We start from the raw sequence: 271,497 nt of genomic DNA on the forward strand, positions 1-271,497 counted from the left end.
CGGTATCAGGATCCGGCTAGGATCAGGACTAGCTTCCTGGTGTCGAAAGGCGTAACAAATGTGTCGCTAATGCCTCAACTCTGTCTCAATTTTTGTCTTCGTCTCAGTTTTTGGGTATACATACAGGTAACAGTCCCTAAACTGAACCCAACAGCTCTTAGTTTATGGATTAACAGCAGACAGGTCTGCAAAATTGTCACTGCATTGCCAAAACCGAAACGAATCTCTAATGAAAGGGTATTACGTAAAGGAAAAAGCAAAAGAAATAAAACAAAATATATACCATGACCAAAGGCACGTGTCCTGTAAAGTAACTGAATACAGTGAATAAAAGGACTTTCTTTCTTATATTAATTACAATAATAATAATGAAAAATAATTTGATAAAGAAAAATGTGACTCCTTATTAGTGTTTAATATAATTTGTATTTTTTTTGTGAAATTTATGGAAAAAACTTTTATATTTCAATTTCTGTTTTCTTCTGTTAAGCAAAGTAACTGAATACAGTGAATATATAACTAAAAGCACTTTCTTTCTTATATTAATTACAAAATATTAAATGAAAAATAATTTGAAAAAGAATAATGTGACTCCTTATTATTATTTAATATAATTTGTTTTTTTTTTATTTTGTGAAATTTCTTTTCTTTGAAAGTCAAGGATTTAAAATCGGATATAATAGACTCTTAACTTTAACTCTGTTTTTCAGCTTATCAGCTTACAAATAAATTCTGTGTTCAAGTTTTCACAATTTTAAAATATTCCGAAAACAGAAACTTCAACTTTATCTATAAAGTTTTGAAATTAATGCTACAAATATAATATTAATAAATATTGAACTTCAAATCTGTCTTGAATATTGAAACTGATACAAAAAGTTTTGATTATCGAAGCATTTTTTAGACGAATATTTTTTTTTTTTTTTGCGTTAAGAATAAAAGACCAATTCTGTTTTTTATTTTTTGTATTTGTTCTTTTAAAGTTAGTTAGTTTAAAAATAAAATAATTAAGTATAATTTTATTGATTTTAGAAACCGGTATTTTGTCTGTTTCTAAACATATCTATATCAAAGTATATCTATATCTATTTTATCAATACATAGATAGAAAATATGGTTTAAATTGTCTTTGCACACAGTAAATCTTGATAGGTGAAACATTTCATTATTCTAACTCTTTCAGTCTCTTCTCTGTCTGCTCCCATTTTCCTCTGCTCTCTCTCGTTTCCTCTCTCTGTTTCTCTTGATGTCTCTTTTCTCTCTTCCCTCTGTCTCCTTTTTCTCTCTGAAAATACCTGCCAAGAGCAGGACTTTTAATCCTGCCTAAGAAACTGAGTTCAGTTCCCTCTATCAACCTCAACTCCTGCTCCTTAAATGCTGTCTCTCTCTCTCTCTCTATTTTATCTCCTTCTCTGCTCTTGCGCCTGTGTCGAATGCTTCAAATGTGGCACAGACAAACTTTCCGAATTGTCGAGTTTCTCGGTTTCCTTAGTTTTTCTAAATTTTAAACATTGCGAACCAGTTTTCCGCTTCGGTGCAACTGACGCATTAATTGCCTGTCTGTTTCCTATAAACGTTGGCCCGTTTCTTCAATTTTGTATTCCAGTTCCTGTATTCTATGTCCTGTATCCTTCGTCCTTCGTCCTGTATCCTGTGTCCATTTGCCATCCCGTTTTGTCATATCGTACGCAACTAAAACTGGATTCGGGACACTCGCAGAAGGCGCAACAATTTCAACATTTACTTTTACTTTTACACTATTCAAATTGTTTGCCATGGCAATCTAACACGGTGATTTCTCATTCCTCATTTTCTCATTTGCACATTTTCCATCGACTCCGTTTAGACTGACCCCCATTTTGGCCATTAATCTTTCCTATTTTTCCTGCTTAACATACGGTTTATAGTCAACAAACTTATTTATATATAAATGGACATATATATCATATCTTCTTATTTATACTATTATATTTTGTAGCATTTTACTTTGACAAAAACTTTGGTTGGAATCGATCTTTACCTTTCAAAAGATTTCAAGTAATTTTTCTACATTTACATGTGATTTTTGGAATTTTGCTTGGGAATTTATTTATTTTTGCAAAACTCTAAACATTATTTTCAAATTGTTTGAAATAAATTTAAACTTCTCACCGTGTCAAATCAGCAGTAATAATTTTTTATAAAAGGGAACATATATATTACCCTCTAAATACTAAAATAAATAATATACCAACTTAGTTGGAGAGTCATATAACTTACAATAAGATTAGACCCTTATGTGTATGCGAGTTTTTCCCCCTCTAAATATTAGAATTTTCCAAACAGTTTTTCGATTTAAATACTGGATTTTTTTTCAAAAAATTGCCCAACATTTTTCTACAATTGCAGTGTCTATTTACTTTTTATGTAGAGCTCTATAAATAAGTTTCAAACTGATTGATGGAAATTTTATTTACTTGTTGTTTAACCCATCATTGCCTGTAAATGGAAATTTCAAAACCAAATGCTAAGAATAACAAAATTGATATGTAAAAGATAGCTATTTTATGGGCTATAAGTATTGTAAATATTCGGAATAGAAGCTTGTAGCACCTGCAACTCGATGGTTAATCGTATTGACTGCCTTGCCCCAATACGAAGCAGGTGTTGTTGCCACAAGTATTCGACCTATTGATTGCCCCTTCGATATTTACATAAATGGCGCGTGGCTGTGAGGACTCCAAGCCAAGGTTTAAAGGCTCAGAGGATCAAGATGGTGCACACACACACACACACAGCGATAGAGTGAGGGTGAGAGGAGAATCAACCTGTCTATTTTGTATGTAAAAGAAGCAGATGCAATATGCTAAACAGTCAACAGTCAACAGTAAACAGTTGCCTGCCACTTGCCGCTTTTATGTTGACATCTCATCGACCCTCATCAAAACCCCGTCGATTTTCATGTTTTTCTCATTTTTCACGCTTACCCATGGCGCATTTTCCGCTGCATTTTCCTCCTGCTGCTGCTGCTGACCAACTGCCAACGATGATGATCCAAAAGGGTTGTAAATGACCGTCTGTCCAGTTTTTTTTTCTTTTTTTTTGCCGATGTTTTGTTTTTCTTTTGTATCGCGGCACGCGCTTTTTGGTCAGTTTTTCTTTTGTATACCCTGTAAAGTGCACCAAAAGGTTATACTACTATAGTTTTTATGTAACAGACTGGAAAAAACTATTGAGCATATCAGAATGTGTCACAGTGTAAATAACTCTGCTTATTCATCTGCATAACCTCATTGAACTCAGTTACTATATCATATAGGGGCAAATTATTGAAGTACTTTCATAGTATTTGCTCATATAACAATTTATAAAACAGTTTTCCTTAACTTTTCATTATTTTTTGACTTTTTAACAAAACTTAAAAACTGAATTACAACGGCAATACTGAATAGATACTTTTAATATTTGGTATATATCAAATTAAGCGTATAAACAAAATATTCTGAATATTTCATAACGATCGCTGCAAGCAGTAAGCCAAGAATAGAGTATCTATAGGTCGAGCTATAACTAACACTTGTTACTTTCTTTTGTGCAGCAACCCTTTTGGTGATATTGAGCAGATTGTTTTGACATTTTGATATGATGTTATATGAGAATTCAATGGAAATTATAAATCATAAGCCAAACCTCAAGGCGTGTCCGCAATCGCCAGTCGCTGGTCAAGCTAACTACATCAGAGAAAGAGAGAAAGGGAGGAAGGAGAAAGGTCTCAATGTTTGGACATTGTTAGTCAAATGACCAGAAACTTCCCATAGCATAGAGGGAAGTTAGAAACTTAGAAAATAGAGAGAGAGAAAAGCGAAATCAAGTTGGCGGCAAATTAATTTCTTGAGCAGCCGCATTCTCTCTAATGTCCCAAGAGTGATGTGTTCCAGAGAGACAAGAGACAAGTAGACAAGGAGACAGGCGACCGAAGGCAGTTCCACAACGGGACAACAGATCTATCAAAAGGGTTTAGGACCGAACATGTCCTGTTTCTCAACTGCCACTCGGCCCCTTTTTCCACCCAAAAAAAACTAAAACCAAAAAAAAAATTCTACTTCGATCGCTTTTTCGGCGCTTTCTACTTTAGCTTCATTTGCATTTAACCCTTGAACGCCCTTTTTGCTGAACACAGCGGGATTTCCACTTTCATATCACATTTTCCACTTCCACTTTGCCTTCGTCCTTGTCGCCGACTCAAAAGTTGCTCCTTGAGGCACTTTTGTGGTGCTTCTTTGGCTTGGAAAAATTTTTCAATTTCAATGTTTTTATTAAAAAAATGAAGAAAAAAAAAAATGAAATGAAATTGAACCGAAAATTGTAGAAAACAATTTTTGTTTGCTTCAATTAAATATGCAAATTGTGCTGATGATGCTGCACAAATGTCAAATGCAAACGATTCTCGAGTGATAAACGACTTCCGATACTTTCCAAAACGGGACACTCCAAGTTGCGCTTAATTAACTAATTGCTGTCTCACAGACACAGAAACAGGACGCGTCTTTCAATGGATAGGGAGAGAGAGAGAGGGAGACAAAGAGGAGCAAGGACATCTACTGAGACTTCAGAAATTAAGGAATTTCTATTTTGGTTCCCATAGCACAGCATATATGATAAATAATGTAATACTAAGTATTCGATATCTTTACAGAAATACAACTTAAATATTTTTTCGTCCAATTTCCCATGATTTTATACTAATTACGATATAAAAAGTTGATTAAAATTGAAAACTTGAGTTTTAAAATTTTCAATATTCAAAATTCCAAAGGGTCCCCCCTTAGCATCGAAATCAACATCTACTAGAATCTAGAGGAAAATATTTTTTTGATGATTTAAAAAAACTTTGAATGCAGAATAAATTAAGAGGCCGAACTATGATCAAAACAACATTCCTTTTAAAAATCGGATGAGTTTTCATAAAGTTATGACAGTTTGAAGTTGGTCAGTCAGTGGTTCTAGCATCTTAACAAGTCAAAATTTTCGTCCAATTTCCCATGATTTTTGACAAGAAAATGAAAGGTCTCAGAATCAAGTTTAAAGTGTTTTTTTATACTAATTACGATATAAGGAATCGATCAAAAGTGAAAACTTGAGATTTAAATTTTTCAATTTTCAAAAATCCAAAGGGGGGACCCTTAGCATCAAACGCATGATTATGAAGAAAATAATTTTTTTTACAAAATTAATGAAATTTAAATGCAGATTGAATTTAGAGGCCAAACCAAGATCAAAATGACATTCTACTTGAAAATCGGTTTAGTTTTGACAAAGTTATGACAGTTTGAAGTTGGTCAAACCTTTGTTCTAGCAACTTTACAAGTCAAAATTTTTGTCCGATTTGACATGATTTTTTACAGAAAAATGAAATGTCTCAGAATCAAGTTTAAAGTATTTTTTTATACTAATTACGATATAAGGAATCGATTAAAAGTGAAAACGTGAGATTAAAAATTTTGAATTTTCAAAATTCCAAAGGGGGGACCCTTAGCATCAAACGCATGATTTTGAAGAAAATAATTTTTTTTACAAAATTAATTAAATTAGATTGCAGATTGAATTTAGAGGCCAAACCAAGATCAAAATGACATTCCGCTTGAAAATCGGTCCAGTTTTGACAAAGTTATGAAAGTTTGAAGTCAGACCTTTGACCCAACACCTCACTAAAGTTTTTACCATGGTAAGACTTTTTATTTTTGAATTGTTAACATCTTTTTTATTTTTTTCAGCTGTTTAATAAATTAGCTATGAAATTATGAAATGCTTAAGTATAAACTATTCCAAATATGTAACTATTAGTTTAAAATATTCCTTAAGTTCAATTAAAGTGAATGAGAACCCAAAGAATAAGATATATATGCTTACTTATGCTTATCCTATAATAATTAACATTCTTAGCATGCTGAATTTAATTGAAAAGCATGGAAAATCTAAAGTTTCCAAGCCACTGAGCTGTATCCAGAGATAGATGCAGCCAAGGCTGAGGGGGTAGTGAGTAGAGGAGAGAGGGTAGGGGGTAGGCTTAAAAAAAGTTGAGAAAAAAAAGTAAACTAAATAATTACAAGGCTCGACAAGCTGCGCGAAATCACAAAAAAGGAGAAAAAAAAAACGTAGGCAGAGACAAAATGCTTGACACCCAGAACGGAAGCCAAGGAACAACCCAAAGGACATGGACATGCAACCATGTAATCATGCAACCAACAACAACAACAAACGTTGGTGGCGTGAGGCAGAAGAAGCAACAACAACAACAGCAACAACAACGGGAACAGCAACCAAATTGAAATCGAAATCAGAATCGAAATCAAAATCCAAATCAAGAGCACGAAGTGAAAATGAAATCTACGTGTAATTGCAGTGCTGCTTAGTGAAAGGACTAACAACAACAACAACAACAAGAACAACATCAAAGGATCAAGAAAATTGTAAATTAAAAAAAATAAAGAAAATAATTTGAAGCAAAGAAAAAAAAACTAGACCAAGGTCTTGGCCTTGTTTGTGTGTGGTGTTGTTTGGCGAGGGGTGAGCGGTGCCTTGCCGAGGGGAGATTTTCTTTTTTCCCATTTTCTGTTTGAGTTTTTTCTTTTTTTTTTGTGGACCAAGGACTACCCCTTGCCTTGGGAAAGTCGCTTCGCTTTTCTTTTGCTTGATTTGATTTGATTTGTGTTATTTGTGGCATTTCGCTACTCTCTCCCTCTCTCTCACTCTCTCTCTCTCACTCTCTCTCTCTCACTCTCTCACTCTCTCTCTCTCTCACTGCTTTCTTGTCTGCCTTTGATTTTCTTCGTTTCACATTGCGAGCTACATTTAATTTCTAAATTATCGAGACGGCGCTGCGAGGGGCGTTACAATGAATTCGCCTATGTACCCCCCTCGCCTTTCATCAATCTTTCAGCCCCTTCTCCTACCCCTTGCCCTTTCCCTCCCATCGTCTTGGTTAGCACCTACTGTGCATTGCTGTTTTTGTTTTGATTAACAAAATTATAGAGCAAACAGCTCCACTATTTTTCGTTCATTTTATTCTACTCACTCCAAATGCCTCTACCAGTGTTGTAAAACGTCTGCCAGACTGTTGCATGTGGCAACATCCAAATGTGCAACATTATCCACTAGCTACTTTCATTAATGAGGCAATTTAAATGCTAATTCTCAACTCTAAATATCAAATTATAATCCAAATCATGTAACTCTCTCTGACTGTATCTGTATCTGAGGGTGTCCTGCTACTGTATATATATTCCTATGTGTGTGTGTGTGTGTGTGTGTGCCTGCAGCATCAGGGTAGGGCTTACAGTTGTGTTTATGAATATGAATATGAATATAAATATGAATTTGAATGTTGCTCATGCTTTTCATATTCAAATGTTAATTTTAAGTTGCCTAATACGATTTAACTTTAATGGATACACAAATATCTAAACGAAATGTGCTTCAAATTCCATTGTGAGAATCACAGAGAGAGGCGAGCGAAGAAGCAGTTAGTTTCTACGAGTAAGATACAAATGTATCTTAGAGCTAATATGGTAACTCTTAAGCTTTGTGTGTGACTGAAATTTGTGTAAAGAATACATAAGGTAACTAATAGATGTAAAATACGAAAATATCTATGAGATACGAAAATATCTATGAGATACAAATACATCCACAAGATTGCATAAATCCTTAAGATGCAATTGTATCTGTAGCATGCACAAGTTTCTTTGACAAAACCAGAAAAATAATTTTATTAGTAAAATACAAAAGTATCTGTGAGATACAAATGCATCTGGGGCTTTTCAAGCGATAGAAATACTTATAAGACATAAACTAACAGTTAATCTCTAAACTTCGCATGTATCTATGAGATAAAAGCGTATCTACATATACGCGCAACACTTGAAAATAGACTAAATACTCTATAAGATAGAAAAGTAGCAACTGTGATATATTGGTATCTGTAAAGTACAAAAATATCTGTGACATTCCAAAACTTGTAGAATTAAGAGGTTTTTTTTTAACATAGAAAATTTGAAAAGCACATGTAGCATACATAAATCTAAAAAAGTATATTATTGATTGAGAAATATTTGCAAGATAGAAATGTATCTAAAGCAAATAAAAGTATATATCAAACATAAGAGTATCTTTAGCAAACAAAGTAAATGAAAGACGCACTATTACCTAAAGCATTAAAAAGTATCTGTAATATACAAAGTAACTTTAGCATACTTTTGCATCAACTTATTGTTTTTTTATATACATTCGATGAAGATACATAAAAGAACTTTCTGCTGGCACTTATTAAATATAAAATGTTTATTTGCAATTCTTTCAAGATTATTGAATACAGATAATTTTTTTAACGGATCAAAATAAATATTTATCCACGCGTCAGTTATGATGATACGAGTGTTTCACTTTGAATACGAGTATACTCATAAGCATACAGTGAATGCATTTGTATATTCAACATTTGGTCAGCACGCGAGCTACCAAAAAAAAAAAAAACCGAATAAAAAACAAAAGGACACAGGAGACAGGATGAGATGTTGCCTAAACAAACAAAAGCTGCTGCTGATGTTGCATGCAACGGCTGCTGTGGAAATGAAAACTGAAATGGAAATGGAAATGTAAATGCCAAAAAAAGGAAAAGGAAAGGGAAAATTGAACCTGATCTAGTTACGATTACTGACCGCACGCGAGTTCAAAAGGTCAGCAACAACAACAGCAGCTGAATTTTTTTTTTATTTTCTACTTTTTTGAAAGCACACAATGGAGTTAGGAAAAGCCTCCCTTACTCCCTCTCTCTCTCTCTGTCTCTCTCTCTGCATCCTTTTTTTTTTGTGTTTGGTTATTTTTTAATAAATAAAGCAAATAAAGCGAAAGTGCATTTCATATTTGTTTACTTTTTGATAATTTCGCCAGATGATAAATGAGAGTATGAGAAGTTGGCAGCACGTCGCTAAGCCGCGACAATATCAGGCTATTAGGGTAATAATTTGTGGGATTAGTTTTTTTTTTTTATTTATTTTCAGTTGGAATTTGCACCACCAAAGTCCAAAGTCGAAAGTCCGGCGGAAGATGCTAGTGCAATCTTAACGCAGCGGGAACGCAGTTTGCGGTTTATTTTCCAAAAAAATTATAACGAATTATGACATATTAAGATTTATGTACATATATTTATTTATGCTGTGTGGAAGCTGCAGCTTCAGGCAAAAGCAAACAAAGGACTTTTTGCCAAAATGCAAGAAGCAGAAGTAGCAAAAAAAAATAAATAAAATCGGCGCACAGGAGGCGACCGCAAGATGCGGCGCTGACTCTCCTTCATATCCTTGCCTGTCCTGCTGCCTGCTCCTTGCGCCTGCTCGAATTTCAGGCTCTTTACAATAGGCGCCGTGTCTTGGACTTTGCACAGCTGTTCAACAACGACAACGACAACGACAACGAGTTCAACATCGACTTCGGCTTCGACTTCGACTTCGACAAAGTCCTGGGCGAGTCCTGTTGCCTTCTGTGTCTTCCATTCGCCTCGGGCGCTGCCTCGTATTATTATTTCATATTTTGATTTATTGTTATGCTTATTGTTTTGCAATACATTCACAGCAGTCGCAGTTTTTTTTTTTTTTTTGGCAATACCTTTGCCTTTGTTATGGATTGTCCTTGCACTGATCCTGATCTGAATGGCATGCGGTTTTATTTTGGGGTATCGCAATTTTTATGTTAATTTCACTCAACGGTTTCTGCCAGCTTTTGTGCTCAGCCAAAGTCACAGTTAACCTTTAATAGCATATCCTTCGAGTTCCAGCAGCGAATTTAAGTTTAATCGCTTGAAAAATTACTCCCAACTTGTTCAATAATAAGTACATTTCCGAAAAATGGTATTCTGAATTTAAATATATATATTTTTTTTAGCAAGTATGATTTTAAATTTTTGCAGCATTTTTGTTAGAATTTTCATGATTTTTTGATAGAATTTTTTAGAATTAAATTTTCTAATTTCTCTTCCCAACGGCTGACAAACTTTAAATGTTCCTTAGAATGCTTACCTTAATTTTGTCTAATTTCGAATTTTTAAATTTCGTCAAATTATTAATTTATTTCAAAGTTACTTCATTTAGAAATTTTGAGTTTTTTTATTTTTAGCTCTTGCATCCTGTCGCTAGAGGCCGCCACTGTGCCGCCGCACCAACTATTGTGTGGCGCCAGCTATACTTCGTTGTGGCAACTCTGATTTTATTAACGCCGCCTCAAAGTATGCTACAAAAATTGTAAAGGCTGCACAGCGCAAAATTTTAAAATAATTCCAGCTCGGCTATATCCTTGCGCATTTCGACAGGACATGGTGCGTTAGTTTCGTGTAGACGAGATCTATCGATTGTCATCAAAAAATTATGGGGTCATCTAGGGATCAGACACTTGTAAAATTTCAGTTAAGGGCTTGGCGAAAATGGCTCGAAAATATAAAATCCTTTGTAACTTTGAAAGTAAGAGGCCGATTGAAATGTCCTTTGGCCAATTAGTAGTACTATTTAAAACATTTTTTTTTGCGGCTAGTTTTATCCGTATTCTGCCAAGGACTTCGGACTTAGAGCTATTTTTCTCTGAACATAAAAGTCTTTCTAACTCTACTGTTATAAGGACGATTCAGGATATAAGCACAATTTTTGAATCCTTATAGCTATATTTATGAGTGTGGCAAAGGATATCAAAATCGTCCTTGAAATAACGGAGTTACAACCGCTTATGTGTTTTCAAGACAATTTTTATGACCAACCCCCTTTGAAATAATTTGAAGTGAATTTTTTGAAAAATTCAGAAAATCCTTAAATGCCGATTGATAGTCCTGCAAATTGTGATTACAAAAAGGCATGCACTTCTAAACTTCTGCAAGATACAGACAAGCTAGGAGTTTAAAAATGATGTCCTTTAAAGAATATTAGCTAAACCTTGGCCGTATCCTTGCGCATTTCGACAGGACATGGTGCGTTAGATTCGTACAGACGAGATCTATCGATCTGCGTTAAAATATTTTGGGGTCATCTAAGGATCAGATATTTGGATAAATTCAGCCTGTCTATTGAATCCTTTTATAAACTTTTTTCACGTTGTTTTCTGGTGGGTTTGTGCTGTTTCTGTGGCGATAACTTGTGTTTGGCAACAGCTTCTGTGGATTCCTTGTCAAACAGTCAGAAACTGTATTGTTTTTGGGGCAAAAGGGGCAGAGAAAAGTGATGAACGTGATGAGTTGAAGTTGTCGTCGAAGCAGGAGGCAGCAATTCAACAAGGGATCACGGCAGTGGGTTTTGATTAGAAAGCGCAGCAGATCAGATCAGTTCAGATCAGATCAGATCAGTTCAGATATCAGAAAATGGGCCAAATGCAAAGCCATCAGCTGAGTGCTGTCGAGCTGCAGGCGCATCAGGAGGCCACCGGACTATCGATCGAGCAATTGGAGGAGCTGCATGTGCGCTTTCTGGCGCTGGATCGACGCCAGCGAGGATATCTGACGCCCACGGAGCTGCTGCGCATACCGCAGTTGTCACAAAATCCGCTGCATCGGCAAATCATCGATGGCTTCTTTGGGGACACGAATTCGAATTGTAGGGATCGCATTAATTTTGGCCAATTTGTGGGCACCTGTGCCACGTTCCTGGTGCCGCAATGCACCAGTCACCAGCAACAGCACCAGCACCAGCGTGTCGATGGACGTGCTCAAAAATTGCGACTGCTCTCGAAAATGTTTGACACGCAGCGTTGCGGACACATTGAGCGCACCGATTTCCGCAAGGTCATGATGAGTCTGCTCGATGGTGCGCCGCCCTCGGATGGCGTTGCCAATGTTTATCCGCACAGCAGCGAGCAGGAATTGCAATTGCTCGAGCAACTGGCATTTGGAGCACGGCAAAGCATCTCATATGAGCAGTTTGAGCAACGCATTTCCACCGCCAACATCGAATCTAAGCTGGCAATTCACAAGTGGCTGCAGCAGGATGAGGAACCGCAGCAGGAGACGGAAACGGAGACGGAGACGGAGGAGCAATCATCCAGTCCAGCCACAACGTGATAACAAATTTCAATATCTAAATCTAAATCAATATCAAAGTTTTTCACTTTATTTTTCATTTTATTTTATTTTTATTATAATTTTTCAATACTTTTTGCACTTGCAATAATTAAATTTATATTTTCATTTCATATATCAAAAACACAATTAGCATACCATATATATATATATCATTATTTAGTGTTTAATATTTATTATTATTTATAATAATATTTTTCCTTCTTTCATTTTCTTTTCTGTAAAAACTTTGTAAAGTGCGTTAAGATAATTTTAGCGAGATTCGTGCTAAAAAAAAAAAAAATTGAATAAAATAGTTAATAATATTATAATAATAATATTTATATAATTGTTAATAATGAACATGACTTTTTATGGCAGGCCGCAATTTGCCTTAAGCTTTCTTCTTCTTGTTCTTTGTTACAATATAGTGGCTATAATATGTGTAGTATGTATATATACTATATATATTTAAAGTATTATGATTATGTTGCATGCTTGATTTGATTTGATTTCATTTTGAGTGCTACACTGAATATTGCGAATGAGCATTGAATTTTTGTAACGTGTCCTATTTATATGATTATAATCAATAATAAATTGTCTGATTATAATGATGTTTATAGTTTATAGTTTATGTATAATTGCAAAAACAATTTGAAAGGTACGCTACAATTATTTTTCTTGTTTTTCATTTAACATTTTTGCATTAAATTACAAATTACAATTATAATTTTATCTTTTTCATTGTTTTTTTTTTTTCTTTGTAAAAAATTTGGTTTGCTGCTTGCATTAGCTGATCTTTATATTTATATATATATATATGTATATGCATAAATAATAACAGAAAGAAACAAATGAAAATGTGGGGGAAAATACTAGCGCGCTTTTTTTTGTTTTTGGAGGGGAAACTACAACAATAATTGTGGAGCTGGCATTCACTATTGACGCCTCACTGTACGCTCACGTTCCCGTCCGCTCTCCTCACGCTGCAGGCTGCCATGACGCGGCGGGGAAGTTTGGCCGGGTCCGGGTGTCGAGCCGTTGAGAACACGCGCCTTGCGGGACCGCTTAAACTTGGCCATATCCTCGCCAAAGACATCGCCAGTGCGCAGTGCCGAGATCAGATCATCAAATTCACCCTTGTTATCGCCCTTGGCGCCGCCATCGCCTCCGGCGGAGGAGGAGCTGCCGTTGTGCGTTGAGGATTTGAGTCCCAGATTGCGAGCAACGCTGCTCATTAAACCGGATTTATTTTTACGCTCAATGGTGCGCTTCTTGAGCTCCGCCTCCTGTTTGGCCCGCTTCTCCTCCTCCTCCTGGCGCCGGCGGAAGCTCTCGTTGTCATGTCGCGCCTCCGCAAATGCGGCCAGGAATGAGTCAAAGATGCCAAAGAATTCATCCGGTTGCAATACGGAACCATCTTCGCCAAACAAACGCACCGCACGATCAAAGCGTGTCTTCATATCCTGGAACTTATCCTCCAGCTCGGCAAAGCGCACCGATGCCTGTGCATGGAACTCCCTCATCACGGGCAAAAAGCGATCGCCCTGTTGAGCTGGTCCCGAACTCCGATGGAATTCAATTTCACGTGCCACATCCGCCAATCCAGTGCGCAACATTTGTATATCCTTGTCCATCTCACCCAGCGACACCTTGGATGCCTCACGCACATGCGGTATATCATCCTCCAGCTTCAGCAGATCCTTGAACTTCTTCTCAATCACCTGCACCAGGTAGTGCAACAATGTGGTTCCCTTTGCCGCACTTGACTTCGTATCCGCCAGACGATTCAACGACGCAAGTCTAAAGCCCGAGGCATTTCCCCGTGCCCCACGATTCATGTAGTTGCCTTAAAAGAGAGAAAAAATTGATTAATTATATATATTTATTTAAATTTGTATTTTTTTTTACAATTAGAGTAAGCTTAAAATTACAAAATAATAATTAAATTTGAGTTGTACATTAAAACTCATCCAATAATCAATATTTCTGAACAAAAAAAAAATTTTCAATTTGTAATTTCAACTTTTTTAAATAACTTAAAAAATAAAAAATGTATTCTAAGTATAATAAGAATATATATAATTTTATTCCTTATATCATAATAAGTATAAAACAACACTTTAAGCTTGATTCTGAGACCTTTCATTTTCTTGTCAAAATTCATGAGAAATTGAACGAGAATTTTTACTTGTAAAGTGCTAGATCCAAAGTCTGACCGGAGTCAAACCGTCATAACTTTGTCAAAACTGAACCGATTTTCAAGTGGAATGTCATTTTGTACATGATTTGTCCTCTTAATTCATTCTGCATTCAAATTTTATTGATTTCTTAAAAAAAATTATTTTATGCTAGAATTCGATATTGATGGTAATACTCCCCCCTTTGATATTTTGAAAATTCAAAATTTTAAATCTCAAGTTTTCACTTTTAATGAACTCCTAATATCATAATTGGTATAAAACAACACTTTAAACTTGAATCTGAGACCTTTCATTTTTCTGTAAAAAATCTTGGGAAATTGAACGAAAATTTTTACTTGTAAAGTGCTAAATCCAAAGTCTGACCGAAGTCAATCCGTCATAACTTTGTCAAAACTGAACCGATTTTTAAGCGGAATGTCATTTTGATCATGATTTGGCCTCTTAATTCATTCTGCATTCAAATTTGGTTAATTTCTTAAAAAAAAATATTTTCTGCTAGAATTCAATATTAATGGTAATCAAGGCTGCAAACCGGTTCTGAACCGGGTTTTCAAGCAGCCTGAATTGGTTTATGAACCCAACCCTTGAAATTATTTACTTTGCAAACCCGAACCTAAGCCGAACCACTTTCTAAAATTAAAGTTTCGGTTCGAAAGAAAATAATTACATAAATTTTATGGTTTTCTAATATTAGCAATGATTTAAGACTTCGGATTAAAATAAGTCATATTTAAATCTTTAAATAAATTTAAATTAACATCAAAAGTTGATTTCAATAAAAAAAAATATATAATTAGAGAAAAATATATAAAAATAAAAATATTTTTTTGTATGAAATTGAACCAAGGTTCGAACCCAAACCTTGGGTTCAGGGGGTATATAAACAAATTCGCTAACCGAACCGATGTCTGGCTCTATGGTTCGAACTGCCGAACCGAACCTTTAACATTTTTTTGGAGGTTTGCAGCCTTGATCTCAACATACATTTTTGTTGCTTGAATATGCGTTTTTTAATTTTCTTAATTAATTTTTTACTCAAGGGAATCAATTTGTTATTTATTTATTTATGCATTTTTTGGCTTTTTTGTTTGTTCTTTTTATAAATTTTAAATTGTATTTTTTTTTTCACTGACGTAATTTGGCATAAATTTAATTCAATGTGGTGTATCGAGCAGATTTTGAATTATATAATAATTCTTTAAAGTATGGTTGACTTACCCAATGCAAGGACAAGCTCGAGCAGCTTGCGGAGTCGTCGGGAACGTGCCACCTCCCTGGATGCCTCCATGACACTGGTAATGCGCGGTATTAGATCATTTACCGTCAGCATGAAACGCTTCTTGTAGTGCAAACTCTTTAATCTCTGCTCGTAATGCGGTATCCTAAGTGATAAGTTTAAAGATCAGTTGTCAAAATCTGTAGGTTATGTGTGTGCTGTGCTGTTTACTCACTTGGATATCTCGTAGAGGAAACGATCCGCACGTGCCAATGATTCAATATCCTCACTGTGCTCGTCCAGCAATGCACGCTCCTCAGCCGAGGGCGTAAACTTCAACAGCTGCTCCACCATGTCCAATGCCAGCTGCTCGTTGCTATCCATGGACAAAATAGCTCTAAAATAGGCATAAATTTAAATAGGAATTAGTTCGATATTAATCTAAAACAGTAGGGCTTGAAATTGTTTATACATAAAAATTATCAGTTGACATTTTTATCAAGTAAATTAATAAAATATTGTTCTTGCTAATTTTATTAAATAAAATATGAAATATAAATTAAAACTACACATTTATATAAAAAACTTAATTTCATTTTCTCAATTGTTTTCTAATTTTCATTAAATTTTGCAGGCTTATATTTTTTGAAAATAATTTTTTTTAAAGAATGCAACAATTTTAAATATAATGATTAAATTGATGATATTATTATTTTGTCACTGTATCAAATTAAAGCTAAAAATTTTTTAAATTTTATTAATTTTTTTAAATTTTGCTAATTTTAGAATTAAGTTAAGTTAAATAAGTTACTCAATACTTAGTTACTTACTTGGATATATCCATGTCGCTCATCTTCAGTTTGCTTAACAAAATTGTGCAATTCTGAGCGCGACGTCCATCGATAACCGATAGCACCTTCTGCTTGTTTTTGCCCGTTACCCGCAGATCCTCATAGGATCCATCGGTGGTCTGTTTGGTGAAGAAGTAAAATAGAATTAATATTTGTAATAATTTTTATATTACTTTTATTTTTTAGTTTTCATTTGCCCTTTTAACGGAATAAGTAAAGGATCTATATTTAATTTGTCACTTCTCAGCCTCATTTGTTTAGATTAATCAAGATAATAACAAAAATCAAATAAAATACTTTTGCTCAAAATTAAGTATAAATAAAAAAAAATATAACATTTAAAAATTAATTTTCAAAACTGCGTTTAAGGATTATGTATGTAGTTTCTCCTCATTCCTACTTCTCAGTTGAGCTACTTTACTTCACTTCGTAGACTCTCTTCTCCCTATTGATCTTACCGAAACACCATTCTTCTGATAGGCTGAGAACAGCTTATCAATGGACTCGAGCTCCATGTTGTTGTAGAGTTTACTCTCATCGAGCTCACTCCAGACGGTGCCCTGCAGCTTGGCATCGGGCAGCTTGGACCAGTTGAAGCTCTTCAGAGGATTCGCTGGCTGTGGCACGTTCTTCTTTGGCAACTCCACTTTGGGTGCAACGGGAGCTGAGAATAAACAATCAATAAGATTAACTAATCTCATTTATTTATTTTTTATTTTTTACACTTAAAAACATTAATGCATATTCTATCAGTTTGATTAAGATATCTCAACAAATAAAAAACTTTTTCATACTGAGACTTCATTTTCGATGCATCGTTCCTATGGCAGCTATATGATATTGTGGTCCGATCCAAAATTACAAACAAGCTTGATCTGCCTATGGTATCCAGGAACCTACATACCAAGTTTGAAGTCTCTAGCTTTTTTGGTTTCCGAGATCGACGCGTTTAAACAGACGGACAGACAGACAGACAGACAGACGGACAGACAGACGGACAGACAGACGGACAGACAGACGGACAGACAGACATGGCTCAATCGACTCGGCTGTTGATCCTGATCAAGAATATATATACTTTTGGGGGTTGCCACGCCCCCTTTTGCCTGTAACATACATTCTGCCAAACACATTACACCCTTTTTTACCCATTTTCAATTGGCTCAGGGTATAAAAATTATATGATAAAACCTACAGAAAAATCTGAATTTTGTTACTTACAAAGATATAAATGAATACAAGATAAACTAGCGTTTCTTTCCACTGTGCACTGTGGAATGAAAAGACTTACCCATTGTTGTCGTCATGCTGGGCGGCGGTGGAGGAGCGCCGGGACATGGTGGCGGTGGTGGTGGCAACATGGCTGGTGCCATCGGCGGTGGCGGTGGTGGCGCCGCCTTCAACATGGGCGGTGGTGGCGGCGGTGGCGAAACGGCGCCATTGCAGCCCGTTAAGCCGGCCACCTTTTGATCATCCGGAATGCTGCCCTCGGTAACCAGACGCTCCAGACGGGCGCGTTCCTGTTGCTCACTCTGCAGACGATGCTGCAGATCCTCGGCCTTCATTTCGGCGGTCTGGGCACGTTGCACCGCCTGGGAATGCTGTGCCGACTCCTTCTCGAGCCGTTCACGCATGCGGGCCAGACCCGTCTCCAGATCCTCCTTCTCCTGCATGCGCAGATCGAGTTCCTGCTCCTTTTTGGCCAAACGCGACTGCACATCAAAGTTCTCCTTCTCCAATTCGTCGGCTCGCTTTCGGGCCTGTGTCAATTGCTCCTCCTTCACCAGCAGACGCACTAGTTTTCCCACATCGATCTGCAGTGGCGCCACATCGGGATCGTGAACTGGCGACTCACTGGACAGCTTCAACTGCTTGCCGGGATCATCGGGATCCGAGATGAGATCGCTGTTGGGTCGTTGCTCCACCTGCAGCACAATCTGTTGCACCACGCGATCAATAAGCAGCCAGTGTTCCGTGCAATGACCCGTATCTGGAGAGGATTTCAAAGGGTTTAGATATAGTGGAAATAACAAGTCAGATAATTTTAACTAAGCTTGCGAGAAGTTCTATACTCAAATTAAATCTATACACAACTTAAAAGCAACAGTTAAAAAAAGTACTGCATACTTTGAGGCGCATTGCTGCAAAACTTAAAACAGCCATTACTATATTTATATTTATACAATCTTATTGAGATTAAGTAGCATAATTAATAAGAGCAAAAGACAACGTTAAACACAAGAAATAAAACCTCAGAACGAATGGGAGATACCCTTTACCTAATTTAAATATATTCAAATTTTATTAATGCACTTTAAGTTTGAATTTAAGAAAATACTGCATACTTTTAGGCATTCGCATTGCTTCAAAACTTAAAACAGCCATAACTATCGTTAAATTTGCACGATTTAAATGAGATTAAGTAGCATGATTAATAAGAACAAAAGAAAACATTAATCAGAACGACTGTAAGATACCCTTTACTTAATTTAAATATATTTAAATTTTATTTATGCATTTTAAGATCCAACTGAATAACTTTAAGATCCAACTGCATACTTTTAGGCACTCGCATTGCTTCAAAACTTAAAACAGCCATAACTATCGTTAAATTTTCACGATTTAAATGAGATTAAGTAGCATGATTAATAATAACAAAATAAAACGTTTAAAACAAGAAAGAAAAGCATATGAACGACTATATTCGGCTTTTTCTCACATAATAATCTCAATATTTCACTTAATGAGTATTTTAGGTGATTAGCTGGTTACTTACAGGGTAGCAGAAGCATATGCTGCAGCAGGGAGAGCATGTGGGGATAGGCAGGCGAGTGGCTCAACTTGCGACGCAGCAACTCGAACATGGAGCCGGCGCTTTTCGTGTCCACATGCTCCTCATTAAAGCGACGCGCGAACTCCTTTTCATCCTCCGCACGCACCATTTCAAAAAAGTCCTAAAAACCAATTCAAAGTAAGTCAGGGGTTTTTTTTTTAAATATTTATCGAGTGATTGACTTACCAAATGCCTGTCCAGTGTTTCATTCTCATGCGTGCGCAGCTTATCAATGACAGGTTGAATGCCGAGCATCAAGAATTCGTAGCGCAAATGCAAACGAAACTCGAGATTCTCCTGACCAGGACCATAATTGAGCACCGCATTCACAAAGGACATTAAAGCCGTCTTGAGATTCACATTATCCCGATACGCATATGTCGAACGATCCAAATCATTGACAATACTCTGGAAGCGTGTCCGTTCTGTGGCATACTCCTGAAAATGTAGCATCGCCTGCAGGACCTTACGATGTCCACCGGGCACCAAACAAACGGCACCAAGTATCTCCAATGCCGATATCTTGGTACGTATATTATCCGCCGCCAAGGAACGTGCAATCGTATCAATTGCCGTGGGATGTGCCAAGACATGAGCACGTCCCATCGAATTATTCATCAATGCCTTGATGCAACCAATTAAACTGGTATGCAGTGAACTATTCGCCACCCTAATGTCCAATTGGAGTAATAGATTTAATAGTGCCGGCAAACCATCCAATTCCACAAAACGCAACACAAAACTGTGTGTTGAGGTGCGAAGTGCCGTCTTGAGGGCATCCACAAAGGCGGCATGATTATCCAGACGTGTGCTCAACTCATGGCTGGGTGAATCCTCCGGTGATAGCGAGACATGCACCACCAAATCCTTGAGTCGTTCGATATAATGCTCGGCTGTTGGGGGTTGGGTTATAGCTGCCGCATCGGGACCATCGTTGGCATCCAGCGGCAATTTGCGAGAGCAATAAATTTGCCATTTCTTTTGCGCTGGCAAACTGAGCATCGCCTCCTTGTTGGGCGCCGTCAAATCCAGTTCCTCAACGAGCTCCGCAAACTTCGTGTCCAGCTCATCCACCGAGGGCATCGGTTGTGTCGGTGTCAGCGTTTGCAGTGTGAAGCCACCCTCAACCACACATATCTCGGGCGGTTCGTCATCCTGCAAAACAGACACACACAAAAGTTTAGAACGTTTATGAGAATCTTGTACACTGATAAAAAAAAATGTTTTCAAATCAAGATTTTGGTACATAAAATTCTTAGATTAAGAATACACAGCTTGGTTTTGAGAACATTTCATATAAGACCTAGTTCTTATTTGAAGAACAAATGTTCTAAAAGTTAAAATAAAAAAATAAAAATTTTAAAAATTATTTTTTAAATTTATACATATTTTTTTTTTTATAATTTTGACTATTATACAAATTCTTCTATCTTGGTAATTTTATAAATGTTATTTTAACTTGCTACGAGTGGGATTCGAACCGCCGCCTACTGCTTCACAAGTGAAACGGTTTCTCTACACTGATAAAAAAAATGTTCTAAAATCAAGATTTTGGTCTCAGAAGTAAGATTTTTGGAGAACATAAGATTCTTAAATTAAAAAAAAAAAAACACTTCTTGATTTTAAGAACATTTTAAACAAGACCAAGTTTTTATTTTAAGAATAAATGTTCTTAATATTAAAATAAAAAAAAAATTAAAAATAAAAATTATTTTTTATATAGATGTACATTTTTTTTTAAATTTTAATTTTTAGTTTTTAGTAATTTAATAAATGTTATTTTAATTTGCTACGAGTAGGATTCGAACCGCCACCTACTGCTTCACAACTGAAGCGGTTTCTCTACACTGATAAAAAAAAAATGTTCTAAAATCAAGATTTTGGTCTCAGAACTAAGATTTTTGGAGAACATAAGATTCTTAAATTTAAAAAAAAAACACTTCTTGATTTTAAGAACATTTTAAACAAGACCAAGTTTTTATTTTAAGAATAAATGTTCTTAATATTAAAATCAAAAAAAATAAATAAATAAGAATTATTTTTTATATATATGTACATTTTTTTTTATTTTTAATTTTTAATTTTTAGTTTTTAGTAATTTAATAAATGTTATTTTAATTTGCTACGAGTAGGATTCGAACCGCCACCTACTGCTTCACAACTGAAGCGGTTTCTCTACACTGATAAAAAAAAAATGTTCTAAAATCAAGATTTTGGTCTCAGAACTAAGATTTTTGGTCTAAAAAATGCGTCGAGAACATAAAAATCTTAGATTAAGAAAACACATCTTGATTTGAAGAACATTTTAAATAAGACCAAGTTCTTATTTTAAGAATAAATGTTCTTAAAATTAAAATCAAAAAATAAAGAATATACAATTATTTTTTATATTTATAATTTTATTTTTATTTTAATATATATTTCTTTATATTTAAATTTTTTTTTTTTAATTTTAATATATTTGTATACATATTATATTCTGTCTTAGTAATTTTATAAATGTTATTTTAGTTTGTTACGAGTGGGATGCGAACCACATTTACACATTTATACTTTTCTAACAATTTAAGATTTTTATTCTTATATTAAGATTTTAAGATTTTGTGGATTAATAATCTTAGTGTTAGTCATTTGGTCTTAAAATAATCTTATTTTTAGAACAAAATATTTAAGATGAATGTTCTTGATTTTAGAAGTTGTTCTTTTTCTTCTTTTTTATAATAATTGAAAAGCCGCTCAAGCAGCACAAGCAGCTGCTCTTCCTCCTCCGCAAAGGCGTTAACAGTGCATGTCCAATTACATAAATGGTAAACCACACTGCACCACACACAACGGTGGCTCAAGTCATTGCCCAACCTTGTGTGTTGTGCGACGCTATTGAAATCAAAAGTTGTAATCGATAGTGTAAAGTCCACTTGTAAAAAAATCTTTTAAAAATATCATTATCGATAAAATTCCGATTTGAAAAAGAAACTTCTTAGAACCAGGGACTATAATCATAATGGGTTTTATTTAAAAAATTACAATATAATGAAATTTTTCAAGTTTTTTGGACTTAACTACGATATACTGATTAATTTTGAGCTATACTTCACAATTACAAAAATTATAATTTTTTTGTGAGCCAAAAGAAAATAAATCTCATAAAAAGGTAATAATTTTTTTAAATTTTATTTTTTTAAATATAATAATAATAATGTTCGCTCAAAAATAAAAATTAATTAGTAATTTGGACTTTTTCATACATGTTGTTAACTCAATAATTGATTAAATAGGTTCGTCATGGCTCACTGAATATAAATATATATATTTTAGTTAAATTCCTAATTTATTAATCGTAATTCTTTAATCCCTGACGAAGAATATTAGTACATTTCACGCTTTTTTAATATTACTATAGGTCAATGATTTTTCTATTAAAAATATCATACTAATCATTGTTCAAAAGTCTCCAATATTCTTAAGTATTAATCACTAATTATTATTTATAGTTCCTCCTTAGAAAATTAAGGACCCCAATATTTTTTGTAAGTGATTAAAATAATAAAGTAACTTTATCCAAAAAAAATTTTAAAAAAATTGCAAATTCAAATGAATATAAATTTTGTGTTTTCACGAGATTAAACCACAATTTAGAGTTCAAACGTGCTCAGCATTATCAGTTCATTATAGTTCACTTGACATCTGGCCAGGTGCTGAAGTGCACTCTCTTTCCCCCTTTCTCTCTTTCCCTTTCCCACATGTCTGGATGCGAGTATCTGCCCCTTAGTTTTAAGTTATTTTTTTCAACTTGTCTTTTCATTCTTTCGCCTTATGCAATTTCGTGCACAATTGATATGTCAATTTGCTGACTCGTATTGCAGTTGCAATTTGGGTCAGGTAACCAGTTAACAATTGTTAACAATTGGCACGTGACTTGAGCATAGTTTTGGCTAATAGGCTAATCATAATTGATGTAAAATGTACTGCTTGCCACAATTTGTGGCATGTTCTTCTTCTTCTAGAATGTTACTCCAATACACCTAGAATAAACAAACCCAATACTTTCTCTTTCAGATACTATATTCGGGACTGTTTTTTATGTACATCTTGCCCAAATTTTATAAAATCGAATAACGATCTCATATAGCTTTCACAGGAACAATCGGTTGCTAATTTTCAGAAACTTGTCGGCACGTGAAGCATTTAATAAAGAGACTTGAAATTTGTTGTAGTTTTTTTATTGATTTCAAATGTATTAAATATGGTATATTCTAATATATGGTGTTCTAAAGTCAACTTAGGGCTTAATTAAAAAGTTAGGCTGTTGACAACTTATATATATATAATAATAAAATTTATTTGATTAAAACAATAGGTGCCAATAAGTTGTCAACAGCTGTAAGTAAATAAGAAATTTCTTCGTAATTCTGATATCATAACAAATGAATGAAATGAAAATTTAATGATTAATTTTCGAGTGGTAAGAAAACAATGCCCGAGGAAAAGCAAAGTTGCTTATCAAGAACCTAGTTACGGGTATAAATAGAGCCACCAAAGGTAGTACAGAAGTCAGTGCTTTGTGCAAAATGTTGAGAAATACAATACGTCTATTGATTCTATTCGGTGGAGTTGCTTTGAGCCTTGGAATTTCCATAACGCCCATTGTTAGGGAAGGTAAGTTGTACTATAAACTTTGATCAATAAAGTGTAAGATAAAATGTATACAATTAAGCTCCTATATTTTCTAGGTTCCAGGGATATTGTAACAATGCCATTCGTTAGGGTCGGCAATGGATATTATTACTTTGAGACCAGAAAAGAAGTGAATTGGTTTAAGGCATTCGAAACTTGTCGTCGAATGAATGCCACATTGATAAGCTTCGATACGATGCAAAAATGGATTGAAATTACCAAATTTTTAGAGCTATTTAATGATCAGTCTTATTACTGGACCTCAGGTACTGACTTGGGCGAACAATCTCGTCACGTCTGGTTTGGCAGTGGAAATCCAATTGGCATTAATGTTTGGTCTCCAGGTCAACCTGATAATTACCAAAACAATGAGCACTGCGATCATTTGGGCTTTAAACATTCCAATACCTCAGATAGGAAGGGTCTGAACGATGGCAACTGTCTTACCAATATGCGCTTTATCTGTGAGCTTCATTTGTGATATGGAAATAGGAGGTCAAAGGGTTTGAAATGTTGTCTAATCAATCAATCAATTATAAAGAAGTCAGAATCATCCTACTCATTTTAAAGAAATGAATAATTTCTAATTAATTGCATTTGTATTTGTATTCAAAATTAATTAAGCGGATCAAATTGTCATCGGTCTAGTTTTGATCAAGTTATGAAAGTTTGAAGTTGGTTCAATTTGGCCTGCGTTTTTACAAGAAGTTAAAAGCTTAAAGACTCAAGTTAAATTGTGATTTTACTTTGTAGACATAAGGAGTTGATTTAAAAATTTCATTAACGAAGTTAATAAAATTTTAATGCACAATGAATTTTGTGTGCAATCCATGATCAAAATAAAATTCCGTTTGAAAATCGGTTCAGTTCAGATGGTTCAAGTTATGATCTAGGAACCTTAAAAGCCAAAACTTTCGTTATTTTTTTTTTAATATGAAGAATAATTTTATACATACACAAAATAGTAACTTATTTTTGATCAAATGTGTTGGAGCCGTACCAGTTTAGGTTTTTGAAAAGAAATTTATTTCTGTAATGGGTGCGGTTTCGGTACTTAAAATTAAACGATATTATTATCTAATAATTCTGCAAAATATTAATATTGCAATTTTGTATTTGGATTTTCAATTAAAAATCGTTCTTCACTTATGATTTACATTATTAAAAGAAAACATGCTCATGTATTACTTAATTGGTAACCAGTTAAAATTTGTGGAAAAAACAGATTAAGCAGTAAATTTAAAGACGTTAAAAAATGAATTTCTTGAAAAATATGCTAATATTAACAATTTCAAACAAGGCTGCAAGCCTCCAAAATTCTGGTAAAGGTTCGGTTCGGCGGCTCGAACCATAGACAACATTTTGAACCAATTAAATTTTTTTTAAAGAAATCAAATTTGGTTAATATTTTAAATTTATTTGAAGATTTAAATATGACTTATTTTAATCCGAAGTCTTAAATAATTGCGTTATATTAGAAAACCATAGAATTGATGTAATTATTTTTTTGTTCGAACCGAACCTTTTATTTTTCAAAGCGGTTCGGTTTAGGTTCGGGTTCGCGAAGTAAATAATTTCAAGGGTTCGGTTTATGATCTTACCTTGAAGCAACCGCACCAGGCTCGTCTTCCCCTAAACACGGGCATCTTCTTCTTCTGCTGTTGTCTGTAGTGTTTCTGCAATGGCGTCTCTCCGCTGCCGCTGCCACTGCTGCCGCTGTAGCTGCTGCTGCCGTGCGACCTTTTAAGGGTGTGGCCAACGCCTGCCCCAACAGCGCCGCCGCCGCTGCTGCTGCTGCTGTCGGCGTCGACGTCTTCTTTAAGGCCAAATGGATAGCCAAATGTATAGCCTAATATATTATGGGTATAAAAGGAATTGGCGCCGTTGCCCAAACTGTTGCCCTCATCTGCATGTTCTCCATGCAACGAGCTGTTGTTGTTGTTGCTGCTGCTGTTGCAGTTGCTGTTGCAATTGTTGCTGCTGCTGTTGCCGCTGTATTGATTCCAGTAGCGATATAAACTATTAAAGCAACTAAAATCGCTTAGGATGCTTTTCCAGTTTTCAAAATCGAAACGTTCTTGAAAATTAGCTGAGGAAGTATCGCTGCCACCGTTGGGATTGTTGTTGTTGTTGTTGCTGCTGTTTCTGCTGGGGGAGCAACTGTTGCTGCTGCTGTTGCTGAGAGCAAGGGTTGCTGTGCTGCCGTTGCTCAAATCACTGCAGCTGTTCAAACTTGTAATAGATATCAAACTATTATTGTTATTGCTGCTGATGTTGCAGTTGTTGCTGCTTTTACTGTTGCTGCTGTAGCTGTTGAGCACAATGTTGCTCTTGTTATTGTTGCTGCTGCTGCTGTTGTTGCTGTTGTTACTCTGACTGTCGTCACTGGTAATTGTGATTTTTGTTACACCCGCTGTGCTGCTTGTTGTTGTTGCCGCTGTTGCAGTTGCTGCTGTTGCTGTTGTTGTTGCTGCTGTTGCAGTTGTTGTTGCATTGATTGTTATGCAGCTGCTGTTGTTGCTATTGTGCACAGTTGTTGTATTTTTGGGCTTCTCCAATGTGCTCTCCGGCGTTGTTTGCAATATTTCCGTATTCGCGCTGTGCGTATCCGGCTCAGTAATGCAAACAATCGGACACGACTGTAGTTTCTGCAAGTATTCAAAAAAAAAAAAATAGATATATTTTTTATTAAATTTAAATTTAAAAATATTTATTTTTCAATATACAAAGCTTTTAAGTTAATAGTTTTAAGCTAAACTTTGAATAAATAGCACGTAATATGTCGCTTTAAACTTTGTGCTCCTTTTTCTGCTGTCATTGCCCAAGCAAACCAATATTTATTTGATAGTTCACCAAAACTATTTTTAATGAGTTCTGGCCGATATTTTTTTAATTTTTGCTTACATTTTTCGGTTGATGAGGCCATTTCTTTTTTTTTTTTTTGAATTTCACTTTGAGTGAAAAATTCTGCAGCCAAAAATAAAAGTAAATTTTAAAATTAAATAAAAAAGCTACCTTAGAAATATTTAACAAATATTAATTAAGCTTATATTTTAATTTTATATAAGAAATTAATTTTTATATAAGAAACTTTTGAAATTCAAATTATTTTTACAACAAATTTTATTTGTTGTATTAAATGTTAACATGAAATCTTTATCCATATAATCACATTTTTACAAAAAAATTTTAATATTTAAGTTTTTTTGGTTAACTTTATTTAAAAGCTGCTTTAATACAAGCAAATCTTTTATTTTTGGAGAACTTGCACAAAAGTGTTATTCTAAGGTATTACTGCCCACACACGTGTGTGTTTTTGCTCAATACATTTTATCACACACACAACATTATAACATTTATTTCTTTCAAAAATTCGCTTCAATTATATTTATTTATTTTTTTTTTAGGACAGCTATATATGTTCAACATGAAATACAAATTTTATTATGATTTGATTAACACTTTAGCAATTTCCTACTTAGATACGCCCCCTTTGCTGATACCCTTCCTTAAACCAATCACTGTCCATTGTCAGTTGGTCTTAGGCCAAAAGCTGACAGTGCGAGGTGTTTGGCTAGACAAATGGCTGTCAAGTCGCATGCCAAGGCAAAGACAAATGCAATTCCATTGCACGCAACAGTTGACACTGTTGTTGTGTGTGTGTGTGTGTGTGTGTGTGTGTGTGTGTGTGTCATACACTTTATTACAACAGAGTACAATGACTTCAATCAAGCTGAAGATTGTCATTGTAATTTTAGAGCATTGAAAAATACTATCGATAGTATTAGTAGTGAAAAAAAAATGTAAATATATAATGTTATATTTTATAGCCCTAATAAATAATTATGCTAATATTATCAATTTCAACTATAACGCCTATAAGCTTAATCTATTCTGAAAACAATTGATTTTTACATTTAGAATTTTTTTTAAGGATTTCAAAAAAAAATTATAATTATAATTATAATTCAAAAATTTTTAGATTTTTTTAAAATTGTTTTTAAAATATTAAAATGTTTAGTGTTGTTGAATTACAAATTTATTTATTATTATATTATTTGATTTAAGGTTTTATCTCTGGCATATTTGGTATATTTAATTCCATTTAATATATCAATAATATATTATATATTTAATAAGTATTTTTGAAGTAGTTCCTCGTTAAAATACTCGTTAATATAAGATTTTGCTTTGTAACAGGTTATTTTATTGTTTGTTTTTTTTTTTTTGAAAGGAATTACTTGAAAGACATTTTTATGAATCTAAAAAAATATATTTTTTATTCTATTATTATTTTCCATTACTAGATTTCCATATGACAACTAACAATATTATATATACAAATTTCAAAAATCTATAGTCTCTTTAGTCCGTCTTATCTGAACTTTCTTTGACGTTTGTTAATTAAATTAATTATTGAACAATAAAATCTGTCAGTAAGCTATAAAGTGCAAGAATCAAGTCTAAATTTAAGGGTATTTTGCATATCGTTTTGTTCTAGTTGAGAACACACACATGTCCCCACATACTCACAGATGTGTGTGCACTATTTAGATTTATATCTATCATTATGCAGTCAGTTCAAGTTTCGATATGTGTCTTGTTGTCTCGTGGTGGGTTTTGCGTTATTGTTTGGCGCGTGGGCAAAGAAAAAGAAGAAAAATTATTTACAATTGTTTGTTTGGTTTTCCAACTGTCATAACTGTCTGGCAATTGCGTTTGACATGTGTTGAAATTTTCCACATAGGATTAAAGTTAAAGTTCCCCACTGTCAACTCTTATCATCCTTTCAATTCCAGCCAAGACGTGTGGGTTCAAAGACAGTATGGGAATGAGGGAACTGCATTAATATGCTTATGGGGCATGGGAATAAACGTCTTTTGATTGCATTACATTTTCTTTTATTTCGCCATGTCAATTGAACATATATGCAAATGTTTAACATACATTTTTCTTCGTTTTTCTATTGGCCATTTAAGACGTAATCGAAATTCGCCAAACAACGCTCAAATTATGCTGATTAATGATTTGAATACATCACAATAATCGTAATAATAACATGCTAGATTTTTTGTTATTCAATAACACTGCATAACAATATTCAATTCACATAAGATTTCCACTTTTTATTACAAAATATTTAAGATTAATTGTTTAATGCTTAATTTAGAATAATTTAATGTCGTTAAAAATTAATTTTTGTCATTCTGAATTAGTAGAAATATATTCTTGAATAACTTTTGGATATACCCGTTTTATGCAAAATTAGTTTTGCTTTATTATAAAAATATGAAATTTTTATCTTTCCATTTAATTATATTAGTTTTTACTATATTTTCTTCCACATATTTGATATGTTATACAAGCTATTAAAAGTGTAACGAACTAAACACATTTTGTGTTGTCTAGTGTAATTTGAATACATCATAATAATATACTTAATACTCGTATGTAGTAGCAATAGCTTTAATACGTTAATAAGCTCCATTTTATTGTTGAATAATCAGTCGACAGTTCCAGGCGATTGCCCATTTGCATTTGGCCAACTTTAGCAACTTGGCAATTGAGTTAAGTAACTTTAAGGCAATTGCAATTGTTAGTCTGAGTTGCAGGCATATCTAAGTGCTATCAAATGCTATCTGGCCTCATCCGAAGAAAAATAAAGTCAGGCCCAGTAACCCAGCTTTGCCAGCTTCCATCTTCCAGCTGTTCGAATCTGTTGAGTCGTCAAAGTCAGCGGCTTTTTAGCCAACTTCCAATTCCAAATCCAAATCCAATTCATGCACAACTCTCGCCCCAGTTGCCAACTCAACGCCAACTGTTGTCGTCGTTTTCTGAGATCGAGACAGACATGAAATCGGGTCAATGCTTTGGCTTAGACTGAGAACTGTTAGCAGCTTGTCATAGTCATAGGCTGACAGTCTCTCTGTCTAACTGACAGTCTGGCAATCTAGAAATCTGTCTGCTTGTAGGCGAATCCAGCATTGTTTTTTTTTTTTTTTTTTTTTTTTTTTTTTTGGCCTAAAGACTAATTAAAACTGCGTCTTCTTTTGTTTGTCAATTTGAGCGTGGGTAATAATATTTATGTTGCCCATCAGTTGCGCATATTTGGCCACAATATTTGAGAAAATATTTGATATGCTCATTAAGAAGGGTCAATAGTCGTCGTGTTTGGGCCAATACACTCACGTTAGCTTAATGAACCAAAAACCCTTAAGTGTGACTTATTTCGAGGGTCATTCAATAAGTGTCCCACTTAAAAATGACAAATATATTGACTTTGTTGCATTCTTTGAAAATAATATTTTTGACAAATATTTTTACTTGTTTATTGTTGCCAGTTTTCATACTAGAAGGTCTTACCAGATTTAAAGCCTCCATCACTTGGGCAAAACTAATACGATTTTCATGCCAAATTTTAGTTTGTTCATGGTTAAGTCTTCTAATTGATTTCATGTCAAGCAATTATTTTTCGTATGAATTTTTTGAAAAAAACTTTCCATAATTTTTAGTTTTAATAATTTAAGAGGTGATTATGTACCAAAATCAAAATTGATTAATTTTAATCTAATTTAAATTATATGGAATTTTTAAAGATCTGTTAAAAATTTGCACATAATTTTTTTTGTATTCTTCATATATTTATATTCCATAGTACATAATTATATTACACAGTCCCTGCTCTTACACCATAATTAGTGTTGAAAAGCACATAAATGTAGATTATTTTTAAGCATTAACTTTTCTTTTGATGTGTATTTTCAAATATGTTCTCATTTTTATGTAACTACCTTTAGCTGCAGTTTATTGTAATGCATCACCATAGTACAGTGTTGAAAAATTTCACACAGCTTGAAAAAATCTTTGCAATTCAAAAATATATGTGATTACACGCATTTCCCGTAATAAATACATAAATAATTTCTAGTTATTCAACTGAAAATTACTGTCGTAATGCCAGAGTCCCTGCTCAGTGTTGGTAAGCATGCAAAGACTATGATATTGTATTGTTTTTTTTATTATTAAGTAAGTATTGAGCACTGATTATACAATTATAATGCGCTTTGGCATTTTCCATTTTTCATGCAGCTGAGAGCTGAAAGCTGCAAAACTTTAAAAACTGGGAAACTGGGAAAATGACTGTGAGGCTGGCGCCAAATCGAATCGCATGATCGTTACATTTTTCACACTTGTCTGACACGCCCCCAAAAAAAAAAAACCCCCATTTCCGAGTACACCCACCGACCGAGCAGGCCAGCTTAGGTCTGGGCCAGGCTAACACTGAGAGTCTGCTCTCGTAATAACTTCATAAAGTGGGCGCCGAAAAGTGAAATGGAATATGAAAAATCTATGAAAATGAATGAAAATTGCAAGGCAGGCAGGAAGTGAGAAGCGAACTGAAATAAAGAAAAAAAAATAAAGACTGAAGACATTTGCAATATGATGGTGGCACAAATATGTGGAAGCAACAACAACAACTACAACAACAATGCGAGTGCCCTTAATACAAGAGACGAAAATCAAGTGGCTGCATGAAAATGAAAACTTGTTTTTCCGCATGCCAAAAGGAAAAACGACAAAAAAAATATATATTTATATATATATATGAACAAAACGAATGTTGAAAGCGCCGCAACGGTAGCTGCTGTTGTTGTGGTTGTTGTGGTTGTTGTAGTTGTGGCAACAACAATGAGCAACTTTTCCTTTTTGGCTGCAGACTCGTTCATCAGCTGACGACAGTGTCTGTGGCTCTAAGCGCATCTTTACCCACATTTTATGCAGCTCAACGTCAACTTTAAACGTCACATCAAAATGGCAACTGGTGCGTCCAGGCAGCTGATCAACACACGCACACACACACACACACACACGCACACACACACGCACACAGAGAGAGAGAAACTAGTGATGCAAGTCGAAATGAAACATGTCAAAATCTATGACAAAATGATAGAAATCCAAACTTAAAATCGAAACTGTAAAAATCTCCGATTAATGAAACGAATTGTCAATTTTTCTGAAACAAATTTTTTAAATTGCAAAAATTATTAATTTTTGGATTTTTTGTATGCATATTATTTATATGAAATTTTCAGGAAACATTGAAATTTTTGCTTCAGTGTTTGTTGCTCGTTGGAAGTAATTTATGCAACAGACAAATATGGGTAGCAATATATGTAAACCAATTAATTATATAGCAGCCGAAAATTTGTCATTGTCAAAAAAAAAAAAAATATATATATATATATATAAATATATTAAAAATATTCAAATAAAAGCAGCTGAAAATCGCTTTTGTGAAAATTGCCTATTCGATTGGTTGCACAATCTAATAAATACCGGTTTATAATACCAAGAAATATTTAATTTTTAATAAATAGCAACAAAATATAAAAAAAATACAAAAAAATAAAAACAAATAAGAAAATACAAAAAAAAAAAAAAAAATAAAAAAAATAAAAAAAAAAAAAATAATTAAAAAAAATAAAAAAAACACACAAAAAATGCATAAACATTAAAATACAGAATAATCAAGTTGTTTTTTTTTTTAATTTTTAAAATTTTTTGTTCTTGGCGCAAAAAGACAAAAGGTATACAAATTCAGATTTTTTGGTATTAAAACTAAGAATCTCGTCAAAAAGATGCGTCGAAAACAAACCTATTTTTCTCAATGTAGGTATATTTGACATTTTTGCTAATACAAATTAATTATTTAAAATGATAAAAAATATGCTCAAATATTATTAAAAAATTGTTTATTAATATAGACAGCAGTATTTAAAAGTACAACCGATATTTAAAGCTAACACTGATGTGCTTTTGCGATATCTGCATCGATATTCAAATCGATTATCGCATTCGATTAACATCAGCTATTGCACATCTCTAGCATGTGCATTCGTCAATCATACGACGCATTGTACGCAGAAAGTAAAAGAAAAGGGGACGTAAAATTGGTAGTGGGGGTAGAGGGGGGGATTTACCATTTGGTCACTTGCAATTTGCAATTGGCAAACGGCAATTGGCAATAGCATTTTGGTGTTGTCACACGGTCCAAAAATAGTCATTACGACCAACTAACGAAAGCATTTTACCGATTACTGACAGTTGACAGTTAATTGCCTGCATTTTCAGCACATTTTCAGTGCATTTGTCAGCGCTGTTATTATTGTTGTTGTTGTTGCGCTCTATAATTGCATTTTTCTGTGTCGCATTTTGCAGAAAAAAAAAGGCTGCATAAAAGGCTAAGCTGCTGCAATTAGATGCAACTGTTAAGAAAATTGCTCTTAAAACTCAAGCAGATAAGACACAAATGATCAATTGAGTGTGGGAGGAAGTTACTCAAGTATTTTTCCAGCAGAAAAATGCAATTGCGAATTTATTGAATTTTCTACGGATTAGCGAAAGTCTTACGTTTAAGATGATGTTGAAAAATATAATTCAAAAAAACAGGCGTAACATTTTTTTAACAAAAAAATAATATAAAATAAAAGAAAATATAATCTATAATAAAGGATCATAAATCAACTTTGCATAAAAATTTTTACTGTAGTCACAGTTACGGTTTGTACATCTATTATCAATTTTATAATTAACTATTATTTACTATCGGATACCATCTGAAAGTATAATTCAGATTCAATTGCAAGAAAATAAATAGACAAATACTGAATAATCTCAGGATGAGCAGAAATGGTGTCTATGATGCGAAATAGACCAGAACTCTTACTTTTTAAATGAGTTTCCATAAAAATTACTTGGTTTAAAGCTGTCAGTTATTTTTAACGATACTATCGATTACTATTTTCTAATATTTATTGTTCTAATTTCCTTTTTAAGAGGTTAAAGCGCAATAAACTAATTCAGAAGTTGCTAACCAAATAAAATGTTCTATACTTCGATACTATCGGTTGACTATCGATTACGAAATTCAGTTTTAATGAAAATACAAACACTAAATGATCATTTATCAAGCCGTCAGAGCTCCGTTAACTCTGTGTTGCCAGCTGCCACGCCCTAAAGATCATAAAATACGCCCTACTCAATGTCAGTTCGTGACGTTCAACGGTTTTCAAGTGCAACAACAATTGAAGAAGGTGAAGAGACTCTCGACTTAAACATAAGAAAAAAATAAAAAAAACCTCCTCCTACACACATCATATAAAATGCGGAATTGGATAACTATCGCATTAACTATCGTATCTAGTATATAAGACATTTTGTTGTTTCTTTTTTTCTATGAGCAACCAGAGACAAGCAGCAATAAAAAAAAACTTGAATAAAATAAAATAATAATAATAACAACAACAGCAGCGCTGGACCGTGATGAAGGTGTTGTAAGGTGTTGTTTACATGCAACAATAGCAACAACAGCAACAATAAAAATAACAACTGAAATTAAAGTCGAATCAAATTGGAATCCATGCAAAAAAAAAAAAAAAATGTAAAGGTAAATCGAAATCGCTTGGTAATCAGGCATGCGGGTGTTAAAATTATTACACAAGGCAATACCCCTAACACTATCATACCTATCATACCCTTCCCGCCCCTAAATGCCCCCTAGCACCACTAACCACTCCACATATTACAACAATGCGATTTTTTTTTTTTGTACTTTTTGTTTCTTGTTCAGTTTTTCAGTTTCAGTTTTCAGTTTTGTGTCTCAGTTTCAGTTTCATAAGCTGAAAAAAAAATGCCCCCATGAAATCAACAAATTACACGAATCCAAATTCTGTTTTTTGTTTTATACCCTGCATAAATTAAGTAAAGTCAATTGGGTCACTTGTTCATGTTGAAATAAATGTTAAAAATCTGTTTGATGTGCCCTTGACAGGGACCGTAAGTGTTATAACATCTAAAATACAAATTAGAGTGGAACTAATTTATTTAAATTTGTAAAAATTGTTTATAAATAAATACATTCTGGTTTATTAAAATCTTGTTCACAAATTGTATTATATTTCAATAAAAATCAAACAAAAATGTTAAGTTCAAATTTTTTTTGAGATAAAGGTAGTGAAATGTACTTTTAAAGTCTTTAAAAATGTAATTTAATTTATTTTATAATTGATATTTTTATTACTGTATGCGTATCACAGTGTATTACAGGGTATATCAAAGTCTTTACAAGTAAAATACTTAATATATAGAATGGACTTTTCTGTGAAAAATCCAAACCAAGCAAAGTTACAAATTGAATTTCTTGTTGGTGTTTAGTAAGTAAGGATTGGTGTAAATAAAGTTTTTTTTTAATGAAATCAAATTAAATTTACATTTTAAAATGATAATTGCAATGTAAGCCAAAAGAACTCAATAGATTCTTACCAAATTAAATACATTTTCTAGCTAAAAGAAACAGCTAGAGCAAATTTCAGCAAGATAACTTTACTCACAGCTTAGTTCACATGCTTAGAATGGAAATTAACGGGGATGGAATACGAGTTAGTATAGAATTAATGTCTCCTGCTATATGCAACTATTTGTAATAGGGAGCGTCTTATCAACGGACATGCAACACGTATCTTAACTGGCTAAACAACCTTCTAAATGGTAAAGCCCATAAATAACTCACACAGCAGCAACAGGCACAATCCGTGTATCTGTGCAAAAAAGGTGCAAGAAACGCATATCCATTTGCAATTTACGAGTACTCGTATTCGTATTCGTATTCATACTCGCACTCATATGTATTCATGTGTCACATTCTAGTCTTATGAAACTATCTATCTCACACACTGTTCTGGTTACAAGTTCTATGTATTTTATGGCTCAACTAATTTAAGCGGCAAGTTGAGCGACATTTGAAAAAAGAAAAAAAAAACGTCTTAGGTCTTATCTAAGTACCGTTTGATATTTAAGCCCAAATAGGCGTCGACAGGCCAAGAATTTATGGCTCTAAGTCGAGCAGATTGCATTAAGCAAACAAAACAAAACAGCGACTCGATCTCAGTGCGATCTGTGGGTGCAGCACAATTTGGGGCAGGTCAGCCAGCATTTGTGGCTAACAAAATGCCAGCATAGTAAGCTATACAAAATAAGTAAAGTACAAATTATAATATAGACAAATTTGCACAGATTTTGCATCTTCAGCAACTGCAATTGTGTACACAACTTTCACTAGACGATCAAGTTGTTGTCGTCATTTGTCTGCGGGACAAGTTGGCTAACTTGGGGGCGATTTTTTGTATACTTAGCTCAGCATGGTGGCCCATTGTCTGTGATGACGCCCCTCTTTCCAAAGCAAACGCATTCGTCATGCATGGCAATAAACACAGCAACAACAACCACAGCAACAACTACAATTTAACATGGCTTGAACTTCATTTGCATCTACCATCATCATCATCATAAGTATGTGGCTGATGATACTCATCACACTTGTAAACGAGGCACCAAACACAAAGTGTTTTTTAATTATTATTAACAAAAAAAAAAAAAAAAAAAAAAAAAAAAATGAGTTATCCAACTGAACATATGAAAAATAAACTTACAGGTACCAAAAATTGTTTGACTTTGTTATACCCATTATCAAAAAATGACTTTGGTTACATAAATCTTTCTCTTTTTAATTCACTTGTGATTTTTCTTATTTATATTTTAGTTTTAATGAATTAAGAACCAAATGGTACTTTAATAATATTTAGAAGTTTGCATGGAAAGTTTATGAATCTGTTTAATTTTATCAATGAAAGAATAATTCAAAGTTTTCATTGTCGATGTGTCAAATCAAACATCTCTTATGTCTCAGTTATTTTTGCAATTTCCTTGATTTCTTAAGCCATAAAAAAACAATTATTGAAAAGTTTTCCGATTTATTAAAAGCCTTACCCATAGTTATAATTATTTTATTAACATCAAACTAAATTAAAATTATATACATATAGTCAAATATAAAATAGCAAATACCTAAGCATAACTCAAGTAATTATTATTGGATTGCTCTGAAATTTTTGAAGTATTTTCAGAACAAACAAAGTTGCAGCTGTGCTTGAAAATTTAAAATAAAATCTTTGATATTCCTCATGCGATTGGGTTTTAGCTAATTTTCGTATTGAGGTGAGAAGAACATAAAGTCTTGATTGAGAAACGACTTGGTAATAAAACAGCTGGATAACGACTTATCGCCAGAGTTATTAATGATTTTTTGATTGGAAACTCAACTAAACTTGTCAAAATTGACATTTATGATCTTTATGAAATATCTTTAAGACCTATCATCTGACCTTATCTTCTTGTCTTTATGAACCATCCAATAAGACTTAACATCTATCTTTATTTTCACGCATACTCAAATGGTTTATTTCATTAAAATAAATTTAATCACTTTAAATCTTTTATACTTCTACCTAAAATATCCAAAATTTACTGAAGCTTGCATTTAAAGGGTATAAAAATTATGCCAAAAATGTAATAAACTCAGGAGATCTACATACATTTTTTACTAAGTAGATCTTGTAATACTCGAACTACAAATTAAGTATTTGCTTGACAAGTTGTGGGAATAAATAAAAAGACGCAGTTGTGAATCATAATGAAATAAGTTGAGTGAATTCTACGTACAAAATCAAATTGAAAACTTGACCCAAGTCAAATACTAAGTTTTATTGAGAAGAATGAAGAGGGGAGGGGCAATTTGCCATTTTCCTATTTGAATGTGCACGGATTTTTCGTTATTTTTGGAATTGCTTGTTGCAAGGTATTTTCTTGTGGCTGTTGCACATTTTGGCTGACATTTAAAGTTTAGGAGGCCAGCTTGAGAGTTATGGCCAAAGCTAAAGTCTTAACTTTGAATATGAGCCAAAAGAATTGCATATAAATTTTGATAAATGTGTATTTTACTTGACTTATATCTATTATAAATAATACAACTGGTAAAGATATATGTTTGAAATAAATTAATAAGTAGACTATAGAAAGTTCTGAAAGTGCTGACAAATTATTTAAGTAAATTATAGACCATAATTTATTACATTTAAACTGTCAAATTTTATAATCTTTTATAAGCAAACTTTTAAAAAATATTCTATATAAAAATAGATATTATTTACAGTGTCTAAACTATAACTACATCCGCCATAATTATAAATTGCTGGAAATTGGCTAGAAAATGAAGTTGGCCAACAATTAGCAGAGGGTCTTAACTGAAATCGAAGCAACCTTCGCTGCAGACAAACGGAAGAACTTGAAAAATGTGAAACACAATTGGAAAAACTAAACTGAACTAGACTCTTACACTAATGAGCTCTGCAGAGCTGCAACAAATAATAAATAACAACTAACAAATGGCAATTAATTATAATTTTAACACATTTCATTTTATTTGATTTTTTCATAAATGTTAATGAGCTTTGTCTACGAGTCCAGAACTTGTTTTAGCCATGTAGACGCAGCGCTTTGGGTGCATAATAAATAACGTTTGAGCATATAACATTCAACATTGAATATTGAATATTGTCGGATCTGCAACTCTACCCCAGCACCCCTCCCCTCACCGCTTGCCGTGGTCCGCCCCCAACTTGAGGTGCACCAGTTTGGAAAATGATTGGAATTAGAAACATGTTTTAAGCGCTAATGCAGTAACTAAGTACGTGTATCTAACCAACATTCATATCATAAATAATTGTATCTTTAAGATACGCGCACAAAGGCTTCAACTTCAACTCAACGTGCGGCGTTTAGTTTGTTTTTTTTCTAGTTTCTTTTTTTTTCCCCTTTTTTTGTTTCATTTTCATCATGACATTTATTCCGCATTCTTGCAACTTGATTTAGGCTTGGTATCGTTGTTGTTGTTGTGGTTGTTGTTGTTGTATTTCTTTGTTGTTGTTGTTGTTGTTGTTGCTGGTGTCGCGGGTTCAGGCCGAGACTTTAGCTCAGTTTCAATTTCAATCTTCGTGTGCACTTTACCTCTCAACAGTTAACGCGTTGTAATTGTTGTTGTACAGCTAACAAAATTCGTCGATAAAATCGTGCCGCGTTCTATGGCATGTTTTTATATATACCCTGTAGGCGCCGAAACACTCATGTTGGGTATCACCATTAAATTATCCAAATTTCAATATTCTTTTCAAGATTAATAATCAAACAAAAAATCAATTTATTTTGAAACCTATTTACAGGGTAACTACCAGTCGAACACTCAAGCACTATGCAAGCAGTAAAAGTCCACTCTGAACCTATGAATTATCCATACTTTAATCTATCTTTCAGTTTTAATCTTGTTGTTACAATAAGTCTATTTACAGGGTATTTGTCAGTCGAGTAAGCTCGTTAAATTTCAGCCTTACTTTCGTCTAAGAATTATCTGCTTGATTTCCTTTTAAAAATTGTGCATATTTTACAGTTGGCCTAACTTGAAAGTGACTATTAACTGATCTTTAGTCCTCCATGGTCACTTTAAGTAGAAGCTATCACAAAAATGTTCCAAAAAAGATTTTCAATTGCATTTAGATATCATAGATATAGACATATAATAATATATTTTTCACATAAAAATCCATTTCTCTGCTCTTTGGTCCTCCATGGTCACTTTGACTACAAGCAAATGACGAAGTTATTATTAAATTTGTGTTTTTAACGAACCAATTCACGTTTCATATCATATTTAGCTTTGTGTAACATTTTCTGTCCTCCATTGTCTCTTTATATTCAACAAAATTTGATGTTTTTAACCTCTATGGTCACTTAAAATGCAGCTGCTGGAGCACAGTTTTAGCAACCTGACATTATATTATTGCACTCATTGCAGTATCGACTTCAATGCTATTCTTGCACTTATATTGTCCTCCATTGTCACATTATTCGGTTGGAGCACTCGACAATAACTTTGATTAATATCTGTTTGAAGCCAAACACTTGACACGTGCTAAGAGTACTGACACTATCATTGTCATGCTCAGTTTTCTAGTCATCATGAACAACATTATCATCAGCATTATCATCAGAGTAATCATTATTGCAATGAATGAAAAAAAAAAGCCTATTTGAATGTCACGTATCTGTTTTTTGAATGCATTGGCCTTTCTGTGACTCCACAGCCGGCCGTGTTTTATGTTTTCTTCTCTCCCTCTCTCGCTTTCGCTCTCTTTCGCTCTCTTTCTTCTTGTTTCTTCTTCAATTCGCCAATCAACGATGAAAGCGATGAAATGAAATGCTTCAACATCAGCACCAAATACTCGAACCAGTCTCAAAACTCAAATCAACTTCCACCTCTTGTCAAACGTTTTTTTCTGCTGTTTTTTTTTTTTTTGCGCTATTTGCTTATTTTTTTCGTGTTCGTTTTGACTTTTGACACTCTATTATATTTTTCAGGTATCTATGGAGTTAAATGATCAACAGAAAGCAATAGCACATGCCATGTGAAGTGAAAATTAAATGATTTATTATATATATCAGGACTATATGTAGATAGGTAGTTCAGTCTACTGTCTGATAGAAAGTAAAAATTAAAATAACAATACAAACACAATTTGATAGCCTCAAATCTAAGCAAGCCTTTGACTTAACTGTAAATTCCTCAGTCATTTCTACACATTTTTCTAACCGACTTGTGTTTTGGAGAAATATATAAATTTATTTTCACAACTCACAGAAATAAATTTTCTATAATTTTTGTAAATCTTCATATCTCGTATATAGATAACAACATTTGGTAATTGTCTTTAATATATACGTAAGTTTACTTAAAAAAGTCTTTTTACTTAACAGCAAAATGGCTTTGGAAAAGATGTGTGGTTTTAATAACTTGCCATTCAGAAGGGGAGAACCAAATTTCGAATTTGCAGACATGGAAATGCAGATGGCCAAAGCGACCTCAAATAATCCATACAATTTCATGGCACCGCCCTTTGACAATCCTGTGATGAATCTCAACAAGATATTGGCACAGAAGAACATTAAACTGAATTTAGCACATGGTACCACAACATTGGGATTTAAATATCGTGGTGGCATCGTAATGTGTGCTGATTCACAAACCTCAACAAGTGATTTGAGGTCAAAGAAGATCATGGAATTGGACAATTGTATGCTGGGCACCATTGCTGGATGTGCTGGTGATTGTGTCCACTGGCATCGTGTGCTCACTAGCGAGTGTCGCCTGTACCGTTTGCAAAATGGCAACAACAGCATGACAATAACAGCCGCCTCAAAGTTCATTCACAATATTGTGAATCGATTCTTGGGAATGGGTTTATCCATGGGATTAATACTGGCTGGCTATGATCCACATCCAGATGGTTCCAAACTCATTTATATTAGCAATGAAGGCGATCGTGTCGAGGGAAATCTATTTTCCATCGGCAGCGGTTCAACCTATGCACTTGGAGTATTGGACAGTGGCTACAATTGGAATATGTCCGATGAGGAAGCCTTCTTTTTGGCGCGTCGTGCTGCTTACAATGCCATTAATTGTGATCCCTACTCTGGCGGTTCTATTTCCCTATATCATATGACTGAAAATGGCTGGAAGGTAATATCCATTGAGAACTGTCAGAAATTTAATCAGATTCAACCAGAATATGCAGTTCCTATGGATGTTGAAGACGATGACGAATTAATGCTACTGGAATAACCATTATTTTTTTTTATTTATATACATAATTTAAGATTAAGTTTTAAGTAAATCAGGGTAAAATGTTCACTCCAAACGCAAAACGAGTCATCTAATAAATACCACATTTTCTCTCAGTGTTTTCATGTATATGTTGTTATTACAAATTTATTTTGATTAGCATTTCATACTCAGACACTTAGAAATTTATAATATTTAAATGTATAGGAGATATTTTTATTTTCTTGCCACTAATACCATATTTTTTGCTCAGTGTATAACCGGCAGATGAAGTGATTTAATTTATATCACAATTTTCATTTTCTGTAGATTTTGTTTATTTAAAAAATTGAATTTTTCGACTTTCCTTCATTATTTAAATACATACATTCAGAAACTTTGACCTTTGTCATTGTTGTTATTAAAAATTTATTTTGATTAACATTTCATACTCAGACTCTTAAAAATTTATAATAATTAAAAGTAAAGGAGATATGTTTATTTTCTTGCCATTAATACCATACTTTTCTCTCAGTGTATAACCGGCAGATGAAGTGATTTAATTTATATCACAATTTTCACTATCTGCAGATTTTGTTTATTTAAAAAATTGAATTTTTCTACTTTTATTCGTTATTTAAATACATACATTCAGAAACTTTGACCTTTTTTGTCACTTTGATCATAATTTGGCCTACAACTTAATGCTGCCTTTGAATTGTATTCTCTAGGAAATTTAATTTACAATTTTCTCTCAATGTAGTTTTATATGTGATTACAATTTTTATTTGGATAAACAAAAAAAAAAAAAAAAAAAATCAGCGACTTTTACTTTTCTGAGCAAGCGGCGAGTTGGAAAATGTTACTTGAAATGTTTATCAATTTGTAATTGTCATTGGTTTAGGGCGTGGCACTTGGCACATGGTACTTGACACTTGGCATTGTCTCAATGAGCAATTTTTGCATTTTTGAAATTTTTATGAGGCTTACGTAAACTGGCCCAAAGAGTCAAGTCGAAGACTCGGCTAAATCGAGCTTCGGCTTCGACTTCGACTTGGGCTTGGACTTGACTTGAAGCGGGCAGCCAACAACAATTGTTGTGCAATTTATCTTTATTTAATTGAACTTTTACTTTCGTATCGCTGTGCTTGTTGTTATTGTGAACGCGTTTCATAAATTGCAAATAATATTTTTAGCCAAAATCAACTTGTAAAGTGGAAGAGAAAAAAAAAAAAGAGTAATCGACATGGGTCCGACATTGTCTGTGGACCATACTATACTATAAATATACATAAATATGTATGTGTGTCTGTGTTTGTGTATGCTAATCCGGTAAATCAATTGATGTGCGCCGCGGGCGCTTATAAAAATCGATATAAATTATTAATTCAAAACAATGCAAAAGCAAATCGAGCGAAGAAAAATAGCTAAAAGAAAAAGATGACAAAATGCAGTCCATGTCAATACGAAAGTTTAATACCCTTTAATACTCATAATCAAAATAATAAGTACACTTGACTTTAAACTAAAATATTTTGAATTTAACTAAAAATGATCATCATCTAGATATTATTTGTAGTTTTCATAATGACTTAAATAACAAAAAAAAATAAACTAATCAACGTATTAAAATAAAACCACTACATATATATGTTTTTTTAGATCATTACTGTATAGATCGTTAAATCAGGTATATTCAATGTATCACATTTTATTCATAATACCCTTTGTAAGAGTATCATAATAATAATGAGCCGGCATTAATAAACGGCAAAGAAAAGTTTAAGAAAAGCCGAAAACAAGTTAAATTTGATCGAACTTCTTTTTTGTTGTTGTTATGCTTTTTTTTGGCTGTCTTTATCTGTTATGATGTGTTTGATTTTTTTTTGTGATTTTTTTGTGGTTGAGTTTATCATATGCTGGCGTTTTAATTGACTAAACGAGACGCATTGTTAATCAGCTCCACAGGGTTCAATTGGCCTTTAATTGACCGGACACTTTGTACACCGTTATGAGATCATTTCGTGCCTCAAAACAAGATTATTGTTCAGATTAAAAGGTTTGTTGTTTTTATTTTGTCTATGATTTTTTTTTTTTTTTTTTTTTTTTTTTGTGTGGGAAGTGGCAGTTGGTCAAGTTTGTATTTCTTTTGTGTATTGTCTCCATTGTTTCGTTAATCAAAATCTAACAAGAATTTCTTAGATAATAGCCATAATAGTCAAAAGCCATCGGTTAGCAAATAACATAAACAATTTAGCATATGTTGGGTATTGAAGACAGATAGAAAGGTTTGACAAAATATGAAAAAGTTTACGATTGCCGCACAAAGCGGCATAGAAAATAAAGAAAGAAAGGGAAACAATAAAAAAAAGAAGATCAGCAAAAACATTTAATAATCTCAATAATAAGTATTTTTTCTTCGTTTTGACACATTTTTTTCGAACTTCAAAATGTGTACATTTGATATCTTACAGGCTCTTAACAAATTTAGATTGTAAATGAATAGAATAAATAAAAGATGATCGACACAGCAAATGCACTGCAAATTATCTTTGTCAATTTATGATAAGTAATATGAAGGACACACTGGTCTGTATTTTATAATAGTTTTAAAAAAATTTAAAGAACAGTATATATTTATAAACTATGTATATGTGTTATGGTAACCCATTGGCATAATTTATAGAGTATTTTGCCAAGGTTTTATTTGTTTAGAGATATTGCCCAAAAAGATCAAACGCAATCAATCATTCACAATTGTGGCTAATGATCTCATAGATCACACAGCAAGATATAGATATTAAATGACCTTTTTGGATAGATTCGTCATATATCAACAGGATACACAGTTATGGAACATTTTCTATGCGGGCGAAATGAGCTTACAAATGTGTAATCTTCAGCAACAACAGCTACAGCAATTACAACAATAATTACAAAAAAAAAAAAAAAAAAAATCAGGTATGCTGCACTGTAAAATACCCGGCAATAAACAATGCGCTTTCATTAACTTGAGCCACGTGCGTCAAGGCTTTTTCTTCAGTTGTTGTGTAGCCCTTTTTTGTCTTTTTCTGTCATCTTCTGTCCACACACACATAATACACACACACACACATTTCAAGTTCAATACAAAGCTCCGTGTAATGTCTTTGCCTTCATCAATCTCAGTTCCAGCTTCAACTTTAGCAACTTTAGCAACTTCAGCTCCATCTTCAACTTTTCAACTTCACCTGCAGCAATTTCAAGGTGTCGATGATGTTGATGCTGATGCTGCTGATGATAATAATGATGATCATGTTTTTGTTGCTGATTATGATGTAGAAAGCCAAAGCCGTCAAGTATCTTGACCCTCATTAATTCAAGTAAGCCGCAACTCGCATTCGCAAAAAAAAAAATTTTAAAAAAAAGTTGAAAAACAGTTTCAGTTTCATTTTGGGGTTTCAGTTGGGAGTTGATTTTTTCTTTTTATAATACTCTTATGGAAAGTATTTCAATTTGGTCATCAAATGTGAAATTCGGTACAACAGTTTCTTATTTTTAATCTTAATTTTGTCAAAACTCGAACGATTTTCAAGCGGAATATAATTTTGATCATGGATTGGTTTCTACAATTATTCTGCAATCAAGTTTTATTAATATAACAAAAAAAAAATGTTCGCCAGATTTCGTCAGAATTCGATTTTTTTGTTAAGGGTCCCCCCTTTGAAATTTTGAAAAATTGAAATTTTAAATCTCAAGTTTTTACTTTTAATCGTTTCCTTATATCGTAATTAGTATAAAAGAATACATTAAACTTGATTCTCAGACCTTTCATTTTTCTGTAAAAAATCATGTCTAATTGGACAAGAATTTTGACTTGTAAAGTTGCTAGGTCAAAGGTTTGACCAACTTCAAACTGTCATAACTTTGGCAAAACTGAACCAAATTTCAATGGGAATATTTTTATCAAGGTTTGGCACTAAAATTCATTCTGCATTAAAGTTGAAACAATTTTGTCAAAACAAATTTGTTTCTGCTGTATCTTGTTTTTGATTTTAATGCCAAGAAAACTTTTTAAATTTGATTTTTGCACTTAAATTTATGTAATAAATTCCAACTTGTGATTCTCGAAAATTCAAAACTATTAAATACTATTTTACCTTTTATAAGCAATATTATAAACATAAGTTTATTGGCTATTCGAAAAATTTGAAGGCAAGCTAATTCTTAATGTTGTTTGAATATTATTTTATTTTGGGGTGTTTGAGTTAGTAAGTCGAAAAGAGTTTTGTGGCTTGGCTGCAATTAACATACGTAATTTATTTAAATTCAATTTTGATTTCATTTGCTTCTTGTCGACCGTTTTCACTTTCGTTCGGCATCCGAAAATTCCAAGCATCCGGCCAGATTGGAGACCCCAACCAGTTTGCCGATCTCTCGGGCCCCACAGACCAGGCCAGGCCAAGCAGAGCCGAGCCGACCAGACCAGACCAGACCGGGCCTGACTGACTGCCCGCTTACCACGATTATTGTGATTATTGGCCCGGCTAAGAGGCAGTCGCAGTCGCAGTCGCAGTTGGCTCTTTTTGGCCAGCGCGAAACCTCAAAACACACAAATTGAAAACGAAAGTGAAAATGTTTAAAAGGCGACAAAAAAAAAAATATATATATATAAAAATAAAAAAAAGAAAAAACAGAAACAGAAAAAAAAAAAAAACAAAGCAGAAGATTGCATAGATCGTGCTGGCCACATTCAAAATGCTGTAAATTAAGTTGGCGATTTCTTGTGGTAAGCCGATGTGGTTGTTATTGTTGTGGTTGTTGTTGTTGTTGCTGTTGTTGTTAGGTGAAATCTCCCAAGCTGCCAGTTACAGCTCATCGTCTTCCTCTTCAACACCATCTAACCATTCGCTGTTGACACAGAAGAAAACCAACGAAGTCTCCTAGCGGAAAACTTTTACCAAAACTGTTTGTTGTCTCTCTCTCGCTCTCTCTATCTCTTGCACTTTTTCTCTCTTGAATTTTGGCCAATTTGGCAGCTGAAGGCCAACAGTTGAGCGATGATTTGACCCCCGTCAGTACCGTTAACAGCTATTGGGTCAGTTACTGACATTCCCCAATCAATTTCTATATTTCATTTGGAAAATTAAGTGAAACTAAGCAAAACTGACAGACACAAGTTTTGTAGTCCCAAATCAATGCCATCTGGCCAAAAAAAGAAGTCTAGTAAGCAGGCAACTCTTGGGTAGATTATATTCGTATATTTGAAATTGTGTTTTATTAATTTTCTAAGAGGAAAAAAATTAAACTAAAACCAGGATTAGAAAAGTAAATCAATAATAGCATAAAATTTAAAATAGACAAATGAGTGAGAAGAAAAAATATATATATACAGTCAAGCTTATATTTGAGTCGTTAATTTCGAAGAAATTCAGTTTATAACTTATACTATATAAATCACTTTTTACTTCATTTAAAAAGATTGTCGTATAACTTTTGCTTACCCCAGATCTAACTTTAATTTTTTTTCTTTACAGTTCATAATTTATTTATTTAATTTTATTTGTATTTTTAATCCTTAACTTTATTTTTATACTTGTTAATTTTTTCTTTGCCGACTGCTTTTAAATAAATAAATAAATAACTGTTACGGTCTCTGTTTTAAACATTAACAAAGCAAATTTTATGGATATTTTAAAAAATTTTTAAACAAAAAACTATGCCTTAAATATAAATAAAAGTCCCTAAAGCCTGGTTAAATCTTGTACTAAAGACAATGAGCAATTACAAGCTAAATTCGATAATATGAATAACGTATCTCATATTTGTTAGAATTACTTTTGGCGTCTACAAGAAAAACACGTTAAATATTAAATGATTTGTTTATGGAAGCTGCCATAAAACTTGTATACAATTGCATCTTCAGTGCTTGAGAACTTGTTAGTGGCTGAAACGGGTTACGCAACGGGAGTTGGCTTTCAAAAGAAGATACAAATGAGCTGGGCAACAAGTGGAGTCGGTTGATTGCCACAGCTTGAAAAAAGATTGACCCAGTCACCCCGAGAAAGAGAAAAATCAGCATTCATTCATATATGTATTCATTAAATAGTGTGTACTATTTTCTAAAGAATATTATAATTTAATAATCACGTATTCAAAAGATAAAAGTATCTCGTTTCTTCAATGGCAACCACAACGCAATTTTTTAATAAATTCAATGAATATATTTGATAAATACTCGAACTTACTTACTTATTCACATGTACTTATTTTAGCACTTACTCTTGTTATCAGTAATACGCGGCAGAAGAAACTAAACTAAACTGAAAGTGTGTACCTCAATTTATGATTGTTTACTTATTTGCTTGACACTGAGATGAAACAACAGAAAAACAGTCTGATAATTGACATTGAGATGATTACTTTGAATGAATAGTTGTCAGCAGTTGTGTAAATAAATACAAAAGTTCACAAAAGAGATACAAATGTATCTGTTATCAAATTTGTTAAGACTTTCACTTTAGCTGTTGTGACTTTATTTTGGAACAATTTTTATAAAAATGCGGGCTGCATGAGAACCAAAAAATATAAATATAAATATAATATATAAAGTATATAATATAAACATAATAATAAGACTAAAATATGCCCTGTGAATGAAACTAAAAATCATATGCAGAGAGTTTAGATATTTATTATTTTAATACTTATTAATTACTATTTTTAATTCGAGTAAATTAAAATTAAAATAAATTAAAAGTGTAGCTCATGAATTGAAAGAATAACACTTAAGAAACAAAAATGTTTCTATGCTCGACTAAGAGATATCCTGTAGCAAAATTAAAAAGCCCGAGCACTCAAAAAAGTGATATAATTTTAAGAAATATTATTGGTAAACAAACAATTTAAATTGTATATTCCTTAGATTGAACTGAAAGATGCACCATTTATAAGTAGAAATACTTCTATGATCGACTAAAAGATGTCCAGTAAGCGAATCTAAAAATCACAACGAACAATTCAATTCAATTTAATTTTATAAAATTTAACAAACAAAAAGATGCACTTTTTTGTACAGGGTATAAGTGTAGTGATTGTGTCATCTTACGTAGGTGTTGGTCTGCTCGCATTCCACGGCTGCTGTAATCTTTTTTTTTTTGTTTTTTGGAGCCAAGTTGTCATTCAAAATGTAATGGGAATGAGATTGGAATGTGGTGCAGAGAGGAAGAAGGAGGAGGGGTATGATTGAGTATGTTTAACAAAAACCTGCAACATGCAAATCAGAGTCAGGAAATTATTATTACAACTTTTTAACAGCTTCGTCAAATGTGTTTTTTCTTCTTCTTCTCCGACTCTTTTTTTCTTTTTTTCGTTTTTTTTCTTTTTAGACATGTTTGAGTTTTTGCTTTGCTTTTTTGAATTCATTAGCATTACATGGCTTCCGTATTTGGCACCGCTGTCCATAGGCCCCAAAGCAGTTGGCCAATGGACAATGGACAACAATATGGGTCAGAGCCACCATAAATGGGTCCCAGGCATTTACAGCTACAGCCTGAACTCAACAAATCAACAACGAACACATAAATAATAAAAATACGAGTACAAAACAAAAATTTTGCTAAATCAGCCACTTTAGAGTTTTTTTATTTTTTATTTATTTTTATTTTTTTTTGGTCGGTCAGGTAACAAAATCCATGAGCTGCAAGTTGATTTTCTTGCGGTTTCTCGAATTTCCCACCCATTATAATTTTGCCTGTCCCTCTGCTTATGCAAGCAGAATGAGAACTTGACTCAAAATGAAAACATCAAGTTGAAATGATAAGCAATAGTTGGTATCATTGCAGGGGAACAGGGCTATGAGGAAGTCGTCAATTAATGTCTATTTGCAACTGACATTGGCGGTTTGTCTTCGATTACAAGCACACAATGTACAACGGTGCGTATGCGTAATGCAGCTAAATGCGCAGCTTAATAAATAACAAGTGATCAATATTTAAGTTAAGTTGTTATTATTTCAACTGATAGATTAGTAGAATGTTACCATCGGCTAACTAATATAATAAATAGATTGACCGTTTTTCGTGAAATTTCCGGAGAAAAAAGCGAATTTTCTAAAAGCTTGCAAGTAAATGAAATAAAGAAATGTAAAATTTAACATTGTTAGAATCAAAATTATTTCAGCTAAAAATAAAAATAAAAATCTAAAATTGCAACAGAAAATTTCTAGTTTATACATATTAATTTATTTAATTCTTCTAATAGCTGTCAAACAATTGACATAAAGAATTTTTAAATTCAACATTGTTAAAATCAAAATTATTTAAGCTAAAAATAAAAATAAAAATCTAATATTGCAACGGAAAATTTCTAGTGTTTATTAATTTATTTAATTCTTCGCTTATAATTTTAGTTTCAATTTAATGCTGAATATTTAATGCTTCTTTGCTTTCAGTCATCGATTGTCTTGCATGTAGAATTTTGAAAATAAGTTTAAGGGCAACCCAGATAAAATTGAAACTAATTACACATACAACTCTGAGACCCTCATTATTGGCAGTAGAACATGAATTTTATAAAATCGGTGAGATACGTGTCGATTCATTTTGGATATAGTTGTTTGATAATAAGTTTGAAGCAAGTCGGAAAAATTTAAAAAAAAATAATAATAAAATTACAATGTATGACATTTTCATAAATGTTCCACTTAAAACATCTTGTTACTGTGATACAAATTCTTTCTGCACGTCAATATAAATTCTTTGTGTCCCTGTCAAAATATGATTTGATTTACTGCATCTTTGGATACTAAAAAAAGTTGTTATTTATTTTTTTTATTGCCATTTACGTATGAAACTGACAAAGTGCACAATATGGCAGCATGGGTGGCAACACAAATGGCTTTAAATGCAACAAAGCTAACAACTTCCTTGTGGTACAAAAAAAAAAGTATAGAATAAATAAATAAAATAAGAGTGTGACATTCTGGGGGCAACATTGTCAGCCCCACGCACTTGACACTTGTGCTCGTATGCTGACTTAATTGCATTCACATTTCAAATGTTGTGCTCGTAATTAGCCCGAAAACCGCCTCACCTTCGGCAGCAATCAACAACAGTCAGCAGCCAGCCAGCCAACCAGCCAGACAAGCCTATTAGCCAGGCTAACAGACTGGGAGACAGACATACAGACATACAGACTGATTTCAAGTCAGCGCCCACTTTATGCAATTGCCAAGGCGTGGACAGCTGAGAAGAGCTGAGTTGAGAAGTATTTGTACTTGTCAAGTGTGTGTGTGTGTGTGTATGTTATGGATGCATTGGTCTAATATCATATGATGGATTTACAGCTCGAGATTGGGTGTCAATTGCCATTGCATAACACGATTTTGGATAACAACTCTGAGCAATAACTCAATAAATTTGATGACTTATCAATTGAATATTGAATTTGAAGTTGAAGTTGAAGCTGCGTTAACGGCATCTTATCATCATTTTGAATGCCCCGTTGTGGACACACACACACACACACACACACACACACACAAGTTTGTTGCCTAAGTCATTCGTTTTGTGACATCAACTACCGCAAGCTGTGCTAGAATTTAACACCGTATCGTCTGCTTTCTCTCTGTCCCCAGACTGCACTTTACATGCGATTTTCGGTTGCATAAGCATACCAAGTGGAAACAAGTTGAAACTGGTTCGGATGCCCTCTCCTTTACCCTCCCCCATCCAACTTCATACTACATCATCAGAGCCACATTAAGTGGCATGCGCTTTGATGACGTCAAGTTATGCCACACAATTCTATAAAAACTCGACCATTGATTTGCCATTGACCCAGAGCAGAACGGCAACTTTACAGGTTTTAATATTTGAATTCAAACATTTTATGAGCTATTAGCGAGTTTTTCAACTATTTAGCTATTTCTTATCTATACGAACTCAACACCCTGTGAAGCAAACTTGATGAAATTTTGTATTAATGCTTCATTTGCATTAGTTTACTATATTATATATTTAGAGTGGGAAAAGATCCATAGAACTCTCTAAATCTATTTCCTATCTATACTAACTCAACACCCTGTGAAGCAAACTTGATGAAATTTGGTGTAGATGTTTCATTTGTATTAGCTTACTAAATTATATATTTATAGTGGGAATAGATCCATAGAACTCTCTAAATCTATTTCCTATCTATACTAACTCAACACCCTGTGAAGCAAACTTGATGAAATTTGGTGTAGATGTTTCATTTGTATTAGCTTACTAAATTATATATTTATAGTGGGAATAGATCCATAGAACTCTCTAAATCTATTTCCTATCTATACGAACTCAACACCCTGTGAAGCAAAGTTGATGAAACTTTGTATATATGCTTCATTTGTATAAGTTTGCAATATTATATACTTTTAGTAAAAATCGATCGATAGAACTGCCTAAAACGTTTTCTTATCTATACGAACTCAACACCATGTGAAGCAATGTTGATGAAACTTGGTATATATGCTTCAATTGTATTAGTTTACTGTATTATTTACATATAGTAGAAATAGATCAGTAGAACTTCCTAAATTTACTTCCTATCTATACGAACTTAACACCCTGTGAAGCAAACTTGATGAAATTTTGTATATATACTTAATTTGCATTAGTTTACTATATTATATATTTATAGTAGGAATAGATCTATAAAACTCCCTTAATATTTTTCTTATCTAATCGACCTTAGCTCCTAGTAAATAAATGCTAAAAAAAAAAAAAAACTTGGTATAGATTCTTGATTTCATTAAAGACAGTACATTATTTGTTGCTATCAATTGCTATTAAAAATTATGAAATTATTCAGTTTAAAGAATTGTTGACAAGTTCTTGGATAGTTATCCCTTATCAATCAAAATGTGTAATCAATTTTCAATTTAAAAAATTGATGGAAAGTTCTTGGAAAGTTTTCACTTCAAAATCGGAATGTGTTATCGATGTGCTCGATAATTTATCGAGCGTGCTCAATTGGGCAATTGGGCAACTTTTACCCCGCCTGTGTACACGCCATGAAATGTGCGCAATAAAAACAAACAAACAAAAATTACTTATTAATTATTGTTGCATACAATAAGCAATAAGCAATAACAACAACAACAATAGCAACAACAACAACAACAACAATAGCAACCACAACAACTACTGTTAGCATTGGCTGCATTAAATTGTTGTTAGCCACTTCTTTTTGGACGCGTCGTTTATTATGCGGTGCGCAACATTTCGTCAGTCATTCAATTGAGGCTCATTGAAGCCCAAGCCTTAAGCAGCCACTTGGCATAAACACAGACACACACACACACACACACACATCAGTATAGAGCAAACACTTAATTTTGAAGCGCATTTCACTTTCATTTTATGTGCGTTGCGGCTCCACAATCAAAAACAAATGCGACGATTGGAAAACTAAGCTCAAAAATTTCAATTTCAATTTCAATTCCAATTTATTGATGACCTGACAGTCAGCATTGAATGCAAATGACAAATGAGTCGACTCATTTATCCAATTGCCAATCATTTCGCTATATGCCACAGGTGTCTATAAGATATGACAAAGCCCTAGATCAACTTTGGTGAGTTGCAAGTTCAATGAATCTAGGCGCACCTGAGAAAGCTTTTAATAAGATATCTTTCAGAAGAAGAAAATCATTCAATATATGTTCAATTTTTAGTGAAGATGGAGCACTAATTTCAACTAAAACAAATAACGGCAAATCTTTAATGACATTGCAGAATTTTAATTCCAAGAAAGAAAACTTAAAAAGGTCTAAGAACATCAGAATGTCAACTGTCTACATTATTTTTTGCTACAAAAAAAATCCGACTTGAAAGTATTTTGTAATTATATAAAGCAGTTACATTTGAAGCTAATGAATCACCTATAAATAAGTAAGTACAAACCTTAGGAATTGGTTATTCCCAAAGTTTAGAAAGGTTTATACTATGACTACATAGCTGTGCAATTATTTGAATTGAAGAATTGTTGTATGAAAACAATAATTGTATAATTTTATGAAATTCTGAGAAATGTTATAGGACACTAAATAATCAAAACATTTTGTCTTTTAAAAGTTAGTCAGTTTTATTTTCATAGAGAACCCTAAATAACTTCTTAACAATACTTTGACGTATTGAAATCTTAAATTCCTCAAATTAAGTAATCAGCCAATTTTCAAACAAAAGCTGTTCTCTAAATTTATTTATTTATCTATAAAAATTAAAAAAAAAACTGCAAACTCCTAACTTCAAAAGTTCCTTTTGTTTCTTCCGATTGGAAAATCTGCTTTTTTAATTGCAATATTTTAACAAAGTTAAGATTTCAATTTTAACTTTCTGCAAAGTCCATGAATGCTGTTATTTTTTTAAAGTAATGGTATAATTTTTAAAATAAAACAGTTTTCATTTTAGAGAAAAACCTTTCTTTTTAAAGTTTTGAATTAAGGTTTTCAATGCCAACTTTTAGTAAACTCTATTACTCAGTCCCATTTGACTCACCGTATTGAACTTCTCCATGAAGACACTCATTTGATTTTTCGTTGACATTTTGCTGTAAATGCTGAACAAAACACTTGATAAATCTCAAAACTGCATTAATATTGCGGTGAGCAGATGCGACATCTGGCGGCGAGAACTGTCACATGACACAATAAAAAAAAAACCAAGTCACAAAGAATAGACAATGCACATCAAATGCTGCAGTTGTATAAAAGCATTTAAAACAATTGTATTTCAATATTGCTTATATTGTATTTCTTTGAAGAAGAAAAAATTCGTACACTGAGTGCAAAAAATGTTTCGCACGAGTTGACAAAAAAAAGAAGAAATAAAATTGTTTAAAAAACACACGCGCGCGTTTTCTTCAAAAAAATATATATATTTTGATTTTCCCGGGGCGACTTCGCGTGCGTTCTTATCGACGACTGGCAGCGCATTGAACGCTCAAGACGTGCCGACCGCAGTGCCAACTTGAGCTTACCCCAAAGCAGCGACGCGACGTCAGCAGCGACAGCGACAGAGGCAGAGGCAGCAACTGCGACGTCAGCCGTTGAAGAAGTTTCAACAAAAGACAAAGTTGCAGCGACAGGTGCCAAAAGCCAGCGCAAGACAACACGCTCAGTGTGGGCGAGAGAGCGCAACCAAAGAGACAGAGAGACAGAGAGAGATGGGAAGAGAGAGAGAGCGTGTCTGTGAGAGCGTAAAACTGTAAACCGGCTCATTAGCCGTTGCTGCACAGTGGGCATTTGATTAAGCGAAACGAAATAAATAGCATATAAATATAAATTATATTTTTAAACTGAATTTGAACCCGATTGTTCCTATTGCAGCTATATGATATAGTAACCCGAGTTTGACCAAATTGTAAAATATCGTGAAATTAAAAAAAAAAAAATTATAAAATGAAATAAACGCGAACTTTGACATCGATTTTGACGCACTTGCAGGGCGAATTTTACAAAACGCCGTCTTAAACGCAGATGAATTCCTCATATCTGTGCTGTGATAAAATTTCAAACTTGTATCTGGAGCCGTTTGGCCTGTACAATGCTCAGTCAATTGAACAAAGAGATTTATATAAATATAAATAGATAATAATATTATTTGCTATATTTTTTTGGGCACGAATTAAACATTTTCTTAAAAATAATAAATTTTTAGAAAGCCAATAAGAAATGTAGTTAAATAAAGTATTCGTTTTATTTAACACAAGTATTTAAACAATTTGTGTTTTTCGTTGATTGGGCGACTTTTCCTTTTGATAGAATTTAAACTTTTGATGAATTAAAAAAAAAATTATTTTTATTTAGTTTTTTTTCTACAAATTTTTCAGTCTGAATTACTGAGACCTTCTCTTTGATAGAATTTAAATTATTAAATGAATTTTAAAAAAGTTGTTTTTTTTTTTTACAAATTTTCAGTCCAAACTTAAACTTACAGCTGCCCAGAAATATATTAAAAAGCATTAAGAAGCTTATTAAAGTATGTTTTTGTAATCATTAGACAAGTTTTCTATGTATTTAAAAAAAAGCTTATAATTTTAAATTAAACGCCGGTAGCTAAGCCCTTTTTCCCACTGTGCGGTATTGTTGTTGCTATGCTGCAGCTGTGTACTAATGAAAGAGACACCACTGTAGCCTTGTCTATCACAAAAAGTCAACTTTTCGACTGCTTAGTGGGTGGCAAAAAATATTTAATGAATAACTGAGGGAATGTGCATACCGAAAACTATAATAATAATAAAATACAATCTATCCCAAAAATCTCAACACAATACAAACATCTCTGGAGGTCAGCTTTTAACATATTTGTTTTGGTTAATCTTTGACTATTTTTTTAGAATGCAAATTTTGCTTGATATGTTTATAGATGACATTTTTCGTGATGTAACCAAGGGATTGACAGCTTGACAGAAGACCGACAACAAAGCAGGCCAAAGGCATCCATCTAAGCTTAAGTAATTGTTGACAGAGCACGAGAGTGTCTTAAGGCCAAGTTGAAAATGTTTTTCTTATAATTTGAGGCGTTAAAAACAAGTTAAATACTAAGAATAATTGCTATTCTAAAAGTTCTTAGTTTGAGGAACTGCGAAAGATAATTACTATTTAATTATTTAATTTATTTATTTAAAAGTTGAAGGCTAACAAAACTCATTTTTAGAAAATATATAAAGTAAAACACTAGCTGCTTGCTTTTTAACTTTAGACAGCAGACTATAAGATTACTAGAATTATTTAGAGCCTATTATAAAAATATTTCGCTTTAAATATCATTTATATTTAATTAATTAATATTTCCAATGAAATTTCTTCGAAATTAATTAGCAGGTTGCCTGCTACGAAACTCAAGGCTATTAGCAATCATGCTGCATTCACCTGTCACAGCAGTTAGCTGTGAAACTCCATTGAAACTGTAGTCGTATATCACTTGAAATCGTACAATTTTTTTTTTGCACAACTCTTAATATTTTTCTAACACTTTAGCATTTGTTTGTGTTTATTATTTATTTATATACTCGTACATATATATGTATTACTGTTGCTGTTCATGTCTTTAATTTTTGCCTTCCTCCTCTATCTATTTTTTTTTTGGGACACTAACAATAACAACAACAAGGAGAATTAAAAGCTTTTGCACTGCATGACTAAACAAACAACAACTTCAAATAACTTAATTAGCTTTGCAAATCCTCAGACACAACAGACACAATCGGCCGAAAAAAAAGCGGCACGCCAATTGCCAGCCCAAAAAGCCAATGAAGTCAAAGTCAAAAACCATTTAAGGTCGACACTCAATACGACGACGACGACGATACGCAATGGCCCCAAAGGCCCAAACGCCCGCTTAATGACAAATAGTCGAAAATATTTACGAGTGTCATGCAGAAAATATCGAAAGAAAATTGACATCGAAGAGTTGAAAATATAAATACTCTACTCTTTTTTGAATTTCTTAGTTCGCTGATTGTACAAATTTACAGCATCTCTCATTTCAACTACCAAATTTTCTAATATGACTCTGATCAAAATTTTATTTTTGTTTAAAAAATAGTCACTTCGCCTTAACTTGTGTATATTCTCACTATTGAATGTGTTACAGGCTTTATGACAAAATTGTACTACGCACTGCAAGAGTATAACCGATCATAGAGAGGCAGAAAGAGGGTGGGGGAGGGTACTCATGAGTAAATATGTGGAAAAAATCCAATGAAAATCAACAAAACCATGGTAGCTATTTTATGTAACGGTCCTCGTCTAAATCGTTGTCAATGTCTCCTACTCTCTCTCCCTCTCTCTTTCTCTCTGTGCCTCTCTTTCTGCGCCCAATTCCAAGTCATGCACAATTAACGGTTCGCACTTGGCTACTTTTTTTTTTTTTTCACTCTTTTTGGCAATTCATCTGCGACAGGTTTACGGATTGTAAATATATTTTGGTCAATTGGGTTCAAAACGAAAGACTTAGGCAACAAACTTAAGTTGCGAGCATCGCGTCTAGAAACGAGTCAAAATAATGCACTTACCTCTTAGCATAATTCACTAAATGCACAAATTAGTTTAAACATTGCTTTATCTTTGGCTGTAAAATAAAGAAAAAGATATAGATCGAAATAAGTTTTTTTGGATTGTAATAGATTATTGTAAGTATATAGTTAGTACGTAATTTTCTTTCGCCTTTAAAAGCTTCAGCAACAACAGCTCATAATTACGAATTTTCTCCCAAGTTATGCCAACTCATCACAGCCTTTGGAAAGTCATTAACAACAACAGTTCGCTTAGATCTTAATCATTATTCGAGAGAGCCTATACCTTTGACTTATTACTTATGAACATATTTTCCATTAGCCTCTGCGCGAATTACTCAAGAAAACGTGAAAACTTTCAGACACACACAGAACTCGATAACCCATCCCAAAATCCAAAAAGCTAATAATAAAAATGCAGTAGTGGAAAGTGATCGACTAAAAGACATCCAGCACGTAAACCTATTAAAATAATATGCGATAGTAATAAGAAATAATTATGAATAATTATCAAAAAAAAAAAATTATTTGTGCTCGGAACATTTTCTTAAATGAATTTTAAGTTTTGAGAGTTGAATTTAAAGGCCTTTTTTATTGGTTTATTTTATGGTCCAAAAAATTTTAAAAATAGTGAAATCAATTTGATTGTAAGAACACTTATTTTTAAGTATTTGTGTTTTTGATATATTTTACACTTTAAAACAAATTTAAAAAAGAGATTGACATGGATATTCTTGACTTTTGAAACCGTACTCTCTTATTATTGTAGATAAAACAGAATGACCCTAACATGAGTAATAATTAAATGAAATAAATTTATGTAACCGCAATTGTCTATTTACAGGGTATAGGAAAAGGGCCCAAAAATATGTATGTATATAAGTATTTTCTGGTTCATTTGTTGCAGCAAACACTTTCGTTTGCTCACGCCCGCCCCTCACTCGCGGTTCCGGCTAATCAAATTTTCTTATTATTGTTGTTTGATCTTTTTGTTGGTGTTGTTGTTGTTGTTGTTGGCACTCCCCATCAATTGCGGCGCCATTCAAAATTGTTATCGCTAATCAGCGACCATAACGCACTCATCCCATTTGCTCAGTGCCTTGTGAAATTTGATTTATGCAGCTCAGACTCCCAACTTTAATTTCAAGTCCAAATTCGTTACTGATTTTTGAGATTTTAAGATTCGAATAGAGTTTGTTTTTAAGAGATTTACTTAAACATTTGCATGTGCTTTGGCTGAAAGTGAAATTTGTCAACAATTTCGGCTCAGTGTTTGTTGTTGTTTCCTTTGCATTTCAATTTGGTGTGTTATTAAATGCGTTTTCAATTTCACTAGAAAGCCCCCCGAAAAGCCTTTTGATATTCTTGCTGAAGAAATTGAAGCGAAATGAAGAAATAAATAAACACAAATGTTCGTTCACAACACGCGCCGCATAAACAACAACAAAATATAAATAATATGCCGCTTTAAACCAAACACTCTCACACACACACACACACACATACACAGAGTCACAGTGACAAATCACGCTATGCATTTCAAGTGGTTCGATGCCTGTGGCAGATCCGAGAGGCAGGTGACAAGTGCGGTGCATCGTGATGAGCACTTTTGTGGTGAGTATTTACATGTCCATCATACACTGTTAAAGCGTGTTTATGTGTGTGTGTGACCGACTGACTGATTGACTGATTGAGCTACATCATTGTTCCGTTGTCGCAAAAACAAAAGACTCAGGCAACGAACTTGCCACAAACAACTTTCTGTACTAACAGACAATTTGTATAGAATTTAGAAATCAGAGGAATAAACACTGCGATCGATAGCACGATGAACGATAACAGCATCTTAGTTGATCGAAATTTTAATATCGGTCGTTGGCAAATGTATCGACTAGTGGTATATGTTATCAAAATTGATATCACGTTTATCGATTCAATAATATCTAACTATTATCGATATATATTGATTGAACTGTTATCGATGTATGCAATCATACCACCATTCTTAAATTCTTATCCATGTGTGCATTTATTAAGTTTTTTATCGAGTTATCGAGCAGTTATCGATATGTTATCGCTACATTTATCGATATGTTATCGATAACAAATTAAAATTTACCAAACATTTCACCTAAGCGTTAGTCATTCACCAGCACCCGCACCACCAACCATCACCACATTGAGCGGTACCATCATCGAGCTTACATCCGTCATTGCCTTTCCGGCTTGAACCGTTTCGCCAAGACAAAATTTATATTATATGCTCGCTCGAACGATATTAACATATGTCGTATGCGTTAATTAACAATTCCGCTCAGCTAATATCGGTTTCACCCACCAAAACAGCAACAACGAAAGCTCCTTTTACCTTAACGAGGGAGACACAAGAGAGAGAGAGAGAGAGAGAGAGAGAGAGAGAGAGAGAGAGAGAGAGAGAGAGGAGAGAACGACAAAGAGGAGATGGTAGAGCTCGTATAGGCGGGTGGCAAGTGACAAAGTGGCTAGTTTGGTGGCGTATTTCAAATTTTTTGAAGAAAGTAACGCTTCTCTCTCTATCTCGCACACTATCTCTCTCCCTCTCTGTCTCTCAACGAACATATATGAAAGTTGGCGGCCGCTCTGACGGGTTGAATGACTCAGGTGGGGATTGGTAATGGGGCTGGGCACTTGGTGACCAGAAATCAAATAAAAATAAAAATGTGCTTTTAAGCAAAAGCAAAATCAAACCTCAAGGCAATAAATTGTGGGAGGGGCAGTATGGGGCGATGCATACGCATATGGCTATAATTGACCCCAGATCCGTCCCGTCCCCTCTCTCTCTCTCTCGCTCTCTCTCTCTCTGTCTCTGTTTGCCATTTGTCAAAGTTCAAAGTAAAAGTTAGCTAGCCTGATGCATAGCCCGATGTGGGCGTGGCAAAATGACCATGCATTTGGCATTGACGCTGCCCCCAACGATTTTAGATATCGCACACACAATATGATAATGATGACTATGATCATGATGATGTGCATGATTGTGTGTGGACATTGCCACAAAAATTTATGCGCCGCATCGCGACTGACTTTTTTAATTTGCAATTAAATTTGTGCAAAAGCTTTTTTGTTGTATTTGCATACCCTGCAGTCATAAAATACAGAGAGAAAGGCTTAAATAGACGCATGTGACCTCATCGATCTCAGTAATTACCAGACTTGGAGATTAAATAAAGAAGTTAATTTATCCTAAATATTTATACTAATTAAATTTCTACATATTGTTAAAATTTCTTAATTTTTTACGAACTTAAGAGAGAAGTTAAACTTGAAGTCTGGCTGAAAAAAGGATTTAAAAGATTGTATTCTAAAAATTTATTACGACAAGGCAATAAAATTACAGGGTATCTGCTAGTTAAGCCCTGCTTTGTGTATTGCACTTTTAATTGCTTCTGTTTTGTCGTTGCGAGCATTAAAAATAAATTTTAAATCTTGCGGTTTGCTCTGTCTTTTTTCTCTCTGTCTCTCTGTCTCTCTCGCTCTTTCTCTCGATGTTGCATTCGTTCAAAGTTCTTCAAAGCGCGGCAGAAGAGAGATAGGACGGTAGGGGAGTAAGGTTGCCATTAAATGAAATCAACGCAACTTATCGTAAATGCATCGTAAATTTGTTGGACATCGCATTAGATGCCATATTATTGTCAACTGATTATAGAGCTTTACTCATAATATGCAAGCGAGGCATTAAACTTCAGCTTTAAAGCCACACCTATGTTCATGTCCAAGCCCAAAACCGAAGCCGAATCAAAGCTGTAATCCAAAAAAAAAAACCGCACATTGCTAAATAAAAACACTGATAACGATAAATGTGTAAGTAAATGACCCGTAAGGTCAATCCACATTCCGCATTCAGTGCAAAATTAACATTTGCGCAATTTTCTTACTGATCTCATTTTTTTTTTTTTTTTTTTGGCAATCCTCAAGAGATTCGCTTGAATTTGTGTGGAGATTTAAGAAAAATGTGTCAAAGTCAAGTGGTCACTGAATGGTTACCCTGTACATTTTAAACTTTTAAAAGAGAATATATTAAACTTAATAGTCGCATTATTAAGACAAAACAAAAGTTATTTTTAAGCGCATTTTTACAGAGATGTGATTTCATTTAAAAACATAAATTATATGTTTGGCTTTTTACTGATTCTATAAAAAAATCCAATAAGTTAATAAAAAAATATGTTTTAATAATTTAAATCTATATCCTATAAAATATCATCACTCAAAGACCTCTCTCAATTATTTAATTAATTAAATAACCATAATAAGTTCCTTAGTTCTCTTTGCAGGGTATTTGCTAGTCAAGTACTCTCAATTGTATCATTTAGTTTATTTAGTCATTGGTCTTGTTGATGCTGTTGTTCAAAATACGCGCGAAAATTATTTCATTTAATTTAATTTATAATTGCTTATGCTGAAAAGCTCTGACAAAAGAAACAAGCCAAATTTAAGGAAAAAACAAAGTAGACTTCTAAGCAACGAAGACTTAAATGCTCTAATAAAAAATTTTAACAGCATTTAATTTTGTAAACAAGGTAGAAACTGATTAAAAGTTAAGTTACAATGTGGTATAACAAATTTTATAAAGTTGCATTGCTTTGGTTATATTCATCGCCCTAAAATTAATAATTAAAGATAACAATTTTATTTCTTATACAAAAATAAATTACCTGAAATGTTTTTGCAAATGGAACTACTTAGCTTCTTACTCTTCTCTCTCTATAACTTAATATGTCACTTTATTTACTTTATTTATTAAATTTAAATAAAAATTCCGTCCTCAAGTTCAGAAACTCAGTTTTTGTAGAGCATTTTACAAAGTTATGATCATAAAAATTTATGTATGTGGCCTGTAGTTGAAACGATGTAGAGCGTGGGGCAAGGGGCGTGGGGCAAGGGGCGTGGTTGTGTTGCGGCCTCTGTGGCTTTAGCGGCATTTTATGGTGTAAATGTTGCATTGAAAAACGTGAGTGCGTGAAATGTTGTATACAACAGTAACAAATTGAGGCAGTTGAGTTTGTTATTATTGTTGTTGTTATTATTACTGTTATTGTTGTTAATCATCAGCGTCGATTGTTCGGTCAGTTAAAATGTGTCATATAAATATGTTGAGGGAAGAAAAAGAAGTAGAAGAGAAGAAAGAGATATTACATATATTGCAACACTTTCGAATGCCGCTCTCTGCGCTTCTCACGCTGCCGCAGCATAAATCATTCAGCCGCATCGTTAGCCAATTGCCACGCCCCCTACCCTGCGATTGATAGACAGCAACCCAAGAGAAAGACAGAGAGAGAGAGAGCGAGGGAGAGAAAGAAAGGGGAGGGAGAGCTCTACTAGCTAACAAGTAAAAAATCTATTACTTAATTTTGAAATTTTCAAATTTCTTTCTTTCTTTCTTTCTTTGATGTGATTTTATGTAATCCTCAGCATTGATCATCATTGTTTAGTATCATAATCATCATAATGATGATGATCAACTTCATCAAAGACAACACGCGTCTATTGTTTCTACAGCCAACAAAATTAGAAGCTAATGCGTGAAAGAGACAGAAACAGAGCAGCCAATAACGGAGTAAGTGAGAGAGGGAGAGTTGGAGAAAAATCAAACGCTTTCGATTTCTATTTGAATATATGTAAACGAATCCAAAAGACCGGCAGCCGATACACACACACACTCACACACTCACACACGCACACACACACACATGTATATATGCTGAAAAGAAATTCCCATCAATTAATTGTCTTTCTCATCGTCTTCCTCTTTTGCCAGCAGCTCCTAAACAACAACATCCCACCAAAAAAAAAAAAAAAAATTTAATAAATTTTGGTATCAAAATTTGGTTGGGATTTTTTGTTTTGCCTGTAAATTTCTATACAACAATTTTTGCAACAAAAAAAAAAAAACAAACGCAGAAAAATATAATGAAAGAAAGAGGAAGCACAGCAGCAGAAGAAAGACTGAAGAGCGACTTAAAGTGAAATAAAATTTGAATGAAAATAAAATCAAATTGCCCATAAATTATGTTCAAAGGCGTTGGGCCGTTTGCCGTTTGCCATTTGTGTGTTGTTTTTATTGAATTCCCTCCAAAAAAAAAACAAAATTAACAACTTTTGTTAAATGTTTTCCAAATTCAACCACCAATTTTATGCTCGCTGCTGTTGTTGTTATTAATATTGTTGTTTCTCCTGTTGTTGTTGTTGTGTGAGCGTTGGCGTATGTTTTGATTAACATTTAAACAGCGTAACAATTAATTTGTTAACGGCCAACAAAATAAAATTAAATGAATATAAAAATAACACAAAAGTCAGAGCAAAACATAGACTAAATAAGCTTACAACAGCTGCTTGCTATGGCACTGTTTTAAGTAGTGATAGCATAGAAAAATACATAGAAAAATTGACAGCTCGATTTTCGTGAAAGCAATTCATTATTACGATCATTTATTACGATCAATCGAGTTAATTAAGTTGACTCAATTCAACTCTTATTTTATTCTGTATCATAATTGGAAAATTTTTATTTTTTCTGTCCATTTTTTCCATACTTATCATGAATTTTAGCACATTTTTTTAGAAAGTAATTTAATATATTTTAAGTTTATCATAATGATCTTCACTAAAGATATTAACTCCTCTCGCATGTCTTCTTTTTCACAAACTTTTCTACTTCCTTATTATATTAAGTCTACTCACAAATATATCAAATTCTTAAAGATAATCTGCAACTGAGTGTAGACATTGCCTGAAGTATTATTTGAGTGATAAGCTTATTGGATAACTGTCATCACCATCAATTGAACTTTCTAGTCAAAAGACATTTCATTACTTCTACCCCAATTCATCTTTCAATTTATATCAAATTTATTATCTACGCATTTTCACTTGCCCCCAATAATACAAAAAAAAAAAAAAAAAAAAAAAAAAAGAATTAAAAATAATTGCAGCTTCGTCTGCACTGCGAACAAGCCCAGTTTCAGATTTTTTTTCAGTTCCAATTCAATTTCCAGTGATTTACCTTTTATTTCTTTTTTTTTTCTTGTACGTGCTGAGACAACACTTTCGGTTTTCCCATAGTTCCCAGAGTGTTCCCATCATTCCCAGAGTCAAAGTGCGCTGCTTTCTAAGCGCATCACAGAACTGCAGAAGAATTGGCTTTATGGAAGGGGAACTGCGGACATGTGACCACAAATCAAATTGCTGCAGATGCAGATCTTTTATTTTCTTCTTTATTTTACATCTGCGGCATTCCCTGAGCATGTGTCAAGAGCACTTTTTATAGTTTTTATACACTTTCATAAATCGGTAGCTTGAGTTTTACTATAAAGTCTGTAAACTCTGAACGAATACAGGTGAATTTAATTTAAAAACTATCTACATATGGAAAATTTCAAGGCAGAGACTACAAGTCGAATTATCTGAATTTAAATTTTTCATTTTACGCTTTAATAATAATCATAAAAAGATAAATTTCGACGCGATAGGAAAAAAAAATCCTCCATTTAAATTAAAATTTTGAAGTTTTCTACATGAATTTTGATACAGAAATTTCCGATCTGACGGATTAGTCATCTTATAGCAGTAGCCTATGTACCCAACTAAAAACTATCTCAAGAAACTGTTACATTTTTGAAATTCTCTAGGTGAAATTTAGTACACAAGCTTTTTTCAACTAAATGCTGTAGCAAAAATAGGAAACTGACATCTTTGATATACCCAACTAACAACTATCTGAATGATCTCTTTTAATATAAAAGTTATTTATATAAAAATTTGTACAGAAGCAGTTTTTAATAGCTATAGTTATTATAGGAAAGTTTCAAGTGTTAGATAAGATTAAATTACTAGAAAATATTATTAAACATTTTTAGAGTGTATACAATCTTCCGCATTCTGCATTCTTCTCCCACCTGGACGGTAGTCATCGTCTTCAGCGCTACCAAGACGACGACGCATCGCGTCGCTGCTTTCACCGTTCGCTTATCGATGTAACTGCAAGTGTCAACAATCAACCAACAACCAACTAACGACCAACAACAACTACACTGACAACAACAATAAACAACTACAAAAATATTGGCTGGTGCCTCGTCACGTAGACGCAACGCCCGCCGCGCCCAGCCTTGACCTACAGCACTGGTTTGGGTTTGGGTTTGGGTTTAGGTTTTGGGCTTCGAGTTTAAGTTTATGTTTTGGGTTTGGTACTGTCACTGTGTCGGGGTCTGGGTCTGGGTCTACGTCTAGGTCTGTCTCTTTCTCTGTATGTCTTTCTAGAGATCGCCACAAAACGCATTTTTTCAAACACGACACAAATTCCAAACAACACAAAAGGGTTCTGTCAATAACTTTGTTATTGCCCAATCGATTATAATGAAATTTTTAGAATATTAAGTTCAAATAATTTACTACGCGTATGCAAAAAATTAAATATTTCTGGTTAGTATTGCCTTTGTAAAGGAGATTTATAAAAAGAGTAATATATTAAAAAAATTAAAAAAAAAAAACTGAGCTACATTTGTTATACGCAAAAAAAAGCTGTTATACAGTTTTATACTTAATAAAGAAGTTTGAATTTTTTTGTTTGATTTTAGGCGTGTTTTATGGAGTATTTCTTGTGTTTCTCAATAAATCATTATGAAATTTTGAGCACATAAAATTGAAATACTTAACTAAAGCTGAGCAAGAAAGTAAAGTTTTATATTGTGTAATAAGCAAGTTGTTGACTTACAAAAAAAAAAGACTGTTCTTATATAACCTACAAAAAAAAAAAAAAAAAAAAAAAACGTAAGGAAAGGAAAGGCATTTATTTTCAGTTTATTATAAGAATGTTTTTTTTTTTTTATTAATCGCAGCACGTTCTCATCTCTAGATCTTGGGTATTTCAATGCAATGTCTGGACACGTCTTGGAAAAACGTGCATTAGAGGCATTCCATGGAAAGCCGCTACTTGCGACGCATATTTGCACCATTGAGGTGGACACTTAAGAGTGAGTGAAAGAGAGAGAGCTTTCTTTACCCCCTTCAGATTGACCAGGCCAATAAACATTTGCCACTTGGCCAGTGGGCCACATAAATACACACATTTATAGTGAATATAAATATGCGACAAGATATTGAGCAACATTTTTGCCAGAGGGGGAAAACTCATCAGTTAAAAGCTGCAAGAAAATGCAATTTTCATTACGCAAAAGCAGAAGAAAAAAAAAAAAAAATAAAAAATTGCTGTCGATTGCCCAATCAAATGAGACGCTATTAAACAGAACCAGCTTTGCATTGCGTACAACAACAAAAACAACAACAGCAACAATCTCAAGTTGCCTGCCTAATGATGACAACCAAATTTGTACAAAATGCTGTTAATTAAGTCTAAACAAAAGCCCCTCACTTCCCCCTCTTTTTAACTCTATTTGTGTCTGTATTTCTGTAAAATCAGTTCCCTTTCCTCTCTACAAAAATCATTGAAATAAAAACCACCCACGATCCTTAAATTGACTCCAACAAAAGAGACGCCTCCGCTTAACAGCACATAAAGCTGCCACTTAATTAAATGAACAACAATAATCAAAGCGAAACAACAGAAACCAACCTAACAAAAAATCAAATGACAATAAATATTTCTAAAATATTTGTGAATTATTTGTGTGGGCGTCTTTTGAATGCCCAAAATTCCCTATAATTGAATGCAAAAAAGTCCACAATAAAGACAAGAATTTAATGCAGCTCAGAGCAGTTACAGCAACAACTCGACTAAAAGTTACCCCTTTATTCAAATTCTTAAAAAAAAAAAATAAGAGTTTTTAAAAATGTGTAAAAGAGTTATGAATTACATTTCAAATATATTCAAACGTATGTCAAAAAATCACATGAAATAAGAGAATCTAATGCAGCAGAATTAAGAAAAAAATATATATATTGTAATTTTTTATTGAAAATGCACGAGCTGAGAGAGAGATAAGTAAATGATTGACAAAGAGTTAACCTTTAATTAGACTTCATTAACAGAAGAACAATTTATAATACAAACAAAATACTATTATTTCGAAGTGGAGAAAAATTTCAGTTGTGTCACAGATTTAAAATAAGTTGCAGTTGCAACTGCAAGAAGCTGGCATGTTGTGTTGTTAGGGGGGCAAGGGAAAGGAAAAGATTTTAGAGGTAGCCAGAACTTGTTACTGGCTAAAACGGGTTACGCAGTAAAAGGCTAAAACGGCAACGGGAATAGCCATAAAATTATACAAATGAACTTTGCAACATGCGGCATCCCAGTGATTGCAACAGTTTGCAGTAACATTAACTCAAATGCAACGATCTTTCAATATTTTTTTATATTTTGATTTATTTAATTTAACATTTAAAAAGTTAAAAAGAAAAAAATAACATGTTTATCATTAAGTTGCGCATTTTAATTTACCAGTTAAAAAAAAAAAATTGTTCTTAATAAATATTAAGTTTTTTATCTTTCTATTGATATTATTAAATAGATTTTCTAACCAACTTTTAAAAGCCCTTGTAGACTGATTTAATATGAAATTATGATGTAGAAAATTTCTATAAAAAAGTATTCGAACACAAGTAAAAAAGCGCTCAAATTGCAAATTACCTGCTGAATTCTCACCGCGAAACAGTTGCTTAAAATCGTGCACAAAAGCATACTTTAGTTTTTTCAATGAAAATGTTCCAAGTTGGCAGCTGACCAAAAAGTTTTAAAAATGTTGCATACTTTGCGGCAGCTTTGTAAAATGTATAAACGAAAATTGTGTAGCATACTTTTAAGGGCGGGTGAAATTTGAGCTACGATGCACAACGAAGTAAACACGCTTCATCAGCTTCACACACACACACACTATATTATAATATATACATACACACTCTTGCGCATACACATAAATTACTTAAGCTTTGTCAGTATGTTTGTCGCTTTAATATTATTGCGCCTGTGGAGCGTCAATAAATAACAAAAAAAAGAAAAACGAAATCTTTAACAAGACGAATTTGTGATACCCTCGTCAAGCATTAAACATCAGCGGTGGCTCTTCCTGCTCTCAATGCTCTTTCCATTAATGTTTCGGCAAAGCGGCGCCAGAGAGACGCACAAGCACTCGAGCATTGCATAAAATGCCCTTATGAAATATTTTATTGATTTAAAATTCCTTAGCAAGTTGTATTAAGATAACTTTTAAGCTGAGAGACTTAATTGCATAAATACTAAAGAACGTATATGATTTATATTTATTAATGCGTTTCAAATTTAATGACAAATTTCAAGCATCTTTTGTAAGGGTATAACAACAAAGAGAAGAACCATAGACGTTGCAAAAAAAGGGTTGCAAGCGGAGACAGCAAAAATGGGGGAAACCCAAGTGAATATGGGAATATGGGGATGGGGATGGGGATGGGGATGGGGATGGGAATGGGGTATAGATATGGGTGTTGTATGGAAATTATTTGGCTCGAAGTCATAAAAATTACAACAGCAACACAACACTTGAGAGGAGAGTGTGGTGTATGTGTGGTGTGGTGTGTGTGACAAGTGTGTGTGTGGCATAAGCTCAAATCAAAATAACCGCAAGCAGACGCAGTCCCCAAGAAGAACAAGAAGAAGAGGAAAAAAGCAGCAGCAATAGGAAGAGAATTGGTTACAACAATAGATTCTCCAATAACAGAACATTTCTTCACCCTTTAAGGTACATTGGCATTGTCAATGTCGAGTCCCCAAACTACCCCCACTTCATCCCCATTTTCTCTCACACTTTCCATGCACTTCCAGCGACACTTTTCTTCATTATTCCGCTTTGTCTGCTTCCATGTGTCCTCAAGACATGCTCAAGGCGTTATCCTTAAAACGTATTCGTTGGCTAGACTATTAACTTACCTCAAAGTTGCTCCACGAATTTTGCTGACGGTGTCTGTTTACCGTTAACTCTGCAGAAAAGTTGGCAAAACTGCAAAAGAAAAGAAGCGTTGAGAAATGAGAAAGAGAAAGACACATAAATAAGCAAGGCTTGAATAAAACATGTTTCCACAATTGTTCAAACAAAACCCAACAAAATAAAAGAAAATTACGACAATTTTCCCATTTTAAAAGTTTGTTCTCTACGAGAATTGACAATATGCTATTGTTGCAATTGATATTATCAAGCAAATGTTTCTCTTCATATTGACAATTTTCAAAAAGTTAGAAAAAACCCAAAACATTTTAATCCAAATAAAAAATTCTCAAACAATAACACACAATTTCAATTTTTATTTAAAACGACTCTCATTTTAAATTTCTATTATATATATTGAGTTTTTAATATTATTAACGTGTGTTAAAAAGAAACAAACTTTTTTCTTAAGAAAACTTTAGGATCTGTTAATTTAACAAACAGATTCCACCTTTTTTTGGAGTTAAATTAATTTTTTTCAATTAATTAAATTTAATTGTAGAGAGAAAGAACTTTTTTTTCAAATTCTTTCAAGCATCGGTATTTTTCATCTACCTGTTAAGCTCAAAGGTAAACTATAAAAAGCTTTTAGAAAACCAAAATAATCCTAATTTAACTAAAGTAAATTGTAAGATTGGAATATACAGCTGTAAATTAAATTTCAAGTTCAATTAGGAGGCTAATTCAATCTGATAAAAAAGGAGTATACAAAACCGATCTCATCTTCATCTATAAAAAAATATACAACAGCTTAACTCTGGGTTATTTGAAATAATTGTATGATTTATATTTGACTTAAAAAAAAATACAAAGTTTGACAGCTTTTTAAGGATGGTTAGGAATTTAAGTGAGTAGAGCGAACAAAAAGGAGATAAATGGAGAGTCAGACTCTCTCTCTCTCTCTCTCCCTCCCTATTCTCCAGGTAAAATCACAGTTTGCAACACGAAATTCGTCAGTTAATTGAGTTGGCCAAGCCCTCAAAAAAAAAAAATAAAACAAAAACAAAAACAAGGTGTGCGCCAAAAAACACTTTGCGACAAGGTCAACAAACAGGAAATTTAACGATAACGATAACGATGACGCTCGCTAATGACGATGACACATTAGTCGCTGCACTTTAACATAATTAGGAACATGCATTGACACAAATTTGTGGTTCAGACGTGAAAATTTTACTCAAATTAGTGTTGAATCGTGTTGACCAGCCCAAAAAGCATGCAACACTTTTCTGGCCAACCAAATGAGCAACTGTCACGCAACATTCGCATGTGACAAGAGGAAGTAGACGGGGGAAAAAAGGAGTGAAAAGGAGGCGTAAAAAGTAGTGAGTCCAAACTTTGCATCGAGCTTAAAATCGAATTGTAAAAATCGCCATTGAAAGCATCGAATTGTCAATTTAACAGGAAAATAAAATAGATGTTGATTTTTCATAAAAATCTACATATTTATCTTGATTAATTGTAAAAAACACAAGTTATTGAATAAAAGCAGTTGATTCTTGGGTAGAATATCGATTATTCGGTGTTTCATCATTTCAGAAAATTGCCTCTAAAGTGAAAATGTCATCAAGTATGACAACAAATCCAATAACCAAAGCGAATCTTGAAAGCCAACAAATCAATTAATTTTTCTAAGACAACCCCTATCCCTTTAACCCGCTGCTGCCCCCTTTTCACTTCAACTCAACATCTTGCCACTTAATGCTGCCACTGAAAACTTGTAAACTGTAAACGATGTGGCAACACATTTATTAAAAATTGAAGAGGTTCAAGAAAAGAAAAAGAAGTTTTAATTTCTATTTTTGTAGTTATTATTATTATGGTTTTTGTTGTTGTTTCTCAGTGAAAGTGCTTGACACTTGTCAAAGTATTTTCCTTTTATTTTATTTGTTCGCATTGTCATCGATTGTCGGTTCAATTGATTTTCAATTTGATGTTCAATTAAACGCCTCTCTTTCTCTCTGTTTCTTCTTTGCCTTCCTTTTTCCGTTTATTTATTTATCGCTGTTTCTGTTATTGTCAAAATATTTGCATGACACGCAGCCATTGACCCGTCGCCATAGCCCGCATCTTGAAAAATTGAAATTGAAACAAAAACTGGCCGCAAAGCCCTTGCCCCTTAATTGCTTAAATCAACGCCCTGCAACGGCTGCAGCTGCAACATGCAACATGCAGCAAGCAACTAGAGATGACAGCATGATGGGGAAATAAATATATAAAAATATATGCATAAACATACAAATAAATAGGACAAAAAATAAAATAAATAAATAAAAAAAATGAATAAATAAAAATAAAATAAATAAATAAAAAAATAAATAAAAATAAAATAAATAAATAAAAAGTTAAAAATAAATAAATAAAAACTAATAAATAAATAAACAAGGGGGCTCCGCCTCCTACTCGCTTCCCTCGCCTACCTCCGGCTCGCTTTGCTCGCGGCGAGGTGCGGCTGCAGTCGAGCACGCTCGACAGTAGGTTACCCTGAGTCCAGGTACTCTTTTATAAAAGTTGATTTTCGACCAGTTGTTCCTATGGCAATTATATGATGTATGGATTTTATATACCGATTTTAACCAAATTTGGTCAGGATATATAATACCAGACCAGATGCATATTCTATTAGTTTGGTTCTGATATCTCAACAAACAACAAAATTTTTCATACTAAGACTTTATTTTCGATGTATCGTTCCTATGGCAGCTATATGATATAGTGGACCGATCCAAAAATAAAAACAAACTTGATCTGCCTATGGTATCCAGAAACCTACATACCAAGTTTGAAGTCTCTAGCTCTTATGGTTTCTGAGATCGACGCGTTCACACAGACGGACAGACGGACGGACAGACAGACAGACGGACATGGCTCAATCGACTCGGCTATTGTTCCTGATCAAGAATATATATACTTTGGGGGGTCTGCCACGCCCCCTTCTGCCTGTTACATACATTCTGTTGGAGGGGAAATAGTTGATTTTAAAATAGATATAGTAGTGCAGTAGATGCTGTTGCTCAAGTTCGTGTCACGCACGCATCTCTAGCTGCAGCTCTGACAACGGGGGTGGCTCTGTGGAAAGGTCATTGCTTGCTGCAGGCAGGCAGGCTTGAAAACAGACAGACAACGAGACATCGAGACAACGCGACATTGCAACACTGAGGCATAGAGACAGGGCTGATAAGCTGGGGCAGCTGTGACATCAGCAACAGCAACAACAACGTTGCATCCTTTGGCACGAGCGTAAGCTGGAGCCCAGTGTCAATGACAGCCGGTAGCTGCCCCTTCTTTCCTCCTCTTCCCTCCTCTATCTCGGTCTCATCCTCAGCCTGTCAGCTTCATCAACTGTCAACTGCCCCGCCCCTTCATTAGCGCAGCTTTAACGCCAAACCCTAAGGCAAATACACACACTCGCACACACACACATACACTTACACATACTGTCACACCAAATCTGCTCCCCTTTTCATGCAACAGCTCTTTGCCATTTCATTTGCTAAAAAAGTTTAAACATTTGCTTGCGATAAGATTGCCAAACGCCTGTTGTTGTTCTTGTTGTTATTGCCTGTCTCTTTCCCCATTCTCCCTTCTCCCTTCCACCTTGTCAGCTGCCAGCCCGTCGCGTAATCTGCTGTTGGCCAAGTCTGGACAGAGTTGGTAAATATTTGTGTCTCGTATGTTTGCAAATAGATATATCCCAACAATAACAAAAAATAAAGAGTTGAACAACATATGCAAATCGTGCAGAGCTGAACTGCATAGTGCGCAATTAAGCGTTATCGATAAGCTGGGTGATCAAATATATTTATTGCAATTTCATCAAATATAAGCCATATTAGTCATAAACTCGATTAAATAACTTTGTAAAAACTAAACCGATTTTCAAACGAAATGTCATTGGATTGTCCTTTTAATTTCATTAAAAAAATTGTCTCCTTTAGTTCTTGGTTTCGATTTGAAATGCTAGGGGTCCCCCCTTTGAAATTTTGAAAATTGAAAATTTTAAATCTCAAGTTTTCACTTTTAATCAACTCCTTTTATTGTAATTAGTCTAAAACAAGACTTTAAACTTGATTCTGAGACCTTTCATTTTTCTGTAAAAAATCATATCAAATCGGACAAAAATTTTGACTTGTAAAGTTGCTAGGACAAAGGTTCGACCAATTTCAAACTCTCATAACTTTGTCAAGCCTAGACCGATTTTCAAGAGGAATATCATTTTGATCATGGTTTGACCTTTAAATTCACTCTGCATTCAAATTTAATTAATTTTGTAAAAAAAAATATTTTCCTCTAGATCTGGGTTTCGATTTTTAGACCAAAGGGTCCCCCCTTTGAAATTTTGAAAATTGAAAATTTTAAATCTCAAGTTTTCACTTTTAATCAACTCCTTATATCGTAATTAGTATAAAACAACACTTTTAACTTGATTCTGCGACCTTTCATTTTTCTGTAAAAAATCATGTCAAATCGGACAAAAATTTTGACTTGTAAAGTTGCTAGGACAAAGGTTCGACCAATTTCAAACTCTCATAACTTTGTCAAGCCTAGACCGATTTTCAAGAGGAATATCATTTTGATCATGGTTTGACCTCTTAATTCATTCTGCATTCAAATTTAATTAATTTTGAAAAAAAAAATATTTTCCTCTAGATCTGGGTTTCGATTTTTAGACCAAAGGGTCCCCCCTTTGAAATTTTGAAAATTGAAAATTTTAAATCTCAAGTTTTCACTTTTAATCAACTCCTTATATCGTAATTAGTATAAAACAACACTTTTAACTTGATTCTGCGACCTTTCATTTTTCTGTAAAAAATCATGTCAAATCGGACAAAAATTTTGACTTGTAAAGTTGCTAGGACAAAGTTCGACCAATTTCAAACTCTCATAACTTTGTCAAGCCTAGACCGATTTTCAAGAGGAATATCATTTTGATCATGGTTTGACCTCTTAATTCATTCTGCATTCAAATTTAATTAATTTTGAAAAAAAAAATATTTTCCTCTTGATCTGGGTTTCGATTTTTTGACCAAAGGGTCCCCCCTTTGGAATTTTGAAAATTTTAAATTTTAAATCTCAAGTTTTTGCTTTTAATCAACTTCTTATATCGTAATTAGTATAAAACAACACTTTAAATTTGTTTCTGGGACCTTTCATTTTTTTTTTTAAATCATGATGAATTGGACAAAAATTTTGACTTGTAAAGTTGCTAGGTCAAAAGTCGAACCAGTTTCAAACTTTGTTAAAACTGCACCGATTTTCAAGCGAAATGTCATTTTGATCATGGTCGCTTAGTTAACTTTGCATTTAGTTTTAATTAATTTTGTTAAACATTTTATTTTTTTAGATCTTGATCAATCTAAAAGCAAAGAACTTGGGCATGGAAGAACAGCTGAAAAAACAATGGAGAATACAAAATAATTTTTGGCATTATACTGATTCGCGGTTTAATTATTAATATGTGAATTTATGAAAAAAGATCAAAAAATTTCACCAAAAAGAAAAAACATTTAAACTAATTGGTCTCGAGGGAGAGAAAGATAGAGAGAGAAAGAGAGACACACACAATAAGCACTCGACACACAATCGACCATCGAAAATCGACACAACTTCAACTCGCAACTAATTGCAGATCAAAAATCACGTCTAGACGGTAACCATTGGTCCCATGTGTATGTTTGTAGGTATGAGTGTATGTAGGTACACATTGCCCACGGCTCGTGGCCATGTCAAACAACAATCAATTCAAGTGCAGCAGTAACAACAACTACAACAGAGAAGTCATCGACTTTAAGATACCCGTTAATCAATTTAAATATACATCTATTAATATTTTCTCTAAATTTCTAGAGTATCTAATTTCGATATACTTTAGTTTTATCTTAGAATTTTAAAACTTTTTTTTTGTTTTTTTTTTTCAATTAGTTTACTTTGATTTCCGTTTTGTTTTGTAAGTATAGTTTTTAATACATATTATTAAATTTATATTCATCGATAAAAAGTAAAAAAATAAATGAAAAATAAAAAGTGATTTTACATTTTTATACATAATAAAAATTGTAAATTTAATTATCTAAATTAAATTTATTTAAATAAATATTTAAATTTAATAAGTACTTCAATAGTTTTTTATTCAAATCAAAAGTTAAAAATTAAACTATAATACTTTTCTGTTTCTTTTATATCTCTTTCGCATTGTTACATACATTCCAGCTTATACAATATACCCATTGTGCTCTACAAGTAGCGGGTTTTCCATCAACAAATGCTCAGGAAGTTTATTGCAAATGAATCGATCGCAGTGCTATTTGAATATTTGTTGCATGCAATTCGCGTGCAACCTTTCAACGCCAGACACGAGATCAAGATCGTATTGTAGATCCAAGTTCGGGAGATCGAAAGATCGAAAGATCGCAGATCACAGATCGAGTGATCGAAGATCGAAGATATCTAGATCGTAGTTCGAGTGTTGTGTTCGTGTCTATTTTTAGAATGGCAGCAGCTGCCCCTGCCGGACAAGTCCACTAACATCCTTGCCCCCTTCCTACTCTTCTCTCGGTTTCTTCCCTATCGTTCGATCGTTCAGTTCTCCCCCCTTTGTGTGTTCGTTTCACAATTGTCGCTTGCTAATAGATCGTAGCAATAATGTAATGAACGCACACACAACTCGCTTTTAGGCTCAGTGACGATTTGGTTGATGCCACACGATTCCACATTCCCTGCAGCCCACATATGGTGCAGCACAGAAACAGAGAGAAAGACAGTGGGAGAGGGAGAGGAAGAGGAAGAGAGACTGGAAGAGAGGAAGACCAGGGCCATGACTTGGTTTTATATTTAGTTCGCTTCCTGCTTCTGGCACTTGAGAAAGATCAGCAAAAAGACACGACAAAAACCGAATCTTCGGCATACGGAAGTTTTGATACCCTTAAAAATTAACATTCGTTTATTTCTAGTCAGAATGTGTAAAATATTCTTAAATACATAACTTAAGACTTTGATTGAGATATCATAACACAGTTTATCATTTTTAATGTTGAATTTCAACCGATTGTTCCTATAACAGCTTTATGATATGGAGGTCCGATTTGGATTAAAGTTGCTCAAGACAAAAACAATACATCAAATAAAAAAAACATTCGTGGTTTTGTTTGGGATATCTCTAAAAACAACAAATTTTAAATAATAAATCGATTCTGTATTGTATAAACTTTAGCACAGGTTGGACCCACTTGTAGGTCGAATTTGTAAAAAGACTTCCAATAAAAGCTATGTTGTGTCATAATTTCAGCCTCATAGCCCTTACCGTTTAGGCTCCAAAATGAGCAGGAAGACAGGACAAAAGGTTTTTGTATATATACTTTAATGCGTTACACATTTTGTGACAAAATGAGAATACCTTATGCAAGAGTATAAAAAGAGATGAATATGTAAGCGACGAACGAGGACTTGAGAATTGTTGTATATCGATTGCACTTGAATTGTATTGTGGACCGGCTACAAGTTCCCTCTCTACTCTTTGATACTTTTCTTGTCCGTCACTTGATTTATGTTGATTTAAATGATCTTGGACTTGTAACTGTGCCAGGCAACAACATTTCCTTATTCCCTCATGTTGGGATAATATCGATACGATTTTTTTGAAATCCAATATTTTCATGTTTATGCAACAAATTTTTCATCACAGAAGTTTGTCTGTCAAATCATAATTCTGTCTACCATATTTCATACTCCCAACAAGGGGAAATAAATAGTACTACATATGTTCCCTCCTTAACAAAAAAAAAAAAAAAAACTAAAATTAGTTCAACGAATTCTTTTGAGGGGGACTCCAAAAAAAAAAAAAAACAAAGAGAATCGTTCCAACGTCGCCCCAGACACGTGCGGACTTAAATTAAGTTACATTTAATTGTTTTGCGGCAGAGGGGAGAAAATACAGACATCCAAATACATATATACCTATAACTAGATATACATATATATACAAACAAATATCTGCTTTCAATGTTTTGAGCACATAATATACACATACTGAAAAAGCATTTTCATCAGTTTCAGCTTTCATTCCCAGGAATTCAACACAAATTCTTCCAAAGTAAAACATTTTTTTACTGTCAATTATGTAAGAGGTATTCGATCTTTTGTTATAGTCTTAAATGTGTTGTTTTTCAAAATGTTAAAACTATGAATTTTACAAATTTCATGGAAATCGCTTTGACAATTCTATAAAAAATTTTACAATATATAAAATTGTTTCATTGACACTTTTGTTAAAAAATATACTATATTTTATTGTAATTTTAATTAATAAACTGTCAATCACGTAAAACAAATTTTATATATACTATATTTGTAATTTTAAATTTAATTTCAAGAAAATATCTATTAAATTAATCAAAAAAATATTCAATATTTAATTGTAATTTCAAAATTTTAACAAAGGTAATAAAGATCGCTTTTGGACATATTACTGCAGCCCTCGTCTAGTGTTTTGTGGGTCTACAAATAATACGACAAATAACTGCTGCTTCTTATCACATGATCGAGTGCTATTCATCCTCCCTTATATGTCTCACTCCAAGCCTTAAGTGCCCTTGAGTTTTTCCTTGAGCGTGGCATCCACTTTTCCAGATGACTGTCGCTCTTATTCCGTCTTCGATTGAGAGAGAAGCAACAACAATAACAGAGCATAACAACTTAAAGGTAAAGGTAAACGCAGATGGGGAAAGAAAGAAAAACAGCTGTGAAAAAGCGCTGCATGGAAAAACAGCTTGGAAAGTTTTAGATGCCATGACAAAAAGGCAATAATCCAGCGAAAAAAAAAAAGAAAAAAAAAAAAAGAGACCACACAAACCGCAAGATCTTCGAACAGATCTGCCAAAGTCAGTGGGCGGGAGCTGAGAAGTAAAGCGGGAACCCAGGAGGGGGGATCTACCACCCTCTCCTTACCTCTAATGGCAGCGATGACTGCGCAATTAATCAAATCACTTGGGATACGAGTATTTTTCAATTGAAAGCAGCGCAATTTGTATGCTAAATTAATGGAGAGCAAGAGAGAGAGAGAGAGAGTGGTAAAGAGTAGGGAATAGAGAGAGAGAGAGAGAGAGGGAATGTTAGAGCTCTCTTATAGGGCTTCTCATAACTGCATCTAAAGTCGGTCGAGAGCAGTTTAAAAGGCTTTCAATTGCACTTAAAATATCATCTAAGATCAGTTCCAATTGTCTTATATAGACAACAACTATGAGTACTCGTTTGAGGCAAAAATCATTCATGAACATCTAAACATTAATAGATTTTAACTTCAATCTTACACCTATCTCTACTAGTACAATTAGCATTAACTTTATCAACACATATATATACTTCTTTATCTTTATTGCTATCTATATCTATATCCATTTATCTGCATCTAATATCTAGCTTTATCTAGATATTTATCTTCATCTAGATATCGTATCTATCGCTATATTAAAACCCGACAAAACTAATAACTTGCATATATCTAATCTAAATCTGTTTAATGCATAATATCTTTAGCTATATCTACTAATATCGCAATGTAAATAAGTATATATAGTAATTTACATACTTCCATTTTTATCTCTACTTTGCAGGAAAAAAAGCGCAACAAACTTCATGAGATCCGTCATGTATCTTTTTGAGATAATGCTAAAATCTGTTATACATTTTCCGCAAAGTTAACGATGCTTTCTATTGAACGAAAGTTCCTTTAACTGTATTTTCTTGCTGTCTTCGCAAGTTTTCCCCGTTTTCCCAGCCTAATTAACAATTAGCGACTTGTTGATAATCCATAAGATGATCTAATTTTTATCGCACGTAACGCTTGACCCGCATCGATCTATAGCAAATACTCATAAATATTCATAGGTTTTTTTTTTACTTACATAGTATTTTGCATATGCAGTTAATTTAATTTGAGCTTCAAGTGGACAACGAGACAATGTGACAGTGGGACAATGCACAGTGGGCACAACACGGGGCAAGTATGCGACAATGCGTCGCGATATGTATCTGCATCTGTAGACTTAGCTATGTCATTCAATTGCTTATTTTTAGTCCAGCACTTAAAAGTATACAGAGGCTTATAAGTTTGTGGGAATTCTTTTTTAGATTTTAGAGACTATAAGAATAAGGGCTACCAAATTTGGTAACAATACACTCAGAAAAAAAATCAAGATTTCCGTACTTAAATAGGCCATTTTCAATTACAAACGATCTCAAAAGCTGTCTAGGTTCCGAATTTCTAAAGTTGAGAACAAAAATCTTATATCAAGTTCGGTTTTCGCAAGTACGGAAATCTTAAAATGAGATTTTTCGGGGATATTTTTTTGGATAAAAATTGTAAAATTAAGATCGATTCATACTAATTCAAGATTTTTAGTACACAGCAATCTTAAAATTTTAAGAACGAAACGGTATAAATTCAAGTACAGTCCTACCTAATTTAAGGATGGCATATTTTTCTGAGTGTACTTCTATAATCTGTAGCTAAATACTGTTTAAGAAATTTCTCATGCCAGCAAATGCTAAAACATTTAGCATATATATAAAGACTTGAAATTTGGCACACAAAATATAAAAGATAACTGAAAACAGAGAAATAAATTCAAGATAAAGTGTTTATTTTTTTTTAAAGCAGGTCCAATGTTAAAAAATACATTTTAACATTAATCCGAGTTCGAATTCCCTTTGTCTTTAATATTCCTTTATAGTTGTGATTTTTTCTACATTTTTTTATTTTTTAATTTATAATTTAAATTTTAAAATATAGTTTTAATACTGGGCATCTTAAAGCCGATTACCTCAGCTGGAACGTTGTTACTATAGATTTTGTTGTTGTCAAAGTATTTATGGGACATACGCAGTGGAAACAATTGAAAATGTTGAGAGATTCCATCTCGCGTGGAGGGTCGCAAACTAAACAATTTCGTAATTTATGTTTGGTTTTTTTGCCCTTTTTTTTTTTGTATATATAAACGTTGATTTGATCGCTGATTACGGATGGTTCTTTGATTTTATTTTGCTCAAAACTCAAAAAAGAATGTGGAGCATGTAGAGCAATAAACTTTATGAATGAATAGGTCGTTTGGTCAGTTGGTCGACTTATTATTATAATAGTTTGTTGGCTCTTTTTGTTAAACAGTTAGTTCTTTGGGGCTCTTTGGGTATGCGTTTAATTTGCCGACCATCCGCTTATGCTAATTATGTTTGGCAAACCAGAACAGCAAAGCATACAATCAAAGAGAAGGCAAGAGCGGAGACGAAAGAACACGAGACGTGAAGAAAACAAAAAGAGAAAGAAGCGGTAGACAGAGAAGAAGTGAAAAGAGTTTGACAAACGGTTATTCGACTCATCAGTGTCGAAAGTATCGCATTTTTGGCACAATTTATTAATTTATCTTTGAAGTATCTTGCGATGTAGCTAAAAATATAACCAGTACAGCATTTAAGACTTGAGATAAATCAACAAATTCAAGTACAGATACCGCTCAAAGATTAAGCTGCAATTCAAGATACAAATTAAAGAGAATTTTTTAGAGCATCTATACTTAAAAAACTAAATTTATCTGCGTCTTTATCACTTATTTTAAGTCTAACTTCAACTGTATCTGTATCTATGGCAGTTAGTAAATATTTAGCTACAATATAATTCAAACTCTAGTTGTATCTTCAACTTCAACTTCTTCAGCTCCTGTATCTGTATCTTCAACTACAACATATTTCCAAACTCTATTTGTATCTTCAACTTCTTTAACTTCAGCTGTATCTGTAGCTTCTTGTGTTAGGCATCCTAAGAACTGTATCTCCATTTGTATCTGTATCTAAATACGTACAATATTATTCAGCTTTGTCGACTCGCGTAATTTGCCAAGTCAGCGCCAAAAATAACAAAAAGCGACAACAATAACAACAAGTACAGAAAGAATCCCTCATATTGTGGAGCGCCAGAGCCCAGACATGGTTTCAGTTTCAATTTTCTCACACACACTGCGCGATTTCTTGAGCGTTTATCGCAAATGTGTGACATTGACAACAAACCCATAAACAAGATCGTAAAAATGCCCTCAAGAACCGCAACTGAAGCTGAAGCCAAAGCGCCCAACGGCGAATTCAAGAAAGCGGAGAAAGAAAACTAAAATTTAGGGTGATTTTAATTTTAATACTCTAGCAACAGATTTTTTTTCCTTACAAAAAAATCATAATTTGATAGTTCTTGAGGAATTTTTTAGATTGAACTGATATATTTTTATTTATTCTAGAAACTTTTGTAGCTAAGTAATTTAGAGATAACATAAATTCGTAACTTTAGATATATCCTTTATTTATATCTACGCTTTAGTTTTGCAACATTAACTGAACAAGTGTAGTTTTATATGATAGAAACACTGCTTATAAAGAGCTGTACCAAATTTCAAGAAAATAGCTTAACTGGCAGATCAGTTCACATAGTTATAAACATGCATTATTTCTTCTTTACAAAATTGTAGTACCTTTAGTAAGGGCATTGCGGAAAGAAAACACTTAACGAAAATCAAGCAGAAACCTCACGCCGTTGAGCGATAAATTCAGCAGCAGCTTCAGTTTAGAAAGCTAACCAGATATTCGAGAGCAGTTCCAAGTTCCCAGTTTCCTTGGAGCGTAACGTGGCGCACGCGTCGTCCCCAAACGATGTTCAGGAATTTGCGCAGGCGAACAGCAGCAGCAACAACAACAACAACAACAACAACAGCAAAAAGAAGAGGCAGCCCAAAAAAGGGCAGCAATTTTAGACTGTAGGCGGGCAGACGGGTTGACGGACAGAGAAGGACGGACGCACAGTGGATAAAAACAGCTATATAAAGCTAACAATAATATAAATATTTTTTTCTCAAATTCGGTTATATTTTCTAATTTATTAGATTTTTTAAAATTTCCTTATTCTCAGCTAAAGGTTAGTAATTTTATATATTATTAAATTAATTCTTTAGGACCTAAAGCTTAGGTTCAATGTTTATTCCAAGTTCCCAATTTCGAATCTCAGTACAGAATGCGAACTACACTACGTTTGAACACCTGTTACTCATATGAGTTTCACTTAATTTTTTTATTGAGAAAATTAAATTTATGATACAAAATATTTCTGATTTTTAAGCACGATATTTTCGCTAATTTTAAAAAAAATTTTGAATATTTTCCCACTGTATGGAACAGCGCGGGGGCAACGGATTCTCGTTCTCAATCCAAGTTTTCAAATCTGATTCGGGGCTTTGACTGTGACTGCAACTTTGCTTCGGTTCCCATGCGCCTGCCTGATCTGGAAACTGAGAGATGTTAAGTGCAGGACAATACGAACTATGAAATACTCTGTAAAATGTAAAGAGTTGCCGTATGCTGTGATAAACACATATTTAAAAGCTCTGGGTTGCTAAAAGAGCTCTTGAGCAATTGAGATGAAGAGAGATTTCTATTTGAAGTGTTAATATATCTTTTTAAAAAATGAATCTCTGAAAAAGAGGAAATACTTTTGATGATTGTTCTAAATATTTACTGAAATAATTATGTTTATTTAATTTTTTCAACTATTCTAAAATATAAATAAATAAACAAATCTCAAGCCTGTTTTCATATGTAAACAAATATTTCTAATAAAATAAAGTATAATATTTCCACAATTATTAATTTGAACTACTTTTAGAAGACTTTGGAGTCAATTCTTTCGCGCTTAACATACTTGAAATATTAATTTTTGGAAACTTTTTGGAATGCTGCTGAAGATTGCATTAATTGAGCTCAACAGAAGCTGCGGAGCATCCTAAACTGAGCCCCTACTCAAAGCTCCTCTCTCTTCTCCTTAAAGTGCACTCTTCGACAATGAGTTCAATGTCAAGTTCGTGCTGAGTGCTTCATATTGTTGTTGTTGTTGTTTGGGTAAATTCATTGTTAAAAGATGAATTTTATATTCCCTTGCAAAGTGTATAATTGTTTTGTCACGAAGTAGGCGTGGCAGATCTGATCTGATAAGAGTTAAGAGTTGAGTTTAAAAATAGCAACTGAAAAAAATTTGGATAAATGCAAAAATCAAAGGTAAACTATTATTGGAACGGGTAATCTTGAAAACAGAAAATATTCTCAAAAAATTATGAAATAATGATCCACTATATCATTTATGCATGTAGCTGCTATCGAAACAATCTATCCAAAATCCAACTTTAGTATGATTAACTTTTACGTTGCTTGAATCTCAAATAAATTTTTGCAAATGTATAACTACTATATCCTTATAGCATGTGCCCTAATCTTACATAAATGTATACTAATACTATCTAAACAGGTATAAGATGGATGGAAAAATTTTTAAATACTTTAATTAATTTAAATCAACTTATGTTTATTAAAATTTGTTTTTGTTTATAATTTTTAATGCTTTGCAAGCGTATAATATTCTCGACATGCACAAGAGAATTTTTCTTTCCTGCTCTGGTTTTTTATTTTATTGTTTTTTTCAGTTTTTACTTTAATTTTGAGCCACGCCCCAAAAGTGACGCCATAGGCGCCGAAACTTTGAAGAAGTTTTGCTCGAGTTTTGAGCGAAATATTTCTGTGTGTGTTTGTGAATGTGTGTGTTATATGGCAATTCAAGATGTTAATCTCGCAGTCAAGGACACACACACACGCGTGCCTGACCTATGTATGTGTGAGTCACGCTTATGAATTATGACTCATCGACAGAGCCAAAAAAAATTTAAGTTTTATTTGAAAATAGGGCGCAGAAGGAAGTTAATCAAACGGAACCTATAAAAAAAAACTTCCCAAAACATGACGAATTGCAGCGCAAAGCACAAAGCGTGATAACACTCGCACACACACACTCACACACACACACATTGTAATGCCTGTTATGACTGTCGTTAGTTGTGTGTTAACATCTTCTAATCTGCTATTTTACAGCTTTAGAATTTGATAAAAAGAAAAGAACAAAAACAGATTTTTATAATAATGCGAGATATATTTATGCAAAAAAGCATGTTTGCAATTTGGCTCTTATCACGCTCCCGTTTCTCTCTTTTGCGCTCTCTGCGCTCTGCGTTCGCTCTCTGCTGCTTTCGTTAAGCTGTGACGGGGCACCGTTAGAAGCAGCGCTGCTGGCGTCGCCGTTGACGTTTTGCAGCGAACGCTTTGTTATCGTTTGTCGTTATTGTTCTTGTTGTTGCTGTGGTTGTTGTTGTTGATGCCGTCTTTTCCCGTTTTTATTATATTTTCTTTTATTGGTGGTTGCAAAAACAACAACATCTAACCAACAGCAGCATTAAGTTAAATTAACATGATTTAAACTAATTAAACACACAACTCAAATAAAACAGCGCCTTATCTTACTTTAAAATTATTAACAATATAATGTGTAAGCTACATTTTATTATTGTTCTAATCATGAGATATTAGCAACAACAATTTACAGGAGCTGCCGGCGGCTGCACAAACACAAACAAACACACATACACACACGCACGTTTTATTGATTTTTCACACACACACACACACACACGACACAACAATAATAAAAGGAGCTGGCAGCAGATTAAGCGAAACAAAATGCGAATTTAGTAAAAGCATTGACCAAATATGCATTATAGGGCAACAACAACTTTTAGCATTTCCTATTGTTGTTGCTGCCACCCCCTCCTCCCACGACAAAACACTTACCGTACTCCTTGTTACACTCTTTCTCTCTCACTCTGTCATTCGCTCTTTGACGTTTCTCTCTTCGCTTTGGTCGTGACTCCTTTTTTTGCCTGTCTCCTGTTTACAGCTGCACACAAAGTTTTAGTACACACCCTTTCTGGGCAACACCAACAAAAAAACACAACAACAAAATTTGATACAAAAACAATAAAAACACACTCACAAGCTTGCAATTTATTTTATTGCAGCACAATTCAGAATAATTTATACATCATGCATTTCTTTAGTTAACTGCATTAAAATGCTTGCATCTCGAACCCGCGCAAATTTATTCGAAATAAAATAAATTGTTAGCTCGCGACGCACGACCGCATTCAACGAGTTGTGAATTCAAAATAACAACAAAATACGGGTTTGTTTGGAGCAACTAACAACCGAGCGTTGCCCATCCAGGAAAACTTTCCGATCTGGCTCGATTTTTACTACTTAAAAAAATACGACCATTTCCAAAAAAAGGTTTTCTGCATTTTTGTCCCTTTTTTTTAAATTTTTTTTCAATAGAATTTTTTTAATTTATGCTGCATTTTTGTTAGAATTTTCTCAATTTTTTTTATGTTATTTTGCGATTTCAATTTTCTAATTTCTCTCCCTGAGGGCTGACCAACTTTAAACATTCTTAAAATGTTTACTTTAATTTTATCTAATTTTGAATTTTAAATTTTCATCAAATTTACTTATATTTTGTTGCAATTTTTATCAGTGATATCTGTCAGTGTTGCCAGACGTTAAACCTATCGGTAACTGCAATTGATCTAAAAATATGGAACTGAACTTTTTCGGAACCAGGACTCCGTTTTGTGGAATTCACATTCACTCGTTTAAAAAAAAAGATCATAAGCTGCAAACGGCGCGCAATTTAAATTTTTGTAGTTTTCGGAAATAAATTTTCATAAAATAAGCACTTTCATGTACATTTTTAACTCGAAATTAAATATATAAAGATGAATTTGTCATATCCGAAAATTCGACAAAATTCCAACAAAAATTTCAAACTTTTAATTAAACACAATTCAAAAATGGCCTTAAGTCCGCGTACCAAGCCTGCCAACCAGTTTTTAAAGCGACATGATTGTATTGAAAAAAGTTGGCAGTCACTGTTGCCAAATTAGTAAATTTATAGCTAAATTGTCATAATGCGATTCATTAAAAATTTGAAAATGGCAAGTGATTCTGCGAATTTTGCCATATAATTTATTTATATTAAAATAGATGAAAATAAATTGATGTTTAAAAAGTTGGCTAGTTTTTTTTATAGCTATTTTTCGAATGCTTTTCAGTCAGTTGGCAGCCCTGATAGAGAGATCTAAAGCAACCCTGAAATACACATATAAGATACATTTTTTGTAAGCAGCAGATTTTTTTGGTGGTAAATAATTTTCGTTGATTTATTGTGCATATTAATGTCAACAACTTAGTATACGTAACCACGAGTTATATACGTTATACAAGCATAAATCTAAGTGACTTTCAAATACGCTCGACAGACAACAAGTTAACTAGAGTTAATAGAAAATTGTGTATCATGAAAAAAGTGGCGACGTTGTGCTGCGTATAGAAAAAGAAGAAGCAGCAGAAAGCAGCGCATTGAAAAATTTACAAGAAACGAAAACTACTCAGTGCTCCCCCCATAAACTCCCCATATTTATAGCAAGTGCATATTTGTTTTGTTTAACTCTAATTGCAGCTGGACAAAAGTAAATAGCCAAAAATCCTATAAAGTATCTTAATACGTTCGTGACGTGAACATCATGTAAGTTGGATTCTTTATTGTCAAAACACAAAAATATACACAAAAAAGAAGAGATATAGCAGACCATATAACAATGTTTGCGCTGTTATACGGCTGTTCTACACAACAAAACTGTAGCAAAGAATTATAAAAAGCGGCTGTGATTTCCAAGAACTATGTACAATACATATGTACATACATGTGTGTATTTGTATGTGAGAGTATTAAACAGGTTTTCATTCGCTTTTATTTGGTGCATTGTTGTTGCTGTTTTTATTTTTGCGCAGCCTTTGATGCGCTTTATGTGTGTGTGTGTGTGTCGCATGCACATCGATGCATGTGTGTGTGTGTAGAGCCGCATTGAAGGTCATCGATGCTTTCTCCAGTTGTTTTGGGCTGCTGTGCAAACATAATTAGGGTTTTCTATTTTTTATGGCCACTTGAAAAAGTAATTAACATTAGCATTTGGGTTTTTCTTTTTTTCATTCTCATTTTGCGCAAATGTGAATGCACTTTACCTAACACAAATACAGACCGACAGACATATTGGTCAGCGGGAAGCGGCAGGCACTCAATGAGTGTGTTGTTGTTGTAGTTGTGGCGTGTGTCAGCTGCCCGCTATTTCAACCACCCACACACACGCACGCACCACGCATCGTTGTAGTTTTGCATATGACCAGGGCTGCAGCGATACGTTCTTTCTAGTTGATTGGAGCCCTCAAGTTAAGCTTTTCATCGAAAAGCTCAGCGCAGGTATTAGAAATATCGATAGTTCTTAATTCACCGCAAGACATTTTGCAGAGGATGTGTCGCTTCCGATAGTTAATTTTTTTTGTTGATTTCCTCTCAAAAGAATCAAAATTAGATAACTGGTAACTACATTATCTCGACTTAGAGCCCAAGAATATTTTAGTAACAGTTTACTCTCAACAATAACAATAGCGAATCAATAGAAATGCAAATAGATCGTCGCATCGGCATTATCAAATAAATAATACTTTCAAGATATTATTAAAGAGTATGTTATCATTACTCGTAAGGATATGTATCGATATTTACTTTATTTTTAGTTATTGAACGTTCACAAAAATTATTTTTCAACTTAAATTAATAAAAATAGAAAACTAAATTTTATTTTGTATCGTTTTTTACATGAAAACTATATTCATGTGTTAATACCATATCAATAACTTTTCCATTTTTAATCTTAACTTAATAACTTTTGTTTCATTGAAAATATATGATTGTTTCTAATTTACGTTAAATAGTCAAATAAATACTGATACCATATATTAAACATTTTAAATAATTATTTGTCGACTGATCAATTCAATCAATCATTAAATTTTGAGTACTCTTTGATATATCGATCACTTTTAACATGTATGTAAGATATCGATACCAATATCAGTAATCGTTGTGATGATCCCTTTGCAAATTCAATTAACTATGGCCACGCCTATGCGAATGCGAACAGAGAGGCTGCTGCTGCAGTCGACGCCCATGCAAATAACCGAATACACCGCAGTTTGTTTTGCCTCCCCCTCCTCGCCCTCACTCCGTGGGATGTCTTTCTACTATCAGCATTCTTTGCATAGTGTGTGCAACGAAGGCAAATGGCGCAGACGAAGAAGTTACACACACTCACACACATGCACAGTTGGGGATTATCTTTTGTCCGTTTTGGCAGCAGCGTCGAGAGATAAACAGCAGCAGCAGCAAAAGTAGAAAAGAAACAAAAAAAAACGAAAACAAAGCAAAAGCAGAAAACGAAGTCGCATTCGAAGTACGAACGCAGTAAACGCAGCCCGAGTGTCCAACTGTTTGACTGTTCGATTGTTCGTTGAATCAGTTGGTAACGCGTTGCCGTTGCGTGCGGAAGTCAGCGCGCGTTTTAAATACCAAAAAGACGAAACAAAAACATACTAGACATCAAATAACCATAGATAAAAATACTACACGAAATCACAGCTGAATATTGAAATCAAAAATAATTTAAATAATTGCTGCAGTTATTGTTATCATAATTATTATTGTTGTTGCTGTACATTTGATTGTTAAAACGTGTTTTTTTTTCCTGTTGCTTGTGGTGCGTCTGTTGTTTTTTTTTGCAGTGTATTGTTGCAGTGATTGTTGTTGTTGAAATTGCCGGCAGTGTGAAATAGACTTGATCATGGAGGATCGCATGATGGCCCACACTGGTGGGATGATGGCACCGCAGGGTTATGGCCTGCCCGGTCAGGATGATGGCCAAAACGCTGGCAATGAGAATGAGGTGCGCAAGCAAAAGGATATTGGCGAAATCCTGCAACAAATCATGAGCATCTCGGAGCAATCCTTGGACGAGGCACAGGCCAGAAAGCACACACTCAACTGTCATCGCATGAAGCCGGCCTTGTTCTCAGTGCTCTGCGAGATTAAAGAGAAGACCGGTGAGTAACAAATGCAAAATGCAAACTTGTTTAACATTTCATATCGTTGCCCTTTACCCCACTCCTTTGTAGCCCAGTATCCAAAAGGGTACGGAGGCTTTTAAGTTTCTGACAATCTCAGAGACTATAAAATTGGAGCAAAAAAAATTAGGTGAAAATACTCCTACACAGATTTAGTTTATTTATGCAATTTTATTTAAAATGTCAAATGTTAAGAAATCAAATAACAAGAGCCTTTTAAAAGCTACAGTTTTGAAATTTGACACAAGGGATGTGTGACATTTTAAGGCAGGTTACTGAAAATTTCAGCTCGATCGGTTAAACCTGTGGTGTCCAAAGTAAGCTAAAAAATACAATTCCCTATCACAGGTGCTTATTAAATGTATTTTTTACCCTACTTTATCCGACATATGGGCAACACTGGTCTAAACTCCATATAAAAATTTCGGTGCCGTAAAGAGAAGAAGAAGAATTTGACAACTATTGCATAGAAAAATTTCTGGTCTACTCGAAATTAGCCTTAAATAAACACAAAAGTTAATTGAGATTTAGTTATCAATAGTTCTATACAAATTTCATCACGATTGCTTTGTAAACAGATAATTTAAATGAGATAAGGATAACCGAGTAAATAATAATTTTCACAGCATGTAATTTTTGCTGGAATCTAAATTAGCTTTTTTTGTGTTGTCTGCAAATATTTGAAAAATTTAATTAAAAAAAAAAAACAAATACAGAATTTGTATTTCAATCAAAATTGTATATAAGTTGGAACTATATATAGTACTATATATAGCTATCCGGGCGACCTGAGCTCGAAACCATGAAAGTCAAAGATATAGGTACTGGGCATCTAACAGTCGAGCATTTTAGCTGTATCTTTCCCGCTTAAATTCCTTTCCTTGCACAAAGGCACACAACTGCTATAGTGAATTTTAAATCGAGTTTTGCCTTTTGCGTTTATTTTCCTTTATATTATATTTTCATTTTATATTTTTTTTCTCCCGTTCGTTGTGCTCTGTATTTTTTTTTTATTTTTGCTTTACTTTCGTTTATATTACAACCACGCAGAGACGCAAAATGGGCAATAACAGCGCGTTTTGATTGTGGGCCAGATGTTTTGAATGGCTCCAACGCTTCTTGCTATTGCCATTTGCCATTGGCATTGGTCCTAACCCTAAAGTACACGCGCCAACAACAACAATGCCAACCCCAACCCCAACACCAACACCATTTCTACCCCCCTACTCCGAAGCTCTATACCGTAATGCGAATCAACGTACATACACCCCATCTAAAAACACACAACCCCACCCACCTCTGCACCCCCAACCCCCACCCTGCTTTATGCCCGTTGCCCACCTAAAGAATACCCCCAATGCGCACCGTTGCGAAATTGCTTTGGGCCAGCTTCTTGGTCTTGTTCTTCTACTTCTTCTTCTTCACAATCTTGGTTACAATTTCAGTTTCAAGTTTTGTGTTTCAGTTTTCGGGTTCTTGTGGATTTCGCGGGGTGTTAAATTCCCGAGTCCTAAACGTGCCTTCAGTTTGAAATGAAGTTGCAACAGAAATAAATGGGTTGATAGACTGTAAACGCGATACAACTCTCAGATATGAATGGATTTTAAATATTTATTATGTTACTTTAGAAAACAGCTTTACACAGATTTGCATAACTAGAGATGTTTGATTTTAGTCATAACTCAAAATTATTTTTCAAATTAAATTTTCCATTTTTAGAATTGGAATATTATAGAATTTTGGAAAATTTAAAAAATTAAAACATTCTTAGTATATATGATAGTATAATTTGACAGATCAAATAGAATTTTGAAAAATTTAATAATATTTTGGCATAGTTTCCAAAATTTTATACATTCTTAGTATATATGATAGTATAATTTGACAGATCAAAGATTAAAGCTTGACCAATATTTCAAATATCTTCAAATCTAATTTTGGACTATACTAGTTATGGGAGTTGCAAATGTTGTAAGATATGGATCAAATTGAGATATGAATTTAAAACAATAAATAATATAGGAATATTTGGATAATTAGACAGTCGAAATACCGATACTTGAGAACCTTAAAGTCTTTATTGAGTGTATCAGTTTTTGTTAATTATGTTTCATAAGCTATAAATACTTGAGAAATGATAGACCTTCCCCTTTTATAAGCTCTCTCTACTGACACATTTCAATCAGGTGACCCACGTGTGTGTTCGAGAGCTTTACAACTATTCGTAATGCGGCCTAGATCCCAGGTATAATTGCTGTACAAAATATGATGTACATACATAAAAATATATATATATATATGTGTATTTATCTACATGGTGTGCTTTTATCTATGCGTGAGTGTGTGTGTACAAAGCGATAACACTTTGGGGCACGATATCGATGGTCGGGCGCCGACAAAGTAAACAAGAATAAACTTGTCGAGAAGAACACTTGACCCAAGCCCAAAGTGCTTGAAAAGACAACAGCGGAAGGGGGGGAAGGAGGGAAAGGGGTTAGGTGTGGGGAAGGGGTAGGGGTAGGAAACTGCTGATGACTGAAACGAGTATTTTAAAAATACACAACAAAAATATAAAAAAAAAGGTAAAAAAAAGAAAAAGGAACTCAAATTGTTTTCTACAGTTTGCCTTTTTTAATACCCTTCAGTCTTGACTGATCTTAAAAATTGTATATGCCCAAGTCGGTACTATATTATATAGCTGTCATAGGAAGTCAAACTAGAGACTTGAAATTTGGCACACTTGTTAAGTAACTTGGGATCAATGTGATCAGGAAATAATATCTTAATCGAATAATAAATTCCAGAGTTATACAAAAAAAAATACAGTGCTTCTTAAGGGAATACAGAAAATACCTAAGGAACTGAAACAGAGTAATTGGTAGTCAAGCAGTCTTTGCAAAAATTTTCTTTCTAGTTTTTTTTTTAAAAATACTATAGTTACGAAATGTTATCTATACTTAAAAAAATAAAAAAAACTGCAGGGCATTAAATCTTCGAGGTGTCGAACATAACTTCATTATGTATCTTTTTTGTGTCTCGCATTGAATTTAACATATTTTATCAGCGAATGTGTGTGTGTGTGTGTCGATGTCTTGAAATTAGTTTCTGAAATGCGCAAACCTGTTCGCCAGGCATGCAAATGCCACACGCACAAGTATTGTACACTGAGTGTATATATATGTATATATATATATATAAATCTATATGTGTATATTGTATCTGACGCATACAAGAAACCGGCAACAGTTCGCGACATGTTTATTACACAAAAGAAGGCAGCCGCCTTCCTCACAAGGCTCCTTTTCCTCTTTCAGCGCCTTCTCCTGCTGTCTTCCCTTCACTCCTTCAGTTTTACACTTGTCCTTTCCATTGCATCACAATTTTCCGTATGCCCCATTCAAATTTACGAGCTGGAAATGCCATTTGAGCCAAGCCCAGTCTAAAGGAGGCTAAGTATTATCCTATGTATCTACTATCATTTCAGTTGCTGCTGCTTTTGCTTTTAAATGCTTCATTAGATACGCAAATGATGCTCCATCCCTCGCTCCCTAGACTCTATGCCTCCCTACGTAGCTTCCTCTTAGCCAAGACAACGCTTTCATTGCCTTTAAACAAAGGGTTGTATTTGGATTTTGTATCTTGTTTGTAAATTGAAACGGTTTTTAAATCATATGGCTCAACTAGCAGATACCCTGTGATCTTTACATAATCATTTTCTCAATAAAAATAGCCTTAAAGCTTAAATAAAACTTGGTTGTACTTCTATAATTTTTCTAAAAAGCTAAGAGAGCTATGAAATCATCAGCTAAATATTCTATAGGGTATAAACTACGAGCGTTATTAAACTCTTGTACTAGAATACAGCTTTATAGAGTATCAAAGAAGCTACATACCAAATTTACTCACAGTAGGACTGTCAGAAGCTGAGTTCGCTGAGATAGATTTGCAATTAGTTTGAATATAAAATAGTTTCATTGTAGTTTCATCCGATTCTTGAGTGTAATAAAGTTGAGATTGGTTTTAAATGTTTAGTTATCGATTGATTTGCTGAAACTGAGATACAATTTCAAGAAAACTCTATGCACAAAATTCGTATAATAGTCTAGAAGTAATCATGTCTTCGTCTCACGCCCTGCTCCAACTCCCTTTTCCCAGTTATCGTATTTCCCACTCCTCTTCAATGTCTTGCCAAACTTTAGCAATATTCTGGCTAACCTTAACCAAATAAAGCAACCACCGATGTCACGCAGCAGTCGACAGTTTTCCCCACCCAACTTATATTCGTGTTTTTCCCTGTGTTTTCTCATAGCATCATCAGACCTCTCCCACTCCTCATCTCCCATTCTCCCTCTGTCCCTGTCTCTGACCCCTGGCAACATACCTTTTGCCTGGCTTTCATTAGGATATTGGGGCAGCTGTCGCCATTGGCGCAATATGTTTCAGTTAAGCTTAAGAGAGAAGATAGACAAACAAACGTTTGTAGAAGGAAACAAAGTTTCATTCGGAAATTTAGTTGTATGAGGCAGCAATGTTAATGTGACACTGTTAATGTTAATTTACGTTCTAACACCTTTATATCTCTGTTAATGTGCTGTTAAATGCATTAATCGTAATATTATCAATGATAAGCCCAGATTAAGTGAAATTAAGTAACTCATATGTGTTGGGAAACTGGAGAACTGAAATAAAATGCAGACAGTGTGAACTGTTGATAGAGCAGGTTTGGTTAGGAAATTAAACTTCATATAAATGCTGTTTAGTTACAGAAAGAAATAAAAAAGAAAACAAATTAAGCAGATGTTAATCTGGTAGAAAAGGCTCTTAAAAATCAAGAAATAATATTAATATGTTGAACTAAACTTAAAATTGAATTTAATTTTAAAACAAAGAAAATTGTTTCTTAGATGGTGCTTGCAGCTAAAAAGTTAGTGAAAAAAAGTCTAGTAAAAATGTCCTTGAGCATAATAACTCCACAAATAAAAGTAAATTGAAATTATTCAAGGAAATACGAGTAAATTTAAAATAAAGCAACTTATATTAAAAAAAGCTTTAAAAGCACATTAAAGCTGACGTTAAAGCTGCAAGCTCGACTATGCCTCTTTCGCTCTAACCAACGGCATTTGCTTAATCTAATATTCCATTGACGCTTTCAGTAGTTAACTGTCATTTGGAACTTTGGCTATAACTTGTTATCAGTTTTTCCAGTCAAGACAACATTAAAGCCAACTTCTGTGCGAAGGGAAAGAGCGGACATGTATTATTCAGAAGCGAGAACGTAACGGGAATCCAGGAACAGCTTGCAGTTAAGCTTAGTTGCAGAACGTGGCGGAAGGGGGAGGAGTGGGGAAGGGTAGATTTCATTATTTGACTTGTTCTTAGTATTTTTGCTGCTGCATCTTCATATATACACATACATACATACTCGTACATACATAGAGAAAAAAATGACTGTTTTCTGGTGGGAAAGAATCCGTAAAATAGCTGAGATTGCGATGTAAAAAAGCTTAAAAAAAAAACAACTTTTTAAACGCAAATTTTTTTCATTTATTTATAAAAACTAAGTCAATAAACATTAAAAAAAAAATGCCAAAAAAAAGCCTGATACATTTCTAAACTAGTTTACTACAGGAATACCCGTTGCATACTTTTAGGAGCTTGTTTTTCCTTAAAAATTAAAACAGCTATTACCGCCGTTCTGTTTAACGAATTTTGTTGCTTTAAATAGGATGATAGGTAAAAAATTTGTTGAAACTGATGATAATTAAGAATTTAATAAGCTGATATATTAGGGTGCATCGATTTGTATGCGCCCAAGAATTGAAAAAGGCCAGATTTGTCGGGAAAAAGCGAAACTGTCAGCCCTACATAGAACATAGCCCCAATATTCCCCTCTCTCACTCTCTCGCTCTCCTTTTCTAGACTTTTGTTTGGAATGCTGATGAGCTTCTGCGTGCGTAGCCATAGGAGAAGTGTGGACGGTGGGAGGGCTGGGGAGGGGGAGGAGGAGTCAATTGTTGGCATTCGCGAAATGTTTTGGCTTAGACTAACTCCTTGGCAGCAAACGTGATTAAGATTCAGGAAGAGCAGCAGCAGCAGCAACAGAGCAACTGTGGCAACTGGCGCAAAATCTAATTCATGCATAGCCATGACTTGCGAATAATACAAGAATAGAAAGACAATACACAAGCAAACAGCGCCAAAACAACAACACGCATTTCCCTAGCCAATATGCCAAAGCACTGTGGGACATTGTTGCTAAAAGTCATGCCAAAAATCAGCGATTGTAAAACGATAGCAATTCTATTCATGTCATCCCGAAATACACATGTTACCCTAAGAACCACACATAGTTTTGTCAGTTCAAATCGAGAGCTCAAACCAACCACATTAAATTATAAATACTTTAAAAAATATTCAAAATATATATTATCGTGGAATAATTAGGTTATATTATATTAATTTATATTTTTAAATCAGGTTAAAAGTCAGGTCAAATGTGCAAATTTTAAAATCGAAAAGTAGGTTTAAAAAACATTGTTTTTTTTTTTTTTTTAATATTTATAAAGTAAACTACAGTGGTCGGCATATTTATTTTGACAAAATGTAAAGTTAAATCTACTCATAATTTGAACTAACTTTATGAAGATTTTAACATCAATAAAAAGGTCATTTAAATCCGGTTTGAATGATACAAAATTTTCCTTAACCCATTAAGTACCCATTGAAAATTTTGAATTTATGTCGACGTAGATTTGAGTCAAATTTTACAATTTATTTTCTCCGGCTTGAAAAAAAAATGTTAAAAGTTACTTCAAACAATTCTAATAGTGACTGCAAAAAGAATTTTTCCAAAATCTCTTTGCTTATATTTTTTATGATTTTTTGAAAATTGCTAAAAATGACTATTTTTGCCAATTTTTTCTCCATTTCATACAAAATTTTTCTGAGATCATCCCATTACGTTTTGTCAAAATAAATATGCCGACCACTATGAACTATTTTAAATATTAAACCATGTTTAAATTTAAAATATGATAAAGTGCCAGTTTTCAATGTCGCTTTTAATATTAGCAAAAAAAAAATATTTTTAAATTTAACATTAATTTCTAAATATTTTACGTCAAACCTCTTAACTAAACACTGAAAATACGGCCCTAAATTGTATATTTCGGAAAAAAAAAATAAACGATTTTTTAATTCTGATCGAGAAACCTGAACAATCATTTTAAAGCCCAAGAAGTTTTTCATAGAATGGTATTTTAAAATTTTGAAATATTTTGATTGGCTCAAAAGATATGATTTTTGCTAAGCAAAATGAGACATTGTCCCACTGTGCACAGTAGCAAATACATGTAGCTATCTAGTTAAGTATGTATGTGTGTGTGAGTGTGTGTGTTGTTGTTGTTCTCGACAGTGGAGCATAATAAAATTTTATGCGTTCTCTTTTTCCGTATTGTTTGCTATGCGTGTGCCAGGATAACGGACACCCACACACACACACACACACACACACACACAGAGAGAGATAGATAGACACTGCAATAAGATGATGGGGCAACACCGTGTGCTACGTGCAAGTAGTTTTTTTTGTGGGGGTGGCAACACTTTGGCGCCTCTTTGACTGCCATTTTGTGAATTTCTTTTGAAAACTTTAAAATGTTGTTTCTCTTTTGCTGATTGCGTTTCCTATTTTATTTGTATTTTTTTTATTGTATTCATCTTGCAGTGCTTTCAATTCGCAACACGCAAGAGGAGGAGCCACCAGATCCACAATTGATGCGCCTGGATAACATGCTGATTGCCGAGGGCGTGGCCGGTCCCGAGAAGGGCGGCGGTGGCGCTGCAGCCGCCTCAGCAGCAGCGGCCAGTCAAGGCGGCTCGCTGTCCATCGATGGAGCCGATAATGCCATCGAGCATTCGGATTACCGTGCCAAGTTGGCCCAGATTCGTCAGATCTATCACCAGGAGCTGGAGAAATATGAGCAGGCCTGCAATGAGTTCACCACACACGTTATGAATTTGCTGCGCGAACAGAGTCGCACCAGGTGAGAGAAGAGAGACAGACAGAAAGACAGAGAGAGAGAGAGAGAGAGTTGAGCGATATAATATTCGTTAACCCTCTGAACCCCAATCATTAAATAATGAACAAAAATAAGTCAAATCATTTTTGCTTAGATGAATTTGGTCGTCTGAATTCAAAAATGAACTCAGAAACGTTGTAGTAGATTTCGTTACAATATTTAGAAAAATTTTAAAAAGTTTTTATTGTGCTAAAATGCAATTTAAATATTTTCAGAAATATGCTATTTAATTTGATTATTAATTAAACGTACCTTTCACGGAAAAAAAAAGAATTATTTAAATTGATTAGTTATTTATCGAGTAATGTATATTCAAACTCACTTTTTAAAAATGGAATTTAACGCACAAAAAATTACATCACATGTGCAAAAAAAAAAAATAAAAAGAGCTGTTAAATGCTTCTGAGAGATTTTAAGCATTTGATTAGCTGTATTTATTAGCAACAGTCTAAAAATATTTTTTACTAAAAAGTGAATTACTTTATTAGTTATGGTAACTAAACGGATAAGTGCCTTGAGGCACTCTTGGCTATTAGAGGGTTAAGTTGGTTGAGTGAAGACGTTAATTAATTGGTTTATGTACAAGAAATATGCATATGCATAAAAAACTAATAAATAAATTTTACAAATGTCGATATATCAAGGTCTTACATCACTAATACATATTCAGGCTCCGATTTTCACTTCCGCTTTTTTAGGATTTTACAAAGTGTATTTTATAACATTGCATTTAGGCGAAGTATTCAAAAATTCTAGTGGTTTGCTTTATCAGACTAAAATTCACCAACTTAATGTGAATTCAGTACGCAAAATGTATCCAAAGTGAAATTAGAACAGGGTAAAATCTTGCCGAAAGTGAAAACCGAAACAAGCCTGAATAATATATCGATCGTTAAGTTGGAAACAAAGTGATAAATGTCGATTAAAAGTATAAAAGCGTTATTCGGCAACTTATATTTGTTATCGATAGTTCATTCGTTAAGTTGCTGCAGTCTTTCGATAAATAACTGCGATAAACAATGTGAATTTGAATTTAACTTGTTTTTTGTTTTGTTTTGTTTTTGCAGACCCATTACACCCAAAGAAATTGAGCGCATGGTGCAGATCATACACAAGAAATTCAGCTCGATTCAAATGCAACTGAAGCAATCGACCTGCGAGGCGGTGATGATACTTCGATCCCGTTTTCTGGACGCCCGTCGCAAGCGTCGCAATTTTAGCAAGCAGGCATCCGAAATACTTAACGAATATTTCTATAGTCATTTGAGCAATCCGTATCCATCCGAAGAGGCCAAGGAGGAGTTGGCGCGCAAATGTGGCATAACAGTGAGTGCAAAAAGGTGTGTACTTGCATCAATTCTTAATCAAAATTAAAATGCTTGCAGGTGTCGCAAGTATCGAATTGGTTTGGCAACAAGCGCATTCGCTATAAGAAGAACATTGGCAAGGCACAGGAGGAGGCCAATTTGTATGCGGCCAAGAAGGCAGCTGGGGCATCGCCATATTCCATGGCCGGTCCGCCCAGTGGCACCACAACGCCAATGATGTCGCCCGCACCGCCACAGGATTCAATGGGTTATCCCATGGGATCGGGTGGATATGATCAACAGCAGCCGTATGATAATAGCATGGGCGGCTATGATCCCAATTTGCATCAGGATCTTAGCCCTTGAGGATAGGCTTGCCAAAGCTAAAGCAACAAATTCATAATTTTTAATAAATAATAGAAATCTTTTTTTTTTATATAAATATATATACATATATATATACATAATGAATATACCACAAAAATGTATAACAGTTGAACAAAGAGCAACGTTCAACACTGCGCAGTGTGTGTGTGTGTGTGTGTATGTGTGTGTATGTGTGCGTGTGTGTGTGTGCAGAAAGAGCGTGTGTGTATGTATGTAACATGCAATCAATTATGTATACGATTATGTCTTAATTAAAATTATGTACTGAAAACAAAGAAAACTTAACGAAACGATAAAGAAAGAAACACAACAACAACAACGAAACACACACACACACACAGTGCCAGCTTTGTATATTCGTTCAGCAACAACATTATGCATATACATAATAAACATACATACATACCACTTAATGAAACCACTTTGCGTTGCAATATCATTTAATTAATAAATAATAATAATACAACAAAATTATATAATATTTTTCTATAGAAATTGTGTAATTTGCGTGTTTATTATATAATTTTTTTTTAATAAATAATTATTATTCAGTTGGCTTTTTGTGTGCTTAGCTTAAGTAAAGAGTTTTGTATTATTTCTAAGCCTTTTTACTAACCCCGCAGCCTCCGCCTCCACCACGCCCACTGGTCATGAGTATAACAAAAAAAAAAAAAATTAAATAAAAAAAAACGAATAAAATTTTTTTTAGCTTTTTGCGCTCTAACGTTAATTGTGAACCTCAAATACGTAAAAATCACAAAAACTATTACATTAATTAAACAAAAACTAAATGAACTTTTGAAAATGAAGAAAACTTTCTACTAGGCATTAGTTAAAATAGTTTATATATTTTTTTCCTAGTTTCTAAGCCGCTAACTAACTGATAAAGAAAAACGTAAACAATTGTATACTAAAATTAAATTTACAAAAATAAAAACAATGTATACTTAAACCATGAAATATATATATATATATATTTGTATACGTCAAGTAAAACATCTTAATATATATATATATATACATACAAATACGTATACTCGACACGATTGCGACTCAAATTTGTATACCTTCGCGATGAAGAACAAGAACAAATGTATACTAGAACGAAACTCCCATTTATCATATATATATGTATACTATATACTATATATACTATACAAAATTCAAAAAACCAGAAAAAAATGAATAAAATAATACTAACAAATATACCATACAAATTGTATACCAGAATGCGCAGCAGCAGCGATTACAAACTGTTATACAACACATAACAGTCGATACGCATCTCTAAAAATAAAACAAAAAATAAAATTGTCAACAAGTATTACGAATAACATAAAAACAAAAAGCAAAAAGAAAGGGATATGAAAACCTTTTTATTAAATATATATGGCAAATTAAACTTAAAACAAAGCAAAAATACAAACAGCTAAAAAAAAAGCATGTATACGATGTAAATCAAATTTAAAACAATTGTTTGTTTGTTTTTTCTATTTGTTCACTTTTTTTTTTGTTTTTGTTGCCTTTTCTAACCGGGAAAAAAGTAAACCTTTTAAAGAAACACCCCAAAATTGATGGTTTTAAGAGTTTCACAATATAATTTAAAAATTAAATATAAATAAAAATGATTGCAAAATACAGTTAAAGTAATTAGAATTGCAAGAAATAATTAAAAGTAATTAACTTCCTTCCTCTTAGTATTCGATGGAAAAAGTATTGTAACAACGCAGCCAACTGTTAAGCAACAGATCTGAAAAAAAAATCTATATAGATATACATATGTATACACAAATCTATATATATATATATATGGGTATAAACTATAATTATTTTAAAATAATACAAAAACAAAACAATGCTATATTATAATTAAATAAACAACAACAACAAAATTGTGGCAAATATTGATTTTTATTCTATAATTGGAATTAGATGGATGGGATTATTTTTCAGATCCTTTGCAATATCTTTGGAGATTTTCAAGAATCAATGTAAAGGATTGGCAGTCAAAAATAATACATTTATCCGAAGATTAAGGAATTGAACATTTTGCAGCGAATGGCTTAAAAAATGCGCCCAAAATCACAAATTTCCCAGCATATACCATTATTGATTTTTTGGTTTCATTTTATTGAATTTGTTCATTTAAACATTTACTCTAATGGTGTTTAATTAAAGATAAACAAAAAAAAGAAAAAAATCGCGACGAAGAAAAGATTAAACAAATAAGTCAAGATTATTTATAAAGAGATGCAGGTAAGATTTGAATACAGCTGAATATATAACTATATAATGTATGTACAGGCATAGTCGATAAACAGTATAATAATATATAAATACACTCAGCCCAATATTTATTCGCACAGTTGACACTTTAAATATTTGTCATTCATATATTTTGTAGAGTACAGGTAGACTTATATACAAAATTAAATCTTTCAGAATGATTAAGAATTAATGTTTTTTTTATACATATTTTAAGAACAAAACAAATTAAAAAATGGTAAACTAGATGTTTAAAAATTGTTCAAGTAAGGTGTACAAAAAAACTTTTGTGCGAATTTTTGCGTTTTCGTTTCTTATTATATTCAAAAAAAAAGTTGCTCTTATTAACTACAATAATTTATGTAACTTTACTATGAAAAGCTGAGCGTTTAAATGTAAAATGTGGGTGTACGCATAAATATTGGACTGACTGTATAAGCACACATACAGATATATATAACACTGCTTCATGTGTATAATATAGTACATGATTTATCAGAACAAATCGCGCATTTACTTTAAGACTGTCATAAATAAGAAAAAAATGGCAATATTGCAGAAAATGAGTTAAAAGTTTTTCAATTGCAGTAAAATGAAGAAATCTTGCGATATTCAAATGTGAAGAGTTTACACGATTTTGAGTATGATACTTTTAAACAATATAGAAAAGTATATAATGAATATTTCTGCATTATTAAATTCACAAAGTGTGTTTTTTTTTCTTAGTTATGACAGTCTTTAAAGTAAATAAGCGAATAAAGTATCACATTGTAGGATTTTGTGTGGGCAGCCAGGATATGAGAGGATATCATGTGCAGTTTTCTCGCTCTGCTCCCTAATGCCTGCCTGGGCATTTGGTCCAGATTGTGACTGTATTAATGTTGTTCGACTTTTTGGTGTTGTTGTTGTGATTATTGCTAGTGTCGTTGTTGCTGTCGTTGTTGTTGTTGTTTTGGCTGCCCATTTGAGCCGCGTTTCATTCGGTCTTGGCCTTGGCATCATCGCTGGCATTACAATTTCCATTACGATAATCGCAGTTGCTGCTCTGACTGTTGCTGCTTCTTCTGCGTTCATTTGTGGCACGCTGCGCATCCATTGTGGCACAATTGTCATCATCATCATCGCCATTGATGGCATCCGAAATGGCACTGGAAATGCTGCGACTGCAATTATTGGAGGCATGTGGCACACAGGCACAGGAATCACAGACACGCACATCCGTTTGCCAGCCACGTTCGGGAACTGGCATCCGTCGCTTGGAGCAATCACTGCACACCGCCTGACCGCAACGTCGGCAGTGATGACGCCGACAATCGCCTGCTACAAAGCTACCATTAGTGCCTCCTCCAGTGCCAGTTGCTCCACTTCCTGCTCCTCCTCCTCCTCCTCCTCCTCCATTTCGACTATCACTTCTCTTGACCTTTCCTGCACTTTGTTTACTCGCATGTTGTCCCAGTTCCAATTCCTCGGCACTGCCAAACACTGATTTGCAAATGAAACAACTAGGAGACTCTGCATCTGGCACCCAATACGATGGTCTGGCGCTGTCCTTGATTATCTCTGCAAAAAACATACCGATTTAAATTTGAACTGTTTTTGAGCTCAGCATGGGAGTTCTTACCTTTCGGATAATCGATGGCAACGGCAGCAACGCTGCTGATCGTGTTGTAGATCGTCTCTCCGTATTTTCGCACCAGAATGTCGCCCTCATCGTTAGTTGGCTTTGATCCTGTGCATGCGATAGTCAGATTTGAATTGCAATAAGTTAAGTCAGCTTGTTCTTGGGCTGTGTGACAAACAAGAAACTGTGACAATCACATCGAAAGAGGGGGGAAACAAGAGAGCGGGGATAAACGGTATGAAGGAGGAAGCAGGGAGAGGGAGAGGGAGAGAAAGAGAGGGTATCTTAAGCACTAATGTTAGTAACATATCTAAAGCGCGCTGTTACCAACATCTTATGTATAGTTATGTTAATAACATTTTTATAGCGCGCTGTTACTAACATTTATGTTAAACGCAGAGAGAGAGAGAGAGAGAGAGAGAGAGAGAGCTATTCAACCGAAAGACAGCTAGAAGAGAGCGAGAGAGAGAATGGATAGTAAGAAACAGCGCTGTTAATAATTTTACTTTGGGTCACTATTAAAAAATAAGTAAAAGGGTATATTGTGTTCGTTGGAATGCATGTAACAGGAAGTAGGAGGCATCTCCGACCCTATAAAGTAAATATCAGCATCAATAGCCGAGTCGATATAGTCATGTGTGTCTGTCCGTCGGTCTGTCTATCCGTCTGTGTTAACAAAAAGATCTCAGAGACTTTAAGAGGTAGAGCAACCAAATTTGGCACACAGATTTTTATATAGCCCCCCACGCAGATCAAGTTTGTTTCAAATTTAAGCCACACCCCCCTCCGCCACCGGAAATCGCAAAAAACCACCACACCCACAGTTTTTAAGATAATACAGTTTTTATGGTAAATAACGTTATCTATTAATATTATCTCTAATCTCATTTAAAAGCAGCAAGATTGCACAAGTAGAACGGGAGTAATGGCTAACCAAAGTTAATAATAAAGTTATTATTTCTGTACAATCACCTAAAAGTATGCAGTAGTTTTTGTTGGGTAGTAATTTCTTTAAAGTACTTTTATATATATATTAAAAAAAGTAACGGGTATCCTATGGTTGGGATCTCGACTATAGCCTTCCCGACTAGTTTTATGCTATATTTGAAACTGGCATAAAAGATGTAATATCAAAAAAAAATGTTAGACAGCGTTATTAATAACATGTTAATAACATTTCTATGTAATTTTCAAATAAAATAAGGTCCTACCGTTTAAGTGAGACAGGGGGAAGAGTGGGAGAGAGAGAAAGGAGAGTGAAAGGAGGAGTCAGATGGATTTGAACTACGTTCTTTCTTTCTTTCTTACCCGGCGTTGCATCCGATTTGCGCTGCAACTGCTGATGGCAATCGTTGCAGACACGCACCGGTTGAAGCCAACCACGTGCTGGAACCGGCAACTTGTGCTGACTACAAGTGTGACAGAATCCCTCGCCACAACCACGACAATGATGCTTTGGCATGCCAGTCTTCTCAAAGTTGCGCTTACAGGCGTGGCACAACTACAAAATAAAACAACAAAAGTAGAGGTATAAGTATGAGTATAAGTGTGAGTATAAGTATGGATACAAATTTTTGTTAGGGTATATGTGTAAATATAAGCATAATTATAAGTGCGACTATAAGTATAAGTCTGAGTATAAGTACAGGTATGAGTATATAAGCAAAAGTAAATGTGTGAAGTTATACTTAATAATGTACAAATGTCAAGAACCGAACACTGAAACTTTTGTACCGGTACGGTTGTGGTAGTTGCTAGGTCAAAGAGTTGTTCAACTTCCAACTGTCATAATTTGATCAAAACTGAATAGATTTTCAAACGGAATGTCATTTCGATCATGATTTGGCCTCTAAATTCATTCTGTGTTCAATTTTCTGTTCATTTAAAAAATTTAATTATTTTCGACCAAGATTCAATTTCGATGGTAAGGGTCCCCCCTTTGAAATTTTGAAAATTCAAAATTTTAAATCTCAAGTTTTCACTTTTAATCAACTCCTTATATCGTAATTAGTATAAAACAACACTTTAAACCTGATTCTGAGACCTTTCATTTTTTTGTAAAAAATCATGAAGAATTGTATAAAAATTTTGACTTGTAAAGTGACTAGCTCCGAATTTTGACAAACTTCAAACTGTCATAACTTGATCAAAACTCAACCGATTTTCAAGCGGAATGTCATTTTGATCATTATTTAGCCTCTAAATACATTCTGCATTCAAATTTTATTAAATAAAAAAAAAAAAAAATTTATTATAGATTCTACTAGATATTTATTTCGATGCCAAGGGTCCCCCCTTTGAAATTTTGAAAATTCAAAATTTTAAATCTCAAGTTTTCACTTTTAATCAACTCTTTATATCGTAACTAGTATAAAACAACACTTTAAACTTGATTCTTCAACATCTTAAAATTGTAAAATAATCAAAATTTATTTGCTGTACCGTTAAGTACCGGTACCGATACCGGAACCGAAAGAAAAAAACTGAAATAGAACCTTTAACCGAAATAGTTATTTTGGGACGTACCGGAACCAAAACCGTAACCTACATTTGTTTCGGTTTGATTCCCTGGGTGCAATAAATCGTCTAACTTTTTTTGTTTTTGCAATTGAAATTCTATTTATAAAACTAAATGCAATTTACTTTTTGTTAATAAATCGAAGCACGTTGTTTTGTGATTTCAAGATTAAATCGCAACTTTTTGTGTTTTGATTACTTGATTGTAAATATGTTTGTACTAAACAAATATGCGTCAAAGTAATAAATTAAAATAATAAAAGATATAAAAAACATAGGTATACACACAATTATCTCCTGATTGGGACGCCAATAGCTGGGCGCCACTTTGTCGGCCAATAAGTCGCTAATGGCCTTGGCCCAGGGCCCTGAGATGTTGGTAAAAGCCTCGCTCAGACTGTTGACGCTGTCCAGAACCATTTGGGCCGAATGCGCATTGGCACGTAGTCCAGAATTGCCGCCCTTCCAAACATGCACCACTTGCACGCTGCATTGATTAAAGAAATCAAAGGGAACTCAATTGATAAGGCAATATGAATTGATTAAAATCACGAATGGGCAGCCAAATTCTGCAAGTGAGCTCTACAAAACTGTACAAAACATCTACGAAAATAAAGAAATTGTTGCGAGCAGTGTCATAAATTGACTGTGTGTTCAGCGTCTCGACTCGAAGCAGCGAATTTGCTGTGCAATGTTTTTATTTGTTCATTTCAAGAGTCAACAATTTTTTGTGTGCTCAGCGTCTCGACTCGAAGCAGCGCATTTGCTGTGCAATGTTTTTTCGTTAATTTCAATAGTCAAAAATTATTTGTGTGTTCAGCGTCTCGACTCGAAGCAGCGCAATTGCTGTGCAATGTTTTTTTTAGTTAATTTCAATCGTCAAAAATTATTTGCGTGTTCAGCGTCTCGACTCGAAGCAGCGCATTTGCTGTGCAATTTCGTTTTTTGAGAGCAAATTGAACCTTTGGCTACCCTTCATTAAATGTATTGATAAGACCACTTACTGGACCACAGATGACTCGGGTGACTTGTTGCCATACCAATATTGACGTGCTCGATAGATCTCACCACAATAGGGACACTCAATGACATCGCCCTTCCACACATATTTGGCCAATCCCGACCAGGCTGTATCCGTTTGTGATTGCGCCCGAATGCTGACAACAATCTCTTTGCCATTGTTGTAACATGCCTTGCATAGATACAATTTATTCTCGTACTGATGCTGATAGTTGCAGGGTTGTGTATTGAAATGCGGTTCACCATCGCTGACGTGGCCCATGGAGCGTTGACAGCGACGACTGCATGATTCACAGTGGGCACCACAGGTGAAATACTGCTCGGGAAATGGATTGATTGCCTTCTCAATGATCTCGCCGGCAAATTTCTGATTCAACAATTTCATTGCCTTAAATACAACAGCCGGTTGACGTGGCGACCTCACAGCCGTATTCTCAATCTCCAGACGCAGTGCATCGCTGATCTTTTGAAAATTCGTCGCCTTTTTCGCATCCGTCTGAATGCCCACATAACGCAACGAACTGAACGCGTTTGTTTCATAATTCAATCGGGCAAAGCTATTTCGCAATTTATCCTCGGCGCTTTCCTCAACAGCTGCAAAAGGTTGATTGAAAAAAAATACATAAATTAAAATGTTTTCTTAATTTTTGGCTTAAGCTTAAATGTGGAGACTTCAATACAAAAAAAAAGGACTGCAATCGTTATACTAAGGCTTAAAATAACAAGCTGTTATAATTATATTTAAATTTTGGTTCTAATGCTAGAGAAAACACGCATTAGGAATGGTTTAAAAATTTAAAAAAATGGGATTTATATTTTTATGTAAATGTCATAATGTATCACTTTGATTTATACCTTTTTCGAATAAACATCGTAAATAATTTGTTCAATAATAATGACTTTTAAATACAAATTAAGATGATGATGTAGTGCTAAAAATTTTTGTGAAAATAGGGTTTGTTCCCATACTTCCCAAAGAAAACAAGTGGGCGGTTACAGTCGAGCACGCTCGACAGTAGGATACCCTGTGCCCAGGTACTCTGTACTGATAGTTGATTTTCGACCGATTGTTAGTATGGTAGCTAAATGATATATGGAACCGAATTAAACCAAATTTGGTCAGAATGTACATAACCAACTTAAATGCATATTCTAACAGTTTGGTTAAAATATCTCAAAAAACAAACAACTTTTTCATGCTAAAAATTGATTCTTGACCGATCGGTCCTATGACAGCTATATGATATAGTCGACCGATTTGAAAGAGCTTCGGCCAGGATGCACAAATCTAAGTAAAATGCATATTTTATCAGTTTGGTTACGATACCTCAAAAAACAACAAACTTTTTCATACTAAGACTTAATTTTTGATTGAGCGTCTCTATTGCAGCTATATAATATAGTGCACCGATTTTAACCAAACTTGGTCAGGATATATAATGCCAGCCCAGATGCAGATGCAGATGGTTTTGATATTTCAACAAATAAAAAACTTTTTCATACTAAATCTTCATTTTCGATGCATCGTTCCTATGGCAGCTATATGATATAGTGGTCCGATCCAAAATTAAAAACAAACTTGATCTGCCTAGGGTATCCAGAAACCTGCATACCAAGTTTGAAGTTTCTAGCTCCTATTGTTTCTGAGATCGACGCGTTCAAACAGACGGACAGACAGACGGACAGATAGACGGACATGGCTCAATCGACTCGGCTGTTGATCCTGATCAAGAATATATATACTTTGAGGGGCTGCCCAGCCTCCTTTTGCCTTTTACATACATTCTGTCAAACACATTATAAAAAATGTCCTTTACGATAATTTTGCAAAAAAGGTATCGATATGATCACAAAACATATTTATCGATATATGGGTATTTTGAGTCGACAACACTACTTACAGCTCTCGAGGGGTTTGGTGTAGTGCGTCTCATGGAATATGATCACAGCGGGACCCAAGGTGCTGCCATTGCCCATGGCCTGCAGTGCTTGGGTGAAATGCAAGCAGAATGCCTTCGAAGCGGTGCCCAAAAACTCATACATATCGCTGTGCAAGCGCTCCGACCGTGTGCGATAAACAACAATGTCCGAAATGGCGAGTATCTGTCGATAAATGATCGATCGATATCGATTAATTTTAAGAAAAGCTAGTAGAGCTGTTCATTGTAGTTCAATTAAAGGATTAGGTTCAGTAGTTAAATTTTTGATGAACTAACTAATATTTCAAATAGTTCGTTAGTTAAATGACCTATAATCAGGGATTTAGTTCGTTCGTTCACTTGAGGGATTAGTTCGATAGATCTTTGTCCGATCGCATCGATACAACTCTAAAAGGTAGCAGCAAATGGTAATCGCACTTACTTTAAGCAGCATACGCATGCGTTTGTTACTTTTGGCCGTTGTGCCCAGCAATCCCTCGGTGTCCAGACAGAGGACACCCTGTTCCCGTTGCATGGCCGCATAGACGCCGATTGTGCAGGAGCTTTGCTCCGTGGATGTGCGAAATACGGGATCGCCATCGAAAAATACCTGATTCATTGTATGCGATTTGCCATCGCCAGTGTTGCCAAATATTGAGATCACTTTGATTTTATCCAGTTCCTGGCATTTGAGTTTCTTGCAAAATAATTCCGGTGTTGCAATCTGTAAATTCTCATCGGCATCGAGAAACAGAAATGATCGATTGCTTGTGCCATTTGCATTGTCTATCGAATCGAAATCGTTGGTTGTGATAAAAGGTATCGATTTGAATTCAGCATCGTTAATAACATCGGGTCGTCGTGCCTCGTCCTGCAGAGAGAGAGAGAGAGAGAGAGAGAGAGAGAGAGCGCAGTGTGCAAAGAAAGAAAGGTGAAAGAGAAGAGAGTAGTGAGAGTATTAATGCTTATGTTATGTTAATTACAGTGTAAGCGCGCACCTCTGTTATGGACACTAGAAAGGCCATCATGAAACAAGAACAATTGCATGCGGCAGCAATAGCAATAGCAATAACAATAAAATCTTTAATTTACAGGTGCCGTTGGCCCAGCAGCTACGAACAGCGCTGATATGTTTTTTTTGTTTTGTTTTGTTTTTGTGACTCAGCGGCGGCTTCTGTTACTTCTACTGCTGCTGCTGCTGCTCAAATAAGTGACGACGCAATTTAAAAAAAACGTCTGGCATTTCTTTTGTTATTTCTTGCTTAATGTATGTGTGCGTTTAACAGCAACAGAAAAGAGCAACAAAATGTTTACAATGCTGCTAAAAACGTCATTCACTTAACAGACTGCTAACAGTTGGTGTTTGCATGCTGTTAATGCAATTTAAAGGGTCGACTCCGTGTTGCTATTTTTTATATTTTTAACAAATACATATAATATTTATAGTAAAAATTGTATACGATTCGCGTCTGTATGTGTGCGTGTGAGAGCATCAGAAAAGAGCAGCTATGTATATATTCAGGCTGCTCTTAAAAATTAATTTATTTAACAGACTGTTAACAGCCTGTGTTTGCTGCAGTTAAAATGTTTACGCAGTGACGTTTTGTTATTGTCCTTTTTATTACTATTGAATAATATATTCATTAAGTACAATATTTATACTTTCTGTAAACAATTGCAATACAATATATGTATGTCATATATTTTCGTAAAGCTTATCAAATGCTTATCACTATCAACGACAAGCAATGCAGTTTTTGTTTTGTTTTTGTAATGAATTTCGCCACAGGGCAAGCATGCGTGGAAGTGAGATGGCAAATGTAACTACGGTGAAGGCTGTCAAATCAAAGCGTAGCTCAGTTGTTTTTGTTGTTCAACTATTTACGTATTTACGTTGTTGCCGTGCCCCTTTTCGTATGTAAAGTGCGTCGCAGCTGTTTTGGGGCTGGGCTTTAACTATTTAATCTTACATATGTATATTCTAAAAGCCTCTTGCTGTAATTTGTATATGTTTATATTGTGTACATATGTATGTGCTTGGTTTATCAACAGCAGTAATAAAATAACAATGCGCAATACTCTTTTTTTGGCTCAAACAACAATAATATCACATTGAATGTCAACTAGTGTTGCCAGCACAGCTTTTTCCCGTCAAACTTGGCTTATCGTTAAGTTTAACTGCGGAAAAAATCTAAAAAGTAGACAGTGGAAATTGTATTCGTTTATATTACACTAACAAAAACATACAGTATCAAACCAACCGAAAATTTGTCAAAAATTTATGGAATTTTGAGAGATTTTTGGTTTGTTTCGATTTGTTGTTAATAAATTTAGCTTTATTTCGACTTCTTGGCAACACTGACTGGAACATCTGATTTTGTTTTTGTTGTTGCCGCATTGACCTCTGTCTATATCTCAGTCTCTTACCTGAAAATATTGTAGCGGTTGCATTATTGGCGATTGATTTTTGTTTGTTGTATCCAAATTGATCATATTGTCAAAGTTATGTCGTTGTTGTGAATGATTTTTGTTGCAGCTGCAAACTGCAGCCAATTGATATTAACTATATATGTATGTAATTGTATCCGCTTTGAGTGTATTGGTGTTGCTGTTTATATAGCCGTTGAGTGCGACTAGCTGCCAATGTCGATGCGCATAGAATTTCCAGTATTCTTTCGAATATTACATGTATTCACTTTATCGAAAACTTAACTATTTACGCGCACGACGCAGCACACACATTAGTAATACACTAAAACGCGCACGCATTGTCAAAAATAATAGCACTGTGTATAGAGATGTCACATAATATCGATCGATATATCGATGCAGATGCTTTGCCCTATCGCCTAGAGATGACCACATGCAGCGATATGTTGTAAAGTACTCACAATGTAATACATGAAACAAATGATAATATTTGGCGTTGGCTTGATATATAAAATAAATGAAATTCTACTCTTAACTCGTTTCAGTTGCGTTTTAGTAGTGTACAAAATTCCTCTACAGTATAATATCGATATTTTAGCTTTGGTTTCGATATTATTGGTGTACACTGAATGTATCGATGCATCGATATGCCATGATATCAACATCCCCAATGTATGTGTGCGCCGCAAAACAAAACGCGTATTGTACGGGCACGGTGCGGGCACACACAGCAAGCAGCAGAGAGTATTTCTGAATTGGCTGTGCTTTCAAACGACAAATCGGTGAATAAGTTTATCAATTAAAAAATCAAATCAAAAGCAAAACAAAACAAAATTGGAAATGTCCTGAAAGTGTTGCCAGTTTCTTTGTTGTTGTTCAAGTGTGTGCACAGTGCGTCTCGTGTGTGATTGGCTGTGTGTCGTCGTCGTCTCGTGTATGGTGCTAAAATTTACACATACCCACCTACACACACACAGACACGCACACATACACATACATTGTAAGTGTAGAAAATTTCTGCTGCTTTCTTTTGTTGCCTTATTCGTTTGCATTGCCCCCGAGTGTGGCTGTGTGAGTAGTGTTGGTGTGTATGTGTGTGTGTGTCGCATATATTGTCCGTGTATTTGAAAGGGTGGCCATACCCCAAGAGGGTGGAGTCCGAGTTCGAGTACGTATATAAATTTATATATGTATATTATTTTCTGAATCGCTCACACACGCATAAATATCTGCGGTAACGGTATTTGAATGAGTCGTTAAATAGCCGCAATTGTTTAGCAATTAGGACGCACGAGATGAATGAATGAGAAAACAGAAAGAAAAGAGACACACAAACTAAACATGACAAATAAACATGCTCATAAGTTTTCAAGTGGCTGCTCTCATTAAACAAAACTTCATTCGTTGTTGGTTTTCAAAACTGTTACTTCCATGTGTGGGTGGTTCGGTGTAATGAGCAGGAGGTGGGGGTGGGGGTTGCTAGATGGACTTGGGGTGCGCCAAAAACGGAAACGAGAAATTTTCATTCAACGTTTTTCTTGGTTCCATTTGATTTTTATTGTGCCATTGCTCCTTGTATGTACATGCACACACACAAACGCAGGCATGTACATGTATACAGTGAGTCAGAAAAGTATTCGTACACCTCTTATAATTTAGCAGTTAGCTTAAAAATGTAATCTTAAATTTTGTTTCATTTGTTTTTCTCAATTGAAAAAAAACATCATTCACTTAAAGTCACTTTAAAAAAGCGTAAATTATACCAATATTCTTCTTCAATATTTATTTTCAATGCTGTATCACTATGATTTACAAAATTACGATTTTGAGTAATTTACTCACAAAAAAATGACACATTTTATAATAATTAAACATAAATAAAAATAAATAAACAAATATAAAAAAATTTTAGAATTTAAATTATAAAATAATAATTAGTTCTTGAGTTTAATCTTCTTTGCTTTAAAATAGTGATTTTTCAAGTTTTCAAATATTCTCTATTTATATTATTTATTGTCAACTAAGAACAGTTGCCCTAGTGATATTTAAAATTTAAAGTAAAGTAAGATTAAGAAAAAACAATTGAAAAAAATTATAAAAGTTTTAAGACTAAAAATATTGAACTATGTAAAAGTCTGTGGATTAAAAAAAAAATGTATTAGTTATGCAACATTTGTTGGATTAAAATATTCATTATTTATTATTATTATTAAAGAGAAATTAAAAGTAAACTTTATATTGTATTTTTTACAATAATTACAATAATTAAAACTAATTAATTCCCCTCACGTTTTGATTTAATAATTATTGGTGTGCATATAATTTTTTGATTCACTGTATGTACATGCAAGTGCGCGACAATGACGAGACGGCGGCGCGACGTCTCGACGTCTGTTTGTCTGCGCTGCGCTGCTGCTGCTGCGTCGCTGTGTGAGCTTGCAATTTAAGTTGCATGCTTTTGCCGGCATACACACACACACATACATATATATAATTACAGAGGCAGACACACACACGCACGTATATTTACGGGCATCAGTCAAGCATATTGCACTTTGTTTATAACAAATTGCTTGTAAATTCTCTCGCTCATTAACGCCACCCACACACACACACACGCACACACACACACATAGTCTCTCTCTTACACGCATGCACAGTCAACACATACATACATATCACAGCTCTCTCACTCATGCTTTCTCTCTTCCTCTTTCTCACTCTCGCTCTCTCGCTTCGCCTGTGTTTCTATTTTGCATTACTTTTACAGCGCGTCGCATCACCGGCACAATAACAACAACAACAACAAAAACATCAGTAGTCCAAAAACTCATACGACATTTATTATTGTGAGTTAGGCGCAGCGTGCGTCGCTGCTGCTGCCGCCAAAGTATAAACAGCAACAACAACAACAACATTTTCCATACGCGCACACATTTGCATACATACATACATATAAACATCTGCACAGCTGCTTACGCACATACAATTTATACATACAAATACGAATATATACAAATAAACATACGCATTGCATTTGCATTTCAAAACTAACCAAAAAATACCAAAACAAACACAAAAAAAAAAAAACAAAAAAAAAATACCAATCAATGGCAGATTTAATGCGTTTGGGTAATGTGGACGTTGTCATTCAGAAAGATAAACTTGGCTCGCCAACGGGCGGCTCCGATGACGGCAACCTAGCGGCATTGGGCGGTATAACGGGTCTCGGCGCCATGATGGCAGCAGGCGGCATTGATCTGGCCGATCTGGCACAGGAATTGGATCAGGATGAATTCGATGGACCCCACATGCTAAATGGTGAGTGTATGCACAATTCCAAATTCATAAAAACAATTATTTTGCTATCTAAAAATATAAAAATCTTTGTCCTGAAAATAGAAGCCAAATAATGATAAGATTGACAGTCCGCAAGAAAATCGGTTAAGATTTGTTGTTGCTGTTGACATTCTGCAGAAAATCGGCTTAAAATTGACAAAGTTAAGACAGTTTAAAGTTTTTGAAATTAAATAAAATGGGAAAAGTATGGAAAAAATGAACAGTGGGCGACAAAAAAATTTGATTTTCCAATTTTAATGCAGAATCAAATTAGAGGAGAAATAATAATAATGATAAAGTTGGCTTTTCGCAAGGAAATCGCTTAAGATTTGGCAAAGTTATGACAGCTTGAAGTTTTTGAACAATTTTCATGTCGAATCAAATTAATGCTGAGGTATTATATTATTAAAGCTAAGATATTATATGAAGTTAATTTAAATTACTCGATTGGTCGTAAAAAAATATAATCGTGTTAAAGTAGTTGAAAGTAGCTTCCGCGAAAATCGAAAATTTTACATCACTAACAAATATACACACACTCACACTCGCACACACACACACACAGCCTCACATACAGTTGTATGAGTAAAGCGCACATCAGGTGAATCATCAGCTGTGACCGCAGCCTTGCAACGTTTCGACTTCTAGGCTTCTTCTTTGACTTTGACTTTGGCTTATTCCCAAGGTGCAATGTACTGCTACTGTGTCATGCGTCATAAACAAAAGCAACAACAGCAACAACAACAAAACAGCTAAGCAATTATTGCGTCTGCGTAGCTGCGCTGCTCAACGTGAGTCATGCGCCTGCGCCAGCGTCACACTCTTTTACTCTCCCACTCTCTCTCCCTCTCTGTCGGTCTGTGTGTGTGTGTGTACGTGTGCGTGACCTTTATGAGTTTTTGCTTATCGCATTACACACATTATCGATAACAGCACGTTTGTTGACAATTGATCGTCATTAAATATTTGAATGCAGTGCTGCCAGACAAAATGGGCGATATTCTTGAGATTGCATTTTACTTGAAGTCTCTAAATTACAATCGTTTATCAATTGACTGTCGTTGTTTGATGACGCACACACACACACATGCATTAGGTTTTATCACCAGTGCTGTCAACTCTACGGCTTATAAAAAAGCTAAACTTGCCTTTGAAAAAAGCTAGAAATAACCAGAAAATTTGGTTGGTAGCTAATAACTAAAGGCTAGAGTAGTGAAGCGATATTTTTAATTGATCTAATACAGTATTTTTAAAAACTTCTCAAGTTCGTCAATCATATCGTTTTCTGCAACTGAACTTATGTGGGTCTGATTGGTCCCCATCTTTTTTAAGCATACTGCCGGCTCTTCATAATTATGACGGCATTCATCTTCCCCGCGTAGTCCGCATCTTATATGTAAAGTTGAGTTTATTTTTTGAACAGCCATTCTCTTCCGAAGTTTAGTTTAAACATTGTTCATTTGACTAAAGACACTTTCCACCAATGGCAGCGATAAAAGGTTTAGCGCAAATAATGCCAGTGTCGAAAATCTTTTATTTCCTGTTTATCCAAGTTGGATACTTTGGCCCAAAAGCTTGTGGTATTCTTTAAATTGGACTACTTAATAAGGTGGACGTTCGAGTATTGGAACAGAATCTCTTCAATATTGGTTGATTCCACCTTGCTTGGAAAATAGCTAAAATTCCCGCTAGCCGCTCATTTACAATTTATCCCGCATTTGCCCCTAGATCTAGCGGGGAAATAGCTAAATTGGCAACACTTACACATACATGTACATTTATCTATGTAAATATATATTATATTTTTATTTTATTAATGTTTAATGGCATAGCGTCAATTGATTAGAAAACGACAAAGCTTTTAAGTATTTTCAGTACGTTTCTTGCCGCTGTCACGTTTCTATTTATGACAAAAGACCACGCTGCGGTCAGCTAATCGCTTTTGTTGTTGTTTTCCGTGTGTGTGTGTGTGTGTGTGTGTGTGTTTCTGGGTTTTGTTTTGTTTTGTTTTTTTTTTTGCATCTGTTAATTATAACAACTGCAACCGCACACACAAGAGAGACACTCAAAATGTCGACAAACACTTGTAAGTTTTTTTTATTTTTTTTAATTTATTTTGTTTAACCAGTGTTGCCATTTTAGCAATTTTATTGCTAGATTTAGTCCTTTTTTTAGTTGCAAAAGTTAGAAAAATTTTTGAATTGCTATAAGCTATAGTTCTAGCAATTTTTGAAAATGATTTAGCTACCAAAATTTTTTCTTTTTACTACTAGAATTTGTAAAATTACAAAAGCTGGAAAATTGATTGAAATGCTATAAGAAAATCCATTTTGTCGAATGGGAGAACTATTTCGTCAGCACAAAGTTTTGGGCAGAGCTCTTTTTTGTGTACAAAGATTTCAGATTTCAATTTAGCTATTTAAGCCCACAATATTTTGGCAACACTGTGTTTAACCGCAATGTCAATTCAAATTGAAGCTATCGCCTTTTAACGAGATTTAAGTACTTTTTCTTCCTTAGATACTTATCGATATTTATCGATCTGCCAAGCATATCATTTTACCTTCTTTTTAGGCGCTTTCTGCAGGTGTTCAATAGAACAAAGTTTGTTTCTTTTTGTATTGTTAGCAAAAAAAAAAAAACGAAAAAATATTTCGAAAATTTGATATTCAAACTGAACATAATTGAGTAAAGTTTAAGCGACTAGCAAATGCTCTGCAGACAAGTTGAAATATGACAAAAATATTGTTTCATTTGATAATTTCATCTATTTTAAAATAATTTGTATTAAATTATTTTAATTTTTTTTTTAGTGTTATTTAAAATATGTACAGAAATTGATTTGACAAAATGTAAAAATTTACTTAATCGTATTTATTTATTTTGAAAAATTGTTAGAACAAATAAAGCTCCTTATTTATTTTGTTTAAGATAATAAAATTAAAATTAATACGTCAAAACAGTTACTTAACTATTTGCTATTGGTGTCGATTTCTATTTCGTCACTAAAAAAATGAGTTTACACTGTTGAAAGTACAGTTGTTATTTAATGTAGGGTATTTCCACTTTTGTTGCAACCCGTGGAAATGTCTTTGCTTTCTTCAGTTTCGTATCGCGTGTTCTGCTGTATTGTGCAATGTTATTAATTTGGCACATTTTTCAACATTATTTGTTTGCAGGCGAAAGGCCGGCGATAATTGCTCCGCCGGAGAGTGAATGGTACCATGGACGATTGGATCGTTATTCCGCCGAGGCGCGTCTCCGTGGCAGCGGCAAATTGGGCAGTTATCTGGGTGCGTATCGTCTTATAAATCACAACCATTTTCAATTTATACTCATAATTTGTACTCATTAATTAGTGCGCGAAAGTGATCGGAAACCGGGCTCCTATGTGCTCAGCTATTACGGACGCACGGGCATCAATCATTTCCGGTAAGATTATAAAGAATCTTCAATAAGTAGGGCTGCAAAATTAAAGATAACTAACATATCGATTATTTCATTAATGAATTAAAATAACAATAAATACTTGAAGAATATGATTTCAAATTTTTTATAGTCCAATTCATCTATATAAAAATTTATGAAATAAAGTTGCTTACAATAAGTCAAATTATTGTTTAAAGCTTAATGGAAAGTTTCCATTTTAAAATGTACAAAAAATAAATTTTAAAATCGATTTACTATCGATACTTTTTCTAACAGTTTTATAAACTTTACTTACATTTTCTGCTTTTCTATAGGATTACGGCCGTTTGTGGTGACTTTTACATTGGCGGACGCCAGTTTATTTCTCTGAGCGATCTCGTTGGTTATTATACCTCGTGCAGCGATCTCTTGAAACGTGAGCGTCTTGTGATTCCCGTAGCGCCTCCGGAGCCGGTCAACGATAAGAAACGTGTAGTGGCCATTTTGCCGTATACGAAAATGCCGGAAACGGATGAGCTGAGCTTCCAGAAGGGTGACATCTTTTTTGTGCACAATGACATGGGCGATGGCTGGTTGTGGGTGACGGCTCATCGTACCGGGGAACAGGGCATGATATTTCGTGAGCTTGTCGATGATCTGGATGTCTCCATTGATCCGAATACGGTGTTTCCTTGGTTCCATCCCAATTGCACCAAAAACGAGGCTGTCGATATGTTGGTCAAGGGTGAGTACGCGAATATCGTAAGTTCAGGATACTGTTAAACGACTTTTTGATGTGATCAAGTCACTGTATTAACGGTTAGCTTCAATTTTTTTACATTTACAAATTTTCTTTTGAATATCGTAAGTTTTCATATTGATCAAATCAGTTTCATGTTTATAAACGGTGTCCAAAGCAAAATAAAACAATCATTTCTCTTGTATAACGTATCTTTCTTATGATTGAAAGTCGTTTTTGAATATCGTAATTTACGATATTGAAAAAACAAAAACTAAGGTGTATCAATGGTTATCGGCTCCAAATATTACATATCTATAATTGAATATCGTAAATAATATAGTATCGTGCTTTTTTATTTGCAGCTGGTCCTGGCAGCTTTCTAGTGCGACCTAGTGATAACTCACCCGGAGATTACTCGCTCTTCTTTCACATCAACAATCAAATTCAACGATTTCGCATTGAGAAAAAGGGCGTCCGATATTTGATGGGCGGTCGGACGTTCGAGTGTCTCGATGCGGTGATTAATCGTTATCGGAAAGAGCAAATCGTTGAGGGACATTCACTCAATCATCCGGTGGTAAATGGTTCACAGCCAGAGTTTAATCAACAGTATGTGGTTGAAAAGGCCGCGGAGAAAATCTACGCCACGTTGAGGGAATGTCGCGATCAAATTGGCCTCAAGAAGATCAAGGGCATTAAGCATCATGGACATTTGAACAAGAAGTCGGATAAGACGACCAAATGGAAGCAATTGTATTTTGCATTGATCAACGATGGCACCGAAACTCAATTGTGCTTTTATGACAATCCCAAAAAGACTAAGCCCAAGGGTCTCATTGATCTATCGTGCGCATATCTGTATCAGTGTCATGATTCCCTCTGGGAGCGACCCTATTGCTTTCAGATTGTGGAACGTGCACTGCCTTGTCTAGCGACTGTCACATATCTCTGTGCTCCCAGTCAGGAGAGTTATGTGGAATGGATAAATGCCTTGAAGGCCCAATGCGATTCACAGCTGAGTCGGGCACAAAAGAAGGTATCACGACTCCGTGAATTGCGTTGCCTCAATTTGCATGTGCTGGAGGCGCATCGATTGCCATTCAAATTGGTGCCACATCCCTATTGCAGTATTTCCCTTAACCAGGTCAAGGTGGGCAAGACGCGCGTCAAGATTGCACCCGAACCCGTCTGGGAGGAGGAATTTGTACTCGAGTAAGTTACGATTGCCAGTTTTGATGCTCAGTAAGAGTTTTATAACTGTGTGACAATGTATGCAATTATCTTCTAGTCTATAAAGTATATATATATTTGATTAATACATACACCTCGTACTTAGAATTTGAATGCTATAAACTACAATATTAATAATCGAATATTCAAATAACAGAATTTAATGTCTATCAACCAATATTCACTTGAAATAAACTTGTGATTTCGTATGAGTATCGTATATTAATATCTTAAATTACGATATTAGAAAAACCCCAATTCGTATTAGAAGGAAACATCTCCTATCTCCTTATAAAGTACAATATAATCATGATCTCTATAAACATCTTGATCTCAGAGGCTATAAGAGCTAGAGCTACCAAATTTAATGAGAATATTAATGGTTTTTATTTAACTTTTTAATAATTATTTGAAATCATTTTTGAATGAACCATTTAATTAACTATCTTTGTTATAAGTACTGGATATCTCACTGTCGATCACACTCGTTTTATGGTGTTATTTGGTTTGACATTTGAAATTTCGTTTATTGAAATATCAATAATTATTTTAATTATTTTTATATTGTTTATACTTCTTGTTATTTTGATTGTCGAGTACAGGTTATCACACTGTCGAGCAAACGCGATTCTGAGAGCTTTTAATTAAGTTATTTGATTTAAAGTCGTCATACCATTTTCAATTTCATGTCTTCCCTACATTTCACATCCACACCTACTTTTGTTCTAATCCATTACGTTCCACTTCCTTAAATAACTAAATTTTCGCTCTAATTCCATTTTTCAATTCATTACGTGCTTCCATTTAAAATTCACAAGCATTTTTGTTCCATTCCATTACGTTCCACTTGTTTTAATGCTTAAGTTTTCGCTCCTTTTGCATTTGTCATTTTATGTCGTCCTTTAATTTGACATCCACAAGTACTTTTGTTCCACTCCATTATGTTCCACTTGTTTTAATACTCAAATTACCACTATTTTTTCTTTTTCCTTTGCAGCGATGTGCCACCAGATGTGGTATCCCTGACAATTACGCTGGTGTCGCGTGGCAAGCGTGGCAAGGACTCTGAGGTGGCCGAATTGACCATCGATTTGGCCAGTCTAAAGAACGGCCAGGAGACGGAGGGATGGTATCAACTGACAGGCATGACACCCATGGGCGAATGGGGCTCTTTGAGACTACGTATGCGATATCTGGATGATCTGATCATGCCCTGCGAGGAGTACAGTCCACTGCAGCAGTTGCTGCTCGAACCGGAATTGTATGCCGTCAAGGCGCTCGCCGAACTCTGTCACAATGATCGTGTGCCATTGGCAACGGCATTGTTGCGGGTGTTCCGGCATGAGAAACGGGAAACGGAATTGATACGCATTCTGTGCCAGGCTGAGGTGGCACGTGAGAATGAGACAACGACACTGTTCCGTGGCGCCTCGTTGGCCACCACATTGATGGACTTGTATATGCGGACCGAGTGCAGCGGTTTCCTTCAGTCCGCTGTCAGCGAAACCGTTCAACGCATCCTCGAGAGCAAACAGTCGGCGGAATTGAATCCCACGAAAATGGATGTCAACGATGATGCATGCACAAATGCCGAGTTCCTGCTACAAATACTCGATCTTGTCACACAATCGATCTTCACATCCCCGGACGCTTGTCCCCGCAGTGTCCGTTACATTTGCAATTGCCTGCAAAAGGCCGTGGTTGCCAAATGGCCAACGGAGCGTTTGGTGCGCACCCGTGTCGTCTCCGGTTTTATATTCCTGCGTCTGCTCTGCCCGTCGCTCCTCAATCCGCGCCAATTTGGCCTCGTCAGCGAGACGCCTCCAACGGCCGCCACACGCTCCCTCATCATGGTGGCCAAGTGTCTACAGAATCTGGCCAATCTCATTGAATTTGGCGGCAAGGTAAGCAAAAGGAATTGTACTATCATTTCTATTTACAAAGTATTTAACGCTTTAAAGACCCTTTAAAGCAGGTATTTAAAATAATAGTTATAAGTTTGGCAATATCTAAAATATACTATTTTGGTATGGAGTATTCTAGGAACAGAATGACTTGCATTCAAAACTTTCAATTTAACTATTATATTTCCCCTTTTATAAACTAAAAAATAATAATTAAATTTCTATTTTTATTTAAAAGTCAAACACTAACAATTATTTTCATTTGATGTAATAAAAATTGAATATAATAATTGTTTGCAAAATATTAAAAAAATAGTAAAAATTAAAAAAATACAAAAAGTATTAAAATACACTTGTTGGTATTTTAAAGAAAATTTTGTATTTTTTGTATGTTTATTATATTTTTATAATCTTAAAATAATGGTTCAACTTTTTAATAAAACACCAAGAATTAGAATTAATTCTAATCATATCAATCGAAAAGATAAAACTTAAACTAAAACTAATGAAAATATTTTATGATTTTTAATTAAATATTGTAAGTTTATTATTATTTCACTATATGTATATTTTTACCTTATTGTTTTGATAAATTAATCTAAAATTTGTGGTTTATATACATTTATATACATTTACTTGTTCGATTAATCGTTGCAATAATCGCACGGCGTTTTTCGCTTTCAGGAGCAATACATGGAGGTGGTCAATCCGTTTATTTTGAAGAACAAGGAGCGTATGATTGTATTCTTAGATCAATTGTCGCTAATTACGGATCCCAATCCGCCGCTGGGCATGTTTGTGGAGCAAAATTCGAATCACAATGCACAGGACACTGGTAAATTAATAGTCGATTACAGAGAAATAAAAATCGATTGCAATAAAATGGTAATTAAATATATTTATTTTTATAGGTCGCGAATTAGCCACCTTGCACCACATTTGCGTATCCTATTTGCCGGAATTGCAAGAGCTATCGAATATATTATCGATTAAGAAGCTTGTAACGGTCACCGATATGCTGACCAAGCACAAATTGAAGTATCGCGAGATGATCAGCTAAGAGAAGAACAACAAACAACAAAGCCACTACACCAGTCAGTTTAAATATACATATATAGATATATATATAGTATATACATTTTTATATAGATATTTACATACATATATATAGTATATACACAGTTGATCGCCCAAAAAAAAAAAGAAAAAAAAAAAACAAAAGATAAGAAAAACATCATGAAATTACATAGTGCATATTGTGAGAATAGTTCCAGTAGATTAGTCAAGCTTTTCTCGCGGCATTTTCTATATGGGTTCATTACTCTTCTTAAGTTCTCTTCCACATTTTATATAATACATATATATACGATATAGCAGGCATATATATATATTATTTTATATTATATATATAGCGTATAGTATGTCTTTTTTTTATTTTTATACAAAAAATATACATTATAAAAGCAGCTAAAACAAAAAGTGAAAGTAATTTTGTAATTAGCCAGGTCGAAAAATGTGTTCAACAAAACAGGAAAAAAACGGAAATGAAAATGGGAGAAAAACAAAACGAACAACAAAAAGTATTTATACATTTTTTTGAAAATGTGTCTTCGAAATAATAAATAAAAAGACATAAGAAACACGCGTGGCCATTAAATTCAGCAAAAATAAAAAGTAAATTTAATAACGTAAAAAAACTGAAAGAAAATAATGCAATATTATGAGAATACATTTCGTCTTATTAATTGATTTAAGCTTATATGGAATATACATATTGACATACATATAGTATATATGTGTATATATATTTTAAAAGCATACATACACAAGTAAATTTTACTATATTATCAAACTATTATCTATCTATTATATGTATTACTATTATTATGTACTATATTATATAGCCTCAGTGCTCAGTCGCATTTTCAATATTTTAACTAACACCTTTTTTTATGGATTTGTATTTGTATTTGTTTACCTTGTATGCAGGCAACATTTGACTTGATTTTTTTTTTTTTACATTTTTTATATTATCATGTTTGTATATATATATCTTGATATTGTTTTGAAACATCCATACATTATCTTTAAATGCATTAATAAATGCGTCTCGTCTTTCTATAATACCAATTGCAATTCGTATGTATGTGAAGAAATTAATACAAATAATGACGTAGTTGAACTTTTCAAAAAACTTTTATGTTCATAATGTAATTTGTAATGCATCAAAATGATTAAGAAGATAAAACAAATAGTTATCTACTACTGTGTCCAAAAAATAAGGTGACATTTGATTTTAAACTGCGCGCTTTGAAGGATTAGGAGAATTCTTTTTGTTTTTAGGTTGGTAGTACTGTGAGTGACATCTATGTCAAATTTCATGTGAAAATATTCATTACTGTTTGAGATACGCGTCGTTTTGTGAGCTGCTAAAAGTGAGTTTCTCGTTTTTTGCAATGTCGAAATTTGTTGAGCAAAGAATTTGCATTAAATTTTGTTTGCGGAATCAATTTTCTGCTGCGGATACGTTGAGGATGGTGCAGAAAGCCTTTGGTGATGAGGCTATGTCTAAAAAAAATGTTTACAAGTGGTATAGTGAGTTCAAAGCCGGTCGTGAACGTGTCGAAGACGAAGAGCGTCCTGGGCGACCATCAACCTCAACTGACGAAGCTCACGTCCAACAAATCAAAGATTTGGTGTTGAAAAACCGTCGATTAACGATTAGAGACCTTGCTGATGATGTTGGCATATCAAAAGGCTCAGTCAATACCATTTTGAAGGATGTTTTGGGCCTCAAGCGCGTCAAATCTCGACTGGTACCGAAAACATTGAATTTTTTGGAAAAAGGGCGTCGCGTTGAAGTGTGTGAAACGATGCTTTCCGACTACCAGGATGTCATGAAACGGATTATAACTGGCGATGAGACTTGGATCTATGACCCCGAAACAACCGATCAATCGAGCGAATATCGTGCCAAAGGAGAGCCGAGACCAAAAAAATCGCGCCAAAGTCGCTCCAAAATCAAGGTCATGTTGACTGTTTTCTTCGATTATCGTGGTGTTGTGCATTATGAGTTCCTTCCACCGGGTCAAACAGTCAACAAGGAATATTATCTGAGCGTTATGTGTCGTTTGCGTAACAGTATCCGTCAAAAAAGGCCAGATTTGTGGAGAGACAACTCTTGGTTTCTGCACCACGATAATGCACCATCCCATACTGCACTCGTAATTCGTGATCATTTCATCAAAAACTCAACCCATATCGTTCCGCAACCACCGTATTCACCTGATCTGGCACCGTGCGACTTCTGGCTGTTCAGCAGGCTCAAAAGACCGCTCCGGGGACACCGTTTTGACACGATAGAGGAGATTCAAGCCGCAACGAAGACGGAACTAAAGGCCATCCCGGAAAGTGACTACAACCAGTGTTTCGAAAATTGGAAAAAACGTTGGCAGAAGTGCATTGTGTCGGGAGGGGATTACTTTGAAGGGGATGAAATTGATTTGGAAGAATAAATAAAGAATTTTCAAAATAAATACAATGTCACCTTATTTTTTGGACACAGTAGTATATATACAAGTATGGTATATATGTATAAATAAAAATTTATTTATATATATATATACAGCATCTGCATCCTAGTCAAAAGAAAAGCCAACAAAACACAAATAAACAAAACGTACGAGAAATAAATAAAAAAAACAAACTCAAGTTGTTTGAATTTATAGGCAGCTATAACCGAAATTACATTTTCAAAGCTCAATGGCGGCAAATGCAGAACATCGATAGTGTTATCGATAGCACAAAAGTTCAATTTTGGCTGTGGACACACTGCTTGGTTTATATAAAAACACAGCAAACGAAAGTATTTTTTATTAGCAGCGAAATTAATGAATAACAATTAATGCATGTATAACATATAATAATAAACGCTATGCAAGTAAATTGCGGCATAAAGCAACAGGCTGCTTGAAAAGTGTTTACACACTTGTGCAAAATATATAAAAGTGCACAACTGTTGCGGAACAGCTGTCAGCCGAGCAGTGTTTACATTGCTTGTATTTTATTTACTTGATAAGCGGTTGGAGGCACAAATAATTAAAAGTGATTTTACTGGAAGAATCATGGCACTTATACCGCCGGTAACACGTCTAACCTCCTCGATAATACGCATACTGGGCTGCAATCCCAGTCCGATGACACTGCAGGGCACCAACACCTATTTGTTGGGCAATGGTAAAAAGTGAGACCTGCTAAACCAAGAGTGCAATCCAAAGTTCAACAACAATGTAATATACACTTTTTTTTTTTTTTAAGGCGCATACTTATTGACACTGGCGATGAGAATGTGCCCCAGTATATTGAGCACTTGAATGGAGTGCTGCGACAGGAGAAGGCCTCCATTGGCACCATTATATTGACGCACTGGCATCACGATCATGTCGGTGGCGTCAAGGACATTGTGGGCTCCAAGCTGGCCGACAAGGGTGCGTATTAGCCAGAGCTGTGCCCATCTTACTTTTTGCTAAGCATTGCTAAAGAAAATACCCTTTTATTGGCATTTTAAAATTGTAGTGCTAATGAATTATTGTTTTAATTTTAATTTTAAATTCGAGGAAATTCAAATTTTTTCTTTTGGCATTCACTAATTAAAAGGGCACCCTTATTTTTGTTGTATTTTTATTAATTTAATGCCAACTAAGAGCAGATGACTTACAATTATTTAAAATTAAACATTATATAAACTGAAAACTGAAAAGATAAAACAAAACATATTAAATTAAACATATTAAATAATGTAAAAGACTTTTAAGACTTGAGTATTTTTTTTTTTTAAATATACCATGATATAAAACAAATTTTAAAACATGAAATTGTAAAAAGAATTTAAAAGTTCATAAGAACCAAAAACTGCAACATGTTAAGAAAAATATTAATAATATTCCAAAACAGGAAAAATAATAACAACAATTTTTATTACTATTTTAGAATTTCAAATATGATTTTTAATGCTTTAAAAACTGTTGTAGCATAAAAAATTTGTTATTTTTTATAGAAAACTCCTGAAATTTTCAAATAAATTTTCTACTTCATTTTATATTTATGTTTTTCTAATTGTAAAAAGTCTTGAATTTTAATAGTCCCAAACTTTATTATTCCAAAAATGTAGTTATCAATGCTAATTAAAATAGGATTTCATTATATTTATTAAATGCCAAAGAAATCAATTTAATCATTTAACTAAAAAATATTTCAAGAGCTTTAGTTAATGAAGTGCTAAATGCGTTAAAAAAGTATTTAATTGGGTTCGTCTCTGGTATAAGGTAAAGACTGGATTGGGTTATCTGTGCTATTCTATTTGTGTCCGTCTCTTGCATGTTGTTTTTGCCATTAAAGCGCTCCTCAATGCAGATTGCCAGGTGTACAAATTCAAGAGGAGCGACGACAGCGATCTCTGCCCTGAGATACCAAGTCACATCAAAGTGCAGCCTCTCGAGGATAGCCAGGAGTTTGCCGTGGATGGCGCCAAGGTGCGCATTGTCCATACGCCAGGACACACCACAGATCATGTTGTGCTCACCACAGACGATGGAACGCTCTTTAGCGGCGATTGCATATTGGGTGAGTTCCAATGATTCTGAATAACCAGGAGACTGGATAAATCTGCATTCAACTTTAATTAAATTTGTTAAACAATAATTTTTCACTCTATATCTTGGATTTGATTTTAAATGCTAAGGGTCCCCCCTTTGAAATTTTGAAAATTGAAAATTTCAAATCTCAAGTTTTTACTTTCAATCAACTCCTTATGTCGTAATTAGTATAAAACAACAGTTAAAACTTGTTTCTGATACCTTTTATTTTTCTGTAAAAAATCAAGACAAACTGAAGATAAATTTTGACTTGTAAAGTTGCTAGGTCCACTGACTGACCAACTTCAAACCGTCATAACTTTATGAAAACTCATCAGATTTTAAAGCGTAACAACAAATTCATTTTGCATTTAAATTTATGCAAAATGTCCAAACTTGCATTTATCGAAAATTTGAAATTTAAAAATTAACGTTATCTTTTAATTTGGATTGCAAATAGTAATAATATAATTATTTTCAATCTTTTTCGATAGGCGAGGGCACCGCTGTCTTTGAGGATCTATTCGATTACATGCGCAGCTTGGATAAAATACTGAAAATACAACCGCAACGCATCTATCCAGGACATGGCAATGTCATTGAGGAGCCGCTGGGCAAGATTGAGTATTATATACAACATCGCAACCAGCGGGAACAGCAGATATTGCAGTTCTTTGTGGAGCGTCCTCTGCAGCCTTGGGAGGCCATGGATGTGGTTAAAGTGGTGTACAAGGAGACACCTGAACAATTGTGGCCAGCGGCTGCCTACAATGTGGATCATCATCTCAGCAAACTACACAAGGAGGGGAAGCTCCAAGTCGCCAGCGAAAAGGATGACACCAAGTTGTATTCTTATCAAGCAAACAGCGCACTTTAAATTTAACATATTTTATTTCTATTATCTCTTTTGTTTGTAAATGAGTTTATACGTTAAATAGACTGAAAGTCGAGTTGAAAAGGAAATTGTTTCATATTACTAAATATATACACCATTTGCTCATAAAACTTAAATCGTTATTATAAACTATAATTGTTAAAACTGATGTCGGGATCGAAGATACAAAAATTTCTATCTTTATTCTTAAGGTTGCAATACTTTCTTTTGATCAAATTCAGTTTTCCGACTCTGTTATTATTTCGTTTGTTTGTATGTATAATGTTTTAAATGTTGCTGTTTAAAGAAAAATAGCCTGATATATATAAAAGATAATGATGCGAAATTCTTAATTTCAGTCTGGTAGAATCCAATTGTCCGCCGGATGTCGCCGTTTTATGAAATACCAAACAATATAAACATTTTCGTATTAAAAAGAAAAACAAGACTAATTAAATTCACAATGCATAAACATCGGTCAAGTTCATAATATAGTTACGACAGTTTTACGAAATGCTATAATCTATAGTAGCACTAAGCAAATAACCTAGGCTTAGTAATAGTAGTCTGGTTTTAACAAAATTTGATAACAACAGACAATCAAACCGATGCCGGAAAAATTTGTTATAGCAAATAATTGATTCTTAGAAAAACCAAACATTAATCAATTTAAAAACAAATAAATTTGGGTTATTTTGTGATACTTTGGCCTTTGTCATTTGACAGCTCCAACATTAATTTTTGCTCATTAGAGTATTATTAAAATTGTGGGGAATTTCATAAATATTTTGTGTATGCTATACTAAATTTTCGATAAGCTCAAATCGTGCTATATAATGTGGTCAAATAGTGTTCCGTCTTCAGTTAGTTATTGAAACTTAAGAAATGCGTTTCCCAATTGTCGTCGCAACAAGTTTTGCTCTATTGAGCATTGTGATTGCTGCTCCAACTCCAAGCAGGAACCAAAACCTTAAGGATGAACTGCTTAAAAATGAAGAACAATTTCAATTCCAGCTGAAACAGGATGTTGTAGACATTGCGTTATCAATGGCAAAATTGATTGTGGAAAACAGAGTGGCAGGACATGCGGAAATTGTGAAGGCTCAACAATTTATCGACCGATGGAGTTCTCGAAGCGTCACTTGGAACCAACTGGACGAACTTGCAAAGGATTTGTACGATATTGAGCATGAGGAAACTTCAAGTAGTTCAATCAACAGTCGATTCGACCATTATACAACCTGGTTTTACTCCGCCGTTGAACAAAAAATTTAAAGAAAAGCTTGCTGTTCGAGCTCAAAGTTTTAAGACTAGAATGGATGACTTGATTGAGGCTAGCGAAGCTCCTGGCGATTCGATCTTGGAAGATTTACGTCAATTTGTACAGGAACTTATACGTAAACAGAATTCTTTCCTGGCTGACTAAAAATAAAAAAACATTGTTATTAACAGCTTCCATTTTAAACGAAAATAAAATGTTTTGATGCATATATAAGTAAAACGTTCTTATTTTTTACACATTTTTTTCAGGGAACCAAAGCGCAACGAATATCGAATTCAGTTACGGTTTCGGTAACATATATCAAGAAATAGTGAAGATTTTCTTACTAAATTTGAATTTAAAAGCTATAATTTCTATGGAGATTATATGGTATATATAGTAATAATGATAAATTTATCAGATTTATACCAAACCTCGAATTATAAAAATATAATTGTACTTAAAAAAACTCAGACTTTTCTACTAGTTATATTTTAAATTTTAGCGATTCATTAACGCGCTTGCAAGTCGAATTCTTCAAAACGCCTTCTTTTCTCATAATGACATCCTTTTATATATAAAGAAGACAGATTGTTTACCGATCTAGTTTGTTTCGACATATATAATAATAATACCACTTATTTATGATACCAATATCGAAAAACTGGAATTATTCAAACAAAAATAACCGATTTGTAGCCAATTCATGTAGAACGGCTAGTTTCGGATAAATCAAGCATTAAATTCAATGTTGTTAAGGTGTTATAATCGTTTTTCAAACTAATTTTGATTTTAAATTTAAGTTGAATAATTATTTTTTTAAATTAAAAAATTTTGTCTTATATATTAACTTTTTTAGAACATTTCTACTACTTTTTTTTGTTAATCGACAACTAGAAAAATACCGATAACCGTTATGAAACCGATATACAAAATTTTTTCGTAACGGATATAACCGAAAACCAAAATACAAACATAACCAAAACCTTAATTGAAACTGAAACCAATTCGGTTTGATACCCTAAAATAAAGAATATTTGTTAGGGTGCATCGATTTGTATGGGCCAAAAAAAATTGACAAATGGTACCCCTTATTCGTTATCTGCGGTCAATTTTAAGATTATTTCACCACGAAATTATAGTTATAAAATGAATACCCCCGAGTTGAAAAACGTGTATTTTTGGATATTTTTAGCATAAATTATTATCATATCTTTAGTATTTTTAGTTCGATCCTGACAAGTTTGGTATCAAAACTCGTGTTAGGACCAGAACTTTCACATTTGAAATTCGAGGAAATTTAAATTTTTTCTTTTGGCATTTATTAACTAAGAGGAAACCCTTATTTTAATTGTATTTTGAATAATTTAATGCCAACTAAGAGCAGTTGACTTACAATTATTTAAAATTAAACATTATATAAACTGAAACTGAAAAGGTAAAACAAATCATATTAAATTAAACATATTAAACAATGTAAAAGACTTTTTAAGACTTGAGTATTTTTTTTTTTTAAATATACCATGATATAAAACAAATTTTAAACCATGAAATTGTTTTATTGAAATTTAAAGAAAATATAAAGAATATCCTAAAACAGGAAAAATAAGAAAGAAAATATGTATTACTATTTTAGAATTTCAAATATGATTTTTAATACTTAAAAAATTTTGAAACACAAATGAAATTTTTATTTTTTATTGAAAATTTCTGATATTTTTTAAAACATTTTTCTACATTATTTTATACTCATGTTTTTTTTTTTTGTAAAAAGTCTTAAATTTGAATATTCCCAAACTTTATTATTGCAAAAATGTAGTTATCAATGCTAATTAAAATAAGATTTCATTATATTTATTAAATGCCAAAGAAATCAATTTAATCATGTTGATGTTCTGCTTCAGCGGTGAGGGAGGTCCAGTGGGTGTTGTCCAGCAAGTTAATGGCAAGGGGGTTGATGTGCCGGTCCAGTCGTACGGTGTGATTTTTGCTAAGCCTTTTCACTTCATCTTGCACCCATGGGACTCCGAGCTCATTATGGATTTCTGCGTCTGACGTGAGTAGGTTAGCGTTTGATAGGACCCTCAGTGCTTTGCTTTGGAATTTTTGAATCTCCCTGAGATTAGTGTTGCTAGCGGTGCCCCAGATGGGGATTCCATAGGTCATCATTGGCCTCATGATGGCTTTGTAGATTTGGAGTTTAACCCTTAACCTGAGTGTGGATCTCTTCCCCATGAGCCATAGGTACTTCTTCAGCCTCCAGCTCATCTGCGCCCTTTTGTTGTTCAGGTGTGGCTTCCAAGTAAGCCTCCTGTCCATGATGATACCCAAGTACTTGGCGGTGTTGCTATCAGGGATTGATGAGCCGTCTAGGGTGACTGAGGGGCAGGAGGATTTGTCGGGGTTCACCATGATGTTCCATCTCCTTAGCCAGCCGTTGGTGAGGTCGAGCTGGGATTGCAGCGTAGCAGAGGCGGTTTGGGGACAGGTGTCGCTAGCCAAGAAGGTCGTGTCGTCCGCGTATGTAGCAGCTAGTAGGCTTGGGTCAGGTATCAGGGGCAAGTTTGGTGGCGATATCTCAAAAAAACAACCAAGAAGCTTATGCTAAGCCGTGTCAGCTATAATATATAGTATAACCTAGGTTATATGCTTAGTGATAGTAGTCTGGTTTTAACAAAATTTGATAACAACAGACAATCAAACCGATGCCGGAAAAATTTGCTATAGCAAATAATTGAGTCTTAGAAAAACCAAACATTAATCAAATAAAAAAACAAATAAATTTGGGTTATTTTGTGATACTTTGGCCTTTGTCATTTGACAGCTCCAACATTAATTTTTGCTCATTAGAGTATTATTAAAACTGTGGGGAATTTCATAAATATTTTGTGTATGTTATAATACATTTTTGATAAGCTCAAATCGTGCTATATAATGTGGTCAAATAGTGTTCCGTCTTCAGTTAGTTATTGAAACTTAAGAAATGCGTTTCCCAATTGTCGTCGCAACAAGTTTTGCTCTATTGAGCATTGTGATTGCTGCTCCAACTCCAAGCAGGAACCAAAACCTTAAGGATGAACTGCTTAAAAATGAAGAACAATTTCAATTCCAGCTGAAACAGGATGTTGTAGACATTGCGTTATCAATGGCAAAATTGATTGTGGAAAACAGAGTGGCAGGACATGCGGAAATTGTGAAGGCTCAACAATTTATCGACCGATGGAGTTCTCGAAGCGTCACTTGGAACCAACTGGACGAACTTGCAAAGGATTTGTACGATATTGAGCATGAGGAAACTTCAAGTAGTTCAATCAACAGTCGATTCGACCATTATACAACCTGGTTTTACTCCGCCGTTGAACAAAAATTTAAAGAAAAGCTTGCTGTTCGAGCTCAAAGTTTTAAGACTAGAATGGATGACTTGATTGAGGCTAGCGAAGCTCCTGGCGATTCGATCTTGGAAGATTTACGTCAATTTGTACAGGAACTTATACGTAAACAGAATTCTTTCCTGGCTGACTAAAAATAAAAAAACATTGTTATTAACAGCTTCCATTTTAAACGAAAATAAAATGTTTTGATGCATATATAAGTAAAACGTTCTTATTTTTTACACATTTTTTTCAGGGAACCAAAGCGCAACGAATATCGAATTCAGTTACGGTTTCGGTAACATATATCAAGAAATAGTGAAGATTTTCTTACTAAATTTGAATTTAAAAGCTATAATTTCTATGGAGATTATATGGTATATATAGTAATAATGATATGATTATCAGATTTATACCAAACCTCGAATTATAAAAATATAATTGTAATTAAAAAAACTCAGACTTTTCTACTAGTTAAATTTTAAATTTTGGCGATTCATTAACGCGCTTGGAAGTCGAATTCTTCAAAACGCCTTCTTTTCTCACAATGACATCCTTTTATATATAAAGAAGACAGATTGTTTACCGATCTAGTTTGTTTCGACATATATAATAATAATACCACCTATTTATGATACCAATACCGAAAAACTGGAATTATTCAAACAAAAATAACCGATTTGTAGCCAATTCATGTAGAACGGCTAGTTTCGGATAAATCAAGCATTAAATTCAATGTTGTTAAGGTGTTATAATCGTTTTTCAAACTAATTTTGATTTTAAATTTAATTAATAATTATTATTATAATAATAATAATTAAAAATAATTATTTTTTAAAATTAAAAAATTTTGTCTTATATATTAACTTTTTTATAACATTTTTACTACTTTTTTTTGTGAATCGACAACTAGAAAAATACCGATAACCGTTATGAAACCGATACACAAAATTTTTTCGTAACGGATATAACCGAAAACCAAAATACAAACATAACCAAAACCTTAATTGAAACTGAAAACAATTCGGTTTGATACCCTAAAATAATGAATATTTATTAGAGTGCATCGATTTGTATGGGCCAAAAAAAATTGACAAATCGTACCCCTTATTCGTTATCTGCGGTCAATTTTAAGATTATTTCACCACGAAACTATAGTTATAAAATGAATACCCCCGAGTTGAAAAACGTGTATTTTTGGATATTTTTAGCATAAATTATTATCATATCTTTAGTATTTTTAGTTCGATCCTGACAAGTTTGGTATCAAAACTCGTGTTAGGACCAGAACTTTCACATTTGAAATTCGAGGAAATTTAAATTTTTTCTTTTGGCATTTATTAACTAAGAGGAAACCCTTATTTTAATTGTATTTTTAATAATTTAATGCCAACTAAGAGCAGTTGACTTACAATTATTTAAAATTAAACATTATATAAACTGAAACTGAAAAGGTAAAACAAATCATATTAAATTAAACATATTAAACAATGTAAAAGACTTTTTAGGACTTGAGTATTTTTTTTTTTTAAATATACCATGATATAAAACAAATTTTAAAACATGAAATTGTTTTATTGAAATTTAAAGAAAATATAAAGAATATCCTAAAACAGGAAAAATAAGAAAGAAAATATGTATTACTATTTTAGAATTTCAAATATGATTTTTAATACTTAAAAAATTTTGAAATACAAATGAAATTTTTATTTTTTATTGAAAATTTCTGATTTTTTTAAAAACATTTTTCTACAATATTTTAATATTCATGTTTTTTTAATTGTAAAAAGTCTTAAATTTTAATATTCCCAAACTTTATTATTCCAAAAATGTAGTTATCAATGCTAATTAAAATAGGATTTCATTATATTTATTAAATGCCAAAGAAATCAATTTAATCATTTAACTAAATAATATTTCAAGAGCTTTAGTTAATGAAGTGCTAAATGCGTTAAAAAAGTATTTAATTGGGTTCGTCTCTGGTATTAGGTATAGACTGGATTGGGTTATCTGTGCTATTCTATTTGTGTCCGTCTCTTGCATGTTGTTTTTGCCATTAAAGCGCTCCTCAATGCAGATTGCCAGGTGTACAAATTCAAGAGGAGCGACGACAGCGATCTCTGCCCTGAGATACCAAGTCACATCAAAGTGCAGCCTCTCGAGGATAGCCAGGAGTTTGCCGTGGATGGCGCCAAGGTGCGCATTGTCCATACGCCAGGACACACCACAGATCATGTTGTGCTCACCACAGACGATGGAACGCTCTTTAGCGGCGATTGCATATTGGGTGAGTTCCAATGATTCTGAATAACCAGGAGACTGGATAAATCTGCATTCAACTTTAATTAAATTTGTTAAACAATAATTTTTCACTCTATATCTTGGTTTCGATTTTAAATGCTAAGGGTCCCCCCTTTGGAATTTTGAGAATTGAAAATTTCAAATCTCAAGTTTTTACTTTTAATAAACTCCTTATATCATAATTAATCTTAAACAACACTTTAAACTTGATTCTGATACCTTTCATTTTTCTGTAAAAAATCCAGTCAAACTGAAGATAAATTTTGACTTGTAAAGTTGCTAGGTCCACTGACTGACCAACTTCAAACCGTCATAACTTTATGAAAACTCATCAGATTTTAAAGCGTAACAACAAATTCATTTTGCATTTAAATTTATGCAAAATGTCCAAACTTGCATTTATCGAAAATTTGAAATTTAAAAATTAACGTTATCTTTTAATTTGGATTGCAAATAGTAATAATATAATTATTTTCAATCTTTTTCGATAGGCGAGGGCACCGCTGTCTTTGAGGATCTATTCGATTACATGCGCAGCTTGGATAAAATACTGAAAATACAACCGCAACGCATCTATCCAGGACATGGCAATGTCATTGAGGAGCCGCTGGGCAAGATTGAGTATTATATACAACATCGCAACCAGCGGGAACAGCAGATATTGCAGTTCTTTGTGGAGCGTCCTCTGCAGCCTTGGGAGGCCATGGATGTGGTTAAAGTGGTGTACAAGGAGACACCTGAACAATTGTGGCCAGCGGCTGCCTACAATGTGGATCATCATCTCAGCAAACTACACAAGGAGGGGAAGCTCCAAGTCGCCAGCGAAAAGGATGACACCAAGTTGTATTCTTATCAAGCAAACAGCGCACTTTAAATTTAACATATTTTATTTCTATTATCTCTTTTGTTTGTAAATGAGTTTATACGTTAAATAGACTGAAAGTCGAGTTAAAAAGGAAATTGTTTCATATTACTAAATATATACACCATTTGCTCATAAAACTTAAATCGTTATTATAAACTATAATTGTTAAAACTGATGTCGGGATCGAAGATACAAAAATTTCTATCTTTATTCTTAATGTTGCAATACTTTCTTTTGATCAAATTCAGTTTTCCGACTCTGTTATTATTTCGTTTGTATGTATGTATAATGTTTTAAATGTTGCTGTTTAAAGAAAAATAGCCTGATATATATAAAAGATAATGATGCGAAATTCCTAATTACAGTCTGGTAGAATCCAATTGTCCGCCGGATGTCGCCGTTTTATGAAATACCAAACAATATAAACATTTTCGTATTAAAAAGAAAAACAAGACTAATTAAATTCACAATGCATAAACATCGGTCAAGTTCATAATATAGTTACGACAGTTTTACGAAATGCTATAATCTATAGTAGCACTAAGCAAATAACCTAGGCTTAGTAATAGTAGTCTGGTTTTAACAAAATTTGATAACAACAGACAATCAAACCGATGCTGGAAAAATTTGTTATAGCAAATAATTCAGTCTTAGAAAGACCAAACATTAATCAGTTTAAAAACAAATAAATTTGGATTAGTTGGTGATACTTTGGCCTTTGTCATTTGACAGCTCCAACATTAATTTTTGCTCATTAGAGTATTATTAAAATTGTGGGGAATTTCATAAATATTTTGTGTATGCTATACTAAATTTTCGATAAGCTCAAATCGTGCTATATAATGTGGTCAAATAGTGTTCCGTCTTCAGTTAGTTATTGAAACTTAAGAAATGCGTTTCCCAATTGTCGTCGCAACAAGTTTTGCTCTATTGAGCATTGTGATTGCTGCTCCAACTCCAAGCAGGAACCAAAACCTTAAGGATGAACTGCTTAAAAATGAAGAACAATTTCAATTCCAGCTGAAACAGGATGTTGTAGACATTGCGTTATCAATGGCAAAATTGATTGTGGATAACAGAGTGGCAGGACATGGGGAAATTGTGAAGGCTCAACAATTTATCGACCGATGGAGTTCTCGAAGCGTCACTTGGAGCCAATTTGACGAACTTGCAAAGGATTTCTACGAAATTGAGCCGAAGGAAACTTCAAGTAGTCAAATCAAAAGTCGATTCGACTATTATACGAACGGTGTTTACTCCGCCATGGAACAAAAATTTAAAGAAAAGCTTGCTGTTCGAGCTCAAAGTTTTAAGACTAGAATGGATGACTTGATTGAGGCTAGCGAAGCTCCTGACGATTCGATCAAAGAAGATTTACGTCAATTTCTAGAGGAACTTATACGTAAACGGAATTCTCCCCCGACTGACTAAAAATAAAAAAACATTGTTATTTACAGCTTCCATTTTAAACGAAAATAAAATGTTTTGATGCATATATAAGTAAAACGTTCTTATTTTTTACACATTTTTTTCAGGGAACCAAAGCGCAACGAATATCGAATTCAGTTACGGTTTCGGTAACATATATCAAGAAATAGTGAAGATTTTCTTACTAAATTTGAATTTAAAAGCTATAATTTCTATTTTGGATATTTTTAGCATAAATTAGTACAATATCTTTAGTATTTTTAGTTCGATACTGACAAGATTGGTATCAAAGCTCGTGTTAGGGCCTAAATTTCAAATTCAAAGACAAATTGTCCTTAAAACATAATTTTCGTCCTTGCAAGGACTAAAAAAGAAATAAATGTTCTATTCAAAAAGCGGGGACTAGGATTTAATTTTAGAACTATAATTCTTGTTAAAAACCCTAGATTACGAATATGGGGTACCATTCCTTTCTTCGAAATCATCGATGCACCCTAATATACTTTCCCCCCTTTGAATTTTGGAAAATTGAAAATTTTAAATTTCAAGTTTACACTTTTAATCGACTGCTTATATCTTAATTAGCATAAAACAACACTTTAAAATCGATTCTGAGACCTTTAATTTCTTTGGAAAAAATCATGGAAAATTGAACGAAAATTTTGACTCGTAAAGTTGCTAGGTGCACTGACTGACTAACTTCAAACCGTCATCACTTTATGAAAACTCATCAGATTTTAAAGCGTAATATTACTTTGATTATGTTGCTGTTTAAAGAAAAATAGCCTGATATATATATAAAAGATAATGATGCGAAATTCTTAATAACAGTCTGGTAGAATCCAATTGTCCGCCAGATGTCGCCGTTTTATGAAATACCAAACAATATAAGCATTTTCGTACTAAAAAATAACAAGACTAATTATTCATAAACATCGGTCAAGTTCATAATATAGTTACGACAGTTTTGCGATATGCAAAATAAATAACAGCTGTTTATAACATTTTCAAGCCATGTTAAGCGGCTGTTGTCCGACAAGAAAATAGAAAGCTCGAAGCCGTCTTGTTATGCACTAGATTTATATTTATTCTATACATTATCATTTACATAAGGAGACTAAAGGCTATACATAGTGAATGTATGTATGTAGGGTGTATTTATGGGTCTAATTAGCGCTTGCCACCCTTACCCCCCTTGCCAGCTCTGCCCTTGCCACCTTTACCCCCCTTGCTGCCCTTCTCACGTCGCTTTTTGGCCACAACAGCGCGTTTGTCCTTCTTCTCACGCGGATCGACGACTTGATAGCGTCCCTTGACGCCAGCTGGACGTCGGGCACGACGTGATGCCGTATGCTTCTTGGCCACCACATAGGTGATCTCCTTCTTCTTCTCCTGCGCCTTCTTGTAGATCTTCTTCAACTGTTTGGCCTTCTCCTGAGACGTGGCATCGGCATTCTCCATGATCTTTTCGGCCATTTTCTTGGCCTTGGCCAGACGCTTTGTGGCACGACGCTTCTTGCGTGCCTTGGCCTCCATGACCTTCTTGATGGGACGCACATTCAGTTCCTGCACCTTGCGTTGATACTCCTCCGTTAGCTCCTTGGGCACCGGCGATGGCTTCGTCATATGCTCCTGCTCATCCTGCACAAACCAGACGGGCAAATTGTCATCGTTGAATGCATAACGATTCCAGGCAGCATCAATCAGATCACGACGCGTTTTCTTGCCACGCACCAGGAGTGCTCCCAGCGCCAGTTCCTCCTCGCTCAGCCGCACCTTCTTCGCCTTGGGTGCTGAAAAGCATAAATAAAAATGTTAACTATAAATAATTACGAAAAAATAATCAAACAGTTTTTTTTAAATTAAAATTTAATTTGAGGGACGGTAAGTAATGATAATTATTTTCTTTATCAATTAAAAAACGAGAGTTAAAAGAGTGTGAAATATACCAAAAATGTTCTTAATCTTTACAATTTCACCATGATCTTTAAATTTATAGTTTTTATTCTTTACTGATAAAATAATGATTATTTTTTAGCAAAAAAATAAAACTCAAGAAATAATCAATAATTTTGAGCCAAAATAAAAATAAAACTCATGAGATAATGATTACTTTTTTTTTTTTTTTGATCATTATTTGAGTTTTATTTTTGTTATTTTGACTAGAAGTATTCTATTTTCCTTATAAAAAGTCAAAATGACAACTTGAGTTTTATTTTTTTGCTCAAAAATAATGATTACTTTTGTGTTTTACTTTTATAAAAATAATAAAAATCAAAAATAATGATTATTTCTTGAGTTTTATAATAAAACTTATGATTACAGTCCCTGATATATGTAAATGTAAACTATAAATATTAAAACAAAAACTAGGTTTTAAAACTACAATTTAATTTAAGACCGATTGTTTCCATGGCAGTTACATGATTTAGTATTCCGATTTAAACAAATGTTCAGCAAGTTATTTAAGTTACTGTTTGTTTCACAAATTCGAAGTTTGGTGGCGATATCCCAAAAAAAAACAACCAAGTAGCTTATGCTAAGCCTTGATCGGGTCAGCTATAATATATAGTATAACCTAGGTTATATGCTTAGTGACAGTAGTCTGGTTTTAACAAAATTTGATAACAACAGACAATCAAACCGATAATTGATTCTTAGAAAAACCAAACATTAATAAATTTAAAAACAAATAAATTTGGGTTATTTTGTGATACTTTGGCCTTTGTCATTTGACAGCTCCAACATTAATTTTTGCTCATTAGAGTATTATTAAAATTGTGGGGAATTTCATAAATATTTTGTATATGCTATACTAAATTTTCGATAAGCTCAAATCGTGCTATATAATGTGGTCAAATAGTGTTCCGTCTTCAGTTAGTTATTGAAACTTAAGAAATGCGTTTCCCAATTGTCGTCGCAACAAGTTTTGCTCTATTGAGCATTGTGATTGCTGTTCCAACTCCAAGCAGGAACCAAAACCTTAAGGATGAGCTGCTTAAAATTTGGGAACAATTGGAGTTACAGCTAAAACAGGATATTGTAGACTTTACGGTATCAATGGCAAAATTGATTGTGGATAACAGAGTGGCAGGACATGCGGAAATTGTGAAGGCTCAACAATTTATCGACCGATGGAGTTCTCGAAGCGTCACTTGGAGCCAATTTGACGAACTTGCAAAGGATTTCTACGAAATTGAGCCGAAGGAAACTTCAAGTAGTCAAATCAAAAGTCGATTCGACTATTATACGAACGGTGTTTACTCCGCCATGGAACAAAAATTTAAAGAAAAGCTTGCTGTTCGAGCTCAAAGTTTTAAGACTAGAATGGATGACTTGATTGAGGCTAGCGAAGCTCCTGACGATTCGATCAAAGAAGATTTACGTCAATTTCTAGAGGAACTTCTACGTAAACGGAATTCTCCCCCGACTGACTAAAAATAAAAAAACATTGTTATTTACAGCTTCCATTTTAAACGAAAATAAAATGTTTTGATGCATATATAAGTAAAACGTTCTTATTTTTTACACATTTTTCAGGGAACCAAAGCGCAACGAATATCGAATTCAGTTACGGTTTCGGTAACATATATCAAGAAATAGTGAAGATTTTCTTACTAAATTTGAATTTAAAAGCTATAATTTCTATTTTGGATATTTTTAGCATAAATTAGTACAATATCTTTAGTATTTTTAGTTCGATACTGACAAGATTGGTATCAAAGCTCGTGTTAGGGCCTAAATTTCAAATTCAAAGACAAATTGTCCCTAATACATAATTTTCGTCCTTACAAGGACAAAAAACGAAAAAAATGTTCTACTCAAAAAGCAGGGAATAGTATTTGATTTTAGAACTATAATTTCTTGTTAAAAACCGTAGATTACGAATATGGGGTACCATTTCTTTTTTCGAAAACATCGATGCACCCCAATATACTTTCTTTATGGGCTATTATATCTTTAAATTTTGCGCCTGAATAAATAGATGCTCTCTCTTTTCTTTAGCTAACTGCCTCTCTGCTTCTTCTATAGCCCCGTCTCGCTCTTTTTGGTGTTTTGGTGTTGTGTTTACCTTTGGTTATATCTCCCGTCACATTGTCAACGCCATTCCCATTCCCATTCTCATCGACCTCCTCCTCGGAGTCGGATGACTCGGAGCTGCTGTCCTCCGCCTCCTTCTGGGCATCGTGACGAGCACGACGTTTGGCCTTCTTGCCCAGAGCCAAGGTGCCGGCATCTTCGGCTGGACGATTCTCGCCGAGGATGGCGACACCTTTGGCTTTGTAGGCCTTGGCCAGATTGTCCAGATCATAGTTCTCCTCATCGTCATCGCCATCGTTGTCCAGGTTCTGTAGATTATCCTTTTCATACCAGAGCTGGACACGTTGTTGACGCTTTGTGTCCTTGTCACGAAAATCACCAGATTTGATGAGAGGATGTTCACCGCGTTTCTTTTTCTTCTTGTTGTTGCTTTTGGTATCGTTATCCTCGTTGTCACTGAGTCCCAATCCTTGTTCCTCGTAGTCGCTTTCGCTATCTTCCTCGGCACTCACATCGGGCTCATCATCGTTCTCATAGTTGGCATCGTCATCCATGCGCTTGTCATCCTTGTCGTATTTCTTGTACTTGGGCAGCTTGGGACGCTCCTCGGGTTCGCCCTCCACATCGAAATCGGGTTCCACGTCGAGCATATCATTCAATTCGGTGGCACTGTTGATATCCTTGAGATCAAAGATCTCGTGTTCGGTCTCCTCGACGGGACCATCGTCGCCCTTGATGACCATGTTCAGATTCATCTTCTCATGCAGTTTGGCCTTGGATTTAAGCGTCTTTTTGCGTTTACGCTTCATGTCCTTTTGCTCCTCCTCGACCAGGGATTCAATTTGTTGCTGCAACTCGGCATCTTCCATATCCTCGACCTGTTCTTGGGTCAGTGGCTTGGGTGCTGTCTGTTCAGCATCCTCGGCATCCTCGATGACTCCCTCCTTTTCGGTTTTGTATAGATCCTCCTTGATGTGCTTCCACCAGAGCATTAAACCCTTGATATCCTTGCGTCCCAGCACCTTGAGATCCTTGCAGCACTCCAGTATCTCCGTGGTGGTCTTCTTGTGCTGTGCAATACGTGGATCGTCAATGCGAATGGATCCTATGCCCTGCAGTGCCGCCAAAGCATTCTCCGACTGCATAAATTCGGAGGCAGCCAGATCATTGCGCAGTGCAATGTCCGCCTCGGTGTAACCCTCGGCCTTAATCCGCTTCTGCTTCTCCGGATGCAGCAGACTGTTCTTCTGCTTGCCCTCCAGATCCAGTTCCTCGAACACATACTTGGCATCCAATAAACGTGGATCGATGCGATCGGGCGCCAAATAACCCTGACAAACGACAAAGATCTCAGCGGATTCCTTACGGGAGGCACTGGGCTTGGTGGCATGCACCTTCTTGAACAGCTGCTTCAACACCCAGAGCAGCGCATTGTAATCCTTGGAGCGAAACACTTTGGTGACAAACCAACCGCCGCTGCGCAGGAACTGTGTGCCCAACTTAAGAGCATTCAATGTCAAGCAAATCTGTTGATAGGCATCATAGAGCCAATTCCTGCCCACGTTCGGAGCACCATCGTGCAGCACAACGTCGGCTTTCCACGATTGCAATTCCTTGGTCAAAGATTGACGGCACTTCTCCGTTGTGATGTCCTCGACGAGGCCAATGCAGCCCGCGATGGGGCGTATGGGAAACAGATCCACGCCCACCACAATACTCGATACGGGCATATTCTGTTTGGCCACCTGCATCCAACCGCCGGGAGCGGCACACAAATCGATGCATACTTGCGACTGTTGCAGGAAACCAAACTTGCGATTCAGCTGGATCAATTTGAAGGCGGCACGCGATCGAAAGCCCGTCTCCTTGGCCAACTGGTAGAACTTATCCTTGCGCGTCTTTCCAACTTTACTTTTCTTGCCCATTTTGTGTGTGTTTTCTTATACAAATCAATTCAAATACAATTCAAGAGAAACTCAAAACAGAACACGCCGCCACCAGCGTTGCACGTGTTTGAAGTTGTCGGCTGTGACAGGCGTTGCCACTTAGTTATTGCAGCTGAAAGCGCTGCCACTTTGTTTACATATTAACGATGCTTATCGATGTATCGAATGAGTGGCTGCCAGACGTTCAAATTCAGCCAGGTGGCAGCGCAACTCATACAACTCGAGTGCGGCTGCATGTTTGTTATTTTTATGTATTTAAGTTGATTTTTGTATTAAAAAATTATATAATTAATATGCTGCGCACTGTTATATGCGATTTAGCGCGCCTACGGTCTGTATCTGCATGAATTCAGCACATTTAATGTAATGTTCTAACCCTATTTTGTTTTGTCAAAAACTGCAGGCTGAATCCGGCCGCCGTTTGTGTTACACAAGTGCGTGAAAAGGGGCATCTAAGTCGGCCTCGCTTGAGGAATCCCTATTGGTTTATACGCCAGCAGAGATCGGTGAGTGTATAAATGCTATAAGTCCAGCTAATGCCTTATAGTGTATATATGTAGTATATCCAGACACTGACACTACCAGACAAACAAGGGAAACCAATGTATACAGTCAGGCCAAAACCTTTTCGTACACTCGGCTTTTTTAAATATAAATTTTATAATAGAAATGACAACGGCAGTTGTAGGTCGGTTTTTTAGTTTGTATACAAAGAGTTTTGTAGTTTCTAATTTGTCAAAACATTAACATGACATACTGTACATTTTTGTTTTTATTTTTAAAATTAGGTTTTATTTATTTTATTTTTAAGTTGTTCTAAAAACGAGAAGCCACAATGATAAAATTATAAAAAAGCGATAAGGTATTTTTTGTATGTAAAAGCAATTACTTGACTAACTGTATACGTTCTTTGCCAGCAAACGGATGACTTGGTCACGGGCGAGAATCGCAGCTTCATCAAGGAGATTGTGCACGACACCTACGGCGTTCCGGCTTTAATTAAAGGCGTACAGACCTACGAGCAGAAGCAACTGATCCGGACACCCGAAGCGCCGTCCACAGATGCAGCACCATGGACGCCAAATGTGCGACGATGCGGTTTGATTGCCCGCAAGATTGGACAGTATCCGTTGTGGCTGAAGAATGGGGAACGGGTGCGCACCACATTGCTGCAGGTGGTGGACAATCATGTGATTAAATATATACCACCGGAGGAGTATCGTCCGGCACAGCGACCCAATGTGCAGCATTTGAATAGATACGGTTGTGTTGTTGTCGGTGCCGAGTGCACAAATCCAGCGCTCTTGACCAAAGAGTATTGCGGCATCTTCAAAGACTCGGGTGTCATGCCCACCAAGAATCTGGCGAGATTTATTGTCTCCCCGCAGGCGGCTCTATCGGCCGGCACGCCCCTCAACGTCGGACACTTTCGTGTCGGCGATTTTGTTGATGTGCGCGGCAAGACGTGAGTTAGTGCATCATAAGTGTTTACTCTCTCTTCATTTATCGCTTTCCTTGCAGCGTCTATCATGGATTTCAGGGCGTTGTGAAGCGTCACGGGTTCAAGGGCATGCCCGCCTCCCACGGCGTGACCAAGACACATCGCCGTGCCGGCAACATTGGCGGCGGCGGCGAGAAGGGTCGCGTCTGGCCGGGCACCAAGATGCCCGGACATATGGGCAATCGTTGGCGCATCATCAAAGGTCTGCGCATCTGGCGCATCAATACCAAGTACAATGTGATGTGGGTTCAGGGCAGCGCTGTGCCCGGCTCCACAAATGGCCTCGTCTACATCTACGACACAATTCTTCCCCTGCGCAAGCCCAAGGATGCGCCTCCGTTCCCCACTCTATACGAGAGCGACGAGGATGCGCCCGAGGACATCTGGTATGATCAGGTGCATAACTTCAAGGATGACACCATCACCTACAAGCCGGAATAATTCCAACTGCGCCTTCAACTCGTTTTCACTTTTGTTGTATAATGTATAGAAACTGGATAAACTTAACTAGATGAACGTAATGCCAAAACTATTTGTTGTTTTTTCTTATAGAAGCTTCGAATTGGAAGATATTCTATTGAAATTTTGTACAGTTGCTTATAGATCTACTATTACAATATCCTGAAAATTTCAGAAGGATCGGAGCTATTTTTGACTACGAAGAGCTAAAAATGGTTTGATAAAGTTTAATAGATTAACGTAAATACAAGAAAAAGTTTCACTTCTTTTAAAATAATCTTTTATAACGACTCTGATATTATTCTCTGATATCTGGCAAGGTTTGATATAATAATTTAATATTCCGATAGTTGTATGTATATAGATCGGAGGTAGCTTACATGCCTTAAATCTAATTTTATAAGGATGAGACAATTTTAACTCACTAAACGCAAATTTAATAATAAAATTCTTGTTTTCATAATAGAATCGTCAATTTAGAAGCTATTTCTTGTAAAATTAGGTTATTAATATTATTGAATATTTTACTATATAATAATATCTTACTCCTAATAGTTGCATTGAGATCAAAATTATTCTTAACTCTACAGGCAAAATTAAAGATTTTAAGTTAAATTTCTTTAAAAATCATCATTTAATTTTTTTTTTTTACCAAAATAAAAACACTTATAACAGACCATAATTAAGTCTCTTTCCTCCTTAGATCGTAACCCAATATCATTATTTGGCGTGCCTCCCATAAGCGATTTAAAAACATTTTGTAAATTTAAAGCATAACATTTTTTTAATTTAATTTTTCTCAGGATTTCGAAATTTTTTATATAATTTGTTGTTTTTCTTTGAAATTTGGCAAAAAAAAAGTTGAACCCTTGGTAAAAACAATTTGCTGAATAATTTTTTTGTTTTATCAGTTCTCAATAAATAACATTCTTGGCTAAACTTTATTGCGCTTGATCGGAAGAAGACAGCGGAAAAAAAATATAATGCATATATATATTTTGTACAATATATATATATATGAAAAACACAAGACTCGCTGCTTGGGCGAGTGCGGAAGTTATCACAGCAAAATGAAAAACAAAACATAAAAACTTGCCGACTTCATTTTCTATCACTCGAGAATTGTCTGAAGAATTTCTTTGAGAGTCGTTGCGGCAAATCGTACATTAAATTTTGGAAACTTGTTGTTGTTGTTGTTGTTTTCGGTACAGAAAAAGCTAATCAAGCGAATTCTGTCCGACGCTGTGAACATCGAGCTCCGTGCTGGAAATGCTCGGCGAAATGGTTGTTGAATTTGAATGGCCAACACCACGATCAAGATTATAATATTGAACGATGCGTGCGGGCGGTCGATTTGAAATACATTCCGTAATTTGGCCAACAACCCATTTGGTTAATTTAATAACAGCCACATGTGCTGCAAATTGCAAAATCATTGCACCAAATCCTTTATACAGGCCACCAAAGCCTTCTGATAACAGCGTGGTGCGATAACAGTCAATGGCTCCCTGATAATTGGTTAATATCGGCACCACCGCATAACCATTATCCAGATTATCAATGATCGTCCGTGTGCCTTGCAATTGCAATCGATGTAGTATGGTCTCAAAGGGAAAGAATAACACCTCTGTGGTCAGCATGGCAATTAAACTCGCATAGATTTCAGCATTCTGATGCTCCAGCGTATCATCGCGAAATTTGGCGCCTCGCTGTTCCTGTTTCTGGGTGAGACGGCGTCGCATAATCCTTGAAGAGACGCCTCGTATAACAAGACTAAATAGATATTTGGTAATGCCCATGGAAACGCTGGGACCGATTAACGCCCACGCCGGCAACATGCGTCCCTTTTGCGGCGAACTCCAATAAAACAAACGCAGACTGCCCTCACGAAAGACATCCAACAGTCCGGGCTTCTCACTGGCAATGTCACTCTGCACGGTCTCCACGAGCGACGCCGCATAGAAGGGCACAACCAGACCAATGCTGATGCTGTAAGAATCAATGTATATATATGTTGTTACTCTATTAGATTTATAGCTTATATTTAAATTTAAATCAAGGAATCAAACAGAAAGATTAAATTTTTAAGAATGTTAAACTCCTGTTTTATACCATTAATGACATAAGAAGTTGATTAAAAGTTGAAACTTGAGAGTCTTCGAAGAACAAAACGAAATAACCATTGCATAAATTGGAATGCAGAATAAATTAAGGGGCTAAACAATGATCAAAATTAAATTCCGCTTGAAAATCGGTACAGTTTTGACAAAGTAATGAAAGTTTAAAGTTGTGTCCGACTTTTGACCTAACAACTTTACAAGTCAAAATTTTTGTTCAATTTTCCATGATATTTTACAAAAAAATGAAAGGTCTCAGAATCAACTTTAAAGTGTTGATTTATACTGATAACGATATAAGGAGTTTATTAAAAGTGAAAACTTGAGATTTAAAATTTGCAATTTTCAAAATATCAAAGGGGGGACCCTTTGGTCTAAAAATCGAAACCCAGATATAGAGGAAAATATTTTTTTTTAACGAAATTAATGAAAATAAAATGCAGAATAAATTAAGAGGCCAAACCGTGATCAAAATGATATTCCGCTTGAAAATCGGTACAGTTTTGACAAAGTTATGAAGGTTTAAAGTTGGTCCAACCTTTGACCTAGCAACCCTACAAGTCAAAATTTTTGTTTAATTTTCCATGATTTTTAAAAAAAAAATGAAAGGTCTCAGAATCATATTTAAAATGTTGTTTTATACTAATTATGATATAAGGAGTTGATAAAAAGTTAAAACTTGAGATTTAAAATTTTATATTTTCAAAATATCAAAGGGGGGACCCTTTGGTATAAAAATCGAAACCAAGATCCAGAGGGGAAAATTTTTTTTTCAACGATTTTAATAAAATTTTAATGCAGAATGAATTAAGAAGCCAAATAATGATCAAAATGGCATTTTGCTTGAAAATCGGTACAGTTTTGACAAAGTTATGAAAGTTTAAAGTTGTGTCCGACCTTTGACCTAGCAACTTTACAAGTCAAAATTTTTGTTCAATTTTCTATGATATTTTACAAAAAAAAGAAAGGTCTCAGAATCAACTTTAAAGTGTTGTTTTATATTAATTATGATTATGGGAAAACTTGAGATTTAAAATTTTTAATTTTCAAAATATCAAAGGGGGGACCCTTTGGTATAAAAATCGAAACCAAGATCCAGAGGGGAAATTTTTTTTTAACGATTTTAATAAAATTTTAATGCAGAATGAATTAAGAAGCCAAATAATGATCAAAATGGCATTTTGCTTGAAAATCGGTGTAGTTTTGACAAAGTTATGAAAGTTTAAAGTTGGCCCGACTTTTGACCTAACAACTTAACAAGTCAAAATTTTTGTTCAATTTTCCATGATATTTTACAAAAAAGTGAAAGGTCTCAGAATCAACTTTAAAGTGTTGCTTTATACTAATTACGATATAAGGAGTTGATTAAAAGTGAAAACTTGACATTCAAAATTTTCAATTTTCAAAATTTCAAAGGGGGGACCCTTTGGTCTAAAAATCGAAACCCAAATGTAGGGTAAAAATTTAAAAAAATTTCAATGCAGAATGACTTTAGAGGCCAAATCATGATCCAAATGACGTTTTGTTTGAAAATCCATCCAGTTTTATCATAATAAAGATGCCATTTAAGCCAGGTTGTTGGCCAACTTGGCCACCTGCTTACCATTTGAGGAGTATGTGCTGGCCAAAGCGCTTGAGTGTTGTACGGCTGTCGACATCTTTTGGCCAGCTGGTTGCCTTGCTGATGACATCGTCAATGGCCAGGGTCATGCCACGGACGAGGAGACAGCTGCCAAGACCTTTCCACAGCGTTGTGACGCCCTGGCGACGATGCAGATGCACAATGCTGGGCAGCAATTGAAATGGATGCAAGTGATATCGTTGTGAGGCATTATAGACTTGACACTGACGTCGCAGCACAATAAATGGATGACTGAGCAGATTCTCTGTGACCAGCGATACCCATTGGACGCCAAATACCAGATATTTGCGTAGTGATGCATCTGTTAAGATACAGTTAAAGATGTTCAATCATCTCAATTGAATTTAAATGAAAGTTAGGCTAACCATCCTCTTGGCTGTCCAGATATTTGTCCAGCACTTTATTTTGCTTGTCCAGAGGCAGCGATAAATCCCGCTCGGAATTTATATACTTGAGATGTGTTACGGCATTCTGATCCGCATTTATATTGTCCACAATTGCCTTCTCGCGATCATCAATGCTTAAAATAATAAGTTTATATAATTTGCATAGATTACTAAGCACAGTTAGTCAAGTAATTGTTTTGAATATACATTACAAAATGCACATATTCTTACTTTATTGAATTTCACTATTTTTAACATATAAATCACATACATATATGTGCATTTGTTGTCAGTACAATTACTTGAGACACTGTATGCTGTATAGTTTGCGAATTTACCTGTGTCCCAGCTGTACGCCGGAGTCGCCAATGATTTGCGGCAGCTTTTGCATATTTTTGAGCGCCTCAGCTTGTGCCTGCGGCTGCTCGCCGTATCCACGATTCGTTGCATGCCTTTAAAATATTATATTTCAACATATATAAACATAATAACATCAACTTTCTGGCGGTTCTTTGCGGTCGACTTACATTAGAGTTGAATAATTGTTGATATTGCCTGACATAATAGTGTGTATATTGCGTGCAATTGAATAGCCCTTCTATGTGGATGTTGGTGTGCCTTTTAGCCCCTGTTTCTGATGTGTGAGGCTGCTGCTGCTTCACAATCTTTGTTTTAAATACTAAATAAAAAAATTATTTCCCATGTAGCTGTGTGATAGAGTTCTAGAGGTGAGCGCGTGACTCAAGCAAGCAAGCAAAACGATTATTCTAAGCACGTCCGCAGCATATAAAAATACCAAATTAAATACTTACGAGTGCCATTCGGCATCTACTTTTATTTAATCTAAATACATTGTCATAAAACAATTTTTCAAATATATTCTATTGTTAAATTGTTTAAAAATGACATACATAAATTTATAAAACTAGTATTTTTCTTGGTATTTTTGTAGGCACGCACGATAGCTGCAGCGATAGCTCGACACGCGACCAGCACAAAAACTATCGAGCGCTTTATTATTGTTATCGTTTTGGCATATATCGCAAATGCTGTCCTGTCGGTAGGTTTACAGCAGGTTGTTATCGGCAATGAAACAGCTTAACGCGCATTTTACTTTCGATTTGCAATTTAAACATTCAAATGGCAAAAATTATAAAACAATGCGGTAAAATAAGCTTAGCTGCCAATGTATGCGATCTGGAACGCACGCTGCTCGGCGGTCAAAGCTTTCGGTAAGCATCGAAATTCGCTGGCAGTATAAATCAATAATGTTTTTGTTTTCTTTAGCTGGAGCAAATTGTGTGATGAACCGCAAATAAAATATTGTGGCGTCGCATTAAATACGTATTGGGTGCTGACGCCAGAAAGCGAGCACATTACGTACGAAGCCCATGCGGATGCAGCTAATCAGGAGCATGATTTTAATGCCCTGCTGAGTGATTATCTGCGTGCTGGCTTTGATTTGGAACAGGAACAAAATGCTTGGTTGCAGGCGGATGAACAGTTTGCCAAGTTTGTGGGCCAACCGGTGCGCATGTTGTCCCAGGATCCGCTGGAGAACATTATTTCCTTCCTATGCAGCCAAAATAACCATATCAAACGGTGAGCTGCCTTTAGGAATTCCTGAAACGAGCAAAACACACCTGTTGACTCGCTGACTGAGATGAATTCCGAATATTTGTTTACAAAACAAAGAAAAACCGGAGTGCACGACTGCGAGCTACCCTGTTGCTATTCCTTAGGCACTTAGACACTTAGTCTCTAGCTCAAGTTGCTCTTGTATTAAGCTTTTATTCATTTCTTCTCTTTTTCTTTTAGCATATCTTCAATGATTGAATCGTTTTGTGCCTCCTACGGCCGTAAGATTGGACATTTTCACGGCCAGACTGCGTACACATTTCCCACACTGGAGGCGCTCAGTACACTAAATGGCAATCAGCTTGATAAGGAGCTGCGTGCTGCCAAATTTGGTTATCGCGCCAAGTATATAACGCGCTCGCTTCAACAGATTCAAGATTTTGGCGGCAATGCTTGGTTTGAGCAACTACGTCAAATGCCTTATGTGGAGGCACGTGAGTCGTTGGTTAAGCTGTCTGGCATTGGTTACAAGGTGGCCGATTGCATCTGTCTAATGTCCTTGGGTCATTTGGAATCTGTGCCCATTGATACGCACATTTATAAGCTCGCACAGCGACATTATCTGCCACATTTGGCCAGCAAGGAGAATCTTACCAATAAGATCTATGACGAGGTGGCGCAACATTTTCAGCAGCTTCATGGCAAATACGCTGGCTGGGCTCAAACGGTGAGTATCTGTTAAATATAATAGCAATATAAAATATTAATATTATTAATATTCACTTTTAGATTCTATTCTGCGCCGATTTGCCGCAGTTTAAAGACAACACCAACAACAAGAAGCGCAAAAAATAGTTGTATTTAATCTAAATTATTCAGACTTTTGTTAAAGTGTTAACAAATTTAAATATTTCATTTATATCCGCACATGTTTCAACTAACAGCAGCTTCTTATTGACTCAAGAAGAGCTGCCTGATTTAGAGATTGAGTTGAAAACTCAGCAGAATTGGTAGCAACTACCTTATATAATATTAAAACTGAATAAAATAAAATCAAAACGTCGAGGGAGAATCGTTAAAAATCGAACAATAACTAATTTTAGTCTCTTATCATTAAGTATAAATGAATTTAAGTCATTTTAAATCAGCTTTAGATTTACACATATTGTCTGCCAAAACAAACAAAGAGAAATGATTGAAAATGAAAACGAATTTAGCGTTCATTATCATCTTTTAACTCTGATTTACCATCTTCAAATCTTCCATATCAAATGGATTTATAAATTTTTAAAAAAAATTAATATATATTTAATTTTTTTTTATGAAATGTATGGCCTCAACTGAATGCTTTTCTCATTCGAAACGGAGCACTTGCAGTTAGTTTGGAGTAGGCAAAACTTGACTAGTTGCTGCTTAGTTGAGTGCATCACTTAATCCGTTGACTTTAATTTTGTACGCCAAACTGTAACTGAAACTTCAACGGGATAAAGCTTTTAACGTCACTTTTAGCACAACAGAAACATGCCTCAAAAACGCAAAATACTTGCATGCAGAGCATTTCAGCGGTTGCCATCACCTGGCAACTTCCCCTGCTCCCTGTCCCCTGTCCCCTGTCCTTGCAACTCCTGCTTCAACTTAGTTAGGTGTTAAGATTGGAGATGGTCGCGTGAAGTCTTTCCTAATGCAAGACTCAACTTGAATACTGACATTTATTGAGGACTGTTTTTCAGAACGATTTGAAATTTTCAGAACATGTAGAGTTTAATATACTTGACAATAATACATTCTATAATAATTCCCAGAATATTTCTATGTACAATGACTTCACTTCATTATATAGGAATTTTATTAATCACACGTGATAGGAAAAGGTATTTTATAGCCCTACTTTGTACAACACTGGTGTAAGAACATAAATTGATTTTTAATAATAATAAAAATAATTTTTATAATTTTTATTTAAAAATAGAAATTCAATAAACTAATTTGTATTTTGTAATATTAGTTTTAAATCATAATTCGTGCTGTGAGGCGACCATCTCTAGACAAGTTTAAGGCCATACCGGAAAGGAGCTAGCTGGATGGCTGGCAATTTTGGGGTTACACCCGCCGTAACTAACCCTAGGTAAAAAACGCCGAAACAAGCCAGAGGAACCCCAAAAACGAACCCAACTACCAGCCGCCAAAAGTATTTTGCTAACACTTCGCGAGACTAAACAGCTTTTCAGTGGTTTACTTTGCGCAAAATAAAAAGCAATTTACTTATAAATTTTGCACAACAATTTTACGGTTAAAAAAAATAAAAAAAAAACTCGAAAATGGAAAAAAAAAAATAAAGAAATAAAGAAATAGCGTGGCAGACAAATGCAAGCCGCACTCAACTCGATGCGAAGGCAGGTAAAAGGGGGACGGGGCAAACACCAACACACCTTTTCCCCCTCAATTCCCCACTGATTCCCTTGCTCTCACATTTCCCTGCCTTTCTTTCCAGGTTTCCAAGTCTGAGGTCTTTCGGGGTCCGCGTGGTGTCAGCTATAATTTAATTTAGACAACAGGCAAACCGCAGGCAACCAACCGCACACAAAAAAAAAAAAAACACACATACAACTTTCGACACCGGAAGCAGACATACTACAAGCCCTCACACACACACCCTCACACACACACACACACACCCACACACTCAGTGTGAGAAAAGTGACTTGAACTTCGTTGGCGTTCGTTGTTATGAATGGACGTCACAGTAACTGCGACTTTTCCATCTAAATTATTTATTAGACAGTTTAATTTTCAATTCATAAAATTGCAAAATGCGTTGTACAGCAAATCAAATTTGCACCTAATAGATATATATGCATGTGTGTGGGTGTGTGGGTGTGTGAATAATAGATTGAAATAGTTAAGTACTTACTTGATGTCTATGAGGGGCAGGTCTGTAATTTATATGTTCTCTACCACGGAAGGGGCGTGAATTTTATTCGTGGAGGGCTATTTCAATTTGTACTAACTGCCAACATTTCATTCCTATCCTTTTAGTATTAAATTTAAATTTGTATACAATTCATCTTTAGTTGCGAATTTAAATGAATATTTCCTAGTTGTGTTTTATAATTTGTAATACTCTTGGTCAACTGTTCTTAATTAAATAATAAAAAATATTAAATATTATTATATTTATTTTTTTTTATCTTTTTATTAATCAATAAATAAATTTGTCATATTATTTCGAAAAAAAAATTTATTTAAGCTTACATTTTTAATTTAAAATAACTTACCTAACTTTTGAAAATTCAAAGTAACACAAATGGAGACTCAAAGTTAAATGAAATTTATTTTAAACCAAACGGTGTATTTCGAAAAGCAACACGAAAACGAGTATCACAATTTCTATAAAAAAAAATAAATTTCTTTATAACTGCAGCTACATTTCACTCTGATACTATATACTCTGATACATATAATTCCCAGATAAGAAATATACATTAAAAAAACAAGAAAATAGAATTCAAATCTAAAAAACGTTTAAGCTTTCTTCTGAATATATCTGTTAAACATTTATACACAGTTTTAAATTTTTGACAATAATTTTAGAGATAAATATTTTTGAATTAAGAAAATTATGTGTTGTTGATTACGATTGTATTTTTAATAAATCAGAAAAATTTTATATTAGGTAATAATTGAGATTTAAAATCTTGATTATTATTTTGGTAATTACAAATAGAAACTGTTTCAAATTACACACAGTTTTAAATTTTTGACAATAATTTTAGATATATATATTTTTGAATTAAGAAAATTATGTGTTGTTGCTTACAATTGTATTTTTAATAAATCAGAAAATTTTTATATTAGCTAATAATTAAGATTTAAAATCTTGATTATTATTTTGGTAATTACAAATAGAAACTGTTTCAAATTAAAACTGTAGATAATTAGCAGTAATCAAGTGTAATTATAGAAAATCTACCGCCTCAGAGTATAGAAAACCTTTCTACAAAATGGTTAACCCTTGTCAAAAGGATTGACACAGTGTTACAAAAAAATAACTCAAAATCAGTTGACGAGTTTCCAGTTAACCAAAAGAATCTCAATGTCAGGAACAGAAAACGTAACGAAAACTCACGCATATCAAAAGTTTGCACGGAATTTCCAAATGCATGGAATTTTGCGGCAAATTGAATCCTTTAAGAGAGTTGGTGGTCCAATGAACAAAGTCATCCACAGCATGACCTTTGACATTACCCCCCCATGTGACCAGAGTGTGAAGTTTTTCGACAGACACGCAAATAATGGCCATAAATACGAGTACGTTGAGAACATTTGCGATGGGGATTTGGATTGGGATTGGTATTGGTATTGGTATTGGTATTGAAATTGTGATTGCGATACGGATGAGAATGAGAATGAGTTAAAGGATAAGGCAGACGCGTCCTTGCCAAGGTGTTGTTGTTGCTATTGTTGCTGTTGTTTGTTATTTGTGGTTGCTGTTGTTGTTGGTGCAGGTTACACATAAATTACTGCGTCACATGCAACGAGTTTTCGGCTTCTCAGCATTAACCGCGTAAAACGCCAAACTTTTCTGTGTTGCAAGTGGGCACTGTGCACTGTGGAACAAATTGCTAAAAAAGCAATTAAAATTAATTACATTTCTTTAAACTTTACTCAAATATTTTTTAATATTAACTTTGACTTTTAAAGTATGAAAAAATGGAATTATGATAAAAATGTACATTTTCCACTTTTCATGCAGAACCAAATTAGAAGCCAAATAATGATATAATTTACATTCTGCGTAAAAATCGAATAAGTTTCGATAAAGTTATGTCAGTTTTAGATTTTTAAAAAAATTTGAATTTCAGATGTTTTAAGACAATTTTAAGCAAAATAAGTACGAAAAAAGTAGACAGTCTACATTAATTCATTAATTTTTTAAATGAATAAAATAATGTATCAAAATCAATTTAGAGGCCAAATAATGAAGAAATTGATATTCCGCATAGAAATCGTTTAAGTTATGAAACTATCAGGTGTGCCACAAAAATCGAAACCAACCGAAAATCTCCCAAAAATGTATGGAGATTTGAGAGATTTTCGGTTGGTTTAATATTTAAGTTTTCATCAGATTGCTGAATTATCTTTAAGTTTTATGCTAACATAGCTACACAAAAAATAGCTAACACCAAAAACGATGCTATATTTTTTTTGGTAGTAGTTATATGTATTTTTTTTTTTTTTACATATATTTGATGCATTTGTTCCACTGTGAAAACTGAAGCTAGGTGCGACTCGTAGCTGATATCCGGGCAACGTTGCCTTCGTACGTTGGTTGAAAAGTTGCAAGTTTGCATAACCAAAAATTGTTGTTAAGTTGCCAAAAAGTTGCTGCTCCAAAAAGTTGCCAGAGAGCTGTAAAGCGTCGGGTTTATTAAATGGGCAGCCAGGGGAGTTTCGGGTCAGGTCGACTCAGTAAGAACAGGAGCCAGGTGAAAAGTGAAAATGAGAATAATCTTGAGCATAAACGCAAAAAAGCAATTAATGGCTGAATGAAAGAGAAAGAAAGTGAGAGAGTGAGAAATACGAAGCTAAAGCTTTAGATGAGTTGGCTAATGGAAATGCCAATTAAATGTCAAGTCCAAGGATATTAAGGTTGCAGACTTGCAGATCATTGCCAAGAGAAGTGTGACAATCAATTGATTGTTGAAATCTGCAAACATTTTTTTTTAGATTTTATTTATCTATAATCATCTATCTATAATGTAAGTACATATCTAGTGGCATACATTTTTTATCTACTTATCAATTTATTTATTATAAATATATAATATACTATGTTTTTTATATCTTATGTCTTTTTTGAGCTCTTTATTTATCTTCGTTCTTTCTGGTTTCTTTCATACAATATCCAATTATTATTACCAGCATTAAACTAAGCATTTAAATAACTTTGTAGCTTGTACCTATTAATCAGTTTTATTATTTTTTATTTATATATCTTTTAAGTTTTAATCTCGCTATTTAAGTTTTGGATTTGGCAAAACTTAATTTGCCTGCAATTCTTTAATTTATCTCAGTCATTCCGTTGTTTGTGACTTTCTTCTCTTTTATTATCTATCCATCTATATATCTGTTTATCTTTCTACATGTATCTATGTCTTTTATCTTTTACATATTTTGTATATTTTGTGTGTATAATTAGATATTAACACATTTATCTATTTATCTATGTCAACTAACTTTTATCTATCTTTTTTCGCTCTATGTATATACATAGCTACAGAGTCGTCTATATTTTATCTGTGTATTTATATATCTATAAAGTCATCTAGCCATCCATATCTCTATTTATCTATGACTTTAATCTTTTATCTTTATATATGCATATTTATCTATATATCAATCTCTTTATGTCATTCATCTTCTATTGGTTTATCTATATATCTGCATATTTTTTTTACCTCTTTCTTTATCAATAAATTTATCTATGGAATCTATCTCTTATCTATCTAACTACATATCTGTCTATATATAGTATATTTATTTATTTATCTATATATTCACCATACAATTTATGTATGTCATTAATCGTTTATTTATCAATCTATATATATTGATCTTTATTCATATATATATATGGAATTTATCTTTTATATTTCTAACTATATAACTGTCTATACATAGTATATTTATCTATTTATCAATATATTCATAATACCATTTATCTATGTCAATAATCTTTTATGTATTAATCCATATATCTTGATATTTATTCATATATCTATGGAATCTATCTTTTATCTATCTAACTACATATCTGTCTGTATATAGTATATTTATTTATTTATCAATATATTCAGCATACCATTTATCTATGTCATTAATCTTTTATGTATCAATCCATATATCTTGATATTTATTCATATATCTATGGAATCTATCTTTTATCTATCTAACTACATATCTGTCTGTATATAGTATATTTATTTATTTATCAATATATTCAGCATACCATTTATCTATGTCATTAATCTTTGATGTATCTTTATTCATATATCAATCTCTCCATTAATTTATCCATCCATCCATATGTCAATTTACGTACGTCATTTATCTATCTATTCACAATATTCACATATTTATTCATCGATTCATCTGTGCATTTAACTATGCCATTCAAGTAAAATGCATTCGCTTGTCTTTTAATTTTAAGCTGCACTTTTGCATCGATTTAATCGAACTGATGTGCCTTGTCAGCACATCACACTCAATTTCCCACTCTCTCTCTTCTCTCTCTCTCTCTCTCACTTCAGCCACTTTTTATGCTTTTTGCAGTTGCCACTACTTCACCTCCCTTATGCCATGGCTCCCTTGTCGCCATAGTCGAACCAAAGCCTGTTCAATTAGTAAGTTTGCATCCAATTGAGGACACTGTGACTTATTAACCACTAATACCCATAATTGGTAGCCCACTGAGCATTTGGCTTAAGGGAGCAGCCAGAGCAACCAGAAGAGAGGCTGGAAAAAAACGGAGGTGACAGGGGACAGGGGACAGGGGACAGTAGCAATATGGACTGCAGATTGCCTGCTGATTTAATTCAAATGCAATTTCAGCAAGGAGACAATCTCCGCTTTGCTCCATTTAACCCAATTTCCGCTAAAGTAGCAAGTCAATATTAACACACACACACACACACACACACACACGCTTAGTGTGGCAAAACTTGAGAGTGTTTAAAATGTAAAAAAAAAGAGCGACAAATTCGAACTGCGGTGGTGCGCTCAATTTGCCCCAAAAGTGGCTGCTCTTCGGTGGCTTCTCAATGCGGTGTCATCATGGTGCTGCTGTGGTGCGGTGCTGGCATTTAATTTTATGCACATGAGCCCGTTTGTAATTCTCAATATTTCGCTCGATTGAGCTTTAGCTGTGGCATTAAAATTCATGGGCTTACAACAATTTCCCCTTTTTGCTCTCTCGCACAACATGACGTATGAGTGATAAAGTTTTATACGCATATTTATTATATTCCCAGGCTGCAGTTAAGAAACTATAAATATAAGCTACAAGCACAATTAAATAGCTATGCAGCTGAAATTATTAATATTATGATTTTAGCTAGTGATAATTTAATTTAATTCATTCGATATCAATTGGATAATACCGAACTTACTATAAATTTTGATTGACAGATAAATTCATTGATTTTGCCAATTGATGTTCAAATTTTGTGATTATGATGAAAGTAATTCCATTACCTATTTACTTTTTGTGATGCTTTGATGTCCAAAATATATATATATACATTTTAGTGTTTTTTTTTATATTCCAATATTTTGTCTATAATTATTTGCCAGATATGGTATTGGTATATTTTGTGATTTTTTATAATAAGGAGTAGAATAAAAACTAAAATTTATTATATATATTTTTTTTATTAATGTAAAAAATAAGAATTACTTACTTTAAATTTGTATGATGGTTATTAAATATATATGAGTTTGTCCTGTTTTTAGTAAACGCATCCGAGAATAGTATACCTAAGAGTTTCCTATCATTTTTTCATTTTATAACCAACAGTAAACCTATTTTACTTTCAAATTTTAGCGGCAGTAACCCTTAAAATTTTGTAAAATTATTACACTTACTACTACAATTGTTATCGCTATGACAAACGGAATTATTCAGATGTTGCATTACGTATACGCGGCATAGACCAGCTGGAAATACTTGGGTTGGTCAGGCACTTGTCGCATATCTAAAATACCGGGCAATTTATGATCGTTAAGTGGCACAACGCATGAAATGCTAACAACAATATCAACAACAATAATAACAACAAAAGATACATATTTAAAGGCGTCGAACGTTAACCCGACAACAACAAATATTAAGCAAAAATGTACACTAATAAAAAAAATTCGGTTCTTAAAACATTTTTTTTTGCAAAAATTCTTAATTTTGAGACAAAAATCGTAGTTTCATGAGGCAAAAGTTTTATGTTTTCATACAAAAGCCTTAATTTTATTTTAATTTTCGTGTAAATAATGCGTTGAATACCAAAAATTCTAAAAAATTTAGAAAACATGTTGATTGCTTCCAAAAATTTTTAAAAATTTAGAAAACATGTTGATTGCTACCAAAAATTCTTAAAAATTTAGAAAACATGCTGATAGTTAGTCCACTTGTATTTTTTTTTTTTTTTTTTTTTTTTTGTACCATACTTATTGGGAGATTATCTCATTTCAAAACTTAAATTTACATATCTTTGACTTTATAAGCCGTTCTCTGTCTTATCAGTGACAAGAATTCTTTGTTTTAAGACAAAAATCGAGATTTTAGGAGCATTAGTCAAAAAATTTTTTCGAAAGTTCTTGTAAATAATAACATCTTGATTATAAAACCATTTATTTTGGATATTTTGTTTTTTTATAATGCTCCGTAAGATTTTCTATTTTTGAATTATGGTATTTTTTGTTTTAAATATTTCTGAAAAAATTTTCTTATTTAAAAAATAATTTTTTTTAGGCGAATATTTTTTATTTCATAAATCGGTGTGTTTTTAGGAGTGTATAAAGTTGAAATGTTATGGGAGTGCAGATGTGGAATGAAGGCTGAGAAAGGCAGGGAGAGAGAGAGACAGAGAGGGGAGTAGTGGAGAGAAGAGGTGGGAAAAGGAATGGGAGGGAGTGTTTTGGTGGCACGTTGGCACGAAATGGACGCCGCATGTCAGTTAATTTTGCACTTTAATGTTTTGACACAAGGCGATTGTTAGACGCCACTTGCCATGGGCGTTTGTGTGGTTATATGTGGTCTCTTTCTCACTTTTTCCCTCTCTCTCTCTCTGTCCCTCTCTTTGACGCTGCACGCTCTAACGTAATTAACTGCTCCAACTCGACTCTTCAGACGACTTTACATATTTTATACACTTAAAGTAAGTATTATAATTGTGTCGCGAATAGTGTAACGCATTGAAGAAGACATAACAGACCTCAAAAAATATTAGCAGCATGTCAATAATGTTTTGACAGTACAGAAAAATCATGTATATTTGTATATAGTATTTTTTAAAAAGGTAAAACACCAAAAAAAGCTTTTAGGTAAATAAAAAAGTAAATTTTTACACTGATGAAAAAAATGTTTTAAAATCAAAAGTTTGGTCTTAGAACTTAGATTTTTGGTATAAAAAATGCTTGGAGAGCATAAAATTCTTAAATAAACATAAAACATAAAAATTCTTGATTTGAAGAACATTTTTAATAAGAACATGTTCTTATTTTAAGAATAAATGTTTTTAAAATTTAAATCTAAAAATAAAAAACATATAGATTTTTTTTTAAATGAAAATTTTTTTTTTTTTTAATTTTGATTTATATACATTTTATTCTGTTTCGAAATTGTACATATCTATACTTTCCTAACAATTTAAGATTTTTATTCTTATATTAAGATTTTAAGATTTTTTATATTAATATTATTAGTTTTAGTAATTTGGTCTTAAAATAATCTTATTTTAAGAACAAAACATTTAAGATGAATGTTCTTGATTTTAGAAGTTGGTCTCTTTTTTCAGTGTAGTTTTGCCAAAACACTTACTGAACTAACTGCAAATTCTAATAATTCTGAAAACAAAATCTTGTAAAAGTTTTTGCTGCAAAGAGAACATATATAGAAACTGGCCAGATCGACTTAATACACTTAAAAAAATGTTTTTTAATTTAATTTAAAAATAATATTTAATTAATTTCGATAAATTTCAGATACTCTCATGTTTAACATTATTTATTTTTGAAACCAAACCAACTCATCTTTTTTTTGATTTTAACTGTGCAAGGGTATCAATTAGTCGGTGAGGGTAAGCAAACATTTTATTCTTGTTTCAAGTAAAGCCGTTACCCCCTTAAAAACAAAGGGGCGCCTATCCCCAGGGGTGCGTTTATGAATGTGTGATTGCCGTATGTGTATGTGTGTGTGTGTGTGTGTGTGTGTGTGTGTGTGTGCCACTCAGTTGCGTAATCAGTGCAAAAAAAAGCGCTGCTACTCAGGCATCAAATGGCCGCTGGCGTCAAAAGTGCTACTCGTTGCCACCCGCTTGACGCTCACTTAATCCGTTTAATTATACTTTTCTTTTATCCCCTAGAGGGCTACGTTTTTGGTTAAGGGGTGCGGGGTGTAAAATGCGAGGTAAATATGTTCATTATGTTTAGCAACTTCTTTATGATACACAGTATTTATAGAAGGTTTTTCTTTTGTATCAGCTATTATAGGTTTAACAGGCTCAGGGAAAGTTCCGAAGTCATTTGTACTCCAAATAAGATTTAATTTGATAAGATATGTTTTACAATTCCAATACTTTAATTGATAATGGCATATGGGTTTTTAAAAAAAGGAAATTTGCTTAAAATATTTCATTTTTGAAATAAATTAACTTTAAGAGATAAATGTCTATAAACAAAATGCTTTATCAAATTTTAAGCATTTTTTCTCGACGCATTTTCTTGGTCGAAAAGTCTGAAAATTTTGATTTTTGTTTTAATTTTCTGTCAAAAAAATGCGTTGAGATTCATCGTTTTTTTTTTCAGTGTAAAGTATAGGAGCAGGGGACCGAAACATCATATTATTTTAAAAAAATTTCCTTAAACTTAATTGCTGGTTCTTTCAATCGTCGTTTTATATTTAGCAACAAATAAATGAGTAAAGCTAAACTAAATGAATAAATTTATATTGGAAATTTTTCGAAAATAAAATAAGCTTTATTATTTTCAAAAAATAAGCTTTATTATTATCAAAAAATAAGCTTTATTATTTTCAAAAAATTTCAAACAAAACAAGTTTTCTTACTTAAAAAAATTTTTAAAAAAAAATGTATTTATTTAGCTGATAATAATAAGTTTTCTTATTTTATTTTCCGTTGAAGAGTTTCAAGTTCAGATTCAGATTTGGGAAAATATCCAAAGTAAAGTGTTTAGGGTGTCATTGAAATGAAAACTACAATTTTTTTAAAGATTATTATGAGAAGTATTAAAAAGTAAATAGAACAACTTAGAAAGTAATAAAATTTTCAAAATATGCTATGAATTTTATTACTTTTATTGTTGTAAGATAAGTCGCAAATGCTATAAGTAAGCCTTACTATATCAGATAAATGCCAACAGATTTGCACCTAGAATATGAGCTAATATATCTTGATATACTCAGCAGGAGCGACATTTGGTAATTTGAATACGTTGCGGTAGTAAACTGAGGCCATTAATTGAGCATATTTATTAGGCTCGTAGGCACGCATTTATCTTGATTTGTGCTCAATTATCGACACTTGAGTCTGCAAATGTCATTACTCAGCCGGCTAAGCGATGAAGAGAGAGAGAGAGAGAGGGTGGAAAGAGACAACACTCAGATGACATATTGCATAACCACAAAACATGGCCAAAAAGCAAAGCTCGAAACAAAAGGCAAAATAGCAAAAACAATATGTCGAATTACAAATTTTCGAATTAGGAATTAGAGACGAATTACGAAATCGAGTAACTATAAAAAAAAAAGGGAAAAGCATGCACAAGGCTAAAAGGCTGATGATATTGTTGATGATGATGATGATGATGAAGCAAACGGCAGCTGACGACGTGGAGAAAACATGGTCAACAGATGTTGCTAATTGGTTTTTAATTTAAGGCCTCAAGAGCAATAAACGCTAGCTGCGGCGCCCGCTTGATTGCAAAGTCCCTCATTGTCCTTGTCGTTCGTTGTCAGGCAGGCAGTGCGTATACGCAATATGCCGGCAAAACAGCAAAGCAACCATTCCATGGCCATTCTCAGGCAACAACAGTTTTTGTGCCTACGGCAGAGATAGCCAGACATCCGGAATCATGCACAAAGATACTAACCAACATAGTGAGAGAGAGAGAGTGTAAGAGATAGAGCGATAAAGAGAGAGAGAGAGATTGTTAGATGTAGAGACATGCGGTTTTTGGTGCCGGCAGACAACTTTTGCGGCTATTGAATTTTCTTTGAAACTTGAAGCAATTTGTAAAGCATTTAACTTGAGTCTCCATGGCCAAAAGCTGATCGTGCTCCACATGGACACGTTCCATGTTTCATCTGCCCTCCCATTCTTCCCACTCGTTCTTTTTATCCTTCTGGCTTCAGTGACTTGATTAATCCTGTCTGACTTCGTATTTCATAATTCTTTTTTTTTACTAAAAATTTAGAGTTTTATTATTATCCTTTAATTAAAATTTTAAAATAAATTTTAATTAACCTTTAAATTTAATTTTTTTTATTTAGATTTGTTTGAGTTTGAATATTTAATCATATTTTTTCAATTTTTAAAGATAGCGTATTTAAAAAAATATACAATTTTAAACTAATATTTTTTGAAATCTTTTTTTGAAAACTAAATAATTATTTTGTCAAATGTTTTAGTTGTAATGAAATACGAGAACTTTCAAACTTGTTTTATCTTTTTAATTTTAAATTTAAATAAATTTTATAGATGTTAGCTTAATTTAATTTAATTTCGTATAATTATATTTATTTATTGGAATTTGAATTGGCGTTAATTTAAAACGAAATTCGAAAACTTTTCAACTTGTCTTTTTCTTTTTAGTTTTAAACTTAAATCTTATAGAAATTAAAATATTTCTATAAGCTATTAAATCTTATAGATATTAAGATATTAAAAGTAAATTTCAAATAATGTTTTTTAAGCTTTATTTTTAATACTAAATATTTTTTTTTGTCGAGGTAAATAAATAAAAATATTAAGAATCAAATACTTTTTTTAAATTTTCCTTTATCTTTTCATTTGCATATGAAAATTTTATATGTATTTATTAATATTTATTTATACTTGCATTTATAAATAAACTGTTGTATTCAACTTTTTTTAAGACCTTGCTTAGAATACAAAAAAAATATTTTTTCCTTTATCTTTTAATATTTAAATTTCATATGTATTATGAAAAATATTTTTATTAAAATTGAAAGAAGTCTACTTTAAAGTTATAGCATTGAACAGCGCATGTTTAACATAACATTACAAGTGCATTCCATTAACTATATATTGAATTACATTTTCAATTTATGTGTATAATTTTGTGGGTCATTCAGCTCAAATGTAAGGCCAAATAAATCAAGGGCTCGACCAGAAGTCGCTATAAATCAACGTTTATTTAAGAGCTGAACCATTTTTCCTTGTGAAGGGCCAAGAAAGAGTTGGCTAGAAAGTCAGTTAGCAGTTGGGTAATTGTGGCAACGACATCTCACTTGCGGTCAATTATATTAGAGACAAGACAAAGCAAAAGGCGCGCAAAAAAGATAAATGGGTAGAACAGGAAAATTCCATGGGAAACTGACAGAAAGGTGTTTGTTTTCCTCTTCCAAAAAACATAATCAATTAATTTACAGAGTGCGTAAAATGTTGCCGACTTTGTCGTGCACTTTATAAACTTTGGGAGAGGGTGGAAAGGGGGGGAAAGAGGGGTCTAAAGCGCACATTTGTTTTGGGCCATGTTAAAGTCCCAGCCGTCAAAGCCAAAAGCGGCCCAAATAATTACTTAACGGGTTTTAATGCTACGCTCGCATTATGTAAACAGTTAACCGAAACAGACTGTAGACAAGGCCAAGAAAAATATTGCGGCCAAATTTTCAGCTCTGCTCTTCTTAGCTCATCAGCCGCCGTTTTCGGCCACGCGCCACAAATCAGAACAGACGACCGAATCCCGAACCCCGAACCCTGAACCCCGAACCGAACCAAAAACTGTAAGCTGCCAACTCTTTAGGCCCTTTTTAATGCCCTTTTGCCTAACGGGTATTAAAATGTTGTCGTAAAATGTGTTAAAGCCTTTCGCAACCCCAATGCTAATTATTTATTATATGCATGCAAGTACACAGAGCGGTGTGAACTTTAACCATACATATATCAATCTTAAACCTAAATGAACTCAGTTCTGAGTGAAGTTATTGCAAGGAAATTTGGTACAGCTACTGCTTAGAATTATAGTTGGCACATAAAATTAGATCAGACAAATCGGTTGACGGGTTCCATTTTATACCTATGAGAACTCAGTTCTGAGTGATGTTATTTCAATAAAAATTAGTACAGTTGCTGCTTAGCATACTAGTTAGCAAATGAAACTAGATCAGACCAATCAGTTGCCGGGTTTCATATTATACCTATGAAAACTCAGTTCTCAGTGAAGATATTTCAAGGAAATTTGGTACAGCTGCTGCTTAGGATTATAGTTAGCACATAAAATTAGATCAGACAAATCGGTTGCCTGGTTCCATTTTATACCGATAAGAACTCAGCTCTGAGTTAAGAGATTTCAAGGAAATTTGGTACAGCTGCTGCTTAGGATCATAGTAAGCACTAAAATTTGAACAAACAGATCACAAGGCTATATCTAACTATATAAAATTATTTCAAGTAAAAAAAGATCCGACTTTATGCTACATTTATATGGCTTTAATCTTCGCAATACTGTAAATTATTTTCATATTTATTTCTTTTGTTTTAGCGCAAAACATGGCTTAAAGGAACTGAAGTTGGAGGTTTTTAGGTGGCTATGTCGGGTTATGGGAGCTTTGGGGGTTGCAGATAAGGGACGCAGAGCTGCCGACTGCTTGACATTTAATTCCTGTTAATAATTATGTGAAAAGGCTGCGACCGACGTCGGATTTGTCTTCTGCGGGTTATTTTATCCCTTCTGCTACTTCTACTTCTTGCTATGTTGTAAACTTGCCTTTTTTGTCGTTACTCTCCTAAATAAATTCGCACATTTTAATGTTTGGCCCAATTAACAATTTCCTATTTATTTTTTTTTTACCCATCTTATTTTTCTTCCCTTTTTTTTTGTATTCTGTTTTGTTAATGCTGTTGTTTATGATCGTTCATCGTCTAATTGTTTTTCTCGGCAAATAAGAAACCTATTTATATAGTTAACTGAAAAAATAATTATTATATTTCATTTAAGTTTGCCCTAGCTTTAAGAAAAAGTGAGCAAGGAGGACACTTACATTTTTTAATGGACAACAATTGAAGATCCTCAAGCAATGAGGGAAAAAAGCATAAGTGACCATGGAGGATAAATGAAAATTTAGGAACGTTTAGATTTCATAAAAAGTTAATCAAAATTAAAAAGAAAAATCACGAATATACGTAGAAGCATTAAGAAGCTACTTTTTAAGAGATAATAATATATGGTGACCATGGAGGACACCATAAAAAACACTTTAAAGAAAGGAATGCTTAATGTAAAACTGTTGATACCACTTTTCAATTGACAATGGAAGCGAGCTAATTTATGTTATGTATTGAAAATGAGATAAAGTGACCATGGAGATTAAAGAGAACGCTTTTTAGAAGGAAATACTTGAATACTTGAAGTAAAACTGTCGAAGTCTCTTTTCAAGTGATAATGGATGCCAGATAATTTATATAAGTGACCATGGAGGACACAGGAGATAAAAAAAAAACGTTTTTTAGAGTGGAATATTGTTTTTAAATGACAATAGAGGCGTGATAATTTATGCTTTGCAGTTATAAAAGCAACTCAAGTGAATATGGAGAGCTGAATTGCAGAAAATAAGAAAATAATTGTTGGGAAAACTTTGGGTATCGAATGCATATTAAATTGTATAAATTAAGCACACGTTGCCTTTAAGCGAATTGTGCTGATAAATTGTTAGCATGCTTAAAGTGCTGGCCAAATCAACTTGCTGGCCATAATCACAGGCGTTGTTGGCCAAAAACATGTGCACACCCACACGAAAGCACACACAGACACACATAAACACATAGATAGAGAAAGACAATTGCTGCTGATGCTGCTTTTGGCCAAGAGCACAACATGACTGGCCATTGGCGCTGCCTAAACCAGGCTAAGAGACCTCAGTCAGAGGCCCAGAAGCTGGCTGTGTGTTGTATGTTGTGTTTTGTTCTGTATCAGGTTTTTGTATTTGATAGTCATGGCCATAGATGATGTCGGTGAGCCCTTTTGGCCATGGTTAGAGTACGAGTTCGAGTACGAGTACGTGTTGCATTTCTCTAGCCAATGGGCCAAGCACGAATTGTGGCATTGCTTTGTTTATGATTTCACGTAGCCCCAAAGCAAATTCTTCTTCTCTTCATCTCCATCTCCCTCTCCAACTCTATCTCTGTCTGTGTGTGTGTGTGTGCTGTGTGTGCTTTGGCTTAATCTCGATACATTGAATTTCCATTATATTTTAATGGAAATCACGCATCTGTTTATGGCTCTATCTATGGATGCACGGCAACTTCGCTCGAAGCTGACATACAATTTTTGTGTGGTTATTACACGATTTTGACCCACTCAAACCACCAAACGTTACGTTGTGCTGCTCCCTAATGTCCACACGTTTGCCACCCTCTTGCCCACACCCCCCTATTCGACCCTTTTGGGCCCCTATATCAGTGGACTACTTATGCCACAAAATGATGCTATCAGCGTTGGCTACGTGAACGTTGCACAGTGGGACCATTTCTCACTCTCAGCTGCTTGAAAAGCTACCCGACTGTGTTACACCCTGTACTTAATTTTTGGACAAGAGTAAAAAAAAATTTTAAAAATATGTAAAATTATTATAAACAAAAATACCTATACCGCTTGTTAAGAGACTTTTTTTTTTTAATTTCAAGTCTAATTTTAACCTGGATATGTCCTAAAAATAGTCTCACAATCTATCCAAACCCAATGTACAATTTGTGCATTTAATGTACGTAGTTCAAAATCATATCATATGAATAAGAAAAATATTTCAAAGACTTACATACATAAATGTTTCTAAATTACAAACTCCTATTTTTTTTTTTGTATTTGTTTTATATTTGTGAATACATCAAGAATTTTACCAATATTAAAATTTAAGCGAAATACTGCGTTTAAGTTGCAACGAATTTTTTTTTACTTACCATACCATAGATTTCAATTAGAATTGAATTTTTGTTAGGAAAAAAAATCTTGCAGAATAAAAAACAGATTACCTTATTTACTTAAAATTTGTATATAAATTTGATTTCAAAAGTTTTTGGGACACTTTATTTTTAAAGAATTCTCTAAAAATATAATATTTTGGGCATTTTTTAGACTTGAGTCCCCATAGTGCGTCATTCTGTTCCTATCCTGTTCAATCGTGTTCTGTCTTGTCCTATTTTCTTTTTTGTTCACATTAATGGCTTTGATCTCTAATGGATTTCGTGCTTTATTGTTGCAAGTGTAGGCCAGAAATTGTCGTCTCCTCATCAACAGTCGTCTAACTTTAATCGGTACTCCGAAAACGCTTTTCTCCTTGTCTAACTACCTTTCTCTCTCACTCTCTCGCTCTTAATCCCAATTAGCCACTGTATCTTAGACAAACTAGTGGTTAAAATTGTTTCCCATACCTACACTTTGTTTTATTAAGTTATATTTTGAGTTGCCATTTATTATTTTAATTATGATATTATATTTTGTATGCAACAAAATTGAAGTTATGAATAACAAATTATAAAATATGTAAAGATAATAAAAAAGTAAATAAAATGAATTAAAAAAAATAATCGCAAATTTCCAACTTTATTGACTAAGTCTTAGTACCAAAAGACAACGCAAGTTTGTAGCTTTTTACATTGAGCAACTACAAAATACACTGTAAATGCATAGAAACTGGTGTTGTTAAAAAAAATTGAAATATGTATAGAAGATGTATTGTAAATGTTCAAGAAGCTACTTGTGGGCGTGGAACCAAATCAGTGTTGGTAAACGGACAATAGAAGTGATAAACTGCACAAAACAACCATGCATAATTTTATTTACTCGAACTTATTGTAAATCGTTTTATTTATACACGTGCTAGTATGTTTATCGATACGTCGCTTTAAATGTCATATCGATATTTATTTTGCATTGCCGTCTCCATCAATGCAGTAGCGATACTCATCCCTTTCATTTGAAAACGAATTTTGGCGACGGCGGCAGCAGATTGACGGATGCAATGCAGCAAAATTTGATGCCGGTTAACATGTGGCAGATACAACTGCCACAGCAGACTATACAACCACCTTTTTATTATGGCCACCAACAAAAACTATGGCAGCCATCACAACAACAACTACGGCAGCCACCACAACAACTACTTTGGCAGCCGCAACAACAGCAACAAATCGTATGGCAGCCGCAACAACAACAACTTTGGCAGCCGCAACAACAACAACAACAACAACTTTGGCAGCCAAATGTAACATTTGTTTTGCAACAACAGCAGCAACAACAACAAGAACAACAGGACCGCCAGGAACAACAAGAACAAGGCGGTCAACAAAACAAATTCCAACAACAAAAAAAGAAGAAACTGATGAAAATATATCTAAAGCAGCAGCAGCATAAACATAACACTATATTGAAAATACATAAAAATATAATAAGAATCCAAAAAAATCTTAAAGATTTAAATAAAACATTGTACGACATTTGCCAATAGCCAGACAAATAAAATGTTAATTTTGCATTGAAACTTTGCATTTCTTTATTTAATAAAAGTAACATACGACAGAGAGGAAACGATTTCGTCAAATTAACAGTTATAGCTAATTTTGCGCTTTGCATGTGCTCTTTTTGGTTATGTCTCAACAAAATGCAACAAGGGATAAAGAAATAGCCGCAATTCTATGCCTGTCTCTTTCACTCTTGCTTAGTGCGAATTTGGAGGTCGCACGCATTTTTTTCTGTTGCTTGTTATGCTTCGTGTTCTTTGATTTTGCTTTTCTGCGAAACAAAACCAAAGAAAACCAAGCGCAGGGCTGCAGCAAATATGTTAGATCAACAGCTGTTAAAGCTGCTTTTAAGGGAGTGAGAATGTAATTTCAGGGACTGCAAATAATAGTTATGAATTAAAAATACCTGAATACGAAAAAATGTTTATGAAAAATTTGAATAATAAATATTATTTTTAATTTTTATTAGAAAAAATGTAAAAAATTTAGAAAATTGCCGATTTTTGTTGTTGATATGTGTAACAATAAAATAAGAAATATATAAAAAGCCCAGAATTTTTTTACATTAAATTTGTGAAATTTTTATTTTGTTTTAAAGCAATTACTTGATTGACTGTAATATGCCCTATGAAAGTTAGTTGAAGTTGCCATTGGTATTTTGAGGTTTTCGTGAACTAGACACAAACTTGTGTAACCGACATTTTGGTCTATACGATGCTTAAAATAGAAGAAGAGAACGTTAAGAAAAGAGAGTTAAAAAAAAAGCCGCAATGCTGTGCGTTTTTCCTGTGGCATTCAAATGAGTTTTTAAACATTTGAATTGCTTTTGACGCCTGATGTTGAATGCGAAATGATTTCTAGTGATTTGTGGGCGGTTCCCCCACCTCCCAACCTTACCAAAGGGTCTATAGGGGGGCGGGGGATGCGGTGAGACAGAGGGATGGTATGAAAGAGGCGCCTCTTTCATTTACTTGCGGCTCGAATGCTGAATTTGTTTCTGATTCAATTTCAATTGTTAAGCTGAGTTTTAGATGCAGGCCAGTCAGGGATGGAGGGGGAGTTAAAAGAGGGGCGGCTGCAGGGGCGTAGTATTGCACACGCCCACAAAACGTGCGATTCTCTCTCACTCCCTCTTTCTCTCTCTCTCTTTCTCGTTCTGTGGCAAGTGAAGTTTTGAAAATGCAAATTATTTTTATGCAAATGTCGGCAAAGTATTTCAACTAGTAGCAGACGAAAGCCGCGTTCCCCTCTCCCCTCGCCCCCATCACTCTTAACCCCACCTCTGGCACAACCACTGCCCGGCAGAGATTCCGATTCCGTTTCAGATTCCGGATTCAGGATTCATTTCAACATTTTGCACACCCATTGCTTGTTTTTGGAGTGAATGACATTGCTCGCAGCCTGTCGCTTGTCAATCAACTGAAATAAACCCAAAACCCCCTCCACTTTCAAGCCATCCTTCCCTCCTCCACTACCTCAAGCACCACCCCTTCCCCTGCCCTACTGTCTGCCAGGCACCGCACTATGGCTCATTTGCCTTGAGTTCTTGGCAACAATTAATTTTCGGTTAAATTAAATATTTAATATTTTTTTTTATTAAAATTTCTGAAACTTTAAGAGTTAAAATAATTCTCAAAAATATCAAAATGAAGAAAGCAAACCCTTTCTAAAGGCACGTTTTGATATTTATATTTTTAAACAGATTAAGGGTTTGTTTTTGTGCATATTTTTTAAGATTCCAGATTTAATGACTATAACTGTTAATTTAAATTTTTTAAAGTTTCCTAAATATATTTATAATTTTCTAAATATTTAAGCAAAAATTCAGTAACATTTGTATTATTATTTCATTACATTTACAATATTATTAAATTTATTTATTTATGCTACTATTATTTTATTTAAAAAAATTTCTTTATGGTATTGAGAGTATATATTTGAAATATTAGTCCGATATCATACATAGCTACTAATTTTTTTTTGTCACCAATTTTAGCTAAATGTTCCATAGTGCAGCGCTCGCACTCGCCTCATACTTCTCTTGACTGTCGTATAATCCATTCGTTAAAATAGTTTTGGACAATTTTAGCTGAATGCCTGCGCTTTGAACTTTAACTCTTGCTCCCCCACTCTCTCTCTCTCTCTCGCTCTCTCTTTCTCTGTCTGTCTCTTTGGCTATCTGTGTCTCGGTGTTTTGCCTATTTTGAGGTCATTGGGTTGGCTGACTTGGGTCATGGTTACGGTTCAATGCGGCTGCCTTGGGATGAGCACGTAAAACTGTTGCGCTCACAGGAGCTTTAAGCCATTTGTCATACCAGACAATGGACCACGTGCATTTTGGCTATAAATTAATCCACACACACACACACACATACATACATACAAAATTTTATACTTAATATCCTGCAATCAACTACAATTAGAACAAAAGGAGCATTTAGAAGTGCAACATAAATTTAACTAGTTGCTTCTCTAACAACCTATTTTGTTAATTATCATCAACTTAAAACAAGTTGGCAGCACCTCAGTATGAAGGAGTCCAATATTTCCTTAGAAGTGGGCAGGTCCACTTCTGATTTTGACCATTAAAAGAAAACGAAAACATGAATTTTAAAATCTAAACTTTAGATTCTAAAGTCATGTTAAATATTGTTTAGTAAATAGGCTGGTTTTATTTATCCCGATTGAAATTAAACAGATTGTTAAATATTTATTGGCTTTTCTGAAGAGAAACCAGACAATCCAATTCATTAAAGCTCATAAGGTGAGTAATCAAGCGATATAGTGATTCTTTATGATTTAGTTATTCACCTAGCTCAAAAATGGTTATAGAGCGTTCAAATAATGTCAAATGTTAGTCAATATAAATATAAACCTGAAGTAAAAGCAAAGCACACAAAAATTTTAATGTTACACTGCACAAAATTAAATATAACTTGATGTCAAATGAAACACTAAGCTCATAAAAACTTAAAAAAATGTATATGAATATCTAAGCTAGAGATTGATTTTTCAATGTATTCGAATAATTTATATACAATCTTGAACAGAAATTTATAATTATTTTTAAAATTATTTATTGCTAAAAATAACAGATTTCAAATTTGTAAGATTAAGGATTTTATTTGTTGTTTTTGAAAATGAAAACAGTTTAATTATTTATTTCATTTATTGTCAATAATAATAACTGAAATGATAATAAATATTTAGAATGCAGTTAAAAAGAAAGCTGTAATTCCTATAAGCTTAATAGTTGTCATACATTGGTAAAAATATGTAATTATTATATTTTAATAATTTCACAAGCATCGAATTGCATTTAGTTAGTTATTTGTCACAGTGTAGTTGTTGTTAGGCAAGTGTACAGATGATTTAAGCTGCTCTCTTGGCCGGTAGCATAAAAATTAACAGGCCACAACATTTCAGCTTTTACGAGCAATCCGAGCTCAGTCAATTGTACATATTGTATATACAACATTTGGGCCACGCCCATACGCCTCCCAGTGTCCGTACGGCCCATATAAAATCACCGGCAATAAACTGATATTTAAGCTCTGATTTAATGGCGCGATACGAGACCACGCCAAGGGGCTGATTGATTCGACTGCACACCTCATTCTCTCTCTCTCTTTCTCTCTACCTTTCTCTCACTCTCCCTAAGGCTCAGTGCCCTGCTGGCCATTTGATTGATGGCTTATAGTAGAAATAAGCGAAACGCCTTCCCAATTCCCTGCCCCCACAGGCGATTTATATTGGGGAAACTCACTGTAATACATTTTTAATTTTGCGTAACAATCAAAAAATCATTTTCCAGCTATTGAGTAATGAGCGCGATAGAAATAGAAATAGAAGCTATTAATTTTGCCACTCTTAAATCATTTTTGGTTTGACTTACATTCCAAAGTATTACAAAATGTTGCTTAAAATTGATTTTACATTTTTGGAAAATTTTTAAATTTATACAAATTAATTATTACAAGTTTGCTTTTATTTTATTACAGCAATGTTTAATTGTATGCGATGCGATAATCTAATATATTTATTTATTTATTTATTGTTGTGCTTTATTTTTCTTATTATTTTACATTCATTAAAACTATATATAATATCAATTTATACAGAGTTTAGAATTTTCTTTGCAACTGAAATATTTTATGTATTTATTTTCTTTTTAAAATTTTAATTACGTTTATTTACAACATTTTGTTTGATATGATTAAAGCTTATAGATTTAATTTGACAAACATCTTTGGACAATATATGCTAGAGAGTTGAGTGATATTTATTAAAAAAAAAGCAGGTTGTCCTTTTGGCAGTGTGCTGCTAAAAAGTATGCAATGCAATTTTTTAATGGCGTGCCTTGCGCTCATTTCTCAATGCCGCTATGCCACATACCACCACCCCCCATTACGCTGCCATCTTTGCCACATGTCCCAATGCCAAAAGTCAAATGAACTTCACAAATCGGTTAATACAACAACGCACTTTATGTGAGCTCAGGCTTATGGCAATAGCTTCAACTTCCACTTCTTATGCCACCTAGCAACTTGCAACACTCCCTTTCTTTGTGTGTGTGTGTGTGTGTGTGTGTGTGTGTGTGCCACATTTGCTGCTTGGTTGCATTTTGTGTGCATGTTTCTCACTTCCGCGAAATGTTGCAACACTTCCTGCAATGCAATGCGAAAGTTTTAAACCACTCCTCAACTTACCCCCCCACCCCCCACCCCCTCACCACTGTCTTTCCACACTCCCATTTCTCTCAGCTCTCGCTTGAGCTGATGCCCCCTGTTTGGGCTTGGGCTTACGGTGCGTATGTGCAATATTTTTGTTTGGCGCAGCGACGCAATTAAGCAAATTTGCTTCATTACAGGCGACGCGTTGGCTCTGCCGGCGCACTATGGGGCAATAGACTGAAAATTGTGGCAAAATCTAAAGTTGAATAGAATGATAAAACTTTTTAAGTTGCTTAAACAACGTTAAAAACTTTTTATATTCACCAATTCCTTTTTTATTGGTCACTTAAATGCCAACTAAGCTAAAATAATAATAATAATAACAATTTGACTTAATTTTGAAGCAGCAAATATGCTTTAAAAAGCTAATATTATTTTTATACAAATTTTTATAGCCTTTAACAATCAAACAGCGTAGAAAATCATTTGAGAAAATAAAATATTTTTTTTTTTTTATAAAATATTCTATTAAAATATACAAATTCTTTGTTTATGCTTAAAATTAATAAAAGTTAATAAAATTAATCATAACTCAGATTAATTCATGTGATTTTTTAATCAATTTTTTTTAATTTTTATGTTGTGTAAAAATTACACTCTTCTAGCTCTAACCGTTTGGGCTCACTGCCAGTCAGTCAGTCAGTCAGGACAGTAGCGAAGGCAGAAGGAAAATTCTAAAACCAATTTGATCTGCTAAAGATATTCATGAATCTGCAAGGTCTTAAAACCAGGGACCGTAATCATTATAAGTTATATTATAAAAATAACTTGGTAATGATTATGTTTTTCATCAAGAATAATCAATAGTTTTAAATTTAATAAAATTTACACAATAATTATTATTTGTTATCAAAAAAAAAAAAAAAAATCAAATATAATCAATATTTTTGATTAAAAAAATCAAAAATAATCATTATTTTTGATAAAAAAAATCAAAAATAATCATTATTATTGATCAAAAAAATTACAAATCAAAAATCATAAAAGTCATGGCGGAAATGCAGAGATTGTAAAATTACAAAGATTTTGGATTATTTTCATTATTTATTAGGACAATTATAAGTTGGTGTTTTTTTATTAAAAAAAAAAGTCATTATTTACGGTCCCTGCTAAGAACTAATGTAAATTCTGAACAAAAGAATGTGTCGGATAATGACGAAATTCCCCACTGTGCGAAGTCGCTTTCAGCGTCATTTTAGTAGTGCCCAGTCAGCTGTGTGTGTGTGTGTGTGTGTGTGTTTTTGTGTGTGTGACCCACTGTGCGGCGGACGTCTGACAGTCAGGAAGCATTCAGCATGCGCCATCGCAACAGTCGCTGACGTCGCCGCCGACGTTGTCGGGTGAAAGTGCAAACTATGTTGCATTATACGCCATAATGGTGTGTGCGTATGTGTGTGTGCGCATGTGTGTGTGTGTGTGTGTATTTGGTCTGCATCGTGCTAAAGAAAAATGTTGTGTGCTTGCAATTATTTTGCACTGTTGCGTTGTTAAATTTTCGTCATCTGCATGTTGACACTCAGCGACCGCTAGAGATGGCCACTTCATGTCGCTCACAAGCTATCGATAACAATAAAATAATAGATAAAAATTCCTTATAAAATATTTCGAGTATTCCCATTTTTTTTTCTTTTCTTTTTTTAATTTGAAATCGTAATTGTATATACAAAACACATAAAAGATTTTATGTGCTTAAAGAATTAGTGCAAATAGCAAAAAAAAAAATAAGAAAAATAAATTTTTTTTTTTGTATTGTTTTTTAAAGTATAAAAGTTAGTTGTTGAAATTAAATATTTGTTACTTTTTTTATAATCTGATTAAAAAAGTTACAAAATAATAAATAAATATCAAGTTTTTTTTATAAATCATGGAATACCTCTTATTTTCAATGCAATCATTGAAAAAAAAAATGGATTTTTATAATAAAAAATGAGTAATAACTGATAATCTTTGATTTTAATGTAAGAATTATAGTATAATTATTCTTTCATAACTGTTGTAAATTAAATTAAATTAAATCAAAAATAATTTTTTTGATAAAATTTGAAAAAAAAAAGTTTATCCTGTTTTCAGGCTTTTTAGTCATCAAAATAATTTTTAGATATGATTTTTTGATGCCTTAAAATATTTTTAGAAATGTTCGTGACTTCTCGTGAGTCACGAATTAAGTAAGAGTTCATGCTAAGCACTAATCTAAGCTTTAGCATTTGCCTGTTTCTTTCTAACTTTCTATGAGTGTGTGTACGTCTAAATGGCTGCATTTCCATGTCAGAGATTCACACATACTCATGCAGCACACATACGCATACACATACGTGTACAGTGTACACTGTACATGTGGATAAGGAGTGCACGAGTTTATTGCATTCAACTAACTTATAATTCTCAACAGTCGCTCGGCCAACTTTTGTCTCAAAACAAAACGCCACATACAAACACACAAATTCAGCACGTTGATGGCCCATTCAATTGTGTGTGAGTGTGTGTATCTGTGTGTGCGTGTGTGTGTGTGTCTGTGACGCTGTTACTTCCTTTCAATTTCATGTTTTCAGAGTGCAAACAAAAGTCGATAGCGCAATAACAGCTTGAAAAAAAAAACAACACACATACACTCACAAAAAATTCAACATTATTACACATAATGCATGCATATGTGTGAGTGTGTATGTTTAAGCACATGCCAGGCATATGTCGGCTTGCCTGGACTCGGCAATCTTAAAGTCGAGCAGCCCACAAGTAAGCAATCAAACAACCACAAAAACAATTAAAGTGTTGGGCCAAATTGTGGTCCACCCTGTAATTCATATAGTATCAATAAAAAAATTGAAGCAAACAAATAAATTAAATATAATTATTCATACAATCACACAAAAACATGTAAGAAATAAACACATGAAATAAATCATAAATTAATCAATGTTCACCACCAGAAAAATGATTTATCCCAGCACTATGTTAGAAAGCAAGTGAAAGCAATTATTCTAAAAATCATGTAGGGTGAACAAAAATCATGTAGAGTGATACAAAAAGTTGCGAGTTGTCGAGCTTTTGAAAAAAGTGTCAGACATAGAAAAATAGACAAAAGTTGCAGTGATGGAAGAAAATTAAGATTTCCAATTTTGATGCAGAATGAAATTAGAAGCCAAATAATGATCAAATTGATATTCTGCAATGAAATCGGTTAAGATTTGTTGAAGTTATGACAGTTTGAAAAATGGAAGAATGGGCAGTGCTGAAAAAAAAGAGTTTTTCCATGTTGATGCAGAATTGAAATTGACTCCAAATTAAGGCTAAATTGACATTCCTCGAGGAAATCGGTTAAGTTTTGACAATGTTATGACTGTTTGAAATTTGTGAAAAAATGTCTGGTGAAAGTATTGAAAAATGAGCAGTGATGAAAAAAATGAGTTTTTCAATGTTGATGCAGAAATAAAAAAGAGGCCAAATAAAGGCTAAATTGACATTCCTCGAGGGAATCGGATAAGTTTTGACAAAGTTATGACAGTTGAAAGTTTTTGAAGAAGAAGCATAAGCCTGCAATTCCTACATATAGTACATATCAATATCATTAGCTTGTAGACTTTACCCACTCTACATCCTTATATTTTCACTTGTTTTTTTAAGCTTATTAAATGTTTTTATTAATAGCTTTGCAAGCACATGAAAGCTGCTTTCAGCGCTTAAAGCTTTTTACTATATAGTAAGTATGTTATAAGTGGGTTTTGCTAAAGCTTTGCTGTCACTGCCGTGTGAAAAGCGACTTTAAGTGTTTGCCAGTTGCAACTGTGGCAGGTTGAGAAGTTAATTAGTTGCAATTAATTAAGTTGAAGTACAGTTAATAAATCCCAATTGAGCTTTTGCTAAGGCCTTCAACAAATTTGGGATGGCTGTTGCATGCCACTTGTCACGTGCAGCTCAACATTTTATGAAATTGTGAAAGCTTGCAACTAGGCAGGTGCAGCTGCCACACGCGGGTGAGAGCAAGAGAGAGAGAGAGAGGTGGAGAAAAAGAGGGAGAAGAAGAGGAAAAGAAGACACTCTCTTATCTTAACTGCCAGCAGTCAAACCAAAGCCGTGGCTAAAAGGTTATTAAGGATATGGAGATTAGGTTAGGGTAGGAAAAGAGAAGGGTAGGGTAGAGAGAAGAGAGCAGGGTAGCGGGTAGTGAGTATGACATAAAGTAGAGTAGGGACGCGTATCGACTAGAAAATATCGATTTTGATATAAAGAAAAATTAACACATAGAAAAACATAATATATTACAATAAAAACCTATCGAATTAAATATAACATTTGAAACTTAAAAAAAAATCCAAAGAATTCTTGAATATTGTATTACTTTATCATATGGAAATTCAGGTTAGTAAACCAAAGATATCTCAACTAAGCTCTCGATTTATGTTTTTTTTTTCCAGACCAAATATAATTAAAATTGCTGTCATTGGGCAGTCATTCGAAATTTTAATTTTTCTATGACATTTTTGTAAGATATTTTAACTAAATCAAATAAAGTATATTCTTACTATGAACAAATAGATCAAATTATTTTTAAATTTGTTGTATACTCCGCAAATGGGGAAAAACTTTACAACACTTACAGTTTTTAAGCAAAAATCCAGTTTTTATGTTGAACGTTTCCTTTTATTAATATGAATTATTCCACTTAATATCATCAAGATCAAGTTAATATAACACTAGTTATGCCTGTTTTAAGTTGTTTAGGATTAATTTTTAAGCTGTTGGAGCTTTAAATGTTCAGATAATATTCCTATATATATATGTATTTAAATAGTGTAACGGATATATTAAAATCGGACAGTGGAATTGACTATTTTTTTTAGGGAAGAGTTTTTTAACTATTACTTTTAATTAAAATTTTAAGGGTATTACATAATCGGCGTATGAAAGTTAATTTATTATTTTTTTTGTTAACTTAATTATGGTATGTCTGTAACGATACGAGTTCCTAGAGTTGAGGGTGTTTTATAGGGTATAGGTTTACTTCGGTCTTAGTGCTTTTAACTAAATAGCTGGCACCTGCTAAAATTGTTGTCATTCTCAGTGCATTCCCCTTTTTAGCCACAGAGACGCGACAACTCGACTGCCAAATGCATCTCTCAAGCGCACTAAGCCCCCAACCCCTAATACACACACACACACACACACACACACACACACACATACACACATTTATACATACACATACATATGTCTGTATGTCTGTTGTTGTTGTTTAAATGCGTATGCACTTCACCGGTAGCGGAAGACATTCGTTTCTAAACAGCGTATGTATGCAGTGATACAACCTCCCCAAACTTCCACCCCCTCTCTGTCTGCTCCATCTTTACAAACTGGTGCAAGCAACAACAACAACAACAACAACAACAACTACAACAACTACTACTACAACTACTAAGGCACAGAAGCCCGCTAAAGTCTCTGGCAGGAAGCAAACTGGCAGCCATCGTTGCAGTCGTCGTTGTTAAGATACGAATAGAAAGCGAGTACTGTGAATGCATTCACCATACTCGTCTACAACCATACCATTCAACATACACACATAATGAATAAACTCTTGGCAAATTAAAGTATTCTGTAAACGTAAGAAATTTAACAATGCGGGGTAGCTGCGCATTCGATATCAAGAGCTAGACTTGGGAAATTGACCACTTCAATTGGGAACATACAAATTGAGATTTACAGATAGTAAACAATTTTTAAACAACATTTTGAATGATGCTGTAAATCTCGATATGGTTTGAAAACCATTAAATACGGAAAATAATATATAATCACATAACCGAAATCTAAAAAAATTTCTTGACTGCATTTTTGGAAAACATTTTTATTATTTTAAAAAATGTATATTCTAAATATTTCTATTCTTTAAATTTTGTATAACTTTAAATTTTAAATTTTTAATTTTTTTTTCTAAAAAAAATAGCCTATAGTCACTGAAATTTAAAGATAAAGATTGAAAAATTCCTAGACGAACATCTTAAATGGTTTTTTAGCTATACAAATTATAATATATTCAAATGCAACTATAGGATATCTTTAAGTATTGCCTTCATTTCTAGTAGTTTTGTGTTGAAAGTTTAGTAATTTTCACTGGCGTTTTTGGTGTTTCGGTCATTTTGCTCTTACCTGAAAATTCCCACAGTGCAAGTTAGGGTTAGGTATTGTTATTGCCTGTATGGCTGTCTCTCTCTCTCGCTCTCTCTCTCTCTCTCTCATTTTTAGAGGCCATTAAAGTTTCGTTTCAAGTTCTTGATGAAATCTGTGCGAGGCGAGGAAAACTATTAAAGCGGATTAAGTTGCGTGTACGACCGTAATTTATAAACTGTACACGGCAACTTTTCCACCTTACACAAAAGATGCTGCATAATAATTGGCATTGTTGTTCCTCATCTTCTTCTTTATCTTATGCCTCTATTTCTCTCTCTCACTCTGCAACACTTTATGCGTTTGTCTTGTTCTGAGTTAAGTTTATGGTTTGTGTGTGAACTGAATTTGGCGACCTTTTGCCTGAAAGCTTTTGCAACAACTTTGTCTTGAACCATAACATTTATGAATTAAGGCCTGGCACACACATTTCTATCTGCTGGTATCTACCTCTCTCTCCTTCTCTCTCTTTCACTCTCTCGTTCTTCTATCATATCATGTTCAGGCTTAGTAGAAAATGTCATTAACATTGCCACTCAAATCACAACTTTATTTCTATCTGATGTTTAGCTTTTCAAACTACTTGCCTGAGAGGTGTACAACCATAAAATTGGTTAAGAATGTTTGACTTATTTAATTGATCTATGTGAACTCATACATTTGTGGTGCTAGATTCGTGAAATTTGTATTAGTTGACTAAATCATAAAGTTAATTACTATATCATAATTTAATAACATTTGAATGCAAATTTATTTTAAAGGCCAACTAACATATTAATGATCAAAATTAAAAAAATCGGTTCGTTCAGTTTACACAACGTTATAACAGTTTGAAGTTGGTTAGACCCTTATCCTAGCAAATTTACAAGTCAAAATTTTTGTTCAATTTAGCATGATTTATTACAAAAATATGAAAGGTCTCAGAACCAATTTTAAAGTGTTGTTTTATACTAAATACGATATAAGGAGTTGATTAAAAGTGAAAACTTGAGATTTAAAATTTTCAATTTTCAAAAATCCAAAGGGGGGACCCTTAGCATCAAACGCATGATTTAGAGGAAAATAATATTTTTCACAAAATTATTTAAATTTAAATGCAGAATGAATTTAGAGGCCAAACTAAGATCCAAATGACATTCCGCTTGAAAATCGGATCAGTTTTGACAAACTTATGAAAGTTTGAAGTTGGTCGAACCTTTGACCTAGCAACTTTACAAGTCAAAATTTTTGTCCGATTTGACATGATTTTTTACAGAAAAATGAAAGGTCTCAGAATCAAATTTAAAGTGCTGTTTTATACTAATTACGATATAAGGAGTTGATTAAAAGTGAAAAATTGGGATTTAAAAATTTTAATTTTCAAAATTTCAAAGGGGGGACCCTTTGGTATAAAAATCGATACCAAGATCCAGAGGGTAATTTTTTTTTTTAACGATTTAATAATATTTAAGTGCAGAATGAATTAAGAAGCCAAATCATGCTCAAAATGACATTCCGTTTAAAAATTGATGGAGTTTTGAAAAAGTTATGATAGTTTGAAGTTGGTCGAACCTTTGACCTAGCAACTTTACAAGTCAAAATTTTTGTCCGATTTGACATGATTTTTTACAGAAAAATGAAAGGTCTCAGAATCAAGTTTAAAGTGTTTTTTTTATACTAATTACGATATAAGGAATCGATTAAAAGTGAAAACTTGAGATTTAAAATTTTCAATTTTCAAAAATCCAAAGGGGGGACCCTTAGCATCAAACGCATGATTTAGAGGAAAATAATATTTTTCACAAAATTAATTAAATTTAAATGCAGAATGAATTTAGAAGCCAAATAATGATCAAAATGACATTCCGTTTAAAAATCGGTGCAGTTTTGACAAAGTTATGAAAGTTTGAAGTTGGTCATCATCCAAATGGGGACAAATTTTCTTTTAAATTTAATATTAATTTATGTTTTACTTTACAGCTTATATTTCCCTTTAAATACTTTTATTAAATTCTTAATAGTCTGCAATGAGCTTTATTCATAAATTGAGCTTTATTTTTATTCATCTTTTTTTTATAGAAATATAGATGAATGCGGCACAATGCCTTGTTAAAGCTGAGAGTTATGAATGAGTTCAGTACGATTTGCTTGGCCATACCATGGAACATCTTTTCTTAGTCCTTTGCCGATTCAAACAAAGCTTTTAAGCCGTAGAACAATGCTGAAAGTATCTGTGAAATACACTCTTTGGGTGTGAAGTGATGCACATAAAGGCAGACGATAAAAATTAGCTGGCCAAAGCGCCGCAAACTGAATCAAGTAGATAAATACAAAATGTGGTAGAGAAGTGACTGCAAAATGGTAAAGGCAACGGCAACGGCAAAGGCAATGGCAAAGGCAAAAGACAAAGCCAAAAGGCAATCCGAAAAGTAAAGTCAAAAGGGCAAAGGGTTTCGCACTCAATGGCCAAACTGGTCGGCAATGAAACGGATGGACGCTCGAGTGGCCAAACCAAGTGACAACAACGATTAATTACAGCCAAGATGCAGCAGAGTCGGACTCAGGACCTGGCCCAGACTCACATTCACAGCCGACAGCCAACAGCCAAAGGAAAAGCCAACAATGATGACTAGAGATGAGCGCGTGAATGCACAAGTTGCTGATGGATCCAAGAAAATTTGACGCTGAAAGCTTTGAATACCTAGAAAACTTTAAAACTGAAAATTTTGAAATAGATGTATTTTTTTTTCAGTGGCAATTATATAGCTAAAAATGAGCTACGCAAAAAAACTGACCTTAAAAGCTTTGAAAGCTTTAAAAATCTTTCTAACTTAAAATTTTGAAATATATGTATTTTTTTTTAGGGGCAATTATATACCTAATATGAGCTACCCTTAGGAAAAGGTTAAAAAGGCTTTTAGGCTTAAGTCTGTTGACAGCGGTCTATTTTTTTTTAAGGACAATAAAGCATTTAGCTTAAAACGTGCTACGAAATCCTATGAAATCTTCAAGTAAGCTTTTGTGCTTGCATAGTGTTGATATTGAAGAGAGAGAGAGAGAAAGGATTCCTTTATACCAAGTGCTTCCAAATCATAAGTGAGCTTTAAAAGCTTTTGTTGAATGCTTTTTGACACAAACACAAAAATATTTAATGTGCTTTTAAAAGACGACTTTTAAAATTTGTTTTGGGCTGTTTTTTCTCCTTATATTATCACATTTGTTTCTTTAGCATTTAATCAATTTAAATATTCAAGCGTTGAGCTTTAAAAAGCTTTCAAAGCTCGCTTTGGTATTTATTGAATGCTAATAAAATATATCAAGCTATTCTAATTGCCTTAATTGCAAGAATTTTATAAAAGTTTGCACACAAGAAGCTTTAATGTGCTTTCAAAGCTCTTTAAGTTTAATGTTAGTACTTTAAGCAGCCTTGTCCTATTTTATCCTTACTTGAACTTAACTGCAGTTCGTGTTTGAGTCGTGACTTGCCTCCGGCCATTTGGACAATTTGATCACGCGGTCATTTCCATTGATGATGACAGCACGGAGAGAAAATGGATGCCAAGAGCCAACATGTGAATCTTATGGCAAACAAGTCTGAGCCAAGGACGTGCAGGCAAAGTTACAGCATGCAGCAACAACAGAACAGTAACAATAACAATAACAGCAACAATAACAACAACTGTTTTGCATCTTGGCCAAAAGAACGAGACAAATATATATATATAATACATACACATGCAAAGAAAGAGAGAAGGAGAAAGACATTGAGCTGCCTAAAGCTGCAGTTGTTGTTGTTTTTGTTGTCGCCAATGCAAAAAGGAATTTAAATTTTGAATTCAAACATTTTTTTATTGGTACGAAATACGACCATTAAATGATAACAATATTGGGTAGCATAAACTTATAAACAAGGGACCGTAATCACTATAAGTTTTATTTTTAAAATCTCTCTTTAATGATTATATAATGATTTTTACAATATTCTTCAACAATAATAATTATTTTTTTATCAAAAAAATAAAACTCAAAAATAATAATTATTTTTGATCAAAAACATAAAACTCAACAATAATGATTATTTTTTTTAATAAAAAGCGTATAAAATGACAGACCTAGACTTGGATAATTCTTTAAAGCTCCGTCTTCTTGCCTCATAACTTAAAATTGATTAATTATAAAAACAATCGATATACTCTGTCTAAATTTATATTTTACTAATTTAACATGTACTAAAAGCAGTTGACCAAAAAGTATTATGGCTGAAAATTTAAATTTATATTCCAAAAAAAGTGCATTTAACTCAGAGACTAAGTGTGTTTAGAGATTTGTGATTAGTAGAAAACATGTCATAAATAATTTAAATTTAATTTGTTTAAAAACAGGGTATCTCTTGGTCGAGCATGTATTGATTTTTAATGAGCTCAGAAATATTAAAGTTAACTAATTTGTCTTGCCACCTAGCTTCTTTAAAGCTGCTAACAGCTACAAGCTTATAAATATTTTAAGTACAGGGTATCATCTAGTCAATCATGTTTATTTCCTGTTTCTCTTTTATCGCTTTGCACTTGACTTTTGCCTGTTTCTCGTGACGGAATCGCGCCTAATTTGGGACTCTGCTTACAGTAAAAGTGCTTGACATTAGAGCCAATAAGAGAAATAGACTAAATTGGAGCTGAAGTGCTGGAGAGAAGGGAGAAAGGGGGGCAAAAGGTGTACTAGAGATTTTTGCCAAGCCGCGCGACTGTAACCACAACTGCAAGTGGTTTAGACCCGGTTCTAGGCCCGTGAGGAGCCTTGCAGCTGCAGTTGCCTATTATGCGTGCTCTGCGGTCGTTGCACAGTGGGCAAAGTTACCAATTTCGCGGCACACAATTTCACCATTCGACTAAGTTGCATAATACACACTAAATCAATTATAAAACTCAGCTTAATACATAATAATCTGATAAAAATGAACTATTTTGTCGACTGGAATATTTATGAATTTTATAGAGTTACAGGAAACTAAGTAAGTTATAACAACCAGTTTAACACATAATAATCTGATAAAAATTTACTATTTTGTCGTCAGGAATATTTATGAATTTTATAGAGTTACATAAAACTAAATAAATTATAACAATCAGTTTAACACACAATAATCTGATAAAAATTAACTATTTTGTCAACTGGAATATTTATGAATTTTATAGAGTTAAATAAAACTAAATAAATTGTAAAACTCAGCTTAATACATAATAATCTGATAAGAAATAACTATTTGTGCACAGGAATATTTATAAATTTTGTGGAGTAGCTGCTGTTTATCCCATTGTGATGGATTTTTCAGTGTTCATCGGGTTTATAGTACATAAAAATCTCATGTTTAACGAAACTTAAGAATATTGTCACCAAACAATCCAAATGATTTCTCTAATTTAAAAATGTTATTTTTTATTGACTACATATTTTATTTTTATCAGTGTACGGATGGACAAAAGCGACTAAAATGAATTTTGATCAATAATTTATTGTTTTTGCTTCGCCATTTGGCTGACGGGTATAAAAAATGAAGAAACATTTTTTATTTTAAAAAATATGTAGATTAAATAGCGCTAAATCGATCATTTCTACCACTGTGCGCTAGCGGCTCAAGTGGCAGTCAACGAATGCCAATGATGATGATCAGAATGATGATGATGATGATGTTGATAATAATGTTGATAATAATGTTGATGGCGACGCCACTTTGGCTTGCTCTTGGTTTTTCCGCTGCTGATTCTATCTGCGGTTCCCCGTTTGTTCCCCTCGCTCTTTGTCTGCATTCCTGGCACTTAAAAACATTTTATGCACACCGTCAGTTTGGCTACCCCTCTTCCTCCCACTCTTCTCTTCCCTTCCCTGCCCTTTCCTTTGCTTGCTTTGTGAGCTGATCTTGATTTTCATAAGCTGCTTGGCATTCGTGTCCTTTTCTCCCTTTCCATTCACCCTTTTCCACTGCTCTTTCGCGCTGGTGTTGCTCGCATAAAGCTTTGTGGTTTCCTACAAGCAGCTTAAATAGCTTCTGCTGCTTCTGCTGCTTCTCCCGCACCTCCATCTGCTTCCTCCTGCCACCGAGCGTCTCCTTCAGGTTGCCACATTTTGCTGAGCAATGCAAATTTCAACGCATTTGTCGCACTTGCCTTAATTTATTGCCATCTCCCTCTCTTTACTTCCCTTCCTTTCTATATCCCTCCCTCTGTCGCTCTCTTCTGCCTTCAACGTCTGTTTAATTGATATTTCCCATATTACAAATTAATGCATTCTTACTTTGAGCCTCATTTTATTCATGTTTAACAATTACACTATGCTACAAAATTAAAAGTTATTTTTCTTTTATATATGTATTATCAAACCTATTTTTTTTTTACATATATGGTTTCATTATTCAAATACGGGGCTGAATACCAGTATATACAAATATTTTTCCAAGTTCCTTAAGACTTTTAAGTAAAAACTATCGCAATATTAATTCAATATTAAATATTTGCAAATCTAATGAATGAAGTTTGGTATTACTTAAAGTTGCTTAGCAGATAAAATCATTAGCTTTCAGGGAACGCAAAGCTTTTTCAAATTGATTGTGAAATTCGTGAGTAATAAGAAAAAATGCAAGCGCATCTCTGCAAAAAGGCATGCAAAAAAATGCTAATTTTAAAAATAAGTTAGTTTAAGTTACAGGGTATCTGCTAGTTAAGCAGTCTGTAAGCAATGTACAGGGTAACTGCTAGTCGATCAGTCGCCAAACTAAAGCCATTTCATTAGTAAATCTTAAGGTCAAAATAAATGATCTTAATAAATTATTGAAAATTTTGTTCGATGCTCAAGCTAGTAATTATATTGAGATAAATCACGTGACAATTATTTGAGATTTTTCAGTTGTTTTTCGGTTGTTTTTGTTGTTGTATTTTTGGGTTTTTGTAGTTGTTTTCGTTGTAGGTGACAGAGTGGCCTCTAATTAAAACGAGCTTTGCTCAGTTTTGTCACGTAATTTACTGTTGCAAATACAATGCAGATGCACACATACACATACACACACTCACATACAGATGTATTTGTATGTGTATGTGTATCTAAGAAACGCACTAATTACCCCATTGGCCATTACAAATGAAAGAGAATTGTTGCCGTCGCACTATGGCTCATTTGCGAAAAGTAGTTGGCAAAAATCTGTGGCTTTTGATATACTTTTGAAATTTGAAATATATATTCTCAACACTAAAGAAATTTGTAGCAATAAAATAACAGTTGACGTGGCACAAAAAATACCGTAAGTTAATGGTCAAACAGAAAATCTGTTTGTTTTCATAATTTCCATATACGTAATAAAAATAAAACTGGTTTGAATAAAGTTTGGTTTTACAGTTTTTTTTGTTAATATTTTTTTTTTCAATTATTCATTTCTTAAAAAGTTTTTTGTATTTTTTAATATAGTATTAAAATAAAGTCAATTAACATAAATAAAAAAGCATTTTCCTATACTTATCAATATTTAAATTTATGAAGCGTTAATCTTTATTTTTTTTATTTTTTTTATTTTATTTTATTTTATTTTATTTTTTAATTACATTAACTTTGTTGTGCAGCTCATCATCCTGAAAAAAAAAAACCTCCTCTATAATTTACTACACACGTATAACCAATTCTTGATCGAACCGTATCAAAATTGTTGTCCAACGGAAAGAAGCCAATGTTATATTTTTGTCATCTACTCTGGCTAACTGCCCCACGGTGCGGCGTTGCTGTTATTTTTGTTGGTGTTGCTGTTGTTGCTGGTGATGTTGCTGCTGCTGATGTTGCTGTAATTACTGTTGCTGCTGCCATGGCAACATTTTTGCCCAATTGCATTTAGTGGGCTGCATTAACCACGTTGATTCATTGACACACAAGCAGTGCGCGCCATTTACTAAATAATTCAATTCACACACACTCTCTCTCACACACACACACACACACACACACCTATTACAATGCCAACTAAAAAGAATAGATAATTTCTTTAGCCCTTCGATGATTCAATACACTCAATTTACAATAAAAGTTACCTCTTCTCTACAATGTTTTACATTTGCAATGTTAAAATAAATAATTTTTTTTTTTTAATATTTTGTATCTATTTATATTTTTGTGCATATACTTACCATGACAGCTAAATGATATAGTGGACCGATTTAAACGAACTTCGGTCAGGATGTACAAATCTAAGTAAAATGCATATTCTATCAGTTTGGTTACGATATCTCAAAAAACAACAAACTTTTTCATACTAAGACTTAATTTTTGATTCAGCGTCTCTATTGCAGCTATATAATATAGTGCACCGATTTTAACCAAACTTGGTCAGGATATATAATACCAGCCCAGATGCATATGCAGATGGTTCTGATAATTCAACAAATAAAAAACTTTTTCATACTACATTTTCGATGTATCGTTCCTATGGCAGCTATATGATAGAGTGGTCCTATACAAAAATAAAAACAAACTTGATCTGCCTATGGTATCCAGGAACCTACATACCAAGTTTGAAGTCTCTAGCTCTTATGGTCTCTGAGATCGACGCGTTCAAACAGACGGACAGACAGACAGACAGACGGACAGACAGACAGACGGACATGGCTCAATCGACTCGGCTGTTGATTCTGATCAAGAATATATACTTTTGGGGGTTTGCCACGCCCCCTTCTGCCTGTTACATACATTCTGCAAAACACATTATACCCGTTTTTGCCCATTTTCAATGGGCTCAGGGTAAAAAATATTGAGCTTAAATATACCAAAAATATTGTTATTCTCATTTATAAATTTAACTTTTGCTTGGACTTTTTAGCTTAGGTCATCAAGTCTAGAAAGCGTTCCTAGGAAAGAACTAAACAGAAAAATCAATCTATTAGCTGTTTTGTTTTTAATTAAACTCCTCAGGAAGCTGTAACACCCTGTGTGAGGGAATACAAAAATGAATAACATTTCCGGCATCAATATATTTTATAACAATTGCAATTTTTCTCTTTGTTTATCGTTTGCCTGTATACGCTTGTCTCCTGTTTCCATTCTCCATTTATTGTGGTTTACAATTTTTTTTTTATTGGTTGCTTATCTGTTTTCATATTCGGTTTCTATTTTTATTTCTGTTTTCTGTTTTCTGCTTTTTGTTTCTCTTCCGCACGTAACTTCCAATCAAAATTGCTTGCAAAATTACTAGAATATCCAATTATTTTTGCTATTCCATGACGTTAATAGGATAAAAATGCGAAAATTATTATGTAATATGTCACACATTTTGTCGCTGCACAAACTATGGCATTTAATGTCCATGCGGAAATACACAAGTTCCGTTTTGGTTGGACTTTGATATACCCGGCCAATCAATACGTCTGGGATTATTTATAATTAGCCGATTTTGTAATCAAAACAATGGATTTTGACGGCTTTAATTACAATCGCTTGAGCTTTTAGGCAAATTTAATTGCATTCAGTTAATGCTTTTAATCCTGTTTAATGGAAGTTGAAGTGTAATGCAAATTGCAGATGTAAATTCAATGGTGTAGATTCAATTAATAGCAAACTTGATGTTTTGAGTATTAGCTTAGACTTAAAGCTTTAAATTTACCAAATAAGTTGATGTTTTCACCTTAAAATTGTTTCATATATGTTTTTTACTAATCAATAACCATTTAGTAGAGAGTAACATGTTCTTGAAGTTTTTGCTGAGCTTTATTTGTAAAATATATTAAACATTTTTAGTCACTTCCAAAGTATCTTAAAATTATATTTTTTTTTTATTGACAAGTTAATGATATTTGTGTTAAAAACTGAGTTTCAAAATTTATGAGTCTTAGAAAGTGGAAATGTTAAAAGCATTAACTTCACTTTAGAGTTTTATGTAAAAATTATAGATTTTAATAAAAATTAAGAACAATTTGGAATAACAATAAAATACAAAAAATGTATTGTTTAAAATTCGAGTTAAACTGAATTTTCAAATATTTTTTGACGATATCCGTTTATGATCATTAGAAATGCACTACAATATACCCGAAGTGTTGGTAAGGTACGGGTATTAGGTGCACTGTGGATGGTGTGTATGTGAACTGGAAGTATAGAGAGGAAAGTATAGAGAGGCAAGGGGACAACCACAAGGAATAGAAAGTAGTAAAAATAGATTCACTTGAGCAACAATTCATTGTGAGCATTTCTCACTTTCTTTCTGTTTTTCTAGCATTTTCTCTCTTCCTTTAACTGTCTGTCAAATAGAAATTGACACTTTTGAGCGTAGTGATGTGTAAATGTGTGGGTGCAGGTGTGTGTGTGTGTGTGTGTGTGTGTGTGTATGTGTATGATGACCAGGATGTCATCTAGGCTGTGCTCCATTATACAGCATAATTTATGATGTTGCGCGCGCACGATCATTAAACTTTTATAAAATGCATGGCAGAGAAGTGCAACACACTCACACACACACATACGCACATAAATATGTATATAAATATATATATATATATATGTATATATACAGTGGCTCACAGCTTAATTGACCCACTACATTTTTTAGTTATATTTTAACTATGTTTTATATTCAAATATATGTATGTATTTCTCTAGTTAAATATAAAACAAAAAAAATATATAAAATAATATTTCTTACAAATTAAAATTTTAAATAAACAACTAAAATTATACATAAATCCGATTAAAATCTAAAAGAAAACCAACAAAAATTTAAAAAAGTTGTATAAACAAAAAATGTAAAATAATTTTAAATATAATAACATGTATAAAAAGTACAACGCAATCAGATTTAATATTTTATTTATAACTGCTTTTTAGTATATGAATAAAATGTATTCAAAAAATGTTGTAATACGTTATATTACGTAAATGTAGTGGGTCAAATAAGCTGCGAGCCACTGTGTGTAGTGTGAGTGAGCAAGAGAGAATTATAGTTGAGGGCATTTGCATTTGACATTTAAATTGGGCATGCACTTTTGTGCAAGTTTTTGAAGAGATTTCTCATATTGCATACACGCATTTTGTGTGGCTAACGAGCCACGCCTACTGCCTCCCCACCGCCAACACTACACACACTCACACACACACGCACACACACGCACACACACGCACACACACCTATATTTGCCTGTGTGTGTGCGTGTTTAACATGGCCATCATTTATCATACGCATGACACTATTATGGCTACTTAAGTGCACAACAGCCCAAGTAATAACGAGCAGAATTCGACCTCCCAAACTCTCCACCCCCACCCCCACCCTCATCAAACACGACCTACCCATTGTCGGCTGCAAGCCAAAAACAAACAAAAAAAAAACTTGCCAGACGATCCAAATAACTGTGCCGCAATAAACTTAATTAACAAGTGATTTGAACAACATTTCCACCATCCCTTTTGCTGTCTTTCCTGCTGCTTTCCTCACTCTTTCCCTACCTCTTTCCTACCTCTTTCCCTACTCCCTGTACGTGTAGCTTTAGTTAGCAACATTTCGCACACGAAAACAACATTTAAATGGAATTTAATAAGTCCTTGGCCAAGGTGTCTCAATAAACGACTTTATGATGATAATTTGCCACAATATGTGGCAAGAAGCTTTTGCCCACTGTGTGACAAAGAGAATGACGGGAGGATTTTCTTAACTTTTGTCAACATTTACGGTTAGCATTATCCATTTTGGCCCGGGCTCAAAGCAGCTCAGCTTAAGCTGCAAAACTGTCATTAAATAATGTGAATAATATTCAATCGATTCACCAATGCACTCAAAATGAGTTATTGAAGATGGTCTATTCAAACTATTAATTTTCATTTTATGGGACTTAAAATTAAATTAGAAATTTTTAATTGCTTTTTGGGATAGTGCAACTTTACTAAACATAAGATTATCAAAGCGAAGCTTCTTTCCTGAAAAGTGAGAGTTGGCTTTAAACACACAAAAGGTGCTTTAAACTAAATTTCCTTTAATTGTTAATTATTATTGGAGATGTCTTCATACCATGTGAATTTTTGTTTATTTTATTTGAAATCTTTTAAGACGATCGTCAGTTGATTCCTCCCAAATTTAAATTACAAAAAAAAAGTTTAATTGTTCTGAAGAATCGAACATAAGTATGCCCTTTAAAGAGGCCAAAAAGACAGAAAGTAGGGAAATTATATTGTAGCTTTACTTGTAAAGAAATCTTAAATTTAAATTGAAAAAAATATTCACTCAGGAATTCAGAACATCTCGAAATTTTATGTCAAAGTTGACATAAAAGAAGTACAATTTTTCAGAATAATTGGTAAAAAATAATTAAACAATTTTGGGTGGTTTTTTCATTAGTTTTTAACAAAATTGTTACTTACAGAAACTTCACCTAAGTAATTTCTAGGAATTTTAAATAAGTACAAGTAAGCATGTAACAGGAAATTATACAAATTAATATTTTAAATGTTTAGCGTATTTGTTGAAAATTTGTTACAAGAGATTTGTCATTCAAATCAATTCCATGCAATCCTCATAAAAATTTGTTGTAGTTTTTACTTAGATATGAAAGTGAGTTTAGAAGAAGTCAATTAATTTCAGAAAAACTCAACATGACAATTGATATAATAATAAACTATAAGTTTGTTATATAATATTCAATTTTCATACTCTGAGCCCATTGAAAATGGTCAAAAAATGGTATAATGTGCTTGGCAGATTGTATGTGACAGGCAGAAGGGGGCGTGGCAGACCCTCAAAGTATATATATTCTTGATCAGGATCAACAGCCGAGTCGATTGAGCCATGTCCGTCTGTCTGTCTGTCTGTCTGTCCGCCTGTCTGTCTGTCTGTTTGTCTGTCTGTCCGTCTGTCCGTCTGTTTGAGCGCGTCGATCTCAGAAACCATAAGAGCTAGAGACTTCAAACTTGATATGTGGGTTCCTGGATATTGTAGGCAGATCAAGTTTGTGTTTATTTTTGGATCGGACCACTATATCATATAGCTGCCATGGGAACGATACAACGAAAATGAAGATTTAGTATGAACAAGTTTTTTGTTAAGATATCAGAACCAAACTAATAGAATATGCATCTGGGCTGGTATTATACATCCTGACCAAATTTGGTTAAAATCGATTAAATATATCATATAGCTCCCATAGGCACGATACATCGGAAACATTGTTTCTGTTGCTTGTTTATTAATATTTACGGCAAGCTCTTAACATTTGAGACACTTTAGTTAATAAAGTGCTGTGATTTAAGAATCTACTTTAAATGATAAGAAGTGAGGTCAATTGGTGCACCTGTTGATTGAATGAGCCCTCAAATAAAGCGCACAAATTGTGGTAGGCTTCGTTAAGACCCAAAAGCAACAACAGTTTAGCTAAGCAGAGGGTAAAAAAAAAGGAAAACTGAAGAATATACTAAATACTGACACAGTGACACAGACAGAGACAGAGAACTAGCCAAAAGAAAAGCCAGACAAATTGCTTGGCCATTTTGATGGCAATTATGTTAAGGCCCATAGCATGCTCTTAACTGCTTCAAATGAAATTGTTGGCCAACACAAAGAGAGACAGAGAGTGATGGAGAGAGTATTGTACTGGTTTGAAGCCGGTTCGAACTTGGTTCGAGTTGGTTTTGGTTTGAATTCGGTTTTTGTCGTGTCCTGCGGCCTGTTTGCAGCACATTTGGCTATTGGGACTGGGCTTTTAGGCCAAATGTTGGCCATGCACGCATTTGGCTAAAAAGTAAAAGCCACCGCAAAATATGAAAAGCCGCATCCTTCTACAATGTGTAAATACATATTTAAATGATTGCATTTACTTTAGACGTAGCATCTATGACAAAAAGCAAATACATAAATCATAAGGAGATTGAAAGAGAGAGAGAGAGAGAGAGAGTTAGAGGGAGTGGAAATGCTACCAGCATATTTGACAGCTTGGCCAGGAGAGCGAAGCTGATGCCTTAGTTATTTTTGGTATTTTCATGGTGAAAATGTATAAATTACATGACAGACAAATAATTTTCAATTTGTTGTTGATTTGCACTTTGGCACTGCTGTTCGAATATTCAAATCATTGCACAAAACCATTCACATTTTTGGTCTCCACCCAAACATCCTCAAATATATGCATATTCCTTCTATACTCTTATCCTCTTCCCACATCTGAATGCAATGCAAATAGGCAGCCAAAAATTGCACCAAGTTGATTTCTGATGTCAGTTGCAATCGTAGCAGGATTCTTGTTTTTATGCTCCCCTGACATGTGTGTGTGCGAGTGTGTGTGCGAGTGTGTGTGCACGTGTGTGTGTGTAAGCCTTCGAAATCTAAATAAATAACTTATTCTAATTTCTACCTTAACGAGCACTGTTCAAACTTTCAAAAGAATCTGTTGACAAGTCTACGAGATATGCGTATCGTTTTCGAGCCAAAGAAAGAAATAAGAAAACAAGTGGGAAAGGCTATAGTCGAGATCCCGTTACTTACTTCAATATATATCAAAGTACTTAAAGAAATTACTACCTAACAAAAACTACTGCATACTTTTAGGTGATTGTATTGAATAAATAACTTTATTAATAACTTTGGTTAGCTAATACTCCCGTTCTACTTGTTCGATTTTGCTGCTGTTAAGCGAGATTATAGTTAATATTAATAGATAACGTTATTTACCATAAAAGCTTTATTATTTTAAAAACTGTGGGTGTGGTGGTTTTTCACGATTTCCGGGGGTGGAGGGGGGCGTGGCTTAAAATTGAAAAAAACTTGATCTCCGTGGGGTATATAGAAATCTGTGTGCCAAATTTGGTTGCTCTATCTCTTATAGTCTCTGAGATCCTTTTGTTCATACAGACAGACAGACGGACAGACGTACAGACAGACGGACATGGCTCAATCGACTCGGTTATTGGTGCTGATCAAGAATATATATACTTTATAGGGTCGGATATGCCTTTTTCCTGTTACATACATTCCAACGAACACAATATACCCTTTTACTTATTTTTTAAGTAACGGGTATAAAAATTCTCCGTAATTTTATATCAAATATTTAAGCCACAATATCTTAATCATTTAATTATCTTTTATAATTTGATTAAATAATTTTAATTTTGATAGTATATATTAAACATTAAAAATAATGGTATTTTAAGTTTTATTAATAAGTTAACAATTGATTTTTAAAATTTTTATTGATAAGCTCAAAATTAGCTTTTATCAAATTTTTTTATTAAATTCAAAATAAATGTTTCATGGTCGATTTCAATTAAATGTTAGACTCTGGCAATAATCCATTACCTTTAATAATTCCAATATAATATAATAATTGTATCATGACTTGTGTTAATCAATAATAAATTTATTAAAATAATTGCCTTTCAATTTTTTTATAAAAGTTACGAAAATCCTTAAAAACCTTATGTTTTAAATTTGTATTTATACATTTTTAAATTGAAAATTTCAATGTATTCAATATATTTCTTATAGACAGTTTAAACCTAAGTTATTTCCTTTATACAAAGACTGCGGGGCTGTAAATGTTAAGCATATTTATAAACTAGCAAAACTATTTCTATATAATTTTTTTAAATTTATTTAATTTCAAGCAGTTGTAAGATTTTTCTAAACAACTAAAAGAGTTGTAATTAAAAGAATTAGATAGATAGGTTTTTAATTAAAAAATCGTAATACTTGCAGCTCAAAAGCTTACAAATTTCTGTGTATATTACTGAAACATCAATGTCCGTAATTAAAATCTATCGATGAAAGTCATATTTATGACAATTTTGTGACAACAAACAAGCACAGCATGTAATTGGGACTTTGTTTAAGAGGAATTAGTTGTAAGTAGCTTGAGAAAATGACTTATTCAACAAAGGGAACTTATACCAAGGACGTGTCATTTGCTCAGTTTGTTGTCATTGGGTGTCAAATGCAGGAGTTACAATGATTGCTTGTGTGTGCGTGTGTGTTTGTGTGTTGTCTGTACCTGTTAGCTGTAATTAATCAAGCCGTCCGACTATTTTGGTAATTGCTGGGCACGTTGTAATTATGTCACGCATATCTCTTAACCATGACAGATACGAGTACGAGCATTTGTATGAGGCATGCATAATGACCATACACAATGCCTTTTTATTATCATACATCTACATCTGGGTTATTGCAAATGCCAACTAAGCCCTTAACACCCAATCCCAAACCCATAATTGAAGCTATGTATTTCAAAAAACATAAAAGACTTAGCCATTACCAAATTCAAATAGTTCGACTTGTGGTTACCCTGTTTACATGTTGAGGGTGCTCCAAATCGATATTGTACTCACTAAGCGAAAGGTCTCGACTAGGAAATACCCTGCAGATAGTTCTAAAATATTCCCACCATATCTGTTTCCTTTTAGATGAGTCAGACTCTCATTAAATGTGCATTATTACATTATTTTAAATTTTTACTCAAAAATAACTATATATTTTTACACACGACTTTTTCATTTATGATAAATTTGGAATTTCATAAGAGCTCGTGATTTTTTTTAAAAATATTGCCAGTAATAAAAGAAAAAATATTTAAAATGATGGCTGTAAGTCTTTAAAATGTTGGCTTTGGGTTTGGGGACCCAATGCTTAAGATTTATTAAACAAAATTTTCTATATATCCAATTGTTTTTAAAGTTTTTAAATTTTTAAAGTGCATAAATAAAATATAAGTTATTACATTATTTTACACATTATTTATTCAAAATCATGCGAAAATAAAATTATAGACATTAAATGAAAAATAATAAAAAGTAATAGCAAAAAAATAAATAATATTTTCCGAAACAAAAAAATAGTTGAATATTTTGAAATAAATTAAGTTCATTAGTTATCTATATTCTGTATATTAGAGATAATTTCCTGATAGTTTTCCTGAACTTGTTTGATTTCACAGATTTACAGGGTATACTACAACAACAAAACAAAGCCAGAAGCGAGTACTTAGTGTTAGAGTATGTGTGAAACTTTTCTGGGGCCTTCGAAAAACTTGTCTCGGTGCGGTTGAATTACTGTCAATGTCGGGGTATGATTTACACTATCACATGGTCCATTACTCGGCACAGAAGCCTGTGGCTTTGTCCTTTTTCCTGGGTGATTATTCGGTTAAAGATTTCATAATTGTTACAACCGCTTGCCGTAATTGAGGCAAGGACAAGGTATGAGTACTGACATAGTTAAATGCGTAGCCTTGTCACATATTTTAGCATCATCATTAATGTTGCATTAGCAACGGCATCATCATCATCATCATCATCATCATCATCATCATCATCATCATCAACAGTTGAGTCACAGCCGCATCATTATAAATGTCGTTAGACCAAAATCGATGTTATTCTCGCCACAAAGCCACAATTAAACCGCATTTTCGCACTGATTTTCTAACAACTTTTACGATTTTCGCCTTTTTGTCTTCAATTTGCGTTTCAAAATCATTTTCTTCTTTGATTTAAATTGCAAATATTTACTAATTTCTGTTTTAAATATACAAATTTCCATCCATTTACCACGTTTGCAAAGTGAAAGAGCATGAAAGAGCGTTGAGTTTGTGCTTAAGAGAAAGCCGGCACAAAATGTTGCATGCAACATTTCAGGAGCAACATGCGTGGCATACATTTCACGTGTAACTGAAACTGTCTACGATTTGTTAACAGGTTTACTCCTTCGGTATGTTTGTTGACTGTTATTTTGTAGGTCGACAAATATATAAATTTCGGTAGATTGCAGTACTTCCGGGCTTACAGTTGTTAAAGTAATTGTTTGTTGAACAATTAATTTATTTTTTTATTTATTTATTTAAAAAGGACTTTAGATGAACAACTGCTTATTAATAATCAGAGAATCTCTTGTACAAAATAACTAAAAATTTTATTTTAAGTTTCGTACCTACCAATTTAAACAAATTAAGTGTTAACGTTGCATTTTAAATTGTTTTCAATCTAGTTGAATTATCAAACACTTATGTAATGCAATATTTTAATAAAATTCAAAACTACCTTATTAATTAAATAAAATTACTAGCTAGATTGTCTACGAAATTAATTTTGCTATTATTGCCAACATAAATAAGATTAATAAATTGGTTCTGAATTTTATTGGTTTTGCGAAAGTGGAAAGTAAAATAAAAGTGTTTATATAATTTTCAAGAATATTTCTGCTTATAAAAATATTATCAACTTTTCTGCGTAACTTTTCTATTTTAGAAAAAGGGTATCAGTAATAATGCAATTCCAAAGAAACTTCCCTGTCTTAATAATATTCTTATGAATTCTATAAAATCGCTTCCAAGAACTGGTTATAAACCGGTTTAAGCTTGGTTTCCCATTGGTTTTATTCCAGTGAAAATTCCGGTCACATGCCCGTGACAGTTTCCCATTCTATTTTGGTTGTGAAAAACATCAACATAGCAATAATAATGTATCGCCTACGGTGCTTGTTCTATGTTTCCATTAATCACACGTTTTGTGTATAAAATAAAAAAAAAACAAAAGAAAAACTACATAAATTTTTGCTGTTGGTCGCTTAGAAAAATATGAACAATAAATGCCAACTGGCAAATATAAAATCCGCATTAAATGTATCAAATCAAATGAGCTTAACTCATTCAAATGGTGCACAAACACAGCAATAACTGGGTTAGACGACGCCGATGACAACACCAACAACAGCAACAACAACCAACACAACAACAAATTATAGCAGAGAAAAAAAAAACAAGCCATAAAAAGTTTTCCATACATCAAAAATAAAATACCCTAACAGTGCAAACTGATCTGGTATACTAATTGGCTTAAACATGTTGAGTGTGTACAACAAATTATTAAAACATAGTTAAAAAAATTTATTAGTTTATTATACAAATTTTAAATCTATATTTTTCTCACGAAGATAGAATGGTTTTTCAATTAGTTTTAATTTCCCTAATTATAAGCCCTTTTTAAATTTAACATGTTTTGATTTTTGAATAAATTTGAATAAGTTTCGGCTTTTCAATGTCTCTGATAACTATCTAACTTTTGTGCTAAAAAGCATAATTAATTAATAGCAAATTTGAAAATATCTTTCAGAAATTATATAGTTAAAGGTCCAAATTAAATGTAAGTAAAAAATAAATTTTATGGATCCTTTATTGAAATTAATATAATATAATATAATATATGATATATGATATTTAAATATTCTAAAAAAGATGCTCAATAAATAACAGGGATTTAAAGAAATAACAGGGATTTAAAGCGATCGTTTCTATTATAGTAATCCCATCTGATCAGTTCTGAAAGATGTACTTAACATATTAAAAATGAAGCAGCTATACCAAATTTCATGACAATTTGTACACCGAAAGCTGAGTTCATATGGGCAATGAAATGTCAGTATGAAATGCATTTCATGTTTGTATTAGGTTACCCTTTGAAAGAGTATAAGCACGCAAACAACAACTACCATACGCATACATAGGTGCTCTGGGGGGTATAGAAACATAGTATACAAGTATATGTATATGTACAACCATATCCTAACTGACATTTCAGTTTGACGATGTGCGAGGGAGTTGAGGTTAGGTGAGGTGGGGTGAGGTGAGTTTAGGTTGTTGCTCGTTGACGTAGGAGCTAACTTTGTGAACTTTTTTTTTATTTATTTGTTTTTTTTTTTTTTGTAATTTTTGGTAGCTCTGCTTTGGCCACAGAAGTAGTTAAACTCTTTTAGCAGTGCCATGTTTAGGAACTAAATCGGAAACTTTGTCGGATACGACGTAAGCGTGGCCACGCCTACAACTTGGCTACAAAAGTTTCTGCCAACAGCTCCGCCCCTCCTCTTGTCGAAGCTCCAATACTTGAATCCCAATTCCAATCTTGGACCCTTTTTGGGAACAACAGTTGTGGGAAAAAATGTAGTAGTAAAGACTACACTCGAGTGAACTCGACTGTGAGAGACCCTGTACTTGTTGTGTTAAGCGCAAAATTATGTTAAAACCTAAAAAACGGAAGAAAAAACAAGGTGCTTAGAATATACAGCTATTGAAATTACATTCCAAGTTTGGTGCCTCTACAAAAAAATTTTATTAATAATATTTCTTGCTTTTTTGAAAAACTTGTAAATTTTTAGACCATTCGTCGAAAAAATGTGTAAATAATCAAGAAGAACCAACTTAATTATCTTATTTATAAAATAATGTTTTTTTTTTGTCAATTAAAAATATATTTAAGCTAGTATTTTTTTTTTTTGAAACCTTTTTTATAAGCTATATATTTTATGTTTTGTTAATTTTAATAGACTCAACTTAATTTTTAAGGTACAGGGTCTAATAAAACAAGAGAAAGAGGAAGACTACGAAATGTGTGTAAGTTTTCGCAGTCGAAAGTCTCTGAAAATGCAATAAAAAATGATGTTCAACATTTTAAGACTATGTCACTTGCTTGTCCTTGTCGCAGAATGTACCATAGAAAAGGGCAACATGTTTTAGCCGGTTCACCCTCTATTCCTATCTAACTGATAGAAATATCAAAGTGTCTCTGTCTCTGCCTGTCTGTGTGTGTGTGTGGGTGTGTGTTGGCCCAGGCATTTCCTAATGGCCAATTGTGTTTGGTACGTGCGACAGCTAACTCAATACGTTAATTTGTCCTTGTTTGGCGACAAAATAGTCGCCATTTGTTGCCATTGCTACTTGCATCTTGTTTTTAGTTTACATTTTCCCTGTTTTCCATTTCCAATTTTCCCAATTCAGCTTTGTCTTTTCTCTCTCCCTCTCTCTTCATTTCTCTGTCTCAATTTGATTTGATTTGTTTAGAATGTAGCGTCCGGCAAACAGAGCTCTAATCCTATTGATAGCCCCTGAATTGAGCTCGATAGTTTATCGATAAAAGAATTCGTACTCAATCAGTTGAATATGAGAAATTTTTCAGGTAAGCTTCTCTATTTCAACTGTTTTACTTAACTTAAACTTATGAAAGCTTGCAGTTTGTCAGACCTTCGTCCTTGTAACTTCACAAGTCCAAATTTTCGTCCGAATTGACATGATTTGTTACCAAAAAATGAAAGGTCTCAAAATCAAATTATAAGTGTTGTTTTGTACGAATTATGGTATAAGGATTCGAATTAAAGGAAAAAGTTGAGATTTAAAATTTTCAACTATCAAAATTTCAAAGGGGGGACCCTATGGTATGAAAATTAAAACCAAGAATTAGAGGAAAATAATTTTTTTTTACAAAATGAATTAAATTTGAATGCAGAATGAATTTAGAGGCCATATCATGATCAAAATGGAATTCCGCTTGAAAATCGGTGCGGTTTTGACAAAGTTATGAGAGTTTGAAGTTGGTCGAGCCTTTGTCCTAGCTACTTTACAAGTGAAAATTTTTGTCCGAATTGACATGATTTTTTACAAAAAAATGAAAGGTCTCAGAATCAATTTTAAAGTGTTGTTTTATACTAATTCTGATATAAGGAGTTAATTAAAAGTGAAAACTTGAGATTTAAAATTTTCAATTTTCAAAATTTCAAAGGGGGGACCCTTAGCATCGAACCCATGATCTAGAGGAAAATAATTTTTTTTACAAAATGAATTAAATTTGAATGCAGAATGAATTTAGAGGCCAAATCATGATCAAAATGACATTCCGCTTGAAAATCGGTTCAGTTTTGCCAAAGTTATGAGAGTTTGAAGTTGGTCGAGCCTTTGTCAAAATTTTTGTCCGAACTGACATGATTTTTTACAAAAAAATGAAACGTTTCAGAATCAAATTTAAAGTGTTGTTTTATACTAATTATGATATAAAAAGTTGATTAAAAGTCAAAACTCAAGATTTAAAATTTTCAATTTTCAAAATTTCTAAGGGGGGACCCTTACCATTAAAATCGAATTCTGGCTAAATCTGGCTATAAAAATGTTCCTTAATTTTCCTTTCGCGTATCGCCGTTGATCGATCAACAATTTATTTGAAAAATAAGTTTTCGATACTCGATAGAAAGTCTTAGCTGGCAAATATAGCTTAATTGATTAAAAATGTATCTGAAGTATACGTTTATACTTTTATCTTTTATTTGCAATGATTGAGCATTGTCTATGCCTATCGATACTTCTATCGGCACATTTGTCGATTGTGATTTAATTAACCGCAGATGCTGTTGTTGTTGGTGTTTTTGTTGTTGTTTTTGTTGTGTTGTCCACCATTTGAATGGCCACATCAACAATTGACAACACTTCTGTCACGCCCACCAGTCCGCCCACATAAGAGGCGCTTATGTTGCACATCATTTGCTGCTTTGTGTGTCCTGTATTTTTTTATCTTCTGTGTTTTTTTTTTTTTTTTGTGCCCCTTTTCGTGTTCCGTGCCCGTGGCCCTTATATTTTTTTGGCGCTTGTTTTTGTTGTGCACAATTTGTTGAGCCATTTACAACAAATGTTGCCTGACCCCGCCCCGCCCCTGCCCCTGCCCCGCCCACGCCATCTATGACCCGGACAAAGTTGCCACTCGACGCTGGACAACGGAATCCTTTTTGTGTACGACACGAAAGCGGGTAAAATAAGAGTGAGAGAGAGAGAGGGAGAGTGGGAAAGAATGGAAATGGACAGCGAATGACAAACGAAATGAAACGAAACAAGTTGCAGTGGCATGAGAGGCGTTAGAGGTTGAGGAGGTGGCAGTGTGGGCGTGGCAGGAGTAGTAGGTGTTGCATCAAGTGACATTTGTTGCTACTGCAACTTTGTTATCGCTACTGCAGTTTCAGTTTTTGGGCCGCGGAACAAAGCTTATTAGTGTTAATTTTAATGAGTTTTCACTGCCTGGCCTTGTTTTCCTTTTCCTTCCTTTTTCTTTTCCAGCCCTCTCCTTTCCTTCTCTTCCCCATCCCTGCCCTCCTGTACCGCCTTCTACATTTTTATATCCTTATTTTTTTAGCCGCTACATTTCTATACTCTGTATGGCCTATAAAACGGGTATAACTTTGATAAATTGTTTGTAACAGAAAGATAAAGACATTTCAGAGCTTATACAGATGTATAATAACTATGTGCTTATAAACATTTAGTTCATCTTTTATATCTTAGCGATTTTGTATTTTTTTAAATGCATAATTATCCCAAGCAATAAAAATATCTATTACTATTTAGCTGAATATTAAATAGAGTAAACTCTTATGCTTAAAAAAAAGGTACTTCCATAATGAATGCATATTTGTTAGCTTTTGATGATGAAAATCGAATAATTGACAATGTCTTTCGCTTTGCAGTTTTCATTTCTCTCAGTGTACATATATGGACACCGAAAGCCGAAAATAGTTTTTCATTATTTCGGAAAAAGAATTTCAAGGAAATTTCTTGAATACCTAAACTACAGTTAATCTGAAATATCATCAAAGTCTGTCAACATTTCTGAAACTCTTTGTCCTGACTGACTCACTGATCATGGTGCAGCTCAAGCGGTAAAACCTAAGAAGCTGAAAGTTTTGCACAAAATATGGGTAGTAATTTTCTTTTTATAATTTTATGATAATGAGTGAGAAGTATCTGCGCTAATTACAGGGTATCGTCAAGCAAAACACAGTCCGCTGCAGTTTTTATTTGTTATTTATTCTTATTTGCTGTTTTTCCGCTTGTTTGATGGACTGAAGGGGTGGTGGAAGCAGCAAGAGGGGAAGAGGAAGGGGAAGGGAGAGGGGAAGAGAGAAGCAGAAGCTTACACTGTGTTTATGCCCCAAATAATGCTGCTTAAATTACTGTTGTTGCCGCTTCACGTTGCTTGTCGGCCTGGCTTTGGCTTGGCTTGGATTTTAAGGTGCTTGTCGTAAACTTTTTGGACAAAGTTCTCAGTTAAATACACACACACACACACAGACACCAGACACACACACACATGCACATACAGGTGGTTTATACAGGTGTAAAGTCTTTTAACGTCGTCTTGTCATGTGGAAAACTAATTGATTTACGTTGTTGCCGTTATGCCAATGCTGTTGCATACTTTCTAATCAACACCAAGGATTTCACACACACACCCAGTGAGTTGTTGTGCGTGTGTGTGTGTGTGGCTTTGTAGGCTGCGCATTTACTTATTTATTGGACCATCACCATGGACGCAACACACAAAACAGACAGACAGACAGACAGACAGACAGACAGACAGGCAATTGGGTGGTTTGCTGGTTTGTTGGCTTGGTGGTGCCACAGTGGCAGTCACAGGTGGCAGCATGTGTGAGCCACTTAACAATAACCGCGTCAACTCCAAAATGAAACAATACTTTAGGCATCCACATACACATCCACATCTATATCCAAGTTTAGCATTATATCCACACAATACTCGTATATTGTCTAAAATGCGAAAGTTGAGATTGATTTATCGATGTATCTATACCCTTGAGATAATAACAAAAATATAATCAATTTGTTGGCATTTTTTTTTATATTGCGGCTATTGATTTAGAGATGTCAAATATCAGTTCGCGCTAGTGACGCGAAGCACGAAGCTACAATTATATAACAAGTTTGCAAACACTACAATAACCTTGATTACAATTAATAAAATTTTTTATAAACATAAAAAAAAATAAAATATGTATTTATAAAAATAACTTAAAGCGAATTAATCTAACAACAATTTCTGGATTTGTTCTAGATTTACATGCATACCAATAGATTCCAGCCAAAAAAATTTACAAAATTCTAATTAACAAAAAAAAATAAAAATTAAATAATATTAAATTAAATAAAAATTAAATAAAATAAAATTAAATTAAATAAAATAAAAATAAAATAAAATAAAATAAAACATATGAGTAATACCTTTTTTTTTATCGCAATTGAAAAGTTTTAAATGTATATTTTTTTCACTTAAAAAAAAAATAAAAATATTAATGCAAAGAAACAGCAACCAAAAACAAGGGTATAAAAATAGTATTTTTCTTTGCAGCACTCAAATTAAAAGTTTCCAGTTAAGCCTAAATGAACTTCATATAAAAATATTTATTATCTCATTAAACTTATCTATTCACAAGTTCCAGATCACTTATATATTAATCAAGCTTTATTATTTTCTTAAATTGCGTCATTATATAAGCATACGCCTAAAAATTCATAAAATAATAAATCAGATTTAAATAATTATATTATGTTAAATTCTTTAAAAGCTTTTGGTAGATTGCAGCATTGCTTAAAGGTACTTAATTTCTTTATTCTTTAATATTCTACGGTAGGAAGTAAAGTGCAATAATAATTTAAATTTCACCAATTGTTATCCAATACTAATACGCCCTGTTGTATCTACCTATATAAATAGAACACATACATTCATACATACGTAGGCAGCTAGGTAACTTTTTGTTGTTGTCGTTGTTGTTGTTGTTGCTGTCTCTAACAGTGTTTTGCATTTTATAATCGTGATATTTTATGCCTTAGCGCGCATTTCGAAATCCTCCATTTTCCTCACCCTCTGCCTCTGCTCCCTTATTCGCAATGCCAACAAATCGCATTCGGCCACGTGCGGCAACATTTGTTGCTGTTGTTGTTGTTGCTGTTGTTGTTGTTGCTGTTGTTGTTGTTGTTGTTGCTGTTGCTGCTGGTGTTGCCTTCAATATGCTGAATTCTGAAAATTATCCATGCAACGTGCAGGGAAAGTGACTGGATTTGGGGCCTTAGTCTGAACTAATAAGCATGAAACAGAGTATAAAGAGTCAGAGACAGAGACAGAGAGAGAGAGACAGAGAGAGAGAGAGAGACAGCTGTGTATTCATCACAGTTCAGTGAACTAGTTCATATGCGGTTTTAGATTGGATTAAGTCTCAGCAGCAGCTTAAATATTGGATTAACTGTGGATGAAATAGTCTATCATGAAAACATTACTGACAGAGCATCACAAATCACTGCAGTTGTGCAATTTTATAGCAGCATTAAGGCTCAGTGATTCATAATCTGTTGGTCAATAAGCTTTGAAAGCTCATTAAAGCTCTACAATAGACTGTATAATTAAAAAAGTGTAGGAATAAGTATAAAGATTGTTTACCTGTAGATGTAAGTTGAAATGCAAAGCTTTAGTGTCTCAGAATAGAAAGTTCAGGCAGCTTTAAAAGCTCATGAAAGCTTCACAAGTAATTAAATATTATAATAACGTTAAAAAATTTATAAAAAATTGATTAACTGCTTAATAGGAAAATCTTCAGTGATTAATATTCTTTTGGAGAAAGAAGCTTTGAAAGCTTCACAAGTTACTAAGTATGATAAAAGTATAGTGATTGTAACTGAATGAGTGAATTGAGCAGAGCTTAAGTGCTTTATAATGTGCTTTGCCAGAAGCTTTGAAAGCTCATGAAAGCTTCAGAAAAGAGATAAGAGTGTCGGTAATTGAAGCGTAGGGATAAACTAACTGAATATGTAAAATTATATCGGGTTCTTCAACCAAAAATGCGACCGGATTTCAATGAAAACATTAATGCTAGCTTTTTAAAAAGCACATGAAAGCTTTAGTGTAATGCTTAAATGCCTCCAAAGAAAGACGACGAACAAATTCAAGTAGCTTTGAAAGCACATGACAGTTTTAAGTAATATACAAATATTGTAGAAAGCAATGAGGCGCTCTTTAAGCTAAAAGCACAACTAACCGCTTATTAAGCTCTCACTTTAAGCAGTTATCTCTGGCTTAATGATGACCATCTAGTAAATGGAAGCTTAAAACAAAAGCTCGTTGAGGTTAAACTCGTAGAAATCTTTGGCCGACATTCTCAGCTATAATTATCCTAAGCCAAAAGCTGCAAAGTCATAAAAATGTATGTTATTTAAGAATATATGTGCATTTTTATTATGTTTCTAACAATAATGAGAGTCGCGTAGCCAGAGTGGCAAAGTGGGCGTGTAAGAGGGAGAAAGGGCGAAAGGGAGAAAGGGAGAGAGCAAGAAAGGGGAAGAAAGTGAGACGTTGATGATGCCGTTTGCAGCTGATGCCCGGCAACGTTGTCATCATTTTTATGCCGCTTTAAATGACAGTCGACGGTGACGCTTGATGACAACAACGTCAACGACGCCATGTTGGCTGTCCTACTCCACATATGGCTAGGCAACACACACTCACACACACACACACACACGCGCACACACACGCGCGCACACACTCAGGATTTTAAATTCGAGCATAAAAAATTGCGTAGCAACTTTCTCAATGTGTCAGACACAATCATTGCAAAAGGCACATGAACTTTCAGCTTGTTTGTATGCCTGTGTATGTAAGTGTGTGTGTGTCTGGGTGTGTGCAAATCCAACTACTCACCAGTGTTGCTCACCTTTGCTTTTAGCAAAAAATACCAACAATATTTTCTTAGAAGAACTCTAGCGTAATTAAAAAAAAATCCCAAATATTTGAACCAAATTATATCAATTTATTTTATTTATTTATATTTGTTAGTTATGTCCCAAATGAATTAATTTGATATATTATTTTGAGTGCTTAGTTAGGGGAATTCAAATGCTTAAACATTATTTCAAAATATGTTTTATATTTTTATTAATATTTAATAAGTACATAATATTTTCATTTAAAATATATAATTTTATATCCAAATAATACATTAGCTCTAAAAAAAGACGGTAAACATCACGCTATCTTAAAAGTAGACCAACTAGAAACAAAACAAACTAGAACCGATTGAGAATTGTTAATTAAATACGAAAAATATTTGACTTAAATATTTTCACCGAATATTTTAATAACCTACAAAAATCTATAGTTTTAAATTGAGTAATATTAGAATAAATTAAAGCACATTTAATTGAAATAAATTTATTTTATCGACTCTAGTAAATCTTTTAAATATGTATTATTTAAACTTAATATACATTTGACAGATTTAGTCATAATACTTTTGTTCATATTAAAAGAGAGATTCAATTATGGTATTAATTAAATCAAAGTGTTTTTTATTTAGTTTTAAAAAGTTTTCTACTAAAATGTAATAAGTTAGAATCGTAAATGATTGTATATATTTTTGATATGCGTTTATTTTCTGTGTGCTAGTTAAAAAATACCACTAAATCTAGTGAAATAAGCCAGCAAAATGGCAACACTGTTACTCGCACACACTTAAAACTTGCACCTGTAAAACTTTAGCAATTCGAGGCCTTTGGCACACTTGAATAATCGTTAAGCATTTAGTCACGTTTTATTGCCAGCGAACCCAAAAACCTATTAAAGTCAACCCCATGACGACCTCTTCCCCTTTATCAAATCGCGTGGTCTCTGCTAACCATATGCATACTACCCTATAAATACGTATGTACATGCATATGTATGTGTTGTATATGTGTCTTCTTTGCTGTAAAGTGAGTGACAAGTTGTCGTCAAAATAACGCGGCGTATACGTTATATTCTATGCCATATTGCGTATACGTCGCGTTAGCGCTCTAAACATACTTTAATATTTCACAAAGGGCTTCTCTGTGTGTGTGTGTGTGAATGTATATATATATATTTTTAAGCCGTTTGAGGGGCGGCTTTACAAAATGGTAGGCGTGGCAGATGCGAAGCGTTTTACAGACTTTCATTCAAGTGGCATATTTTGTGTGTAATATTCATAAAAAACCCCAACAATTTGTGAGAGTCTCTGTGTATGTGTGTGCGTAAGTGGTTATGGGTTTCTTTTGGCAAAAAGGGTAGGGGACTTTTGGGGCAGCTGGGGAAGGAGTGGGGATTAGCAGCAAATGTTGCACGTTTCATATTATTTACATATTTGCCGTTGATCCGGCTGAAGCAACAAGTTGCCCCAAACACCAGTTGACAAAGCGCTTTCAATACAAATGAGTTAAACGAACAACAACAACAATAGCAACAACAACAACAACAACATTATCCAGAACAACAGCAAATACAAATATGCGACATTTTTATGTCATTTGCGGCTTATGAAACTTGTTTCTGCCTAAACCCAAAACCCATACTCACATTAAGGCTAAAGAGGTTATCATAAAGTGGTGCAAATGTTTGCTTAGCATAATATTCAGCTCAAACATAATACTCTTAGCTTTATTTGTCAGGGTATCTAGCAGTTATCTTTAAATAATATCCCATTAATTAGTGTATTTATTATTTTTATTTTTTTTACGTAGAAATGTTTTTTTTATGGTTTGTGAAAAGCCAATTTTTGAAAAAAATGCAATGAAATCAATATTTTTGTTTTATCTAATTTATGATATTTATGTATTTAGCTTATTGCTATTAATTTTAATTTAAATATTATTATAATAATATGCTTAGCATAATATTCAGCTCAAACATAATACTCTTAGCTTTATTTGACAGGGTATCTAGCAGTTATCTTTAAATAATATCCCTTTAATGAGTGTATTTATTATTTTTATATTTTTTGACTTAAAAATGTTTATTTTACATATTTATATGTAAAGCCAATTTTTAAATTAATGCAACGAAATCAATATTTTTGTTTTATTTTACTTATGATATTTATGTATTTAGCTTATTGCTATTAATTTTAATTTAAATATTATTATTTACTCAGATAAGTAGAGTGTTTTTCGCTATCACTTCATAATTAAATTTAAGGATTATTTAATTTATTACTAAATTAAGCACAATTTTTCAAAATCTTTTAGTTAAATATTATCTGAAAGTTATTGTTTACTTTACCAACAATTTCTATGCTTCTATATTGTAGCTAGTTAATGTTACATGGAACATAAGATAAATAGTGAAAGGTAAACTGAATATTGATGTATATTAAATTAGAAACGAAAATACATTAAGCTATTATATTAATGAGATTTAATGAAAAGTACACGTTGAAAGGTTAAAAGTAAATGTGCAAAGTTTGTCAAGAACAAATATGTAATCTAATTTGAATTTGTGAGTTGCAGGAACTTGGCATTTGTCTAATAATTAGCATATTAAAATGCCAAAAATATGAAATTACTAATGAAAATTTGTGAATTTGCTGTCAAAGTTTTTGACAGAGAGTAAAAATATGTTCTCCAACTCTCCAACTCTCTCTCTCTCTCTCTCTGTGTTTGCATATGTCTCTTTGTTTTGTAGTATTTCGAGTCTATCGTGATTTGCGAGTAGCTTCATGTAATAGATTCTTAACAGCTAAGTAGATTCCGGTTTTTATTGCTTTTGTTCTTCGCAGTGAGTTGGGACAAAACAAAAGAGCTTTCCAAACTCGTAAGCCTTGACAATCGCAGTACGAGTGGGAAGGGTTGGCTGGATGGGTAGAAGGGTGCAGGTTGGAGGTTGGAGGTTGGAGGGCGAAGCGGTTGGGGATTTGTGGAACGCATTTTCGGGTAAGTTTGATGGCAAAATGTCTGTGAAAGTCGATGGCAATGGTTTTTCGAGTGTCGTTATAAACTCCACGACAAAGTTTATCGTGTATAGATATGTGTTTGTATATGTTTGTTATGCTCTTCCGCTTTCCAAAATAATAACAACAACAACAATGGCAGCAATATGTTAGGAATTAAGCAACAAGGATGCCAAACGAGCAACAACAACAGCAACAACAACAACAACAATGCCTTCAAGCGTTCGAGCTAAATTTATGAAATGAAAATGTTGAGCGCCTAGTCTTGGATTTTCTGAGATAAGCAAAAGGACTCAAAAACAAGCAAAAAAAAAAAAATAAATAAAAATAAATATATATAAAAAAAACCCAGGACACATGCATATTCGTACTTCTCCATACAAACTACGGGGAAAAGCTCGCGTTATCCATTTCCTTTGCTTTCCTTTCTTTTCCGCACGCTGTGACGCCTTGTGGCGCCGCCAATGCGACTGCCTTGCAACTTCTTTATGCCACATTCACCATAACATATTTGTACTCAGTTGTCTTTCGGATTTTTAGATACCCCCACCTCTCAGCTGCCAAAGGGTATGACAATTTTGTCATTGAATCCGAACACACTCCTGCGAATTGTATGACATTTTCAACTGAAGTATTTTTATCTTTGAATAAATAAATATTTAAAACTTGTGTTTTTTCTTAATAAACAGATAAATAAATTTAAAATAATTTAATAGCTACAAAAAATATGTTTTTTTTTTAAATATATTTGTTTTTTTTTTATGAAATATATATAGCCAAAGCAAAAAAGTTTTCTGGCTAACAAAATATTAATAATTTACTTAATAATAAAAAAGTAAAAAAACAATAAAGAGGTATATTAGTATATACAAAATACACATACTTAAATAAATATGTAAATAAATTTGTGCATATATAAATAAGAATGTAATTAAATAGGTAATTTTTGGTTTAAAGAGCTTAATAAATAAATGCCATTGGAATCGAATATTGTTATATTTGAGTTTCGAAAAAATATCCATATTAATTTTTAGTATTTTTTTAATTTTCATTAGAAATACGGATTTTTGTATGAAGAAGATTCTGGTCAACAGAATTCAGTTCAACTCTGAAGACAAATAATTAATTCAAGACATTCAAGACTTGTTTAATAAATTTTAGATAATAAATAAATAAATAAATAAAAATATACAAAAATAAATAAGAAACTAATAAATAAATAAAATAAAAAATTAATAAATTAGTAAATAAATAAACAAATAAATATTTTACTAAATAAATAGATACTTAAGCATACCAAACTATCAACTTAAGAGCAGGCACATATTCTATCTCACAAATATACATTTAGCAATGAATATTTAATTTTATAAATAGAATCATGTTGAATTCCCGAAACTGATTCAACTTCCATCAAAGTCTAACCAAATCTTAGTTTCATTTTACTTACTTTTCTCACTTTTTAGCAGCTTTTGTGTTACTTTGATGAACTACGTGTACAAATGCTTGAAAGCTGCTTGATAAAATACACGAATTGCATTAATAAAATTCTTTTGAAGTGTATTAAATATTCGACACTTTGGAATGCCTTTATTTGGTTTCGTTTCGCCTCGGACTTTTTTAATTTTTGCATATCCTGCAGCCTTTTGCCGCTTCTTCGTAAAATTGCCGCGATGCGGGGCGTATTCATGTTTTACCATTTTAACTTTTTGATATGCCCAGACCACCGCGTTTTATCCCTTTCCCTTCTCCTGCTCCTTCTTCTCTCCCTCTCTCTCTCTCTCTCTCTCTTGAGCCAGCAACCAAACTTCATTTCATCCCATTCTCCAGCTGTGTCATTGTGTTTTCCTGCTTTTTCTTGATTGCTGAACAGAATGAAAACAATTTGTGTGCAATAAAAGTGAGAGTCGTATAAATCGAGGCACAAAGAACTCAACTCGCCTCAGAGCTTTCTCATAAGATCATTGTACTGTCGTATATTGAAAAAGACACCCCGTAGAGCTAGACATGGCAGTATTCTTTGAATAAAACTGAAATTGGATGTTGCTGCTAGCCTATAGTTGTTTACAGGGTATCCGCGAGCTAGTATAAGCATCAAGGCTGCAAACCACTAAAATATTGGTTCGCAAACCGGTTTACATACCTTCTAAACGCAAGGTTTGGGTTCGATCCTTGGTTCAATATCAAAATATATTTTTTGTATATAATTTTTCTTGATTTTTTTATCTTAGTAAATTAAATAAACAATTTTAATTTTATAACAGTCTAAATTAGTATTAAGGTGACCTATTATTTTATGATTTTTATGTTTTAATATAATCCAAGTAAACTTGTTTTGTTTCCGTGCGATTGAATTCACTTCACTTCTCGATAAGTCGATACTTCGATGTATTTTCACTAATAAAAAGAATGTAATTATTTTTTTTTCGAACCGAACCTTTTATTTAAGAAATGGTTTCGGTTCAGGTTCGGGTTCACGGAGTATACAACACCAAACATTCGGTTCATGATCCGGTTCGGATTGTTTAAGACCCAGAACCGAACCGGTTCATCGAGGTTTGGTTCAGAACCGGTTTGCAGCCTTGATAAGCAGTAAAATTGTAGTTATAGGGTATATATGAGTGATTGTTAGTCAATAAACTGTAAATACAGGGTATCTGTCAGCTGTCAATACGCCAAAATTGTTTTTTACAGGGCGTTAAACTAGTGTCATAATAAACCTTTATCATAATTTACCATTATTTGTTAGTCTATATCCCTTCATTTATAAATACAGGATATGTGTGAGTGGCTGCTACCCATTCAACTTTTCCAATATCCTAGAATCGAATTTTACACGGTGTCTGCTAGTGCATAACATGCTTTTAACCAACAAAGCAGGGTGTCTGTTATTTCATGGCTAATTTATACATAAAATGAAAGATATATTTAACTTTATTATAAGCTTTATCGAACTATGAACTTAACTTTTTTAATTGAATACCAACACAGACAGAAACTATTTAAATTAAAAATTATAAAATAATAAACATCATAATTTAGTATAACTAATAAATTAAGTTGATTCTTTAAGAAGCTGGTCATTTTTGGTAATAAACAAAATTTAGCGGCTTATAAAAATAGGAAAATATTGCATAATAATTGAGAAGATAAAATAAGTTTTTTAATTTGAATTAATTAAAAAAAATTTAAAAATTACTTCAAACTAAAATCTTGAATTCAGAGGTTGCTGAAACTTGTATGCAAGCCTAACTTAAATCCTGCCGCTTGGTTTAAACCAAAAATTCTCAACAAATTTTGAGATTTTAAGCCATTATGATCAGGAAGCTTTAGTTTTGAAAAAGGCTAAAACGAGGTAGAGTTTAAAATGCGAACTGTATTTGCCTTTAATTAAAGCTGTGAGCTCGAGAAATGTGCAACAATTGAAACGTCAGTTCTCAATAAATCACAATTAGAAGCACTAAAAGCCACGCCCTCTACAAATACACACAAACATACACACACAATGCTGGGAAACATTTTAATTTTGTGAAAAACTTTTACACACAAAAAGAAAATCGCATTAAATTTGGTTTACACGCAAATTTTTGGCGGCAAAAACAAAAGTGGTACAAATATATTTTGCCCACTAACGAGGCAAAGGTGCAACTGTGGCATAATGGAAAGCGAAGTGGGGGAGGGGAAGAGGAAGGAGGGAGGGGGGAGGGGGGGGGACAGAGAAGTTGCAGGTGGCACAAACCGTTTGGCAAAAACTAAAGAATTCTCTGGCGCGCCACAAAAGTTCAACTTGGCGAGTAAATCGTTGACGTCATGAACGTGGCGCCACAAAATGATGCTGCCCCCGCGTGGCGCGTGTGCTAAATGAGCCAATAAGAGTGGCAGTGGCAGGGACAGGGGCAGGGAAAGGGGAGTGGCACTTCCACAGCAAAACTCGAATTTCCAATGCCAATTTCAACTTAAACTCCAACTACACTTTGTGTTTGCGTCTTGGGCAATTGCAATGAGTTGTGAGTTGCATGCCCCCAATGTCCCTCTCCCACCCCTTTTGCCACTTGTCGCCTGCCTCAAGCCTCAAGTACTTCATAGAGCAACGGCTCGTTGATGTGGAAGCGCCAGCGACAACAAATGGAGCACTGATAAGACTGATAAGACACAGAACGCAACCGCAACCAAAGCAAGGCTGCGTGGCATACCTCACAATGAGTGCCTCAACTCGAGTGCCGACTTATAGATAGTCACTAATAATTTTAGAAAAATATTTACAACTTGTAGCACATCTAGTTATTTAAATCAATTTGATTTAAAAGTCATTTAAAGAAAAATTTCCACCAAAAATGTTTAGTTTTTTTTTTAATATTTAATTCTTCAACGAATCGATACGCTTGCAGAACAGTTAAGCTTATGTAGTTTAAATATTTGTATTAATGTTAAACTTTAAGCAGCTTCTTCCCCAAAAAAAGCTAGTTTTCTTTTAATTATTAAATTCTTCAAATTCAGTTTTGAGGTTCGAGCCGTACAAAAATATTTATATTTTTTTTATATTTAAAAAAACATTTTAATTACTTAACTTATATTTTAATTTTATTAAATAAACAGAATCTAGCTTAAGATGGGGATTTTATTATTGTTTTTGCACAGTTTTAAATTCTGCTTATATAAAATTATGGTAGGTAAAATTTTTTTTTTTTTTTGATACATGTTATTTATATTTTGAGCAATCTACATGCTGCTTAAAGCATTTTCAGTTCAATCTCAAGAATTTACAGAACCGGTAAGTTACAGATTTTTAAACATGACAGGGTTCGAACCCAGTTACTTTCAAACTGTAGTAAAGAGTAATACTTTTTGAATTAAAAAAAAGGGTTATATTCACAGAATTTAACTTAACAAACTGTTTTTATTATGACAGTGAAAAATCACTGTTTCAAAAGCAAGCTAAATTAAAATGCTTTATGTTATTCTTTCCGAACCAAATCATTATTTTAAGCATAATTTCATTAAAAAAGTTACACATATTGTGACAAAATAAAAACATATTTTTCTAAATCAACAATATATTTTTAAGTTGCCACTAATGGTAGCAGAAAACCAGTTTAAATAAAATATACAAATTTTTTATGAAAAAAAAAAAAAAAAACAATATATTTTGCTAGCATACTCAAAGCTGTCTCTTTTCGTTTACAGGGTATGCAAAACAAATTATGCGGGCTTGCAGATTTCTAAACACTCCTTGGTATTTTTTTCTACCAACATTTCTGCCTGCCCTGTTCTTTATTGTTGTTGTTGTTGCTGTTGTTGCAGTCAACGAGGCAAGCAATTCACAGACGGTTCCCATTTCCTCATTCTCAACACACAGGATGGCGATTTGTGGCCTTGTCAATGATGCTTTCAAATGCCAACAACATTTGTACATATTTGTGGCATACTTTCATTATGGAAGGTATAATGCATTTCGGTTTCCCTTTCAACAGATCGCAGTCAGCATTAATGTATCTTTGTATCTGCATCTCAGAAAATCTCCTTATCAATGCCCAGATTGAAACCAGTCACAATTATCACCTTGTTCGTTTCATTAGCATTATAAAGTAAATAAAAATGCGCAGATTTACATTATACATTTTTATTATGAGGCAAAGATTAATATTAAGAATATCATAATTTTCTTAGTAATTAATTTTTTTTGTTAGAGCTCTCTCAGTTTCGTTTTTATCATTACTAACTATTATCTTTATCTTTAACTCTATCTTTTTTCATCTATAAATAAATACCCAGTAATATAAATTATTATCTATTAAATCATAAATTTATTTTATATTAAAGATACAATTTGTGCAAGTTTAGTGGTTAGAAACCAAATTGTAATATGACTGTTAAATATTGTTGTCTCTACAGTATCCATTTCCTACTTTTTCTTGGCCATTTCTTTTGCGGTATTTTGATATAGCCCTCTGGCTCTCTTTAGTTATTGCTGTTTGCTTTTCACTTCCGTTTCGCCTCCGCCATTTGCATGCCGAATCAAAAAGTTGCTTTGATAACCACGATGTTAAAAAGGCACAGTGGGCAACGCTATAGCTTAACAAAGTTTATATCTCAAAAATATTCATGTTTTCTTCCAGATGATAGTTTTTCTGGAATAATAATCCAATTTAAAAATTCAATTTGTTTAAATCACTGTTCATTTTCTTTCATATTTTCCGCCAGACTCCTTTCGAAAACTTTAAAAAGTCATAACTTAGTCAAATCTTTACTGATTTCCTTGTGGAATGTCAATATTAGCATTATTTGGCCTTTATTTTGATTCGGCATCAAAAAAAATTAAATTTTTTTCCTTCACTGTCCATTTTTGGCAGTTGACAGTTTTTCCTAAATTTGAAACTGTGATAACTTTGCCAAAACTTAACCGATTGTCATTTGGAATATTATTCTCATCAATTTTTTGCCTCTAATTTGATTTTGGATCAAAACTTAATTTTTTCGGTCACTTGACACTTGAAGAATTTTGTATTACATCAAAAGCACAGGGTTTTTACTCTGAATTTGTTTTTTTTACTAGTTTTTGATGCATATAAATTTAAATTAAAGAGCGCTTGGTCTGCCGTTTGTCCCACTGTGCGATGCCTAGCTTTGTATTGCAGACAGACACAGCCCCGCCATACTCTGCTCTCCCCTTCCCCTTCTCCATGTTATCTTCTGCGCCTTGTCGGCAATTTTGTTGGCCATTTTTGGCATTTGTAGCCATGGCCACGAATTGCGGCTCATTTGCTGTTTTCCGTCGCTTTGCGTCTTCTTCAAGTGGGTGCAAATAGTTGTTGTTGTTGTTGTTGCTGTCTGACATTCTCTGGCGTGACGCGACTGTCACCAGAATGTGCCACCTCCCGCCTCCCTCTGCCTCCCTCTCGTTCCCTTTTCCCCTTTGAACGCAATGTCAAGTGTCTGCATAATTTGATTGCCTGGCTAATTCGTAAGGGCAAGCAACAAGGGGTGAAAGGGGGCGGGGGCAACAGAGGGGTGTCCAAGTCAGTTAATAATTCACACATTTTTGAAGTGCCAACGGATCGCATGAAGGTCCAGGCTTATAAAGCTAACTAACCAAACATAACAAGAGGCATTGCACTGTGGGAAATTTGATCAGTATTTTTTTTTTATTAATTAATAGCTTGTTAAGTTAGCAAGATTTTTTAATGCAGTTCTGCTTCTTAGTACAAAGTTACACTTTCCTATTAAAAAATTCTCCATTGATACCACTTCATTGAAAAAAAAAAAGACATAATACAGAACTAGAGCATGGCAAAAACTAAGAACGAAAAAAATTTAAAAATATTAAGTTAACTTAATTTCATATTCTATTAGATTGGTTACGATGTCTCATAAAACATAAAAGATTTTCATACTAAGACATGACTTTCGCCCGATCGGTCCTATGACAGCTATATGATATAGTGGGCCGATTTAAACAAACTTCGGTAAGGATGTATAAGACTAACTTAAATGCATATTCTAAAAGTTTGGTTATGATATTTCATATAACAAAAAAGTTTTTCATACAAAGACTTGATTTTTTCCCGATTGTTCCTATGAGCACTATATGATATAGTGGTCCGATCGAAAAGCTTGATCTGTCTGCAATATTGAGGAACCTACATACCAAGTTTGGTGTCTCTAGCTCTTACAGTGTCTGAGATCTAGGCGCTAATACAGACGGACAGACGGACAGACAGACAGACAGACAGACAGACAGACAGACAGACAGACAGACAGACGGACAGACAGACGGACAGACAGACGGACAGACAGACGGAGAGACAGACAGACGGAGAGACAGACAGACGTACAGACAGACGGACAGACAGACGGACATTGCTATATCGACTCGGCTATTAATGCTGATCAAGAATATATATACTTTATAGGGTCTGCCACGCCTCCTTCTGCCTGTTACGCACATATTCTTTAAAACAAACCCAATAGACCCCTGTACTTTTTTTAAGTACAAATATCCAAAATATTGCATAAGCCCGAATAATGAATATCCATTGCAAATTTGTATTATTTATATTTTAATGAAATTCTTGCAAAAATTTACACTTTGGAACAGCTGTTATTTTTTCATATAAAAGAGTTTAATGTATTTTTTATGTGTTGGCATTAAAACTGTCTATTTTTGTAGACTTGTCAAATTTTTGTAATGCCAAAAATAAAAACCCGGTTGAATTCCCCATAGTGCATTGAGGCGGTCAAGTGTTGTGTGTGTGTGTGTGTGTTTGTGGGTGTGTGAACTGCCTTTGGCTGCGTTTATGTTTATCTATCCCTCTCTCTCTCTTTCTCTCGCTTTGTCTTTGTATCTGTGTGCTGTTTACCGTTGCGTGTGTTGCCTGTAAATTGACGCATTTCGCTTGGCAAACATTCCACACGCTGCATTTCAATCATCATTGTTTTGTTTATACACACAGACACACATGTATCTGTGTGTGTGTGTGTGCGTGTGTTGGTTTAATGCCTATGCTGATCACAGTGACTGTGGTGTGTTTGGTGTTCAACCATCTGATGCCAACAGCGGAAATGGACACGTCTTTCTGCCCCAAAACAACACCAAAATATTCCCTATGATGCTCTAAAGTAGGCTACGGTAAACACTCGCTAACACAGCCAGTCGGCATAGTCCTCACAACAACTTAGATTACATATAATTTAATGAAATCAATTTTAATTAATTTTAACTAATTGTAATTTTAGTATTTTGTATTTTGCATTTATTTATTATAATTACATTAATAATACAATTTTTTAATAAATTTAAAATAATTAATACAGTATTTTTAAATCCGTTACTTATATTTATTAGATTTAAAACTAACGAGACATGTTTCAACATATTTTAAAAATTATATGCAGCATATTTTAAATTTATTCCTATTTTAATATACTGAACATAATTTTGCAATTTTTGATTATAAAAATAATGTAATATCTGTTCGGTGATTGTAATTTATCAAAGTATAGCAATAATGGCAGTGCCAGAAAGAATTGTAAACAAATTAATAAATACTTTGTATTCCTTAGACAATTAGTCAAAAGCTGATTAAATATAAAAAATAATTTTAAATAAAAGTTTTAGTATCTTTTATATTTTAATTCCTTTAATTTGTTTACTACAATTCTTAAACTATTACAGTTCTACTGTGTGTAGCTTGAAAATACGACTTGAAAAGCATGTAAAACATTCAATAAAAATATTAAGCATACGCCACGTTCACGAGTTTAAAGTGCAAAGCAACAGCCGTTTGATTTGTAAGCTCGTCAAGTGCGTTATTTGCTTTATTTTTACTCGATATCACATTTCTTTGAATGCTTCGCATGTAACCATTTGCATTGTCAATCATCTGTACACACACACTCACTCACACGCACACACACACACACAAATACAAGCACACACACTTCTAAGCATTCGGAATCAAATGGTAAATGGCTAAAGATTATCAGTTTCATTCATAATATTTACTCAATTATGCGGCAATAAACGCGGCCTCAACTTGGTCAATAAAAATGAAACGTGTGTGGCATCGCAAATCAAAAATAAAAAGAAATAGTAAGAGGAAAAGCTGAAAATAATGTGGAAAAAAAGAAGAAAATAAATAAGCTTGCTGCCCAAGAAAGAATTATGGCCTAAAACCTACTGACCAAGTACATTTGCCGTTGCTCATCCTTAACTTTAACTCGAAGCCAGGATGCTGACACCCTATTTTTTTGCTTTCATTCTTTTTTTGTTTGCTCTGATGAAAGACTGGACAATTGTTATGACGACTTTTGCTGACTTTGCACACAGAGAGGAAAAGAGAGATAGAGAGATAGAGAGAAAGAGAGATACTTGAGTATATTTGCCATGACATGCGACCACTTGGCTAATTTCCATGTTGTTAATAACGATTCGTAGGCCAAAAGAAACAAAAAAAAAACAAAAAAACTAGAGCAAGAAAACTACAATCGAGGTCACCTCCATGTTCACTTTTCATGGCAATTCATGCAGTGTATGCAAATTATGCAATTATAATCAATTTTATGCTAAATTTGCAAATATATTTGGCCCCTAAAATTTCCTAAAATTTAACAACAATTTTATATGGCATTGAGATGGGCTTAGATTACTGCTTGGTTAGCCAAAAGGTCACAGACAAGTTGCTATGAATTAGCAATGAAATCAAATTAAAACTTTAAGCCCACAAATATTTGCATTTAAATGTTGTAAACTGGTTAAAGACTCGGTGACTCGTAATTTTTGGGTTGACTCGGTGACTTTTTGCAAATGGATTTGTGGGGGTTTTTTGAAAGTTTCACTCGTAAATATTGTAGCAACAACAACAACAAGGATGGCTAAATTATAGTCAAGTGTGGCAGTGGCAAACATCATTATCGGAGCTTTCATCAGTCAACACACAGCACAGTGGCTGCAGTAATAAAGTGACCATGAAATTCAACACCAAAAATATGCATTTTAAAGTCTTTAAAGTTTTGCACAGCTACAGCTTGAATCAATTAATTTAATTATATATGTAGTTCATTATTTCTTTTTGCCACTCGGAATTTATATAAAATTATTTTAATCTACACTTTCTGGTTGAAATTGAGTCGAAAAATCAGCACCTTCATTAGCTTTCTTCACCATAAAAATGAATATGTTGTTTAAAACTGTTTTTGCTTTATCCAATTGGCTATTCAAATATATTTTTATGGAATGAAGCAATGAAAATTAAAAAAAAATTGTTTTCTTTATTCAAACAAATTTTTTTTTTTAATTTTTTACACAATATTTGTAGTGAAAAACTCTTTAAAAATATATTTGTTAAATAATTTGCGCCACTGTGTGGCGGCAGAAAAGTTTCAACTGTTTCAATATTACGCATACGCCCTACATGCCGACATGCCTTGGGATTTCCCTTCGCCTTCCCGTTACGATTGATTTGCGGCAATTGCTGTCTTGACATTGGCCAAGTTGAGCGGCAAAAGAGTTGACTTTGAGTTTGAGTTGAGCTGAAATTTTTTTGGGGGGGGGTGACAAACCAACAAACAAGCCAACAGACAAAGCAAACATAGCCCAACAAATGACCAAGTTACGAGTTACGAGTAAAACAGCCACATGCCAACCGACGGCCAGTCAACCAAAGTCAAACACATATACAGTACACACACACTCACACACACACTCTCTCACACACTCTCTCACACACTCTCTCACACACTCTCACACAACACACACGCACACAAAGACGCTGAAAGCAATATAAATTGCGCCAAAATACTCATACGCACTGTGTGATGGCTTGTGGTGCTCAGCATGAGGTTTGATTGAGGCCAAAATGTCTGCGACTTTTACCAGGGCTGCAAAGCATGAAGAATTATATTTACTATAAGCTGACTTCTGTTCAGAATTTGTAAGGATTATAATCTTAAAAATATATATACTTTATTATGTAAAGGTCATTCAGTTAGTAACATTAAAAATTCAATTAATAAAACTAACAAAAGGAATTTCAGCTATTTGAGACTTAATTAAAAAAGTATTTATTTGTTGCTTTAACATAATTATTAAAAATCACTTATTTTGCTAACCAAATACAAACTCACACTTAATAATTTAATGTAATTTTTTATTTAAAAATAAATACAACACAATTTCAGTTTTTTGGCCAATTGTTTTCAAGGAGATTTTTCTGAAAGCGCTTTCTAGACTTTTTTTCGCAATTTTTTAGAGTTCTGTTCCCGTCAGAGATTATTTCTTCTTCACTTAAGACTATCATTGTCAATCGTAATTTTTTATTTAAAATAATCAAACAGTCGATTAAGTGATCTATGCTAAAAATGTGCAAACAAGTAAAACTTATAAATAGGAAATAACAAGATTATTTGGTATATTAAAATTCAACAGTTTATTTATCAAATTATTGTTGTCTCGTATTAATTTACAATTTTTTTTATACATATGTTAAAAATTACAAAAAATGTTAAAGTTAAATGAAAGCCTATAAGAAATTTCAATTAAATCTAATAACTACACCGACACGTTGGGGGAGTTTTATTTGCCAGTGCGGCTAGCTATGCCCCTACTCACAGCCGAGGGCTGTCAGTGAAGTTATTAGAAACTAATCATGGAAAGAAAACAAAAGAATTAGGAATAATATTATAAATAGATAAAGATGAATTTATAACTTGAAACTTGATCAACTCGCAAGTTCAATTCCTCAAGGAGCAGCTAGACAAAATTTATAAAGAACTATCCGATCAGATGTCTTTATATGTGGCATGTCCTCTCCAGGCATTTCGGAAGCATCACGGCACCTTGCCAGAACGAATACTCTTTTACAAAGACGGTCAAGTCTTCAGTTCGAAGTGAGAATTCCTCAAGGAGCAATTAGATCAAATCTACAAAATTGCTTTGAAACGTAAAAAATTCAAAGATTTAAACGAAGGCAGTGGTGAAAAATTTAATAAAGTTTAAAAAAAAAAAACAGCACTGAAAAGAATAGTTAGTTTTAGTAGATGTAATAAATAAATTATTGGCACTTACAAAATGTTATTTTTATGCAGGAATGTATGATAAGCATCATGTAGTGCTAGCGACCAGATTGGCAAAACACATTATTAAATGTAGTGGCAATCATCCAGGAAACAAAATGGTAAGATGTCCGTTTAACAACACACACGTGCTGCAGTCATCGTGTCTAAACACCCACATATCAAAATGTCCTAATGTAAAGGACGAAAGACTTAAGAAACATTGCGAGCGGAAGATCCAATCAAAACTGAAGCAGACGATCCGAAGTTAGAACCTCGAAAATTCAAAGATTTAAACGAAGACAAAGAGGAAACAAATCCAATAAAGTTAGAAAAAACCCTGAAAAGAATAGTTAGTTTTAGTAGATGTAATAAATAAATTATTGCCACTTACAAAATGTTATTTTTATGCAGGAATGGATGATATAACATCATGTAGTGCTAGCGACCAGATTGGCAAAACACATTATTAAATGTAGTGGCAATGAAGCAGACAATCCGAAGTTAGAACGTCAAAAATTCAAAGATTTAAACGATGGTTTAGAAATAAAAAATTGTCAATAAAGAAATGACTTTGAAGACCCTGGAAAAAAATAAGAGTTGGTTTCAGAAGCCTTTTTTTTCCATTTAAGTTATGTTTTTCTTCTTGCTTTTTTTCAATCTTTTAAAAAAGCACAAAAACACAAACTATAAAAATGATAAAAATGATATAAAGAGGTAATTGCACTTACCTATCTTGGGTAAAAAATGTAAAAATTTGAACATGAAGACGGCGTATCTTGTCTGGATCCTTTCTCTCTATCCGGTTATCACCGTATCGTATCCTTGCCATGTGCACATCTATTCAGTGATCCACGTATTCGAAAATATCTTTCTCAATAATCAAAATCTCCAAGTCAGCGGAACAGGAACTATGCAAACTATCAAAAGTTCAGAGTTTTATTAAAAAAAAGAAGACTTTGAGGACCCTGAATCAACAAAAAATAGTTAGATTTAGATGTAAATCCTTAGAAGCATATATAGTTTGCTTTTTTTCTGTACTTTCGCTAGTTTTTTAAAGTTCTAATAAAGCGCATTAATACAAATTAATTAATACAAGTTAAAAATGTGATATAAACATGTAATTGCATGATACAATAATATAAGGTAGCGACATCTTAGAGAGCACTCTCAATTTTTGCTGTCTCATTGTACTGACAAGATGTAATTGTACAAAGTGACGTCTTCGTTGACAGCTGGTAAGCTCTAAAATTTTGACGTGCTCTCTCTTCTCTCGACTCTCGAAAAGAGAAGCGCTAGAATGAGATAGCAAACATTTTATGTTCGTTTGGTTGTTTTTTCTGCGTCAAACAATATTGTCTGAACAATATAATAAAATAAAGTAATTAGTAGTTAAGTTAAGTAATTAAAAATTAATTAGAAAAAAAGAGCTACGAATTTCGACGTCGCGTTCTTTGCTTTTTTCTTTCGCTGTCATACTTCTACTCTTGTTGCTACCTTTATTCTTGTACCATGGGGTATTTTGACTCACAATTTCAAAATATTCAGCATGTTTTATGCGGCAAAAAAAAAGTGGCAAAGTCACAACTGTTTCTTGACCCATGAATGTTTTTTTGTCAAACACTTTTACTGGTACGTCACACAAAAAAAAAGTATAAAAAAAAAAATAAAAACACTTTGAGCAACTCAAGAAAAAGTTGCTACATTTAATTTTAGTGAAAAAAAAAAGCCAACGAGAAAATAAAACTTGTAATTCACTGATGTTCGCACTTTGACGGTATAAAATAAACTGGCCATATTTACTTGCTCAGTTCCTTATATACAGTTTAGAGCCGAAATTAGCGCCTTCTATGATTGTTAATTTATTTAAAGAAATTCTTCGCCTATTTTGATGATTGATAGAATATTCTTATTTATTTGCTTATCATTCTCCAGAGTTGCATCTTTAAGTTAATCGATTATTGATTATAAGATTCTTTTAAAATCGAGTGCTGTAAAATGCACAAAGTAAATAGATAATTTGCTTAGTGTTAACAGTTACAGAAAAATGTTAACAACATGTTAAATGTTATAATTATGCAGCCCTGGTTTTGAGTAGGCGACACCAAGTCACCAACAACCAAGAGTCTAATAGGGCATGGACGGAGCGTGATAGGGAGGCAGGATGTGGGAGGGGAAGGGGTAGGGGTAGGGGATGGTACGTGGTGGGGGCTGATGGCACAGACAAGAAATTGATGTGCTCAGATAGACAAACAAACGCACAAAGCAACTACACACAGTTGGATGGATTGTTGCAGGGTTGGATGGGCAGCATGGGTTAAGATGGGTTACCGAGGGTTAAGGCGACTAGGGCGTGGCAGACGTCGAGGCGCACAGCGTTAACGATATGCCAAATGTATGTAGGCCAACAACAACAAGAACAAAGAGCTGCATACGCAACACTGAAGGACTATTGAATACCCTGTAATTTGGAAATATTTTCTCGATTTAAAGCTATGTCGCTAATACGACTAAATGAGCTCTAAGGACTAGAATATGAACTGTAATTTAGTGAATAATATTCAAATCATATATATTTTAGCCATATATATATAAATTGATCGTCTAGAAGATACGCTGTAGGTTAAGTAAGTACAATTTTAAGGTTATCAAATTTTATCAACTACAAAACGACTTGTAAATAGATTCAACTTATTTTGAAATAGACACAATGTAAAATTGATCGACTAAAATATACTCTATAATTAAATTCACACAATTCATTTTTCTAAGATATTGATCGACTAAGAGATGTTATATAAATAAATGCACACATATCATATCAAGTGTATTAAATACATATTCAAATGTGATCGACTAGATGATGCTCTTTAGATACAGCGTGCATACAACTCATCAAGCAAATGCATCGCCTACAGATACTCTGTAAATAAATACACATATAACGTTTATCAAAGTGACTGATGGAGTAGAAGACACCCTGTAAATATAATAACTTATATAATAATATGCTCTTTAGCATCAGGAGTGTTTGACATATACCATTTCACACATTGTGTATACTCTTGCTCAGCTATTTACAGGGTATAGTTATGAAAAAGCTGCAAAGTTTTCACACAGACAGTCTTCACATAACCAGTCCAAAAGGACGGCAGAACATTGGAACAGTGGGTTATAGCATTATGATTACAATGACGATAATCATCATCATTATTATAATAATGACGTTATAAAAACGTAATGCGAAACTTGCTTAAATTGGTAAAAGGCGAAGACAAACAACGACAAGATTTGCCTCCTTTTGACTTGTTGTGATAACAATATTTGTTAAGGTTCGACTTTGACTTTAACTGAAACTTAAACTGACATTCAAAAAGGAGTACGGATTCTTCCATGATGGGAAGGAGATACTTACCTTGGTTCTATCAATAAAACAACATTTCCAAAGTGATGCTCTAATAAATAATGCCACAATCAGTTCTTATTAATTGCATTAATTATTTAAATAATAATTATTACCATATTACTTTTAAGTATTTGGTTTATAACTTTGATAAAACTTATGATTTCATATTGAGACCCATTTATTTTCAGAGTCATTGGAATCGGTTACAATTTATTAAAAAAAAAAAAAAAAAAAAAAAAAAAATTATGAACTGTAAAGAAAAAAGTTAAAATTAGAATTAGAATTAGATTTGGGGTATGCAAAAATTATAAATGAACCAACATTTGTTGCAAGGATTGGGGAAAACTCAGAAAAACCCAATCAGATCAATAAAGATTAGTGTTGTAATTATTAATTGTATGAATGTTAAACTAGTATAATGTAATTTAACAATTTATTTGTATTAGTAGGGTCAGGGATTTAACGAAAAGTATTGGAAAAGTGCGGATTTTAGGGAAGGGAGAGGGAAAGAGAGTTCTGAGGAGAAAACGTGAAAGAGGCTTTTATAGTTCGTTTAATTTTAATAAATCATTATAATTATTTTTAAATAGTTTTATATCTATTTCCATTTTGCAAGAAAAATTGAAAATGGGCAAAAAGGTTATAATGCTTTTATTATGAATATATAAATATACATTTTCTTGATTTTAGAAACTAACTTTTTTTATAATTATTATAGTATAGTATAAGTATATATTTTTTTTATTTAACGAATTTTTTCTGCTCGACGCATTGTGTAAAAAAAGATTTATATCGTTTGCTTAACTTTCTTTACAAAAAAAATTTAATTTAAATTTAAATTTAGTTTTCAATAAATTTATAACGAAAATAGTAAATAGATTACAAATAATTTTTAAGAGATTATTTTGAAACGTGGCAACCAAACTATTTTATTAGTAAAGTTGCCTCAAAATTTGATTTGCCATATAGAATTTCTTTGCTATAACTATAGCTATAAAGTTCAATACTTTGTAATAGTGCAAAATTTTGAAATAACTTGATATTGTGGGCCACAGAAGAGACAATTGGGTTGAGTGAGAGAGTAAGTCTGTTGATATTTGACTTGTAAAATTTTGTCGATTGAAATGTGTGTGTGTGTGTGTGTTCGTGTTTAGATTTGGGACAATGTCAATGCGTTGCAATGGGAGCTTGCAACAGCAGCAACATCATATGAAGTGGCAACAACAACTTAAGCAACAACGACAACAACAAGAACAACTGAAAAGTCGACAGAAGCAACAGCATAGAAAAGCGAGCGTATCTCTCGTTTAGGGATTTAATTAAAATGTCAGTTGGGGGAAAATGGGAAAGCAGCTTGAGGGGCGTTAGGGGTGGAAAATGGATAACGAGGGTTGCAAGAGTGGAAAGTTTTGTTGCTTAACGAAATGAAAATGCAGCCGTTTTCCATGCTGCTCTCGACTTTACTCTTCATATATATATATATATATATATATATATATACATATTTTTTTTTTACTATTTGGTATTCTTCTTTTTTTGTGATTCACAGAGTGACTCACTCACTGTCTGACTCTCATTCTCCCTCTCTTTCTTTTTTCTCTCTGTCTCTTTATCTCATTTCCTCTCTCTCTCTCTCTCTCTATCTCTATCTCTGTCTGTCTTCAACACCTGCAGCTCTTTGTCACAAAACTGTCATTAAATTTGGTTGTGCCAAGCTCAAAGTAAATACAAATGTGTGCTGAAAGAGAAAGCTATATAGACAGACAGAGAGAAGATATGAAAGTGGCGGGGAAAGAAGAAGGCACGCTGTTTGTTGATTGAAAAATAATTAAATTTCCCTAAAACAAAATTGCTTAATATGTAGTATCAAGTGGAGCTTGAGTAAATATTGCGTATACGCAGCGTAAGCCGTTTTTGTCTTAAGCAAACAGCATGTGTGTGTGTGTGTGCGTGTGTGTGTGTGTGTGTGTGTGTGTGTGTGTGTGTGTGTGTGTGTGTGTGTGTGTGTGTGTGTGTGCTGCTGTGTGTGTGTGTGTATGCATGCGTGTTAACGGTTAATTATGACAATTACAAGGCAATCGATGTTGAATTTATGACACCTCGAGTGAAATCCATTTAAGAGCGCATAATTCATTTAACCAGGCCAACAGACTGAAGATTGAAGATAGGGCAACAACAGCGTTAAATGACACTGAAACTGGCTGGGAAATGAAACACGGGGAGTTTGGTGAAAATTCATAGAGCCAGCGTTTTTCACAACAACCATTTGGGTATTATTAAGAACGTGAACTTTGCAGTTGCCTTAAATATTCCCAAAAGTCAAATGATTTTATATGCCACAACTCGCTTGTTTGCTTCTCTCTCGCTCTCCATTTCTTTCTGTCTTGCTCTTTCTCTCAGTGTAGGCAGAAAGAGGCTGCCTGCCATAATGGTTATGATAATTGCATTGCATACTTTTCGGCTGCGGCAAAAACACTTCAACGCCATTTTTAAAGCCAGTTGGCTCCTTTGACTACAAACTTGGCTTTTACTTTTACTTTCGCTTTGGCTTTTACTTTGACTTTGGCTGCAGCTTTGACTCTAGGGCTGTGGCAAGTTTTGGCGTTTTGGCTTTTATTGGCCTGGCATGGCGCTGCCAATTATTAGACATTACCTTTTGATTACCCCATGTCTTTAGTTTTCAAGTAAAATTATTTAGTTTTTTGATTCAACTTCTTTATCTTTCAGCTTTAGTTTTCTATTTTATGCAGCAAGTTTCATTTATAAATTATCATGCAGTTCACAATAACAAACCATAATTTATAATATTTATGATAACCTCTTACTTAATTATTTGTAATTAGATCATTTAACTACATGTTAAAGGAACTTTATTTATTTTATTAGTTTTTGCAGGCAAATAATCTTTATTTTGTGTATAAATTATTGTTTTTTTTTATGTATGCTAGGAACATATTTTTTCTTATAAGCAAATAAGTGCTTAATTTAAAACCAGAAAGCTCAGTAATATTAAATTCCTCTCTGAGATATTAATATTTCTTCTTTGGATTTCGTTACTGCTATTCTTTGTATTTGTCAAAGAGTTTTTCTCCTGTCATATTCACATTGATTCAATTAAAAAAGTTGAATATTTTGTAAAAAAAAAAAGATCTACCTTTTGTGGATGAATATTTAAATATCCCCCAAAAACAATGATTTCCTTTTAGCGAAATATATTTTCATATTTACGAAATTTGATTTACAAACATGCATTACATATTAAAATAATTTTGTTTTAGTTATTTCATTAAGATATTTAACTGTGTTTCAAAAATCCTTAGAGTTTTTAATGAGATGCAAGAGATTTCAATTATAAATTTTCCATCGGCCACCATAAATTGATTTCAATAACATTTATTTAACAAATAAATTGATTAGTTAAATATTTTAAAAAGTTAATAAATTCATTTAAAATGCGTATATGCGTATAGCATTATTGATCAATTTAAAAAGAGGTTTAATTTCATTCAATAATAATGCCATTTTATGAAATCTTTCAACAAATATTTAAGCATTTAATAACACTGGTTGCTTGGCTTTTAGTACCATTATTTTGCCAATGCATTTGGGTTGTTAGAGCTATGTTAATTAATAAAATATTTTGAATTGTGTAAAACACTAATATAAATTCTGCATTCGATTAAAGCTTAAATTTAATTAAAATGTTTAATATGTATATTGAATGGGTCAAATAAGCTAAGAGTAACTTTAAGTAGTATTGAGGAATTAAAAATAATAAATTAAGCCATAGGCAGGATCTGCTAGGGTATTTAATCTTCGTTAGATTGAAGAAAGAAATTCTTTCAAGTTTTTTGCTCGTACTTCTATTGATATTGGGCTTGTTGGAATGTTTTTTGTGTGTTTTGTATTATTTTTTTTGCTGCAACATGCATATTTGTTGGCATTATAGTTAAGGCATTTACTGTTGTTGTTGTTGTTGTTGCTGTTGTTGCGGCAAGAGCTTTTTGTTATGATTTTAAGCCATGCGAAAAAGTGGGCAACAAGAAACCAAATGTCGCGCTGCATGCATGAGTGTGTGTGTGCGCATGTGTGTGTGTGTGTGTGTGTGTGTGTGTGTAAAGTCAACTGATGTTGCAAGCGCATGGCATTTGTTGCTATTGTTATTGCCGCTGCTGCTGCGACGCGAAACTAAAGCGGAAACGGAAGCGGCCAAGCTGCCAACTTGCACTTTACACTCTGCTTCTTCTATGCGCGCCGCCATGTTCTTTTTTTATTTTCGCTTTTTTGCTTGTTGTTGTTGTTTTTTTTCGCTTGCCAAAACAAAATGCCAACGAACATGCACCATGTGTGTGTGTTATGCATATGTGTGTGTGTGTGTCAGTGTGTGTCTGTTGCATGTGTGTGAGTGTGTGTCACACAAAAGGCGACAAAAAGGGCAAACAACAATAGAAACAAGCCCCGAAAGCTGTTTACTTCACATTCACTTTGTATTTTCTTTTCTTTTTGCTTTAGTACGCGTATTTTCTGGTATTTTTCTAGTATTGCCCAATCTTTTTTAATACTCTAGCGAAAATCTCCAAAACCTCTGGCAATTGTTAGTAAATCTGAAAAAAAAGAGAAACAAAAAACTTCAATGTTATTATTTTTGTCAGTCTTCACTTTTCTCAATACTCTTAAAAATAACTCTTATATAATCTGATGATTTTAATATCTAAAAGTTTTGTAATAACAAAAACGATTCGCAGCTTGATTAAAGTAAAAATAGTATTGTTTATCTACAAAGCACTAAATTGTTCATTAATTTTGAGTGCTTTTGTGATATTGACCTTTTTTATTGAACTGACAGATTTGTGCGTTTAGCTATAATCTTTAACATAATTTAAAAAACATCCCTATGTAATTTTCGTTATCAATATGTTGATTAATCACTACTCACTTCCCTTGTACCGATCGATAGCCAATGATTTTCAATAAATTTCAGGATTACATAATATTTCTATTGCTTATATAGAATATTGTATTTTATTGTTATTTCCGCTCAAGAGCAAATTTTTTGAAATAATAATAATATTATTTTTGTGTATAAATTATTGTTCATTTTAATGCAGGCTAGGAATATTTTTTATTTTATATAGGATTATATAGGATTACATTATATTTCTAGTGTTTATATACAATTTTGTAATAGTAACTACATTTATTTTTATTTTCCGCTCAAGAGCAAATTTTTTGAAATTTATAGATATGACACTTATGGTAAATTATCTTCGATGGTCAATTATTTTTTAAAATAACTAGTTTACTTTTTATATAGAAACTATTTATATTATTACTTACCTATTGATATTCAAGTATTTCTAAGAAATATCAGAAATATCAATATAAAATACGTTTTTTGATTCATCGGGTCAAATCTTTCTATAGTCATGAAATTTATCGATAATTATCGAATGATGCTCAATTATTTTTATTAAATGTCTGACTTAAAGAATGTTTTGTAGTGTTCAAATAAACTATTATTATTGATAATTATGTAACGTTAGGAAATTAAGCTCAAAAGTGTTTTTTGTAAAATTTACTAATAGGAATATTTTAATGTTAGGGTATTGAACTATCGGCTAGCCACGACATAGAAATTTCTTGCCACAGATTTTAGTATATAGACTTTGGCTTTGGTTTGGCACACGAAACAATAAGTTGACAAAGTGACATTGAAAACGGTGCAACATGCGACAAAAAGTGACTTCGATGGACAGACAGAGAGGGAGAGAGATGGGGAGAGAGAAAGAGATGGAGAGAGAAAGAGGGAGATGCATGTGAGAGCTGTGACAATTGAATGAATGAACGGTTGTAGTAAAGTTGACGCCGAAAAATGACGCCAAGTGCCAACACGGTGTGGCAAGATGGGCGTGGCATATGGGGTTGCAGCTGTGTAGGGAGTGGGAGTGCAGAGGGGGGTAGTGGGATAGTGGGATAGTGGGCTGGTGGGGTAGGGGCATGAATTATAGCCTGTGGTCATGTGGCGCATGTGGCGCCAGCTAAAACTCCAACTCCAACTGCGACTGTCTCTATCTCTGTCTATCTGCCTGCCACGCCTCCTTTGTGCCTAGCTGAATACGGTGCGGAGTGGGTAAGGGGCAAACTCAGTGGGCAACACAAAAATGAAAAGTGAATGTCACAATGCCAATGCAATTGCAATTGTGAAAGTTAAATTGAATGCGTTGCGACTTTTGGCTAAAGCTACCCTTTTTTTTTTTGTTACCCCTTTCCCCCTTTATCCCTGTTTCCTCTCTTTCTAAATTTCTTTCTTTTTTTTTGGTATTGTGTGAAGTACTTCAGCGGCATGTTAAGTAATTGGAGCGGCAGCAGTTGCAAGTGATGGCTGCAAATAACCAAAGGGAAAGAGCGCGGATAATCAATGCGAGTGTGTGTGCCAAAAAAATGTGTGTGCATTAAATAAAGAGTGCAAAGATATGCCAAGACAAGACAAAGGCCTAAACTAAACAGAGAGAGAGATTGAGAAAAATATAAATAGTTGAAATAAATTAAAATAGTTGAGGTAGTCTGAATTGAGTAAAGAGAACAGAAACAACAAAATTAAGAAAGAAGACCTTTCATTTTTCTGTAAGAAATCAAATCACAAATATTTTGACTTGTAAAGCTGATAGGTCAAAGGTTCGACCAACTTAAAACTTTCATAACTTTGTCAAACCTGGACCGATTTTCAAGCGGAATGTCATTTTGATCTTGGTTCTGCCTCTTAATTCATTCTGCATTAAAATTTAATTAATTTTGTAAAAAAAAATATTTTCCTCTAAATCTTGGGTTCGATGCTAAGGGTCCCCCCTTTGAAATTTTAAAAATTAACAATTTTTATTCCCAAGTTTTCACTTTTAATCGATTCCTCTATGTCTTAATTAGTATAAAACAACACTTTAAACGTGATTCTGAGACCTTTCATTTTTCTGAAAAAAATCATGTCAAATCCAACAAAAATTTTGACTTGGAAAGTTGCTAGGTCAAAGGCTCGACCAACTTCAAAATTTCATAACTTTGTCAAACCTGAACCAATTTTTAAGCAGAATGTCATTTTTATCATGATTTGGCCCCTAGTTTCTATTTAAATTAAATTTAATTGCATTTAAATTTAATTAATGTAGCCAAAATAAAAATTACCCTCAAAATCTTGATTTCGATTTTTATGCCAAAGGGTCCCCCCTTTGAAATTTTGAAAATGGAAAATTTTAAATCTCAAGTTTTTAATTTTAATTTTCTCCTTATAGCGTAATTAGTATAAAACAACACTTTAAATTTGATTCTGAAACCTTTCATTTTTGTCATCATCTCAATCATCTCAAACTGGACAAAAATTTGGTTTTGTAAAGTTGCCAGTTTGAATGTTGGACCAACTTCAAACTTTCATAACTTTGTCAAATCTAAACTGACTTTCAAAAGGAATGTCATTTTGATCATGGTTTGGCGAATTTATTTTACGTTTCATTCATATTTTATTACTATACTTTACTATTGGCCAGAATACGATTTCTTAATCTCAGCATGCGATTTTGTTGCAAATGGTCTCCTCTAGTGTCTTTTCTTTTTTTAATTTAAAATAGTAAATCTTAAGTTACAACTTTAGATCCATTTCTTATGCATACAACTGACTACATACGACTACCCTTAATTCTAAGATATTTCGATGTAAGTGCGAAATTCTTTTCTTTCTATATGCATTCCTTAACTTTTATCTTGCACCTTAGCCACAATTCTTTTGGTTAAAAGCATTGCAAAGAAAGAGCTGAAGAAAGCTGCTGATAGCATAAAGCATTCAACGAGTGTCTGTCGAATAAATGAAATGAATGGAAATGGGAATGGAAATGAGTGCATAGAAGAGGCTCAATCAAAACAGACCAGAACATTCAAATGGCTTTAAGGCCAACAACAACAAAGTTTCTGGCCATGGCAAATGACGTGTGGGTCAAAAGCAAAAAAACAAAACAACAAAAAAAAAAATGAAGAAAAAATTAATGCATGAACATACAAGCTGCAAAGCCAGACACACAGACACACACACACACACACACTCTCAGAGGAAAAGTACGTAGGTAACTACAAACAACAAATAAATTTGATAGGAAAATCCGAAAAACTAACTCGCTTAATAACTCGCACTTGAGTGGCAAATGCAAACAGTCGACTCGTTGCTAGTGCCAAAACTTCACACACTGACCGAACAGCTAACACACACACTGACACACACACACACACACACACACTCACACACATACATACGAAAGTTGGTAGTGAACCAGAAGTGAGTTTCGGTGAAAATGAAGGCGACTCTTCAGAACATTGGTATGTTAGCTTGGGATAGGTTTAACTTCTACTTTTAATACCTTTTCTCAGAGAGTATTGTACTTATTTCACAAAACGTGTAGCGTTTTAAATATGGCGTGGCTCAACCTTTTTTTGATCACTCTTTGGGCTGATAAAAAACGCCAAGACATTTGCGAGCAACCATCATTAAAAAAGATACCACTACGCGAGGTAATAGTCTTGGGACAAGTGCATTTTCATGACCCAAAATTCCTGATTTCAAATGGTATATGTTTATTTTAATTTATTTAAACCATTTGGTGACGAGTTTTAGAAAATTTAATAAATTAGTGACGAAAGCATCACGAAGGGCGCGAAAGGCGACTAACAATTAAATAAATTATTCTAACATAAAAAAAAATAAGTTAGTCATTATTTTTGAACTTAAATATTTAATATAGATCCATTATTAAATGGATTTTTACATTTGTTATTTTACAATTTCAATATATTTGTTAAAATTTCAAAAATGACCTATGCGAGTTACATTTTATTAAGAGAAATTTTATACCAAGTAGTTGGTTTTAAAAACATTTTCTTCATTATTAGTTTATTACTATATTATATAGTTGCCAAAAATATATAATATAATGCCAATATTAGTTGGAAATTGAAATTTACTTAAGTTATTGCTTATAATATAGAATTTTTATATAATTATTTCATAAATTTTATTAAAACTTTTTAGTAATCCTGACCAAATTTTAGTTGAGGTCAGTTAGAGGCCAACCAAACAACATAATTTGCTTTAATGCTCGCTAATTTCGTTGTTTAGCAACTTTGTAAAGCTTTTCATATAATTTTTTTTTTTATTTTTAAAATTTTTCTGCGAGAGTATCAAATTTGTAGCATGCCAAAAATAATTTTTTTTCTTCTTATTTTTATTTTATTTTTTCAATTGTGCTGGAGTGTAATAACTTTCAGCGGAAGAGTTGGTGGATGGAGGAAGTGGGTGGGGGAGTGGGGAAGGGAAGGGGATGGATTCTGTTCGGTTGGTAGAACTCAAAAACTCAGCGAAACCAAAGCAAAATCCGGTAAAGTAAAGAAAAGTCCAGCAAAAATAAAAACACGCGTGCACATTTTCAGAGAGAGAGAGAGAGAGAGATACAGAGAAAGAGAGAGAGAGAGAGAGAGAGAGATACAGAGAAAGAGAGAGAGAAAAAATAAGGAAAGGTAAGTGAGGAGCAAAGAGAAAGAGCGAGAGAGGAAGAGGTAACTGGGGAAAGAGAGACAACAGAAGTTAGCACACATAGCTAAGCGATATGAGTTGCAGCGCCACCTGTCGGTCGCCACTGCCATTGTGTGAGCTCTCGCACTGTCTCTCTTCCTCCCGCTCTCTGTCTGTCTCTCTTGCTTTTGTATGCATGCAAAAGTTTTAAATTTGCTTAATCAACAAAATGCAAATAACAGCTCGTCAGGGATTTTTGTTTAGTCTTGTTTATGCATTATTTGCTTAATACACTTCCACTCTCTCCCACACTCTCACTTTCTCTCTCTCTCTCTGCGTTCTTGCTTGTCGCTCTTACTCTTATTAAATAGATTTCAACACTCGAATTTGCAGCTAACACACAAAGAATGACTTCGACTACGCACATGTATAAACATTTCGCGTATGTGTGAGTGTGTGTGTCTATTGTGTGTGTGTGTGTGTGTGTGTGTGTGTGTATTGTTCTTTGGTCTTTCATTTCCAATTATGGACAGCAAAAATGTTAGCTTATGTTACTTGCGGGCTTTGCCGGCTGCAAATTAGACATGATGGTATTTTCACTGCTAATTGTAATGCAATTTTAATATAAATATTTTAAGAATAACGCTTATTGTACAAAAATCATACGAATAGATGTTAATTATTTATGAAATGTAGAAATTATATAAATATAATTTTATACAGTGTTGTACAAATGTCAGATGTGAAAAAGTATTATTAAATTCATGCACAATTTTTGTTTAGTTTATTTTTTAGAGTAACTGTAATACAAATTTAAAGTTTTAATTTATCTTTTAGATAACAATTCATATATACTAATTATTTTATATTTTTTTTGTTAGCAAATTTATATTTCGATTTGTTTAATTTAATACAGGAAAATCTCTTTTTTATTCTTAATTATTTTTTGTACCTTGGTTACTTAAATTAATTTTTATAAAAAAAAAAATAGACAAATTTTTAAGAGAATGTGAATTTTCTTGTGTACTTGTGCATTAAGCTTATATACAAATATTGAATTTGTTATCATAATGTAATAAATAGTTTGTTTTTTTTAAATATATATTTTAAAAATTTTATAATTTGACTAAAAATGTAAGCTAGCATTTATTTTTTTGTTTGTTGAAAACTTAAAATTTAAATATATCCTATACTCGGGGTGGAACACCCAAAATGAGTGTATTTGAAATGTTTCCCACCATTTAGAATATACATATTTGATGGTTTTCTTATGCTCAATTTTTGAAGCACATTATTCTATTTTGCTTTCGATTAAATGGGTTTATCGAAAAGTCTGTCTGAATTTGTGAATATCTTTCACAAAGTCTGGAACTTTTGGATATGTAGGCCTTTTACGGATTTTCCGTTTTTGCTTAACAAATTTGTTGCATACTTTTAGGCTTTTCATTCGCGTGCCATTTGCTGGCTTAAAACTTTAACTATGCACCGTGTGTGTGTGTGTGTGTGTGTGTGTGCGAGTGTGTGTGTTAGCTTGTGTGTGCTTGGCGAAGTAATTAAACACACATTCAAGTCGCTATACAAATATGATATGCATTATATGTAAATGAGTTTAAGCTCCATTATAAAGGTTCGCTGTGCCACATGCCACATGCCACACACGCTACGCCCGCATCCAAGGTCAACATGTACAGCGACTGGTCGCGAGTAGAGGGTGGGTGGGAATGGGGTTGGGGGTTGGTTAGGGGTTGCGCTAAACGGGTGAAGGGCGGCAGACAAGCAGACGATGCGAGGCCTTTGCCACAAAATGGCACACAAAAGTGAAATGCTGGCCAGAACGTGCCCCCTCACTCCTACCCCTACCCCTTATCTCATACCCACCCTTACCCCTAACCCCACTCCATGCTTGTTACAGAGCATTTCATTGGCAAGTGCCAAAAAAAAAATAAAAAAAACAAATAAAAAAAAATAGATGATGTGCGGACAAAATGAGTAAGAATAATAATTTGCAATGAATACGAAGATGAAGAGAAGCAGAGAGAAAAAGAATAACATTCAAGTGGAGGCTGCTCCAAGTAGGCGGCGGGTGGGGGGTGTGGCATGCCCATAACCGAATACAAGTATAATATAATATATGCAACATGATGAAAATAGACTCATGCTGTACACACAAACACACACACACACACATTCATTCAAATTACAAAACAAAATACTCGTAAAACAAAAAAAAAAAAAAAAAATTAAAAATCGAATCATATATACTGAAATTGTTACAGAAAAGACAAGTTCAAAGTGAACGCCTTAAAAAATACCCTAAGCTGATAAAAATAAAAGTTCAAAACTCATATTTTAGTGTGGAAACGAGAAATGTTAGTTTAAAAATGCGTCGATAATGAAAAAAACTAAATATAGAATTATTTTTGAAATAAAAAAATTTAGTACAAATACTTTTGATTAAAGAAAGCAACTATTGCCATAATGACCAACTATCTCTGATGAAATTTATTTCAAGCTTAACATATACTGATTATATATAAAATTATCTTATTATTTTATAACACTTTTTAGCTCAAAAATTTCTTCTAGTCTCCTAAATATATAATGATTATTAAATGATAGATATTTATTGCTTCACATGCTGCAAACCTGTACATTTATTATTACAGGGTATACAAATTGAAAAGCAGGTTGAAAATGTTAAATGTTTTTAGCTTTCAATTGACTTTATGTCTACCTATTTTTTTTTTTTTTGGGTTTGAAGCACTCAACTATTCAATTGAATTCAATTCAATTCACAAGTGAAAAGCGCAAAATCTAAGATTAAATTCAACACGAGTTGGCAGCACTTAAAGCCAGTGCTTAACTATCAATGAGACGAGCTGAAAAGGCCGACAGCGCACAACCCACTTAATCTCACTTGAAACTAGATGAAAGATATCTGGGGAACATAACAGTGTTGTATGACGATCAAAAATAGAGCAATAAGTGCTTCCGTTGACCATTTGCAGTTTTTTTCCAACACTGTGTGTTACTTTTAACAGGCTTGATTTGAAAGCACATGAAAGCACTACTTAATGGATTAAGCATGTTTTTCAAAGTTCATGCAAGTATTAAATATTGATATGTCTTAAATTCGTATATATTGTAATCTTATTTTGCACAAAGGACCTTTAAGGTACTTTTGTGTGCTTTAAAAAGCTTTAAAAATTTTATGTTGAAATAAATATATTACACTAACTGTTTACTAAATATACTCATCCTTGTAAGGCACTTTAAAGAGCTTTAGTGAGCTTTAAGCAGCTTTTAATCGTATAAATATTGGTTCAATAAACTGTTTGCACATTATACACTGCATTCTTATAGACGCATTTAGGAGCTTTAAGAAACTCAAATCAAAAGCTTACCAAGTATATAATTCACAGCCTAAGTCGTTTTAAGAAGCTTTTGAAAGCTTTAATAAGCGTATAGTTAAAGATTTGTAGAAAAAATGTATCTAATTAAGATAAAAATGTTTTTAATCCGTTGAGCGCTAGAAAATATTAACGAATTTGTTACAGAGAGGTATTTAGGAGCTGTATTGAGCTTAAAGCTCCTTAAAGTTATACAAATTAATCTAAAAAGTTTTTATTTTAGGGTTAAAAAGCTTTAGATTGGCTGAATGCCAATAATATAAGAGATATTTTACTCTCTTTTCATAAAAAAGCTTTAACGAGCTTTCGTTTGCTTTAATCAGCTTTAAGTTATACTTAAGTTAAATATTAATGGTAAAGTAAAGTATAAAATTTTCCATGACTGCTAAGCATAAAATGATGAAAGATGAGTTTTAAGATCTTTAAGTAACTTGAAAGAGCTTGAAGTTACACTTAAGTTATTTGTGGAGCACTGTATATATTATCAACCGCTGCATTATGTATTTTTTCTTAACAGAGGAGCTTTAACTTTAACGTATTTTATGGCTCGCTATATTCTGGGTATATTTTAAATAATATGAAACCACGCCAGCATAAATGCTGCTTACTCGTAATTATAATTAAGTTCAAATATTTGCCTGGTCAGTTATATGTGCATATATATGCGTAACGGAGTGCTTAAGGGATTGTGTGTGTGTGTGTGTGTGTGTATAAAGGGTTGTGTGTGTGTGTGTGTGTGCAGAAGAAGTTGTTGTTTTGTTAGCACTCGATCGCGTCATTTTCGACCCTTGAGGCCTGAACATAAAGTTCAGGGTGTAAAAGAATACTCGGCACGCCCCTTTTCCAAGTTCATGTATTCATCAATATCTGTGTCAGAGAGTACTATATAAATATATATATATATTTATGTGTGTGTGTGTGTGTGTGTGTGTGTGTGTTGGCAGCCACGACTCGGCGCCAGTGATATTGAAAAATGCAGACTTTTGACCCCATTTGTGCAAGTGTCTGTAAACGTATGTGTGTGTGTTTGTGTGTGTGTGTGTGTGTGTGGCAACAACACTCGATGCCGTTGTCGAGTTCTGTTTGTGGTTGTGGCTGCTGCAAGCAGAAAGCAAAGGGCAGCTGCCACCGCATAATGTGCAACAAAAATAAGTGCAAAAAAAAAAACCAAAAAAAAAACTACATAAAAATTGCAAACTGAAACTGAAACTAAGGAAAAATAAAGAAAATGCTACAACAACAACAACAACAACAACACTTCAAGTGCAAAAATGCGCAATTTGCATTTTCTTCATTTGTGGCCAAAGTGCGAAAATATATGTATCTACGTGTAAATACATTTATCTTTGTATCTACGTATCTTTTGCATCTGAACAAGAAATCGCATAGAAAAACGAGCCACAAGAATCAAGTCAAGTAGAATCTGGTTGGAAAATACACACACACACCAAATAATATTGCCACAGAAATTGCATAGATCGGATAGTAAATATTTGAAATAAATATTAAAAAAGTATTTGAAAATCATACAGTTTCTGCTCGGAAACGATTGTAATCAGTGTAGACAGTACAGACAGTAAAAATATTGCTTAGCTAGATATACAAAAAATTGACTAACAAAAAGATAAAAAAAAGTTCAAAAACACAACTCAAATTTTTGTTAAATGAAACCCGTTATTAAAAATAAAATCAGATAGCAAATAGATTCAAAAAATAATAAAAAAAAACAATCAAAATTCGTCTTTTTTTAGACCTCTTAGTTAAAAAATACAGAATGCCGATAACAACATAAGATATTTCGAAATATACACAGAAATTTTCGTAGTTTTCGAAATTTTAACATTTAATATAGATATTTCGATATTCTAAACACACATCACAGAAGAAGTCCTACTATAATAAAATGCCCAAATATTAATAACATTTACAGGGTATACACACACACTAAATGGCCATCTTTATAGAAAATTGTATATCAAGTACATAGTAGTGTTATTAAAAGGAAATCAATAGATATCAATAATTCCTATATCAACTAATAAATTAAAATAAAAGTATTTTATAAATTTTCGAGTGATAAGATTAAAATACGTGATAACAAGATAAGATTAACCAAGAACCCAGTAACAGGTATAAATGAGCCATCATAGGGAGTACAGAAGTCAGTGTTTTGAGCAAAATGTTGAGAAATACATCAAGTCTATTGTTTTTATTCGGCGGAGTTGCCTTGAGCCTAGCAATTTCCAGAACGCCCATCATAAGGGAAGGTGAGTTGTATTACAAGACTTGCTCCATACCCTGTACGATAAAATGTACATAATTGAACCTCTATATTTTTTTTTCTAGGTTCCACGGATATTGCAACAGCGCCATTCGATAAGGTCGGCGATGGGTATTATTACTTCGAGACGAGAAAAACTGGGAATTGGTTTGAGGCATTTGAAAGTTGTCGTCGAATGAATGCCACATTGATAAGCTTTGATACCATGCAAAAGTGGATTGATATTACCAGCTATTTAGAGCTTTTTAAGGATGAGTTTCTATACTGGACCTCAGGTAATGACTTGGGCCACCAAGACCAACACGTTTGGTTTGGCAGTGGACATCCAATTGGCATTCCTATTTGGGCTCCAGGTCAACCTGATAATGAACTAAACGTTCAGCACTGCGATCAACTGGGCTTTAGAATGCCCAATACACAAGATAAGAAGGGTCTGGACGATGCCAATTGTCTACACGAAAAGCGCTTTATTTGTGAGGTACCACAACCCTATACAGCCTCATTTGTTATATGGAAATAGCAGCCGAAAGGGTTTAAACTTAAAAAATTATAAAAAAGAACATTTTTCACTTCTCAATTAATCAATCACTAAGCAGAGTATTTCTCTATAAAAGCAAAAATGATAATTACTAAATAAATTGTATTAAAAATTATATAAGGGGCCAAACCATATTCAAATTGACATCGATCTACTTTTGACAAAGTTATGCAGGTTGAAAGTTGGTCAAATCTTTGACCTACCCACTTTACAGTCAACATTTTTGTCCGATTTAACAAAACTTTTTACAGAAAAATGGAAGGTTTCAGAATCAAGTTTAAAGTGTTGTTTTATACAAACTAAGACATTAGAAGTCGATTAAAAGTAAAAACTTGAGATTTTTAATTTTCTATTTTCCGAAATCCAAAGGGGGGACCCTTAGCATCGAAGCCATGATCTGGTGGAAAATAAATTTTTTTGCAAAATCTATTAAATTTCAATGCAGAATGAATTAAGAGGTCAAACCAAGATCAAAATGACATTCCGCTTGAAAATCGGTCCAGGTTTGACAAAGTTATGAAAGTTTGAAGTTGGTCGAACCTTTGACCTAGCAACTTAACAAGTCAAAATTTTTGTCCGATTTGACATGATTTTTTACAGAAAACTGAAAGGTCTCAGAATCAAGTTTGAAGTGTTGTTTTATACTAATTAAGACATAAGGAATCGATTAAAAGTGAAAACATGGGATTAAAAATTTTCAATTTTTAAAATTCCGAAGGGGGGACCCTTAGCATCGAAGCCATTATCTTGAGGAAAATAATTTTTTTTAGAAAAGTAATTTAATTTGAATGCAGAATGAATTAAGAGGCCAAACCAAGATCAAAATGACATTCCGCTTGAAAATCGGTCTAGGTTTGACAAAGTTATGAAAGTTTGAAGTTGGTCCGACTATGGATACTAGCAACTTTTTAAGTCCCAATTTTTGTACACTTAAAAAAAAAATGAAATTCTTAATGTTTTTTTTTTGTCTGTTAAGCAGATTTTTACAAATCTAATAGACCTTTTGTACCCTTTGAAGTATAGTTTTTGAAAAGTATTGGCAGGAAGATTTCAATATGATTTAATAGATTCTCAATTATTACGACAGAATACACTTGAGTACATTCACAAAGTTATCAATGTCAAGTCGAGGCTATTTTATTGCCAAGCTTTGTCGTTGATTTTCATATTTTCTGACAGTTGGTGGACCTAAAGGTTGATTCACCCATTCATTGTGGGTCGTCAACGTTGGTTCTAAATAGGTGGCCAAAGGTGCGAGTGCTGCAAAATCGAAGATGAAACTTTTTGGGGTTTACTTTCAACATGTATTTCCAAATGAATGCATAAAACGCTTCAACGCCTACAACAATCGAGTTTTGTTGCCCGATTTTCGAAAGATGCCTCGATGATGTCTATTTTGAAACAAGTCGGGGCAAGTAATTAGAATCAATTGACCCTGAACGCTTTTTCCAGTTGACCTGTTTGCTGATATCTCAGTTGGACTTACCATTGTATTGGCATACATATATTATCGTTGTTTGCCTTTGGGCCAAAAAAAAAAAGAAATAATGTGGAGCCAACAAAACAAACAATCAAATAAAATACTGAAATGTCTTTAAAATAAATATAAAATCGAAATGACAACTCGACAAAAATTGTCAATCGTTTCTCTTACTCTCTTTCTCTTTCTTTTTCTCTTTCAATTCCAATTCCTTACTTTCTTCCGGCGATGTTGCTCAATTGCGGCAATTTGGGGCCAGACTTTGACAATGTCCTAAATAATTCATTTATGCTTGATTAGAGACAGATTATATTGTGGTCTGACCCAGATTTAAATCTCATACTCGAATCCCCAACTCAAACGACAACCATTAACAGCTGTAGCCCCAATTTGCAATCAAATTATTTCTATTACTTAGGATTTACAGAATATTATATTTACATTTTTTTCTTATTCATTTTCTTTATTTCTTTCATTGTTTCGTTGCTCTTTCATTTCCAATATTAATCTCAGAAAGGTTTAAGGCAAATGTTAAGCTAATAACTCAAAAAAATAATGAAAACTAAATATTATATAAATCATCTTAAATTTTCTCTTTTAGTTTTCTAAAAGTATTGAAAAATAAATGATGGGAATAAATTTAAGGATTTCATGTGCTTCGTGCTTAGGCAGTAACGACTTAGAATAACACCTTTACGCCTCTGATTTAAACCGTGAGCATCAGAAATTATATAACTTAATGCAAATAATCCGAATTATATATAATGCATGTACTTTTACTCCTGCTTTTATTTTTAATCTATAATAAATATCATAGTCTATTTTATTCAGTAAATTTTATTTTTTTAGTAATAAATTTATATCTTCACTTTTTTAATGCGTACAAAAATATTGAGCGTTAGTATCACTAGGAATCAAAGAAAATAAATAAAAATAATATGATAAAAAAAACAATAACAGATTAATCAAATTTATTGAGTTATTATGGTAGTTTTACTATTGTTGTATTACGAGTTTATTTGTTTTTCGTGGGGCAACTTTGTTGATGACTCAATTGTGACGGGAAGTATTCATAACTGGCTCACAATTGATACACAACAAACACATTCTGACATTTTCTTTTCTTTTTTGCTTTTCTCTCTTTATTTCTCTGCTACTTTCTCTGTTTTGTTCTCTTTTAGCATATTTGCAAACATTTTTCTGCGTTCTCAACTCATTGAACAATCGAGGCAAATGTTCGAGCAACTGCTTTCCCTGTTCCCCATTTTGCTCCCAATCCCAATCCCAATCCCAATTCCAATCTCAATGTCTGCTCGAATTTAGTGTCCGAGGGGAATTTGGATTCGTATACCCTAGCATTGGGTATAATATTTTTGTGACGGAACTCGTAATGTCGTAATATCGTAATTTACAAACAATTCTAATCAAGAAACTATGAGTCTAAAAACAATTTCTAGCCCCTGCTGAGAGTAAATATAAATAAATGAATTTTTCGACGGATCGTTTCTATGGCAGCTATATGATAAAATGAACCGATCTAAACCAAATTTGGTCAGCATGTAAAAGACCAACCCAGATTCATATTCCGGCAAATTGGTTCAAATCGGTCCACTATATCATATAGTTGCCGTAGGCATGATCTTACAAAATACAACCTGCAGTATAAAATACTTTTCTCATTTCTGAAATTTCTCAACTAAACCTTTAGAATATGCATGTAGTATTGTCTTACACATCCTGAAAAAATTTAGTTCAAATCGATTAACTATATCATAAAGCGGCCATAAGAACGGTCAGTCCAAAACTAATTTAAGCATGAAAAACTTTTTTATTTTTTTGAGGTATCTCAAACAAACTCACATATTGTGTAGTTGGTATTGTCTTTTATAAGCTGACAAAATTTTATAAAAATCGGATTACTATTTATAGCTGTCAAAGGAAGCAACAATCGTGTAAAAATATTTATTATATTATATTAGTTAAGTTAAGGCAATCGATTAATCGTAAATTTGTATTAAGTGGTAATTTTAACTTTAAAATCATTATCACTGCGGACGGCAGTTCGCGTTAGTGACGAAAGCATCGCGAAGGGTGCGAAAAGGCGACTAACACTGTATACAGCTAAGTTGGAAAATTTGCTACGACTGATCGCCTTTCTTTATTAATTTATATTTTTATTTAAAATTTTTTGATTAAACTGAATTTTGTTCGTCACAAAATTGGATATCAGAAATTTTGGGGCTTGAAATTGCTTTCGTCACTAGACTTTTACCTCCTGTAGAGGTTTTTTTTGTGGGATTCCTAGAATTATTGCAACTTAAAATTTATTTGCAGAACTTTGCAAGCGTATCAAATCTTCGTTGTGTCGACGATAATCTTTCATCATTTTTATGTAACTATTTTTGTGTTTTTGCCTTTTGTTTGCTGTTTTGGCAAACTGTTTATTATTTTGTCGACAAATGCGTGTTGGAGCCAGGAACCAAAGCGTCATTCTCAACACCCAGCATAAGCATATTGAAGTGACATGTCTCTGGGAACCTTGGTACAGTCCAGAGTCCAGTCTAGTCCAGTTTAGTCCAGTCCAGTCCAGTTTAGTCCAGTTTAGTGTGGTCTCTTGTCCAGTCTGACCAGGGCACATAAAATTCGCATCATTGATTTCTATTTCGTTCAGAGCTCATTAAACAATCGGATAAACTTTAAGAAATAACAACAACGAAAAACAATAACAACAACAATGAACAGCAGATGGACTGACAGCATTTTGGGGCAAACTAGGCAAAGTGGGCAAAGCGAGGAGAAGGAAGGAGAGGCAAAGAAAAGAAGGTGGAGAATTGGTCGGTATCTTGGGATCCCATGCTGATTGTGCGTGGGATACGCACACACATACTCCTACACTTGGCTAACGGTCTACTATTTTGTCTATGTTCAAGTCTGGCATCAAAAACAATAGCCACAGGTCAAGCTAAACGTAGTGTTATACCCTGTAATCAAAGAAATTGCTGTGGAAAGCGAGTTTTAAAGTTGTCTATTTATGTATGACGTACAAAAAAGAAAACTTTCAATAGTATAAGTAACATATATTGTATCTATACATTTTGAGACTTTGTGACAGTTGAATATAATATAGTTGAGATAGAAATGAAACTAACAACTTAATAAACTATATAGCTGCTTACAACTGTATGCAATACAAACAATTTAAAGGCAAGATATTTTTCTATTGATATTCCCCATATTTGTAGAGCCTGTGACAATGGAAAAATTTTAAGGATTTCCAACGGTAAGTGATAAAGCACCTCTATCCAATATAAAGTTACATATGAAACAGAATACAGGGTATTCTCTAATGTTACCTAAATATTATTGACAGTGTATCAATTCATTGGTAAACCATACATTAGCTAAATTTCTTTGGTTTTACATTTTATTTAATTATGAAAAAGATAAATTATATTTTTATAGCCCATAGATTATAATTTAAATCTTAATATCATTTTAAATTGTTGATTTAAAGCTTACAATCTAATTATATTAGATAATATACAATCTAATTATATAAGCTTAAAATAATTTATTGGTTACTGATTTTATTTTTCGTCAAATAAATAAGTAAGCAAATAAATTAATTATTCAGTAAATAAGCAAAGAAATAAAAATATAAATAAATATATACAAAAAATAAATGAATCAACTAATTCATAAATAAATATATATTTTACAGGGTATTTGCCAGTAAAATACACACACATATGCATGCAACATTTTGTATTTGTTTTTTTTGCTGTTTTAAAGTCTAGTCAGGACATTGTTATAGCCGTCATAAAGCACTAGATGAAAGTGAAAAGAGCATAGAGAGGCGACCGTTTGCCATGTAGATGAGAATTGCGGAGAAGGGCGCTAAGTATCATTGAAATTTTGGTGTAATTAGCGTTATGCTGTCTCGCAAATGTTGCTGCTTAAGTACGTGTCGTGCCACATTTGCAAATGCGCTTCAAATTGCTCATCCGCAACGTGGTACGAGGCTTACCTCTCTCTCTCTCTCTCTCTCGCTCTTTCTTGTTGTGTGTGTGTGTGTGTGTGTGTGATTTGCAAAATCATTGAGTTGTAAATGGGATTCGGGGCTGCACGTTCGTGCATACAAATCGTTGCCTTAAATCGACCCTCGGCTCGTTGCCTCGTTGACTTGGCCCAAATCGAAGAAATGAAATTTAAATTTTATGCAAAATACTAAAACACACACACACACACATTGCTGACTGTGTTGACAATGTGCTAAGCATCGCATTTTCCATTTTTTATTTTTTTTTGAGTGTGTTTTTTTTCGGTTTTGCAATTTGCCTCACAACTTTTTGCATTTTGCTAACAAAACACCAAAACGCCAAAACGCAAAGCGCGCAAATGTCAAAAGTTACTGTATTTTCTATTTTTTTTTTGCTTTCTCCGATTAGTTTTTGTTTTATTTGCGCAATTTATTACGTTTGTTTGTTTGTTGAGTTTTTCGTCTGAGGGCATAAATAAATAAATACAGTTTCATTTGTATTTCATTTTATTCAAGCTTTCACTTATTTTGACCAGATTATTAGCTCAATTGAGCTTTGATGAGGCACAGTTCATTTACCTTGCAATACAAGTATTAAATTTAGTAAGCTTTAACTGCATTTAATTGCTAACATTTGTGGCTTTTAAGACTAATCAAAAGGTTTTAATATTAAAAAAAATATGAGGATAAAATAATAATAAAATATTAATTTATTTTAAAAAAATGCAATAAACTAATTCTTCAACTTTTAGAAATGAAAATTATTTATTTTTACAATTTATAAATGTTAAGAAAACTAAAACAAAAGCAAAAAATTAAATACAAATTTCTATATATATAAATCATGCACTAACCTATATTTTCGGCTTTGAAAAAAAATTATTTTCTTCAATTTTTAAAATATATAAATTAAATAAAAGAGTTATTAGTGAATTGCCATTATAATAATTGAATAAAAATTTATGGTTCAATCTATCGAACCTTTTTAATTTAATTTTGTGCGCTTGAATTCTTGTTTGCTAATAATATTTTAATTTAATTTCAGCTATTTTCATTATTGTTCTGTCGATTGCATTAAAACTTTTGTCCATTCATCAAGTTGCAAGCATTTGTCATGTTTGCAACAAATTAATGCAATATCCATTTGTAAAGTGAAATCTCGCTGAGAGATTTGAGTATAAATACAATAGTACTATATACGTGTATGTAGAATCCAAAAATATATTTAGATGATGAGTATACTGCCTAATGTGGAGTGGACAATTGCCACGGTTGCATTTGCATTTTGTCAATGGATTTGCAACACAATCGCAAAAATATGCAACCAAATGTTGACAGACAGCTAAAAAGATGAGAGGGGGCATGATGAAAAGGGGCAGAAGGCGGGGTAGGGAGTGGTAAATACGATTGTGGCATATGTAAACTTCCGGAAGCATCAATTTTGAGCACTTCACTAGAATTCTGAACTATAAGCTGAATACGAGATTGCATTTGTGGGAATGGGAAATGGGGAATGGGGAATAAAGAACGGGGAATTTCCTTGCACTGTTCATGAATCACACGATAACAACAACAACAACAACAACAACTCAACAGCTCAACAATTTTCATTCCCGTTCGAGTCGCTCCCTGATATTATTTTATGTAAATTTTAACGAAATGCATATAAAATATACAGACAGTCTTATTTATATAGGCATGTTATACATACATATATATGTATATATTTTATTTCCCTATATCACTCAAAGAACTGCTGTTTTTTTTTTTTTTTGGTGTTGTTATTATTACTGTTGGTCGTCCAAAAATATGCACATTTATAAATAAACGAAGAATCTGTTTGCCCAATAATTTTTCAGCATTCATATTCCGTAAAAGTACCGGAAACATGTCCGAATATCACCTTGTTTTATAGTCTTCAAAGTATACTATAGATTTAGAGTGAGGAATTTATGAAAATGACAGCTAAAGATGCAGCTAACAATATAGATTAAGTAAATTAAAAAATATAGAAAATAAAATTAGAAACCAAAAATAACTAAGAAATTTGTTTATTAGGAGAAAATAATAATAATAATAATAATAATAATAATAATAATAATAATAATAATAATAATAATAATAATAATAATAATAAATAATAATAAGTAATAATAATAATAATAATAATACAATAATGTAATAATAATAATAATAATAATAATAATAATATTAATAATAATATAATAATAATAATAATAATAATAATAATAATAATAATAATAATAATAATAATAATAATAATAATGATAATAATAATAATAATAATAATAATAATAATAATAATAATAATAATAATAATAATAATAATAATAATAATAATAATAATAAGAAGAAGAAGAAGAAGATGAAAATCAAAAGTTTTACTGTTGCTTCTCCTTTTTTTTTTAATTTTCTGGATGTGCTTTATTTTTTCATACCTATTTTGTATTTTTTTTTAGTATTGTTCTTTTTGTTTTATTTTTATTTTATTTTATAAAAATATTTGAATTTAAAACCTAGAAATAAATATATATAGATATAAATTAAGACATAGATATAAAAAACACTTTTTAATAAATATACAGCTAAAGATAATCATGTATGAATAATATTTATGGTATAAAGTGAATCGTCGTTTGAATATTCACGAATCGCAGCTGTTTCAGGCCACGAAAAATAATTATGAATTATGAATATGAATGTTAACTTGAAAATGCAACTGAAACTCGACAACTGCATTGGGTACATGGAGGGGGCAAAAGTTAATTTGTGATTGGAATGAGGTTGAAGTTGAGGTTGCTATTCAGTTTGGGGCCAAAGGTCACATTTTGCACTCCATTTAACTAAATACTCACATGGTCTCAAACAGATGGTGTCGCTTATATTTGACTCACGCATAATTAAATTTGAATAATCCTAAAAAGTATCAACACTCGACAGGCAGATACTCTTTTAAAAACAACAGACTTATTAAACGATAGATTTGACAAAGGATTAAATATACCGTTTGTGGATAAGCCTGAAAACAGAGAAGGTTTCTTTTTATTTTCCTTTATTTTCCAGAAATTTTTCTTTTTTTGATCTTAACACTTAAGCAGTATACCCTATATTCCTAATGAGTATGCGTTAAAGTATTAAATTTTAGAGCTAAATATTCGCTAATTTTATCTCTGTAACATGATCTTTAAAGAAGGTCCTTCCATTGCTTCCATAAACTCCAACAAGTCGAGTATTCCTCACTTGTTCACTTCAGTGTTTATAGGGTATTAAAAAAAAAAATAATTATTGCATGTTCCATAGTATTATATTATTTCTTTAATTTTTTACCAGCGTTTCAGAAGGTTGAACATACCCCCACCAATAATATTTTTTATTAACAGGGTATGTAAGAAAAAAAACACGTCTCACAATCAAAATTTGTCCCTTATTTTATTACACACGAGCAACCCTGTCGAATTATTTAAGTATTTACAGGGTATGTAAAGGGATATATCAACATTTTATAAGTTTCTCATTAAAAAAAATAAAAACAAAAAATACAGCTCCCATATTTCGTGCATACCCGACTCAATCAGATCAGTTTTTACAGGGTATGCGAAACAAAAGCGAATGCAAAGCAAAATAAAAATGAAGCTTGGTCGTTGGCATGTGAGAAAGGCTAAATTTGAAATCATGAAACAAAATAAAATGAAACAAAGCGGCAAACGACGAGAGCTGCCAAAGAAATGAGTCCCAAAAATGCTGACGACCTCGAGGACCGACGACTCCGTTGGGAGTGCACCGAAAATTTTCATAAATTATTTGAAAAATGCTTGAAATGATTTACGCTCATTAATCTTGTCTGGCCTGTGTGTCCATGTGTGTGTGCGAGTGTGTGTGTGTGCGTGTATGTGTGTGTTTGTGTGTTGCGGTTTGGCCTGCGTCCTTTTTGGCCAACGCATTTCTGACAGCTTTAGTTTTTGGCAATTCAATTAGGCCAAGTTAAAAGCATGTTGAAAAATTGTTTTGTTGCATTAACCCATTGTTGCCTCGTCTCTCCGAAGACCAACTACCGTCTTAGTCTGATGTATGTCTAAGTCATCTTTACCCTATGTGATGAGTATGACAATTTTATGCTCACTAATGTCACACAACTCTTTCAGTTCTTTGTTATTTGTTTAATTTTTAGAATTCGGAGCACGTCTCTAAGTATTTTAAATATGTAACATAAAGAAATGTTTAAAACTTGTAATAAAAAACATATGAAACAATTGGCTTTTAACTATTTTTTCAAAGAGCCTAAAACCGTAGTTTTCTGAAAATTTTGTATAACTCGTCATAAAAATACCTCAACTAAAAGCTGTCAAAAAATACCTATTAAGCATTTAAAACACAAGCTTAATTTAAAAAAAAAAAATTTAAATTAACAAAAGCCTATAAAAATTAATTAATAATCATAAATTTATGTATTATAAAGATATATATAAAAAAGAATAGATTAAACAAACATTTTAAATGATTATAAGTAAAAAGTAACTACGGGCAAAGTGGCTTAAAATAAGAGAAAAAAAATATTACACAAAAAAAGTTTACAATTACAAAATACAAAAATAACATTATTTTTATACAATAACCAATTAAGGATTAAATACATTTTAACTAATTAGCATTAGTTACTAAGGGCTGTAATCAGCACAGAGTACTCAAAAAGGTTTATGGTTAGACAAAATTAATTTTAATATGTTCTTCAAACTATTTTCAATTTTTTACTAAGGGCTTTAATATTAACAAAACTATATTTAAGTTGCATACAAATTTAAAATTAAATATCGTTTTACATTAGTTTATTAAGAGTAATGCCACTTCGGTTATCTGCAACAACAAGCTTATTAGTTGTTTTTATTTATATTTTTTCTATATTTTTTTTTGCTTATGTTTGCCAACTGCTCGTCTAACGAGCCGCACAAATGCCGAGCAATTAATCATTTTGTGGCACAACTCGCTCGGTTTTTTGCTCTTGCTTTTGCTGTTGTTTTTGTTTGAGATGCTTTTTTTTTTGCTCGCTTGTTGTTTGTTTGTCTGTTTGTTGTTGCTGTTTGGCGTCTCATTTCACAACTCATTTCCGGTTGGCGCCGGAAACGCATCTTCGACATTAGCCCAGGTTGGCGTCCGACTCTTTGCTGGCTGGTGCTGCGGGGTCAAAGGTCTCCCGGCTCCCGGGTCCGGTCGTGATTTATGACATTCAGATTGACGCCGGGTTCAAAACGCAAATGCCACAACCGCCAAACACCAAAAAGGTGACAACTTTGTTGCGTCGCCAGTAGCCAATATTACACCAACATATATATGTGTGTGGCTATGTGTGTGTACTGTGTGTGTGTGTGTGTGTGTAAGTGTGTGTGTGTGTCTGCTCTGGGCATAAACATGCAAAAAGTAATTCAATTTGGCATTTCTGAGCTCTAAAGTCAATCAAAACAAGTCAAACGTCAACAAATCCTTTCAAAATCAGCGCCAATTTTTGTCGTTAATTCTAGCAAATTTGAGATTTTCGATTTCACTTAAATCCCCAGTGTCAGCTGACTAGAAAGCTGGGAGAGTAAAGAAAAACAAAATAGATGAGATACTTAAAGTACTTATCAGCAAAAAAAATAAACGATACAACTTAATAATCCTTTGTAGGAATGGGCATCGGCAAGAAAGTATCTATATTGACATTGGAAAAAATATTACACAAATTATCCCATTGCAATAACTATTCTACATATATTTTTTGCATTAAGTATGTAAGCATTAAAAAAATAAAAAATAATAAGAGGTGCTAACCTAGATACAATAATAATTTTAAGATAACAAGCATGGTTATAATAATTAAATCTAAATTACTATATAAATTAAATCTATTGATCTTTAATATAATCTTTAAAAATTATTTTAAAAAAATCTTATTAAACAGCTAAGAAAATAATTCATTTTTTCTGTTAAAATAAAAAAATGATGATATAATAATAAATCTTATATTATTAAACAGCTAAGAAAATAATTCTTATTTTCTGTTAAAATAAAAAATTGATGATATAATAATAAATCTTAAATTTTGTTTAATATTAAAATCATAGTATTTCTAACGAAAACATGGTATTCAAATTAAAGTCCCGGATAAAATGCATATACCAAAAACAATGTGTACTGGTATTTTTTCGGTATTTGATAATGACATTTGTTAAAGTTCTGTAGTCACACTTTAAACTAAAAAACTTTCGTTCAAAAAATCTTTAAATTTCAATAGCTGCCAAATCAATCTTAAGAATTTGTGGTGTCCGAAAAGTAAGCAAAGCGTCGGCAAAATGTTTGAGTTTTGGCCAAGTTATAAGAGAAAAGGCAGGGCCAGGAGACATTATACGGCCTTAGGCTGTGTGTGTATTAATTTCATTTGTTTGGAAAGCAAAAATTCTTGGCGCAAAGGCAAACATTTTTTGGCAAAAAGATAACAACAAAGGAACCGTGAAGTTTACACTTTTTTTTTGCCAACTGCAAATATTTGCGCAAAGCAAACAAAGCAAAAGAAATTGAAGACTAAAGAAAAGGTGAGGAATAGGAAGCATAATGAAACTGATCAAATAGAAGAAGTATATATAGAAATATATATATGCAAGAGTTGTGGCTTAAATTGGCTATAGTTATGCTGTAAAATTATTGGCATTCGCTTGTGCAACATGGCGTATGCTTTATTTGGCTGCTGAAACGTCTCACTGATAAGGAAACGCAGTTCGTAAACGAGGTCAGAAGAAATACGCTAACTCACACTAGCAAACACACAGACACCTACACTCGTAGCCATTTATTTAATGGGGTTTTGATAATGTCAACATTTCTCAACTGCGCCCGAAAGCATGCAACATTTTTGCGTGAATGCAGAAACGCGCAGACAAATATGCAACGTAATTGGATTTATATGCACATGTCTGTATGTGTGTGTGTGTGTGTGTGTAGGTGTGTGTGTGAGTAGCTCTGTGCAAGTGTGTGGCAAATGCCGCACAACCACTCAAGTGGCCATCAACACAAACTTTTTGAGTTAATCAACAAAAAAGCAAAAAAAATAAACCATTAAAAAACTAGAAAAATAAATATGTATAGAGTTAGCGACATGCTTACATCCTTACCAATAATCAAAAAAAATATAAATCAGTTTCATTTTCGACAAAAAAAAGCCTTTATATATGTTAAAAATTTTGCTTTTTTGACTTTTGTTCAAAGTTTGAATAATATATAAGCGACTAAGCTCAGCATCAGATTAGTTGGATAAGGTTAGCTTTTGATATATTAAGCATTTAAAAACAAAATTTTAATTTTTAATCCTTGATTTCTGCAGCACCCATATCATTTAATAGTTCGACTTTAATTAAAATCGGTTAAGATATATTCACATTTTATTATACTCATATTTAAACATTTTTATGGATATCTGCAAAAACAATAAGACTTTTTCTTATATATACTAAATTTCCAGGTGAAATTTTCTATTGTAGGTATATGATATAGATATGCTGATCTAGTTTATTTTAATATATAAACTCTAAATTAATGAAATTAAGCTACTGTACCAAGTTTCAGCAACATAGCCTCAGTGAGAGCTGAGTTCGCATAGTTAGAAACAGATGAAAACATAATTCTGATGAACAAAATGCAGTCAGCTTGTTGATAAAAAAATCGCCAAATTTCGAAAACTATGTGACATATGTGGTGTCAAAAGTGAAATGCTCTTTCAGCCAGTGTATAAAGCATTCAGTACCCCGCGGAGTGTGAAAAGGGTAAAAAAGGAAACGATTTCAAGCAGCTGCTGTTGGTACATATCTGTGTCTCTCTGTGTATATGTATAAGTGTGTGTGTGTGTGTGTGTGTGTGTGTGTGTGTGTGTGTGTGTGTGTGTGTGTGTGTGCGTGTGGCAGGTGGCAAACAATGGCAAACAGCATGAATGGTCCAACAGCAACAAAAATAATAATAACAAGTAGAAATATGTATGCATATGCATTCAAGCGCACATGCTAGAAAAAGGATAGATTTTTATATTCTACTTTGTGGCATTTGGTGTTTTTGCTTGCATTCTCCACTTTTGGTAGTTTTTTTTTTTTTTCTTCGTTTTACTCTCATTTTTGAAGCACAGAGTTGCATTAAATTGGAAAGAAGGCAACAAACTTGAATTCTTCTACGCGTATTGCATACAAAAAATAGACGCCTGAGACGTCTGAGACGTGCTTGGAATTGGCAGTCGCTGCGTCTGTCCAAACGTCAGTCACAGCTGGTGACTGTCGAAACAAATTCAGCAATTAAATGATAGCACCAATGGTCGCAATCAAATGACACCTGTGGGAGTAGAGTAACATACTTTCAGTGTTGGTAAATGCTACACAAATTGGGCTTAAAATGCTTAAATGTGCACTTATTTAAAAAAAATTATTTTTGGAGACTTGTGTAGACTTGTGTAGAGTTGGATAAAGCTGGAAAATGGACTTATAGTGAATTTGAAATTACTGGTCTTAAATAAAATGTTTTATTTCCATGCCTGGAGACTAGTGTAGAGTACGACAGAGCGTTTTTATTTACTACAAGTTGCTGGAATTTTATGACAAACAAAATGTGTGTGGAGAATCAAACAAATGACAGCTTTGGAGACTTGTGTAGAGTTTTGCAAAACAAGGTACTGTAGTTTCAATAGTTTTCAAATGCAAGATTATTAAAAAAAAACTGCAAATTATGACAATGGAGACTAGTGTAGAGTTTTTTGGAAAGCGTTTTTTACTGCTCAGCCGCCGAAATATGGTAATAAGCATTGAATATATTATGCTTTTGAGAATGGACACCTTTGGAGACTAGTGTAGAGTTATGAAAACCTAGGGAAAGTATTCGAAGGTTTGAGAAAAATTTAAGCTCACTTTATTTAACATTAATTAAGAAAAAGTGCAGCAAATCTATAGCGGAGACTAGTGTAGAGTATAAATGAATAGTGATATAAATATAATATACCGTTTTAATTAAAATTTACCTATAATTGGACTTGACATGAGTGTAGAGTTTGCCATTGCATTGTAGAATTATACTTGAAGTGATTTTGCGATTAAAACGAACTGACAGCTAATATCTAACGAGTTTCATGCGAATTATATGGTTTATTTGATTTCCACAAGGAATTTGAGCTGGGGCAAAAAGTTGAGGGGCAACTTAAATTGAGAGCAGGTCCAATTGCTACTAAAAATACATAAATTGCAAACAAAGTTTGGCAAAGTTCTGGACAACATGGCCTTGAGCTATTTACAAAATATAATGCCAAAAGTGGGAGCAGAGCAAAAATGAAAAATAGAGCGAGATGTGTGTGTTTATTTTATGAATATTTTGTTTTCAGATTCATTTAGTTGAAACGAGGGATTTTATTTTCGAATATTTACAGAATTTGGCAGGATTAAATACATAAAGAGATAGTGAGAGAGGGTTAAGGGTGAAAATCCTCTTATCACAGCAACTACATATTTATTCAGGCAGTAAACGAATACTGGTAATACCCAACAAAAGAAAAAAAAGCTCGACTACATTCACTACGTGAATAACAATAACAATGAGCATGTGCATGAATTTGGAGTTCTGAAGCCAGTGACAGAGTCCAAATCAAAGCATTACCTTGGCATGGATGACTCTGGATTGTGCAAGCAGCGAATGCAAAAGCACAAAGCACAAATCACAGATTACAATTTCGCTTGGACACCGCATTGAGATACCAGACAAAAAGAGGGTAGAAGATGAGCAAATAGAGGGCATGGTAAAAGTAATATGGGTGTATGCAAAAGTACGGAGATTGCCGGCCAATGGCATAACTCACGTGAATACATGAATAGTTGCATATGAAAAATCACCGAGCAGAAAACTCTATCTATCTATATGCATTCGAATGGCCAGTGTCCAACCAAGTGTTACACTCTACAAAACAAACTACACGAAGTAAGTATTAGTTTAATTTATTCAACATTTTATTTTTTTAAGAGCAAACATCTTTAAAGAACTTTTGATCTGTTTGCTGACTAACTGAAAACTTTTGTTTATAATTGTATAGCTTTTTTACATATAAATTTTATTTTTATTCCACACAAACTTGTCTGTTTCTCCATTGTCAATGAACTTAAAGATTTTGCGAGTGATAATAATATAATTATTTTTTGCATTGCTCTCGAAGATTTTACTATTTAAACTTTAGCTACTTTACCCAACACTACAAAAGTCCTCATAGAACTCAGCAACTATACAAGCTAGACCAATGAAATTTGGTACATAAATTCATATTATATTTTTGCTCAAGATTTTATATTATTTGTTTAAACAGCGCAATTTTAATAATTATAAATAATTCTTCAGCTATAGTTCTGAAATTTGTTCTATGACTTTATATTGTTTTTTTTTTTTAAGATTTTAATTATTTTCTAAGATTTCTATATATTATTGTTTCCGTAGCCTGAGTGATCTCAGTAATTGTATAAGATAGCAATATGAAATTTGGTAGTTAGCTTAATAATTGTATAGCCTCTGTTTACTTAAAATTGAATTTACTTTAAACACATATTTTTTTAGTATTTAATATTAAGAAAATTTTTAGAGAAATATAAATTTTTTAATTAACAAAAAGTGTATGCAAATTTTGTGTTTAAAAAAACGCAATTGTTTTTAACAAACTGTTTTTTTTTTCAGTGTATTTGACGTATAAGTTTCTCTGTGTGTGTATATTGGAGTTGGCAATGCCGTTGACCACAAATGCATAAATGCAGTTATATTTTCAAGTGTGTGTGTGTGTGTCTGTGTGTGTGTGTGTGCGCGTGTGTGTGTGTGTGTATTTGTGTGCACATGAATGCCAAGTGCTGCTGTGGCCAATCGCTGCTCCACTATCCACCCGTCCGGCCATCCCGTTTCCCACCTTCCACCTTCCGCCTTCCACTTTCCTCCGCTGGCGACCATTGTTGCCGGTGTAAAGTGTGTGCACTGATAAGCAGGCAACAGCCGAAAAAAATGTGTGAGTCTCACTGTATGAGTGGCTGTGTGTGTGTAAGTGTGTGTATGGGTGTTTTAAGAGGTGTACACTATGAAAAGAATAGTCTAAAATCAAGATTTTTGGTCTCAAAACTACGAATTTTGGTTTAAAAAACATTTCAATTAGCACAAATTTCTTATTTTTAGAATAAATGTTCTTAAATTGTAATCAAAAAATTAAGAATGATTTGTATATTTATAATTTTATTTATTTTTAATGACTTTTAAACATTTTATTCTGTCTGGGTAGTTTTATAAATGTTATTTTAATTTGTTACGCCTACTGCTTCAAAACTGAATCGGTTTCTCCAATATGAAATAGTACATATTTATACTTTTCTAACAATTTAAGATTATATTTTTTGGATTAAGAACTTTGATTTTTTAGATTAATGTTCTTAGTATTACTAATATGGTCTTAAAATGTTCATATTTTAAGAACAAAATATTTAAGATGAATGTACTTGATTTTAGAAGTTTGTTCTTTTTTTTCAGTGTAGTAGCAATAGTAGTAGAAAGAGTAAAAGAGTAGGGTAACTCCCGGCAATGCTTTGGCATAAATAGAATGCTAAACAGCTCGCGCAAATGTGTCCTGCAGGAGCTGCTGCTGCTATTGCTGCTGCTTTTGCTGCTGCCTTTTCTGCTGCTGCTGCTGCTGCTGCTGTTGCATGTGGGCGTGGCAGCGGTTTTTTGCATGTGCATTGCCAACTGACTTTGGCATTGGCCCCGTCTGCGTTTCGCTTTCATGTAAACGGCCAAAACATAAGGGGCCAAAAGGGAAAAGTTGGCGAATGGTGGGGGAGGGAGAGAGAGAGAGTGAGAGAGAGAGAGAGACAGTTGGTCGATGGCGACTCGGCGCGTCGGACAATGGTGCATAAATCATGCATAAAACTGAAAATGGAATATGAAAGCAACGTGCCACATGTGTGTGTGTGTGTGTGCGTGTGTGTGTGCGTGTGTGTGAGCAACGTTACGTAAACGCAACAAAGGAAACAAGTCTCGTTTGTATTGAAAATTGTGATTGCAACTTGCACTACGGATAAGAGTGCAATACTCATCTGTATATTTATATAGGTATGTGTATGTGTAGATGCGTGTGTGTCCGCTACTCACACACACACACCAACACACACTCACACATAGACACTCAGTTTGACCCCAAAAGTGTCATTGCTGTTAGCTTACATTGAAATGTTTTTTTTTTTGCTAATGAATACGTTGATTCTTCACAGTTGAAGGCAGGCAGAGTCACGTAGTTGCTCACAGAGCTTACCGAGCTCATAACGTTATTTTGGTCCCACGATCGACCTAGCGATCGAGGTAAATTGAGCTGGAAAAGGATTTACTCCTATTCAATATTCAAACTTAATATTTGTTGATTCATTAAGATATCTTAAGATTTTGTATAATTGTTTTCAACGTTAATAAATTGTTTCAATTTTTTCCCATATATTTTTAATACATTGTTTAATCTGTTTTACAATACTTTTTATTTCGTCAAAAGTTTACATTTCAGTTTTCTTCTTTCGGTATCGGTATCAATACCGGAACGTAACGGTACACCAAATCAATTTTTAAACATTTTAAAATGTTAAGGTTTTACAATAGTTATGACATCTAAGCAAACATCTAGATCCAGATGAATAAAATTTGTTGAACGTATTTAATAAAATTTGAATAAAGAATAAATTAAGATGCCAAACCATGGTCAATATGACATTCCGCTTGAAAATAGGTAAGGTTTAGCCAAAGTTATAATAGTTCGAAGTTGGTCGGTCACACCTCTGATTTTGCAACTTTACAAGTCAAAATATTTCTTAATTGTGACATGATTTAAAAAAAATGCAAGGCCTCAGAATCAAGTGTCGTTTTAAACTAATTGCGATATACAGAGTTGATTGAATCTAAAATGTTAAAGTTTCAAAATTTCAAAGGGGGGACCCTTTGGTCTAAAAATATAAACCAAGATCCAGAGATCCAATTTTTTTTTTAACGAACTAAATAAAATTTTAATGTAGAATGAATTTAGAAGCCAAATCATGATCAAAATGACATTCCGCTTGAAAATCGGTCTAGGGTTGACAAAATTATGAAAGTTTGAAGTTGGTCAAACCTTTGACCTAGCAACTTTACAAGTCAAAATTTTTGTCCGATTTGACATGATTTTTTACAGAAAAATGAAAGGTTTCAGAATCAAATTTAAAGTGTTGTTTTATACTAATTACGATATAAGGAGTTGATTAAAAGTGAAAACTTAAGATTTTAAATATTGATTTTTCAAAATTGCAAAGGGGGGACCCTTTGGTATTAAAATTAAGACCAAGATTCAGAGGCTAAATTTTTTTTTTGTGAAATTAACTAAATTTGAATGCAGAATGAATTTAGAAGCCAACTCATGATCAAAATGACATTCCGTTTAAAAATCGGTAAAGTTTAGCCAAAGTTATGACAGTTCGAAGTTGGTCACACCTCTGACCTAGCAACTTTACAAGTCAAAATATTTCTAAATTTTGACATGATTTGTTACAAGAAAATGAAAATCTTCAGAATCAAGTTTAAAGTGTTGTTTTATACTTATTACGATATAAGGAGTTGATCAAGCTTAAAGTGAGCTTTAATGTTGATTAAGAAGCTGCATTAAATGCTTGGTATTCTTCTTTTAACCTTATTGTCTTACCTTAAAAATTAATCTCGAAATTTTTGATTTATTTTTAAAATTGTTGGATTTGTTTAAATGTTAGTGCTAGTATTTTAGTGCAACCGCAATTGACCCCTTGTCCACCGTTATTTTGGTCGCGTGGTGTCGTTGGCTTTTCTGTTCATTAGTTGCCTCCGAAATGCGGTGCAATCACAAAACGCTTAAGGGCATTGTGGACGAGTTTCGTCAACGGCTTTGATTCACCTGGTCGCCAGGTCGCCAGGTCGTCAGGTCGGCAGGTCGACGGGTCCCGCGGCGAATTATCGCCAATCACTTGAGCAATAAATGAACCAAAAGTCGTTTTGCGACGAAAACGAGTCGCGTTGACTCGCTTCAAGTTGAGAGCCATCGCTCGTAGTGGTCGCACAGTGGGATCAGTGAGTGGATACTTGTGTAGAAATTGAAATAACATCATTTGCAAGACAAAATAAAAAAGGACAGTGTTGGAAAAAAAAAATGTAATTTTCCAATTTTGATGCTGAATGAAAATAGAAGACAATTAATTATAAAAATTGTTATTCCACATGAAAATCGGTTAAAATTTGACAAAGTTATTATAGTTTCAAGTTTTCCAAAAAGTTTTAAGGGAAAATATAGATAAAAAATTGCCAGTAATGAAAGAAAAATTAATTTTTTTATTTTGATAATGAATTAAACTCGTGAATTGTGAACAAAAGTTCGAGCTTAGATAGTTAAAAAAGAGCTTTCGCAAAAATGTAGCCGTCGTCAAAAATTTTCAGTTCACGAGTTTTATTGAGAAAAAAATTCACGTCACAAAAGAGTTATTCGTAGAGATTTATTTTTAATGAAATAAATTTTATTAAGTTTTAAAACACATGGGAGAGGTTTTTTTTTAAAGTGAAACTGACATTTTAGTGTTAATTGCAATTTTCCAAAGAACAAAGTGGAAAGTTGGTTAGGGACAAAGCGAAAATTTCAAGAAGCTTTTATTTTTCAGCAATGTGTAGAGTTACACACAAAAAGTTATTGAATTTTATTTTGATGTCCAACAAATTTTGGATCAATTCAATTTTTTTTTATAAAATATATCAACAAAAATCATAAGAAAATATAAAAAAATATTTTGTATTCTTATAGCCTACAATTAAAGTAGTATATTATATATTTTAATATAAAATAAGATGACGAAAATTACTTTTTACCCGTTTAATTTTAGTTGATATTAAATAAACAAATACATTTTGACCCACTGTGCAAAGTCTGAAAGCGTCCTTGACAAAGTGGCAACAAAAAATCGTTGCTCAGTTTTGGGCGCTTTGCCATTGCAGTCGCTTGCTTGACTCAAATAATGCTGGGTCATAAGTTGAGCTGCAGGCATGATGTCTATATAGACAGAGAACAAAAAAAAAAAAAAAGAAAAGAAACCTTCACTCACACACAGTGCCACGCCCACGGCAGACGGCATACGCCTTACGCCCCTCTCAGGCAAACGCATTTATTCATTTAACCTTTTTACGGCGGGTCAACTGAACGACGCACTGTGGAACATTTGGCAAAAGTTGGTGGTAAAAACTTTAACTTTTTGCACTAGGTGAGACATAATTCTGCAATTTTAAACATACATATATTCTCAACGCTTAAAAGAAATTTTTTAATGGCTGCTAAATATTATTAATTTTTTTTTTTCTTAAATGTGATTTATATATTTTAATTTTATTTTAGTTATAAGTTTCACCAATTTTTTTTTTTATTAATTTAGTTTAAAAAATATATAAATTAACACAAATAAATAAGTTATGTACCCAGCCTTAGCATATTTTAAAGATACAAAGATGAAATCTTACCCTTTTTTAGTGTTTCTTACTTATTCAGCAAATTTTAAAAAATTGCCTCAACTTTGACTAGCTTCACATTTAACAAAAATTTTTTTAAAAATATAAAACATTCTCTATAAATTACTAAAATCATTTGTAATCATTTGTAAAATTACGAAAATTAATTTTTGCCATCAACTTTTGCCAAATGATCCACAGTGCGACGACAACGACGACGGAAACGCGTTACAAGTCAAACCAATAAACTTTTGTTGTTGGCCAGCGAGCATCGAGGGGAAATGGGAAAAAGGGAGGGATGGAGGGATGGAGGGATTACCAAAGAGGAGGTACTTGGTTCACGCTAAACGATAGCACGTAGAAGCGTCAAGTAAATGGGAAAAGTTCCAGTCAAATTCGGATGAAATGAAATTAGTTTTCGCCTGAGTGTAACTTCCGTTTGTCGAATGACTGGACAGAAAAAAAAAAGAATATACACACCAACACACACACACACACACACACATAGAAAATCCAGCAATTTCATTGTATTTCAAGTGGTGCAGTTGTGAGTGTATTCGTGAGTACAGGTTAATCTATGAGCGAATCGTAACGCACGCGGCATATGAATGAATGACGGGGCCAAGTGACATCAATTCGCCTTCAAAAACCGCCATCTGTGTGTGTGTGTGTGTGTGTGTGTGTGTGTGTGTGTGTGTGACAAGAAGTCGCTTATGAACGACATACTCTCCACCAGGAGAACAAAGCAACAACAATTACGACTTCATGTTGTTATTGCCACAATGTTGGCCAAAAGTTTCAAGTGCAACGTCACCGCACACTGGTTCAGCAGTGCCAAAAAATCGAAATAAAAATATTCCCTTTTAATATAAGTAATTTAATTCAGTTAGATAAAAAAAAATGAAATTTAATTAAATTGACTAGTGGATTAATTGAATTGATAAGTATGAATTTACTTGTTGCGCTGGCATTAAATAATTAATCAATTCAAATACAATATGTTACAAGATGGCTTCAAAATAAAAGAAATGATTAAGAAATATTACTACTAAAATTTTTTCTTCTTTATTGTCTAAATTATTTAATAACTTTTACCCCACTGATTTTATGCCTGATAAATTCAGAAACCTCAAAGAACTATTTTTTTTCTTGAATTTTCACAAAATAAATATAAAAGAAGTGTACAATGTCTCCTCTTTAGATTTGAACAATATATTAAAATCCTCATAATGTTTAGTTAAGGTCTCAGTTATATAATAGAAAAAACTTTGTATGTACAGTGTAGAGAAAATTTAACATATGTGAAATGATCCATATGAGTTAGTGGGAATATTTAAGCCTTTTCGATTTTTACAGGTTTTCTGAAATTTCGTAATAAAAGATATGCAGAGAGAGACATTTTAATATATCATAAATTAAATCTATAAACTTTTAATTTGACTTTGATTTAATTTTTTGATAAGCGTAGTTAGCTTTCAATTTTTGTTCCTTATTAATTCTAATACGGCAAACAATACTGCTATGTTCAAGCCCTTCATACTTAAAAAAAAAAATTTAAATCAGTTCAGTTTAATATAAATTAAAATACATTTATTTCATGAAATAATTTTTTTTTTTAAAGTTTTTTTATTTTGAAGCAAATGAAATCGAATGTGTCACACTGTACGACTGTCGGTTTATGAAGTAGACCGCATTGATGACTCGGCACTCAAGCATACACACATACTCACACACACACACACATACTCTCATAGACAGAGTAGCAAGCTAGCACATACACCAAAGTTTGAGTATCAATCAACGACAGTCAATCAATCAATCAATCAAATGTTTGGAACAATGAAGCCCACGACGACGACATCGTTCGAAGAAGAAGCATCCAATGAAATTTTCCACTTTTCCTGGACACATTTTCCCTTTTGTACACATTGATTGCCACTAGTTTTTGTCTTTGTTGTTGTTGTTGTACTTCCTTCATTTCCTCATTCAAGTTGGTCGCTTTTACTGCTTAGGAAAAGTAGCAACAAATTCTGAACATTAAATTAATTGAAATGAAAACAAATCAAGTTTATCAAAGTATGTTATAATGATTTTAATCAAATCAAATTTTGATGATATTTTAAATTTATTTGAAGATTTAAATATGACTTATTTTAATCCGAAGTCTCAAATAATTGCGTAACATTAGCAAACCATAAAATTTATGTAATTATTTTTTTTTCGAACCGAATTAAAATAAAAAATTTAAAGGGTTCGGTTCATGATCCAGTTCAGGCTGCTTAAAAACCCGTATCAAATCAGTTCTACGAGGTTCAGTTCAAAACCGGTTTGCAGCCTTGATTTTAATATAGAAAATTAACCTAAAAATATATTTGTGATATAAGCAATAAATTGTATTTTTACTATAAAGAAGAAATCTTACTTGCAAAATTTTGAAAATACCTTCAATAACTTTTCATACACAATATGAGCAATGGCCCCACTGTTATCATTCCTACCATGGTGATTGTTCAACAAACTTTAATTACATTTGGCACTATAATACATTTTATTATAGCTAAAAATTTTTAATTAATATTTCAAAGATAATAAACTAAACTCGGGTCAGCAGCAAGGCTAAACTTGTTTGCCATTTGTATAAAATATGTATATGTATAGCTGAATGATTTGTAACGTAGAAAATATATAATAAGCATGTTTATCATGTCAGATGTTTTTTTTGTTGGTTAGTTAACGCCAGGGTCGGGATTTGGTCGTTCCCTTAGAGTCCTTGAGCTTGAGCAACCGAGCGGGATCTGTGCTCCTGCCTCGTATCTCGGTGCTAACCGATTTCCTTGCCGTTGATTGCATTTGATCCTCGGAACGCTGACCCTTCGATTCATTGGTGTTTATTTCCGGTCCTTGTGAGATTTCCATTGACTGATTTGGTTTTGGGCTCTTCTCATCGGTTGCAGATCGCTCTGGCAACAGTTTTCCCTCCTCGACCCAAGCCTTGAGCTTCTCCCGCAACTTTTCACGCTTCACTTGATATTTACGGGGTAATACCTTGCTATTTTGTAAATCCTGATGCTTGCGCAGCTGCTCCACTTGATCATCGCGCAGTTGAAGTGGCATTTGATCGTCCAGGGGACTGATGACCTCACGAAGTTCACGCACACGTTGTGCATTATTTTTACTCCAAATAATGGGCTTGCCACGCGGTTCCAACACCTCTGACGGGTCCTCCATCTGGTGATAATAATATTTAAGAAAATTTATTAAAATCAAGAAATTTTCAACTTGAATATTATATTTAAGTACTTAATATTTTTGACAAAAAAGTAGCAGTATTATTGATACTATATAAGCTACACTCAACTTTGGATTACAAACCTACATACCAAATTTCAAGTCTCTAGCTCTTATAGTCTCTGAGATTGACAGACATGACTAAGCCGACTCGTCTGTTGAACGAATACATATACTTTTTGGGCTCTGCGCAGGGTATAAAATATCGATATATTTATATAAATCAGGGTATTAACCGATTAAAATTGGCAGCCGTAACTAAAACTCTAACTACTACTAAATTTTTTTATTATACCGAAACCGAAAGTCCGTACTAACCGATTTATGTAAAATTTTTAAACTTATCTTTCAAATTCGAATATCTTATTAAATTAAACTGAACAAAAAACCAAACATAACCAAAAACCCTAACTGAACCGATATAAATATGAATTTTTTTTATTGATATTATTGTCATAAAAAATATCTATTGACATTAGATATATCGATATTTTATCGAGAGACCTACCTGCTGTTCGACTTCTTTTTCTGTGACTATTGACATGTCGACAGGTTCTGCTTCGATAACTTTCGGACTTTCTTCGAGGTCAGCAGTTACCTCGGGCGCACTCGACTGTCTGGCAACGCTGCAATTGGCGGACTTTGGCGCCAAGGTCTCATCCAACGTCTTGACGCTCTCATTGAGCTTCTCCTCACGCGAAGTGGGTCGGCATTGTTTGCGTCGTGGTTGCGCCAGACGCTCGAGGCGTTCATAGTCTGGTCCATTGCGTGCTGTCGTCGACTGTCCCTGTCCCTGTCCCTCTCCCTGTCCCCCCAATTGTGGTTGGGATTGTAGTTGTGGATTGCGTTTGACGTGTGCCACAATCGGTTGCCACTCATGGGGATTTGTATAGAGCGGTGCCATGCTGCCACGCAACGAGTCGAGGCCTTGTCCCATGGGCACCGGACGTGGTTTGGTCCTGGAGGCATCCACCCATTGTTCCCAGGCCTCCGCACTGAGTTCGCGTCGTGCAGTCTCCATGAGCTCTTGTTGCTGCTGTTTATCCTTACGTCGCTGTCGCTGTGCTTTCATGGCGGCCAGTTTAACCCGTTCCCAGTCGTGCAGCCGACGTTGCGCCTCATCCGCCGGCAGCGATTGTCTGGAAGTTGTCGTCGTTGAGGCCAGCGCCGAACTTAGGTCGGACTTCGCACGACGCACTTTCGTGGAATTGGACTTGGCATTCAACCAATTTTGATATTTCTCGTGTGCGAGACGAGCTCGCTCCTCGGCACGTTGATCCTCCTGCTGGGCGATCAGGCGGCGATCCTCCGCCTGTTGCTGCTGGCTCTTACTGCCGGAAGGGAGGAGTAATATTTAACATAGAGGGGCTTAAGTAGGGCAAAATAAAAGAAAGTTGAGCAAGAAAGTGGAAAGGAAGAATGGGGATTGAGTAAGTGTAGAGAAAAGGGAAAGATGGAGTCGAGTGAGGATAAGTAAGGGAGTGAAGAAGAGGGATGGATCAAGGCCTCAGAAGGAAGAGATGGAGAGGAAGAATGAAGAGAAAAGATAAAACGTCGTAAGAAGATCAGGAAAGATCCGTAAAAGGAAGGTCCGGAAGAAAGCGTCGGAAGTAAAAGGAGATCGGAGTCAAGGAAGTAAGGAGTCCGAAGATAAGATAAGAAAATCGTCGGAGATCGAAAAATAAGAAGATCGGAATCAAAATCCGACGAAAGAAAAATCCGCGAAAATCAAAAATGATGGAGAGAAAAAAGGAAAGATCAGAGAATCCGAAAGATAATGGAAGATTAAGATCGTCAAAGATCAAGAAGATCAAAATAAAGAGTTAAAGAGGAATAAAAGATCAGTCAAGAAAATAAGAAGAACCTAGGAAACAAAGATCAAGATCAGAAGAGATCAGAGAACTCAGGAAAAAAATCGAATAAGAGAAAAGGATCTGAAGAAAAGGAAAATCAGGTTATGAAGTAAGGAAAATTAAGTATATTATAAATAGGACAAAGATATCTGGGATGAGACTTCGGAAAATAGATGAAAACAAGTTAATGGAGAAATGGAAAAGAAATAGAAGAAATCAAAATAATGAAATGAGATCATAAAATTAACTGGAAAAATAGAAAAGAAATCGGCAAGATAAAGTCTAAGATAATAGTGACAGAAACAAGATTAGATGGAATAATAGAAGAATTAAGAGAGTCGAGCTCAAAACAGTTACGGAGTTTTAGTGAAAAAGAATTGGATAAGTGAGGGAATGGAGTGAGGGAATGGAGTGGAAATAAGAGCGTGGGTGTTAAATTAGGTAAGAGATGGGGAAGAGAAAATAAGGAGTTCAATAAGGATTTTACGTTCCTTAGAAGAGTGGAAGAGCATGGAATAAAGGTGGGCAAAGAATAAGACAGAGTAAGGTAGAGATAAATAGGGACAAGGAAGATGAGGACTATGAAAAGGAAGGCATTAAAATGAAACCATGGAAAAAGAAAAGAAAAGAGGTTGTTAGATGGGAGAAAGCCGAGACGTGTTAAGATAAGAAGTCGGAGTGTAATAGAGGAACCTGACGAAAAACGGGAGTTTCATAAAGAGAGCAGAAGATATTAAGGGAAAGAGGAAGTTGAGTTAGGAATAAAAGAGGGAAATCTGGGATTAAGTAAGATTAAGAGAAAAAAAGGGTGTTGAGTGGGAGAATGTCGAGGCGTGCTAGGATAAGATGAAGTGTAAAAGAGGAACCCGACGAAAAACGGGAATTTCATAAAGAAAGCAGAAGATATTAAGGGAAAGAGTTAGTCGAGCTAGGAAAAAAAAGAGAGAAGTCTGGGATTAAGTAAGATTCTGAAGCTTACTTCTTTTCTGCCAGCCAGGAGTTAAAGGTTGCGGAGTTGTCACGTCGTGAGGTACAGACTTCCAGGGGTTTCCTTGCTGAGTCTAAGGTGCTATGGGCAATGATCTCGGCGGTATTCCAGCCAGCTGATTCGTCATCGCTGAGACTTTGCTTCTCCCGCAAACGTTTGTGGGTCCTCTGTCGCTCCATTTCCCGCTCCTGCTGTGCTATGGGCACGACAACACTGTGACTCTTCTGCTCCTTGGCCCGATGCCGCCAAGTTTGTGAATCATCGGCATAATAATGGAAACGCTGACGATGATCGTAACGTCCCTCGCTGCAGTTCTCATATTCTTAAAGAACACGTTTACGACTCGGTTGGGGTATGCTCGACTTACCTGTTTTCCATTGGCGCCTGTTGTGGGGCGCAATTAATGCGCAAATTTTGACAGGAGGCAACCGTGAGTTTTCCCGGTTCCGTGGACAGCATTACCCTCATTATCTCATTGCCATGTTGATCGTTTCTTGCCACAAACGCCATTAATAAGTTTAATAAATCAAATGAGTTGATAAGAGATAAGTTTATCACGCAATATGTCAGTTTATTTAGCTTATTATTTTGAGTTTCGGTCCGAGATCTGTTTTCAATAAATGCTTTTTGCTCAGCTTTTGAGACAAAACTAATATGTATAATAATAAAATTTCAAAGACTTCTACGATTCTCATACAACACGCTTTTCAAGTGATTTAAGTGAGCGAGACTCTGAGATACCCTATATTTACTTATGATGTACAACATATCTTCTAAAGCAAGTTCTTCAAAGAGAGCACAATCTGTACAGAAAGACTGACTAGGTAAGCTATTTGAACTCTACATTATCCATTGATGGTCTTACAGAGCTTAAGCTTATCATTCTCCCCAAGTACTTTTATGTTTTTAGTGCTTAATTTGCTGAGATGCCGCGTTAAAGACACTTTTTTCCCTGATAAACCGCATAAGTAGTTTAGCATTTAATGCACTTACGACCTGCAGCAT

The 271,497-nt window shown here is 33.6% G+C and overlaps 15 protein-coding genes and 1 long non-coding RNA gene across 24 annotated transcripts; 10 read left to right on the forward strand and 6 right to left on the reverse strand.

Moving 5' to 3' along the window:
- Positions 1-11,208: 11,208 nt before the first annotated feature.
- LOC117794137 (calcineurin B homologous protein 2) lies at positions 11,209-12,088 on the forward strand. Its single transcript, XM_034634627.1, has one exon. The coding sequence runs from the start codon at positions 11,372-11,374 to the stop codon at positions 12,065-12,067; it is 696 nt and encodes a 231-aa protein (XP_034490518.1). The 5' UTR covers positions 11,209-11,371; the 3' UTR covers positions 12,068-12,088.
- Positions 12,089-12,960: 872 nt separating this feature from the next.
- On the reverse strand, positions 12,961-85,448 carry LOC117794133 (disheveled-associated activator of morphogenesis 1). 2 transcript variants are annotated; one of them, XM_034634621.1, is made up of 10 exons: positions 53,912-54,084; positions 25,447-26,493; positions 19,358-20,326; positions 19,115-19,292; positions 17,630-18,328; positions 16,797-17,002; positions 16,318-16,457; positions 15,723-15,884; positions 15,490-15,653; positions 12,961-13,916 (listed from the first exon to the last, which is right to left on the reverse strand). In XM_034634621.1, exons 1-10 carry the CDS (start codon positions 53,957-53,959, stop codon positions 13,006-13,008), a joined length of 4,524 nt encoding a protein of 1,507 aa, XP_034490512.1. In that variant the 5' UTR covers positions 53,960-54,084; the 3' UTR covers positions 12,961-13,005. The 2 variants fall into 2 exon arrangements, 1 of the variants encoding a protein (XP_034490512.1); XR_004618367.1 differs by lacking the exons at positions 12,961-13,916; positions 15,490-15,653; positions 15,723-15,884; ... (4 more) ...; positions 19,358-20,326; positions 53,912-54,084 and adding exons at positions 57,432-57,487; positions 69,328-69,397; positions 85,079-85,448 and having other exon boundaries at positions 26,387-26,493.
- LOC117794139 (C-type lectin 37Da-like) lies at positions 23,739-25,029 on the forward strand. Its single transcript, XM_034634635.1, has 2 exons — positions 23,739-23,827; positions 23,902-25,029. The coding sequence occupies exons 1-2, from the start codon at positions 23,740-23,742 to the stop codon at positions 24,324-24,326; spliced, it is 513 nt and encodes a 170-aa protein (XP_034490526.1). The 5' UTR covers position 23,739; the 3' UTR covers positions 24,327-25,029.
- On the forward strand, positions 40,446-41,534 carry LOC117794136 (proteasome subunit beta type-5-like). Of its 2 annotated transcripts, none has more exons than XM_034634625.1 (2): positions 40,446-40,493; positions 40,550-41,534. In XM_034634625.1, exon 2 carries the CDS (start codon positions 40,554-40,556, stop codon positions 41,412-41,414), a length of 861 nt encoding a protein of 286 aa, XP_034490516.1. In that variant the 5' UTR covers positions 40,446-40,493; positions 40,550-40,553; the 3' UTR covers positions 41,415-41,534. The 2 variants fall into 2 exon arrangements, with proteins under 2 accessions (XP_034490516.1, XP_034490517.1); XM_034634626.1 differs by having other exon boundaries at positions 40,489-40,514; positions 40,598-41,534.
- A 1,129-nt stretch (positions 85,449-86,577) lies between the features above and the next one.
- On the forward strand, positions 86,578-99,349 carry LOC117794345 (homeobox protein extradenticle). The gene is made up of 5 exons (XM_034634980.1): positions 86,578-86,867; positions 88,961-89,278; positions 97,026-97,344; positions 98,448-98,706; positions 98,766-99,349. The coding sequence occupies exons 2-5, from the start codon at positions 89,020-89,022 to the stop codon at positions 99,051-99,053; spliced, it is 1,125 nt and encodes a 374-aa protein (XP_034490871.1). The 5' UTR covers positions 86,578-86,867; positions 88,961-89,019; the 3' UTR covers positions 99,054-99,349.
- A 1,951-nt stretch (positions 99,350-101,300) lies between these two features.
- On the reverse strand, positions 101,301-111,217 carry LOC117794343 (zinc finger FYVE domain-containing protein 1-like). 3 transcript variants are annotated; one of them, XM_034634977.1, is made up of 8 exons: positions 110,844-111,217; positions 108,859-109,287; positions 108,399-108,600; positions 106,482-107,091; positions 105,766-105,964; positions 104,269-104,461; positions 102,961-103,119; positions 101,301-102,899 (listed from the first exon to the last, which is right to left on the reverse strand). In XM_034634977.1, exons 1-8 carry the CDS (start codon positions 110,907-110,909, stop codon positions 102,316-102,318), a joined length of 2,442 nt encoding a protein of 813 aa, XP_034490868.1. In that variant the 5' UTR covers positions 110,910-111,217; the 3' UTR covers positions 101,301-102,315. The 3 variants fall into 3 exon arrangements, with proteins under 3 accessions (XP_034490868.1, XP_034490870.1, XP_034490869.1); XM_034634979.1 differs by having other exon boundaries at positions 102,961-103,068; positions 110,844-111,216; XM_034634978.1 differs by lacking the exon at positions 110,844-111,217 and adding an exon at positions 109,415-109,684.
- A 274-nt stretch (positions 111,218-111,491) lies between these two features.
- LOC117782915 (ras GTPase-activating protein 1) lies at positions 111,492-123,166 on the forward strand. 4 transcript variants are annotated; one of them, XM_034620031.1, is made up of 9 exons: positions 111,492-111,846; positions 113,617-114,167; positions 117,365-117,478; positions 117,545-117,617; positions 117,929-118,338; positions 118,698-119,547; positions 120,563-121,469; positions 122,154-122,304; positions 122,381-123,166. In XM_034620031.1, exons 2-9 carry the CDS (start codon positions 113,957-113,959, stop codon positions 122,527-122,529), a joined length of 2,865 nt encoding a protein of 954 aa, XP_034475922.1. In that variant the 5' UTR covers positions 111,492-111,846; positions 113,617-113,956; the 3' UTR covers positions 122,530-123,166. The 4 variants fall into 4 exon arrangements, with proteins under 4 accessions (XP_034475922.1, XP_034475906.1, XP_034475932.1 ...); XM_034620015.1 differs by having other exon boundaries at positions 111,493-111,846; positions 113,964-114,167; XM_034620041.1 differs by having other exon boundaries at positions 111,493-111,846; positions 114,002-114,167.
- Positions 123,167-125,473: 2,307 nt separating this feature from the next.
- Positions 125,474-128,107, forward strand: LOC117793853 (beta-lactamase-like protein 2 homolog). 2 transcript variants are annotated; one of them, XM_034634281.1, is made up of 4 exons: positions 125,474-125,712; positions 125,787-125,956; positions 126,882-127,091; positions 127,597-128,107. In XM_034634281.1, the coding sequence occupies exons 1-4, from the start codon at positions 125,594-125,596 to the stop codon at positions 127,977-127,979; spliced, it is 882 nt and encodes a 293-aa protein (XP_034490172.1). In that variant the 5' UTR covers positions 125,474-125,593; the 3' UTR covers positions 127,980-128,107. The 2 variants fall into 2 exon arrangements, with proteins under 2 accessions (XP_034490172.1, XP_034490171.1); XM_034634280.1 differs by having other exon boundaries at positions 125,475-125,712; positions 126,867-127,091.
- Positions 128,108-132,649: 4,542 nt separating this feature from the next.
- On the forward strand, positions 132,650-135,891 carry LOC117785509 (beta-lactamase-like protein 2 homolog). Its single transcript, XM_034623583.1, has 3 exons — positions 132,650-132,715; positions 134,604-134,895; positions 135,401-135,891. Exons 1-3 carry the CDS (start codon positions 132,650-132,652, stop codon positions 135,781-135,783), a joined length of 741 nt encoding a protein of 246 aa, XP_034479474.1. The 3' UTR covers positions 135,784-135,891.
- Positions 135,892-138,263: 2,372 nt separating this feature from the next.
- Positions 138,264-143,303, reverse strand: LOC117783544 (pre-rRNA 2'-O-ribose RNA methyltransferase FTSJ3). Its single transcript, XM_034620991.1, has 2 exons — positions 141,275-143,303; positions 138,264-138,995 (listed from the first exon to the last, which is right to left on the reverse strand). Exons 1-2 carry the CDS (start codon positions 143,166-143,168, stop codon positions 138,373-138,375), a joined length of 2,517 nt encoding a protein of 838 aa, XP_034476882.1. The 5' UTR covers positions 143,169-143,303; the 3' UTR covers positions 138,264-138,372.
- A 97-nt stretch (positions 143,304-143,400) lies between these two features.
- LOC117782669 (39S ribosomal protein L3, mitochondrial) lies at positions 143,401-145,219 on the forward strand. Its single transcript, XM_034619700.1, has 4 exons — positions 143,401-143,520; positions 143,593-143,695; positions 144,107-144,654; positions 144,711-145,219. The coding sequence occupies exons 1-4, from the start codon at positions 143,483-143,485 to the stop codon at positions 145,129-145,131; spliced, it is 1,110 nt and encodes a 369-aa protein (XP_034475591.1). The 5' UTR covers positions 143,401-143,482; the 3' UTR covers positions 145,132-145,219.
- An 824-nt stretch (positions 145,220-146,043) lies between these two features.
- Positions 146,044-150,037, reverse strand: LOC117793764 (solute carrier family 25 member 46). Its single transcript, XM_034634153.1, has 5 exons — positions 149,822-150,037; positions 149,633-149,746; positions 149,274-149,428; positions 148,870-149,209; positions 146,044-147,138 (listed from the first exon to the last, which is right to left on the reverse strand). Exons 1-5 carry the CDS (start codon positions 149,854-149,856, stop codon positions 146,367-146,369), a joined length of 1,416 nt encoding a protein of 471 aa, XP_034490044.1. The 5' UTR covers positions 149,857-150,037; the 3' UTR covers positions 146,044-146,366.
- Positions 150,038-150,341: 304 nt separating this feature from the next.
- Positions 150,342-152,093, forward strand: LOC117786365 (N-glycosylase/DNA lyase). Its single transcript, XM_034624575.1, has 4 exons — positions 150,342-150,526; positions 150,582-150,896; positions 151,113-151,599; positions 151,662-152,093. The coding sequence occupies exons 1-4, from the start codon at positions 150,435-150,437 to the stop codon at positions 151,725-151,727; spliced, it is 960 nt and encodes a 319-aa protein (XP_034480466.1). The 5' UTR covers positions 150,342-150,434; the 3' UTR covers positions 151,728-152,093.
- A 71,478-nt stretch (positions 152,094-223,571) lies between these two features.
- On the reverse strand, positions 223,572-225,780 carry LOC117792592. The gene is made up of 5 exons (XR_004618186.1): positions 225,642-225,780; positions 224,842-225,030; positions 224,505-224,693; positions 224,124-224,450; positions 223,572-224,069 (listed from the first exon to the last, which is right to left on the reverse strand). It is a non-coding gene; the product is annotated as an uncharacterized LOC117792592 (long non-coding RNA).
- Positions 225,781-242,649: 16,869 nt separating this feature from the next.
- On the forward strand, positions 242,650-243,404 carry LOC117785517 (C-type lectin 37Da-like). The gene is made up of 2 exons (XM_034623593.1): positions 242,650-242,737; positions 242,817-243,404. The coding sequence occupies exons 1-2, from the start codon at positions 242,650-242,652 to the stop codon at positions 243,269-243,271; spliced, it is 543 nt and encodes a 180-aa protein (XP_034479484.1). The 3' UTR covers positions 243,272-243,404.
- Positions 243,405-266,895: 23,491 nt separating this feature from the next.
- On the reverse strand, positions 266,896-271,101 carry LOC117785827. The gene is made up of 4 exons (XM_034624075.1): positions 270,860-271,101; positions 270,484-270,798; positions 268,160-268,982; positions 266,896-267,591 (listed from the first exon to the last, which is right to left on the reverse strand). Exons 1-4 carry the CDS (start codon positions 271,000-271,002, stop codon positions 267,094-267,096), a joined length of 1,779 nt encoding a protein of 592 aa, XP_034479966.1. The 5' UTR covers positions 271,003-271,101; the 3' UTR covers positions 266,896-267,093.
- Positions 271,102-271,497: the final 396 nt, after the last annotated feature.

This window comes from Drosophila innubila, chromosome X (assembly GCF_004354385.1).
Source record: "Drosophila innubila isolate TH190305 chromosome X, UK_Dinn_1.0, whole genome shotgun sequence".
Lineage (NCBI taxonomy): Eukaryota > Metazoa > Arthropoda > Insecta > Diptera > Drosophilidae > Drosophila > Drosophila innubila.

Excerpts from the sequence above, each read along its gene's own strand:
- LOC117794137 (XM_034634627.1), top strand. The coding sequence starts at position 11,372 with ATGGGCCAAATGCAAAGCCATCAGCTGAGTGCTGTCGAGCTGCAGGCG.
- LOC117794139 (XM_034634635.1), top strand. The coding sequence starts at position 23,740 with ATGTTGAGAAATACAATACGTCTATTGATTCTATTCGGTGGAGTTGCT. Across the intron at positions 23,828-23,901 it reads AACGCCCATTGTTAGGGAAG|GTTCCAGGGATATTGTAACA; the intron begins GTAAGTTGTACT and ends TATATTTTCTAG.
- LOC117794136 (XM_034634625.1), top strand. The coding sequence starts at position 40,554 with ATGGCTTTGGAAAAGATGTGTGGTTTTAATAACTTGCCATTCAGAAGG.
- LOC117794133 (XM_034634621.1), bottom strand. The coding sequence starts at position 53,959 with ATGTCAACGAAAAATCAAATGAGTGTCTTCATGGAGAAGTTCAATACG. Across the intron at positions 20,327-25,446 it reads CCTGGTGCGGTTGCTTCAAG|GATGACGAACCGCCCGAGAT; the intron begins GTAAGATCATAA and ends TCTGTTTTGCAG. Across the intron at positions 19,293-19,357 it reads AAACACTGGACAGGCATTTG|GACTTTTTTGAAATGGTGCG; the intron begins GTAAGTCAATCA and ends ATTGGTTTTTAG.
- LOC117794345 (XM_034634980.1), top strand. The coding sequence starts at position 89,020 with ATGGAGGATCGCATGATGGCCCACACTGGTGGGATGATGGCACCGCAG. Across the intron at positions 89,279-97,025 it reads CGAGATTAAAGAGAAGACCG|TGCTTTCAATTCGCAACACG; the intron begins GTGAGTAACAAA and ends TTCATCTTGCAG. Across the intron at positions 97,345-98,447 it reads CGCGAACAGAGTCGCACCAG|ACCCATTACACCCAAAGAAA; the intron begins GTGAGAGAAGAG and ends TTGTTTTTGCAG.
- LOC117794343 (XM_034634977.1), bottom strand. The coding sequence starts at position 110,909 with ATGATCAATTTGGATACAACAAACAAAAATCAATCGCCAATAATGCAA. Across the intron at positions 109,288-110,843 it reads AACCGCTACAATATTTTCAG|GACGAGGCACGACGACCCGA; the intron begins GTAAGAGACTGA and ends CTCTCTCTGCAG. Across the intron at positions 104,462-105,765 it reads GTCCCAATCAGGAGATAATT|TTGTGCCACGCCTGTAAGCG; the intron begins GTGTGTATACCT and ends TTTATTTTGTAG.
- LOC117782915 (XM_034620015.1), top strand. The coding sequence starts at position 111,783 with ATGGTGCTAAAATTTACACATACCCACCTACACACACACAGACACGCA. Across the intron at positions 111,847-113,963 it reads CGCACACATACACATACATT|ATTTAATGCGTTTGGGTAAT; the intron begins GTAAGTGTAGAA and ends AATCAATGGCAG. Across the intron at positions 122,305-122,380 it reads TCACAATGCACAGGACACTG|GTCGCGAATTAGCCACCTTG; the intron begins GTAAATTAATAG and ends TTATTTTTATAG.
- LOC117793853 (XM_034634280.1), top strand. The coding sequence starts at position 125,594 with ATGGCACTTATACCGCCGGTAACACGTCTAACCTCCTCGATAATACGC. Across the intron at positions 125,713-125,786 it reads TTGTTGGGCAATGGTAAAAA|GCGCATACTTATTGACACTG; the intron begins GTGAGACCTGCT and ends TTTTTTTTTAAG. Across the intron at positions 125,957-126,866 it reads CTCCAAGCTGGCCGACAAGG|CGCTCCTCAATGCAGATTGC; the intron begins GTGCGTATTAGC and ends TTGCCATTAAAG.
- LOC117785509 (XM_034623583.1), top strand. The coding sequence starts at position 132,650 with ATGGATGACTTGATTGAGGCTAGCGAAGCTCCTGGCGATTCGATCTTG. Across the intron at positions 132,716-134,603 it reads TGGAAGATTTACGTCAATTT|ACTGGATTGGGTTATCTGTG; the intron begins GTACAGGAACTT and ends TATTAGGTATAG. Across the intron at positions 134,896-135,400 it reads TAGCGGCGATTGCATATTGG|GCGAGGGCACCGCTGTCTTT; the intron begins GTGAGTTCCAAT and ends CTTTTTCGATAG.
- LOC117783544 (XM_034620991.1), bottom strand. The coding sequence starts at position 143,168 with ATGGGCAAGAAAAGTAAAGTTGGAAAGACGCGCAAGGATAAGTTCTAC. Across the intron at positions 138,996-141,274 it reads GACGGGAGATATAACCAAAG|CACCCAAGGCGAAGAAGGTG; the intron begins GTAAACACAACA and ends TATGCTTTTCAG.
- LOC117782669 (XM_034619700.1), top strand. The coding sequence starts at position 143,483 with ATGCTGCGCACTGTTATATGCGATTTAGCGCGCCTACG. Across the intron at positions 143,696-144,106 it reads TTATACGCCAGCAGAGATCG|CAAACGGATGACTTGGTCAC; the intron begins GTGAGTGTATAA and ends GTTCTTTGCCAG. Across the intron at positions 144,655-144,710 it reads GTTGATGTGCGCGGCAAGAC|CGTCTATCATGGATTTCAGG; the intron begins GTGAGTTAGTGC and ends CTTTCCTTGCAG.
- LOC117793764 (XM_034634153.1), bottom strand. The coding sequence starts at position 149,856 with ATGTCAGGCAATATCAACAATTATTCAACTCTAAT. Across the intron at positions 149,429-149,632 it reads GGCGTACAGCTGGGACACAG|CATTGATGATCGCGAGAAGG; the intron begins GTAAATTCGCAA and ends TATTATTTTAAG. Across the intron at positions 149,210-149,273 it reads TCTGGACAGCCAAGAGGATG|ATGCATCACTACGCAAATAT; the intron begins GTTAGCCTAACT and ends GTATCTTAACAG.
- LOC117786365 (XM_034624575.1), top strand. The coding sequence starts at position 150,435 with ATGGCAAAAATTATAAAACAATGCGGTAAAATAAGCTTAGCTGCCAAT. Across the intron at positions 150,527-150,581 it reads CTCGGCGGTCAAAGCTTTCG|CTGGAGCAAATTGTGTGATG; the intron begins GTAAGCATCGAA and ends TGTTTTCTTTAG. Across the intron at positions 151,600-151,661 it reads ACGCTGGCTGGGCTCAAACG|ATTCTATTCTGCGCCGATTT; the intron begins GTGAGTATCTGT and ends ATTCACTTTTAG.
- LOC117785517 (XM_034623593.1), top strand. The coding sequence starts at position 242,650 with ATGTTGAGAAATACATCAAGTCTATTGTTTTTATTCGGCGGAGTTGCC. Across the intron at positions 242,738-242,816 it reads AACGCCCATCATAAGGGAAG|GTTCCACGGATATTGCAACA; the intron begins GTGAGTTGTATT and ends TTTTTTTTCTAG.
- LOC117785827 (XM_034624075.1), bottom strand. The coding sequence starts at position 271,002 with ATGGCGTTTGTGGCAAGAAACGATCAACATGGCAATGAGATAATGAGG. Across the intron at positions 270,799-270,859 it reads CAGGCGCCAATGGAAAACAG|CGAGGGACGTTACGATCATC; the intron begins GTAAGTCGAGCA and ends TGAGAACTGCAG. Across the intron at positions 267,592-268,159 it reads AAAAAGAAGTCGAACAGCAG|ATGGAGGACCCGTCAGAGGT; the intron begins GTAGGTCTCTCG and ends TATTATCACCAG.